Source organism: Dermacentor andersoni, chromosome 11, assembly GCF_023375885.2.
Source record: "Dermacentor andersoni chromosome 11, qqDerAnde1_hic_scaffold, whole genome shotgun sequence".
In the NCBI taxonomy this organism is placed as follows: domain Eukaryota; kingdom Metazoa; phylum Arthropoda; class Arachnida; order Ixodida; family Ixodidae; genus Dermacentor; species Dermacentor andersoni.
In genome coordinates, this window is record NC_092824.1 from 42,216,278 (window position 1) to 42,504,635 (window position 288,358).

A 288,358-nucleotide genomic window follows, 5' to 3' on the forward strand; every position below is an offset into this window, starting at 1 on the left:
GTCATTGTATGAGCCTTCCGATTTTTTACGCATATTCCCCATCTTGGCTGAGGTTCGTGGTCGTGAGACTACTTCCCATACACAGTTTCCCATAGGGGGCTCTCTTTGCAGCTTTCTGAGTGGCTAGTATAAGCTGGTTGACATTAGCCTCTAGCGCGTCGAACTCCGCCATCCAGGACGTTACCACGCCGATCGGGCTGGCAAGCTGTGTGACCATCTCGGTGAAGGCTTGAATGGGCTTGGCCCACGCCGGCTCCTTTAGAAGGACTTGATTCAATTTTTTCTGCCTTCATAGCGGTTACCGGGCACTCTAGCTGAGCGTCGCTTTTGGCAACTTTGCGTTTTTTGTCAACCATTTGTTGTTAGTGCTGTGTCGTCCATTTTTTTTCTAAGAGTGTGAGTTGCATGCATTCCTCACAATCTTTCTTAGGGGTATTCGGAAGGGGAGAGAAATTTTCTTTGCTAAGAGCGATAGGTGATCTATCTGGCCCACCCACCTGTTAAGCGGCGTTCAACCCCAGCGTCTGACTCCGGGTCTTCGACCTTGAGCGCGACTACCGGCGTCGTCTCAAGCAGCTGCTCCCGGCCACGTCACCCGCCGACGAGGCTCTCGAGCCTGGCCTTGAGGCGCACCTGCTGCTCCGCCCTCTCCCGCCGTCATGGGAGAGAGACAGTTCCGGTTCCATGACGTGGCTGCTCCCTTCCGACGTGCCGGTTTAGAGGTTTCCGCTGGCCTGTCATTGTCGTTTCTCCGGTCCCACTGGTCTTTCTCTACCACGTACGGGATCTTGAAGCACACATTGTCTGCGGTAAAATGTTCACCTCCAAAGAAGACACACTTGGGGGATTAGGAGCACCGTATCCTCGGCAGATCCGGTCTGTCGGATTCGGGCAAACGTCCATGCGGTGACCTACGTGACCGCGCTGATAGTAGATATGGATCAGTTTTTTGTATAACGAGCTTTTGATGAGCAGGCTCGCATAACGACCGTAATTGGGCACTTTGGGTTCATTGTGGGCAATCAGCCCAGACATCTTGTTGGCTATGCGGTTGGCCTCCACAGCAAAGGTATTATATTTCTTTACGATGTTATTGTTGATTTCTTGAACCGTGTCTCCGAGGGGGAGCCCTCGTTCGACTCCCTTGGCCATGCCAGGATGAGGGGAGCGTTTCGTTGGCGCTTACCTCGTGCTGCTTGCTTTGGATGACAATCTGGGTGGCTCTGATATACCGGTTAGGACTCTGTTTCTTCAAAGTACTACTGAAAACGATGATTTGCTGGTAATTCGGTCATATCACGTCCCGCATTCATTCTTCTTTGGTGACTCTCGCCGCAGGATAAACTGCCCGACCAACTTCTATATGGCCGACCTTGCTGAAGTTGAGGCCCCCACGTGGTCTCACGACGCTCTTGGTGCCGTCTTGTGGCAAGTCAGGCGTGCGCGCTCCCTTGATTACCTTGCCTTTCGTGTTCCCGGGTACACAAACGGCACTGGAGAGTTTTGATTGAAGTAGGCAGGGTACGCCTAGGCTTCGCTGAGGCACAAAGTGAACTGGTGACATTGGTTGTCGACTTCAAAACTTTTGTTCTCTGTTTCGAACTTAGTGTGACTTAAACGTTTTAAATGTTTCGAACTTAGTGTGACTCAAACGTTAACAATTACTTTGTAAGAGATTCCTGGAAGCGCGTTATTTTCTGCTTTTTTACTGAGCCAAATAAAGGTCCGAAAATCACGTCGCATGAAAGAACCGTATCAATGGACTATTCTAAAATGAGATTTAACGGTGTGCCTTGTTTCACGTTTGATTGAAAAAATTACCTAAAATTTACCTTTGCTTTGTGCGGAAAGTTTAAAGAGCTCCTACGCCACAAAGAATGGTTTCTCGTGAAAAATGCTTTGGCCAGAACCTCATTCACCCATTCACCAATCAATCCAATTTTTATTGCGAAGCATTACTACTTTAGGTCACACTTCAGCCCGTTCCGTTGCGAGGCGGTGGTAGGCACCATTGACCTATAGCGTGACGTCGATGCGTGACGTCACACCACGTGACCTAGAGTGACGTCACAGCAGCTGTGTAAAAACGGGGCCCCATCTCACGCGGTCGCGATGCGAGGCGGTAGCCACCAACGGCGGCCTAACTCCCGCTCCTCTCACCAGGGGCGCGGCGCGGCGCCCGAGTCATCCTCGCGTGTCGCGACATAAGCAGAGGCCTCCTCGCAGCCGCCGACGGTCGGCGGGTGTCGAGCATCGAGAACTTCATGCGCTACTTGGACCTATCGTCCTTCAGCTCGATACGGGCGTTCGCCAACGGCGTGGTCAAGTCCGAGATGCACCTGGACGTGCTGGTGCTTAGACGATTCACCGTAAGCCCTAACACTAGCATAAACCAAGACTACCACCAGCCATACTACCAGCTCATCTGAGAATAACACACTATTGCTTCGCAATCACCAGGCTTAACCAAGCTAAACCACGGCCGTTTTTTCCAAAAGAATCGGCGGTAGTCACTATTGACGCCTGAGATGTTTCGCGTGGAATTAGCCTGCTTCGAGTTTTGCGCCTGAAAATTCTTTTACGCACAGTGTATGTCGTCATTTACACTCCAAGAATCCGTACTCAATGCCTGCGGCAAGAAACTTTCCATAAAAATGTTTCCACAGTATGCAAAATGTAGCATTAAAAACATTGCTTGATAAATAGTGAATTTTCTAGTAGAATATTTGTCCTTGTTTTTCAATATTCGTTGTGCGCACGAAGTTGCCAGCGAAAGCGCTGACTGGTCAATTCCTAATCTGCTACAAGCGCGCTTACGATGATAGCTCATACATGTACGCAGTTAGGAATATTACTTATTACTCGTGTTGGTCACGTGCTGCTATAAATGTTTGACATTATTCATTAAACCCTCCACACTAGAAGAATTACGATTGGCTTTACTTTTGTTGCCCGGCTTCACACTTTTCGGCTGTAAACTACTAGCGTCGCAAAATACTTTTCTTTATTAGAGACTGGCTTCCTCTGGCCATTTGTTATATTTCAAACCTGCGGACTTCCCACAGGGCAATGTATAGTTATATAGATTGCCTCTATATAGTTATATACGTATATATACCTCTATATAGATATATATAGTGAGAGAGAGAGAGATATTTGTTTGAGTAGTTAACACAAAATCGTTGTCTGTATATAAAGGCCCTATTTGATCTCATTTGTTTGTCTTCAGGGACTCTGGCCATCTATGCTAGTGTTGCGATATCTGTCTCGTATGCTCAGGTGCACAATACTTGTACTGATGTAGCGAAAATACAGACGCGATTCAATTGCTAAAAATATCATCATGCCGACACAATATACCGAAGGAATATCATAAGACAAAGAGGCTACAACACGGGATATTCCATATTGCCCTGCCATGCTTTTAGCGCTCATCCAAGGTGGTCACCTAAGGGAAATAATGTGCTAAGGACGCTGGAATATATTTCACCGTTAAAGTACAAAGTATCATTTTTCGTCGCTTTTCGAGCTTGACCCTTATTACGCATTGTAATTTCTTTAAACCTATCATCAACTGAAAAAAGGCACAAAGCAATGCCACCACATTCGCTATATTTCGTTTCTTATGAAACCTGCACGTTTTGTTTCTCCTATCGACAATAGATGTGGAACAAATGTTATATCTTCTGGAAGAAAAGCAAGTAAAATAGAGGCACATATTTTTTCCAGAATATGTTAGGCAATGAATTACAGACCTGATAAGGTGAGGTAAAAAGGGAGAGTTTTCAAAGTGTTTTTGTTAAGAACCTTAACTTAACCCGCACGTTTATCTATATTTATTTCTTTTACTCACATTCTAAATTTCGATTTCTTTGTTTTCCTACTGGCCGTCTGTCCAAAATTCAAGCCGTATATCATCGTATTGCTATCTGGAAAACCGAAGCTCATTGTATCAGCAACACCTCGTTACACATGAAGGCGTTTTTCAGTTTTGTCACCCCTGATAGAAATGCCAACAGCAGTGCGCATACCAACTACCTCGCTATTCCAACTCACAAACACACGCCACCTTTGACATTCCAACTTCCCTCACAGTGGCCTATGCACCATCTTAAATTCTCCTACCATTATTAGCTAGGTAAAATAAGCTACGCGTACGTAAACACTACCAAAGAAAGGAACGGGTGCACCGACAATGACACGGTAGTTAAGTCAAACTGTTCGCCACAGCGCAATTCCTTGTTCGGCCATGGTTGATAAATTGGGACCACTTCCATATTTAAATGTATCTCCCTAGCAAGCACATATAAGGTTAAGTATGAATTTCCATAACATTTTTTCACCACTCTCCCTCTTTCTTCTCTTAGTACGCTGTGCTGAATGTACAACGCAGCTTAGAATTCCAGCTTCACCTTACGAATCACAAGTAATGATCAGGTCGTTCACACTCAACACTTACTATGCACGCTTTAACGTCTAACGTTCTGTTTTTCTTAAAAAGTGTGCGCACGACGTCAATAATCCGAAATTCGAGCGCTTCGCCAACAGCAGTGATGACGTTATTCATAAGATTCATACCCGTTGAGATCCCCACATATAATATCCGTGATTCATGCACCCAGGCTAAGCTTGCTGCCGCTACGCTGCCATTCAAAGATTCTGCTTTACGCTGCTCTTAAGACACCGTCTATACACCCAACTAAGTATTCGCTGACTATGCATTTTGCGTAGATGCCCGTTTCCAACGCCAGAATTTGGCACTTTGCAAAGGCAACAAAATTGAATCAAATGTTCTACTTTACAACAAGCCTATGCAAACTAGCACTGATTCCGCTTCCTGAAATTGGTGTAGCGCAAGTGCTCTTCAAGTATAGTAACGTTAAGCAGGAGCCCTTCGTCCTCTTATACTAGCTTCCGATATGTGTTGACGAGGGCTGCATTTCTCTGCTTAGCCATTTATTTGCGCATTGGTCACCACGAGCTAGATTGAAGAAACCAATAAAAAAATGGCTAACACCAGATAACGAAACTAAACAGGATAAGTACATAGATGATAGAGTCAAGGACTTCCCAACTTAATTCAATTCGGTAGCGTTCTTAAATCATGGCGTTGTGTTTCAACGCCACAACGTTTATTTATATCGCATGCAAGTTGACACCATCAAATACCTCAGATAAAAGGGCAACAGTGGAAACCATGACGACAGGAACTATCAGGAATCTAATCACTGAAGGAACTGCGAAAAGCCAACGATTTCGTCAACTGAATAAGAACAATAGAGCACAGATTCAGGGAACAGAATCAACGGCAGGCTATGCTCGTTCATTTGCATGGGGTTGCTGTAAAGTAGAACGTGAGTTTCAATTTTGTTGCTATGAAAAATGTCAAATTCAGTAGATGGAAACCGGCATCAAAGCAAAATGCGTAGTCGGAGAATATTAATTAGGGTGTATGGATGTTTCCTAACACCGCCTTAGAGAAAAATCTAAAGGTCATCGTAGGGGCAGCAAGCTTATCCGGGGTACATGAATCAAGCATATTATATGTGCGGACGTCAATGGATATAAGCCTTACGAATAGCGTAATCACTACAGTTGGCGAAGCGCTCGAATGTCAGTTTATTGACGTCGTGCGCACGCTTTTTATGCGAAGCATATTACTAGAGCTCAACCCAGCTCCTCAGGAGCGGCGGTGTCGCCTTCAATGACCTTTGACCCGATGCCATACCACGTGACACCGTGACGTCACGACAGAGGAGAAACGGGGCTCCAACTCGCGCCGTCGCTCGCGGCGTCGCGGCGGTATATAAGCAGCTGCGCTTGTTTCTAGGTGGCTTTGGCTCAACTCTTGCAAGATGGGCTGGGTGGGAATCGAACCAGGGTCTCCGGAGTGTGAGACGGAGACGCTACCACTGAGCCACGAGTACCTTTTGTTTTTTTTTTCTTTAATGCCTGACTTTGACAAAGAAAGAAAAGCAATAGCAATACACAAAACAAGACATAAAAGATACAATGAACACGTAGTATTGACATAAACAGCCTGGTAGGGGGCTGGCAACGCCACATTAAAATTCATTTAGAGCCATCAATGGCTCCACCCTTGACAGCCACTCGGGGGTATCGCCACCGGCCTTCAAAATCTCAACAAACCGATGCACACTTTCACGGAAATAAATTCGCGTAGGTCGTGCATCGGGATCGCAGTAGTATCCTGCCATTCGAGAGCGCCAAATACTGTGGAGGCCAATAACATTATTAAATCAAACGGAAAACGATCCTCGTTAGTAATGGGTAGATACCGTATTCCATGAGGGTCGAGGGGGAATTGTTTCTTTAACGTTCTTTGTAGTACGTCCCAAAAAAATACCCCTCCCCAACAATGAAGAAAAACGTGATCTATCGTTTCTGGTTGTTTGCAGATAAGGCAGTGAGATCCCCATGGAAGAAATAAGCCCTTTTCCTGTAAAAACATTTTTACTGGCAAGGTTCCAGTGTGTAACTTAACAAAAAAGGTTTTAACCCCTGGCGCAACTTCATTTTTTTTACTCTCTTTAACACGTCCCTACCAGGGCCTCCACTGTACAAGGCTCTGTACATTGGCTCCGGCAGAACAACGTCACACAAATCCTTGTACAATTTTTTTTTTTTTTGACAGTAGATAAATATTCATTTGAAAACCTCGTTGCAAGGAATCGTACACTTGCGACAACTTCTCTAAAATATCCAAAAATGCCTCCCGTGAGTGTTTCGGTTGAAACAACAAAGTCTGGCAACGCGCGCCCGAGCCTTACTTGGCATGCGGTGCGCAAGAAAGGATCGCTGACGTCGCGAAGGAAAAGAAACCTGTTGACAATCTGCCGCAAAAAAGGTGTCCCAGGCCCAATCCACCATTCTTGACTCCTCTGAAGAAATTTGTTCGGCTGCACCTTTCCCATTGCGCATCCCACACGAAAATGGCGAAAATTCCATGCAGCTTCTGTACATTGAGCCTTGCACAATGTAACACCTGCATTACATACCACAGCCTACTAATAAAGAACAGATTGCACACGGTGGCTCTAGCAAAAATCGATAAGTTCGTTCCTTTGCACCTTTCCGCCTTTCCACGTGTATCATGCGTCTGCGCTGTCCAATATGTCGCGCTATCACGGTAGCATTCTAGAGGTACTCCCAAATACTTCGTTGGGGTCGTAACCCAGGACACGTTTGCAAAGCGGTCGGGCGTAGATTGCCATTCTCCGTGCCAGAGCCCTAGTAATTTTGCTAAGTTCACTCTGCAGCCTGTGACTTGGCAGAAGTTCTCTACACATTTAATAGCCTCAGTTACACCTTCCCAACTGGTTGAAAAAACCACCACATCATCCGCATATGCCAACAGCTTGACTTCCGCTGCTTGCAACCGAAAGCCGGGAAATGTCTGTTTTTTCACGATGTTTAAGCACATCGCCTCTATGTATATGCAAAACAAAAGAGGGCTGAGGGGACAACCCTGGCGTACCGACCGCTGCACGCTTCACTGATCATCCAATGACGGAATGCGCGCAATCAGACGTACCGTACGATAAAAATGCATCGAAATAAATAATAGAGGCGGGCATCGTCACGTTAACATGATCCAGGGCTTTTGATCCTGTAGGGGAGAAGGCAAGCAAAGAACGCCGCTTAAGAAAGCCATTCGATGCAGAGGGGGAGAGTGTCTGTAAGCAGTAACACTCGCCTGCTGATGGCGCAGTAGCAAATCAGCTCGATGTCATCTATCTTCTCCCATAGCGAATGCACTCGAGAAGTTGTATTACCGAAACGCTCCCTTGACGGCGCCTTTGCAATTTCCAGTGATTAAATTAAATTTGCAATGGCGCCCGGCAAGAGACCCTTTGATGACAGGATCATCCAACAAACATTTACCATGAAGCATAAAACATGCTGTTGGCTTGCTACGCATTGCAAAGCTTGTTGCTCTGGCCCCATTCCAACACGAAATGCATAACAAAACGAGAAGCATCGATTGCCTTTGCGAATGAATTTATCACATTGAAAGTGAATTCATTCGAAACTTGAGGCACGTAGAATATGCGTAGTGTTGTCTCTGTTAGCACTCAATTCATCTGCATGAATATCACGATGACTGCACAAGCAGCAACCGACATGGTGACGCTAGTATGGTGTCGGTATGACCAATAAATGCACCGCCGTCAAGATCGATGGAAATGGTGCCTCCTCTGGGCTTTGTTAAGCATCTCCGCGAGTGGTATCGATGGTTAAAGGCCATGCCCTACGTACCATTGACGTCAGTGGCATCGATCTGGCGGTTCAATGCCTTGAACGCGTCATTGATGTACTCGTCAATATACCTGGAATGAGACATACGTATTGGTCTTTGAGCTCCCAATTACGGCAGAATATATCCGAAGAATATTTTTGGCAAGCAGAATTTAGACCAAGGGAACTCCTGCTTCGTTAATGAAGGCTGTTTCCGTAATGCATCATTTTATCAATATGATCACTTTCTGACCTGCACAGGGTGAACGGCACGCTCTTAAATTATGCAATTTCTTAAATCATGACATGAACCATGAAATACAAGTGGGCAGCGAACAATGCTAGTACCAAGTTAAGAAGGAGGTAAGCTGCAAGATCATGACATAAATATGTACTCTCATCCCCTCCGAGGTGTCCTTTTTAGACTACGTGCCTGTAGCTCTACGACGTCATGCGAGTCAACTGGCAAGCGCTAGTCATACACATTGCGACAAAACTGCCGTGCCATGAGCGGCGGGCGTAAACAGCGCGCGAGTGCTTAAAATTATACATAAGGTAACGCAAGGTTATGTTAGGCTTCGCTACGTTATATTAGCTCTCGTACAGGGAACTTGCCAGTCGGCCGAGTCGGTCGCCCAGCCACGCCCGCAAAAGCTCTGACAGCCTGCGACCACGCATCTTAAGATTTGCGGTCGGCAACTGTTCTCGCCATTTCACGATTACGTTCGCACACTCTGTCCACGCGGCCGTTCGCAGTTGCGCCAATGTGGCGCGGCCGTCGCGTCGTCCCGGTAGTATTTTCCGATTTACCCGAACACGCCGTAAAAATGAACTTTGCGTTCATTTCGAAGACATGGAGTTTTTCTTCAAGCGCGCCTTCTATATTTGCTGAAAAACGAGTAACAGCAAAAATTTAAGAAGTTTGCTCATTTGGTCACGCATCTCTTGCGTTTTTGTCAAGTTGTACTATTTCTGCGATATTCCGTGAGGCTCCAGGGGTATGCTCACTCGATCGCCAAAGGAAGTTTGACGTACTGTTCTATTTATTTATATCCTTGTGTTTCACGTTTCAAAACCCCGCTCTCGCTATGACGGCCTCTTGGAGGGATCACGGAAATAAATTTCACCACCTGGGTTTCTATTATGTGCAGGTAAATCCAAGTACCGGAGCCTTCTTGCATTTCACAATCACTAGCGAAAGACCACTGCGGCTTGTACATTACCCATGATGTCGAGCTAAGCAGCGAAACATCCCAGCCAATGGGTTACTGCAACCAGAGTGCAATGCGGTGATCAAACGCAATCTAAATATATATATATATATATATATATATATATATATATATATATATATATACTTTGATAGAAACATTTGCCTCCTATACAGGCACTTCTCTTTACCATAACCATAAACAGCCGCAGCCACGCTGCCTGTAAGTTGTCCTCGAAAACGTCCACTTCGATGTGGGAACAAATGTACAGCTGCTAAAGTCTGTATTCCAGGTTGTTTCTGGGGCTGAAAATATCCGAGAATTTCACGAACGGGAATACTCACGTAAGGTAATCGTCGGAAGTGCATAAGGCACCCTCGCCGCCTTCACGGCTTTTGTCCAGGATTGCTTTGTCGATGAAGGTAAACGCAGGAGGCGTGTGTCCACCGTTCCTTTTTTCATTCATGCCTGATGCTGACGCCCCGGAGTACTAGGGTCTTTCTGAGAAAGAACGGTGTTGAATGAACGTGCATGCGCACTCCGTGCCAAGAATGACAGCGAACCAATAAGACGTTGGGCATTTGGGCAACTCGAATGATATCGTAAAGTTCATCTGGAAAAAAACAGACAGCAGAGTGCGCCACTATATCGACGCTAAAGTGCTAATATTCGAACACTAGAAGAGGAGCCCCAGTGACACATGCTGTACTGGCACCGAATCATAAAAGCAAATTTAAGTGAAGCCCTCGCCGAGCCAAAAAGCGTAGACACGAACATGTGTTTATTATTGTTTCTTTCAGGAGCAGTGCTAACGCTACTCGGGAGATATTGGCAGTCGTGGCGCAACTAGTGAATACACCGAACGAAAAAAAAAGGCGACCCAACGTTTATACGAGGGCGAATCAGAAAGTCTTTTACCCTATATATTTAGGCCGAATTACGCTTGTAAATGCGAAGTCAACATGTCCATTCCCAGCGGCGGACCTTTCTTGGACCGGCCCAGACTTATCTCCCGGTAGCTCCGCGACACGGCGCTGCTGTCAGGTGCTGAAGATGGCGGTTGTGCTTCACACATACACGGAGAATGACCAACAAAGGGTAATTCGTTTTCTATGAAGCAAAGGATGAACGGCCATCGAAATCCACAGGGAAATGCAGGCCACATATGTGAAAAGGTGTCTCACTTTGAGGATTGTCAGGTGGTGGGGTGAGTTCAGTGCAGTAGAAGGTAATCACAAAGGAGAGAGCCGTTAATTTCTCTGCTCTACAGCTCTTTAGCTACACCAAATGATTGGGGCGTACTGCACCCAACTCGCATGCGAGAGTTAGGGGGTTTAAATCCCGATGCGGTCGCAAACCAGCCGATTTTTCTAATGGGTAAGCATGTCCCCTGCCCTGAATCTGGGCCAAATGCGTGTGTGCGTCTGGAAGTGGAGCAGTATAGAAATCCGTAGGTGTGCTTTCCAGGCGCCTCTTGTACCACCGCGCATTATATTCTGTAAAGGTAGAACTTATTCTTGAACACGAGTTAGTTGACATTTGACGAAGCTATTGCGCAATTAGGACCTCCGTGATGTGCGGTCCTTGACTTTCAAAGATGATTTTCGTTTTTTTCTTAGACTTTTACACTGTGCTGCTGTTGCTGTTTTTCACGCTGCGGCGGGTGGTAGTTCAGAGCGTGCATATACATGGCAGAAGCGTCGTAGATAGTAAAGGCGATGCGAGAAATTCGTTTGCGTTGCACAAGTTGCGGAAGTGTCATAGCTTGATGGCTTCCTCCTGGGTTTAATGCGGTGTGCGTTTTTGTGCTCCGATGAGGCTCACATCGGTGCGGTATAAAGCAGCAACAGCGTTGCAAAAATAAACAGCTGAAGCTAGCCAATGTTTCTTTCTTTGCCTTTTCTCTTCTTATTCAGTGTATCACGGTTTTCCTGCCAGATGTAGGACCGTTTTCGCCAAGCGTGAGATAGTGCCCAAGGTGGCAATGAAACATCGCGGAATCACTTAACGCTTGAAACATACCCTCTAGACATCCGCTCTCGACTAAAAGTAGTCTTTCACATGGGCAGATTTTGCACAACGGCGTTAGGCCTGGCTGTACTTGACTTGACGTAATGCTACAGTGCTGTTTCTTGGCGAAATGCCTCACACCAAAATCTTTTCCACCCAACCGAGTTCGAGGAACAAACGCGTAAGCACTTCAAGGCCGCTTGCAGTCATCATGCGGCTCAGACACCCCAGACCCGTCTCACCGTACTGAAAGGAACATTAATTACTGAACATAAATGATAGGTCACCCTAACGAGCAAGCGACGTTACTTCAATAAATTGAAATATTTTGCCTGTAAACAACCACCGTGTATTTCCCGCGGGACGTGTGACCAGCTGGCACCCCGTTAGCGCGGTCACCATTATCGCTCCGGAAAGTAATATGGGTAGTGGCTGCCGGAATTTTTTTTTTCTGGTACGAGAGACCCTGCCGTCAATTTGCGTCGGGATCCACGGGGCGCTGCTGCGTGAATTGCAAAAATCCCGCGCAAGGAACGGTCCTTTCCCACGTGTCTGCGTCACCACATTATTCTACGAGACAATATTAATCTCGCCATATCACCACAGGGACAATCCTGAACGGAATTGCAAAATCTTGATGTCTGAACCATGTAGACAGGACCACATTTATCAACGGGTATCTTGCGGCACAAGTTTAATGCTTGACAGGCGCAGCAGCCGTAGAAAGAAAAATTTGAAAGTAAGTGCATGCCTGTCGCCGAGAGGACAAGGAAGTTGTTGCGGCAACTAAAGCTGAGAGAGCATGGAAGTTGACTACACGCCGGCATTCTGTACATTGGCCTCAAGAAGTCGATCTACAATCACATTTAGTGAGCATTCTTCAATGAGGCCGTTTTGTGGTAAGAACCAAGCGATTGCCTCAATAAATGCCCTCTTTGGTGAGGCAGCTTTCGGAGTTTGCTCAGAGGACGAGCTTACTCGGGTCGTATAGCTAGGTGCTCTATATTCACGTTGATTCATCGTAGGAAAGCTATAACAACGAAATTCACCTGTAGTAAATGTTGTCCTTCCAGTAATCGTCGTTGTTACTGCCTGAATGGCGGCTTTCACCTCCTTGTCAAGTGAGGGGGCCTTTCCAGGAAGAGCTTACCTTTTGAGACAAAGCATGCATTTCTGAAGTACACAAGCACAAATTAAACTTTCTCTTATTTTCAACTTGTGTGTCTCAGGTATGGGCGCTTCATTTTGATTTATGTTCTGTGGCTACATTTACGATGTTCAAAATCAAAGCATACGCCCTCCGATCAGCCGTAACTGCTAAGATGTATTTGGCACCGCGCACGCGCGTACTCTTCGAGGGCCATAGAGGTTATCTTCGCTAAAGATTTGTTTTTTCTGTGGCAGCAAATTTTTATCGGAAGCATTTAAAAGCGGTTAAAAATTAGTAAAGTAAAACAAAATTACGCCCATCCAGTACACATGTGGGCATTGTGTAAAGACATGTGTGTACATGGAGTAGTATAAGACTCCAATTACAGGTCAAAGGCTACTGTTTTTTTTTTTCTCGGTTCATCCGTGTACTCGCGGCGTAATGGAAACTGCACTGAGCATGCGTGCGAAACGACGTTAAGCACGCACCTTTTCGATAACACAGCAGCAGCCACAATCAGCAACGAAGTGCGGGATGGTTCGTCTCAAAAGCTTCAGTTTAGAAACAAGAACACAATTGCAGGGCCTCACCCTTAACTGTCTTTCGATGTGCATGAATGCCTACTAGGGCTGTGCTTCGAGTTATACTACCGCTCCCGGACATGAGATGCGTTTTTCCGGTTTCTGTGTTTATCCATGTCCTGCGCTACGAAATAAAACACGTGCCAAGCCGTGGTTACTGAAGCCAGGTTGCTATTAAATTATGGGGTTTTAGGTGCCAAAACTACTTTCTGATTATGAGGCACGCCGTAGTGGAGGACTCTGGAAATTGCGACCACCTGGGATTCTTTGACGTGCCCCTAAATCTAAGTACACGGGCGTTTTCGCATTTCGCCCCCATCGAAATGCGAAAGGGTGGCTGAGAGGGCTGCTATTTGCGGGTTGGAACGAGGGCACTCACAAAGAAGGTGCGCGATTGTTTCATCGCACCCGCAGAAGTCACAAAGAGGACAGTTGGCCACTCCGATAAGAAAGGAGTACGCATTTGAAGATGCGACTCGAAGCCACAGACGGACTAGAAGGGTGCAGTTAGGTCGTGGAAGGTTGGCCGAAATACGGATCTGTAAGTTAGGGTGCAGGGTATGAAGGCGTGCCCTTGTAAACTCTGATGAATTCCACTGAGGTAATGTTAGGTCACGCGCAAGTGCGGAAAGCTTTCTTTTGCTGCGTCGGCTCCCGAAAGAGTAATGGCAATGCAGTTGACGCTGTTATGGGTAAATCGGGCAGCATCGTCTGCTCGATCATTGGCATGTATGCCACAGTGACTAGGCAACCACTGATATTTTATATCCTGTCCCTCGTCAACTACGCGATGGTGTACTTCTCTGATCTCTGCGACGAGCTGCTTATGTGATCCATGGCGCAGTGCTGAGAGTACAGTGCGCAGGGCTGCCTTGGAATCGCAGAAGGTTGACCATGTATGGGGTGGTTCTTCCTGAACGAAATGAAGAGCCGCACGCACGGCCACCGGTTCAGCAGCTTTCGTTGATGATACATGTGACGTTTTCAGTTGTATTTTGACGGATCTTGTTGGTATCACCACAGCGGCAGCTGAACTTGCAGGTGTGACTGAGCCATCGATGTAAACGTGTACGCGGCCACTGTGCACCTCATGTAAAAGTCCTAATGTGGCCTGCTTCCGAGCAAACGACGGCATGTTAGCTTTCTTCGTGATTCCTAGGATGGTGAGTCGTATTTCGGGTTTCTGCAGGCACCATGATGGTGAGGATGGCGTTCCTGCAGGCATGTAGTTCGATGGCAACGAGGTACGAGTGGCAACAATTATATGACTGAAAGTTGTGTGTGGACTTTCTGCAGGTAAAGCGGCGAGATCGTGAGAAAGTAGTCGGTAGTCGGGCAACATGCCCAATATGCGCCCTGAGAGCGTCGGTTGCCAAGTACGTTGATATTGGGTGATCTCGCGCTATGAAAATCGTTGCCGCTGTAGGCGCACACTTCGGAAGACCGATACACGCCCTTAGGGCTTGACCTTGTAGTACCTTCAATAGCTACCATCTCATAAGGCCTGTATCTCACAAATTCCAAGGAGGTCTTCACATTTCATCACACAAAGGGAAGCGCAATGACAGAATTCTCGTTTCAGAAATGCAACACTTGAACAAAGTGAGACTTCAGACCGTGTACAGTGCATAACTAACGCCAAAGAAAAAGGTGGGTTGTCGCTAGTTTCCTCCAACATCCAATCACTTAGTGCTCACTATACAGACATTGAACAGGACACATTTCTCAACTAAGCAGATGTATTGGCTACTTCCGAAACGTGGCTTGATGAACCGGTTCCAATTCGAGAGTTTCAGTATGCAGCACGATGTAGACTACGCAGAACAGACATGATAAGCAGCACCAAATGCTGCTGAAATTCTGTGAATTCTCTACTAATGCGTAAGCATGTTTCGACATGGGAAAGTCGATGGGTAGGTAGACACGCATAAATCACGAAAACCAAGTAAACAAAAGCGAACTAAGATTGCAGCCAAAGAACGGCTACGAGTTACTGGATAATGGTCTGAATGTCTGCAGCTGTCCTTTAATTCCATATTTCATGAAAGTTCATGCAACAGGATTTTTTTCGGAATGGCGATTCAGATTGCACGGCATTCTATTTTTTTAAGTAAGCGCTCCCTGTAGCGAGTGTAAAAAAATAAATGTTTACGACAGTGAAGCGTTCACTTGAAATAACTCTAAATGGGCCGCAGGGTACCGAACCTGGCATCTGCTCTCCATTCCCATGTTATGGAATGCCTGAACAAAGAATCAGTGCATCCACGTGTCAGGCATTGAGTAGCAGCGATAGAACACCAATCACAAGCGACGTAGACATCTCGGCTACAGCCTTGCGGGAAGCAACTTCCAATATTTCGAAAAAAAAACGAAGAAAAGTGCTTACTCTAGAGGCCATCGTTAGTACATCGATGGTCTGAATGCACTCAAGCTGTCGATAGTGACCACTTGTTACGTGTTAACGATGTCAAACGCACCCGCTGGCCACGCAAGTAGGGTGGAACAAGAGTTCGTTAACACCAACATCGAGAACTGACGACCACCTTACCCTCGACCGCAGCGCCCCCTCACAGACTGGGGACAAACTGCCTCCGATTTTAGAGGTTGAGTTCTGGAAATGAAATTGTTTGCGTTATATAGATTGCCCAATTATTTCGCGTGCACCAATTTTTCCCTGGAAGCCATAGCACTTCACTTAGAGAAGAAAAAGTAAAACATTACAGTCACTTTAGCATACAGTACAGAGAATGAAGGCGAAAGCCTGCGCGCTCGCAAGAGATTCATTCAATTACTTGAACACTGTCTTTCCAATGCGCTATTACTTTCTATTATTACTTGCTTTCTTATAACTCGTTTTTAGCTTTTGCTCTTTTTCGGTCGCCTAGGCATCGCCACTGTTTCTGCGTGATTAAAGGCACGCTAGAATGGCCGTGGCAAGTATATGAATAGCATTAGGAGACGTACGCTGGTTAGCTGAATGATTTGTTAGCGCTTTAATCGACGAAGGTAGCTGCATGGGTTTTTATATATTCTTTTAGCACAGAATGAGAGGGACACGGAAAGGCAAATTAGACAAACAGACAGCGCTAACTATCAACGACAGATGCGTTTACAGTTGACGCATACGTACTGATACTCCTCAAAATGTCATAAGACACGTGCGTGTACGTTGCTCGCCAGGCATGAACAAAACCGGAGAAACAAAACGTACACGCTTTTGTGGCCACACTGCTTATTTAGAAGGGTGTCCGTTCAACGCGAAGAACGGTGGTCCAACTCTTTTTTATTGATAAATAAATATTGGCGCATGCGCTTCAATTTTGATGCCATAACGCCGGATGGTCAAATTTTGGACCCATGAGAAATATAAGGCTTGCCCTTAAAAAAGACATTTCATGTCAACGGTTTTTAACTGGGAGAGGGGGTTAAGCGGTAATGATCATTTGATGGGAAGGCAGCGCGAGTTATTAGAATGCCTCTTCTACCGTTAAAATATGAGTATTTTCTCGTCGAGGTAGTGGCGCCACTCTATCGTTTCTTTTTTTCACATGAGCTCTACGGCTGTCTTCTAGTTTCCGAAGAGCCAAACGTTTCATTTGTTCCCTTTCCTCATCGGCACTGACTGCGCATGCGCTAGGATTCCGCGTGCTTCTTTCACGAAACAGACGCTAGTGCTCCGAAGGTGCCGAAACAGCCATGGCTGAAGAAAGTAACAATGAAAACACGCCTCCTGCGTTTACCTTCGGCGAAGAAGCAACTCCGAGCACAAGCCAGGAATTCTTCGAGGGCGCTTCATGCACTTCCGACTGTTGCACTACGTGAGTCTTGCCGCTTGTAACAATTCTCGATTAATATTGTTCCCCGTAGGTATGACCCGCAGCACAGGCAATGAGAGCTATAGATTTGTTCTTGCTTCAAAGCAGGCTTTTGACAGAAAACTTCAGACTGCGTACTACGTGGGCGACATCCTTAGCTTTTCTTTTGCGCGTCGATGCGCGGTGATGCGAAAATATTTTCACGGAAAGCACAGCTCCGGCTGTTTATCGTTAAGGTCTAAAGTAATCTCACTGCGGGGAGCAAATGCTTCTATCGAAGAACAGGTTTGTCGCTCGTGTTTCGTCACCGGGTCGCACAGCCCAGAGGCTACAGCATTGCCCTGCCGAGTTCGAGGTCACCCCTGATGTTCCTGGAGCAACGGTCTATCATCATCATCATCATCATCGTCATCATCATCATCATCATCATCATCATCATCATCATCATCATCAGCCTAGTTACGCCCACTGCAGGGCAAAGGCCTCTCCCATACTTCTCCAACTACCCCGGTCATGTACTAATTGTGGCCATGTTGTCCCTGCAAACGTCTTAATGTCATCTGCCCACCTAACTTTCTGCCGCCCCCTGCTACGCTTCCCTTCCCTTGGAATCCAGTCCGTAGCTCTTAGTGACCATCGGTTATCTTCCCTCCTCATTACATGTCCGGCCCATGCCCATTTCTTTTTCTTGATTTCAACTAAGATGTCGTTTACCCGCGTTTGTTGCCTCACCCAATCTGCTCTTTTCTTATCCCTTAGCGTTACACCCATCATTCTTCTTTCCATAGCTCGTTGCGTCGTCCTAAATTTCAGCAGAACCCTTTTCGTAAGCCTCCAGGTTTCTGCCCCATATGTGAGTACTGGTAACACACAGCTGTTGTACACTTTCCTTTTGAGGGATAGTGGCAGCCTACTGTTCATGATTTGAGAATACCTGCCAAACGCACCCCAACCCATTCTTATTCTTCTGGCTATTTCAGTCTCATGATCCGGATCCGTGGTCACTACCTGCCCTAAGTAGATGTATTCCCTTACCACTTCCAGTGTTTCGCTACCTATCGTAAACTGCTGTTCTCTTCCGAGACTGTTAAACAGTACTTTAGTTTTCTGCAGAATAATTTTCAGACCCACCCTTCTGCTTTGCCTCTCCAGGTCAGTGAGCATGCATTGCAATTGGTCTCCTGAGTTACTAAGCAATGCAATATCATCAGCGAATCGCAAGTTGCTAAGGTATTCTCCATCAACTTTTATCCCCAATTCTTCCCACTCCAGGCCTCTGAATACCTCCTGTAAACATGCTGTGAATATCATTGGAGATATCGTATCTCCCTGTCTGACGCCTTTCTTTATAGGGATTTTGTTGCTTTCTTTGTGGAGGACTACGGTGGCTGTGGAGCCGCTATAGATATCTTCCAGTATTTTTACATATGGCTCATCTACACCCTGATTCCGTAATGCCTCCATGACTGCTGAGGTTTCGACTGAATCAAACGCTTTCTCGTAATCAATGAAAGCTATATATAAGGGTTGGTTATATTCTGCACATTTCTCTATCACTTGATTGATAGTGTGAATATGGTCTATTGTTGAGTAGCCTTTACGGAATCCTGCCTGGTCCTTTGGTTGACAGAAGTCGAAGGTGTTCCTGATTCTATTTGCGATTACCTTAGTAAATACTTTGTAGGCAACGGACAGTAAGCTGATCGGTCTATAATTTTTCAAGTCTTTGGCGTCCCCTTTCTTATGGATTAGAATTATGTTAGCGTTCTTCCAAGATTCCGGTACGCTCGAGGTTATGAGGCATTGCGTATACAGGGTGGCCAGTTTCTCTAGAACAATCTGACCACCATCCTTCAACAAATCTGCTGTTACCTGATCCTCCCCAGCTGCCTTCCCCCTTTGCATAGCTCCTAAGGCTTTGTTTACTTCTTCTGGCGTTACCTGTGGGATTTCGAATTCCTCTAGGCTATTCTCTCTTCCACTATCGTCGTGGGTGCAACTGGTACTGTATAAATCTCTATAGAACTCCTCAGCCACTTGAACTATCTCGTCCATATTAGTAACGATATTGCCGGCTTTGTCTCTTAACGCACACATCTGATTCTTGCCTATTCCTAGTTTCTTCTTCACTGTTTTTAGGCTTCCTCCGTTCCTGAGAGCCCGTTCAATTCTATCCATATTATAGTTCCTGATGTCCGCTGTCTTACGATTGTTGATTAACTTAGAAAGTTCTGCCAGTTCTATTCTAGCTGTAGGATTAGAGGCTTTCATACATTGGCGTTTCTTGATCAGATCTTTCGTCTCCTGCGATAGCTTACTGGTTTCCTGTTTAACGGCGTTACCACCGACTTCTATTGCGCACTCCTTAATGATGCCCATGAGGTTGTCGTTCATTGCTTCAACACTAAGGTCCTCTTCCTGAGTTAAAGCCGAATACCTGTTCTGTAGTTTGATCCGGAATTCCTCTAGTTTCCCTCTTACGGCTAACTAATTGATTGCCTTCTTGTGTACCAGTTTCTTTCGTTCCCTCCTCAAGTCCAGGCTAATTCGAGTTCTTACTATCCTGTGGTCACTGCAGCGTACCTTGCCGAGCACGTCTACATCTTGAATGATGCCATGGTTCGCGCAGAGTATGAAGTCGATTTCATTTCTAGTCTCACCATTCGGGCTCCTCCACGTCCACTTTCGGCTAACCCGCTTGCGGAAAAAGGTATTCATTATCCGCATATTATTCTCTTCTGCAAACTCTACTAATAATTCTCCTCTGCTATTCCTAGAGCCTATGCCATATTCCCCCACTGACTTGTCTCCAGCCTGCTTCTTGCCTACCCTGGCATTGAAGTCGCCCATCAGTATAGTGTATTTTGTTTTGACTTTACTCATCGCCGATTCTACGTCTTCATAAAAGCTTTCGACTTCCTGGTCATCATGACTAGATGTAGGAGCGTAGACCTGTACAACCTTCATTTTGTACCTCTTATTAAGTTTCACAACAAGACATGCCACCCTCTCGTTAATGCTATAGAATTCCTGTATGTTACCAGCTATTTCCTTATTAATCAGGAATCCGACTCCTAGTTCTCGTCTCTCCGCTAAGCCCCGGTAACACAGTACATGCCCGCTTTTTAGCACTGTATATGCTTCTTTTGTCCTCCTAACCTCACTGAGCCCTATTATATCCCATTTACTACCCTCTAATTCCTCCAATAACACTGCTAGACTCGCCTCACTAGATAGCGTTCTAACGTTAAACGTTGCCAGGTTCAGATTCAAATGGCGGCCTGTCCGGAGCCAGGTATTCTTAGCACCCTCTGCAGCGTCACAGATCTGACTGCCGCCGTGGTCAGTTGCTTCGCAGCTGCTGGGGACTGAGGGCCGGGGTTCGATTGATGTATTCATATAGGAGGTTGTGGCCAACTACTGCACCAGGGTGGCCAATCCTGCTCTGGTGAGAGAGTGCGTTACCGGTTCTGGTCACCGGGATCAGGCCGCACTCCAAGCCTGTTTGTGCAATTTTCTCAACACACGGTTTTTTTTTGTTTTTTTTTTGTATTTTCCGGTGGAGAATAGCGCGGCACCGGGATTTGAATCACGGTCCTCTTGCACTGGAGACGGATACTCTACCGTCCCCGTAGGAGTTAAATTAAAAATTATTTTATGGGGTTGTACGTGACGAAACCACTTTCTGATTATACACGCCGTAGTGGAGGACTCCGAAAATTTCGACCACCTGGGGTTCTTTAACGTGCACCTATTTCTAACTACACGGGTGTTTTCGCATTTCTCCCCCATCGAAATGCGGCCGCCGTGGTCGGGTTCCGATCCCGCGACCTCGTGTTCAGCAGTCTAACACCATAACCACTGAGCAACCACGGCGGGTCCCACAGGAGTTGTACGCCTCATTTAACCTACAGTGGTGCCCTATTTGGTCAGTCAAGGTGGACCAATCTGAGCTCGGTTATACCGCATGGATGGCACTCGGCTAGAGAACCTGGTATTTATGACCTGCACATGTGAGTGTGAGGCCATACATATTTGAAGATATATATCTTTCTTTTTTTTTTAGGAGGGTTCCCGTACAGTGATAAAATAAAGGAAAAGACATTAAAAGAAAGAAAAAGGGGCGAAAAAAAAGGAACTTAACAGGTGATTTGAACTCGTGACCATTCGATGTTGCCCGGAAAGATAGCTCAGTCGGTTGGTTCGTCAGGCCCCAGGCTACTTTCAAGCGCCACAGCTCCTGCTCCGAGCCTCACGCTTACGTGGAAAGAGACTCATGTTGTCCGCGATAGTCGGTTTTCCGAGTAGTTGGAAGGCATACTTTCTAGGAAAAGTGGCCGCTCGAGGAGAAGAGCGAACTCGAGCGGCTTTAGAGGCTAGGAAAACTGCCTTAAAATATTTAGGCTTGAGGGAAAGGTTCGTTAACAAACTATAACACGGCAATCAGCACTCGAATACGACGAGAGAAATTACTGAGACGTGGAAAATTCCCTTGAAAAAAAAAATCTGGTTTGCGAGACAAATGCTTGTATGTATTGAACCTCTTAAAAGATGAGGGGGGGAAATATGCGCTCACCGAGAGGGCATCGTCAGCACGAGACATCCACAAGGCACCTTACAGAGATGTCTATCATCGCTGACGGTTAAATGCAAAAACACACACGGGTCTACGTGCCTGTTATAGAAAACCCGGCGATGAAGCATCACTTGGTTCGTGTCAGGCATTTCGAATGCTGCTCGCCGCGACCTTTCAAAGGCGCATTTTTCTAATGGTATCCTTTAAACTAAATAAACGTCCTTCACGTGGACCCGGGGAGCTAACGAAACCTAAGAAAATCAGGTACGGCCGATGTACGTACACTCGCCCACAAAATATTGCGAGGCGCACAAGCGCGTGGCGAAGCGACCCTCCTCCTCCGCTAGCGGGGAACCCCTGGTGTCGAGACCGGCGCCTGCACGCACGCGCGTCCCTCCGAGACTGCAAGCGTGCATGCTTCCGCGCTTCCTCCTTGCGCGCCAGCGATATCCGAATGCAGCCGGGAGCTTCCCCTCTTGCGATTGGCGCTGGGGCGGCTTCGACGGGCACAACTATGTGAAGCCTGTTAAGGAGCTTGCGCGCGCCGCTGCGGCCGCTTTTTGTCGAGTCACGAGCGCTGACGCATAGGGCCCAGGGGTGAACACAAGTATTTTTCTTTCTGCGCTGCACCTTTTCGTTGCCAATCTTCGTTGTTTCTTTCTTTATACGAACGGGGCGTTCTCCCGCAGAAGAGCGTGGCAGAAAAGGCGCTCTATAGAAGGAGACAGGCAAGAGGAAAATGAACTCTTGATTTCTATTGTACAAACGAAGTTTTGCTCGTCGAAGCCACCACAGCGCCAATCGCAAGAGGGGCACCTCGCGTCTGCATTCGGATACCGCCGGTGCGCAAGGAGGAACCGCGGAAACATGCACACTTGCAGTCTCGGAGGGACGCGCATGCGTGATTGCGTTGGTCTCGACACCAGGGGTTCGCCGCTAGCGGGGGAAGAGGGTCGTTTCGCCACGCGCTCGCGCACTCCGCAATATTTTGTGAGCGAGTGTACCTTTAGATTCTGCGATTAGCGTACGTCCGATGTACTACCTTTAGATACAGCCATCGCCACACGGCCCGTCAGTGCCCACTGCTTCACCTGATTTACCGAGCTGGCAGCTAGCGTCGGAGCTTAAACAAACTCTGGCATGGGCACGGCCAGCGCGCGACCTCATTCAGCAATGCCGGCACTTTTTTGCTGCCATGGTAAATAAGTCGCAAATTAGAATGATTTGCGGTATACAATTGCAGATGCCCGTCCCTTCATTTACGTTTCTTTTCTGAGGCTCATGTCTGCAATTGCGCCTTGTTCATGCCCCTGTAACTCAAATATTTTTTTTTGAAAGCCAGCTGCATGTGTCATACCTGAGTGAGTGAGGGATTAAACATTTATTGGGTCCAGCAAAACGCGATTAAACGCACACCCGGCTAATCCCACGACAGGACTGACAAATCGAGTCTGCCGGCCGGATCGCGGGCGCGCTGGACAGCCAGGATTTGGTTCTCAAAGACGGGACTTCGGAGGAGCGCGTCATACGTGTTATACGTGAGGGAAGCTCGTAACACATTTTCGTCACATATGCTTAACTTGAAGTGATGAGTCCTTCTCTTCTCAACGGTTCAAAATGAGGCTTCCCTAAGAGGCAACTGTCGGTTCCCTATTATTCTGTGGAAGCCATGTGGCTCGCAATTTTAATTATTTTTACGATATATTCTTCATGGCACTGATCCATGATTCGTCCTTCATTTAAATTCCCGTGAAAATCCTAATACACCACGGCGATTGCTAAGTCAATTCGGCGCAGATGGAGCATCTCTTTTTATTACACCTCTGCTTTTGAACAAAGCACGCAAGAAGTTCACGCAACCTATTCTTTTGAACCTCACCCTATCTTATAGAACGATTGGATAAAAAGATTTCCAGTGCGCCTATACGGAAATTATCATTGCGATTCTCCTGCAGTTAAAAAACTGAACGCCTACGCCCAACGCCCAACTACAAAGCACTAATCAGAAGCGACGTTAGTGAACAAAAGCTCAAGTTCTACACTAAAGTAAAATAAACTTGACTTCCATGTTTGTGCAAGTCAAGGAGGCGTTTCCACCACGGTCAATGGTCGCTCCCCACTCCACGTATTACACAGGGTTCCCCTTGTGCCAGCCAGCAAGTGAGCATTTGGGTAAAATAAAACATTGCACGGATCACGTTCTTTAACAAAATAGCAGTTTGCTTGTTCCAAATTTTGCTTTTGCAAAAGCGTCATCAGAGATTTCCCGCGCTACCTGGAAACAATGAGTCCGATACCAATACATATGTCCAATTCTAGGATTTGTGACGACTTCTTCGAAGACCTGTGGAACGCGTTCAACAGCCTCAGCTATTCCAAGGACGTTACGGGTACGTACGGCATGGCCTTCGACCATCGATGCCACTTGCGAAGACGCCTAACAACCCTCAACGGAAAGAACGTTTACATAGGCCACGACAGCGGTGCATTTACTGCAGAAGAGGACACACTTCACGAGCGTCAGCGTGTCGGTTTCCGTATGCACAGCCCCAATGCGAATTAACAGGATAGCAGATAGGGAAGTTGGTGCATGAAAAACATATAGCGTGATAGCCATACTTGGACGACGCAACTGACAAGGACATAGTTTACAAATTCGTAGCTCTGCTCCCCGCCAAAACAAAACAGATATCACAGCTCCGTAATACTGCATATGCTAGAGCACCTCAGGCGGCCAATATTGGTTGATGAATTACCAACTTACAATAATTTTACATGTTTACGAGAGTTTTGAAAAAGTCCTACCCACAACATAGTATCATATTTCAGAGCGCCCCATACTATATCGTTCGGACTTATGTATATTAGCAGTTTCCAAAACGGTGTTATCCTTTTTATTGTTCAATTAGATTTGAAAGTTTGATATTGGTCATATTTTAGAAATTCCTCCACAGTGAAAAATTTTATAAAACACATTCACAGCCAAAACAAAACTTCGTTTGCTCCAGTCACTCCATTTGAACTTGTTCTAAGTGCAACAGACTTCAGCAAATTTAGAGCAATTGTTACCACGTATTTCTCATGTATTTAGACAGAATACCCCGAGTTGAACTTTAGTTTTCTGCGCTACTAAGGAGCTTCACTATAGCGAGACCGCGGCATTTATTGTTAAGGAAAGTTAATTTTGTGCAAAACCTATCTTACGGAATTTTGCATATTTTTCATCGGCGCCTTAGTAAAGCCTGAAACATGCTTTTTGCTGGAAATGTAAAGCCAAAATGTGACGCTGATTACAGACACAACAAAATTTGCAGGACGCTTTAGCTTCGCCTTTAAGAGTGCAACGCGATACGATTAAAAGATACCTGACTGCTTCTGGCGCTTCCCGGTAACTGCAGCCTATGTAAGAGCAATGTTTTCCGGGAAACGCTGGCGGCAAGCGCTATGCACAAAAGCTAGCTTTCTGGTAGAAACGCCGCTTATTACGTGGGTCGCGTATTCTCGGTGGCGAGCGCCACCTGCATGCTTTTGCACATAAATGGGCACGCCACTCTATGAGTGGCAGAAACACTGGAAAATGGGTTTCTGCTTGAGTTCCCGCGTAAAGGATGTTTTCTCGCATATTCCAATTACAATCTGATGCTGTCATGTCTGTAGGTTGTGTTAAGTCGTACTTTACTATGTTTCTGACGCATTTTATTTAAATTCACTTATTTCAGTAAAGCATTCGTGCTACACAGAAGGCCTGCGTGGTTCCGTATGCATGATTTGGAATTATTTTTTGTTCAAAACACGGTCAACGCCTGCCCCTGACGCAGACACCGGATTATCTGCGACACGATGCGCGTACAGCTATCGCGTTAAAAATGCGTAATCTCTTCTTCTGCATGGAGCAATGTTGTGTTGTATTCTGGTGTAATAAATACAGCACATATCTGGGGGGAAATTCTACACTGCATAAATTCTGTCACACACGTCTGTTTCGTCGTGTATTGAAGGCATATTTCCAAGAGAGCACCGCATACGGAAGCACTTGAAGTCAGGGTACCCTATCACTAAACCTCAACTGTGTTTTTCTTTTTTCAGCACAAAATGTTGACGCTCGTTGAATGATCCTTGCACAGGGACGAGCTAACACCTGTTATTCTCTCAGGCCATACACATGTCACTGAAAGCGGAATCACCAGTTCCCCACCTATGGCGTCCAGCAGCAGCATCAATTACGCAGAGCCCAGTACAAGCGGCGCTGGCATGGAGGAAACATCGGCCATTCCGGAATACGTCGCTAGGTGAGCACACGTTTGGAAAAATTTCCTTGCACAAAGCAAATCACAGATGGTGCAATGGTGCCCGTGGTACAACTATACCTCCACTGTCGAACTTTTGCTATGGAGGTGAGCTCTGACATATGAAACGCGCACAATATCGACCGTTATTCTAAGCACGCGGTACGGTGGAGGTGGTGCTAACATGCTTGTCGTGCTCAGCACTCTTGCAGCTTTGTGAAATGCGTATGTACTACGCCATATTCGTTTACAAAGATAGTAAAGAGAAAAGCGTCCGTCTAAAGACAAAATTCAATTACGGGGTTTTACGCGACAAAACCCCTTCCTTATTATTAGGCACGTCATAGTGGCAGGCTGTGCAAATTTCTACCTCCTGGGGTTCTTTAACGGGCACCTAAATTCGGTCGGCCGCAATTTCTTCATCACCTAAATCTCAGTAAACAGGTGTTTTCGCATTTCGCCCCCATCTAATGGGGTCGCAGGGGCCAGGATTCAATCCAGCGACCTTGTGGCAAGCAGCCTAAAACTGCAGCCACTGAGCAACCGCGACGGGTGTCTAAAGCAATCGAGCAATGCAGTGACGGGCCATATTGCTTAAGTGACGTTCATTTCAGAGTGCAGGGATAATTCTTAGACTTTTAATGATTCGGCTATATGCCACATGCTCAAGTATTGTACCGCTTTGCTATGACTTTCGCTTACCAAGGTAACCTATGAGCCTAAAGGCATGATGACTGCATGACGCTAACGCAATAATGATGGAATAAGAATGAATGTCGTTACGAGGTCGCCGGATAAATCCCGGCCATGACGGCGGCGTTCGGATGGGGGCGAAATGAAAAAAAAGACCCGTGCACTTAAATTTAGGTGGGCGTTAAAGAAACCAAGGTGGTCAAAATTTCCGCAGTCCTCCACTACGGCGTACCTCATAATTAGATCGTTGTTTTGGCCCGTAACACCTGAAAACTTATATTATATTTGAGGGATGATATTGATATAATGATAAAGTCGTACAATGGCAACGGCATGACAATTACAGGCGCATTCTAAAGTCGTGAATGATGTTATAAGGACGACGTGACGACGACTGTAAGGCAACCGCATGAAACAGCGATAATGACGACGACTGCACAGCTAAGGCGGCACGATGAATACACCGTATGACAACGAATGCATGATAGCGCCTGTTGGACGACGACGCAATGACAACGATGGCATGACGACGACGGCCTAATCCCGACACAATGACACAGCATAACTGCCGCCGAATAACCAACAAAAAATGACGTCGGTGCTATGACGGGGGTGGTATCACAACGACGGCATGACAACAGTGGGATTACGACACTGAAGTGATGAATATGGCGGTGGCGGTGAATCGCACCCCCTGGTCACCCACGCGCTGCCTCGCGATCTCCCACTTAGCGAGGCAGTCGCGCCTCACTTGGCTCCGTTTGCAACGTGCCGCACGAGACCCTGTCCGCACCAGCTAATATATCGCGAAATGTAAACACGTCTAGAGCTGCGCTCAAATAAGGTGCTAGGAAGCAGTGCAATTTTTTTGTAAGATAAATAAAGAGTTTAGGTTTGTATATGTTGTTGTACCCCGGACAAGTAACCAGAGCTTTTTGTCGCTATAAAGTCGACATTGATCGTGAGAAGAATTCTGCCTCAATGTTGATTTATGTATTTCTTCAGGTAAAATTTCTGTATTCTTTATGAAAATGATATTTGCTTAATGTCATCGATTTATTTTATGTGGTTCATTTACACCCTTTTACGTAAGTACATATTGCGACATAGATACCACATAAACCAGTAGAGTTAATGAGCAAAACGAGAAGGATAAAGCAGGAGCCTACGTTTCGACAAGTGGACTTGTCTACTACCGCCTTCCCCGTGTTTTCCAGTAGAGTAAAAAAAGAGTTACAAGGTAACATCACGTGGGTTAAATCGCTGCACATATTTGGCTGAGTCGCGTCAACAAAAGTAGCAGAATAAATGCGAATACACAAACCTAATTCCGAAACGGCGGCAGAGGCGCACACAGACAAAAGAAACAACGAGACGGCGAGCTGCTTCTCAAGGGCACATTTTCAATTATGTTACCACATAACATCGCCCTACTGTTCGTAATGTTCATATACAAATGTATCACATATAGAAGGTAGAAGTAATAGATTGAAATGTTCATTTTAATCAATAAAAGGAAGTATGTTCCACCAAAGCAAAAGAAATAAAGAAATATAAAGGTTATCTATGTTGCAGTAACGAAGATTGCAATAAGTGTTGAAATGTGTATTTGAAGAATGAGGCTAAAGAAGCAGAAACATACCTTGTCGGCATATTTCATCCACAGTGTGTTGAAACATGAACGTATTTAACTTATTAGCGCACGTGGTGTATGATGCAATAGATTATGCATACGTCGGTTGTTTCGTGTGCTGTGCCGCAGCGGTAAATTGTACGCATGTGGGTCAGTGTTAACCAACTTGCTACAAAGATATGAGACATTAAAGTGCGGTAACATAAACATAAGCCCGGTGGAGGAAAAGCTACAGTTCGGTTTAAGACGGTCGCTTGTTGTATGGCCTGTTGCCTAAGGGCGACCAATGTATATTAAAGAGAAAGCAAACTGCTGGGTAAGCGGACGTTCTGCCCGCTCGGAGTAGTTTGGCCAATGAAGCCACATCTGGTATTGTTTTTAAAGTTTCTTTTACCAATGAAATTTCGATTACAAGGCTCCGAATAATTTTTTTAAGAAAAGCCAACTTGGGTGACTTTACACTACAGCGATCAAGAAGTGGAAAGTCCCAATATGCTGCGGTACCCTTTATCATTGGTGAACAATTGCCGTAGTACGTCGCGCTTCAGCTACGCTCATGCTGCGCAGTCTACCCGTCATCCAACATATTTAAGGCGGAAAGCCTTAGATCTATGTTCCAAGGTCGGCTTGAGATTGCACAGAAAATCGCAGTGCTCGTGCGACTGCTCGCTCTTTCGTCGTCGTGTTCTTCCACATTGCTACCACATCGACACCACTAATCATGCCAAAGAAGACACAGTTAATTATTGCAGAGTTAATTAGGGCACTCGAAGTCACCACTTTTGATAGGAGTCGGACCCACGACATATTGTCTTAATTAGGGTGAATATGACTAAGGCACCGTTAATTAAGGTAGCTTAAATTAGGGCGCTCGAACCCGCGACGTTTAGTTGGAAAACGAAGCGATAAGAACCAACAATGCATTCGAATGAAAATGTCGAGTAATATGAACCCTTTCTCTTGAGCGCGCAGGCTTTCACCTCCACCAGTTATGGCGTAGGCTAAAGTAATTACTTACCCTTAAAAATTAGCCTTAAGGGTAATTTCTCTGAGGTGCGGAGTGGGAAGCATCGTATTTTGTTTAACAGTACTCCACGTGCTGGGTGTGAAACGCAATATGCTACTTTGCAGCAATCACATAAAACAGTCCCGGATGTGAGGGGTCTGACTGATCTGCGGCTACGCACGGCGCATGAGCGTTAATTATCGAATAATCGCGCCAAGAGCGAAGCAGTTGTAGTGCTGTATTGCTAGTGCTTAGTGAAGACAGCTCCGCACTTTGCGTGCAACAGAACAAAGCGAGCGCAATGCACTCGTGTGGTGATAAGAACTACCTGTTTCATTTCAACTGAGCCAGAGAGTGCCACAGCAGTTAGCAGAGTTGTATCATCTGGCCATCGTAAGCTAGTTGGGCGTAACTTTACACGAGCAACAAGCTCTTACCAGCAAGATGTGCACTTCAGTTTGAGAGGACCATGAAAGAAAGTGCTGTGACACTGCTAGAAACTTTGGGCGCCTCCACAACATGAGTTACCACTTGTTAATTTTTCATTCAATACAGTTACCCTTGGACACGACCCATATGATAGGCTTGTATACCTGTACATTAGTTCCCGCCTAAAACGGGCCCTTTTGACAGCCAACTTCAGCTTTTCACCTGGAGGTTTTCTTATATCTAGACGCGTCGATGCACAGGCGGTGCGAAAATATTGCGATCTTGAGCGCAGTCAGCTGTTTAGTGGTCAGGATAAGATTTCTCAGGACATGAAGCGAACGTACTTAAAGAAGAAAATATTTTTTGATTATGTATAATTATCGGCACTGTACACCTGCCACGCGATTCTGTAGCTCGAAGTGCCGGATTCAATCCCAGGTGCGACCGCCGAATTTTGATGAAAGGACACTGCTAGAAAGCCGGTGTTTGCATTTGTGATCGTTACAGAAGCTACGGTGGTGAAAATTGATGTTCAGTCCACTACTGTTTTATGCGCTTTATCAAGTCGTCGCTCTTGCACCAAAAACCTCGGAATTAGTTTTAACCGCAGTGAAGACTTGGTGTGCTGAGCCGTAAGTGTTTTCTAGACAACTCGACAAAGTCCACAGCAATACTGTTATTTGTCAAATAAAAAGAAACTGTGAACAATTCAGTAGTGCCCACTCAAAGCTTTATTTTTTGGAAACATAATCCCTGTGGATGATACGCTACAAGTTCATTTAAAACGATTGATCTTCAATTTCCATGCGTTGGTTAAAGGCAACAAATGCGCACTAAAGACAAAACACACTTTTCCCGCTTGGAGTTGTTTGGCCGATGAAGGTATTTGTTTCTATTTTTCATGTTTGGCAAATGAAGTTTACATTACTCAGTTTTAAATCGTTTTCTTTTTCAAAGAGTAAACTGGAGCGCCCTTGTGCCGCAATGATAAATATGTGTAAAGTCGTGATATTCTACGGAACATTTTACTATTCGTGAACAAATGCAATAGCACGTCGGATTTCAGCTGTTTTCTTACTAAGCATTGTATCGTTATTAGGATATTTTTCATGCCGTTACCCCAATAAACTTTATTCTTCTAAGAATTCTCAGATCATCTCCGGCTAGTGACATAGATGCAAACTTAGCATCGCTTGAAAGCAAATATTTTTGAACATCATTTTAGTTCATCATGACTTCACTCGAACTCGTAATTTTTTTTCCTAAGTGTTCAACTTCTTACTTGCCTAAGACGCAGAAATCTGCTTGTATTCTACAGAGCAAGTCATTTGAGCCCATAACTTCAAATAATTCAAATAATACGACCTATTCCTCATAGCTGCCGGATCCGTGAGTCATGATTGTAATCGGCGTCAAAACGCCACATTCACCACAGCGATGCCGAGTGACATCAGGCAGGTACAAATTGGAGTTTTTCAAATATTAGCGCAGGTTTGCGTCACAATTGTAGAAACCACCTGCACAGTGTCGTTATATTTGAACCTGATTTATTGTTGCAAAGAATATGTTCAATGCATCAACATTTTATTCCGAAATTATTGTTAGGATTCTGTCAATGTGGCAGGGGAGCAAACTACATGGACACGTTGTAACTACTCCAACAGTTAAACTGACAGTGTTCGTGCAAGCGAAGGTGTCTTTTCGACTATGCTGGATGAGTGCCCTGCACCGTATATTGCCCCGAGTGTGCTGTTCGTCCTATACCAGCCAGCATAGTGCAAATGTAAAGCTAATCTAGGAACAAACTCTGTTTCAAGCTGGAGTACTACCTCTATCTGCCAATTTCAGGCTCACCCATCAAATTTTTCAAGATCTCCAGGTTTCGTCTTAACATCAGCCGCGCAGAAACCTCTGTGCTCACGAGGTACATCTTTTAAGCACGCAACGCCGTTTGACGTCTCGGAAACAAATGAACCCAATTCAATAACGCATCAATAATAAAGTTTGATATGTACAGCGTATGTAGAGCATTTTATTTATTTTATTATATTTCAAAGAACAACCACTTTGCTGAAGGCAGATAAGTGTGGAGGAAAGCAGGGTAGGTAGGTACTTGTCTGGGGCTATTCCAATAAAAGAACAATCATTGCATCACCGATGACCGACACGCACATCTTCCATCAAGTACAAAGCCGGGTTCCGCATTTGACCTTTATGTAAAAGAAATTTGACCGGGGTCACAAGCGTGGTTCTATCGTTCTAGAGGCACCCAGGTCTGCGAAACGTATGATGTGGGCATTACATGCAAGTTTTTACGCTTCGTAATACCTATGCGACGCTGTACCGACTTCATGATCGGGGAACGGCGAACAGAAGTGAAAATTTATTTTTCTGATACCAGTATTATAATACCTTTAACAATAACGGTGTGCTAAATACATAAAAAAGCACTTTATATCGTTGTAAAAGGCTAATGCTTCGCATCACGTTGATTCCCACGGTGCGTTGTATTTCCACGACGTTTTTTGTTGTTAAAAAAAAATTTACAAATCTGCAGGCGACGCTGGATGCGTCCTTGACATCACCATAAGCACCCGAAACTGAGCCAACAGCACAAATGTACTACAAAGACAACCTTTCCGGGTTTCTCGCAATGAGAGATATGCAGTAAATGCCGCATTGTATTTTTTTTCATCATGCCCGACAATTAGGAATTTTACATGTCCAGGCGGCTGACAATTTTCTCGTTCATGAACTTTTCACCGCCTTACGGGTTACACTAATTTGTCTTAAACCGGACTTTGCCCTAGCAATTTCGAAAGTAAAACATGCACTTTAACTCAGCACTACCTTAGCGAGAGCAAATGATGTTCCACAAAGCTTTCGCTTTTATTGAGCAAAATAGTGAGAATGAGCAGCCAATACAAGCGCCAGAAAAAATAAAATTTGTTGCATCCCATTGTTCTTGCTTCCCAATCAGCACCTCTGTTTCAGGGCATAAAGACAAGACAGAAACCGGAAGCACCCGTTTCATACTTCCGGTCTGGAGCAGCAGTGGAGGCTTCGATTACGCAGTGGCTAGTACGAGCCAAACTTGCACTGAGGAAGCATCGGGCACTTCGGGAAATGACGCTAGGTGAGCAATTTTTTGTAAGAATTCTTTTATTACTTAATTCCTTCAAGAATTACGCTTGTACTGATGCACTTCCGCGAGGGATGGAAGTTCCGGTGACCTAAATGCCAAATATCAGCTTCTGTTCAGATAATTTAGTGTCGGCGCAAACAAGGAGCTTTAGCTAAGGATCTAGTGCCCAAGTACATTGGAAGGGAGGGATGAATGTGCTTGACAACACAATGTAAGAATACTGAAGCTTGTGGTACTGAAATAAATGTGATATTATCGAAACTGATAGAATTGTCAGTTTGTCATGTACTCAAAAAAAACCTTGAGAAACTCAATAAACAAAATTATTTCAGCACAACATTGATTTGGGCTAGATGGTGCATACATGAATTTGGAAGGAACAGCGCCAACTAAGATGATCACGAGAGGGAGAGCGACACTGGACAAGGTCCAATCCTGTGTCCTGGCGCTTGTCCTGTGTCGTTCTCCCTCTCGTGGTCGTCTTAGTTGGCGCTATCCCTTCCTAATTTAAACAAAATAGCATCTTTTTAATTCAGAAATGAAAACTATACCACGATTTAATAAACTGCACCAAATAACGGGAGCAAAGTACAGAAAATTCATGTATTACACAGCATACTGACATCTGCTCTTTTATGAGCGGACCAACGCCAATGCTGGCGCACATTGTTACGATTTCAAGCTGGCTGCCAATAGATATAAAGAAAGTTGTCCACTTTGGATCCTCCAAAACATGCAGCTAATATAGCTGCGATATATATTTTTCCGGTATGTAACTGTAAATTCTGTGCTTCAACTGTTCTTAAAATTAGCGATTTCATCATTTTTCGCACTGGCAAACCTAAACTCAAGTTATGATGGATATATTTGCTGCAATTTACCTGGTTCAAGCAAACTAATTTTGATTGGTTGATAGCTGTAATTTCTTTATTAAATAATCCTGTCTCGATACCGGCTAAGGTGGAATAATTAGAAACGACGTACGAGGTAACACCACGACTCGAAACAAAACATAGCATTGCATAAGTCTTGTGAACAACCGCAACAAGAATAACAGGTACACAAGAAAATAGCACATTACCGCAATAATAGGATCCAATTTAAAGAGAGCAACAGGCTGGAGAGAGGACATACACTCGGTGCACACCTCTGCTCCACATCCCGTTGTTTGTTTTTTTCTTCTATAAACGGAAGAAAGTGTGTCGTATCAGCAATGTCGTAACTCAACGCTTGCAGCATTTGTTAACTCTACGAGAAAAATGCTGTTGGCCACCGAAACAAAGTGAGAGAAATACAGGTTATTTATACTGCATCAACAAAGATTGCAATGTGCGTTGTAATGCATATTTGCACAACGAAACGATAGGAAGCGAAAAAGAGAAACTTCTTCGGCAGCATATTTCATCAATTGTGCGTGAAAATACCGAAGTATTTGGCGTATTTATGCTGGCTGCGATTGGAGGATATATGTGCGCGTCGCCGGTTCGACGCCTTCGGCAGGAACGGTGTGTAGTTCAGATTCGAGTCGAATTTTAAGACTTCGTACAAACACTGCAGGAAAATATGAACCTGGAAGTTTTTCTTCGTATTCGACATGTAGGGCTTAAATTCAGACGTATTATGTCTGGTAGGGAGTCAGTCCACCTATACTTGTTAGAATCACGCAAATAGTTCGCCTTTGTACCATTTCCAACTAATAATTTATGCGAACGCCTTAAGTGGCTCGTTGCAATGGCTCATGCCCGCAGAAGTGGCAGTGAGAGAGAGATAACTTTAATGAAAAGGATGACCCAGAGGCCTATGCATGGGTGCGGTTCAATGGTAGGGATCATGAAACAAAGAAATAGTAAAAGCTAAGTAATAACGAAGGGATAAACAACAAAAACAAAGAAAAAATATCATCAGGAATGGCTCATACCCGTGTAAGCAAGCAAAGATGTAATCGCCGAATATGAACACCGGAAACAAGGAAACAAAAATAGAACGAACAAACGAGCAAACGAGCGAGCAAATGACGGAAAGAAAGAGCCTATGCTAAAAAGAACAAAAGGTGCTTCAGGTATTGCATGACGTTCTCGCATATGACTTTGAGAAGGTCGGTCTACAGTGCCAAATGTTTACTTCATATTGCGGCTCATAATATCTTGCAAAAATCTGACCCGTCCGATCGTGCGACATTAGTAATCAGCATGCGTGCAACAGGCTTTAGTTTTCAGGTATTAGAAGACTGGAACATGCTGCCGAACATTTTTACTCTTCTTAGCATATAAAGCGTTCTGAAAAATTCACCGACGAATTCGATAGCCCATATTGCAATATTGGAACGCAGCTTTACACGTGTTCTCATTTCGCGATATGCTCAGGCAAAGATTTTGAGACATGTAGCGGAGGTCAAGCTACATTGCTTTTATAAATGGCTGGTTGAATTATCCAGTGTGATCGCTGGTCCTGCTCGGCTTCCATTAAATGCTACACAATTCGCGTCACGCACACAATCAGATTGCAAAACAATCGCAAGCCAAGACAACCGAACAAAGCAAACCAAACAAGCACCAGCTAAAGCAGACGCTAATTGACAATAGTGCGATACGAGCGTTCTAGTTGGGACCAAATGCTAGTACGAAAGGAGCGGTCGGGCGGGTCCGCATGAAACCCCTTTCCCGCGCGTACGCCACCGAAGGGGCAGATCTCGTTGGTCTCCACCTCCCCGTCGTTCGAGGCTCGCGTCTTTCACCTTTCGCTGTTGTGGTCGTTCGCTCGGTTACGCCGCGGGCGCTCGCCGCAGGAGTGGGCCATTAAGAGCTGCCCTGTAAAACGCAGTTCTACTTTAGCTGATGCAAAAGGCTTCTTCAATGCCGAATGTCTCACTTCCGAGGGCACATTTCTGGACTTTTGCCTGAATACTCCTTGTGAGCGCGTTGAAGACGCAGATGTATTTTTAATACATAGGACGGTTAGCTTTTTAACTAACCATCATTGACATACATTTCTACTCACCGGTACCTCTTTCATGTAGGATATACGTGATGTCATGAATAAAGGAAGGCTTCTATGTTGCTTGACACTTCAACGAAGACAGCTCCTATTTTCAAGTTCAGACATCACAGACAACCGAAAGCACCAGTGTTCAATTTCTGCCAAGCGAGATCATAAATAGAGCGCTAAATATCAATGAAGAAACTTAGCGCTCGAATTGAGCGAGTCGCCTAACCATTAACCCGCGATTTAGTTTGTCAACCTCTAAATAGGCAAAAGGTGTTTTTGTCGTACCATAACAAGAGTCGGCCATTTCGAGCTAATTTGATCGTATCCTTGCAGGAATGCTACTGGAACCGGACGAATGGAACAGCAAGACTCCTGCAGTGTCAGAGTATGCGATCAATCGTCTGCCAAGAAGTCGAAACACAAATGTGAAACATGTGGTAATTTTTTTAGAAAGGGCTGACCATCTACCTGCACATTACTGCACGCATACCGGCGAGAAACCATACAAATGTGGAATATGTGCGAGATGATTCGCGGACAGGTCGAATTTCCATAATCATCAACGGATTCACACAGGTTTGAAACCCCATATCTGCCAAATATGTACTAAACCATTCAAAAACACAACGGAACTTAAAAGTTATCTCAAATCACACAGTAACGACAGGCCTTTCGTTTGCGACATATGTAGTCTGCCGTATAAGCACATTGCAAATCTCCGAAAACACCGCGAAACAGTTCACGGCTGTAAAATGCCGTAAGAGTACAAACAGTGTGGATTTCGGTTCGCAAAGAAAGAAAACCTCGACGCACATATGTGGCAGAATAATAGGTGCCTATTGTGTGGATATTCGTTTAGAGATGCATTTGAACTCATCGTACATCTCGAGACGCATACGGGTGGGCACTCCCAACAGTGTGACTAGGGCGCAAGTGCAGTAAATTGCCCACGGGTTTTGCATAAGAACCTGACCATGAACCCTTACAGGAAGAAATAACCGCTGACATTCTCCCGGGCTTCTTTTGGCGTTTAAGCTGCTGAGTGAAATGCAAGACGTAAAGCATGCCGCTTGATTTTTCAAAATTACGAGACAAAACGTCGTCTGGAACAGCATTTGGGATGCTTGAATGTCGAAGTATACTGCAGGTCCTGGCTACAGCTCACTCTTTGCAGAACTATGTTGTTCGCCAACGTAGCTTTAGCAAACTCATTTCTCGACAAAACCTAATGGGCTGCGAGTTCGTGTTTTGTGTGTCTATAAGGTTGCAATGTTCGCACAAGATCCTTGACACCTCGTTTAGTTGTGCAAGCGGTCTGACAGCCTACTAGTAAACAAGATTTACCTAAGTATCCTTTTAATTATTCTGCAGTGTGAATAGAAGGGAACACCTCTCATTAGGAATCATTTAAAAAGTAGGTACTGTTTTCTTGGAAAAAAAATGCCTGCCAATAATTGAGGTCCATAGGCCTTGCTGCCTTCCAGAGACAGCTTTTATGACAACATATAAACATAAACCGGGGGAAGCTTATTTTCCTTACAAATTGTTAGTGCACGTAATGTTTTGGTTCTCTCTTTGGGTCTTTTATTCATACGGAATATTTTTGTTCTTTATCATGCTGTTGACAGCAGTGAGATTGTAATACACTGTCGAATGTTTTACGAATGGGAATATTTTAGTTGTTGTTTTAAAGTACACTTTCTTATTCACTCGGAAGTCGTCTCTTTTGACTTTTAATCCACTCTAGTTACAGCTGTAGTCTTTTAGCCTGATTTGACAAACGTATCCCTGTGAGGGAGATGCAGTTTTAGTTACATTATTGACACGCGTGGTTGTACGTCTTCTTGCTATGAGCGCGTTTGACCGGCTAACAAATCTTAAGTTACTTCTCATTGCATGACGCGCCTGCATATATCAGAACAGTCTCCAAAATTCTCGTCAATTCTATGTTTTTTCCTTCATTGTTGTCCAACCTTTTGTTATCAAATTGCACGCACAACGCGAATACATGTGTGCATTCTGTAAGGCGCGCGAGCACCAAGGATTCCGCTGGAATCTTCTACGAACCGTGCGTCGATAGCCGACGCTACTTAATCGCAAATCATTTGTTCGACGATTGACTCATGTGCCCGGCACTATCTTTCTGCCCCAATGTACCTTGTTTTGTGGATGCCAGTTTGCCCTATAGAGAGTATTTCGTGACTCCCAGCTCTTGTCACTGCGTCGTTCACCCTTGCAACAACTTGACATCTCGTAGAGGTCCTTCGTGGTGACCGAATAAACCCCAGCAGCCGTGAAAATAACGTGAACGTCGTCATGGACGAGCGAGCTCGCCGCAGGCTACGACTACTGCCTGAGTATGGACCTCTACCCCATAAGATTAGGAGGATCGTGGTCCATACAACCACCACAGTGGGAGTGCCTGTGTCACCCGTAGTGATGTGTGCTGTAAAAGCCAAAGAAGCCACCGATCATTAGCGCATCACCGTTTCGAGATCTGGAAAGCTGGCCAGAAACCTGCGCAAGTACCGCTGTGTTTAACAATTGAATCTGTGGCAAGCTGCGGTTTCGCAGTTTCGCAGTGGATTTCTGCAAACATTCACCAGCATCGTGCCCAAGGAGCGGGGCGCAGTTGAATGGGTACGCTGTGATATTCAGGGCCGAAATACAGTCACGTCGACCCGCACATGTCCGAGAGGAAAGCGTTCTTCCACACCTTCGGGTTGAACAAAGTAGCTTACACGGGAATGATACGTAAACCAGCCAAGACCATTACAAATTTTCTAACGGAAGCCACGGGCCTAGCAAATACGTTGGAAAAGCGCACTAAGCAACATCGACACCTGGTGTTCTCGCCGAGGTGAAAATATCTAACACTTTAGGCTCCGACTAAATCCGAAAGACCACCATAAATTTCACGCGAAGAACTACTCAAGAAGTTTTCTTCGACGCAGCCTCTAGTAGCCTTATTTGGTGACGTCGCCTGAGAGGAGATCCAGCAGCCATTCCTAGTCCCTGAATTGCTGCTTCTGAAGCCTGGAGTGATGGCCTACGTTACTGTCTTCTGCCGTCTGCATCGTCCTTCGCACCCGCACCTGTCAACTACTCGCTCTGCTGCAACTGAGAAGCCGGATACGTCTATTGCTTATACCCTTAACATGAGCATACGATCTTTTGCTGTCAACAGTTTGCGTTCACAGCAAGATGAACGACCCCGTGAAATTGCTGACTCTTTGGCTGCTACTGAATGGAGACCCCGATGACTGTGCCGATCGCCGTCGCCACGGCATTACCTCTCACTGCAGTGCCCAGAGTACACTGGGCCAAAACGTGACTGATTTGTGGGTCCATATCTAGTAAACTAAGCTCAGCAACCTATGGAGGTGCGCTTGCTGTTCGTTGTAGTGCCGAAGGTCCTCGGCCGCCAACGCAAGATCAGTCGTTCCACCACGAAGGATGGACATGCTGCCATTTCGACGAAGCTCCGAAGGAAAAAAACCAAGTTGCCTAAAGGATACCCGACGACGCCACGTAAAAGTGGGACAGTGCGATGCAGCCGACACTGCGAAATAACCAAGTCCACGAACCACCAACATAGACGTCGCCGAGCAGTCGCCATTTTTGTGGACACAGGACCCGACTCCTCCGTTATGAATGAACCCTTAACCACGCCGTCGATGACATTCATGACTGCATGGCAAGAACCCCAAATCCGGGCAGTTGGAGGTCACGTGATAAGGAAGACTGGAATGAGCACGCACATCGAACACAAGACGTGTAGGAGATCCTTGCCTCGCAGAATCATCGTTGTTTCGCAGGATCACAACTCACCCGCCTTCGCATCAAGCACCAGCCAAGGACCGTCGCACAACGCTCCAGGCTTCGACGACGCTTCGTCGAATACTAGGTCGGCGACCATGTTTGAGTTTGCACCCCTATAAGGCGGCATGTACTGAGTCTAAAGCTACGTTATTTCGAACTCTGCACGAACATTCAGTGACTGTGCGCATGTAGTTCCACATAGTGGCATGCGGAATGCAATTACAGCAGTGCCGCTTATGTGCGTAAGCAGTCCATGTTGTACGCCTTAAGCGGTTTTACCATAGATAACCAACTATATTTTGTTGATATATTAATGATCATTTGTGCGTGTTACTGTTTTCGCACGATATTTTTCAAGCACATTGACGCATGCGCTTTTTACCTTGTTCCGGTGAACGCGTTTCACTGCCTAACAAGTGTTAAGTTATCGCTCCGCTTATGACGGGCTTGCATGTATCAGAACCTTCTGGGTCATCCTCAGTCATTTTGTCTGCTGTTTATGCTATAAATGAACCTTTTGTAATCAGATTACATGCGTGACCAGAATACCGGCAAACATTCTGTGAGGCGCTTGAGCTCATGCGATTAGTCTGGAATCTTCGACTAAACATTTATAAATAACCGACTCTCTTGAGCCACAGATGAGTTTTCCGACGGTTGAAGCATGTGCTCGCTGCTATCATTCAGCCCGAGTGTAACTTGTTTTGTAGGCGCAGTTTCACACAATAAAGAGTTGGTTTCATGACTCGTGTTTCTTGCTACTGTGTTTTTCACCGTCCCTGCAACGTAAAAATATCGACGATTAAACCGCGTCTTAGTAGAACTTTTGTCGACAGTAAAAAAACATTGTGTGTGGCTCTGCTTTCGCAAACACCAGAGACCGGCAGAGCTGGGGGAATGTAAGGCTACAGAAAAGTTATTGCAGTGCTCTTCTGTGGGACGTTTAGGTCGGGACCACGCGCCATTTCAGGCGCCCGCCGCCGCAGAAGCGATTTGCTGAGACGCCATATGTGTGGGTTTCGTATGCCAGACGCTGCACCGACGCGACGCGGCGGGAAACGTCGCACTTTCGCTCTGATGCAAGCGTAAACCCCGTCTTCGCGGAACTTCAGTTCGATAGTCAAAGAAAAACCTCTCATTCAAGTGAATGGTATCTGCATTCACTCGCATTACTTCACTGGTGGATGTACTACCTGTGTCAATTGAAGCACGACCAAGGAATCCCGTGACCGAAGCACAATTGAAGGTAATGTGACCGCCGTCACCTAGTAAGTACCACTGACAGGCTTGCACATCCGGTTTTACTGCACAAGCGATGGTGCTCACCCTATGCTAAGATTTTATTGCATGTATTTTATTTTTCATTTTATGCCTTTCAACTTACAGAGAAACAAAACAGAAGAGAAAATATCGCAGTATCAATGCTGATGAATGGCAGAGGGAAAGGCACTTCGCTGTTCGCATCTCATTTGGCGCCGACAGCAGAATAATTTAGCGCATTTTAACAAGAGACAATATGGGGGGAGGAAGACAACAAATGCAACGAGGTGGTTACGTAGCTTTTCTGCAGTTTCCTACACTACGCACGCAGATGTGGGAAGCATGCTCATTCTCGTAATAACGCAGGAGATGTGCTTTTACTTGGGTATGGGAATCGATAAGTTGCTTTTTGGAAGCGTTGATATCAAGAAAATACATTTTTCTGGCTTCATTGAACGCGGAATTTCACGTTTCAAGGAGATTTTTCTACGCGACCCGTGCTTCCCACGTCTGTAATTTCACCATCGCCGCAAATCGTAAAGCGAAACATACTACAGCCGAAATATATAAGGTCATTTCACGTCCCAGGAAGAAGTACGTAGGTTGTAGAGTGCAACACGGAAGTGCTTCTTTCCTTGCTAATCAACGTACTCCAAAATAAGAGAAAAATACCACTGCTTGTCGATTGGGCCTCACTGGTTAGGTTAATTGAAAGCACCATAAAAAGATGCAATAAAGAGCAGGTCAGTTAAGTTAATCATCTCCTAAGCTAAAAGGAAGCAGGCGTTCCCCGACATGTGCTTTCCAGTTATGCGATACACGATAAGTAGGCGAGTAGCAGACCATCAGTAGCAACCGCCATAAAATATGCAGTTTAGTTAGTCGGCGAGTCATCTAGAGCGTCCACGAGGGAGAGGTTTTGCCCGAGGACGTCTTAGAAAGCTGGAATTATGATGAGCCAACGGCAATGCAGTCGTCGTATCTCGATAGTATTAAAGAACTAGAAAAACTACTCGATTACATTAGCGTGACGTTTAATGTCCATTCTGTAGCGTATACACGATGGTGCAGTTTCCACACGGTTGCCTCCACAGGTGCTCATTTGTCGGCATGTTTTTGGTGTGCCTTGACCCCAAGGACTATAGCACATGGGGGTCGGACCTTTCGTTCCCTCATCGTGAGCGGCTTAGCCGTGTCTGAAGAAAAAGGTGATTAGGACAGTTGAGCCCATGCTGAGGTGCCAGCGCCGTTTAAGGGCCCTCGACGGAGGCACCCCACGGTACTGCCTTGGATTTTTCTTGTACCCCAAGTGACCCCACATGAAAAATTCGGCGTTCGTATTTTCCTCCGCCATCCTTCGGGTTCTTTTTCTGGCGCCATTCCTTTCTCTCATGAAACCTCCACTCTTTCTATTTGCTTGTACGACTCGCGTATGCATTCTTTCATGTTAAGTCCTGCAAGGTCCCATAGTTGAGCTTCGCGCCGTTGGCTGTCACTGCAATCTAAACAAAATACAAGCCTATGAGAACCCGATCTTCTCCTTCAGTACCTAATCGCAACGCATCAAGTAACTTCACTACCCATGGAGGCTTACCAACTCCTTCACTCGACCGAACTACTTTCTAAACTACGAGAAAACTGAAAACCAAGCTAGAATACCTTCTGCTGCTGGCAATTCTTTCACCGACACCCTAGACGCTTGCTATAAAGTGATAACAATTGTCAGCGGAGACCACCTCCTCAAGGTTCGTTACATATAGCACTACGAGGAGCCAGCTAATCTTGCGAAATTGGGAGGTATGCTAATCAACATCATACTCTACTGATCCATGAGCAGCACGTGAGGAGTAATATCTGAGGCCCATGTTATCGATAATTGCCGGAACAGAGTTCTTCGAGGTGTGAAAACAGCGGAAGGTGACTAATGCACAGAGCATCAACATACGGTGTTGAGGCACTGTGCTCAACACAGAGCATCACAAATCCGGTGTGCTGCTGTCCTGGAAATCAAAACAAATGCCAACTGTGCTTCTTAGACTGACCTTTCCATCTAGTGATCTGCCATGGACCATATAAGAGAGATATACCTTGAAATGGTAAGACCCTGCATTCCAAGCACGCGATGACATTTTAATGTCATGTATAATTTCTGTAGCTGGGTACGCATATAATAACCTTGTCGAAATCCATGTTGATACTTTGTTAAAATAATATGTTTGTCAAGAAACTGCATTATGTAGTTATTCATAATATGTTCTAAAAGTTTACATGCGCTACAAGTTAAGGAAATCGGACGATAGTTCTGTATACAGTCTTTCCTCCCATTCTCAAGGACAGGTTTTACTCTGGCAATTCCCCAGTCGTCCGGAACTTGCCCCCTCAGATAGTGATCTAGAGAAGAGTACAAACAAGTATTTTGAGACCCATTCTGCGTATCTCTTAATAAATGCGTTTGGTATGTCATTTGGCCCTGGGGACTTCTCTACACCGAGTTTTAAGAGCATATTCGAAAAGGCAGCTTCCCTATTTAGAACATTAGAACGCCGCCGCGACGCCCGGCCGGCGTTCGCCGCCGAAAGTTCGTCAGCGAAGTTCGCCCTGTGTGGGTCGGCCTTTGTAGTTTTGACATGCGTTTCATGGTTCTCGTCTCATTTCACACGGATAGGACACATTTTAGCGCATTGCGACATGGAAGCGAAAAAAAAAGAGCTAGGGGTGGGGGAGGGGCAAGGAATGAAAGGCAACGAGATGCTTTTAACTAGGGCTTCTTGACTTCCCTTACACTACACTTGGGGATGTGGAAAAGATGTTCGATGGAGTAGTGTCGCAGGAAACAAGGTTTCGTTTAGTGAGTATGTGAACCATTACGTAGGTATTTAGAGGCATTGTAATAAAGGAACACATATAAGAAAAGAACACACTCACACCAAATTATAATGGTTAAAGGATATTTTTCTGTACAACACGTGCTTACGCTGCCCGCTAGATTCTGATGGTCCCCAATCGGAAAGCGAAATGAAAATGTCAACGATTTGACGTGCCAAGGTTCCTTGCGTAACATATTCTCGAACGTGCAAGAGCACCGGCAAAGCTCGGAATGGTATACGGAAAGACATGTAAAAATTGCGGACACACTGGAGACACGCAGACTTTTGTTTCTCTGATGAACACATTATTTACTCGTGGAATTAGATGGCAAGGTAAAAATCCGGGAGCTCATGTGGTGGATCCAAACCGAAGGGAATACCTATCAGCCGCTTAAAGATTGCCCCCAGAAGTCATGTGAATACCGAATAGTCGAAACCATGGAAAGATGAATCAGACAAATGTAGCGAGTTACATGAGCTGGGGCCATTGTTAGTTGGCGTGTTGGGTTTTTTATCTGTTTTAGGTGACAAAACCGTAAATCCCAACCTACTGCTGCCCAAATGCATGACGTCATCCAGAAAAAAATACACAGAATGGAGACGGAAACTCAAGTTTCCCATAAAAAGAACGCGTTTTCTAGCTTCCGACTAATGTGCTGCTCACGTCATCTAAAAGTACTGCCTTCACTCATGAAAGTGCCGATCTCCGTACTAAGCAATGTACTAAAATATTGCAAGAGAAATAGACATGGCTTGGCGATTGGGCTTCACTGGCTTGGTTACTTGTAAGCACCACAAAAAGATGGCTTAAAGAACAGATCAGTTGTGTCAGTGGTATCCTAAACTAAAAGGAAGCTGACGTCCACCCCAGTCATGTGCTTTCCAGTTGTGCGCAATATGACAAGAAGCGAGTAGCAGACCGCCACTTCGTGTTCAACAACTACTAATGCGGCGATTGCCTATCTGCACAGAACACCTCTAAATATAAAAGAAACGCAACGCAATAAGAAATTCAGTTTCCTTCGGTGACGAAATATCTAAAGCAACAACAAAATGGAGCGTTCGCAGAGGCCGTCTTCAAAAGCTAGAATTATGAGGAGTACCTCCTAGGGCAATGCAGGTGCCCCATGTTGATGGAGCACGAGATGGGACCAAAGGAGAACTATGCAACGCTCAGAAAAAGTATTACATTAATTTACCGTGACGTTTAACGTCCATTCCGCTGTGTATGCTGTTAGATACGGGACCTTTTCCTGAGCCTACTTCGAGTTGACCAGACCACATCGAATCGCGTTACACCTAATTACGGGGCGCATAAGCACGTCTACCACGCTCCCGAGGCGCGGCACTTCCAAACAAGTTGACGTCCCCCGCCTCGTGCGCCCCGTGGGGAGCTATTGTCCCTCTGCTTGACTCTTCCTGAAAGTGAAAAGGGAGCCCGCCGCGATTCCAGGTAACCTTGGTCCCGAGCGAAGCTGGTTTGCAGCTCTCAAAGTTCGCTCGAAATCAAACCGTCTCCCCCCATCCGCCTATTGTGACGGCACTTGCTAGGCACGAGGCAACGACGGCCGTAATGCACCGTGAAGCCCTGCGAGCAATCCCCCACCGTCTGCTTTTGTGAAGGCAGTTGCAGACCGGGAAGGCAATACCGCAGACAAATATTTCCTGGGACAATTGGAGCCCAAGGAGTGACCCTCTGAGCCGAATGTGACGTACACTCGCACGGGCGCCTACTATTGGCCGAAAATGATGCCACCTGAGCGGGCTCGCCGATTGGCCGAACGTGACGGGACTTCGAGACACCGAAGGGGTTAAAAGCTAGAGACCGGGAGCAGCAAGAGAGCATTTCTTCATTCATCTCTTTCGAGCTTCTTGCCACGGGCTGCAGCGTCCGAGTTGCTACCGGCCCGTAGTGATTTTATGACTGTTAATTTCTTTGTACTCTCACTGTAAATAATGTAAATAAACCTCAAGTTTTCACCCCGACGTCCTCCTCAACCTCGGCCAACACCCGCACCCAACGGCAAGGTCCGAATATCTGGGGGACAGCAATTCGTATTGTCCTCCAGATCAAACAATGCACGAGGCTGTGGTTGCCGGATAAATGATCCACCAGGGGCGTCTAGGCCATCATGTGCTTGGTGCGCCGTGATGTCAAAGAACCCAGCGCATTGGGGTACGACCATTCCGTGCCTTGCCGTACTCGGTGTAACCGTCCGTGGAAAAGGCTATCACAGCGGTTGAGCGGTCGGGGCCTTTAAATGCCCCTCAGAAGGGGCACCAAACACTTTTGGCTTGGACTTAGCATGTACTTAATTAGTCATTAGAGAAGTAATCGTAATTATTAGGTTTAGTAATAAATTATTATTAAATTAGTAAGTTTATTATTGATTGCCAACATTGGTTTCGTCGGGGTTATTCATGCGAAACACAGTTAGCCGGCTTTTTACATTACCTACATTCATACCTAGACCTAGGGTTTAAAGTTGATGCTATCTTCCTGGATTTCTCAAAAGCTTTCTATCACGTTGCTCACCATACACTTGTACTGAAGCTAATTAACCTTGACATACACCCAACCGTTATTGGATGAATTAAGGATTTCCTCTCATCCAGAGTACAATACACGTCTGTTAAGAACTAATTCCTGTCCTACCAAAGTAACCTACGGTGTTCCGCAGGGCAGCGTTCTTGGCCCTTTACTTTTCTTAATCTATAATAATGACCTGCCTAACTGTGTCTTCCCACATCAGAATTTTTGCCGATGACTGCGTAATATATCGATTAATTTCATGCGACAATGACAAAGATACTCGTCAAACCGATCTTAACGCTAATAGCACATGGCGTTCGACATGGTTGATGACTCTTAATACAGCTAAAACGAAGTTATTGTCATTTACTAGGCGCAACCACCGTATTCCAACATTGTACGTAATATATAACAACATAATTTAACTTACAACTTCATAGAAGTACCTTTGTGTTCACTTACAGTCTGATCTAACGTGGCATCATCACATGCGCCTGACGTTTGCAACAGCTAACCGCTCATTACGCCTCCTCAAACACAACCTTAAGCACACTCCAGCTAAACTACGCATACTAGCATACATCACATTAATACGCCCCAAAATCGAGTATGCATCAGCTATCTGGGATCCTTGTCATACATATATCACCCAAGAAATCGAATCACTGCAAAACCGCGAGGCCCGTTTCATTTTTTTCTGATTATTCACCCTATACTAGCATTTCAGCACTAAAAGCTCGCTCTCAGCTTGACGACTTATCTGAACACCGCAGAATTGCCCGCCTCTTGCTGCTGCACAAACTATCATCATCCGCACATTCACCGATCTTCGAACCAGCGACAGCCTTCTTTACACGCACAGACCATATCTTGAAGATAAAACGCATAAGTTGTCGCTCAGCTAAATATGCTAACTCCTTTGTTCCCCGAACAATTGTTGCATGGAATAACCTGCCATCACGCACTGCTACTCAAACCGATTTCGCAACCTTTCAGGAACATTTACACAATAGTTACGTGTAAATATCTGTCATGTACTCTTTTAACATTTCTTCGTACGTTGTTCAGTGTATATAATGTTTGATCATTTGTTTTATCCTTCTGCGTGTAGATTGTCCAAGTGTATTGAGGTCTCATGAATTTGTTAAGGTGTCAACTGACGCAGTTTCGAGCAACACCTCATTTTACTTGTTTTACATTGTGCCTATTTAATACGCTTAATTTGTTTTCTCAAAGAGTTTTGTATTTTCTATCTGATGTCTACTTCACTAATGTATTTCGTATATTGTTCTACTTGTGTATTTTACTAGGCTTCGTACTTTTGTATAACTTTTGTGTTTTTTGTAAGACTTTTCTATAACGTTTGTGTACCTTAGTTGTTTTTTTCCGTAACGCGCAAAGCTCGCATTTTTTCATGTATCCGTTCCCCCTATGTAATACCCCTTCGGGAGCTCTTAGGGGTATTATGAAATAAATAAATAAATAAATAAAACCACAGACTGACCTATCGAGCGAAAATTGGCAGTTGCCTTTTCCTGTCTCCATCTTCGACCTTTTTTTCTGTCGTCTTTCCCTTCTCTCTGTCACGTCCTGCCTTCACACTTTTTTCCCGTCTTTCTCTGGTGGTTTCGGTTTACGCTTGTGAAGCGTACCCACTCCTGGATATAGTTATTCGGCTTATAGTAGCAATGTACAGTTCGCATGTGGACTCTTGCATGTCCTAAATGAGTCCAACTGTGTCCCCAAATTGGACTCCGCACGGGGGGGCCGAGGTATGAGAACCGCATCAAAGATACAAGAAGCCCATCTTTTACTTCACAACCTGATCACCGCCCCCTAAAAAAAGGGGGACATAGCAATGATCTTAGCACCTTTTTCACTCGCCCGTTTCCATGCAGTAAACAGTGAGAATATGAAAACAAATCTAGTACAATTTCTCGTGTTGTTGCTGGCAGTTCTTTAACTGACACCCTAGGCGCGGGCTATAAGGTGATGAAAATGGTCAGCGGAGACCTCTCGCTGGAGGTTCGTGACAAACTAGCGTACGAGATGCTAACCAGTCTCGCGAAACCTCGAGATATTCCGATCACCAGCATACAACACTGATGCATGAAAAGCGCGTGCGGATAAATATAGCGGCAGTAGCCAGCTCACCTGTGCAAAATGGGCTGTACAAAGCCACCCCTCGGACCGGTTCGCTCACACACCCCATTGCAATGTGTGAACTGAGATGGGGACCACGTAGCATAATCAGGATCATGTGCAAAATGGAGAAAGAAAGGAAAAAGAGGTCGTCACCCTAAATGTCAAAGGGAATATCTCGCTTGAGTAAGCACATAAATGGTGCTCAGTTTTTCACTACGCAGCCCTCGCTAATGGGAAGGGTCAGGGGGCAACGTTGCACAGGCCAACGTTACTTGCCCGGTCTCTGCACAGCGAGCCATTGGCGGCAATCGTTAAATCATCTTCGCCCACTCTACGAGAGAGCTAGGCGACTCCAGAACCGTCGGGCTACGTCAACACCCGAAACACGCACGAACAGCCTGCAAGCGCGGGTATCCAGAGCCTCCGAGAAGGCAAGGGACACCACTTTCGAGCCGCTGGTTCCTAAAAACTGGCATATTTCACTTGATCGCGGCAAAAACAAAAAAAAATCATCGATCAAGACAAAGGGAACACAAACTTCAAATCTACCCTGGCGCGTGGAACACTTTCCTTTTATTAGTACTATTATGGCGTTTACGATAATATATTGCAATGCGAGATGGCTAATTCGCAACCTTGATGACCTTACCAAACTATTATTTGAACATAAGCCTAAGGTATTTTAGAGCCCAGGCGAAGCATTTAAACTGCAATCAAACTTCCTCCGTTGATAGGCCATCTCCTGAAAACACCTTGACGATGGCATTGCCTCATTGGGTGGTGTGGCAGTATTTGTGCAGACGAGTCTGTCACTTATCGTCTACAATTCAAAACGCGCCTCGTGACAGCGTCCATACAAGTAATTCTAAATAATGGATTGGCTACAATTCCTTCTCTTTGGCTTCAATTTAAATGTGTAATAATGAAAATAGGATGTTATGGCTGGGGAGTAGAAAGCTCAACAGTTTGTAGGGAGACTCTTGGTGCAAGGCGATAGGTAAGCGCGCAGAGCAAGTTCCCCTAACCTCCGGTGAGTGGTTATTAAATAAAGAGGAGACTACCCATTGCAAAGTATCGTACAATTCAGATTCTTCTATTGATTCAGCGCTTAGTTCGAATGGACTTCTTCCCTACTTGTAAAGGAATGTTATAAAATCTTGTTCGGCAATGACCAATTCACAGTAGCGTCTACTCTAATGCAGCAACACCCTTCTTCTCCGCATGTTATTATATTGAAGCTAGCTTGGGTCAATTGGTCGTATTTTAAACAGTCAACACGCCTAATTTGATACTTCATACGCGAACTTGGCATGGATAACGCATTGGCATACCTCAGCATTTTATTACTGACAAAGTAGAACAGTTCATTGTGCGAGCAAATGACAATGCATGCAAAAGTAAGGAAATGAGGAGTGCGAAAAGGCGCGAAAAAAATTAATCAAAGCATGGAGCACTTTTCATCGATACCCAAACGCGTAAAACTTTATCGAATCGGAAGAGGTAAGTCAAAGTGTAGGCCGACGTAAGGGCAAGCTGGAGAACAAGCTGGCGCTGTTTCTCTCTCGCAAAAGGTCCTGCACACACGAGATACAAGTCGGGCCTGTGTTAACAAGCTCACAATAGCAGGGAACTCATCCGTAGACCCTGCTCAATGGCTGAGAAGGGAGCCTAGAAGACCATGCATGTACTCTTGGTGAACACTTCGAGCATGTGTGTAGCTCTATGCCGAAAATTCAACCATCTTTATCTTTTCCTTAAGATCTATTACAGCTTCTCTAATCTTCGAAGAACACTTGTGTCCGGCACGTTAATTTCGCCGCGTTTTCAACTGGCTTACTTCTGCACTACCAACTAAGCCTTTTAATCTATCATTCGGGCACCCTGAAATGTAATCATGGTGATAGAGAGAAATAAAACTTTATTCAAGCTCCTGGCTTGACTCAAGAAGAGCGGGCGCCGGGAGGCTAGCCCAAGAGGAACCTCCCTTCCTCAGCTTTGGTCTTGGGGGCGTCGTCGGCCAGCCGGACTAGCCAGATTTGATCCTTCGTGCATTCGCCGATCAACATGTCAGAGCTTGTTTGCTTATTTCATCGTTTTATGTATCAGCTCACTTCACTAGTGCTGAGTGTGAAACATAATTTACGATTATGGCGTCATCACTCCCAAGGATAGCAACCGGGCTTCAGTGTCCGCGGTCTGGCATGTGTTCTCCATTCGTAGCGTAGGCCGTGGCTAAACACAGAAACGAGAAAAATGCGTCTCACATGTCTAGGAGCAGTAGCATAACTCCAATCACGGGCCCAGTGGACATTCACGAAGCCTAAACCACATCGAAAGACAGTTCAGGGTGAGACACTGCAATTATGGTGGTCTTTTTGTGCTTAAGCTGAAGCTTTTTGGCGCGCCATCCCGGACTTTGTTGCTAATTGAGGCTGCTGCTGTGTTACCGAATAGGTGCGTACTTCACGTCGCTTCTCACGCATGCGTTTTGCAGTTTTCCATTATGCCACAAGCTCACGGATGAACCGAAAAAAAAACAGTCAGCACTTACACCTGTCATTGGAGTTTTACACTTCACCCTGTACACACCTGTTTTTACACAATGCCCACAACTGTACTCGTTGGACATAATTTTCTTTTCCTTTATTTATAATTAACCGCGAGTAGGTACAACATTGTAGACTGCTTCCGATCAATATTTTCTAACACCAACAAAAAAATGTTTAGCGAAGATAACTTTTATGGCCCTCGACGCGTGCGCGTGTGCGCGGCGCCAACTACATCTTTGCAATTACAGCTGTTAGGAGGGTTTATGCTTAGATTTTCAACACCGTAAATGTATCGGCAAAACATGAATCTAAATAAAGCGACCATATCTCAGACACACACAATTGAAACGAAGAGGAAAATTTAATTTGCCTTTATATACATCAGAGAACGCATGCTTTGTCTGAAAGGTAAGCACTTCCTGGAAAGGCGCCTCATTTGACAAGGAGGTGAAGGCGTCATTCAGGCAGTAACCACGAAGTTTACTGGAGGACAACGTTGGCCACCGGTGTATATTGTTGTTATAGCTTTCTTACGATGAATCAATGTCAATATAGAGCACCTTGCGATGTGACCCGAGCAGGCTCCTCCTCTGGGCGAACTTCAAAAGCCATATCCCCGAAGAGGGCATTTACTAAGGCAATCGTTGGATTCTTCCACGAACGACTGCACTGAAGCATGCTCGCTAAATGTACCCGTTGATTGACTTCTTGAGGCTAATCTGCAGAATTCCCGCGTGTAGTGAACTTCAATGCTCTATCAGCTCTAGTTGCTGAAAGAACTTCCTTGTCTTGTCGGCGATAGGCCATGCACTTACATTAAAATTTTTCTTTCTACTGCGGCAGCGTCTGTCAAGCATTAAACTTGTACCACAACACACCGTTCAGAAATGTGGTCCTGTCTTCATGGTTCAGAAGTCAAGATTATGCAATTGCGTTCATGATTGTCCTTCTGATGAAATGGAGAGATAATGATTGTCTCATAGAATAATGCGGTGATGCCGACACGTGGGAAACGACCATTCCTTGAGCAGGATTTTTGCAATTCTTGCAGCAGTGCCTCGCGGATCACGACGCAAATTGACGGCAGGGCCTTTCTTACTAGAAAAAGGAAATTCTGGCAGCCACAACGCATATTAGTTTCCGGAGCGAAAATAGTGACCGCTCCAACGTGGTGCCAGCTGGTCACGTGTGCAGCGGGAACTATACGGTGTTTGTTGTAGATGAAATATTCTATTATATTGAAGTAACGTCGTTTGCAGGTTCGGGCCATCTATTAATTATTACTAATTTTAATTCCAGAAGTGCAACACGGGTCTGTGGTGTCTGAGTCACATGACGACTGCAGGAGGCCTTAGGGTGCTTACGCTTATGTCCCTCGAACTCGGTTGGGTCGAAAAAATTTTTGAGGTGAGGCATTTTGGCAAGAAACAGTTCTTTAGCATTGCGTGAAGGCTCTATACACAAATCAAAACACACTGAAGCGAGCAGGAGTGAGCCTGTGCTAAAAGAAAGCACTGACGTCACTCATACGTCACTTAGTCAATCGTCACTAGGATAGCTACAAACCCCGAGCTAACGGAAATGCCAACAATATGCCCACGTGCAAGAAAATGTTCCGTCGAGAGAGGATGTCTAGAGGAGGTCTTTCAAGCGTCAAGTGAATCCGCAATGTTTCACCGGCACCTCGGGCACTATCTGTGCGCTTGACAACCCCAGCTCCTTGGCGGAAATGGTCCTTGAGCTGGCAGGAAAACTGTGCTACACGGGGTAACAAGGTACAGAAACCAACATTGCCTAGTTTCAGCTGTTTATTCTGGCAACACCATTGCTGCTTTATACAGCACGGACATAAGAGTGGTTATCCCGGCCACGGCGGCCGAATTTCGATGGGGGCGAAATGCGAAATCACCCGTGTGCTTAGATTTAGGTGCTCGTTAAAAAACCCCAGGTGGTCGAAATTTCCAGAGTCCTCCACTACGGCGTGCCTCATAATCAGAAAGTGGTTTTGGCACGTAAAACCCCATAATTCAGTTCATAAGAGTGATCAGAGCACAACAACGCGCAGTGCATTAAAACCAGGCGGAAGTCATCAAGCTATGACAGTTACGCAACTCGTGCAACGCAAACGAGTTTCTCGATTCGCCTTTACTGCCTACCACGCTCCTGCCATGTATATGCGCACTCTGAACCACCTCCCGACGCGGTGTACAAGACAGCAACAGCAGCGCTAAGAAACAAAATAAACTTTAATTTTACGTACACGGACCGCGCATCACGGGCCTCCTAATTGCGAAATACGTTCCTCAAATGCCAACTAACTCGTTAAAGAATGGCTTCTACCCTTACAGAATATACAGTGGGACAATATACACCTGGGAAGTACGGCCACAGATTTCTATAACGTTCCACTTCCAGACACACACGCAATCAGCCCCGAATCAGGTGAGGGGATATCTTTAACCATTAGCTAAATGGGCGGGTTTTTGGCCGCATAGGGATTTCTACCCCCTAACTCTGGCCTACGAGCTGCGTGCAGTGCTCCTGAATCATTTGGTACAGCTAAAGAGCTGTAAAGGAGAGAAATTAGCAGCCGTTGTTATTTGTGATTGCCGTCTAACTTTTGCGATAACTAGCTCGGACGTTAAGAAATTAAAACGAAACTCCGGCAGGCTTTATTGCGGAAACTTTAGGGGTGATCTTAACCCTCTCAACATCAGTGACATACTTGTACGTCTTCACAAGGAAGTCTTGCACAAACTACGCCTCACAGATTTTTACATGTGTTGCTGAGCAGGTTATCTGGGCGCGGAATGCCTGTAGAGTAATGCCGTAGTCTTGAATTCGTTCACGGAAACCGGAAATGGCTATGCACATATTGTTTCAGGGCGCAGACACCCCTCGACACACCGGGTCGTAGCTCATTATTCATTGCTCTAACCGATCATTCGAGAAGCTGCCGATAGGATAATAGAACAGAAAAAGTGTTGCTTCCCTGGGTTGGTCTTTGAGCAGAAGGTAGGAACCTTGCGCGAAGGAAGCTGGCATCCTTCCACAAGAAAGATGCTTTGGTCCATAGACCAGTAGTGTGTGGCGACCTTGATGCACTGAGCCATCAATGGTGGTCTCCTGTTCACCCAATCAACAAAAAATGAACGGGGTGAAAAACATGCACATTTGCTAAGAAACGAAGGAAAGGACGCAACAACATCACCACCACGCGACCATGCTACCCTCGCTGCAACGCCCCTACGAGAGACCTGTCACAAGTCGCTCCTGGTTTCAGATGACAAGGTGCGGAAACAAATATGTGTGTACGAGGGCGAATCAGAAAGTCCTTGCCCCTATTTTTTATTAGCCAAAATAAGGTACATAAGGTAACTACAAGTATAGGTAGCATTGTACGTACCTTACACTATTTTCCCATGTAGTTCCGACATGTGTCTCATCGCAGCACTACAGTGCAGAGGCCTCGGTAGTCAGAAAGGGACGCACGTGGCCTCCCCGAACGTTTATTTTCAAGCAAGCCTTCACGGCCCTTTTGGGAATTCACAACACTGCCACGTCACACTTCTCAAAGCGAGATACTTTCCCACATAGGTGAGCTGCATTTACTTGTGAATTTCCATGGGGGTTCCTCCTTTGCCTCATAGAAAACAAATCACACTTTCTTCGCCGTACTGCGTGGACATGTGAAGCACAACCGCCATCTTCACCAAACGACAGAAGCGCCGTGCCACGGAGCTACCGGCAGATTAAGGTTGGGCCGGTGCAAAAAAGGTTCACCGTTGGGAATGGATATGTTGAATTCGCATTTACAGCCGCAATTCGGCTAAACAATAGAGAACAAGACTTCCTGATTCGCCCTCGTATAAACATTGAGTCGGGTTCTGGTCATTCTATGTGTTCACTAACTGCGCCACCATTGCCAACATCTCCCGGGCAAGCCTTAAAACTTCTGAACGAAAGAACCAGTGTTAAACACATGTTTGTGCCTACGGTTTATGGCCGGGCGAGTGCTTTCCTTAAATTTGCTGTTACGATTCGGTGTCCGCACAGCACAGGTCACTGCGACGCCTCTTCAAGTGTTCGAATATTAGCACTTTAGCGTCGACATAGCGGCGCACTCTGTCGCCTGTTTTTTTCCAGATGGACTTTACGATTTCATTCGAGTTGCCCAGATGCCCAACGTCTTATTGGTTCCCTTTCATCCTTGGCACAGAGTGCGCATGCGCGATCATAAAGCAACTTAGATGTAGTGCCGGGTGGCACGCAATCAAAGCGGCGCCGCTCAGGCCCTTAAGTCACGCCCATAGCGAAGTCAAGTCAAGCTCAGGCCTGTAGCTAATGAACTTAGTAATTTCCATTTTATTCTTTACAACGTCTTTTGTTTTTTGCTCTCGTGCGCTGCTCATAGTAATCGGAGGATAAATTTTAAGATGGGTGCAATAACACATGTACTGTTAATCTTCTGTGTACGCGTTTGATCGGTTAAGAAATTATAAGTTATCGCACGGCTCATGCTGGGCTTGCATTTATCAGAACATTCGGAGTCACCCACGCTGATTTTATCTGTTGTCTATGTTGTAGTAGAGTCACGTGTAATCAGATTGCATGCGTGACGAGAATACTGTTCCACATTCTGTAAGGCGCTTGAGCACATGCGATAACGCCGGAATCTTCCAGTAAACATTTATGCATGACCGACGTGCTTGAGAGGCAGAGGATTTTTCCGACGAACTACACGTATATTCTCGGTGCTATCATTCAGCCCGAGTAAAATTCGTTTTGTGCGCACAGTTACGCTTAATAAATAATTGGTTTCGCGACTCCCGGTTTTTCTACGGTGTTCCTCACCGTCAATGCAAGGTGAAAATACCGACGATTTACTCGCATCTTAGCGGAATCTTAGTCGATAGTAAAAGACAAAACACTTATCGATGTGGAAGGTATCTATGTTGTCTGGCATTACTTCAGTTGCAGATATTCCGTCTCTGGCAAACGAAACGCGAACAGTGGAGCCCGTGTCCGAATCATAGCTGAATGAAATGTGGGCGCCGTCGGCTAGTCTTACTGCACTGGGCGATGATGTTCGCCTTATACTGCGGCATTTTCGCAGCTGCTTTCTTTGATTTTTGTTTTCTAGCTACGAAATTAAAGCGAAACGAAATACAAGAGAATGCGTCGCAGTGAAGGCAACGCGCAGACAGGGACGTAGGACAACAGAAATGAGCAAAAACAGCGCTTCACTTATGTTGTGCTACGTGTCTTTTTGCGCTTAGCGTGAAAATATGCAGTACCAAATAGCCCACCTGTCTGTTTTCATAAAGAAATAAGCTACTACAACTGCGTTTGTATTACCTATCGAGCACCTCTGGGCTATAATTGTGACGTCAGTGAATTGCGTATGTAGACTGCTGTCCTTCTGAGAAGCTGCATGTGCTCTTGCGCTGAAGTCACCCTGTTAACGAGACTTTTCGCTCTTGCTTACGCAATAAAAACAGACATAACTTACTACTATAAATTAACGTTGTCTGAAACATTAGCTCATTGAAATAGCCTGTTGCTGCTCAGTCTAATGTATTTTCAACTGGCAAAGCTACAGAAAGTACAAATAGCACAATGACGCGTCCACGATGCAGAACGCGCTCGAAATTATTAGACATCTCAATTTTCCTCGATTTGCTCTCAATATTCATTTGCGTTTGTAGTGGCGGAAACTTTTGTACAGCAACAATTTTCATAAAGCAATGGAAGTTTGTATAACTCCTAGGCTTCCACGACCTCTTATACGAGCAACAATCTCTTCCCAGCAAGATGTGTTCTTCACTGTGAGAGGAGCATGAAAGTAGCGTTATCACCCGATAAATGTACTTTTTTTCGTAATAACTGAGGTTTAGTTTAGTTGGATGATTTAGCGGATAGATAGCACGGGTAATCGGGGCGCCTCTGCTGGAGCTCAAAAATTTCTACATTAGAGTCAAGCTAGTGGCGGCCTCAAACGTTTAGTTTTTTCCAGATATGCGGTATCATTTTAAACGAAACACCGAAGGGACAAGTATTTTATCAGTTTCCCTTCTTTCTTGGCATTGAGTGCGCATGCGCGGTGATTCAACACCGCGCAGTCTACAATACACGCCAGTTACAGGACATCGAAACATCAGGCATGGCGGAAGAAAGGAGCAACGAATACATGCCCCTTGACTTAAGCATGAAGGGCAAAGCAACACCAAGTAGAAGCAGTGACCGTACCCAGGACGCTTCATCTACATTGGGCGCCTACAATACGTGAGCTTTACCACATGTCAATATTTTTCATTGAATACTGTTACCCTTAGACAGACCCCGTATAATGGGTTTTAACATCAGTACATTTGTTCCCACCTCCAACCGGTCTTTTTTACAGCCAGCTTGAGCTTCGAAATCGGAGGCTTTCTTTGCCGCGCCGACGCAAGGGCTGTGCAGTAATATTGTCATGTTCAGCGCAAAGTCAGCTGTTTAGCGGTGAAGATAAGATTTTTCAGAACATGAAGCGAACGTGTACTTACAGAAGAAAATATTTTTCATTGATGTATAATTATTGCACTGCACTGCAGTCCGGGTTACAATTCCGGATGGCACCACCGTATTTCGATGAAAGCGCACTGTAACCAGGCTCTTGATTACTTGCCTTTAAGTGCTCCTTACACAAGCCCGAATGGTCAAAATTTATGCGCAGTTCCCCTAAATTCGGTATGCGTTTTATCAGGTCATGGCTCTTGCACGAAAAACCTCGCCATTTGTTTTAACCGCAGTGTCTAATTGGTGGGCTGAACCATAGGTGTTTTCAAGACAACTCGTCAAAGTGCGCCACAATACTGCCATATGCCAATTAACAAAAAAATGTCACCAAGTTTGTAGTGCCCGCTTAAAGCTTTGCTTTAATAAAAAGTAAGCCCCGTGCACGAAAAGCCACAACTTGGTTTAACACGATTGTACTTCCGTTTGAATGTGTTGCTTAAGGAAAACAAGCTTGGATTTGTGAGGCCAAAGAGGTTATTTGTTAGTTTTTAATTATCTTGTCACCCTAAATTTAGATACCTTAGTTCTCAAGCGTTTTTTTTTAGATAGCAAACTGGGGTGAGTTAATACGACAGCGATAAAGTGGGAAGTCGGAGTTTTCTACGGTACCCCTTACCATTTGTGAACGCAGGCAGTTGCACGTCGCATTTCAGCGATTACTTGCTAAGCATTGCATCAGTCATAGGATATTTTTCATGCCGTTCTCACAATAAACATCGACTTTCAGAGAACTGTTAGAGGTCCCAGCGTAAGACATAGAAGCAAACTTAACATCGTTTCAAAACAAATATTTATAAACTCCATTCTAGTTCATCCTTTCTTCTTTCGAACGCGTCACTTTGTTCGTAAGTAATCAAAATAATACTTGGCTAAGAGGCAGAAATCTGTTTTGTATCCTTCAGAGAAGTCCTGTAAGCCCATAATAGCAAGTATTCTTCAAAATACGATACATTGCTCATAGCTCGGGGTACATGAGTCGTGACTGTAATTTGCGTGAAAACGCGACATTCGCTACGATTACGCCAAATCCCCCAAGGTGGGTACAAAGCAGAATTTCTCTAACATGAGCGCTGTTTTGCATCCTAATTGCGGAAACCATCCGCATAGTGCCATTTTCATGCTTCAACGTGTTCGATTATTGGAGTGCGTATGCGTGCCAGTCAATGCGTGCCTGGCACAGTATGCGTGCCAGTCAATGTGCCGTTTCGACTATGGTGGATGAGTGCTCTGCACTATGTATTGGCCGAGTGTGCCGTTCGTCCTATGCACGTCAGCATAGGCGGCTTTTAATGAGAACGAACCATTGCGAGCAGCGCGTTTACAAAACACGACTTTGCTTTTTCCGAACTTTGCTTTAATAAAAGATAATTTCAATTTTTTTGGCACAGCTAGTAACTGTCTGACCAATACTTCATCAATTGTAGGATTTCTGACGACGCCTTGCGTTACCAGGGAAACAGGCCGCACACACCGACGACCGACGAGACTTCCAGCGTCGACGGTACGTAGACGATTATGACTCGCTTTTGGCAGATAGCCCCTGCGGTTACCGTGGTAGTGGTACATTTATTGCGTAAGTAGATGCACTTTACCACCACCGCCAAGACGGTTCACGCATGAACCAGTTTCTAACTGTCCTTATTAAGAAATTTGTGCTTATCTCAATATATGCAAATTCATTCATAACCTATGGAGTAAAAGATTTTGAATGAATTCGTTCTTGTATCGGTGGGCTGATAAACCACAAATTGATGAGGGCAGAAACCGATTGTACATTCCATGCAGTGATTAATTCGCTCGTGAATGGAATCATCGCATGACCGTGGGTCTACAATTTTATTTGCCAAGCAGAATCTCAGTGGGCTTGACCTGCTAACACCGTGATATTGTTTTCCTTAAAGCATTCACACTTCTTGACAAAGCAAGTGCTTTGAGGCGAATGCTGCGTGGGATATGTAATTAGTGCGGCGCTTCAGATCTCATTACGGGAAGGTCGCAACGGTAATCTCACGTTTTGAGCAGAGTGTGAGAATTGATCACCAATAGCATGTTACGAGCAGCAGACATATCCCGCTGCTGCCGAATGCAGAAGTTACAGAGCACAATTCGGGGCACCCGAAAAGAGTTTATATTGGAGCTCTTGGCTCTTTCATACCAAGGAAGCCAAGCCACAGGGGCAGCATAAACAGCGTTAACTAGTTGTATGAAAGTGCAACGCAAGCAGAAACAAAATTGTTGGCTAGCTGTTTGCGCTCTGTTGCCATAAATTCTTACCAAATTTCCCAACTATGCGCTTCTGAAGCGTAAACATTATTCGTATTGTATGAGTAACAATCACAGTACCCAACGATTTCCAATGAGCGTGCCCCTACTTAAAAATTGTAATGCTTTGTAAACGCGAAAATCTACGCATGCTGAAACACCCGCCTTCCAACCTGAACATTCTTTTTTGTAAGGTGATTAGCATTCCTTCGATACGTGAAGCATTATTCGTTCTGACAGTGTCTGCGCAACCTCTTTCGCAGGCCTGACGAATGTTGCGACTTTAACTGCATGACTAATGAAGTTGAGAATGCCAGACATGACTAATGAAGTTGAGAATGCCAGACAATAAAAACTGAGTTCCCTAACTTACGCCTATGCTATTGTATTGTAGTTCATTGAAAGTGAAAGATGAAACTGAAATCTTTAGTTCCTCTGGTTTGTAATCCGCGTTGAGTGTTTTTTGTAGCGTGCGAAGGCAAAGACACTAAGGCATGTGGCTGTAGTAATGCCGTAAACATTCTTAGCCAGCTTACCCCTTTTCATATTGTAAATAAAGGCGCGTTGAAAAATACGGAGTCTCCCAGTAGTTTCAATGCTACTTGCAGTAGCGTCCATAGTCATCCCTAGACGGGTTCTGCCGTAATTTTGGCCTTTTAGGTCTATTGCATATTCCTTTCAGTTTCGCGCGATTTTCGCGCCATTAAAGGGAAGATGTGGACCTAGCTACAATACTTCCAGCGCTATCCATAAAGTCCACACTTTTACCGCGTTTAGAGGCTTTCGGTTGCATATATTAGTGATATTGCCCCCTGAAATAACACTTCCGCATGCCTTTCCAAGCTAGTGTGCTGTCTGCAATACGATTCTTACATATGCGCCTTGAGCAATCTTTTTGAATTTTATCTTCTACTTTATTGATGGCCTACACAGGAACATGTGCGAGGACCACCGTCTTAGTGCTCGTAATGAGCTGGTAAACCTGCAGTGCTTACAGCAATCGCTGATGAACTTCAGCTACACGAGTCAGCAAATGGAGTTCGGATAACCAGTTTCTGAAAGGCGAGAAGGTATGTCGATGACGCACATGTGTCCTAGAAGGTCAATAAATTAGGGGCATGCGTCAAAAAAGGATTTAATATCCCTCGGTAGAAATGCGTCCTCTCACTTTTTCTTTGTCGTCGTCAGCATGGGGCTATGTCTACAGCTCGTAATAGATGAACAATAAGCAATAACTTCATGAGGCATCTAATGTGCTTATTACTGGATAACAGAGCAAATATATTAGGCCAAGGGTTTCAAGCACAAGAGACCCAAATGTCCTTTTTCACCTCGAGCACTGTCGTGCACATGTTCTGCCCGAGGTTTGAGACAAAGCGTAATAATTTTCACAAGAATCCAACACTGCACAATCTTGATTGTGCTCGACTTCCCCATCGCCACGTAATTCTTGCATGCATTTACGACAAAGTTGCAGAAAAAAAAGCACCGCTTACGGAAGCACAGCAGTAAAGTTTCCCTACCATTAAAAGCTTCTTGCCTTGCATCATAAGCATGAAGTATCCATTTCCCATAAATTGTCCTTGCACTACGGTGAATGAGCACCTTTACTATACTTTTGACAAACAGGTGTCACTGACAATGGCAGCACAAGTTGCCAGCCCCTGAAGTCCATCAGGAACACCGATGAGGTAATGACCAGCACATACCGCGCTGGCATGGAGGAAGCATCAGCGAATTCTGAAGAAGGCGTTACGTAAGTTCACATTTAGAAAAGTTCCATTAAAAGCAACTCGGAGACGACTGGAATGGATGCCTGTGTAACAATATGCCCCTACTCGGTAATTTCTCCTTGGGAAGGCTAGCTCTGATGGCTGAAACAGGTACTGCATCAGCAGTTTTGAAGGTTCGACCAACGCGGCTGGCCTTGACATACCTTATGGTTGCAACAGCGCTACCGGACACCCCACGGCAGTGTGGGCATCGCATGCCGCAATCCAGAAGCTACACAAGCTCGCCCGATTTTCCAGCATGCTAACACGCTGGAATGTGCGGTACGCTAGCAGGTGTTAGCCTGCTTACTGACTCCCCATTACGGAACATGTAAAGATTGTGAAGGAAAGATGCTCATCGGAGTCAAGGCTCATGAAGTGAAACGGGGTTTTTCTGTTTTCCTGTAAAATTCCTGCAAATATTAAGCAGGCACTGTCGCCCTTCCACGAGAGATAAAAGTTACCATGACCTAAATGGCAAATATCTGCTGCTGTACACACAATATAGTGTCGGCGTAAGCAAAAGCTCAGGATCTACTACTTAAGTACACTGGAAAAGACAAAATGAATGTGCTTGGCAACACTGAACGAGTATTGAATCTTGTGGCATTCAAAGAAATGTGGCAATATCGTAACTGAAGCAGCTGCACTTTAGATTCGCCAAATACTTAAGAAAAGATCGAGAAACTCAAGTAACAATACTACATCTTTATAACCGCCACGATTCAATCAACTGCACCAAATAACACATTTAAAGTACTCAAAATTCATGTATTACACAGCGCTCTCAAATTTACTGTTTTATTGGTAGAGCATTCACCAGACCTCAGAAAAATTGTAGCAATTTCTGGCAAATTGGAAATGAATATACAGGAAGTTACCCCTTTGGATGCTCCAAGACATGCAGCTAATAAAACTGGGATATATATATTTTTCATGTAGTTAACTTTGTAAATTCTAAGCTTCTATTCTTTTTAAGCTTAGCGATTTCATAATTTCTCCCACTTGCAAACCTAAATAAAAGTTATTTGCCGAAATAATTATTTGCCGGAATTTAAGTGGCTCTATCAAACGCAATTTCATTGTTTGATAGTTCCGATTTCTTCATTAAATAATCTGGTCTCGATGTCGACCAAGCTGGCATGATTAAAAACCACGTAGAAGGTAACACCATGACTCTAACCAAACCATAACATTGCATGAGCCATGTGAACAACCACAACAAGAATAAGTACAAGTATACAAGTAAAAAGTACATTACCGCAAGAATAGCGACCAATCTTCATCTAGTGCTTAGCGTAGACATTTCAAACGAGCAACAGGCTGTACAAAATACATACACCATACGCGCTGTCTCTGCTCTACTGCCTGTCGTATTTTTCATCGCTAAACGTTTGAAAAGATGTCGCACCAACAATGCCTTAACTCAACGCTGGCAGCCTCCCTTACCGTACCGAGAAAAACAAAAGTAAATACTAACTTTTCCGGCAGCATATTTCATCCATTGTACATCCATTGTACATGAACAGCAGGTTGCCACTATCCCTCAAGAGGAAAGTGTATAACAGCTGTGTCTTACCAGTACTCACCTACGGGGCAGAAACCTGGAGGCTTACGAAAAGGGTTCTGCTGAAATTGAGGACGACGCAACAAGCTATGGAAAGAAGAATGATAGGTGTAACGTTAAGGGATAAGAAAAGAGCAGATTGGGTGAGGGAACAAACGCGGGTAAATGACATCTTAGTTCAAATCAAGAAAATGAAATGGGCATGGGCCGGACATGTAATGAGGAGGAAAGATAACCGATGGTCATTAAGGGTTACGGAGTGGATTCCAAAGGATGGGAAGCGTAGTAGGGGGCGGCAGAAAGTTAGGTGGGTGGATGACATTAAGACGTTTGCAGGGACAACATGGCCACACTTAGTACATGGCCGGGGTAGTTGAAGTATGGGAGAGGCCTTTGCCCTGCAGCGGGCGTAACTAGGCTGATGATGATGATGATGATGACATGGAAACACTTAAGTCTTTGAGGTATCGGTGTTTCCTACGTATGGGGCGAAATGATTGTGTGTGGTTCTCGGGATGCCTTCGGCAGGAACGATGTGCAGCTCGAATGCGAGTCAAATATTAAATGACTTCATACAAACACTGCAGGAAAACTTGAACACGGAAGCTTTTCTTCGTATTCGATATGTAGGGCTTGAGTTAACACGTATAATGTTCGACGGGGTGCCACGTACCTACATGTGCCTCAAATAAACGAATAGTTCGCCTTTGCGCCATTTCTATTTCTTAAAGCAAGATCATCAATTGGCTAATTGCAGTGGCTTATACCCGCAAAAAAGCAGGTGTAGTGCCATGCGCGAAAGATTTCATGTTTAGATGGGGTAAATTGCTTATCTAACCACCACTACCAGGCATTTCCTTTGTGTTCGAGTAGCAAGAAATACCAAAACCACGCTTTACTAATTTCATTATGTATAGCGTATATGAGACCTGTACGGGTCTCTCTTATTCTCAAGTTTAGCCCCACTAACCACCAAAAGCAGCAGTGTTCAATTTATGCCAAACTATATCCCCAATCGAGCGCCAGGATTAAATGCAGCAAGTTAGCGCTAAGGTTAGCGCTAACGCAGGATTGTTTGTAAACTTCACAATTGTCAAGATGTGTTTTTCTCCTCTCGTAACAAGAGTCGGCGGTTTTGAGCTCCTTTGTCTGTGTCCTTGCAGGAATGCTCCTAGAACCGGAAGAAGAGGACAGCGAGAATTGTGCGCTGTATGTGGCAATTTTTCGAGCAAACGTGAAGCCTTACATGGGTACGCCAAGGAACGCACGGATGACACAGCCCACATTTGCAAAGCATGTGATCAATCGTCTGTGAAGGTGTCTAAGTTTGTAGAACATTGCCGCAACCGAACTGACAAAAACCACAAATGCGAAACCTGTGGTAAAGAGTTCAACCGAGCTTATCATCTAGCTCAACATTACCGCACGCACACAGACGAGAGACCCTACAAGTGCAAAACCTGTGATAAATCCTTCCGGCAGTCTAGTCACCTACATGACCATAAGCTGACGCATACAGACGAGAGACCCCACAAATGTCAAATGTGTAATAAATCGTTCCGGCGGTCTGGTAATCTAGCTTACCACGAGCGCACTCATACAGGCGAGAGACCCCACCAATGCCAAGTGTGCAATAGATCGTTCCGGCAGTCTAGTCATCTAGATGACCACGAGCGCACTCATACAGGCGAGAGACCCCACCAATGCCAAGTGTGCAATAAATCGTTCCGGCAATCTAGTCATCTAGATCGCCATAAGCGCCAGCACACAGGTGAGAAACCCTACATTTGCAGAACATGCGGTAAATCATACACACGGGCGGCGCATCTCCGTAAACATGAGCATGCTCACACAGAGGAGAATTGTAAGATATGACATAATGTGCTATCTCATTCGAAAACGAATATAATCTCAAGAGACATGTAGACTCGCAATGTGGAAACAGCGCTTTTGTTTGCGAAATCTGTGATCGATCCTTTCAGACCAATTCGTCTTCTTCACCGCCGAACAAAGCACGTGGATAAAACACCGTATGAGTGTACGCAGTGCGGATGTCGTTTTGTAGACAAAGAAACACGCGATAGGCACGTGTGCCAGAAGGAACGCAGGATGTGAACGATGGCTTCTGGGTCTTCGTGATTGCGCGACAAAATACTGCAGTTCCTGGCCAGCGCTCACTGTTCCATGAACTATGTTGTTGGTGTACATTGTTTTATCAAACTGACTTCGAGACAAACCTTAATAGGCTGCAAGATTGTGTTTTGTGTAACTGGAGGGCTGAAATATCCACAAAAAATTTTTGAACCCCGTTTGGTTAGAGAAACTTCTTGTGCAGTTCTTTGCACAGTGTACCAGCAAAGAAGCTTTAATGACCCATATTCGTAGCGATTTTGCAGGGTAAACAGAAAAGAATATCTCATTAGGAAGCACTTGAGAAAGGAGGTACTGAATTCTTGTCAACATAAAAGTAATTTCTGCCATTATATGAGGTCCGAAAGCCCAGTTGCCTTCGAGAGACGGCACTTGCAGATGCTTTTACGACAATGCATAGCAACATTGCACGCGTATGAAAATTATTTGCATGAAATTTTGCTCAATGCATTGACTGCTCTTTAGCACAGGTATTCATAGTGCCGATGTTTGTTATATAGCGTAAAATAGGCTGATGATGGTAGTGATATACTGAAGCAAGGTTTGAGTACGGGCTAGGTGGTATTCCATTGTATAAATCGTCACTCACAGCGCATACATAGACGAAGGACAAAAAAGGACGACGTAGACGTCGTCCTCTACGTCGTTCTTTTTTGTCCTTCGTCTATGTATGCGCTTTAAGTGACAATTTATACAATGGTAGTGAGACTATTATTTACTAGTGAGACTGTATTAGTTATTAGTGAGACTGTATTGGTAATTTTAGCTGTTTTATTGCGGCGGAACTTCGGAAGTTTAATGGATAGTGTATTTTTTGTCCACACGGAAGCTGCAAAATCTTTTAGTCTTATGTGACTTATGTGACTGTAGTCTTATGTGTAAAATTGACAATAAAAGATAGACATGACAAGTTTTATCCTTGTCGCACGGGAAGTTTTGATGTCATTTGAATCGAATAGCATTCGATGCCTCAAATGCCATTGCGTCTATTGCGGTGCTACACACTAAGATATAATGGCATTCGCAACTGATAGCAATGACGATATGGAACAAAATTTGTGTAATTCAAAAAAATTTTGAGCCTATAATTAGAACTTTTGCGAGTACTTTTAAAACGGACGAAAACATTTTGGCGCCAATTCTTCGCAACTAAAAGCACCTCTACCAACACATCCAATATTGCCGACCTCCGCAACAGACTCCTGATGCAAAGAGTAGTAGCGCTTGAGCACAGCCCATGGTGAAAATATCGCGGCACAAACATCCTTTTTATAAGTAAAAAAAAATATATCTTGACTTTGCTGCCCCACGCATTATTTTTTCGCGTTGCGTGTCGCTGTTGTCCATCTGGGGTCACGTGTATACATTCGGTTCGAAATCGAATGCGAATGAGTTCCCTTAACTCATTGGATGGCCAATGTCATTTCATTCGAATGGCATTAAATTTTCCCGTGTAAATCGCAATTAGTGAAATTATCTGCGAATGCCATTCGATTCGAGTGTTATTAAATTTACCCGTGTGACAGGGGTACAAGCTTTCATTTTTGTTTGCACACTTACTTGTATATATTTTTCCTATGAATAAGTTTCACCGGCCAACAAAGGTTAGGTTACCGCTCAGCACATGACGCGCCTGCGTCTATCAGAACCTTCTGGATCTTTCTCACCAATTATACATTTTTTTATGCTGTTGTCGAACCTTTCGTAATCAAATTGCACGCGCAATGCGAATAGAAATGTACAATCTTCAAATGCTTGCAAGCACCAAAAATTACGCTACAATTTACAACGAATCATGCGTGAATATCCGTCAATTGTTAGCCCTAAATCACTTATTGGCTGACCGATGTCTACGATCGGAACTATCTGTCTGCTAGAGTGTAACTCGTTTTGTGCTTTCCCGTTCCCCAATTAAAGAGTTAGTTGCGTGATTCAATGTTCTTGCTAGTGTATTATTCACCGTCACTAACACGTGGCATCTGGTAGAGGTACTCGTTGCGACCGGATACGCCCAACAAGCCATGATAACAACGTAAACATTGTCATCGGCCAGCGAGCTCGCCACAACTAGGACGGTGGAGCCCATGCTGAGTGCCAAGGCTTTTTAAGGCTCCTCGGCGGAGGCATCACGCGCATTTGTCTTGGGCCTCACGTATGCCCCGGACTGACCCATCCCTGAAAATTCAGCGGTCGCCTTTCCCCGTCCTGCTCTTCGATTGCTGCTTTTTTTTCACCTTTCCTTTTTCTCCTCTCACCTCCTCTCTTCCAAATTGTTCTCTATTTCTCAGGCGGCTTGGTTCACCATATTGTAGTTTGCCCAGTCTTGGGTATAATTATTCGAGTTACAGTACCAATGTACGGCTCAAAATACCTTGTTGCATGATAAGTCCTGCAGGGTCCCCTAGTTGGACACCATGCTGAGAGGCTGCCATTGGTATTTAAACAAAATACAAGGGTATTAGAACCAAATTCTTTCCTTGTCTACTTGATCGTCTCTCTCCAAAAAAAAATGATGCGCCATGAAGGCTTATCAACTCCTTCACTCGACCGAAAGGCTTTCCGCCATTTCCATGTAGCACGCTGCGAGAAAACTGAAAACCAAGCTAGAACACTTTCTCCTTTTGTTGATCGCAATTCTTTGACTGACACCATAGGCGTGGGCGATAACGTGGTAAAAATGGTCAGCGAGGACCTCCTGCTCGAGGTTCATGAAAAACAGCACTACAGAAAGCCAACTAGTCTTGTCCAGTTGGGAGATATCACCCTGATACTCCACCTATCAATGAACAACGCGCTCGAACCAATATCTGAGGCTAATCCCATTGATCTGACCAAAATTGTGCTCCTCGAGGGCTGGAAAGAACAGTGGGGGACTAATGCACAGGGAATCAACATCTGGCGTGACAAAGAAATCAGACATGCCCACGAAGCTTTTCTTGCTGACCTTTGCGTCTAGCTTTCTACCGCGGAAAATAGAAGCGAATGTATAGCATTCCAAACACGCGACCCTGCTTCCAATGTCAAACCTCTGACCATAAGGCACAGAAGTGCCCTGGCTAGCTTACCGGTGCAAAACATGCTCTCCAAGACCACCCCTCGGACCAGTGTGCTGGCACAACCCGTTGAAAGACGTGAACCTCGATGGCGACTACACTGCATATTCACGGTCACCTGCAAGCAGAAAAAAAGCAAAAAGATGTCATCACCCCGAAAGTCAAAGAGAGTACCTCATTAAGAAAGGCCGTACGAGAAGGGTGTTCAGTATTGTTCACTAGACCGCGGCAAAAAAAAGAAAAAAAATGAATATCGCCCATGGTAAAGGAGAGTGAACACAAACTGCAATTTCTCCCGGTACATAAAACAATTTTATTTTATTAGTACTACTATGGCGTTACGGCTAATGTATTGAAATCAATAGAACTTATTCGTAACCTTAATGGATTATCCAAAACTATTATCTAAATGTAAGCCTAAGGTGGTTTGGGTCCAGGAGAGGCATTAAAACTCAGAGCAATCAAACTTTCTCTGGTGATATGCCATCTTCTGAAAGCACCGTGAAGACAGTGTTACCTCATTCGGTTGTGGTACACTCGCGGCGTAGACAAGTCTGTCACTTAACATCTACAACTTGAAATGCCGCTCGAGGCAGTGTCTACGCGAGTAATTCTAATTGATAAATTCCTTACAACTTATTCTCTTCCCAGTAACTCCATATCATTAAATATTGAATGTTATGGTTGGTGGGTTCATTGATGCACAATTTATAGAGGGAATATCGGTGTCGTGCGATAGGTCTGCTCATGTAACACCTACTTGTAACTTCCGGTGGATGCTTATTAGATAAAAAAAGAGGCCACCTATTTCAATGTATCAAACAATTCATATTCTTTCATTGATTTGTCGATTGTCAAATCACGCTTCTCCCCAAATTGGAGTTGGACGTTATTACATTCCTTTAGAAAGGACCCCTTCCCAGTGGCATTTACCTTATTGCAGCAACTCGCCTCTTTTCCCCATGTCGCTAGGTTATAAATAGTTTCACACGATTGGTTGCCCTTTGATGCGAGAGCATCAAACGGTCCATTGACCAAAATAGACGGCGTCTGTAACAGCGAAACGACAGCTATATTCCCATTTTCTGCGACTTCACATCACGTGCGCGCCTCCAGGAGCAGAGCGGGTGAAGGGGGAAAAAGGGGGGGGGGGCATTTTGTTAGAGTCCACCTAGTGGACTGTCTATTTTCGGCAGCTGCTGATTGGACGCAGTTGTACGAGAGAGGAGGAGACGAGCGGCCCCAGCTAATCAGAAGCTCCTGAAATGCACAGTCCACTAGGGGGACACCTACAATACCTTCCCCGCTGCGGCGCTGGAGCGCCAGATGTTGCGCGAGGAGTGAGGGCATCGGCGCAACGCCAAGTCACTCTCCTTCTCGGGTGCCAGCGTCCTCCGAGATCTGGCTCTCGCCTGTGTCCTAACTTTGACTGGGTTCTCGCTATAAAGAAAGTAGTTTATAAAAAAAGATATAAATTCGAAAGAAAAACGTTCGAGATAGTGAGTTTGGAAACTATGACCCCAAGCTCCGAAGTCCACAGTCATACCCGTTTTACTAAACCAAAGTCTAATGGATAACAGGCCTGTGCACTCTGCATTCTAACAGCAGGCTACTTGGACATAAATTTTCATTGCCAAGCCAGACGTGACTAATGTTGGGACTTGAACATTACTGCTTACTCGATGGCGTCCACTTTAGGTTCTATGGCAGTCAGGCTAGGTAACATGACGTCACGGAACGAAGTGCTTCGGTCTCTGGCTATATCGGAGGCGTCAGCCAAGCGTCTTAACGCACTCCCTTTTGAGCGAGGAGTTCATAACTCGAAGGATCACTCAGCACAGTGTTCTATTTGACATTAGTGCCTTCGAATTCACAACTCACAAGAAGTATTTAGGTGTCCTCGAATATTTAAAGAATCGCCATATCTAGCAAGCTATTATATAAGCAAGCTGTTGCTGAGTCATTACTGACTCAGCAAAAGCTTGCCGGACACTTAAGCTTCGCCTTTAAGAGTGGAACGCCGATAGTATTCAAAGATCCCTGACGGGTTCTCACGCTTCCCGCCAACTGCAGCTTACGCTATCGCAATGTTTACCTGGAAACGCTGTCAGCGAACGCCATGAACCTAGGCGAATTTTCTTGTTCCAAGGCGTTGTTACTTTCTATTATTACGTGCTCCCGCTTAACTCGTTTTTCTCTTGTGCGCTGTTTTCGGTCGCCTATGCATTAAAATTGAATTATAGGGTTTTACGTGCCAAAACCACTTTCTGATTATGAGGCACGCCGTAGTGGAGGACTCCGGAAATTTCGACCACCTGGGGTTCTTTAACGTGCACCTAAATCTAAGTACACGGGTGTTTTCGCCCCCATCGAAATGCGGCCGCCGTGGCCGGGATTCGATCCCGCGACCTCGTGCTCAGAAGCCTAACACCATAGCCACTGAGCAACCTTTGTTTCGCTCTTGTTTCTGGGTGGTTAAAGGCACGCTAGAACGGCCGTGGCAAGTCCATGAATACCATTAGTAGACACACGCTGGTTCGCTGAATGATTTTTTAGCGCCTAATTTGACCAAGGAAGCTACAGGGGCTTTTATACATTCTCTTAGCACAGAATGAGAGGGAGACGGAAAGGAAAATTAGGCAAACACAGAGCGCTAACTTTCTACGACAGATGCACTTCCAGTTCCCGCAGACGTACTGATACTCCTCAAAACGTCGTAAGACACGTGTACATTGCCCGGTAAACATGAACAAAACCGGGGAAACCACACGCAGACAATTTTGTGGCCAAACTGCTTATTTAGAAAAGTGTCCATTAAACGCAGGAAAGGTGATCGAACTCTTTTTTTTATTGATAAAGAAATACAGTCGCATGCGCTTGAATTTTGATGCCATAACGCCAGACGGTCAAATTTTCGACCCATGAGAAATATAAGGCTTTCACCTTAAAAAACACATTTCATGTCAACGGTTTCTAACTGGGAGAGGGGGCTACACGGTTTTTATTCTTTGGTGGGAAGACAGCGCGGGTTATTAGAACGCCTCTTCTACCGTTAAAATGTGAGCACTTCAGCGTCGAGGCAGTGGCGCCACTCTATCGTCTATTTCTTTCAGATGAGCTCAGCGGCTGCCTTCTAGGGTGCGATCTTGTACGCGTTCCAAAATAGAACGGAGGTGGTCCGTTCCACTGAGCCGCACACGATTGGTCAATTTGAACCGTGACAAATGCCATGACGTCAATTGTGACGTGATTTCTGCTGTCAGTCATTCCGTGTCGTCTGCTATCGGACGAACGCAACGGAACGGACCGCCTATATCGAGACGTAAAGAACGGACCGCCTCCGTTCGACTTTGGAACGCGTACAAGATCGCACCCCTAGTTTCCAAAGAGCCAAACATCTCGTTTATTCCCTTTCCTCATCGGCACTGACTACGCATGCGTTGCGATTGCGCGTGCTTCTGTCACGAAACAGACGCTAGTGCGCCAGAGGCGCCCAAACAGCCATGGCTGAAGAAAGTAACAGTGGACGCACGCCTCCTGCGTTTACCTTCGGCGACGAAGCAACGCCGAGCACAAGCCAGGAATTCTTCGAAGGCGCTCCGTGCATGTTCGACTATTGCACTACGTGAGTCTTGCCGCTTGTAAACATTATCGATAAATATTGTACCCCGTAGGTAGACCCGGAACACCAGACGTTGATAGCTATAGATTTGTTCTTACTTCAAAGCAGGCCTTTGACAGACAACTTCAGCCTGCGTACGGGGGCGTCATTCCTAGTTTTTTTTTTTTTTTTCGCGCGTCGATGCACTCCTGATGCCGAAATATTGTCGCGGGAAGTACAGCTGCGGCTGTTTGTAGTTAAGGTCCAAAGGAGTGTCACTGCGGGAAACAAATGCTATTACCAAAGGACTTGTTCGTCGCTCGTGTTTGGTCACCGCATCGCACACCTGTTCCGGTGGCCCATTGGCTACGGCATAGCGCTACCGAGCTCGAGGTCACCCCTGATGTACAGGCAACAGCAAAAGTTTGCGGGATCTGCGAGCGCGTGGCAAAGCGACCCGTCCTCCCCTTCTAGCGGTGAACACCTGGGCCGCTATTTTGTAGCGATGCCTTATGCCTTATTCTATGGTATTCTTATCATCCACCACACACGGCCGCCTGATCGCGTTGATAATGTGGGCAGACCGTCGCTCTGACCAGTGGCCAAGTGCGAAAAGACTGAAAAAGCATAGAATCGGAAAGGGCATCGCTACAAAATACCGGCCCTGGTGTCGAGACCGACGCCTGCACGCATGCGCGTCCCTCCGATACTGCAAGCATGCATGTTTCCGCGCTTCCTCTTTGCGCGCCGGCGACATCCGAATGTAACCGCGAGGTAGCCCACTTGCGATATGCGCCGTGGCGGCTTCGACGGGCAGAACTTCGTTTAGTACACAACGGAAATCAATTGTCCATTTTTGTCTTGCCGGTCTCCACCTATATAGCGCGTCTTCTGCCACGCTATTCTGCGGTAGAACGCACCGTTCGTAAAAAGAAATAAACAATGAAAATTGGCCACGAGAAGGTGCAGCCCAGAAAAAGAAAAATGACTTGTTGCGTTCGCCACCGCGCCGGCCCTATGCGTCAGCGCTCGTGACTCGACAAAAAGCGGCCGCAAGTTCATGCTTCTAAACACGTTTCACACAGTTCCGCCTGTCGAAGCCGCCACAGCGCATATCGCAAGAGGGCTACCTCGCGGCTACATTCGTATATCGCCGGCGCGCAAGGAGGAAGAGCGCAAATATGCACGCTTGCAGTCTGGGAGGGACGCGCATGCGTGCAGGCGTCTGTCTCGACACCAGGGGTCACCGCTAGAAGGGGAGGAGGGTCGCTTTGCCACGCGCTCGCCGATCCCGCAAACTTTCGCTGTTGACTGTACAGCCGCCCTGATTTTTAATAATATAGCGCGAGCGTCGACTGAACTGCTGGTGAGCGCCTTATAACGGCGATAAGCGTGCAACAAGGCGAGAGTTCGCGCACGAGCAGGAAGAAAGGGCGTCGTCTGCTACGCTGTTCCGATCATGAGGACACACTCCCTGCCACAATACCATTTCGCAAAAACACGCCAGGCAGTAGAGCACATGCGCATGAATAAAATGCGACAGTGAGACGTGATGCCGTCTCTTTTTTGCTAATACGTCGGCCGCGCTGGCGAAACAGATTGAAGATAAGAGAAAATAAAAAGAAGGAAACGCAGCAACAGATGGAAACGGTTGCCTGGATCACGATAAAAGACGCACCGACCAGCTGTTTAATCAGCTTTGCAGTGTCTCGAGAGTATAAAAAGGCATCTCAGCTTTCAAACGCTCTCTTCGGCGGAAAATGCCTCCACGCGTGCCAATGGAACAACGCCACCGCGTCATCGCAGTGTCGCTTTGCGACAAGTCTCAGAAAGAAATCGATCGCTAAGAGCGTTGGAGTCACTCAGGCTACCGTAAGTAGGATAGTTCAGGCTTATCGCGACGAAGGGCGCATTTGTGACGCGCCTCGACATTTGAAGCGTAAGACAACCGAAGAAGAGGACCATGCCATTGTTGCTGCGGCTTGTGTAGCGCCCTTCATGACTGCTGGCGAATTGAAGCAGGTTGCTGGAGTGGACGTGAGTGACAATTTGGTGCGTGTCCGACTTCGAGAAGCAGGTCTTCGCAATCGAGTTGCGGCCCAGAAGCCGAAGCTTTCGGCGACTAACAAGGAGAAAAGGCTACAGTTTGCACGCGATCATATTGAATGGACCGTTGAGGACTGGGCAAATGTCTTCACAGACGAGTCCACGGTTTGCACGAAATGGAACCAGCAACAGAAAGTTTACCGACCAGACCTAATGAGGTAGGTGATTTAGCATTGTTCATTTTTTTTTATTTGGCAATGTTTGGCTTACATCTGCGAAAGAATATGGCATTTGCTTCGCGGGGTGACGTGATTATCAATTTCAGCTGTCACTGTTCAAGAAATAGATGATGCAGCACAGGCGGGTAAAATTGTTCCTTAATAGAATCACTTATACTTGGTTAAATTTGAAAAATGTTTGCTGAGATTGTGGATGGATTATACTTCCATGTAAAGAGCGGGTGTATTGTTGCCGTAATATTTTTTTAGGTGTCGTTTAATCTTGTCTAAGCGCCATTCACACAATTTATGTTGTTTATAAAATTTTCTTCCTCTGTTGCAGGTTTGATCCACACTATGTTCAGAAGGTCAAGTCTAGTGGCAGGACGAGTGTAAACATTTGGGGAGTAATAACTAAGGACGGTCTTGGCCCACTCCGTCGTATATCGGGCCGTTTCTGTGCAGAAGCATACCTGGAGATTATTAATGAGGAGCTTCTTCCCCATCTTCTGGACGGCCCTTTGACGGATGGTTGCTTCTACCTACAGCATGACCTGTCACCGGTTCATACTGCACGCGCCGTGAAAGAACTTCTGGAACAACTAGGCATCATGACGTTGTCTTGGCCTCCCCAGGGAGCGGACCTCAATATAATTGAAAATGTGTGGGGTATCCTGAAGTCCAACTTGTCAAAAATGAGTCTGCACGATGCATCGCCAGACGACTTATGGGAAGCCGCGAAGAGTGAATGGGATGCCCTCAAGGATGACATGAACCTTGTGCCCGCACTCTTCGAATCCCTGCCCAGGCGCATCGCGGGTGTTGCTCAGTCTGGAGGAGAATTTCAGCGTTATTCACTTCTAAGTCTGATGTGTGAAAACCTTGAGTCAAGGCCTTGTTTCAGTTCTAAAATGCACCATGCAAATAAAAGTTATAACTTCCGCGGATACATGCAACTATGCCTTACTACCCCCTCCTCTCCTCAAAAAAAAAAAAAAAACTTTCCTATACACACCACGCTTCTCAATGCACTCATCGCTCCTAATCTGACGACTACGATTTCCAGCTCAGGTGACGCATGCAGGAAACGGCAATCTTCTTGCAGAAAACAAAAAGGAAAGCGCAACCATTCGTGACTCCGTGTCTTTGCTCTCCAAGTAGTTCAGGAGTGAGTCAGTAAACTTCACTGAATTAAGACAAAAAAAGACAGTATAAGTGGGCCTTGGTCCAGAGCCACAAAAACCGAAAAATGATAACTCGCAAGGAGGCACTCTCCGCGGAAGGGCACGTTTGAAAGCTGCGGTGCAATTTTTATACCCTCTAGACACTGAAATACCGATTAAACAGCTGCTCGGTGCGTCTTTTATCGTGATCCAGGCAATCGTTTCCATCTGTTGCTGCGTTTCCTTCTTTTTATTTTCTCTTATCTTCAATCTGCTTCGCCAGCGCGGCCGACGTATTAGCAAAAAAGAGACGGCATCACGTCTCACTGTCGCATTTTATTCATGCGCATGTGCTCTACTGCCTGGCGTGTTTTTGCGAAATGGCATTGTGGCAGGGAGTGTGTCCTCATGATCGGAACAGCGTAGCAGACGACGCCCTTTCTTCCTGCTCGTGCGCGAACTCTCGCCTTGTTGCACGCTTATCGCCGTTATAAGGCGCTCACCAGCAGTTCAGTCGACGCTCGCGCTATATTATTAAAAATCAGGGCGGCTGTACTAACACCAGCCGTTGTTAATGCAGCTAAAAAAAAAAGCGAACGCCAGTAGTGCGGCGAATGTGGGCGATACTAGATTGCCTTGTGCAGAATATTGGCAGAAGGCAGGGCGGGAAGATGGTTGCAACTCCAGTTATCAAAATGGGGCAAAGGACCTTCTTAGTTATTGATTTTTCTTTGTTTTCCTTTCCATGCTAACTGATTACGCGAGGTAGAACTTTCACAGATGGGTCATGAAACGCGTTGCTTGCAATATTTCATAGCGCAGGAAATGGCTGACATAGACAAGATATTTGAGAACAGCAGAGGCAATCTATGCATCTGGTTACCACCTAGATAGCGATGCTTTAATTTGCGACTTCACAGAGACACTTGTCACATCTGCGTCTGAATGGAGCCTCGTAGATCAGGCGCATAAGACCAAGGCAAGCGTGGCTTACTTGTGCATACTGTGAAACGTAGAGTTGAAAAAATATCTGCATTATTCTACAAGCGCTTTTGCAGGAGGTGAGTTCTGGTGGTCATATATTTAGTGCATGTAACCTCTGTACGATGATTATGATCATAGTTTTGAATGCACTTCGCTTATCCACTAGCAAGAGTAGTCCCGTGGTTGTCCACACGAGCGATGGTGAAGACTACAGAACGCATTACCAAGCAGGGCGTCTTCTCCAGTGCGAGGAGCAGGATATATAAGATAGGTGACATGGTGCTTGTGACTGAGGCTGTGACACCTCATATAAGCTAAACCATAGAGGAGCACTTGAACTCCTTGCTCATCACAGACACGAGAAACCTGGCTAGTCTCAGAAATCATCAACTCAGCACGCAAGTCTATGGGGATGCGGGGCAGTTGTGCTTGGAGAAGAAACCCTATGATAGTACTGCGAGTGTGTGCCACAGCAGATAGATAGCTGCGAATGCTTAACACACCATAAGGGCTCTTTTACTCGGTTTTAAAGCACTGCTTTATGAGAGTGCGGCTCAAGACAGCTACATGATCTCTTCAATATCATTAGGTGATAAGCCATAGCTCGTCAACGAGGTGCTATTCTTTCTGTAGCCTAAACCTTACCCACATAATTAAAAAACTTACGGCAATCCGGGATGATAAAAATCACTGCCATCACTTTATTTCGCACTGTACTCATGAGAACAATATAGCCTAATGAGCTGGGCTCATTCGTATGCAGGGCAATAATTGTAGGAGTTCGTGAAAAAGTTTTAACGTATTTCCTCCAAGAGGCCTTCCGACGTTCTGCTGACTTACCATTGAGAAACGAAGAATTCCTCTGGTATAGCATGAACAGCCAATTTTTAAATTTCAGGGTGATCGTAAGAGTGATTACGTGCCGAGCTACGAACGAGCGTATAAGGGGTGGCGAGTATAACCGTATGAGGCAGTCAAAGTAAATGGAATTTTATACTTCGTGGCGTCACTATCCCAGTACCCTAAAACCACGCTGCAGAGCCGAACTATACAAAACGGTTTTTAGCATACAACTCTTCGTAAGATCAGGCACTCCTGAAGTCGGACATATTATCAGCGAAAGATGCCGATCTATAGCAAACAGGACTTCCGAACGAGAAGCTCGTGGATTTGATTGCAAATTTCAGTGCGGTAACGATTATACGGTTTCTCGAGGCACATTTGTTTCGATTCCAGCAGTACCACCACTGCGTACTCCATTGTGCTGTCATGGTATCGACGCTGACACGCGAAGACTTGGCATCAAAATGAAAAGCGAGCCGTCATCCCACTCCCCTCACTCAGCTTCACCGAGGCCAAGGGAGCGTCCTTGCTTATACATATTTCATGAGCGTTGTGCGCATATGCACTAGCATTCCCACCGACCAGCTGTGTGCATTACATGGCAGAGGTAGAATATATATATATCAAAACGTTTATTTAAAAGAAAAAAATGCAGAAAGCGAGTGGGTGGAGCCCCTAGTCCAGGGCCCCACTGGCTTGAGCGGTCCGCCGTGCTTGGTCGCGGAGCGCTAGTTGCATCTCCCGATCCTCGCTGGCGAGCCAAGTCTCCCACTGCTCCCTTCCGGAAAGTTTGCCGGCTATTTTTGGTGTATTAATTTTGGGTGGCCTGTTCTGGCAGTCCCACGTAATGTGGGCGAGAGTTGGCCGGCCTCCGCACCACGGACAACGAACGCTGTACTGCGTTGGGTGAATGGCATTTTTCAAATAAAAGTTTGGAAATGTGTGCGTCTGTATTCGGCGCCAGTCATAAGAGTCCTGCCTGGATAGGCCAGGGTGTGGTGGACTGTACTTTCTTCGCTCGCGCCGCTGGTGCTCAAGGATGTCTCGTGGTAAAAAGGGGTTTTCGTCAGAGTGGTCGACCGCTCGGTTGACAAAAGCACGAGCTGCGCCGTCCGCTCTCTCATTGCCCTCGAGTCCTGCGTGACCCGGGCACCAGATCATGTGTTTCTGCGTTAGGTTGGATCCTAATAGGTGAGTGGTGCTGTGTTGTAGCCTCCCGGTGAGGAATAGTCTACATGCGACTTGGGAATCTGTAAGCATTATCGACGATTGTCCCAGAGCGTCCTTAGTTTTAATAGCTAGCGCGATGGCTGAAGCTTCTGCGGTATTTGCAGATGCAACTCTAGCCGTGGCGCAAGTCACAAGCCCTTGATTTGCGGCCGCTCCTACCACTGCGAGGGCGTATTTGTAAGCGCCAAATCGGGCGACATCTCTGTAGACTGTATCCGGGTTTCCACCGAATTGCTGCATTAACTTTCGAGCTCGAGCACTTCTACGTCCCCGGTGGTATTTTGGACTCATGTTCTTAGGGATTGGGGCTACTATGATCCTTTCACGAAGGACTCTGGGCAGAGATTCGAGTTCTTCTCCCGCATACTGTGGACGAGTAGGGTAACCCACGCGGCAAAGTAATTTTCTGCCAGAGGAGGTTAAGCTGAGCCGCTCCCGTTGAGATATGAGCGTCGCTGCCCGTAGCTCCTCGTAGTTATTGTGAATCCCGAGGGCCAGCAGGCGTTCAGTAGAGATTCCCTGTGATAGGCCGAGAGCCGCTTTGTACGACGTTCTAATCAACGCATCTAGGGCCTTTAGTTCTGTTTTCGTGGGGTCCTGGAAAGGGAGGCTATTTGTGAGACGACTTAGCACAACAGCCTGAACGAGCCGGATCGTCTCTGTTTCCTTGAAACCTTTTCGGTGATAAGTTACTCTACGGATCATACGGGAGATCTGTTTCACCGTAGTCCTAAGGGTTTTCATGGTGTGGTCTACTCGTTTGTTGCTTTGCAGCCACAGTCCGAGGACTCGCATTTTCTGGACCTCCTTTATCTGGCTGTCTCCTAGAAAGAGGTTCACCGGCTCGTGAGTTTGACGGCCTCGACCTCGTATCCTGATAAATTCTGATTTATCGGGAGCGCAGCTCATTCCACTGCTGCGAGCGAAGGTTTCAACAACGGTCGCTGCTTCTTGCAGGATTTCTTTTTTGTCCTAACGAGCAGCTGGTTGCCCATAGGGTAATATCGTCTGCATATATCGCGTACCCTAGCCCAGGTATGACGTCGAGTGTTTTGGCTAAGCGTCTCATGCCGATATTGAAAAGAAGGGGGGAGAGTATCGCACCTTGCGGTGTACCTCTATTGGGCATGGGAAAAGGGTCTGAGCGCGTAGTGCCAATGCCTATTGTCGCGATGCGTGAGGTCAGGAAAGAGCGGGCGTAATCATAGATTCTTTGTCCACAACCGATGTCACTTAGCTCAGATAAGATAAGTTCATGTGAAATAGTGTCGAATGCGCTTTTTAAATCAAGAGCCAGGACGAGATGTTCCGCACCAACCGTGGTGTTGCATAGAACTTCTTCGCGAAGTAGCAGGAAAACATCTCGTGTTGACAAATGTTGGCGAAAGCCGAATATGTTAGTGGGAAATAGGTTGCGGTCTTCAATGTAAGACGTGAGACGTGTGTGGATCACCTTCTCAAATAATTTGCCAAGACAGGAGGTTAGTGATATCGGCCTGAGATTTTGTAGATCGTGAGGTTTTCCTGCTTTCGGAATAAGCACGATTTTGGCCTCCTTCCACTGTTGTGGAACTACGCCCCTCTCCCATATCTGTTCATTAAAATACCGGGTAAGCTGTTCTAGGTGCTCGTCGCTCAGGTTCCGGATCATAGCATTTGTGAGCTGATCTGGTCCTGGAGCAGTATTTCTCTTCGCAGCTTGCGCTGCCGCGAAGAGTTCTGCTTTAGTTATCGGAGCGTCTAGCACCGCGTTTTCTTGCCCTTGGTATGGCAAGGTGCATGGGGGAGTGATTACTGCTCCTACGTACTTCTCTTTAAGCTTAGTGAGGAGGGCCTGATCTGTTTCTGAAAATTCTCCGGCAAGTTTTTGAAGAGTGCGGGTATTGGCCGTTCTTGTTTTTCCTGGTTCCATTATGCTGCGAAGTATCGCCCATGTCTTGGAGGTGTGTAACGTTTCGCGAAGTGAGTCGCAAAAGCTCGCCCAACTCGCTATCTCTAACTGCTGTGCGTAAGCGTTTGCCCGCTCTGATATTTCAGCAATTCGGTGGCGCAGTTTGCGATTAAGTCGCTGTTTTTTCCATCGTTTAGTTAGCCCCCTTCTGGCTTCCCACATATGTAGCAGATGGTTGTCAACTACCGGCGTTTCCGCTGTGAGCGCTAGCCGCTTAGATGTTGCTTTATGAGCGTCTCGTATGTGTGTTGCCCACTCTTCAGCGTTCTCAGGTGATATCTCCGGCATGGGGATTTTGCGATAATTTACCGAGTTCGTGATTACCACCTGGCCACAGGGTCGCCGAATTTTCGGGGAGCCTACCGACACACTGATAATGAAATGGTCACTGCCTAGATTCTCTCCTAGATTGGTCCAGAATACCTCGTTGACATTATTTGTGAATGTGAGATCTGGAAAGGTGTCTGCACTGACGCTGTTACCTAATCTTGTCGGGTTTTGAGGGAGAATGATGAGTTGGAGATCATATGCTTCGGTCGCTCGCTCGAGCTCCCGGCCTTTGGGGGTGTCTGTTCGGCAACCCCAGCTGGTGTGAGGAGCATTGAAGTCCCCAAGAAGCAGTAGTCTATCCTGGGTGCCGGAGTGACACATGACGTACCGAATGATGGCCTCAAAATCGGCCCTCCTTTCTTTTGGTGGGCTATACACGTTCGTGATTATGGTTTTTGCCTTGCTACGCTTCTGCGGTAGTATTGTTACAATTTGATGGTTGATGCTGCTAGTCGCCAGATAATCTATACTGATTGCTATGTCCTTGAGCACCATCGTCGCGACCTTAGGGTAGTCTGGGTGAGTTATCGTGTAGTATCCAGTCAATCTGACCGGCTTGTTACCGATCTCTTGCAAACAAATAACATCAGGTTTGACTGGCACCGTGTTAATGTATTGTTGTAGAGCTGCCGCCCGTTTGTGGAAGGTGCGGCAGTTCCACTGCCAAATTTCGAGATATTCGTGATGTACTCGCGTTCTACTCGCCATGAATAGTGCTTTCGCTGTCCGAGGTCGATATGGGTCGCGGACGGCGGTTAGATTGAGCGCTGGGGCTAATGCTGGCTCGCTTACGAGCCGCGCTCTTTGCACTGGCCACCGATTCATCGACGTAAGTTTTTAGGCTTTGAAATTCTGCGTACATCTGCTGCTGAAAATTTTGCATAGTTTGTAATTGATGCACAACTTGTTGAAGTGTAACCTCCACAGAATTCGGCGTCGTTATAACCTCGAGAGGCGTGCCTGCTGCTTTAGTATGTGCTGTTTTGTTCGTTTCGGTACAGCGACTAGCTTTGAGGGAGGCCAACTCTCGCTTAATTTCTGCCAAGCTCTCGCGGAGGAGCTTGTTCTCGTTAATGATCTTCCGATATTCGGGATTTTCTGTTATAGGAGCAGTAGGAGAAACGACTCGTGCCCAGCTTACCGTGTTATCTTGTGGCGTTTGCTTGGTCACAGTGCCGAAAGCCCCCGATTTAGGCGGTTTCGGTGATTGGTGATGAGGTGGGTTTTTGGGATTGGAGTTCTTTCGGGTCCGCGATCTTGACCTGGATCGACGGCGAGTCTCTGATACCTCCGGCGAGGGATCGGATGCGGATTCTCCATCATCGGAACTGAACCAACGTAGGCGTTGAGGTGGTTTCGTTGAGCTGTCGTTCCGGGTAGTCTGTTGAACGCCATTCCTTGGCGTTCTTTTGCTTTGAGGTTTGAGACGTTTTTTTACAACTTCGGTCTCCTGTCATGTGACCCTCCCCACAGGCTGCACACTTGGGAGCACACTCATGTCCGGCTACAGGGTCCCGTTGTCCACATGTACGACATACTGGAATGTCCGGCTGGGGACAGACGTCCGATCGGTGACCAATTTGGTGACCCACTTTGCACACCTGAGTGGTAACTTTGTAGGGATAGCAAGCAAGTTCTCCGCCGTTGTAGTAGACGTACCGTGGCGTAATACCTCCAAAAAAGGTGATAACGGCCGTTTTAGTGTTACGGAACATGCGTGCTTGGAGAATTTCAACCCCTTGCGTGCGTATGCGTAGATTCGCTTTTAGCATCTCAGGCGTCCTGTGCGGGTCCAAGCCGTGAATGACACCCTTGGTTGTCCCGTCACTTGTCGCTACGTAGGCGTTGACCGAGTGAGGCCGGCCCTTGATGTTGAGCATGTCAATACGTCTAACGTAGTCCGCCACTGTCTGGTGCGGCGTGGACACGATAAAGATGTTGGAGCCCGGCTTGATTCTGAGCAGAAATTGCTCACCTGATATTTTCCCGTTGCATGCAGCAATCACGGCATCCGCCAGTAGTGGACTAGCCAGTTTCTTGACCGGTAGCCCTTGATGCGGTCGCACCACTATCTTAAAATCATCCTTTCGCAGGGGGGGTAACCGCCTGTATGCTGGCTTGTGTATAGATTTTCCGGTTGCTTGACCTGCAGAAGCTTGCTGACTCCTCAAGGTCCCCGAATATTCCAGTGCTCTGGTCTTCTTCTCTTTCGCATCCTTTTTTTTTCTGCCGAAGCGTGAGGACCGTCTGCCAATCCCCATCTGCTTGACTTTGGCTCTCTGTCCCGGCGTTCTGGTCGCTGGGTCCTTTTGGTGTCGTGAGGTTGTGAGCAGCGGAGTCTTGAAAATCCATGCTGTCAAGGTCCTGGCGGCGCGTGTCCGTCACCCGCGAGGGTCCGGGACGCGCAGGTGCGTCAAGCGGTTGATTTGCAAGAGCCATCGAGCGGTCGGTGGGAAACGGCAAGAAAGCCGCTTCCCATATGGCTTCCGGCGAAAGTGGCCCGGCCAAGGGCAGTCGGTGAAGATGGCGTCGTCTTCGTGGTTGGGGAGCGCGCTGACGACACGTCCGTTCCCTTCCAAGGCGAAACTCTCTGGGGTCAGCTGGGATCGGTCGATGCCGCTGGCATTCACGGACACATTGGTGCAAGCAAAACTTACGTTCGAGGTAATTAGCACTGCGTAATTGGCTAGCAATCACGGAGCCGATCTGTGGCTAGGGTCGAGCGCTTCTTCTTCGTCGTCTTCCCCTCAGAGGTAGCATAGACCTGCCAGTGTATACCTACAATGTCGCTGGCAAGGCTTAACGCCAACATACTGAGACGGATTCACTGCAGCGCTTCGCTATCGCGCGGAACATTTTTTTTACCGAGCTATAACGAGTAGAGATTATTGCGGCTTTTACCGTGGTAAAAAGGCAGCAATCCAGAGAGGCACACCACTTCTTCAAATACAACTAGCCTGTGAAAGAGGCGAGAATTTATTTTACTCTTTTATTGAGGCCTTCTTGTCCCGATGACATCACCCAGAAGTTCCAGGCAGGCTTAAATTGCTACGCAATCCTTGTAACGGCTCCATTCTCTTCGTTTTAGGTCCATTCCTTTACGAAATCGAGGTGTACAAACGTTCAACATTTTCAGCCGCTGTCATTAGTCTTTTTTCATATGATTGTTTTTAGGACTTTTGCAACTCTTCAACATATTACCGTAATAGGAATGGGCACACTGCATCGCTCATAAAGTAAGAGACTTATTCAAACAGGAAATTGGCATCTTCAGTTATCTATTCTCATAGAGACTGATTTATTTAGAAGGCGGGACACTTGTGTTCCCGAAATGCTTCTCTTGACAACTATAAGAGCTACTCAATTTACCACTAATGTCTCCTAAATGCCGCGGTAACTGAGTGGCTATGACGTTGCGCTTCAAAGCAAGAGTACGTGAGTTCCACTCCGCTCAAGATGGCCATAGTTGGAAGGGGGCGGTGTGCAGAAAAGATCGGGTTCCACGTATGAATTTCTGCCTGAATAATCTCAGGTGGTTAAAATTAAGCCGCACTGATCCACTACGAGCCACTTATAAGCAAATGTTCGTTTGTGGGAAGTTAAAATCATAAGATAAACTCTGGATGTCTTTACACAGTGAATACCTCAATACGTGATATCGTAATATCTAATACACTCAATATCAATCGGTATTATTTGGACTTTTTGTCTTTTATATTGTTTGTATGATTTGTGTCATTTTATCAAGCACCGACGTGAGGCTGAGTATTGAGAAAAACTGCGAAGTACTGACAAAAGACGGCAGAAAGATGTTCCAGTGTATCAAAATGTATTTTCATCTCCGTATAATGTTCTTGAATGTGACAAGGATGTGACTATTTATACTGTATCCTATATGTGCTTTTCGTATCAATCATTAAAATCTTGAGGCGCGCGGAATGTGCTCGAGAAAGCTGATCCGGAAGGCGTTATTCGAGCCGCCGTATAATTTGACTGCGGCGATTACGTGGGCCCCACAGGCAGCGTTGCTGCACAAGGCCCATTCGGGATCAAGCGTTTCGCTCGCGAGCGCCGTAATGACCCTTACGCACAGCGGGAATGCGATGCATAATGACAGTGGTTGCTATTACCACGCCTGATGGTGCGCACTAACGGCGCACTCCGCTGTGTTTACCAGTTGATCCAGCTGCGATTACTTATTTGTATATGTTTCGCGGGAGCACCACCAGATGCCGTGTTTACCCACGTATACGTGACATAGTGACACCACGGGTATTTTACCTTCAAGCAATACTTTACAGATATTCCATTTTTGCCTGTAAAAAACACAATATTATAAAAAAACAAAGGAAACGCATACACTCGCAAAGCTAGACCAGTGAATGAATGTATAAATATAAATACACGAGAATGGAGTCTGACTTCTTCCTTCTCAACCGCCGCATGCTCTAATTTTAATGTAACCCAGGTGTGTGATATGTTTCTCTCATTTCCGCATAACGGCTTCCGTAGAGCGAATGGATGGGATGTATTGCACAAGCATCACAATTTATCTGCTACCGCCTTCTAAGACACGAATGCCGCTGATGCACAAGATTGCATTTCAAGTCGTTTCTCCTTGCCGACTTGTTACAAACGTGAAAAAGCATTTTTTTCTTTTGTTCAAGTATACGAGATAGACACTGCGGAGAAAGTTTCTCAATGTAAGTTGAGAAAGTGACCGTTTCAATATTATCCTTGTACATAGGCCTATGTTTACTGGCTCAAACCCAGAAATAAAAGATGCAGCATTGCGTGGTTTAGGCTGAAGTATTGATGTTGTATTCGAAATTGTCGAATCAACTCGCGGTATATGAAAGACACGTTATGGTTGTTTTCGTCATCTATGACTACAGAACGATCAAGACTACGGTACTGGGAGTTTTCACAAACACTGACTGCAATGTAGCTTGTAAACAACATCCGTACAGTTCCGCCTGCACCTGATTTCACATCGCGAAGGAGTGTTATACGCAATCTCTTCCGAGTTTATTTCGAAAAAATAATAAAGACACAGTACCCAATTTGATAATAAGCAACTGAAGATGACAATAAACAGGTTGCATACTTCTTTGTTTGTCCGTGCACAAGATGAACGTAAAGCGCAGGCATCCACAAGCTAGGCTAATTGCTGACGCATGAAACATTTTCTACATTAAATGGCCACGCAGAGGCGCAATAAACAAGCCGTTGCAAGTAAAAACGAAGAAATGACAGGAATCTAGCTGAATTCAACACACAGAGACAGGGGAATAATGCAAAGTGTAGAGTGCGGACCATCGCGCTTCCTTCAAATTGTGCGTCATATGAAGGCAGTGAGCTTTCATAGCTTTGAATTGCTACTATCGGTGGATGAGCGCGACCTTGAAATATTTCATCATTACCTCAATGCTGGTAGCTTCATTCTATTGCATTTGATGGCGACCCTCATTCTACGTCTGTTGATCAAGGAAAATATCGATATTCTGTTAGGACATTAACCGGACATATAGCAAAAAAATATCAGTGTGTTTAAGACTGCGCTTCAGGTCGGTATCGAGTGCAGCAGATTTAGGCTTGGTAGTCTCATCTAATATGCTAAAAACCTGTACGCTTACGTTTCGTTGCTGCATCATGTGTACCCGGCCTGCAAGCATACACAGTAATGGCCGTATGACAATCATAAAATTAAAATTAAAAATTAAATTATGGTGTTTTACGTGCCAAAACCACTTTCTGATTATGAGGCATGCCGTAGTGGAGGACCCCGGAAATTTTGACCACCTGGGGTTCTTTAACGTGCACCTAAATCTAAGTACACGGGTGTTTTCGCATTTCGCCTCCATCGAAATGCGGCCGCCGTGGCCGGGATTCGATCCCGCGACCTGGTGCTCAGCAGCCCAACACCAAAGCCACTGAGCAACCATGGCGGGTAATCATAAAATTACTCCATTCGCCTACTTGATCCCCTTACGTTAATGAATTGGACTTTGGAGCTGCCCACCCGAACTAAGGGCAGCACCGGCTAAAAATAAAAATATCCGTTGAGAATTAATGGTCGACTACATTGAGAACGATTTCCAGCCCCTTGCGAGTGCGTATTATCTGAAGTGAGTAGCTCAGAACACACGGTTGTGCCAAGAAGCGAAAGTCTGCACCAAGACAAAAGACAAGCGCACCACACAAGTGTGCGCGTTTTGCACTCTTTTACAGCGTAAAATGAGATGGACTCATTTCAATAGCCGTTTCGGTAGGCGATGGTGTTCTCCGCCGCGGTTGGTGTCTAGTTTCCGTAGCAGCTATCACAGGGTATTTGTTAACAAATTAACTGGAGCGCCAATGCATTTCTCCGCAAAGTTCGGGAACTTATATCTCGAAACTGGTGTCGTCATGAAAATTCGTTCCAAGTGGATCCGCCTTGCGAAGTCCATGGCTACAATTTGTAAATTGAAATATGGGTCGTAATACATTTAGTAAAAACCTAATTGGTGGTTTGGTATTAATCGGTCATTTTGGATCTCAATTTCTTGTGCAAGTATTGTTCGCCGCTTCGAGTACACCAGCTCAACTGCAATTGTCATATCTGCCGCAGCAACTTTTAAAGATTTTTGGAACTGTTCGCTGAAACACCATGTATATATATATATATATATACCAAGCCAGGAGGCCATCGGATGTCATTTGTCGCCCAAGTATATTGCGACCATGGCGCGTTTCAATATATTAGACGGACAGAATTTAGAATATAATAGAAGGACAGAAACTACTTCAGAAAACAGAAAGCTTAATGTGTTGGTCAGGAGTTGCGAATGAAAGGTACCAACAACATATGGGCTTCGACAAAATGATTCCAACCTTCTTTGACAAGAGAAGTTTGAGAGTACTAATGTCTATCCATATACGTAGGTATTTCGGACTTTACAACATGCACTACTATACCTATAATAGAAATTGCGTGCACGACAGAACAAGTAACACCTTCACCAACTAATCAGTTATTTTCTTTAAGAATATCAGAACTTATAGATATGGCTTAGGAATTGACAAGCATACACGAATACGAAACGTTGGTGATTGAAATCTTCACTGAAATTTTCTCATAGCAGGGGCCGTGAATGTCGTCCGCTACGATGCGCGAGACGCTGATTTCGATTCATGGTGGAATCCAGAAACCCACCAGTTTTTCTAATGGCTAGAGATGTACTGCGACCCGGCGTTCGGTTGTCTATATAGGTTCTCGTCTCCAAAGGGCCCCTATGGAATTATTGACAAAGTCTCTCGGTGCATGTTGTCCCCCCTCAGCTTTGGCGAAAATAGTCTAGCTTCTGCCGCTGTTGTGGTAGGGATACGACTGTTGCCGTCGGTTGCCTACCGCTAGCGTAGGCACCAGTGTGCTGCCGGTCCGGTGCATGACAACTACGGGTATTCAAGACACCTGTCGAAGAATCGGCGGCATGGGACCGCTAGGCTCGTTTTTTGAAATTTCTTGGTGTTTTTTTCGTCATGAAGAATTATGAAGAAGCAGGCTTAGTGTCACAGGCCTGAGTATTGAGCGTGCGCATCGTATAGGGACATATACGACAGGGAAGCCACGTCCAGTCATAGCAAAATTTTGTTCCTATAAATCCGGTCAGTCGGTGCTGTGGAACGGTTACAAACTCAAAGGCACCAGTTATAACATATCTGAAGATTTTTCACAATCTGTCAGGGACAAAAGAAAGAAGCTATGGGACTATGCGAAGTTGAACAAGCGGGAAGGGGACAAGGCTGTTTTGAAGCATGATACGCTTTACCTGCGGGGAAAGCGCTTTCGGCTCGATGGGGCAGCAGGAGATGTAGTTCAGCAGTGACCTTCGCATAAGCGTACAACAGGATTGCCTCTCAGGGTTCTAATCATTAATTGCAGGAGCATAAAGAATAAAATTGACAAATTTCAATGTCTGCCACGTACCCTACAGCCCACGGTAGTGTTGGGCACCGAGTCATGGCTGGATTTTTCGGTTTTAGATTCTGAAATTTTTCCGGCAAGCTACCAGTGTTTTAGGCGTGATAGAAATTATCATGGTGGAGGTGTCTTTATTCTTGTAAATAGTAGAATACATTGCGTTCATGTGGCAAGCCCGCTACTTGATATCGAGGCAGTTTTTTGTAAGATTCGGCTCGTAAATGGAAAAAGCATGGTGTTCGGCTCCTACTACCGTCCACCAAGCGCGTCGTATGAGCAGTTCATCAAACTTTCTGACTTTTTGGGGTGTTTGAAAAATGACCGTGTTTTGATCGGAGGGGACTTTAACCTACCTCAAAATTGACTGGTCATGTGCAGTTCCGAGGAGCTCTGTTAGTGGCTGTTTGTACTCCTCGTTTTTTGATCTAATGGACACTCATGCATTTCAACAATATATCCTCAGTGCGTCACGTGATGATGGTACTGGCCATGTCTTGGACTTGCTATTGTGTAATGGGTCTGGTATTGTAACAGACGTTCATGCACTACCTGGATTGAGCGACCATAATATTTTTATTGCTTACGTTAGTGTTACAAATGTGCCAATAGTGAAAAAACCGCCTAGAAAAGTGTTCTTGTATAATAAGGCTGATTACTGTTCTATAAATCAGTCGTTAGATTTGTACTTCCCAACGTTTGACACATTGGCGGATGATTTGAGCGTTGAACAGTTGTGGGAAAGCTTTAAAGAAAAGCTCTTCTATATTCGAGATAAGTTCGTTCCAGCTCGGATGCTTTCATCTAAACGTGATAAAGATAAACCGTGGTTTCGGCAGGAACAGCGCATCTTGCTGCGCAGGGTGTGGAGGGTATACTTAAAGTATAAAAAACACAGGTCCCTGGAAGTCTTATCCAAACTAAAGAGGCTAAAGCTTGATTTTGAGAATTCAGCCCAATCGGCTAAGGAATCTTATTTTGCTCGCCTTGGGGAACGGTTGGTAGAAGATCCCAAAGAATTTTGGAAGTATATTCGGCATAGTGGACAGAACGACAATTCTGTCCCTCCTCTTGAATACCTAGACACGGTACTTGATGATGACAAGCGCAAAGTTGAAGCATTTGGTAGTTATTTTTCTTCTGTGTTTAGTATTCGCCAGTTTCGGGTTGTAAGTCTCGATTTTTCGCTATGCAATGAAGAAATGCCCGAAGTTGAGTTTGCTTTGGAAGGTGTACGCAAGCTATTAGAAAATGTTTCTCCCAGAAAGGCGAATGGACCAGACAATATAGCAGCAGCAATGCTTAGTAGTTCTTGTGAATCGTTGTGTATGTATTTCCGCCGTCTTTTTCTAAAATGTTTAGACATGGGTGCCGTACCTACAGACTGGAAATTGGCAAATGTCGTGCCTGTACACAAAAGTGGGCCCAAAAACTGCATTGAGAACTACAGACCGGTGTGTTTGACTAGTATTACATGTAAAATAATGGAACACGTTATATATAGTTGTATTATGTCACACCTAGTTAAAAATAATCTATTAAATGCAAACCAACATGGATTTCGGCAGGGTTTTTCTTGTACTACGCAGCTTGTAGAATTCACTCACGATTTGGCTCAAGCAATAGACAAAAGGCAGATAATTGATTGCATCTTTCTAGATTTTCGAAAAGCATTTGACGTTGTGGCTCACGACCTACTTATTAGCAAATTACACGCCTACAAGTTGCACAAAAAGGTAATTGCATGGATATCTGAATATCTTTCACATAGACAACAGTCTGTGGTTCTCAATGGCATCTCCTCTGATCTTGCTGCAGTGACCTCTGGAGTACCCCCAGGGCTCTGTGTTGGGGCCCCTCTTGTTTTTATTATATATAAATGATATCACTAGTGGTATTATGTAATCTTTCAGGATGTTTGCAGACGACTGCGTAGTATATAGGGTTATTGATAGTGATTCCGATTTTTATGCACTTCAGAGTGATTTAGACAAACTTTCAACTTGCTGTGCGAAATGGGAAATGTCACTTAACGTTTCAAAATGTTTAAACATCACCTTTACAAGGAAACATTCACACAAGACATACGTGTACAAATTAAATAGCGTTACTCTAAGCAGGGTTACGGAATGTAAATACTTGGGAGTTTGGTTTACCTAGCATTTAAGGTGGAACAGGCATGTACAAGAGGTAAGAAAGAAGGCGGCACGAAAGTTGGGCTTCCTCCGTCGAAATTTTGGCCAATTACCTAGTAAATTGAAAGAACAGCTGTATTTTACTCACGTACGTTTGGTACTTGAGTACGCTTGCATTTGCTGGGATCCTTATACGTGTCAGTTAGTCGATTTACTGGAAAAAATTCAGAATAGGGCGGTTCGATTCGTTCTTGGTAATTACGACAAAAACCTCAGTATTACCGAAGGCAAGCGCAGACTTAATTGGCAAGATCTAAAGGATAGAAGGAAGTGCCTCAGACTCAAATTTTTTCACAGTATTTACTATTCTAAAATAGGCATCGACAGGAACAAATATATTAAATTACCATCGTACATTTCCCGTAGAAGAGACCATGCCTTGAAACTCCATGAATTTCCTTTTAAGGGTGACACATTGCGTTATGAATTTTTTTACAGGACCACGAGGGAGTGGAATGCTCTCCCGTCAAATATTGTTGGTATACAATGTAATGAAATGTTATACTGCGCTTTGTGTGTTGAAATGAGTGTTGACTGATGTAGATATGTATGTACCCCCCTGCTGTAATGCCTTCTAAGGCGATGCAGGTACTCAATAAATAAATAAATAAATAAATAAATAAAAATGATTATTGCACAGCAAGCGTAGGGGTGTGTACGAACCTGTTCCAAGCAACACAGCCCTGAGAAGCCGATTGCATGACCGGGGGCTGCTTGCACCCGTCTTACATATCGGTGGGTCTTCGGTGACGGGATCGACCAAAGCACCCTTCGCCGCCTAGACGGTCGTCCTACCGTAGAATCCCCTGCGGCTGCTTTCTGACGTTTTGTACGGGGAGAATTTATTTCTTTCGTTACAGCTTCAGCGCTAACCGCATGAGTGAGGCTATCATAACGGAGTGCCAGTCTTGGAGCTTTTCTTCGTGACATAGAACAGCGTTGCTACGTTGCGCATCCTATTACTAATAACCAGTCAGAATTAGTAGGCGCCTACAGTACTAAGCGCTGCAGTGAAGTGTTACACGGTACGTTAAAACGTATTTTGCTTTGGAGGCCTTACACCTATTCGACAGTTCTTTTCTCGATGTGGACATAACAAAAATGGTTGCCTAGGAGCTTTCGTAAGGACAGCTTCTGCCAGCGGTATGCTTGAATTTAGTAAAAAGGGGGAATACGAGGAAAGGCAAATAATACGTTCTTATTCAAGTAAAAGCGCCGACTGTTGGACGGCCGCTGATTGTGTAACGTCGCCACCTGGTACTTCTAGAAAAACACCTGCAACAAATTTCTCACAGCTTTTATCGCGCTTGCACCAATAGCAAACCCAAGACGTTTTATTGTTGCGCCTGCTGTGAACGCCTCGTGCTTAACGTTCCGTGATGCTGCTTTTATGGTCTATCCTCCCCCCACCCCTCCCCCGGCCCTCGCCACCAACTCCTCTCTCTCGCTTCAACAGCTACTGATAGGCGCACACATGCATGGATAAGGAGGATGGCATATTTGCGTCCCTACCACCATATTCTTGCATTTGTATTCACATCCACGGCTCTGTGACTCCTTCTGACCTGACCACTAAGCACATTTCGTTTCGTATATATGCCCTGTAGCATGTGTCCTTTTTTCTTTTCGCCGCTTGGCCATAGACGCTTGCCCGCACCTGATATTGACGCCCGCAAAGAAGTTTCAAATTAACAGTATGTATTCCACGAAAATAAAACCTGTGAGTAAATCAGCCCGTATAATGAAGTAGTAATGTCAGATACATTAGACATCAGCCGCCGCAACTCGGACTTCCTTCTTGCTGTTGTCTCTAAATGTACGTAGATGTTGCTATGCGTGCAGTAATATTTTCGATATTTCGCAGGGAATTGTAGCATCGCTGTATCAGGCAAGCCGTCTAGATAAGAGCAATGACTTCAAATTTATGCAGATCCAACGCAAGTTTTCAAACATACGAAGCGAAGCCTTTACAAACCTGTGAATAGCACGCCATGAACATGTCCACTTCATTACTTTTTTTGCGCGTGACAGAAACTTGCGGGATCGCATTCGCTGTCGTGAAACCAGCTACGCTAAGTGACCCACGTGGCGATTATTCCTAAGACGTAGTTGACCTTGGTACGAATGAAGTGGGCGCGGGATTGGAGTAATGTGGTTAAATCATCGGGCTGCTGTGTTCGTAGATCGTCGTAGGGTCCTCCCATAGGGCACGCAATTGACTTTGTTTTTCGATTCAGCAATTCAACAGTACAGTAGCAGCAACTAGCAGCCATGGTAAGGAAACTCCGGACGGGCACAGAAAGCTTCAGATTAGATTTGTTTTCTATAGTTTCTTTTTTACACTACCGACGCAAACAGTGTTATCGTACGCCATGTTCTATGCACCAAGGGTGAGGCGTGTGGAGCATCGTTAAGGGATGAGCGGAGCCTCGCATGAGCGTAAGCCGTATAGTAACAAAAAACGTTTTGAGGTCTGCGGCCTCTATTGGAGCTGCTAAGGAGGGAACGCTGAACAGCTAAAGTAAGAGAAATGAATCCGTTGGATGTTTCTGACACACTATAGAGCTTTTCTCTCAAATGCTTTGTTATGAGAGTTTCTTAAGCCTTTCAGACGTAAATTGTTCTGTCTAAGTTTTAGATTTTCATATTTGTGAGGTGCCATTGCAACATATTCGGCAACAGTGGTCAACTTAGTCTGTTCAATAGTTTTCATCAAATATTACGGAATAGTACATCTAATGCTACTATGCCTTTTACATCGTCTTTGCATGCACCTACATTTTCTTTGTTGCCACGTCACAAATTACATCAAACGCGTTAGCCTCACATAAATGGTTGGCGCAACGGGTCCGTTTTCAATGAGTAGCCATTGACTTTTCGGCATCTTGCACTCCCTCTTGCTACTACACCTCCCTTAGAAAGCGAGCATTTGCACAAAAGTGCGACATCGTAATCTTGCGTGTTTCAAGGCAACGGCTTACCCACCGTGGTTGCTCAGTGGCTATGGTGTTGGGCTGCTGAGCACGAGGTCGCGGGATTGAACCCCGGCCACGGCGGCCGCATTTTGATGGGGGCGAAATGCGAAAACACCCGTGTACTTACATTTAGGTGCACGTTAAAAAACCCCAGGTGGTCAAAATTGCTGGGGTCCTCCACTATGGCGTGCCTCATAATCAGAAAGTGGTTTCGGCACGTAAAACCCCATAATTAAATTTAAAAATTCAACGCAACCACTTCGCCACTTCGTCACCGCGGTGGGTCAAGGGATGAAATTGTCGCAGTGCCGATGTGTGGACGCACCGACGACGACGAAATTCGTGAGCGGAGCGCTTGGGCGCTGGATAAATAAATTACTTCGTTGTTTTATTTCAACGTAGCAGCACCTTTTGCCTGCATCCGCCACAACATAAACAACAAAGAATTGCCTGACAAACATGGTACAGTTTGAGGAACATTATTTAGGTCCTGAGGAACCAGTCTGGTGATTGCGGTTGTTTCATGTCTTACTTTTGCTAGTGCAGGCTTTCGCGGTAACCTCTGCACATGAATAAGAAGCTCCTTGCCCATTTCACTTTTCTTCACAATTAATAGACTGGATGACAGGCCATTTACGGAAGCGAAGATCTTGGGGGCCTGGCCTCATAGTTCAATGGCCCAGAAAGCAGTTCGAGCGCTTTTTCGCTACCTGAGGGAAACAGACTTGAGTGACAGACTGTAGACATCCTATGTCTAAGTTCTCTCTCTCCCTCTTTCACTCCCCATTCCCCTCCCCACGTGTAGGGTAGCAAACTGGACTCAGTCTAGTTAACCTCCCTGCCTTTCTGTCTTCCCTTCTCTCTCTCTCTTCACAATTAACTCTGCAACACATCAGCATCTCTTGCCCTCGTCGTCCCGGAGGAAGCGTCCCGACACAGATTCCAACCTGAGGATATTGTACTCTGCAGCGATACGCTGCGAAGCATGGTGCCCGGTATAGACTTAAAATATTCAGTACGGCAGGCAATTATGACGCCAATATTTTGTAGGCCCGCGTTTATTTGAAACGGTTTCCCTCAATCCGGCATGAACGCACATATATGGAATTTTCTTCATTCCCCTTAGGGTAAGTTTCCCAGCAATATCTTCCTTTAGACGAGAACCAACAGCAATAGCTGTAACAAACAAAAGTGCACTTTCTTCCAGAAAAGGACGCTATTGCGCGAGGATATAGTTTTGTCGTTTTGAGGCAACAACCTTTTTTTTATATATACCAGTGTCGGAGGCAGAAACTGTGTTTGAAGCCTGCGGGTGCAGCCGCGCAGCTTAAGTGCCTTGAGAAAACTTGGAAGTATTCGGACGGTCGGTAAATGCTGTCTCGTTATGCGCCTATTTTTAAGCACATGCATAAAAACCGCTCAAGACATGCGCCGCAAGCAGGAATGTAAGGCTCGTAAATGAGGTCGTCACCGAGCTTGTCCATTAGGCCCACCGTAAAACGTTTTGCTAAGGCTGCCTACGTAGCCGCTCATTTAACGAGTACGTAGCCGTGACATAGGAGGGCAAGGAATAGGCGTGGGAAGCTGAGATGCGAAACGGGACGCCGTAGATTGCATCATTACACAGGAGTGAATTTGAAGAAAGGACCGAGATGACAGGCCGATTTGTAACGCTTTTTCCCTACTTGGAAAAACGCGTCGTGGGCGGTGCGCTACATTTCCCAAGTGTATATATACAGGAAGAATTCACAGAAAAGCGTTGAGGGCCTTCGAAGTGACTTTCGTGCCATGAACACGCGGGGCTTTTTTCGACATTGCGGTGAGAACATAATTTTGTTTTTTTCAGCAGTTAACAGGCTCCGCAAGAGCCTTCCGCTGACCTGTCACCTTTGCACCGCTCGTAATTGATATGGTGTCGTGAAGTGGATTAATATTGTCGTACTCTGTGTCATTTTTGTACAAGCCACGGTTGCTTAAGGAATCGCATCTTGAAAGCAGGCAACGCCAGCTTAAAAATACAGACACACAAACACACACGCACTCACACACAAAAACCTCGTCAAATGTGGTTAACGTTGTTGAACAAAACGATGTCGTAGTGTCGAAAAATTAATCTTAGCGAATGTAAGTACTTCGACAACAGCAATACAAACCATTACCGCACATATGAACTGGATTTGTAAGTAAATAAAGAGATAGGGGTCAAGAATGGTAGTAACACTAAAACGCTTGTTTTTCCTCTACAGACGCCTACAGTGTGTAAAAGGATTGCACAACGAAAGTGTTCTTCACTCAGAGAATTGCATATTTGAATGCTTTGTTATATATATATTGTTATATATTGTATCCACCCTGCACCTATTTGTGAGTGTTTTCGATGAGCTCTCGTCTTTGGTCCCCAAACTGGACAGTGTGCAAATGCTTAACAACTACAACGCATTCCAGACCAACATATGGAGGACTAATGACATTCTATTTTCAAGATTCTTACTTCACTTTATTGTGTAGTAACTACTTCGAAAATGCGCTTGTTGTAATAATGCTGTAAATATGGCTCAATAAATCTTAGGCAAGAACAGGAATACTTCTATAAAACTACTCTGATTTATTATTCTCGCTTTTATTCTAGCTTCCTGCCTGTCATTTCCGTTTGATGCTACATAGGAACTGAGCCGTTGTACAGAGAAACACGCGCAAATTTTTGCAATAAATAATAATAATGATAGCAATAGTAGTGTTATAATATAAAATAATCAATCATTTATTTACTGTGCGCAGGACGAACCATAAGGTCTGAGTGCTGGCGCTTGAATACACTGAAATAAAAACAAAACAAGAAAAAACGGCAAGAGAATATAGGTAAAAAAAAAAACAACAATCAACGAAAAGGTCATTTCGAAAAGTAGAGTGCATATACAAGAAAGGGCAAAGTGAATACAAAAGAATAACGAAGAGAAGGGCAGTTGAACAATATGTGAAAATATGACACAAGGCAAAGCTCGGAAACAACACTGACAGCAAGTTATGAAAAATATAATATCATAGAAGTAAGCGTTATAAAGACTTATTTGCCTGTCAGCGATTCAGAGTTAGTGATAACAGGCACAAACAGGGAAACGTGTATTTTCTATGGCGTCCTTGCGCGGAATACGAAATATGATACAACTGAGAAATTCCAGGCGCGTGAGGTACCGTGAAAGAGTTTGAAAAGAAACAGAACGTCAGCGCCATTACATAGGCCGCGAGGTAAAGGTAGTGACAATAATGCAATAGGACTAGGACAAGGACCAATGTCCGTGTTAGCAAAGCGGTGATGATATCTGCGTAGAAACCTCCTCTGAACCCCATCTATAGTGTCACTTTTTGGTTCCAGAAATGGCATTCCGGGCGACCAACGCATATACGAGTCGAGGAAGAGAGACTGTTGTGCAAAGCTTGCGGAACGATGTATAAGTATTGAATTCCCATGATAGCGTCTGCAAACAGAGCAAAGCGAGCGCACATGCCACATTGCAACGCATTTAGTGTGAGAAGAAAGTGTAAGGGTTTATCAAAAAACGCACTGAGGTGATTGAGCTCACAGACCTTACAAAATGGTACAGAATCTGCAGAATAAAAAAAAAAGAATGCTTGCTGTTTTGCGTGTGGAAGTCATGACTTTGGTCTTACCAGCTTTCATCATTAGGTTATCATTGCACCGTTCAGACAAACTGGGGAGACTGCAGGCTGTGACAGACATCAGCAGTATGAATTTCAGCAAAAATCTTGATGGCATCGGCACATAGAAAAACCAAAAAATTATGAATAATGAAGAATAACATCATTATTAATATAAAAAAAGGAGCGCTTCTAATGCTGATGCTTGAGAGACGCGGCTAGTTGTGATGCATAAATAAGGCGTTCGGCCAGTGACGTTAACATAACATGATCTAGCGAAATGTAATTGCACTAGAGGTCGATAATTCACGAGTCAACAACAAAGTGCGTAAGCTTGAAGAGAAGCAGTGAGTAGCTAACTACATCGAAAGCATTACTGAGGTCACAGTAAATGTTGTCGACCTGCCCCCTTTGAAGTACCGGCGCGAATATCTGTGCCATAGAACTTACGAGATTTGTGACAGTAGAGTGCCACGGGAGAAATACATGCTGCTTCGCAATCAATGAGCTGTTCGGAATAAAATACGTTGTAAAGAGCAAGCTGATAAATGTTAGACCTCGCTCAAATAAACCGGTCGAGAATTCGAGACATTGGCTTTACAGCCAGACTTAAATACAGGAAAAATACGAGAAGTTTTACACGTGTGAGGTAAAGGGGAAGTATTCAAATAGTTATTAAATATAGATTTCAGTAATGGGGTGAATATAATGTAGTAAGCCATCAGGAAGGCTTGGCAGAAGTGGCTTCAAGTGCATCAGGCATTCACTTATGAGCTTTTTTATCAAACACAGCACTAATTGTAGGAACCGTCTTGTGCTACTCACACAAGCCAGCATTTAAACCTGCAGCTTTATAAAATGATGGCATATTGGCAGCAAGACATACCACGAATGCTTGCACTTCTGCTCCACTGGAGTTGAGGAAGCGAAAACACTATCTACATTTACTAAATCGCTTGCCGATATACTTTCCAAATTCCGCCGGACGTTTGGAGGTGCTCTTTTTGTAGAATGCAATATATAAGTCGTGATTCCGCTTTTAGAGATGTTTACAGAGAGTCAGAAAAGGCGGAATGCTTCTCTCCACTCATAACGAACATACTTCTCGATTTTCGGTGCGCGTTATATTAATACTTTAGGGCGGTTATACGTTCGGATGAGAACCAGGGATATTAGAGCGCTCAAATCTGTACTAGTGCATGTATTTGAGCATACTGCTCAAAACAAGCTCCGTAAACTGATTTATACTTGGCCATCAACATTGGTTTTGTCGGTAATCAGTGACCAATCGGTGTTGAACAACAAATGATAGAAACGAACATGGCCAGATGATTCATTTATGCCACTGGAGGAGCTCTGCCTCAGGGCTGACACAGAGTCAGTTATCTTAGTGACGGCTAAGCATTTCAGCTGATCAGCTTATCGGGACCCACAAGGGAAATGTCCGAAGGAGAGACGTCTATAACTTATGCATTCGAGAGGCAGAGATCAAACACATTGCCACGGGAATTGGCAATCAAGTTATGCTGCGAGATAGCCGGTTATGCTGCTGAAGGAACAGAAGAACATAAATCCGTAAGCAGGGTGCATTTCTTTTCGATGTAATGATTGTTGTGTGAATTTATATGCGTCTTCAAATCAATTGCAAGTGTATTTAAATCATCAAGACGGATTATTCCTTGCTTGCTATAGGAACGTATTGCACCTTCACTAAAGAAAATGACCTCATAAAACAAAGCAGGGAAAACATTAAGAGGTGCATAGAGATTCAATAAACAATTTTTCCCAACGTGTTAAAGACTTGCTTCTAGCCAAGCTGACTCCTGTAGACTTTCCATGTCACTGCGCCTAATACACCTCAGTTGTGTGTCAACAGCAATCAGTACGCCACCAACCACCTTTTTCTTTAGGTCGGCTTAAGTCCCGGTCATAGCGGAAACGTTGTGGGGAAGAAAAAAGTGGGAAGAGCAAACTTCCCTTCAGAGCCAAGTTTATGAACAGCAAAAACAGGAAAATAATATGAAATTGTATTGGAGACAAATTCACGTGCTTTGTTGTGAAACCCACGAAAGTTTTCATAAAGTATAAGCCCCATGCAAGCGATCTTGCACGCGACAGCGACAAGCGACGCGATGGAGATGGCTGTCGCGTTCGCTCGTCGCCTACAAGTTGCACCCCATGCGAGCGATGACTTCGAGCGACGTCTCCCCAGTGTTGCCGGTATGGGGGCAGCAATATAGGCGCCGAAACTAGCGTGACGCGTGCTTTATTAACTTAAGTTGATGTATTTTACTGTAAGAAGCAGCATAACTATTCCTGAAAGTCTTGCAGTAGGTTCTTATCCTTGCACGTATAAAAATTCAATCGTTTGCTCGTTCCGTGCGACAATCGGAAGTACTGGAGTTATGTACATCCAGTTCCGGCTTTGCGCTATTGGCTAGTCGCTCATAGCACTTCCGGGCGACGAGCGACGAATTCTAGATTTGCAAAACCGAGCGATCGCGCGACAAGACCTAGCGATCTGTTCAAGCGACGGCCCGATCCGTCGCGCGAACCCGTCGCTCGTCGCTGTCGCGCACAAAATCGCGCTAATGGGGTTTAGCCTTAAAACGTGTCCAAATTACACGCCCCCATGATCCTTGGGGACCCATTGACCCAGGCACCCATTGATGGCTATATGGCCATCAATGGCCACTGAGGCCATATGAACCCCATGGAGTGGCTCAAACAGACACCCCATTGCCCATATTTAGAGGTCGTTCAACAACAAAATGGCATCTCGCAGATATCTCCAGTCAGGCACGTACCCAGAAGAGGGGGGCGGGCCCGGCCCCTCCCCCGACGAAATGAGGTGGCATACCCTACGTCCCCACCGCCCAAACCACCACTCCTCACACACCTTCCTAAAGCGCCGCCAAATCAACGTTGAGACTGGACAGCTATTCGGTAGTCAATGTTTTGCTGCCTTTTTCACTACTTTTGTATGGCGGTAGTTATCGGCGTCTCCTGGGGTGGGAAGGCCAGTTTTCTCGTCGATTCAGTGCCCACGCGATTAACTCAGGGTGCGTTCAGTTGTCATCATCTATTGAACAGTCACGCGCATAGGTGTCGATTGGTTAGTTCAACCTGCTCTGTTTATACTTTTCCAGGGACCAGGAAATGGATTCGGTTCGTGGCCAGCTGCTCTGTATGCTCGTGCAACGAGTTGCGGCGGGTCAAAATGCCAGTTACGGTCAGCTTTTCCTTTCGCTTCATTATTTCCTCGAGTGACGGCTCGCCGCGACGCTGCAAGATCCTCGGAACCATATACCCACGATATGGATTAGATAAGGCGGAAAAAATAATGCCAGACGGCGTCCATCATGAAACCCTGCAGTAACCCTTAAACCCACAAGCAATATGACTGTCACCTGTTACCTCGTCTAGTTTTTCTCTAATTGTACAGCACTTTTCGCGGAAAATTGGCTACGGGAAACAAGAGTCGCAAAGAGTTGAGAAACTAACCGATCTACTAAGGGAGAGAGCCACGGCAACAGCAAAGCAGGATGGAAAAGCGAAAATTAACAAAGTTAACCACTGTTTAAGACAGTATTTATGGGTCAACATCTTTTTGTTTAAAAAGGAAGCAGAGAAAACGCCGCCGGAAGTGGAGAACAATTACGTGTTTTGAATGAAGATTCTACAGTTATCGCTCGAACCGCCTCACGTAGCCACTTCTCTGCTGTGCTTATGTAGGTGTTTTTCTAACCTTGCGTGTTGGGCGCACTACGTCTAGAACCGCAGCGCACTGTGCTCTACGTGGTTGTACGGGACTGGCGGCCGCGCATTGTTTTACACAATTTCCCAAATAAGAATACGAGTCGGTGTGACACTTGGTAGAGCAGTAAACGAGGGATCCAAAAGAACTGATTGTTACGCAAATATATGCTTCTCAGTAATTATTCCAGAGCTAATTTAAAAAAAAGCCAAAGTCGGATACAACTTAAGTCTGTAGTGCAGCCCTCCCACGCCCACATAACCGCCAGCCACTGTTCCTCTGCGACACTGCAAATAATTCGCACTTCCGCCTTTTCCTGTTACCCAAATGCGGCGGTAATTCTACTATAGTAATCTTTATTTTACACTTTCGCTTCGTCACTTGTTCTTGGCATTTTTATTCCGGCGCTTTTTTTCTTGCGCGAGACCATTTGACGTGGTTACTTGTTTGGAGAGTAAAAGAGGGATGATCTCCGAAGCGTACCTGTGAGGTACACATTATTTTATTTTTATTTTGCGGTTTTATGCGTCTTTATGGCAAATGGTGAACGTTAGTCACATTTGTACGAGTAAAGGTAACCCCCCCCCCACCTCACTTGCATGGAAAACTTATCTTGGGTGGCGCCCACCCACGCCCCCCGAAAAAAACAAATACTGGGCATGTACCTGCCTTCAGTTACTTTTGACGCTATCCTATTCCTGAAAACCAATTCTTAATGCACTACCCTCACCATCCTTTATAATCCATGTTATTGCACAAACACACTATTCTCATTTGTTACTCATTAAGCGTGTTTTCCATTCACACATTGTGCCATATATTTTCTCTTCCGGCACAAAAGTTGTCTTTCGCGTATCCTCGCGGAATACTGGAGATGGCAGTCTGAATCTAGTTTATTGTGCGCCTAATCAGATGGAGTGAAGACAAGCAGAGTGACCACCAGGAACAACGTTGCTTTAAGTCTTATATTAGTTTTCTTCATTTCTGTCGCCAAACGCAAAACTTTCAAAACTTCATCTGAAGGTTTCAGCGTCAAGTTTATATAAAGATTGTGTATGGTATAGAAAATGTCCTAGATGTAGTTTTAGGTTCTTCTCATTCTCCTCTAAGCGGCCAGGGAGTTACAACTCCCGGTTCCAACATGGGAGTAGCCCGCTCTATGGGGCCTTGCGCCCCATAGCTCGCAGGACCTACCTTTCATTAACGTTATTCCATCTATCCATCCATCTATCCATCATTCTACTCTATTTTCTTCTGCACTGTTTTAACTGATGAGAAAAGGAGTGCCATTAGAATAGAGTATGTCATTCCTATGCCTGCTTATGGGCCAGGTGTCTCTATGGATACTGGAACGCTAGGCTGGGTAGCGCTCGGCATGGTTCACCTGAAGGAGGAGGCAAACCCAGTGCTCCGCCACCTGCTCTCCGCCACGACGCTGCGCCTCTTCCCCCTCCCCCAATCCGCCGAGCGCGCCTCTTCTCCCCCTCCAGGTGCCCTCCTTTCCCGGGGCTTGCTCCTCCCTCCCAGCTCGGCAGCTTTCCACTTATACCCCTGCTACACGCGGAGGGCCTTAACTGCAGTTACCACCAAATGCAGTTAGCGCCGTTACACAGAAGGCGAAACGCCGGTTACGTTGCTAACCACGGTTGACTGCAAACCGAGCTGGACAATATGGGCGTAGATTAACCAACATTTTGCAAACGGCCAGGATGGCGGAAGATACATCATCAGAGCGCCGTGCGGTTCTTTCACATGCCTTTTAGATGCGTGTGAATGGACCTGACGGGACTACTGATGTCATGGAAACCATTTTGGGAAATAATCTGACCTCTCAGCGCAAATATACTCACAATGTGCACCTATATTCCAAGATGGCGCGACGTTCGCCTCCCGCCGACTTGGGGCCTTAGAGAAGGAGTTAGGCAAACTCGACAATGTGAGCAAGTGCTACCGCTAACTGCTTACACAGAATAAACCATGTGATCAACACGGTTAAAAAAACTTGGACGAATTACGTGTAAGAAATCCCGGAGTGCTTAATTGACGCTACATCTGCTTCAGCTTTCTGCGCAGAAATAATAATCGCACCGATATCATCTGGAAAAGGCGCTGATTCACGCCCTGCTATTCATGCTGCACTTACGCAAGTGTGAGAACCAGCGCGACTTTCGGATGGTACGTTTAGGAATTCGATCAACATTGTGTTAGAATTCCAGTTGAAGTGGAAACTAGTGGTGTTCCTTATTCATTGCCACCGTGAATAGGAATGCCCGTGCAACTCCATTGCAGACGGCGGTTGGTGTTAACCTTGGTTAACTAGAGTAACCACGGTCAGGTGCAGCCGTGTAACAAGGGTCTCGTCGATTTCAGAGATGGAGCATGTACGCTTCCCCGCAAGAACGACAGAAAAGGTCGCCCGAGAAACGATTTGAAAGACCCGCTCACGCTGGGCCGACGCGACACCGATTTTGGGCTGCCGACTTCACGCGGGAGGTGTATGCGTGGTGTCGACAGCACTGTCACACGGCACCACTGCCAACAGTCTGACGGCGGTTCGGTGGCACACTGGCGGGAGCGCAGTCGTCAGCGGCGATTTTATCCATTGCGATTGTTTACACCCTTTACCTCAATAAGCCTTTCCTCATTACCCCTTTATCCTGTTACGGGACCATGCCCACTCCCACAAATACATTTTGCCCAACCGGGGAAAGAAACCATCAAGCGCGTTACTTTCGCTGTTTCTACACCAATTTACCAGAGTGGCGCATTTGTTTGCACCAGACGTAACGGCCAGCGCTCGTCGTTTTCTTCGAAAAGGTGCAAAGCATTAAGCTACCACTGACACGAAATAATGACAAAATATTGCAAGGCAGACCGGTTAGCGCCTATGATCAGCGCTGCGTTATACGCAGGAAAAAGCTCGTGCGAGTGCCCACGTTTCTGCCAAGACGGCTGCCGCTGCTCATTTTGGCAGCGGGTTCTCGGTTGTCATGCTTTTCAGGCTTTGGCGCCACTGCCCGCTTCTTGTGTGCGCTCCAGACTAAGGGAACGGCGCTTTGTTTCGCTACCGCCAGAAATGAAATATAGTTAACTCGGAACAACATCGGCGTAGAGCGACACTTCTCCTCCATAAACGGTAGAGGCGCGTTTATACGACGTTATACGTAGGCCTCGTTATTGTCTCTTCAACATCGCCTAGCCACGTTATCAGCAGTTGCGATATGGCCGTGCTATGGGCAGGACGCGTTTTGTGCGCACCGAGGAAGAGCAGCGTGCCCTCCATGAGCGACGGGTCAGTAGTATAGCGGGAATGCGCGCTAAACGCGGCATGGCCGCTAACGCCGAGCGCGAGTCTGTCGACGGGCCTCGACCATAGAGAAAGTATTCAACAAACGCGGACGCTACCATAGAGCCCAGCGGCCGCATTTACGGCCGCATTGACTGCAGCGCACCAAGCCATCGGCGTTAATACCTAATCCAGACTGCCGGTTTCGGACGCGCGCGTTTTGAACGCTAGCTGGTACGCGTTCGGCCGGCTGCGCTCATCGGCGCATTCTTTTCTTTTTGCTACCACAGCTCAACCGCCCGCGGTTTTCGTGCGTAGTCGTTTTAGTATTAAAAATGATTGCGAACGATCTTTACAAGCCTCCATCGAATGTGTGCCTCGTGTGTTTTCATAAAGACGCAAGACGCCTTGTGAAATGAGGAAATGGTTTATTCTATATAAAAGCTCGTTGCGGGCTTTTTGTGCACTCATCAAACGTTGTGGCAGCAGATAAGCAGCAGTAGTCCCCGTACAAAGTTCCACCGGACGACGTCATCTCAAAAAAGTAAATTACAAGCACGTGTCATAGTGCTATTAACACATACGAATAATGCGTGTAGAGGCGAAATGTGCAAAATTGGTGAATGGGCGGCATTAGAAAAAAAAGCAGTTCGCTTTTACATGCACGGCGTACAAACTACCCGACTCATCCTAAACAATACCGTACATACCACGCATTTTCCTATTTCCAAGCATTTTCCTCTGCTCAGGACTCATTTCCTGCACTTTAAGAGCACGAATACGCGGGCTTGGCTACAATCGACGCGATAGTACGCTACAAATACACATAGGTGGCCACAACACTGGCCCTCAACCAGACCATGCTGGAAGCTCGCAGAATTCGTTTTCGCCCTCAAGGCAAATGCGTGGGTGCAAAGCCTGTCTTCAGTCGTGCAGAACACAAAATTTTCGAGTTACAAGTTCTTAGTGCTTGAGCTCCTTGGCGTTATCTTTTGCGCCGTCTGCCGGCGCAAGCAACACACTTCCGTGTTATCACTCTTGGCAAGTGCTCGTTGTGTTTTCGACAAACGTGAGTACCGTAAGAAGGTTCAAGATGTTGCGGGATCATAAAAAAATGTCGCAAACTTCTCGCAGTATGATTCAGTACACGCCAAACGAACTTTGTCACCATGGCCGAGCTGCCTTTCGCTGCGTCACGGCAGGCGCGGGCAGTGTGCCACAAAATTATACCAAAATGCAAATAAATTAATTACAATCGTGTTGGGCGTCAGAAAAAACGTCAGAAACTTGTCCTAGTAAGAATCAGTACATTCGAAAAAAACTGCGCCGCATAACCGAGTTGCTTTTCGGCAAAAGCGTCACAAGGCCAGGCGCGAGGAGCGCGCCTCATAAGTACCAAAAAAGTAGAGAAATTTTCAACAATGTTGGGCATCAGAGAAAGCGCCACAAACTTGTGTTGTCAGTGCATTAAAGCGCGAAACTTAATTGCGTACTAGGGCCGAGCGCCTTTTCGCTAACCACATCACAATGCCAGGCGCGGCCACTGGACTTGAATAGTACCCCAAGAAGTAGCGAAATTAGTTACAATAATGTTGGGGTTCAGATAAAGCGTCAAAACTTGTTTCAGTGAGATTCAGTGCACGCGAAACTGCGTCACTGCGCCCTGAGCGACCAGCATGCCCTAAAACTACCCAAATGGGTTAAAATAATGTTGGGCTCACAGAAAGCGTCGCAAACATCTCCTAGTACGAGTTATTAATTCAACTTAACTGTGCCACGACGGGCGAGCTATTTTTCGGTAACTGCGTCACAAGCCTAGGTTCCATGCCGTAAGCCTAACTGCTTAAAATGCATCGCAGACTGTCGAACAAAATTTCTCACCTTGCCTTATTCCAGTCGTGCAGTGGTGGCATGTGAAGTGCAGAAGGAACGCAAGAATCAAACTAAATCCAAAAATAGAAAAGCAGGCACACGGGTAGCCGAACAGGCCAGCGCTCAGATGCGCTGCCGGTCTCGTTCGGTTTGGCGGCGTGTCTGACGAATGACGCATGCATTTGGCGTGTAATTCGCCTGTCGCTAGGCAACGGAAGAAACATAAGCCTCAAAAAAGTAATTTAATTTATACGCAGATATTTTTAGTTTTGCCAGGAAGGGATACAAAATGTGAAAATTTCTGTTAACCTTATTTCACATTCTTTTCTTTTTTCGGTGCTCGCGGCAGCAAACGGTTGGCGTTAATACTAGCGTGACGTATTTCCTGTTTCCAGTTTTCGTCGAGTGACCCCTCTCGTTAAATTTCTTTCTCGTTGCCTCGACTGTCGCGTAGCCGCCCACCCTCTGATGAAGAACAACAGCATCCCCCTGAAGATCGCCTTCGCGCACGGAAGCCGGAATAGGCACGGCTGCTGCGGAAGACAATCGACGACGAGCGGGCCGCCAACGCCAAGCGCATGCGTGATGCCCGTCGGGATCCCGAATACCTCGAGGAGGATATGTTCGGCATTCAGTGGCAATTCATCAACTACGCATCATCGGTAATGTATAGGCTTGACATCTGCTAAAAACCTTTGCAGCATCGTTGCTTAGCCCATGACTGTCTACGATAGTCACCGTAAAGCGATGATCACTATGGTAAAAAAATAAAATAAAAGACGGTAGAATCATGAAGTCACGTGTATGTGTCTTTATTCAATCGATATAGTAATCACAATACAGAGCTTCGCTGGCCATCCACCTTCACAGAGTGGAATGATACTGATTTTTTTTTTTTGCATATTAGTATTGCAAAACCAACCAACCCTAATGCTATTGTTCCGTTTGAGAGGTCATTCCATATAAGTGGCAATTCTGTTTAAGCGATTTCCGTTTATCGAGATTCTACTATTTATATACAGGCGTAATTGCTGTGGCTATCCCGATGTTTTCTGTCTAGGCCCGGTCACGCAAGGCCAAAACGAGGCCCATTTCGTCTGCCTTCATCCCGCGGCAACAGTCTGAAGTGTCGGTGCCCCTGTCACCACTGTAAACAAGAAAACACCCAGATGGGCGTTTTTTGCTTGTCCTCTAGCGCATTCCCTTTTGTACGTCTTTTTGCTCCCATTGAAAGGGCGTACGATAAAACTCCCATTGACGTGGGCATTAATTGGGCACACAACGGGGGTACCGTAATACGCCCACTTCACCCCCCCCCTATTTGACAGGGAGGTACAATGGGAGTATTGTGAAGGAATTAAAGGCATCTTAGTTTAGGTGCGGCAAGCTCGTAGCGAAATGCATGGTGGCGCGGGTCACGCGCTTACGCAGTACCAGACGGAACACCGCAGGCCGAAATGTCGAACACCGGCGATCAAGGCTCAAGGGAACTCGGCCGTCCGTGAGCTGCCACCCGAGCAGGCGTCGCACCTGCTCGGAGCGAACGCCGGCATCCGACACCTTGGCCTGCGGTGTTCCGTCTGCTGCTGCATAGGCGCGGCGTACCGCCACGAAGCATTTCGCCGTGGGCTCGCCACACGTGGTCCAATCGACGGCACAGGGCCACCGCTGAATCGACCAAGTCACGCGCACACGTGGTCCAATGGCGAATGAACCCGTCACCGCACGTCTTCATTTTTTTTCCCTTTCGCTGATCACAGAGCCCCTCTTTGCAAAGCTTTTATACAGTCGTCCTAGCTTATCGGCAGTGCCTCCGAGGCCAGCAAACGCCTTCGAGAGCAGTTGCTACTTGCTGAAAGGAAAAATGCACGAGACACACTGACAGTGAAGAAAATTTATTTTACACCAAATGTAAGAAATATATGTTCACTTCCGGGCCCAAAAGAAAGCACATTTCTGCCCCAGTAAAACAACTGTCTGGATTTTAAAAAAGAGCACTGGACATTGTAAGCATGCCAGTTGCTAGTATTCTACATGTCCTAACACAATGAAATTAGTAAATGAAAGAAATGCTAAGAAATCTTATCTCCTTTCATACTGAACTGTAACTACAGAGCCATGTGTTTGAACTGTTACTTTGTACTGACATTCCACACTTTTGCACAGACTATATATTGAGCTCGCTTGACTAAGAGTAAAACTTCATTTGGCCTAGTTGGTACATAATTCTGAACTTAAAACTTACAGCGCAAACACCTAACACGAACCGCAAAAGGCAGATACGACAGACGCTGGCGCTAACTGACAACTTCTTTATTTCTTCGTCGTCGATGCATATATATGCCCTAGGCCACACAACTGCACAGGCGCACACATTACATTACAGAGATCTCCCAAATTATCACATATGCAAACGTAGGAACTCAAATTCAGATGGGTGCAGGGACAAAGCTATGTCAGTGATGCAATCATCATTTTGCCTTTTTATGTGGTAGGCCTCTAAGGCAAGCCGCGCAAGCTCATTCATGCTTTTGCCAAGAATCGACGTCCCATCAAGTCGTGCCTCACAATTTTTGCAAGAGTTTATATGCGCAACAATGTGCACTCTTCTATCTACATTTTTGTTTACTTTTTGTGCATGTTCCCTGCGCGGTCCCTTAAACACATAAGGTCATCTATCAACTCAAGAAAATTGCTTGCAGGCATAGTGTTCCTTTGGCGTTTTCTGCACCGAACAAGCTTTTAAAGCTATGCTCCCGCACCTGCGGAGAGGGCAGAGGAGGATGCCAAATTCGGCATGATGCTTCATACGTGTTGTGCGCGGTCGGCGTGGTTTATACCATTCACTCTCATGTGGTAAGACATAGCTTGGCTAGATAGGGCATTGCGTCAATGAGCGACTCAGGGAACATGCGCAACAAGTAAACAAAAATGTAGATAGAGGAGCGCACCTTGGTGCGCATATAAACTCTTGCAACAATTGTGAGGCACAACTTGATGGGACGTCGATTCTTGGCAAAAGCAAGAATGAGCATGTGCGGCTTGCCTTAGAGGCCTACCACAAGAAAGGCAGGGCGATAATTGCATTAGTAAGATATCTTTGTCCCTGCATCCATCTGAATTTGACTTCCTACGCTTGCGTATGTGATAATTTGGCAGATCTCTGTAATGTAATCTGAGTGCCTGCGCGGTAGTGTGGCCTAGGGTTTATATTGCATCGACGACGAAGAAATAAAGAAGTTGTTAGCACCAGTGTGTGTCGTATCTTCCTTTTGTGGTTCGTCTTAGGTGTTTGTGCTGTAAGTTTAAGTTGCTTGACTAAGCCATTCCTAATTAACAGTGGCTGGTATAATGAGGCCGATCAGTGGTATTTTGCATGGACTAGCACACAAATATGATAAATGTCAAAGTACTAAATTAAGAAATTGGGACTCATCACAAACGAGCTACATAATTTAGTGCTGGATTTCTGAGCAAGCTATTAAAAATTATTGTATTTTACGAACCAGAACCCACCTTCTGATTATGACACATGCCATAGCGAGTAACCCTGAATTAATTTGGACAACCTAGGGTTCTTTAACATGCACCTAAGTACACGGGTGCTTTTGCATTTCGCTCCCACTGAAATGCGGTTTTGTTTAAGACTACATTTACGAAAGTTCCAAACACGATCCCCCCTATATTTTTACAGTGGGTGCTCTTTAAATGGAGCCTCAAGGTGCCAGGGAAATTGGTTCCATTTACCAGGCATTATATTTACTGAGAGACATTGCAGAGAGCCAACCAATTATCAGGATGGTGTCCTATTTAAGCGGCAGTTTCGAAGTGATTTTCGTTTATCGAGATTCCACTGTAGTCCATAATAGTGGATGAGTTGTGTTCTGCATGGACACATTAGCATGGCTACCATGTTTAGTTGAATATTGTGCAAGCAGCAACATTTCACTGTACCCAGTGCAATATATAAAGCCAGCAATGTAACATGTTGCAAATGCAGCCACGAACAAGTACCTTCCCTGATCATATCCAATAGCAGCATCTTTAGACGAAATTAGTCATGCTTTCTCCCGTTTAAGTGCCTTGTTTTCAGAAATCAAATCCTCCTTATCACATTGACCTCCAATTGTGTCATTCCCCGAGCTGAGGTCCTTTGAGATTGCATTTAATTGCCCTTCAAATAGCATATTGGTCTTATTTAAAAAGCACATGGCATCACAGTGACCACCTAGACATAGAATTCGAGCTGCAACACAGTAGCAAACATTCTGAGGTAGAAGCCTAACTATTCTTTTGAATTTGGATGCATGCTCAAAACACTGCTATGCAATTGCAGACAGGGCTGATAGTGTAGCAACCAGGACAGATTTAACGGACATAAAGGAGCAAAATTGTGTGAGCTTCGAATTATTATTCTCTCTGAGGAACCATGCTGTCCAATTATAAAACGGGGATCAAAATAAAGTAATTGGATAGCAAATCTGCATTTCATTAAGTAAATAAAATACTGTTCATGCTACCTTCCAGGGTGCACATTCCCTTTCCTTGAATGTGAATTTGCTACCTTTCCATGGGTTACCAAATGTATAGGTGTATTGTTGGTCAAGGGTGGTGGAATGGATATAGGTCTCAGGCTAGAGGAAATATTTCGAGAAGGAGACTTGCCAGGTTGAACAACGAATGTCTCAGGCTGGAGCCATTCGGTTCTCTTGCAAAGATGTTGCCTCCAGCTTCAGACTTCCTTTGTTGGACAACTGTTGATGACTAATTTCGCCATCTTTTCATTTACCCTCGTCTTATTCAACCTATTGCTCCACGCAGGAGCTGCACTTTCTTTAAAAAATAAAGATATTAATGAGCTCAAAGGCTTTGTGCATGGCAGCATCCCCAAGTGCAAAAATTTGTTTTCAATGAATGACAGAGTTGGTACCTTTCTTGAGAATTCAATAGGAAGAACCAAAAATTAAGCTAACAGACTGGTTATGACGACAAGTAAACATGAATCGATGTGGAGTGCCATTTCTTCATTTTGCACCAGGCTTGGGGCCAGCCAGACTTCTTCCTAAAATTGAGAAAATTTTTCTAATGAAATACATATTAAGAGTATTTTCTTCATAATCTGAAAATTTTAATTAAAACATGGTTATTTGGTTATTCATATTTAGTTGGGAACAGTGCGAAGGACACTGACGAAGTAAGGGCTTATGCAGTAATGCCACATAGTGCTGGCTGAGAACAGATTCAATTTTAGAACAGACAAACAGTTAAGTACTTTGGAATGCTTCCTAAAATCCATAAAAAACCAAAGCAGGAAGCAGTTGTACAAAATAATGTATGTGCATGAAAAATGCATCTGATCATCGGTTCGCAGACATGTATGACATTTGCTTGTCAGTTAACAAAACACGTGTTACACTGAAACATTTCTCCTACAATTTGGCAATTCTGTGGGCTTTCATTATTGCTCGGGTCAGTTGGTTGCTGTTGTTACTGCTACTAGTGTACGGTGAAGTGTAATGTAGATGGGCAAGTGCTACTGACAACTATGAACATTGGCAAATTTTGCTGCACCAGGATAACGCATGCATTGTCCCGCTGCAGCGAAACTTTCCAGTAAACATTCACAGTTGTCTGTAGCACTTTCCCATCTGTCTCGCCTCACACTGTTCCATCTATAGCGCTTCACCATACTGTAATATGCACCACCGACACAAAATTCTACCCTTCTGAAGTTCTTACTGCTACTTCGCACTCGTCACATTCAGGCCGCCAGGCGTACTGAGCCCAATGCATAGACTGGCAGCTCCTGTCATGGACTTATTCTGGTGTAATGGCACCACAGAAGCAAACGAAGACAAAGACATGCAGGACACAAGTGCCTAACCTCAAGTCTCGCTTTAACAAGAAAACAGACATCATATACAACACATAGTGACAGGAAGTGATGTCATTAATTCAAAAACAAATTCTTTGTGCAATGTAACTGAGAATGACTGATGCATTTGTCCTTTTCGTGCTAATCTGCCAAAGCTTAATTATCTTATGTACATCTGCTCATAATTTCTGGCTACGAGTTTTGATGAACACAGGAACGAACCAATCTATTTTGCTGTGCATCACTATGTGCGAATGAGAGTTATTCCACACAAACGTCATTAGCCGCAATCTCAAATTAATACAATGTGTGTATGCAATGCAAGCATGACTGGATGGGAATGGCTGACTGTACATAACCTCCGTTGCACAGTGCACCGCCTGCAAATTGTGCTGCACGCAACAAATTAATTTGTTGTCCTGGCTTGTCTTTTTTTCTCGTCAGAGCAAATCTCTCATCACATGTTTCATACAGAAAAAAAATTTTTGCCCGTAGAGACCAGCTACACAATTACCCATGAAAATTAAAAATGCATACGAAACAACTGCAACCACTTTTTTACTTCATCTCATTCATTATATTCCATATTCATGCCTAATTTAGTTGCGCAAATCATTGTTTTCTCAGGCCCTTATTAGGAGAGTTTTGTGCTGTAATAAAAGGCAGAAGCCAAAAAAAGGAAAAGGTTGGTTGTGGTTGAAGCACAATATGCATCTAGTGAGCTAGGCCGCAAGCGTTGTGTAGTCTGCTGCCATCATAAGGCCGTGCCTACATTGGACAGATGGGATGCTCTATTAATGTGAAATCAGGGAAATTGAGGGAGTATGAGTCATCCGTGTGAAACAATCCTCCATCACACAATGTTGAATACTGCAAAGAATGTGACTGCGGTCCTGTGTTCCACAAAACTTGCGTTGTAGCCAGGTATTATGACCTGACAACATGCAAGGTAATTGTGGCTTGCAACATTTAAAAAGAATGACGAATGTATCAGTGATCCATTAGTTGCACTGCATAAAGAATTTCTTTTAACAGATATCATCACATCATGTCTCCACCTGTTATTAAATATTGCCTGTTTCCTTATTTTAAAGCTTGAAGTGAGATCCGGTGCTTGTGTCATGTGCGTACATATCTTTGTTTACTTTTTGTGGTGTCATTGCGCCAGAATTTATATAACCAAATGGCCACACACTGCTTTTGTCACGTTATAGTGGTGCTTGCAGAGCCTCCCAAACAGCAGCCTATTTGGTCAAAACATGCTTTTGTAAATATGCTCTTCCAAATAGAAAAGCTATCAAGAAGGTAACAAGAATCAAGAGCATTAAGTTAAATCCACTGCAATGCTTTACTTTTTTGCCTTTATTCCTTACACCTAAGTGGATAAGAAAGAGTGTGAATGTTACAGAAATGCACTAAATAAGTTGTTGAAATTATGCAAAAATGTTAACGCAACTAAGCACAGATTTATGTGCAATAATAGACACCAGTCTCAGTTTCTTTCCTTCTGACACAAACATAGTATATCTTATTAGTTTGGCATGAAGGAAAGCATATGTAGACCAGACAAGCTTATATTTGAATGATAGCCTTCACGATTAAGCACCACTATAATGTGACCATAAGAGTACATACACTGTAAACAGTGCAGATGACAGCCCAAATTTCATAAGTGCAACATGTTAGCGAAAGCAGCAACCATTAACCCAGAAACTAATCAAATCCCACAAAATAACAACAAGAAAAAAAAAAGAATAATGTGTCAGCGCAGCACCTGTTCTCAGAAGTTACAGAAAAGTGGTATGCTTGTTAACAAACCTGAAACCACGGCACATTTGTATGTGACCACCCCCTGCCTCTTTATGTGCTTTCGTGCCTTTGACAAGGCATTACTGGATATTTATTTGCTTGTCTGTTGCAAAAACACATCAATTATTAGTCAGTGCACAGTGCACCATGCCATTTATCTATGTGGACTCACTTTGTGTCTTTAGCACTGCTCTCACCTGTTCAGAACTAAGGACTGCAAAAAGACTTGTTCTACTTAAATCTACATGCCTTAATATGTGGGTTCTGCAGTTGAAATAGGGTAATTATAAGTAAAATGCATGACACGTTCTGATGAACTTTGTTTTCATAATCTAATTGTTTATTTGGGCACATAACCAACCAGTCAGATCATTTGTACTAAAACAAGAAAACAAATTCAACACACTGGTTTATACTGGTTGGTGCTCTATTGACTTTAGTACACACATTGAACAAACGACAGGCAGTGAGGAATACCAACAACCACTAACTTCCACATGGCATTATTGGTCACATGTGCACAATATAGCTACAAAAACCCAAATGAAAGTAGACAAAGAAAAAAGTACATTTTAACAGAAAAAGAACAAGACAAAAAAACTTCTTTTGGTAGCTAAGTCACAATCAAGGTGTAAATGACAGCTATAGTTTGGCAAGCACACATGTAGTTACTTTGCTCAGTTCCTCGATATCCCAATTTCTTGTTTGACAGCAACACCAACGGGACATCTACGCATATCTATTGCACATGCCATTTTTGCTCGCTCCTAAATCCTTTCGTGGTTATTCATTTAGTGCCTGCTTCGCCTGTACTGGCATTGCATGGGGGGGTATACATTCTGTGTAATGTAACTTACATTCAAATCAAGCACACAAAGCAGGGAGGGAATTATCTTTGAAAACTATGCAAACAATTGTAGGCTGAAAAACCTTGCAGTCCCTTTGGTCCAAGGAAAAAACAATGTGAGGCATCACCTATAAGTAAAAGGAAATTAATAAACCTTTTTAGTGTAATCTCTTTCTTGTGAGGTACGATGATAGCCTGATATGAATTTCTCTATCTCTACATGTTTGGAACAGTATATGCTTGAAATAATTTTAACTGAAGAGATTTCCTAGTCTTTTAAAACCTGCCATTGCAGCTTACCCTTACTCTCAGTAATACAAAGCCTTTTAGTGTGACTTCCTATTACAAATCTAACTGCCATATTTTAAACATTTTCAAGCAGACCAGCTGACTCAATATTATGGGGAGTCTAGCAAACATGTACTTATTTGATTAGTGAATGCACATAAGCAAAATACGTACAGCTGTTCTTTGAGGTTTTCGGGAAGCCAACAAAATGTTTATGGGTGGACACACGACAGCTACTACACCGATAAGCATCGTGGCCAACCAAAATTAAGTTTATTCCTATATGGGCGGGCACGGCGGAGTGTGAGCAGACAATGGTCGGCTTTTTCTGGAGTCATATACAAAGGAACCCCAACATAACGAATGCACTAAAATCAGCAATTTGGTTTGTTGTACTCAGATTCGACCGTTTAGTCAAATAAGTACATTTGCAAATGGATTGTTTTCCCACGGAAAGGGCCGCAGTCAGAAAACACAAATCTGAATGAGAAAAAAATTTTGAATTTGAGAGTCAGCGACCAAAGATACGGTTTCACGGTGTGTTAACGATACCTTCACATAGGTAGCATGAAGCAAACCCAGCCTTGCTTTCGCATCCACCCTGTCCTCTTTGATACTGCCACACACAGTGGAACGACACCATCATGAAAAGTGCTGGCAGTGGAGGTGAATGCTTTGTCTGTCTCAAACTTCAATGCATCTCTGAAACTACAGATTATGCAACCCCGTGTACTAAACACGTGGGAAGACTGTGCACATAATACCATGCCATATCAGCACGTCTAGTCTTTCCACACGCAGCAGATCACCTCTAGAACAGGGTGTGCAGGCTGCAGATGTGCTCAGCTGCGCTCACAGCCATGGCGCTAGAAAAGAAGACGCACGGACTGGGCCCTTCTGAGGGCCCCCTTAAAAGCTCAGTTTGTCATTTTTTGTTTCTGTAATAGGCTAGTGATAAAAGTGAATTTGCTTCATGCCTATTAAGAAATGTTGTACACATGGTAGAAAAATTATGAAAGTAGAACATTTTATTACTTTTCACCCCTCTCAGTTGGAATATCGTACAAATGCATAAGCAGCCATTTTTGCCTTGTTTCATCTAAGATGTTTTTTTCATGCTGAAAGAAAGGCATGTGTATAAAAAATAAGCTTGGTTGCAACATGTAAAGGAATTGTGTAATGTCACAAGGGTTCCTGAAATCACAATATATTTGTGATTTCTTTGCGACTGGAACACTCAAAAGAAAAACGACCTTTTAAACAGACTAAAACAAAGCCACAGCACATGCACCCATACTAAGCCAGGGACTGTATCAAGCTGATATGAGAAGACTTTCAAGAAAGAATCTTTCCCGGTTTGGTAAAATTCTTAAAACAATGGTTAATACCTGGCCCCACGCCTTAAATCTAGAAGGAATAAAGTTTTTAAGCTACTCTGTGTTCTTTCTTGAACCCAACAAATGTGCCTAGAAAAATGGGTCAAGTCTACATCTTGTCGCATCTGTGGCAAGGTGTGAACAAAAAACTCGCTTTAGCTGGCTGCAGTGCTCCCTGCGATGAATATTCAGGCAGAAAATTGTTACCCCAGTGTGACTGTGCACCCAAGAAAACAAAATGTGGTAGACTACATCAATGCAAACGGAAAAATCTTTAGTCCATGCTTGCTGGCAACCTGTGTCTGTATTGGCCTCTAGGAGAATTGTGGCCCCCACGTGCTGGAATATTTCCGTGGAATAGAAAACATTGTGTGATACCAGCTATCAAGTGCTACCATCAAGTGGCTACCAGCTACCAGCTATCAAGCTATCAAAAGAGCTATAGGCAATTTTGCTGCAATAACAGTACTGTTTTTATAGCATTCGTTGTGGGGAGTGCGGCTTGCCCCTTTTGCCGGAGTTCTTGCTGAACGGCGATTTATTATCAGTTTGTTATATGTGGAACTTGAACAGCTTATATTTTTGTCTCCTCAATCCACACTTCTGCTGCACTTTTGTCAGCATCTCTACACAGGGTGTTTTGACTGAGGTCATACCAAGTAAGCACGCTACAAGCCTTGTGTGCATCGTTTTCATTACTCTTTCGATGACCAAATTTCATATTCAGTGACTTCATCAACTAAGTATCTAGCGGCAGCTTGAACATGGGTACTCATGAGAACTCGCACCAGGCTTGGTCAAATACGTCCAGCACTGCAGCACTGAGTAGTGAACCATGCTGTAAGAGTTGGCAACTAAATTGCCACCTTGTGATTGAAACTTTTCATCCTTACAATCAAGGCTTCAATTGCCCAGCCAGCGAGCTGCAGGAAAGGTGTGAACTATAGTCATAGTCATCTGATGTCACATTCTATGTCATAGCGATGGCAGGTGATCCCTCCAGTGGCGGCCCTCAAGGCCAACAGGCAACCCTTCCTATGCACGTGCTTGTGTAGGACTGGGGAGATGGTGCCAGTTTGTTCTTCAGCATTAACACTGTTCACGCTGTATCAGGAACACATTTTCTTACTCAGTGCAATAGCCCTTGAACCTACATAATTGCCAATGAGTCCTTTGTCGACCAACCTTTCCTTTGCCATGTCATTTGCTTCTGCCTTGATGTCACAGCAACTTCAGCTATATGAAGCAATGATGGTGTTTGAGTACCCACACAGCCTTGCAGCTTTCCAACCTGAACATTGCTTCATTAAAAGCTGACATGATTTGGTCTCAGCAGACAGATCAGAGTTAAAAAGAAGCCTTAAACTTCTTTCAAAGTCATTCTAACCTTGTCAATAATCCCGTGCCTTTTGATGTGTTATTCAGCATTGTCCAAAGCAAGTCGGCTCTTAAAAATCAAAATAACTTTGTGAGGCCACCTACTAGGCTACCACTGTCTCTTCAGCCAGCCTGAAGTGTCTTGCAGCCATAAAAGCTGGAGTGCACAAAAAACGACAAAGAAAAGTGTGGCAGACAAAATGCTCATGGAAATCCATATGTTTATGGACTGTTACACTGACTGAAAAAAATGGTGGCTTCCCAATACAGTCTTGATGTACGTAGCTGTTTCAGTCACGAAGAAACAGCCAGTTGCGCAGTCCTGCACAAGCACAGTGAACAGATGCCCATGGATTAAAATTTGTTGTGTGTGCATGTGGTACAGTGTACCACATTTCATGTTCCTGAGGCTGCAGTACACTGGGAAGACTGGTTGCAACTTCAATAGTAGGCCCTTAGAGTATTGCAGCCCTTTGTTCATATTTTGCTGCAGATTGTATCAAATGCGAATGCAAACTGTTTTGCAGGACACGTCAGTTCAGTTCAAGCAATTAGACAGAGTAACCCAAGAAATAGTTTAAGCCTCGAAAAGGTCATAATACAGTTTCTAGTTTAGTACAGGTTTTCGCCTGATGTTTTGGCTTCTTCTACGGTATAATGCTGTTGCTTGCTAGGTACTGGTGGTGTGATGTGCACACTCTCTTGTGTTGCTATAACAACTTGTAAAAAAGATTTTCCTTCCTAACAAACATTTGGATACAGTGCCTGTGAGCTCATCTTTTAACCTGTTTTTCATTTGATCTGTGCATTTACATTGAACGTAAACTAGAAAATATCAGTACTGAGAATCACAAAAGAACACACCTGAGTAACGATTCCGCCGAGATCGTTGGAGTGGTCCAGCCACAGGATGCAACGCAGGTAGAAAGGCCTCCTGAGTTAAAGCAAAATAACAATCGTTGTAAGATGCGAATAAAAAATTTTATTCTGTGAGGCTTTTGGCCTGTATACTAATTACCACATTTGTATGTAAAATAGTTTTGCATAATAGCTGAGCAAGGTTAACGTCTCGCCCTGTGACTGTCAGCCAATGCTACTCATGGCAATGGTGGCAAATATGGCACATCCTTTCAAATGGAACTTTTGTGGGTTACATGAATTTAAAAGAACTTAGGTTTACATAATACATAACACCTGTGGTTAGAAGGATGTCTTGCATGCAGCACCAATGCCACAAGTGACACTGCTTAACACTTCCAGGGCCAGACTTAGTACATAAACAATACAAATGTGCAACAAAGTGAACAGGTGGTTAGCTGCTGCTATAACTCCAAGATTGCATGCATCATGTAGATGTGAATGCAGCTCCCATAAGGAGCGAGTTGCCCTTCAGTGCACTTCACTTCTCTTCCTCTTTTGTCTTCATTGCATGTTGGTGCCATATGGTAACAATGAACAAAAATTAAGCACTTCAGTTCCCATTCTTGTTTTACTACATGCTGTAAAGTCATCTAAGTGCGCTTAATACTCTTAAGAATGTACTTTAGCCATTTTGTCAATATTTTTCGCTTGGCTTCACTACACCTTAATGTAGTGCAAATTCTAGACAATGCTTACAAAAAAACCTACTCCACACAATAACACCTCCAATTAAGAGTACACAGTCTATGGCTTCGAGATGTGTACATACATACTTTATACATAATTACAATGAAAATATAAGTGGCTGTTCTAATATGCACACTTAGCATACTGCATAACAGTCACCTGGTTCCAAAATGGCTTTTTGTTATCACACATAGGACGGCCACAACTATAAATTTAATTCTGGCAGTAACTTAAGCCACGGCCAAAACCTTCATAGTGCAATCAATGAAAATTTTCGAATTTAGAGCAGTTAGACATAAACAGGGCAAGTAGTTTTAAAGTGTTAAATAATGAACTGTTATGGAATATGGCGGTAGAAGGCCATGCGCCTGAAACATAGGTACTGTTTATCATATAAGCACATTCTTATATTTTTGCTTACTTCCCTAGGGATTGCATCAAACAGTTTGCTTGTGTAAATTTTGCTACGTGGCTGTATCGTATTAGCCCTTATCTTTTCACATTTGGCTTACTGCAGCTTTATGCACATGCATAAAGCTACTACTGCTACCACTCTACTGCTACACTACTACCTACTACCTACACTACTACCTTCAGCTGAAGGCCAAGCACTATGCTGTCCAACATACATGCATTTAACAACACCGAACAGTAGACAGAGAATGAGCAACTCTTTTAAAAAGTGCAGTTCTTTGGAGACACATTGATATATATCTGGAAAACAGATTTTTGCTAAAATTATAACTTAATATAATTGGTACTGAGCATAATGCATCTTGCAATAAACTTGCATTTACCGGACACCACTATACACACTGCGACCTCTGCAGCTTCTCCACAATCTGGCACAATGTGCTCAAGCTGCCTGTAAACCCTGGAAGGGGTCTATGATAGTTTAAGAAGCTTAGCAAACATGAGAAGGACCTAAAATGAAGGTCAGAGAAGCAAAGCAAATTTTTAACCATTCCTCTCTATGTTGCTATGAATGTCAAGGTTCCAGCAAATGATGTATTTGAACTGTATTTTTAATCACGCAATACTAGAGAGCACATTTTTGCAATAATAATGTGACAGAGAAGAATGACAGAAACTAACTTAATGAATATTTTTCTAAACTTGCATGAGGTTTTCGTCATTATGCTGATGCACACACCTGCATACCTGTACTGTGAAGTCTTGTTTCAGTTTATTTTATTGTCACATAGTAATTTACACCATACACTTGTCCTGAAATACACCACGTTGGGCTCCTTCAGTATTTTTTTCTTACTGGAAACACACATGCCTATACAGGGCAAGCACTCAATACATGCAAGACTGCCACGGGAATGGCCACTCGAGGTCGACTGTTAGTACAGCGCAAGAGACGAGGACTGAAGGAAGAACACAACACAGGCGCTGTCACACAGAAACATACTCAAGGCACTTTGCGAGATTCTCAGGCTTCTTTCATGCTCTAAAAACACATTATGTAGCACATATTGAGCCACAGATAGCTGTACTGGGAAATTTTCACGTTGCTCTACAATTTTATAATTGAGACTTTTTATCTAATTACATTTGAGAAGTTAATTGATTAAGACTAATTAGGTAATTAGGCAAAATGCAGCAAATCCAAGTATTTCCAAGAGACAGGAAACAACATTACATAGGTTCTGTGCAGCTAGGTGGCATATTCATATTTTTAAAAGTTTGCTAAAGTTACGGGGGATAACCTGCATACCTCCTATGGAACAGGTGTCACACCAACCACTCTAAGTAATGCCGCTAAACTAGCCATTGCGCTCAAAACATACATGGTAAAAAAGCAAACTCTAGGTAAGAGCATACCAAGGCCTCTATTGCTGAAAAGGGAAACTGATGGCAGGCACCCGATCTCCGGCCATGAAGCTGCTTCATCCTCACAGTTGGCAATGAAACGACCGCAGCCGCAGTCCTGAAATAAAAATGAAAAATTTGACACTACAATGATCACACAGAACACAAAAAAGCTGGTCACAAGCTTATCTTGGAGAACATCTGCTGCTACATTAGGTTTTGTATATTCGTCAGCTTATTGTTCAACTAAGCTTGCCAATATTTTATATCTTAATGGCTTTGCTCTTTACAAACCAATACCTTTGCCCAACTCATGCACATATGCACTACTTAAGCTATGAGATGTTTACTGATCCCTTACAATGAATGGCTTCTAAGACAAATTATTTCACACAAAAGGATGCATAACTTATGAGTGTTACTGACATTGAATACCAAGGTAGTACCTATTTTTATAGACAATGGCGGACTTGAAGCACATTTTTCTCACAGATACAGGTTACAGGTTGATCGGTCTGCCTTTTTTTTTTCACCAGCAACAGAAATTTTGTTATTAATACTCGTGCAATATAGGATGACGCTGTGATGTGTGATATGATCCTGAGTTGAAAAGCGCAACTTCTTTGTGTGAATTTGGCACCTAGAACTCAATACTAAATATCTGTACCCAATACGCAGTGGCACAGCAGCAAAGTAATTAAACATTAAACAAGTTCAGGTATCCAGAGCACAGCGCCAGCTGTTGAATAACAACATTGCACAAGCATCGACTATATAGATATAGCGTCGTAAGTGCACCGCAGGCGTAGTGGCGGCCTCAGCAAAGAACACAGGCATGGAGCGACGCGCCCGTATGACCTATCACCGGCAATGCTATCGCGTGAATTGATATATCTCGTCACGGCACGGGCACAGTTTTCTGCCGGCCGAGGTGCCGGCGCCACTGGTACTCACCTGCTCCGGCCGCCGAGGTTCAAGTGACGGCGTATCCAGTAATCTGAACCCAAGCAGGACACCTGTTACCGCCAAACAGTACGCTAACAATAAAGAGGTTCTTATACTCTGACCGGCAGCTCATGCGGCGTTCACCCGTAGTGCCGTTGGAAGCTCACCACACGCTTTTAATACCACAAACGCGCCGCCGACATTTCAAGCCCGTAGATCAAAGCTGACGGGCGCAGGCTCTACATGCTACGTGCCGCAGTCGCGCACTGCCTGCACAATCAACAACGTGGGTGCGAAGAGACACAGACGATAGAAAGGAGCGTACTGGCAAATCTGCACAATGCGCGCTAAGTGGGCGACCTACTGCACACAATCGCACGAGCTAGGGGATTGGCGCCACGTACGCGCCAGCTAGCAGATACCGCGCACAAAGAAGCGCCGCCGGTTCTCGCTCAAATGATCGCTGTACAAACACTCACACACGCGCACCGCAGTAAACCCTTAACGAGCCGCCACATTTTCAGGCCGCGGTTAGGCGGCGAAGCTTAGCTCACCTCGCACTGCACGTAACTATTATGGTAGTGGCTTGCGCTTCGGGGATTATGTCGAATGCTCACATCCGCTCAATTAAAGACGCGGCAAAGTCCCTCATTATATAAAATCCTAATTTTTAAGTACACTCGCTTGACTCTGAGCACTCAAGTCGATTCGATTACGACAAAGCTCGAAGAAACACAGTGATCGTGCAAAATGGTTCTGGACGGCCAACTGTCGCGCCATGTTGTACCGAGACCTTCAATAAGTCATATCAGCGCGTCTCCTCACTTAGAACACATGCACACTCATAGAACATGTAATAATCGTTCAAAGTCACTTACCGTGGAGTCTTGGGGGTTCAAAGCAGTGAGAAACATCAACCACGGTAGAAGAATGTGCCGTCGCTGGCAAATGGCTGCTCGATCGCAGCTTTCAACGCACGCGCGCGCGCTCCGAAGGCTGGTGTTCCTCCGCGCGTAGTTCCGACTTCGGCGTCCTCTGCAGCACCAAGGCGCGGCTACTCCGAACAGAAAAACAGCGCCGACACACATTGCGCGGGATATTTCGAATCTGACTGCAGAAATAATCCTACTGAAATTGTCGCTGCGGCTGACTGCCTTGTTGGTCACGGCTGAGTTATTCTTTTCTCTGTTTGGCTCGTCTCAATTTCCCCTACGCCACCGTTATTCCTTGAAGACCCCCATTTTACAACCGCAATGCCCCATCAAATGGGGTCGGGGGTACAATAATGGTTCTAGCTTATTTTACTTCTTCTCGTGCGAGTACTCATTTTAAGCTAGGGGGGAAAAATGGCATATCAACTGTTAAAACGCCCATATGGGCTCATTTGTGTTTACAGTGCACTGCACCGAATCCCAGCAGTTTGTAGACTGTCCGCCGACAGCGTTATTGGCATCACGGTGGCGGGAGCACAGTCATCGATAGGCAGTCGAACGATTTTATTATCACATTGTAACGACACGACAGCCCTATCCCACCGCTCACACTGCTGCTATGGGGTTTTCTAGCCCATTTCACTCGTGATGCTCGCTTTTATAAATCTGTGTTGCCCATGCATTCTCAATAAAACATTGTAGATTCGCTGCAAGTATTATAAGCGAACAAATTTCCGTGTTTGAATACTGATTGACAAGAGCAGTACGTTTCTTCACATTTCCAAATATATGGCAGCCGCTCTTGATTTGATTGGTATCGAGTGGCAACCGTGCAGCGCTTACGTTGCGAAATGCTGCAATATACTCGGGATGCGTATTCCCGAACGATCGGTTTTGGCGATATCACTTTCAGTGCGCGCTTTTTGCCAGGTTTAGCAAAACCGGATGAGCTGATTGGCTGATTGAGCACCGCGTCACACGAAGGCACACGATCGTCCGAAGTGATCGTCCGAGAATGCGTCCCCAGGTTGGCGCGTATGAACTGCGTCGCATACAGCGAGGCGAGCTTTGATATGATCGGGCGGGCTTCTTAACAAACAGCTGTCGCTGTCACTTTTGATAGTGGGCTCTTGTTTCTAGCACTGAGTCGCGCCTTTCCGTTTCTTGCGCGCGCACCGGACGAAGTGTAGTCCGTAACATAAGATAAAACTATGAGCAGTAATTTCCTAAAATTAAACTCCTGTGTTTTTCGTGCCGAAACCATGATTTGAAGACGAGGAACGCCGGAGGGAAACTCGAGTTAATTTTGACCGCTTCAGGTTTTTTAGCGCGCACCCAAACCAAAGTACAGGGGCGTATTTTTTTCATTTCTCCAAAATTCAAGTGTAGCCGACGCCACCGGGATTTGATCCCCCGCCATGGGCTTAGTAGCGCAATGCCAGTGCCGCAACACCACAACTACTACACCACCATGGCCGGGTCAGAACTTACCTATATTGAGCTTGGCAGTGCGAAATCGTGTCACGTCAGCTTGGTGTAGAGTGTTACTGGGCCTTTCGTTCAAGCACCCCAGCGGTGGGTGCACGGAAGCCCATTTCGCTTCGAGCTATGTACAGTGTTGGCTTAGCATTAAAGTAACTAAATCCGGAAGTCACAGCAGGGACCTGCAAAATACAAAAACAAAATGAAACACCCAGAGGCACCATGGCTGCTGGTGTTAATGGTAGCACGGAGTGGGTGATTCAGTACTGCTTTACAACAATTTTTCCTCTTAACTTGCGCACAAGTACTTTCCATGTGTGCTACAACTCATTCCGACCATTACAGATACTCACTGCTGCATCTATAACTGCCATTGCAACACACCAGGGCACTGGATTGCAGGTATATGAATCCAATGGAAGAACTTCAAAGTGTATGAAACAAACCAAGCAGTGGAGCAGAAAGCTCATTATGCCGCACATATAAACGAGTGACTGACCTGGTGTTGACAATCCTTTGCTTAACATTCTGTCGATTGTAAAGGTGTTTACAGACACTTGACGAAACGCGCCACATCTGTTTGCTTAAGGTAAACAGAGATCTACTTTTTAACCTTAGTCCAATGGTTCGTGGAAAACGGCGAGTGAAAAGCTTTAATAATAAAAGGCGACATCCAATTTCAACTACGAAAAAATAAGGCTTGTTCTATTTGGCTTTGCGAAAGTAGCAAGTAATATTTACAGTTCTAGTGCAAGAACAGCCACCTCGAGAAACCTTGAACTTCCTAAATGCTTGAAGGATATGTGTCACCTTAGCGTATTAAATGCAAAACCATATCACACATGGTGTTTTTTGCAGTTTTGTGTCTTTGTGATCGATAGAAAAAAAAAGGAAATCATTAATCTTGGAGTAGAACCCTTGAACGAGGACACTCTTTGAAGATGATATTTCTCATGGGTCCCTTAATAAAAGTACAACTGAGAAAACATTTGCATACAAAACAGCTTGCACAGATACTCCTAAACTTTTGCGAGCGATAATATATCCTGTTGGATTAGCTCACTATTACGTACCTCATTTCAAAACCTAGTCAAAGTTATTTCGGGGAAGAGCTGGCAAGCACTCATAGCAAAAACTGGGAGTTTTCTGTAAGTGTTAATGATGAAAGAAGTTGGAGCTTTTCTGGCAGCCTCAGAAATGTTCAAGTTACTCTTCTCAAAAGTAATCTGAACAAAAAATACTGAGTTTGTGTTATAAGGTATTTTAGGTACTCTGCTAATATTGTTGTGGTGATCTCTCTCAGCTGGCTTTACCTCAGCGCAGTTCACTTAATTATCATGGGAAGCAGAGGCACGAACCTCAACTAACCAAGACAGAAAGAAGCTTCGAACATGTGGACAGCACGATACATAGCACAAAAACAGCGATGGCCTCTTGACACGGTGGAGGATTGTTTTCACTGAAGTGAAGGCGAAGTGAATAGAAGGCGAAAGAAAAAGCACATATTGTGGTGGCTGCAGCCGTATAGTGCGCGCGGAAGCTCTTAGAGCTGTTGCTTCAGAGACCTACCTGCAAAGAGATGAATCACGACGGGGACAAGGTCAAACCACAAACGCTTACGCGCCTACGCATATTAGAGGATCATGCGAGAGGAGTCAGTGTCTCTAATGTAGACACCAGGTGCGTCGGGAATGGCGTGAGCCTTTCACCGTCACAGTTACCTAGAGCAATCTATATCACGTTCAATACACTTGTAGGCCAGGCGCGACAGGAAATACAGGGGTCTGCATGCGTATTCGCTTACAGTTCTCTAAAGAACGGAACTCCCAGCACATATTTCTCTACATGGAGCACAAACACATGAATAAATCTATCCAACGGGCTACATCTTTATTCAGGTAAGAAACACGTGAAGCCGTCAATGAATTCAAGGAATCCTCAAAGAGAATCAGTGATCTTTAGTTTATTGTTTAAACGGTGAAAAAATGATAATTATGATGGAATTGACAGGGCGAAAAATTGAGTCACATTCCAAAGTTTCAATGCCACATAGCTCTACATATGATGCTTCTATTGATCCACGTTGGTCTAATGCTTGGGTGGCTAGCTTTTTTTTGCATCTGCCATTACTTGACGCCTATCAATGTGTTTTATGATTCTGATCTTTATAATTAGTTGGACAACGGGAGCAAGTCACCGGGTGTGAGCCAACCTCTGTGTATAGGTGAGCAAGCGGCCAGGGTGAGTGGACGCAATGGCAACAAAGACAGCAGTCCAAAAATGAGGCAGAACTAAGAAGTGATCTTTCCCTTGCGATCAGTTTTCTTCGCTTCCAAAAACTATTGATTGACAAAAAATGCGAACAGCCACATCTACTGTACTTCATCCCACTATAGATCTTAGGACGCCTGGTAACTGATAGGGTCGCGCACGTTTCTTGAAATAGCAACTAGCGCTCGCTTTCTGGGGTTGCCGATTGGTCGAACGAAACTGGGCCGGGCCTGCTACGGGCCAGGTTTCTAATAGCTTGGTCGGGCTTGGGCGGGCCAACACGTGTAATTTTTTGGGCTCAGGCCGGACCTGGGTCTGAAGAAACGACCCGTGCGGTCGTCTGCGTAGATATTCCGGATTATCTCCAAGCGTCGCAGTCTATAGGTAGGCGTGGGATGATGAGACAAAATGCCATGCCTTCATCCAGAGGTGATGATGCGTGCGTGACAGAGTGCTTAGCCTGGCATGATAAACTAACCTAAAGAAAATACATTTGTTCTAGTCATGAATACCAGCATACACTCTGCATGTACTAAATAAAGTCATATTGCAATGAAGGTGAGCCTTTACAGCGTAATTGGCTTTACTGTGCCCACATGTAACCCAAAAAAAACGACAACAGAAAACAATTGCAAATGGACTTTACAGTAATGCGGTTCATCAATGTCACATTAATGTACTATAAGAGGCCTCAAAGAACAATGTATTTCGCATTGCTGAGGAACCTTTACGGTAAACACATATAATGACCAGGCTGCACCTTTTCAGCGCTGCTTGGTGTAAAAGCACGGCACCGTTGTCCTACTTAGGGGTAACAATTGTATTATAGTGCATTAGCCTTCTACATCGACTAGCCTTGCTGTCTCGTTGTGCTTATTGTCTAGTTGGTATTTTCTTTGTCACATTCCCACATAAACAGCGTTCCACATGAACAGAAAGCCTCCATGCACGTTGGGCCATCAAATAAAACGTAGCGGTGGTGGAATGGTGCGGAGAGCAGGTGAATTCTCGAAAATAACGGGGTTACTCAGAACTTCATTTCGCCAAAGAAAAGTGAGTTGATAACGTTTAGATTTGAGATTGGATTCTACTTAGATTCGCCTGCGTAGTGGGCAATTTCTCCGTGTTTAGGAAGTTCAGTTCTCGTAAGTTCCTCAGATGTTTATTTTCAATGTCTTCCAATAGATTCGAAAGAATAAACTTAATTGCCTTTCTCACCTGTGACCTATCCCTCCATCGCGAAATGTCCCTTATTCGTCTTACCTTTGATTTGCTGCGTGACAAGTGTGATGGTGCGCGCGCGATATTGTTTCTTTGGATTCGCTGGCGTACGTCTCGAAGGAGACAAACGGACTTCCAGAAATGTTCTTGCTGGTAATGCAGCCGCCTGTAGGTGACTTGCAGGCTAAAAAGAAAAAAAAAGTGCCTTGAGGATTGCACGTTGTTTTTGGTTTGTTTATTTTTATATAGACAAGACACAGAGCAAGACTAGCAAAAAAATTAAAATAAATGATGTGTGCTCTAGTGACCATGTCCACGTTCGTGGGCATGACTTCTTTTCGCCGCTTCTGTCACCTGGTGGACAAGAAAACGAAGCAGAGATTTACCTTCAGGTCACTTAAGCATTCTGCATGCTCGGCGTGCTTTCATTTTCCTTTCATGTGCCCTGTACTGCTTCACACGACACTTTTGCTTAAGGCATTACTATGTTTGACGGGACGGTTGATGTGGCATGATCCGGCCGCAACCTGGAAAATTAATATTTCCTTAGTTGTCATGCACGCAGTCAACAATAAAGTTGTGCATATGCTTCGAACCTCTGAATGAAGCTTTTCATGAGGCAACGGCGCATATTGCTGACTGAACAATGCCATACATAATTATTCACACACTATTTATGATGACACACATGAAAATTCACGAAGCAGCATCCTGCCATTTTGTCATATGTGCAGTAGAATGTCGAGTGTCGTCGAATGAAATCGTACAGAGTTAACACATTATAGACAGTGCATCATATTTGGCACCTGAGGAGGCTATTCCCGTAACAGAGGTGACCCGTTCCGAATGATGAGCAACACGTTATAGGTGCATTTTTTTGGCACTATGACAAAAAAAAAAAATGGGAGAAACAACTGGACATACAGTTTTATTTTTCAGTGTCTCGCGTTTTATTTGCCTCTGTGTATTTCGCCGACTTCCTGTAAAGGAATCTGTCTATTTTGCGGAGCCTATGCATTCATGCTGACTTCCGCCAGAGTCGCAGAGCTCCACAATCTTGCCCATCCCCAGTCATGAGTGAGCAAACGTATTGAAAAGCTGGGTAGCCTACATTTTTGTTCATCTACACTGACAAACTTTTAAAGATTCCTAATTTGGACAACGCCACCATGCCTACCACGCCGACCACGTAAGGTCACACAGAACTATTACTGAATTACTTATGCCGCCAGATACCGAAAACAGCGGCTTAATTTGGTTGCGTGATCTGCCGGCAGTTATCATAACCTCCAGCAGTTCCAGAGCCTCATGACAACAGTGACCACCGGCACGCCATCTGGCACCTTGCTCGAGTGTCACGTAACAACGCCCGCAGCAACGTCATGAACAAAGACTAACGCACAAACACAACAGCTTTCCTTTTTAGAAAGATGCCATGGAGAAGGTAGGCATCTGCTTGAAGCGCTTTCATCGTGAAACTATAATATTGAGGGATCTAAAGTCTCCCGGGCCAATGAATTATTCAGTTCAACAAGGCATGGCCGTTGGCGGTTCAGCTTGGCCGTTGGTTCCGGGGTGATAAGGTGGAGAGGTCGTGGATCGAATTCCATTGTTCCTGTAGGATTCTTAGATGTCCGCAAAAATAAATGCTATCTCGTTATCTGAAACCAACTTGAGAGATAAACCAAGTGTCGCAATAAGTGAGCTCAGCTCGCGAATGACCACTGCTGAGGTCGGTTGGTTCAGTATCCTCACCTCCATCAACACGGTGAAGGCTTCCAGCACCAGCAAGATGGTGTGTCCTTCTACAAGTCCCACAAAATCAACGTGCAGAATGTTCCACGGCATTGATGGCTGCGCGCATGGAGCAATGGGAGCCTTGTCTGGATCTGTAGTGCGCAGTTGCGCGACGCTCAAGAGACAAAAGTTTTCTCTATGCCCGCATCCAGACCTGGCCTTCTAAGTCTGGTACAGCGCAATCATTCAAGCAAGAAACAATCCAAGCCGGCCAGAACAAGGACCCGAGTGCTGAATTCTAACTGGTTTTATTAGCAGATTGGTCAAAATATATAGCCACAAGATAGCATCGACCAATGTCCTCATTGCACATCACAAAACGTCACACCGAGAGAGGAAGGCTACACCATCACAAGTCAGAGAAAACGGACGATTCGCTCATGCGCGATTGAACTGATCTAGAAATCTTACTTCTTGTGAAGGTACGCACAAAGATTGCGCGCTAACACACGTGCTGCTAGCTCTTGCTTTGAAATTGACTTCAATAATCTCCCCCGTAAGTTGTGATCGGCGCTCTTTCAGCAGTTCCAACAAGTAAAAATTTGGCTTACATCCAATATTGCCACAGTGAACTCCTGTATACCCCTCAATAAGTCGGTGCACATTGTAATCATGCATATTAGCCTTTTTTAGGGCAGCGACCAGTTTCGCATATATATGGCATCCCGCATGATAGTTGAATGGAATAAACAACCCGAACAACGCAAGACAAAAAACCGTTCCTGCGCACCGCACAGGAACGCTGGTGGAGCGTATTTACCGTTTTACAGAGCCTGCATAACTTATCTGGTGCCGATAATACTACTTGCACGCTAACCATTCGGTCAATCTTTTTTAATCTATGGGAGAGGTTTTGCAAGTATGGTATGACTACCGAACTGTTTAGATCATTATTTCTTTCCTGGGCCTCTGAGTTAATGTCCTTCTTTGTCTGCTCTAATAGCATTTCACCTATAGCAGGCAGTAGTGCAGTCGACTACCAGGCACACAAAAGTCGATCAACTTGAGCTGCAAAACTGCACTGCCAGGAATGATGACAAGGTTTCCTGAGGACATTATTGAAATATCGATTACTAATGCTTCCCTTAACCAGCTTTGGATGCGCAGATTCGAAGGATAAAAAGGGTTTCCCACTTCTTCGTTCATACATCCCGCAAACAAGGTCACATGAGAGAACTAAATTGATGTCTAAAAATTGTAAGCTGCTGCCAATTGGCATGTCAGAAGCGTATGAAAATTACTTTTAAAAGTTATCACGATTTGGTCTGATGTGTGCTAGAAAGCGGCGTTGCTGCAATCGACAAAGACCAAGAAATAATCAACAGAACGATATACTTTGAAGACAATTCGTTTATCTAGCATGCTCATTAATAGCTGGTCATGATGAGCAAGGTAGATGCCACTTCTGAGAGTAATGAGGCTTGACTCAATGCACACACCACGCTTTCGAAAAAAGACAAGTGAGGCGTGCAGACAGGACACAAGAGTAGAGAAGTGGACAACACGAACGCTCGTGTTGTCCACTTTTCTACTCTTGTGTCCTGTCTGCACGCCTCACTTCTCTTTTTCGCATAATGAATCCTTATCAACTAGCTCAGCTTTCTGTCGTTCTACGCTTATTAATGTTGTTCCGGTCATTGAAAGACCAAAAAGCTGAATTTCAGTAAAACGACAGACGTTCTATGAGGCTTCTGTTATGAACACCAATGCGGTTCCGGAAAGGTATAAGACGAAATGAATCAATGGCGCCATCAAGACATGGCAACAACTTGTCGTGTGGCAAAAAATAAAAATGTCGCAATTTCGCCCGAAAAGTGAAGCACCAATTGCGATCACAAATTGGTAGACACCCATACGAAGAAATGATAGTAGTTTTATCGGCCGTATACACTTGTACACATTCGCTTACTAACCAGATTAACAATGATATAATGTGTAAGCGCGTCTGAGCGAGGACGTAGAAAGAAACAGACACATAGAGAGAGGCTGTCTCTGTGTCTGTTTCTTTCTTCGTCGTTGTTCTGCCAAGCTTACATATTCTACCATGGACTCAAACCAACTAGCCCGCCAACGTGTTTTAACTAAGTTAACAAACACGATGTCATGCGTGCACAAGTAAACATGAACACATCTCGCTCGATGAGTGCGGGAACTCGCTGTCAAAACGATGGAGCCATGAATCGCGGCAGCAGCAGCGATCGAATCGACCTTCGGGCACATCTCGCTTCGACGTTAACGAAACGTCGAAAGCACAGTGAATAAGAAGATAGTAGCAATACACGCACTCTGCAAACACCTCAGATTGCTTTGAGGCTAAGGCCTGCGTGGGCGCGCATTTTGGCCCCTTTGGTCACGTCGCAGATCGCTTTCAAAACATGGCGCCCGTATGGCCAAGCCGCAAGCAGCCACCGGAGAACAACGCCCTGCCCCTCCCCTCCGTCGCCTCAGCGCCGTGCCTCGCCTGCCACAGGAGAGGGCGCGGTTGCGGCCCGCCTTCCTTTCTCCCACACCGGAGATGGAGCCGCGTTCGCTGGCTCACCCTCGCACTTACGTCATACGGCGTGCGGTGACGATTTTATCGCCCTTGGACTTTATACGGAACCTCACGGCGACGGCGATGCCGACGGCAGAAATGTGCCTGTAGTGTCCATTTCATTGCTATCGCAATAATATAAATCTTTGGTGTCGACTACATAGCTTGTAAGCCCCTGCTATTCACTTTCAGAAAGTTTGTCGAAGTGTCTGAGTTTCTTATCATAATAGGGTAATCAACAGTAAGCATGCCAACTTTCTCTCGTAAAACGTAGCATGTTTATGCTACGTCCCTGTTTCTGTGACTATAACCTGCTAGGGGCAATGAACTTTATGAATTTTGGCCTTGAAAACATGCGAGGGTTAAGTTTCATGCATTAATAGACTGCTTTGGACAGTTTTATTAAAACCTAAAGCATTGCATAGGTCTTTAGCTTGGGATTCACTTTGGACTGCGAAATGACAACCTCGGGCCAAAAAACGGTATCGACGGAGTAAAGCATTAGGCAAAACCACAAATGCACCTTCTTTGTCTGAAAGCAGAGTAGGAAGGCAATGCTCTTTAATCTAGCCATAAGCATTCTAATTTGGCGGCCTCTCGTTTGGAGGCTTAAAGCTCAAAATCTAATCAACACCGCCAGCCACGCACCTGTCAAACACTTACTGGGGAAAAAATACAAGCTGATTTTATAGCAAGGTCTGGCAGCAAGTGTTTTAGCCCGTCATCTTCGTGTCTTCCTTCAGAGGAAGTAAGATTTCTTTATCAGTTCAACCATGGACGAAAGAATTGAGCATCTTCTGTGACTTATGATGGTGCAGTCTTCTTCTCTTGGTGTAACGCTTTGCGGCGTGTTGTGAAGACATTGCGTGATGCTTTGTTGAATAAATTAAGTTTTATTAATAGTACACAAGATACAGTACAAATAAATATTACGGGGAGGTCCCGAAGTCGAAGACTTTATTGGGACTTCCTATACAGCGTATTAGTGAAAATATAAAGAGCAGTTTAAAGAATTATTGTAAAAAATTTTAAAAGCGGCAAAACATAGCATTGTTTAGGTAAATCAGTAGTAACACAAATCATCTACAGACAGGCTAGTAAAAGAGCACAATATTTATTAATACATTCGACAATTACAGAGGCACAAGTATCTATAACGCCTATATAAAGTAAAGGATAATGAGACATAGCCAACCGAACTTTTAATTTTCTAGTGTGAGTGTTAACAAAGTGCTCATTTAGAGGTATAAAAGGAAATGAGGCAGAACTATGTGGTTGCAGATGATAAAATATGGCCATGAAGTTTTCTTTTAATTTCAAAGAGTTACATGACCTAACTGTAGGTGGTAGTGTGTTCCACAAGGAAACGGACAAAGAATGAATACTCTGCTTACCATTATTGGTACGTTCCTTTGGAAGAATAAAATCATTGTTTAATGCAAATATCATAAATCTAGTATTCGTTAGACAAGTTCGAGGAATGATGCTGTTGCGGGGAGCATTTTCTAGTTGTCAGTATAAAAGCGTAGTAACAATGCTATAGTTATGTGCTAACTGTTTGCCATTGAAATGGCTGGGAGTAAAACTAATTATTCAAAGAGCCTGCTTCTTAAGACTTGCAATGATTGTAAGCGTGTGGCATAGGTATTACCCCAGCACCCAATGCGATACTTTATATGCGAAAGCATAAATGAGTGGTATTAAGAGAGTAGTATTTTATAGGTAAGTACACACCCACCTTTTAGAAGTGTCCTTATTCCGTACGTTGCCTTGTGTCTAATGTTGGCTATGTGTTGATAAAATGCAATGTTATAATCAAGATCTGCACCCAGACGGTTCCAGGAAGCACTATGGGCGATAAGATAATTCCCAAGGAAGGCCGGAGGAATGAATGCGGCTGAGCGTTGGTGGGGCGTAAATAAAACAAATTTATTTTACACGAGTTCATATCAAGTTGGTTAATATTACACCAATTCAACATGCTGTTTAAGTCAGTATTAAGTTTAGAAACTATGTTGTTTACACAGCTGTCAGAGTTAAAGATAGTTGTGTCACCTGCAGAAATATTGTAGTTAGAAGAAAGCAGGCATATATATTGCGTGCAATTCGCTACTAAAACCAGTTGGAAGTTAGCGCTCTGCTCCTTCTGCTCGCCTATTCGGCTTGTTCTTTTTTTTCTGCGCTGTGCCAGTTTTATAATGCAATACCAACACGCCCAATCCTCAACCATAAGAGACATGGCCACCACAGGTAATTACGCGCCCAGGCTTTCATGGCAATTACTTCACAATTGCCCGCATGAACAACAAACCTTGAGCCTAATGTATTACCCCCCTTTAAAATGGCGAGCTGTATATACGTGCTTTCTTCTATACCAGGAGGAGTCTTCTCCTTTGTGCTCATTCAGGGTGGCTTGTTGCACAGCAGGGTGTCTTGTTGAACTCTCGAGAGAACTGCGCAGTTCTCAGCTAAGGTGGCTAACTGCGATGAAGTAAGATGTGGCATCGGAGGCGATTCGAATAAGAGTATGTCACGGGTGGATGCGGTTGTTCGATGCGTGATGGCAATGGTAGCCTGTTCAGCGCATCCGCATTTCGATGTTTCCGTGACCGGCGTTGCAGTTCGTAATCGTACGCTGCGCGTGTCTGACACCATGTAGGATTCTAAGACACCATAACATCAAGACAGGCGTCACTACGGGCATCCAATCTCGATCCATGCTCCAGTCAGACGTGACCACGCGCGTAAAACCGCCACGAACACAGACGGGCACACAAATGCAACGTAAACATTATTGCTCGACTTGTACAAAAGGCAATACGAGTACGCCCACCCATTACCAAACAGTTTTAGCAAAAACACAGGTAAGACAACTGGTAGGAAAATGCCATGAGAAGCTTTAGAAAGTCGATACGCTTTTCGTTGTTTTCTTGTTGGCTGCGTAGTAGTCTCGTGAGTCGTCCGTTCATTCAAAATATTACGCAATGTACATAGTGCCGATCAGATCTATTGACTAACCTTTGTAAACATCAAATTTGCACTACCAGTTTAAACGGCAGAAGTAAAGCCGAATTGCCCAGAAGTCACGCCTACTCAACCAAAATTCTATGTCTAACACCACTTTCCCTACATTTGTGCCTAAAATCTACTGCAAAATAGATTTGCGATCAACTTACAGTTTCTTCAGAACAACGCTGCATTGTCTTGGCAGCTGGAATGTGGATTGCGGTGAGGGTGGTTATCTCGAAAGTGGTGCTTATTAAAATGTTATCGATTCAGATGTGAATTCCCTAGTGAGCTGGTATTATCGAGCTATCACTTTCTAGCGCAATATATCTTTCGCAGCACTGGAGGCGTCGAAATGTATAAAGCGCTGATGGCACGTTTAATTGTCTATAAATGAAGTTATCAAGCTGGGTGCTGCACCAGACACCTTATCGCCCGTATCGATCGTATAGACCAACGCATTAGCTGCCGAGTAACGCGAAATCTTGCTTAGGCGAAACTGTCCAGACAGATGTTCGCTTAAGGATATTGCCCTTGTTCGACTCAAATTTCACGTTTCTGACATGTGGCCTAATGCGTATAAATTACAATCCAACTGTCAATGATCTTAAATTACCAACGATTTGTAGAAGATGTAATCATTCACTTCTCAGCGAAGCAGAATTTCTCTATTCTAGGCAAGTAATTAGTAAAAAATTGGTTCGAACATGGAAAAGAAAGAATTCACAGCAGGTCTTTGTAGTGCTGCAGTCGTAACTAATGAAGTGGATCCCGTGAAGCCAACAAAATCCACAAAACGGTATAGTAGGGATAATGTTTAAGATAGAAATACCAAAAGACGATTACGATAGTAAGCGGCAGCTACTTTATTCAAGTTGATATTAGGAAAAAGAAGTGAACTTGGACACGCTGTGAATCTGTGAAAGAGAGAGCTGGTATTATTCTACAGTAATGGAATGCCTTGAATTGAAAGGAAAGCACAAATATTGGCTGAAAGAAAACCCACTGTATAAAGTGATTAAACACTACTTTATAAGGAAGTCGTGTTGGTTCATTGGAGCCATTAGTGGTAACATATCTGTAAAATAACATCTACCGTAAAATAAAATGTGCTACACTTGCGATATTTAGTATTTTCAATTAAGATTATAACACAGACGTATTTTGGCTGCCGAAATGTCACCTGGTATCTAAATTAAAGCAAGTCCGACTAACTCGCTTCGTTTTCATTTTCAGTATAGAAAAATATTCTGAAATGAATTTTAGAACAGCGAACACTAATTTACCGAACATCTGCGATATGCAACCCCCTGTAGGTGGAAAGTTCAACATATGCATAGATTTATTTGCAATCTTGCAATCCAAGTAGAAAGCGCCGGATTTAAAATCAAGGCGAACAAAACCAGAGATCATTCAGTTTGTGTATAAAAGAATAGGCCAAGCTTACTAGACGAGAAAATCTTTCTGTCTGTCATGGCCTGTTGTCGACTCACTAAAAAAATTGCCATTGGTCGTCTGAGCTATTGTGTGTAGCCTGCTGAAGTTGTTTTTGTGACAACCTTTATGCTCGGCTTATAGCGCTGTTAGGCACAAAGATAAACAACAAATTAGTAGCACTGAACGCTGTGAAGATCAAACAGTACACTCTACACCGTTGCCCGCACATATTGAAGCAATATTTCACATCATAACCGTGCTTCGGTGCAGATGTTTAGGCTGCCATCCATAACTCAAAACAAAAGCCTTCCCAACGGCCCACAAATAAAATAACTACCAACTTACTGCCCCAGTGTAGATCTTACATTCTGTGAAACGGCAGTCATCAAAAACATTCTACAAGCCGAAAGCTTGCAATCTTAGTTCTACTGTTGATGCCCCCATCCCAGCATCTAGTCCCATCCATACTTTTATATTCAGTTGTGTTTTCTATTTTTATTTGAATAGGGGCATTTCGAGTTCCATAACTATTTAAACATATTGAGTAAGAAACTACCAACGTACGCATAAAATTCATGAATTCTAGTGTACAAGAAAACGAATGTTCCATGTGCAATCATGTTTTGAAGGAAGGACAACATTTGACGAGAATGCTACATAGACAAGCGCAGGAGCTTCTGTGTGTAGCCTGCTGAAGTTGTTTTTGTGACAACCTTTATGCTCGGTTTATAGCGCTGTTAGGCACAAAGATAAACAACAAATGGCCCAGCAGAAGGTCGTTCCAATGTTACTCGAATTGAACCAATGGATTGGTCACTCCCCTAAAGATCCCTTAACCGTCAAGAAAAACGAAAATATGTTAGACCCCCACCCCCAACCCCTGTAAAATTGATCCCTTCTGGTAAACATCGTCAGTACTGAATTTCTCTTTAGTCCATGCGCTCTCGGTACATTCGAAACAACTACTTGAAACAAGCATGGACATCATTCTCAATAGTTGTAGGCCTTTTTAAGAACGCGCACACAGAAAATTTTCCCCAAGAAAAAAAAAAATATGTCCGATTCTTCTCGAGCGTTCCGCCGTCTGAGTACGTTACTGACCTGAGCAAGACAAAAAGACCCTGCTACCGGAAGGCAGAACCTGACTGGGAGGGCTGTAAGAAATTTCCTTCGAAGCAACCTTGACCACACGATGCCTTAGCCAGCCATCGTTTTGCTTTGTTTCGTTCTATTGGTTTCTAATGAGCAGCCAAAGATCCAAGTTGGAACTGGGCAGTTCACTTTCATTTGAACTTGAAGGTGTCCTGCTGTTTTTATTACATGGTCCTGCCTATCTTGAACTGCCGCTCCACTTTATCGCTAGCTTTTTCTTTGAAAGTGTGTACGTTCATCATGGTGTGCTTCCGTAATAGGGCCTGCCCAAAGGCGAATCTTACGCCACACTCAGTAGCCTAACCTAATTTTAAATGTAGAGCCTCTTGTGGGGCGCAAGCGTTTTGGAGGAAAAATGGACAAAGAGAGCACTGACCCTGAATACATTCCTGTTAAGAGTTCTTGCCCAGAAGTACGGTCTTAGCAACAAATCTTACCATTGGGTATTGCCAGTATCTACTGCTACTCACTGGTAATGGTACTGAATAGAAGAGCGGCTCGTAGCAAAGAGTCAATATAAGCGTTTTATTTATGGTGCTGTACGCGTTATTTTGGGGTTAAAATGGGTATCATCGTCTCGTTGATAGAACACGTTCTTTATCTGTTTAAACGCGCCACTGCAGTAATCTAGCGGACGAAAAAAGCTGTCAAAGCTTTCAGTACAGAGCTTGTCCACTCGACGCTACCTTCTTTATATGTACCCACAAAGCGACAAATATGAAGATGGGTTAATATGTCTCGCTTCTGAAAGTAAATTTTCCTTGCGAAGATTTCAGATAAAAAAATTTTAGTTTGTGTGTAAGACGAAAAGAAAAGGAAGGTCATGTTCCTTTTAGACCTATGCAATACTTTGCCCTTTCATTTACGTAACGAGTTGTTGAAGTGCCCCCCGGTAAACTGCAAGTGAGATAAGGACCACAACTTCCCGGTCACGAATGTGTTCCGGGTGACGCCATCCAGTCAAAATCAGCCGGACAACCTTGTCGGCGAGGCGGCAGAATTGTATATATATATTATAATACCGAGACCGATCAAGTTGTCCAGCGCTGTTTATTCCACCAAAGGCAACGCCCCCAGCTCACGCGCGAAGAAATCGAAGAACAGTGAAGATGATGATGGCTATGTACAAATGAAAACGACGAAGTACGTTAATAGTGCTTACACTAACTTCCCCCCGTCATGGAAGCGGCCAGCCTGGCCGCAGATTAGAGATTATCTAAACGGGGAGTGAAGGGCTTCATCCGCGAGACGTGAACAATTTCAGCATTCCGGCGGCGCCGGTCAGTGACGGAGTGTACTGGGCGAACGAGATAGTTCACTGCAGATGTTTGCTGCACAACGGTGTATGGGCCAATGTAGCGTGGAAGGAACTTCTCACAGAGGCCTGGGGTGCGGACTGGAGTCCAAAGCAGGACTTGGTCTCCAGGGTGAAAACGTAGGTCACGGCGTTTGTTGTCGCAGTAACGCTTGCGCTCAGCTTGGGTAGCTTCTGTGCTTTGCCGGGCGATCAGGAGGAATTTTTGAAGACCGATAAGAAGCAGTTTCCCCTCCAAAAACTGCAACAGTTAGTTTTCCGAGTGCTGGTCGACAAAATGGGAAGTGGGACGAAGTGGTGATGTAGAGCGCCGGTAAGGGGATGGAGAACGACGTCTGGCCGAACGGGAACTATGAGGCAGATTGGGAGCAGCTGGTGGAGACGGAGAACGCTGTTGAGGGAATGAGTGCGGTCCGGGATAGTAGTCGTCTGATCGGCGAGTGCGGTCTCTTTCGTGCTCAGCATAGCCTCGCCTTTCATCCTGCTGGCGCCGGCGGCAGAAGCGAGATATATGGCCGCGTATGCCACAGTAAAAACAAACCGGACGAGGTGGACGCCACTGAGGGTACGATGGCGCAGCAAGTGCTCTGGTTCCCATCGAAGCCAAATGGTCATAGGAAACGCCAGTAGGCACGGAAGTCACGGTAGGGGTGGGTAGCGAAACAACATCCGCGTAGGTAGGGGTGGAGCGCGCTACCGGAGCAAGATGCGTCGTGGGTGTAGTCATCGCTGTCAACTCCTGCTTTACGACCTCGCGCAAGTCGAAGGTGGGGGTTGGTGCGCAGGCAGCAGGGGGACGCTTTAGGTCTTGTAGTTGAAGCTCCTCGCGGATGATGGTGCGGATAAGAGCACGTAGATCTGGAGAATGAGCAACCTGAGGATCGCTGCTGTCATGTGGAAGACGAATAGACTGCAGCTCGTCGAGGCGTTGACACGTTGAAGTGATGTCTTGGACAGAAGCCGGATTTTGCACGATTAAGGCGTTGAACGCGACAGGCCCAATGCCTTTTAAGATGTGGCGAACGCGTTCGGCTTCCGTCATGCTAGGATTCGCACGGCGGCACAGAGCCAAGACATCCTCTATGTATGAGGTGTAAGACTCTTGGGGAAGTTGGCGGCGCGTTCCCAGCTTCTGTTTGGCGACTTCTGCACGGCCAGACGAGGAAGCGAAGATTTGCCGCAGCTTCGAGGTAAACATGGTCCAATCCGCGATGTCGGATTCGTGGTTGAAATACCACGTCTTTGCAACACCGGTCAAGTAGAAGGCGACGTGCCTCAATTTCTGGGTGTCGTTCCACTTGTTACAAGAACTCACGCGGTCGTAGTGGTCGATCCAATCGTCTACGTCATCACCGCGGAGTCCCGCAAAGACAGGGGGATCGCGCTGAGGGCTCGTCACAGTCCAAGAGGGCGCCGCAGGTGGGGTCGTCTGTGTGGTAGGGTTTGAGGCGCCGGAAGGGCCGGGGTCGGAAGTGTCCATTGTTGTAGGGGTAGTTGGGTGCAGGCGGCGACCGGAACGGAGCTCCAGGGAGGACGGGAACGCGAGAGGACGTCGGGATCTTGACGTACCTCCACCACTTTATAATACCGAGACCGATCAAGTTGTCCAGCGCTGTTTATTCCACCAAAGGCAACGCCCCCAGCTCACGCGCGAAGAAATCGAAGAACAGTGAAGATGATGATGGCTATGTACAAATGAAAACGACGAAGTACGTTAATAGTGCTTACAATATATATATATCATAAGTAGCCAACAAACATTGACACTAAGGACAACATAGGGGAAATTACATGTGCTTAATAAATGAAATAAAGGAACGAAGAATTATTGGAAATTAAAGTGAATGAAAAAACAACTTCCCGCAGGTGGGAACCGAACCCACAACCTTCGCATTTCGCGTGCGATGCTCTACCAATTGAGCTACCGCGGCGCTGTTTTCCCATCCACTTTCTTGGGTATTTATGTGTCCTAGTAGAACCCTGGGAGTGTTAGCCAGCGCCACCACACACAGACCTTGGCGGCGGACGTGGGACGTCCTTTTTGCCGCAGGCGTCACGAGAACGTGATCTTTTTGGGTGAAGGCAACTGGTCAATAAACCCACATATGCTACCTGAAGGCATCAATGTAGCCGGATTTGAGACCCTCGTTATGTAATAAACGAGAAGAAAGGGGGTTAACCGAGGGTCCCGATTTTATTAGTCATATCATAAGTAGCCAACAAACATTGACACCAAGGACAACATAGGGGAAATTACATGTGCTTAATAAATGAAATAAAGAAACGAAGAATTAATGGAAATTAAAGTGGATGAAAAAACAACTTGCCGCAGGTGGGAACCAAACCCACAACCTTCGCATTTCGCGTGCGATGCTCTACCAATTGAGCTACCGCGGCGCTGTTCTCCCATCCACTTTCTTGGGTATTTATGTGTCCTAGTAGAACCCTGGGAGTGTTAGCCAGCGCCACCACACACAGACCTTGGCGGCGGACGTGGGACGTCCTTTTTGCCGCAGGCGTCACGAGAACGTGATCTTTTTGGGTGAAGGCAACTGGTCAATAAACCCACATATGCTACCTGAAGGCATCAATGTAGCCGGATTTGAGACCCTCGTTATGTAATAAACGAGAAGAAAGGGGGTTAACCGAGGGTCCCGATTTTATTAGTCATATCATAAGTAGCCAACAAACATTGACACCAAGGACAACATAGGGGAAATTACATGTGCTTAATAAATGAAATAAAGAAACGAAGAATTAATGGAAATTAAAGTGGATGAAAAAAACAACTTGCCGCAGGTGGGAACCGAACCCACAACCTTCGCATTTCGCGTGCGATGCTCTACCAATTGAGCTACCGCGGCGCTGTTTTCCCATCCACTTTCTTGGGTATTTATGTGTCCTAGTAGAACCCTGGGATTGTTAGCCAGCGCCACCACACACAGACCTTGGCGGCGGACGTGGGACGTCCTCTTTGCCGCAGGCGTCACGAGAACGTGATCTTTTTGGGTGAAGGCAACTGGTCAATAAACCCACATATGCTACCTGAAGGCATCAATGTAGCCGGATTTGAGACCCTCGTTATGTAATAAACGAGGAGAAAGGGGGTTAACCAAGGGTCCCGATTTTATGAGTCATATCATAAGTAGCCAACAAACATTGACACCTGAAGGCATCAATATATATATACATATATATATATATATATATATATATATATATATATATATATATATATATATATATATATATATACACTATATAGTTGCGTACCTTTATATACATGGTGTGTTCCAGCTATCACAGACCAGAGAGAGAGAAGTGTAATGATACGAAATGCCGAGAGGTCGGCCTGAGGTATATTCCTCTAGCCAGCTACTCGGCATTGGGGGAAGGGGAAGAGGGACAGAAAGAGGGAAGAAATAGGTGCATCATGGGTGACGATGGTGATAGAAAGAAGATGTAGAACATATGGCGAGCAATTTGGCATGCTCAAAGTCTGCAATCCAGGCCCGTAATGTTTAAAAAGTTCAGTAATGCCTCGATGGCCTCGAAACACGATTGAGCATCTGGCCAAGGGCCTAAAATAACGTCCTCCGACAACGGTGCGCTGTCGAGACGCGTAAGGTCCTTGACCAACCTTTCACGCTATTCCACGTACTTAGGGCAGTCACAAAGCACGTGACCTATAGTCTCAGTCACACTGCACACCCCACAGTGTGGAGACTCGGTGCGTCGCATGAGGTGCACGTATCCGCGCGTGAACGCTACCCCCAGCCTTAGTATGTGCAGAACACTGGCACAGCTGCGTTGAATTTTCGGTCGTAGCCTAAAATTCATAGTAGGGTCCAATTTCTGGAGTCGTCTGTGGCGATTATCCGGATTGTCCCTGTGCTTTGCTGTCAATTTTCGGGTGACACTGGAGAGGAGACAGTTGGCGTCTGCTCTTGAAAAAGGAATTGAAAGCAGTGACTCTCGTTCTTCGAGTGCTTTCTTCACTTTGGCGTCGGCCAGTTGGTTGCCCTGTATACCACAATGACTGGGAATCCATTGAAATGTGATGTGGTGGCCGTTTTCTTGCGCTAAAGTGTAGAGCTAGTCAGTTTGAAGAGCCAACACTCTGTAAGCGCTTTCTTTCAACACCACTCTAAGTTGTTGAAGAGCCGATTTTGCGTCAATGAAGACTGCCCATATTTGAGGAGGCTGTCGCGAAATATATTGAACGGCCTCTGTGATTGCCACTAGTTCCGTAGAAGTTGTAGTCGTCTTGTTATGTAGACGAAACCGTCGAATGATTTGATGTGCAGGCACGACGAAAGCCGCACCACACGCATACGACGAGACCGATCCGTCTGTATACACGCTCACCGAGTAGTCATATTCTTTCGACATATATTCAATTGTTAAATGTCTGAGGCTGACGGTAGGTATTCGCGATTTTTTTAGAAATTCCGGGAATACATAGACGTACCGGTATTTTGGACATTACCCATGGGGGCATACATGGAAGGTCACCCGGGGCAAAGTATGCTCGTATGGAAGATTCTTGGCATTTAACGGCTGTTGAAAAAGTGGAGTCCGGCCGTATATCGGGTAGCGTGGATAAGGGATGGCGTCCATGACGGCACAGCAGTCACAGGAATACTCGAAGAGGTTCGCATCGTAGATAGACAGGTAAGTCAGGTAAGACAGACCAGGTTTAAAAATAAACGGAAGAAGTTTTATGAGAATTAAACCAATTGAACGTTGTCAGCAGCAAGCTGAAGGGTCTCGTATTTTCTGTTTTTCATTGCTAATTAAAATGTAGCGATTATTAAAAAATTATTTTATCTCTGTATTTACGACAGACAAGTCAACATTAGGTGTTCGAGCGACACTTCATAAATATTAATTTCGATAGTTTTGGACACGCTCTACGTTGCGCGGCTCTTTTCTGGCGTGTTAAGGAAAGCATGCCCTGGGGTTAAGAAGCAGCCAAGAATGCTGCTTTTCCTTATTCGCAGGCTTGTTTTAGCACGCGGGAAAGAAATCTGTGCAAAAGATATGTCGCAAACAGTTGAGCTTGATGTCTTCGAAGTCTCGGTAACGCCTACTGTTGACATAACTGTCACTGATATAATGATATTAAAAAACTTGTTGATTAATCACTAGAAAAGTAAACAATTGAGAATAACCGAAAATAACACCCAATGCTGTTTCGTAAAACTAGATGCGGTTTAGGGTTGCTGCTAATGACATGCAGTTTGTTTCATCCGCATAGAATATTTAAGTTTTGCTTTAACGTGGTGCATAATAGTTGGGACTACTGGCACATGAAACTGAACAAGGAGATGCTAAGAAGTTGGAGCCTTGTATTACGGACATTGCACCGTTTTGCACTCGTCACATCACCGTTAAATAAGTTTGGTTCACGTTATAATATGTGAAGTAGACAAATCATAACTTCTCTCGTACTCGAAGATTGCTAGGAAAGAGGAAGAATTTGTGTTTATGATGTGTGATACTAACAAAAGAAAACTTATTTAGGGATATCTTCAGGAGATATGTTACATCGTAAATCCTCGACACTCGTATGCTTACGAGTGCATAAACGCAAGCACGCAGACATAAACATACATACATACATACATACATACATACATACATACATACATACATACATACATACATACATACATCCTTTCACATGGTAGTGACGTATACAGAATACAGTAGCAATGCTGTGAACGACGAAACTAACTTTTATTGGGTGAAACTGTACCCACAAAAACAGGCTACACTTAAAGAACGGTGAAAACGACGAATGCAGTCGGCAATCGTGAAAGTGTGATCAACGGGTCAAGCATAGAGAAAGAAATTCAACAAGAAGGAACACTCGACAAAGGCAGCAGGAAACACGTCACGCCAAGTGTCAACCCCATCCCTTAGTTCACGCAAGCATGGGAAAAAAGAATGTCATATGAACTACAGACAACGTTTTATATTTTTTATTCTTTCCCGCAAAAACTAAAAGGTTTTACGCATAAGTGAACGTAAACTTCGTGACTTATTCTTCTTGCGTCACCTAGCAACAAGCTAGCGGCACGCCAGAGGCGCCATGTGCATGCGTCATTCGCCAGACATGCCACCGAAGCGAGCGAAGCTCGCCTCCTCGGCGACCCGTCTCTTTTAGATGTAGGCCGTCTGTCGGCCTCCCGGCGTTTTCTTGCATTACGTCTGCATTTCGACACAGCACCCCTGTACTACTGGACTAGAGCAAGGGGAGGGATTTTCTTTGACAGTCTGCGACGCACTTCAAGCACATTTAGGAATGCTGCACAGAACTGAACCTATATAGTGACGCAGTTCTCGAAAAACAGCTCCGCCGGCCAGGCCTAGTTAACTTGAGTTAATTACTCGCACTGGGAGATGTTTGTGACACTTTCTATGAGCCCAAGCATTATTATAACTTATTTCGATAGTTTTTGTGCACGCTCGCCACACCTGGCTTTGTGACGAAAAGCATTTCGGCCGTGTGACACACTTTCACGTGTACTAAATCTTACCGGGTGAAGTTTTGGCGCTTTTTCTGACCCCAGACATTATTATAACTAATTTCGTTACTTGTTTGGGTATACTTTCCAAGCACAGTGGCCGCGCTTGGCATAGTGGCGCAGTTAGCGAAAAGCAGCTGAGCTGTGTGCCGCAGTTAGCTTCGCGTGTACTGAATCTTACTGGGGTAAGTTCATGACGCATTCTCTGGCGCCAAAAATTCTTGCAATTCATTTCGTAACTTTTGGAGATACTTTTGAGGCATGCCCGCCACGCCTGAGGTTGTGAAGCTGGTAGCAAAAAAGCAAGCTGGCCGTGGTGAGTTAGTATTGCGTATACAGAATTTTAGTGGGACAAATTTGTGACACTTTTTATAGCCCTGCAACAACATATACCTCATTTCCATACTCAAGCTTGTCGAAAACGCTACGAGCGATTGCCAAGAGGGATATCACGGGAGTGTGTTGCTTGCGCCGGCAGGACGCGTAAAAGGTAACGCCGACGAGCTCAAAAACATGACATTTCTTTCTTTTGAGCGTCTGAAAACAGGCTTTTCACTCACGAATTTATCTTGAGCGCGACTAGCAGGCACTCCTTGAGAGTGTAACATGGCCGGGGCCGCTATTTTGTAGCGATGCCTTATGCCTTATTCTATGCTATTCTTCTCATCCACCACACACGGCCGCCTGATCCCGTTGATACTGTGGGCAGACCGTCGCTCGGACCTCTGGCCAAGCACGAAAAGCCTGAAAAAGCATAGCATCGGGAAAGGCATCGCTACAAAATACCGGCCCTGGCTGAGAGCCTGCGTTGTAGCCACTTCTGTGTACTTGGCGTACCATTTGGTCGATTGAGGACAAGTTGCTTTGGGCATGCGCAGTCACCCGTGTATTTGCGCTCTTAAGGTGCATGAAATAATGTCCGGGAAGGGAGATATGCCTGAAAGGCGCATGTTATCTTGAGATTTTATGGTATTTATGGTATTTTATGGTATTTATGGAGGAGTCTATTTGCTACGAAATCTATGTAAGAGTGAATTTATCTGTAATGCCGCTTCACTACTTACGCACGTTTGGCCTGTGCAAGCAGTATTCCTGTTAGGTCAATATACCAAAATGATACACGCTTGTAATTAATTTGTGTTCAGCTGATGACATCCGGTGGAGCTTCGTACGGCAACGACTGCTGCTTACCTGGTGCCACAACTTTGGATGAATGCACAAGAAGTCTGGAATGAGCATTTATATGGAGCAAAATAAACATATCAATTCAGAAGGCGTCATGCGTTTTTTTTTATGAAATCGCACGTGATACAGATTCGGTGGAGGCTTGTAAAGATAGTTCGCAATCATTTTTACTGAATGATAAAACGATTCCGCGCTAAGGCCGCGCGTGCGTCAGCCGTAGAAGCGAAAAAAATAAATCCCGCGCCGATCAATGGAGCCGGCGTCGCATGTACCAGCTGGCGTTCAAAACGCGCGTGCCCAAAACCGAAACCGAAGGATGTTAATACCACCGGCTTGGTGCGCAAAAGTCAATTCGGCCACTGGGCTCTATGAGAGTGTCCGGTCTTGTTTAATCTCCTTCTCGAAAGGTCAAGCGTATCGGATTTTATGCATAAGTCATCGAATGTTCCAAAGTAATCTCTGGGACCCACGTGTCTTCCACAAAGTTCTACACGATTCGCGTAGCGACCCACCGTGGTTGCTCAGTGGCTATGGTGTTAGGCTGCTGAGCACGAGGTCGCGGGATTGGATCCCGGCCACGGCGGCCGCATTTCGATGGGGGCGAAATGCGAAAACACCCGTGTACTTACATTGAGGTGCACGTTAAAGAACCCCGGGCGGTCAAAATTTCCGGAGTCCTCCACTACGGCGTGCGTCATAATCAGAAAGTGGTTTTGGCACGTAAAACCCCAAATATTATTATTATTACATACATACATACATACATACATACATACATACATACATACATACATACATACATACATACATACATACATACATACATACATACATACACATGCGCGCAGGCACAAATTCATACGCATGCATGTACGCAGCAATAATAGTACGTGTTTGGTTAGTCTGAAAGCGAAACAGCAGGGAAACGCTTATGCATACATATACGCACGAAGAATTTCGTACAACTGTTTATAATCCACGACCCACAAAGGAACTTCAACTAGGAGGCATTCCGAGTTTTACCAGCCTGTTCGTAACGAATGCAAGACACACGGAAAACTGCCGTTCCGGTCCTACATTATATGCCTGCATTTTGCAAACAAAAGAGATGGGCCATTACTTAAAGGGAGAAGCACACAAAAGCAGTCTGCCACTTTCGCCTTCTCTCCGTTCTGTTTCGGAAGAAAATGTTCGATGATGTACGGAAGCACTCACGAGGTTAGCCGAAGAAACAAGACATTCAACTTTCTCGAAATGTCCTCTTTCTATGTCTGCGTATTGAATACCCTAGCAAATTTTTCCTTGCTCACATGATTTTTTTCTTTCCAGCTAACATATTTTCATAGTAACGGGAAATAGAGGAAGCAGGCTGAAACAATTCTATGGTAATGATCTCATTTCTATTCACCAAGGAATCTTCGCAAGCGCTTCTAGGGGCTGTGCGTGGTACGTAAGGTATTAAGGAAGAAAACGGCACGCGAAGAAGTGCCTGCTAGCTGTAGTTATTCCTTCTCCCTTTGTGCATTTTCTCAAGCTGTTAGCCCAATTTGTCTTCTTGGAGAATATTTATTTCACTGATTCATTCTGAAGCACATCAATGTTGTAGAAGAATTAGAAAACCCTGAGCACTTTTGAGACTAATAGTCTTGTGGGAACCAGTGATTTGTATGCAACATTTGCTTCGTAAAAATACTCATGGGAATGCATCTTGCCAATCCGGAAACGACTATTGTATTTCTTTTTTTGAAAATAAATATCAAGAAGGATGCATTTTAATACCAAGTAGAATTGCTTGGCATTTCAATGATGTATCCCACGCACAAAGAGGAAATGTGCATGCAGGCGAGCTATATTCCTTAAAATTCAATAGTTGGAACCTCAGCTCATTTATTTATTTATTTATTTATTTATTTATTTATTTATTTATTTATTCAAGATACCTTACACGACCGAAAAATGGGCATTGGGTAAGGGAAAAAAATTACACATTATAAAGAGCAAACAGTCATACAAAATTATACAATTATACAATGCTTTGTTAATAATAATATAACGAAGAGTCAAGTTTACACAAACTCTGAAATCCTAAGACAAAAAGAAAAAAAAAAGCATACAAGAAGCAACGCAGACAAGAATTTTTTTTTTTAAAGTAAGAAATGAATGTTTATGTCGTGACGGAATTTTTCGTTGTTAGCTTCAGCTACCAGGATATCGAGAAGGTCATTCCACAAGCGGATGACACGACACAAGCGGATGACACGAGATGAGGATATTTTTTGCGCAGCATACAACACGGGAAATTTCGCATATGATCTTAAGCGCTAGGATGCATATAAACAGGCGAAAATGACGGGCTTTTTTATACGTGAACATAGTTTTGTATGTGGCACTGCAGTGTTGGTTAAAGATGCGTTAAACAGGACAACCCTTAGCGTAACTTTCGCTTGTGCTGTGTGGATGTCACTGCCACTTTGCCTTACTTCCTTTTTTATCCTTCTACTAACTTTGCATTAGTGTTCTGATATTAAACGTTCTTTCTGACTTCAGTATTTAGGCTGCACGTAACTTCGTGGCCCGCATAGAATTCTTAGGCGATACCTGAGTATAATCACGCACTCATCATGTGAACATATGCTCAGACCACCATGCATACTTCTCAATAATTGTCGAGCAAAGAAACCTCCAATCACTTCTTTACCGAGTGCCGATTCCTTGACCAAACACACAACCTAATCGATGTTTCGTCATATCTACGCAGTGGAAATGATTTCGAGAAATTGTTTAGACTTTTGCCTAAATGCTACAACTTGGATCCCCTGGTAAAAAACAAACAAACATTAGCTATTCCACAGTGTGAGGGTTGATGACCGGCGAAGTGGTTGAAAACCACCACTACAACTGCTGAAGGTGGTATGCAATGCTTTAAAGCTTTAGAGTAGTGATAGTAGTGCTATACTATATAATTGGTAGGTAACCGTAATTTTTACAACGCAGAGCGCTTCATTGGGGTGCTGCAACGACATTCGAATTAGTTTCTAGGCTGGTTATTTTATACACGAAAAGCTAGGGACGTCACACCCCATGTCGAAAGCTGCCATGGCTGCGGCTGCTTGCGCAACAGTAATCTTTACCGGGAAACGTTTGCGCTGAGAGCTAAGTGCTTCGCGTTGCCATCACGAGCGCCTTGTTATCAACTATGTGGTTCGGATGCTTTTTTTATCTTGTTTTTTTATTGAAATGTATGCTGCTCTGTATGTTATACTGCGTGATTTTCTATGTTTATTTCCACTTCTTTCTCAAAAGTAGACAGGCATTGTGCCCATTCCAGTGGCAGTTGCCAGCCTGCTCCTCGCTTTCCCTTTCCTGTAAAATGTATGCATGTTTTTAAAACAAACCAAATAATATGTGCACTGTTTGCTACACTTTCCTGAGTGCTTGTAGCCTGTCTGTCTGTCTTACGGGTGTGTGAGCCATTGCATTTTTTGTTTGCTCACGGGGGTATGTGCCATTGATAACGAAAGTTTTCGAAATGTTATTCAGTAAGTTTTATGCGTGATTCCAATAAATGTCCGTACTGTCCTCTTCCTATTACTGAGTGCTTCTAGCCTCTGGCTTGCGCGGCTATGAGCGATTACAGCGATACCGTGCTGATGGAGGCATGACCCATTGTTGATGATAGGTTTGTTCGTGTCGATATAGAGAGATAGGTCGATATCCGTCAACTTTTTGCAATTTAGTCTCATCATTGCTTTTGGCTATAAGGACTATGTGTACTTCGTACATTGTGGCGGTTAGGTACCCTACTTCCAAGGCCTCACGGTACATCTGAAGTAATATTGGCGATAAGAGGGAACGAAAACACTGATAAAATTCGGCAGTAAGGCCATCCAGGCCGGGCGCCTAGCCCTTCGCTAACGAATCGATGCATGCAGTTACCTCATTAATATCAATGTTTTCATTTGCATAATCGCAATCATCCTGATTTAACTGGGGCAGCAAGCAGCAGCGATACAATTTTTTTGGCAGCATCTGTTCTTTCGTATATTTTTGTCACCAAAATTTTTGCGTAGCTCCCACAGCGTCGCGCCTGATGTCTGAAACGGAGGATAGTCATGTACCAGGCAGCTCGACGGCAATAGTTATGAGGCAATGTATATGTACAAGAAATTCAAAGATGTGGGGTAGTCATTTCAACATAGTGTGTACATTGCGGACAGAACTTAGCCCGTTATCGTACAGTGTACTTTTCAATTTATATCACTGTTGTGAGCTTTAAATAATTAAACAAAGAATTGTGTTTTTTCTATAGCTAGTTTGTTTACTGAGCATCTTGCCCATACGATTACATTGCATTATTGTTTTTGTTAGTATGATCTTCTCGATCTTACATCATCAAAGGAGAAACTTGGAGAGTTAGAGAGTATGGCTTGCACTGCTGCGAGCGCAGATTATTCATTCTCATCATTCATAATATTATTTTCCCTATCGAGATGTTTGCACAGCGCAAAAAAAAAACGAGGACTGAAGGAAGAACACAACACAGACGCTCTTTCAACTGATCTTTATTTGCGAAATCGCCAAAACTATGTACATGAGCAAAAGTAATTAAAAAAACAACTTTTGCATTATGTCACACATGAACCCCTATTGCATCTTAGCCAAATACTTGATTTGGTTTTTGGTGAGGGCAATAAACGGCATGCTGATGCAAAGGTCACCCAGCCGCTGCATCTTTTCAGCCTCTGTGATTTCACGCGTAAGCTGTTCTCACGGTGTTTGGAAATTACGGCGCATTTTTCAGATTCAGGGTCACAGTGGCAGTCTCTGCAGTGAATGCGAAGATAACGTTGCACGGCGGTACGAACATTGTAAAACTGCTCTTTTAATCGCTACCCGTCGTGGTTGTTCAGTGGCTATGGCTTTGGGCTGCTGAGCACGAGGTCGCGGGATCGAATCCCGGCCACGGCGGCCGCATTTCGATGGGGGCGAAATGCGAAAACACCCGTGTACTTAGATTTAGGTGCACGTTAAAGAACCCCAGGTGGTCGAAATTTCCGGAGTACCTCACTACGGCGTGCCTCCTAATCAGAAAGTGGTTTTGGCACGTAAAACCCCATAATTTTTTTTCTTTTAATCGCTAATTTAAACATCTGCCTGTTTGGCCAACGTATTTCTTTGCGCAAGTGTAGGGAATCATTACACCACACCCATGGGGCATGCTCCAAACCGCTTCCTATGATTGGTATCGGAAATATTTCGTCGTGCGGCATGTGGATTTACACGCCTACAGAGCACTGATAAATTTTTCGGGGCAGAAAAGGCAACTTTAACCTCTACTTTAGTGTCTATCTTCTTCAAGCTGTGCGATATCTTGTTCAAGTAGGGGAGTGCCGCGACTGCCTTATTGTCTCTGACAGCGCTGTAAACTACTGCTTTGTCTCCCAGCTTGATTTTCTTTAATATCTTTTCTGTGACTAAAACTAACAAAAGCTCTGGGTACCCAGCATATGTTGTCGGAGGCCTGCACTTGGAGACTGCCCGTTAAAGAGTGGAAGAAAGACTACTTTAGTGCATTTGGTGAATCATATAATTACAATGCCCCGTTTAATCAGCTTAAAATGGGCCGACAGATAAGGCAAAATTGTGTTATTTCTTCAGTCCTCGTCTTTTGCACTCTTCCAAACATGTCGATGTTGAATCACCAACTCGTCCAAGTTTCTACCTTATCAAATTATTTTCTCGAAACTCATTGTCACGTGTACGTTTTAAAAGACGAATTCCTCAATTATGAACTCATGATACGGCATGTAAGTAAGGATATTCAAAAGTATAACGTGAGAAAGATTGACGAAGCAGTCAAAAATCAACACAGCATGAAGTCAGTGAGAACACTTGGCATAGGACAAGCCAAGATAACGATAAGTTCAGATAACGTTCAGAACGATAAGCAGTAAAATATCATCAGCAATCTCGATGATATAGTAAAATCAGCGGAAGGAATTCTATACTGACCTATACGATACACAGAGCAGCCCCAGTACCTTCATTCGAAGTAGTAATGAACAGAATACAGAGGCTCCTTCGATAACTAGCGATGAACTTAGAAAAGCCTTGCAAGACATCAAATGGGGAAAAGTGGCAGGAGAAGATTGAATGACAGTCGATTTATTCAAAAATGGAGGAAACCTTACGTTTGAAAAACTGGCGGCCCTTTCTGCGAACGGTATATCGACATTAAGTGTCCCAGAGAACTCAAAGAATGGCCACAATAGGCTAATCTACAAAAAGGGAGATGTTTTAGAATTGGAAAATTATAGGCGCATTAGCTTACTTCCAGTATTATATCAAACGCTTACCAAGATAATCTCCAATAGAATAAGGGCAACACTGCACTTCAGTCAACCAAGACAACAGGCTGGCTTCAGGAACCATACTCTGCAATGGATCACATCCATGTCATCAATAAGGTAATCGAGAAATCTGCAGAATACAATCATCTTCTCTACATGGCTTTCATAGATTACAAATAGACATGTGATTCAGTAGAGATACCATCAGTCATAGAGGCATTAAGTAATCAAGGAGCGCCAGAGGCTCAAGTAAGTATCTTTGAAAATATCTACAGATTCCACTGCTGACCTTATCCACCGCAAGAAAAGTAGAAATATACCTCTAAAGAAAAGCGGTCAGGCAAGTAGACACAACCTCTCCAATGCTATTCATTGCATTGTTGGAAGAAGTATTCAAGCTGTTAAACTGGGAAGGCTTAGGAGTGAGGATAAACGGTGAATACCTCAACAACTATCGGTTTACAGATGACACTGTCCTGTTCAGTACCAATGGGGACGAGTTGCAACAAATGATTGAGGACCTTAACAGAGAAAGTGTAAAAATGGGATTCAAGGTCAATATGCAGAAGACAAAGACAATGCTAAATAGCCTGGCTAAAGAACAAGAGTTCAGAATCAACAGTCAGCCTCCAGAGTCCATGAAGGAACACGTTTACCTAGGTCAATTACTCACAGGGGACCCTGATTATGAGAAGGAAATTTACAGAATTATAAAAATGGGTTGGAGTGACATACATCATACATTGTCAGATCCTGACAGAAAGATTACCACTATCGTTGAAAAGAAACGTCTACAATCAATACATTCTACCGGTGCTAACGTATGGGGCAGAAACTTGGGGATTGACAAAGCCGCTCGAGAAGTTCAGAACCGTGCAAAGAGCAGTGGAACGAAGAACGTTAGGCGTAACGTGAGACAGGAAGATCAGGGAACAGATGGATCAGAGAGCAAATGGGATAGCCATTTTTCTAATTGACGTTAAGAGAAAGAAATGGAGCTGGGTAGTCCAAGTAATGCGTAGGTTAGATAACCGGTGGACCTTTAGGGTCACTGAATGGGTGTCAAGAGAAAGGAAGCGCAGTCGAGGACGGCTGATGACTAGGTGGGGTGATGAGATTAGGTAATTCGCAGGCGCTAGTTGGAATTGGTTGGCGAAGGACAGGGGTAGTTGCATGGAGGGCATGGAGAGGCCTTCGTTCTGCAGCGGGCATAATTAATAACAAAGGTGATGAGGACTGCACACATTGCATCTTTCGAGTGTCGAAAAAAAAAGGTAATGAAAGCAGGTGCAATTTTTGGTGTATTGATTTAGTGTATGCTAGAAGGGCCTCTTTTTTTTTAACAACGTTCTCAGGAGGTGGAATTACAGTCTCGGTGTTTTATTACAGCAGATTGGCATTAGAATATTAAAATGGCCTAATTAAGCAGGCATTTAAACCGAGAAATACTACATGTACTCACTGGGTAGACAGCGGTAAAATAAAAGCGCAGCTTTCACACGAGCATACCTGCATCTCGTTGTAAGCCATTACGTATCAAGCTGGCTAGCCAATTCTATGGCTGCTTTAGATCTTCCGAAATCGCTTTCGATACTGTGACACTGCACTGACGTGCTCTGACAATGAATCCTGACAATACATGACTTATACGGTGGCCCAGGATTGTTCATTTTTTTCATTTTACTGCTCCTGTGGCAGTGAATCGATATTTTTTTCACTAAATTAATCCTAATCTTTCTTATGGACAGGTTGTACATAAAAGGTAGTACGCCTAATTCCTCCACGAGCATTCTCGGCACGCGAAAACCTTAATACGAGTTAGGTCATCGGTCAGAACCGGGGATTTAATTGTCTCGAACATATTAAAACGAAAGTGTACTATTAGGCGTTATTTATAATACGTGTTTGAATATAGTTATTCGCTAGTTAGTGCGGCAACGACGTAAAAGACCGCCGACCTCTATCATCAACAGGGGCGCTGCAACGTAAAGCTATTCGGAACTAATCTAATCCAAGGGCCTTATAACGTAAAACTATTCCAGTCTGTTTTTATTCCAATCTCCTGACATCAAATTTACGTAACCACCGGCGCAAGCATCGGGCGGTGACCCTCAGCGTTGCCTGACCAGCCCAATTAAACGATCTCCTCGTTTGTAGGAGGTCCCTCTTGTTTGCTATAAAAACGAATAACATTGGCTACATTAGGTGTTTTTTTCTTATCTAATTAGTTGACAAGAAGCGAGGAACACGCTCAAGTGGAGAGCGTTTCGATGGGACCAAGCCAGTGCAGTGAAAATAGATAACAGAACTAGGATGCTGGTGATGGCGGCTGCGACTGTTCTGCTTCCGGTTACTTTGATGCTGTCGGTGTTCAAAAATCGTGGTGGCGTGCGACGTAAGGTTAAGAACGCCGCTGAAGCGGATCCTCAGGAAGAAAGACTTGGCAGAGCAATGTCATATACCTGCCGAAATGGTTGGATAACGTTATATTGCCAAACAAAAAAATTTGTTATGCGCTCAATTCATGCTCTCCATTAGGTGCGAGTAGCCAGTGCTTGAGCGTTCGGTAGCCAGCCATCTTCTCTTCTTTTCGGAACAGGGCGCAATGCATAATTATTGCGTACATTGCCTATCAGACGGGGAGCTATCTCGGTTTTCGCGACATCGCAGGCAAAAAGCCAAAGTGGCGGTGGTGCGGAAGCTTTTTTGATCAATTATGACGCGTTGATTGCAGAATTGGGATAGCTTTACGCCATAATGCGCCACTTCTGCAGTCAGCCCTCCCCGATTGGTCGAAAACCTTTCGAGCAAACCCAAATTCGAGTGCTTGTCCCGTGACGTCACACTCAATATGGGTGCACTGCCGACATCTGAAAAATTGTACACAACGTACAGCCATGACGTAGTTGTCCTAATTGGACGAAGGCCAATGTCGACATGCCAGCATTAAGAAGAGATTGGCCACGTGCATGCAGACAGCACTTTTATTCTGCTTGATTGAAGGATTTACGGTATCCAAATGAACAATAAGTGTCTGCCCCGGCTGACGAGCAGAATTGCTACTTCTTGCAGTGACCTTCAGGATCATCACATACCAAAAGCACCTAGCAAATCATTTCACCCGATATGGACGTGTCCTGCGTGAAAAGAATCCCGTCCAACTATAGTGCTCTTGGAAGCCGTCGTCAGGAATCAGCAGACTTTGATACGAAGCATCTTGCTGTGCTTGATCAAGAACAAACACTTCAGCCCAATTTCATAAGAGCGACCATGTCGTCCTGACGTTACAGCATGAAAGGCGCTTTTCTTCATGACGGTCTATGATTAGCGCGTGATTGTTTAAGGTAGACATATTTAAACAGTACGTATATACTTTAAACACATATCGTAACCCAAATAAATTGGTAATTGGCCACGCACAATTACAATCACTGGGAAAAAAATAAATGTAAAGTATGCCATAGAAATAGAGAATGAGTAGGATAGTGGTGGCGGCCTTATATAGCAGAACCTTCAGAACAGTTATTCTTTTTATTTTTCCTTATAGCGTACTTGTGTTTACCTAGAAAATCGATGGCGTTGCTAAGTGCTTGAATAGCAGCCTTGATGTTGGCTGCATCGGGACACACGAAGACAGCGTGCAGCGAGGAATCGGTGAATGCCCTCTTCCATTATTTTCTCTCGAAGGGCCTCTCAGTCACAAAAGGGCATTGGAATCTCCTTTCAAGCCCCGAAGCCTATGAAAAACACTCAATTCTTGCTTACCGTTCTGGGAGGAAAGCAAAGGGGCACTTTCTCGAAACAGGAACCCCTCCGAAACCGTAAGATGCAGCTGCGCTTACACTGTGAATAAAGATGTGTCCGGCCGTCCAAGCGTGAGCATGCATGTTAACATTTTGTACTATCTTCCAAATCATAAAGCCAGGTTTGTGTGCATTTGTCTCTTCGCGTGGTAGACAGTAGAAGGCGACAGCTATCAATGCCGTATTGAGGTAGGCACTCAGCGGTGGGAAAATCTTAGACAATTATATTCGGTTTTCAGAGTTACATTTTAAAAGTTACCGAAAGAAGTCATTTGAGTGTAAGAAAAACTACGCAACAAATCACCTGAAGAGGGCGGGGAAACAAAACGTTTATGGAGACAAATACATAAAATGCAGCACGCAAGCTGCATTTGGTGAGGTACCAATATTAATTCGATGGTGTTGCTCAACAATAGGTCCAAATAACAAGTGTAATATATGACTCCACTGAGGGAATGACACTCTTTTTGATATGATCCAGCCACTTAATGTAAGAACAGAGCTGTATAGCCGAGGAAGGCAGTCTTTTCTCAGGGCGTTTCTGCCTCGTACGCTGGTTCAGTGGCAGCACCACTCCTCTACGCACACAACCAAAAGTACGCCTAGCGTGGAAGGCGCCAATGAGATTCGTATTAGCCTCGGCCGGCGCTTCCCTATAGCGAAAACATTACTAGCGGTACAGCTAAACAGTGCGCGACAACTCCCCTCTTTCACAGTGCCCTCACTGCCTCTTCAGACTCCCTCGCTCGGTGCTTTTGTCTTTTGTTTTCATTATCGCGGTTCGTAACCAAGTGGACCCCTCACATTCATCGCACACGTGACTCTGACGTTTACATTAAGTTTGCGCGTTTCGCCGCAGGAGGGACCACGACCCTTGGATTCGTCATCTTTTGTTAATAACTCGACATACGCCTCGAATATATTTGCGCTTTCATAGGGGCTTCCAGTGTGCACGAGGAGGGAAGAAAAGATGGCCGAGCTCCGGGCAACGTCGTTGTTCTCGCAGCAATATCTTCGATGTCGCGCTCCGTGCGCTGTACGTCTCATTCCGTTTTAAAGTTGTGTGTGAAACGGTGCCTTTCTTTAAAAGAGTTCGCTTGACTCAGGTGTTGGCGTCGCACCAAATATATAACTTCCGTGGAGAAGCTGTTAGAAAATGGTGGGAACCGCCAAATCCGCCCCAGCCCACAAAAATAATGGCAGCGCAGTTTTCACCTAGTGCTTTAGCCTGCGACCATTACACTGCGACCAGTGTGCGGCTATCGTCCTTGCGATGACATTAAAAAAAAGTATTAACGCGATAGCATTAAGGACCCAGCGTAGTAGAAAATTCGGCGTCGACCGTCATTTCGCCAAAGATAATTTCCAACCTCGCAGTCCATCCATGTAGCGCAATAAAGTTACAGCACTAATTGAATTTCTCAAAGTAAAATACGTCAGAAAAATTATAAGGTATGACTTACACATGACCTACAGATATGATAGCGTCGGATTGTAATTTGAATAAAGAAAAAACCTGATTCTGTTGCGCCGTTTTGCGCCGTTTCCAGCGTTTCTACCATTCATAGACCGGCCACGGCGTCCAGTATTTGCGCGCTCAAATCTCGGAGGCCACGGAGCAGCGCACCTGGTTCCTAGCAACAACTCCAGATGGTCCTTGCCTCAGCCGCATCGCGACCCACGGAAGAGGCCGCGTTTGTACCAGCAAGCTCGCTTTCGTGCATAGCGTTCGCCGCCAGTGTTTCGCAGTAAACGTTACAGTTACATAAGCTGAAGTTGCTGGGAAGCGTGAGAAGCAGTGAGTGATCTTTGAACGCTGTCGCGTTCCACTCTTAAAGGCGAATCGTAAGCGTTATCCAAAATTTTTTTAATACTGGTACAAGACTGTCTAGAGTGAGTGAATGTGCACGATCTGGTCGAGATGCTGATGGAGGAAAATTGTTCTATTCCTTCTATAGATATCTTTAGAGGGCAACCCATAGGTGTCCCTCACTGCGGCGAGCGTTGGTGGCGGGGGTACCGTAACCGAGCGAACTAACACAGAAGATGAAAAAGTGAACGCGGATAGAGAGGTGAAAGACGTGAACCGCGAACGGCTGAGACCAATAAGAAGGCCGCTTGAGTGACGTGCATGCGGAAAACTGGTGTCATGCGTATCCGCCCGACCTATCGATGCGTACTCGTACCTGACCTCAGCCGGACCGCTCGTTTCGTAGTAAGGTTTGTTTGCGTCAGGTCTCGCTCGCGCTTGTTTGGTTTGGATCGTTAGACTCGTTCGGGCTAGTTTCGATGGTCCTGGTTTACGACTGTTTTTTTAATCTGATTGTATGCGTGACGCGAATTGTGTAGTACTTTCTCGAAACCACGCGGCACGAGCGATTACACTGGAACCTTAGACGTGCCATTTATAAAAGCCGACGCGTTTGATCCGCATATAAGACGTTCGACGTTTGCTGACCCTACTACATGTCCCTCTCAAATTCTTTGCCTCAATCAATCGCGAATTGAAAACACATATGGATCTGCATTCAAATTTTTCATTATGGAGTATTGTATCCGTCGGTGGAATTTTCTTTATCGTTTCACCTATTTCTGTGGAGTTACAAGTACCAAAAGGCACCTGATATACGACATATGCACACTACATCTGTTGGTATAAGTTTACTCTAATTCTCGGTGACGCTATGGATAATTCCAGCGCGAATAATGGAACAGTGTGACGTATTTCGCAAAAATCTTCGGCATGTTTTCTTTTTTAAGATCTGATTGTGTTGCAGCCGGGAGTATCCATATGTGCTTGCACTTTAAAAAAGGAGGCGTGAAATTTCGCGTCAAAGTTCTCGCATTTGGACGCGTGTGATCTGTAGTCATAAGTACTCTGCCTAAAGTATTCTATATCAGCCTCGTTGTGTTGTCCCCAACATTTTGTTGCGCGTACTTGGACTTTTTTGTCGATGCTTCTGAAAGTTTTTATTTTGTGTTGTCTTTAAAGGTTGTCCTAAGCGCTGTTAGAAATATCAACAACCGTTTGCTTCATTTTTTACCTGTACTGGCGATGCCAACATGTATTAAGCCTAATCTATCTTCGTAATGAAAACTGTCTTTAGGGTATACAAGGTTAATTCGGTTTCCTTTCGTTACCATTTAGTTTTAATTTTATTAGTTGTATATCGTGAATGTTGTGTTAAACGAAAACTCATACATCTTGTGCAATGTTTTGTACTAAAAAATCAGGTCTCAAACCATAACATGTATTGTTCGCGCATTGCGTAAGTTGTTTGAGGACGATGCGCTTTACTTAAAACCCGGAAGGAATGTTACAAAACGATGTTTTAACCGACAACTTAAAAGCTAGTAGCCGATCCAATATCGACTATGCATACAGGCTATGCGTAAGGGAGAAAACACAAGCAACGCTTAGACGCAACATGTCTGAACGTTTAAACGTAATGTAGTGCTGAAAATCACACTAGAGCAAATTTTAACACCCACGAATTTGTGCTTTAGGCAATGCAACGTACAATTCTATGAATAAATACGTTTCACAGCACAAAAATTAAGTTTAACACAGGAAAGAACAACAACAATAAAGAACAGACATGGAGCAGTAACAAGAAATTTTGCCACGCTGGTTAAGTTAGGTGAAGTTAGGAAGACGAGTGATGTTCTGTGCTGCAGTTGACTTAAATGCTTTTGCCTTGGAATATGTTTTTTCAGTATCGCCACCAAGTACGAAGGCAAAGTGCGCGAAAACCCGCACACAATGTCACACATGTGGGATGAGAAAACAAGACGGCGCAGCAGCCGTCTTATCAAGAGAAACAAATAAACTAAAAAAACGTCATAGAACGACAGACGAGCCGGCGAGCGGCCCACCCTCATAGGAAAAAATCTACTAGAAACGAAAGAACGAGGAAAGCAGACAGCGTTGCCAGTGCTCGGCTGCGCTACCGATATATGATCTGGGCCAAAGCACGCCACTGATGGCGCTACGTCTTCCACTCGAAGCAGCAACGAGCGAGGTGGCTAGTGCTGGACACGTCCACACCAGCTGCATTTCTGGTGGCTGGTTCACGACTTGTCGTGGCGTTGGGTCATTAACACTGCATTTAGAGCCCCAGACTGCTGCTGCGTGGTGCTAATATAGAAGAAAAGTATTGTTTAAATAGTACACCGCACTTTTACGAGATTCCTATGCGAGAAAAAGTAAGATGTTCAATTAGTGAAATCGTATTTTTATTGATATTCTTGAAGTTGAAGAACTCAATACTCCGTATTGCAGCAAAAGGGCAACTATTACCTTTGGGAGAAGTAAAATAAGACATGATTGAACTTTAAAGCATTGAAGGTCGCTCATTTTCAAGAAGAAAGACTGTTGTTTTTGCATGTTGGAATAAGCACAATAATTGGGATTTCTATTACTCGTTGTGAATTTAACTATGATGTAGCTGAAATAGTTGTAGAGTGCATACGAAAGGCAGCGGTGAAATGTTGGGATAGGCCTATATAGAAAGCGGAGCAGAGCCTTTACAGAAACCATTTATTGCGCAGAATTTGTGACACACACAAAAAAGTCCGAAGAACAGACGCACATAACACCAACATTCGCATAAGTGAAATTAAACACCTCGGTGTAATTAGAGTGACTCTGCATGGCTTGTAAGCAATTGAGTAGACCCATTGCTGCGATACGCATAGGAAAACCCGGCGAAACCATTCTTTGATACTACGATTGCATCTTGCACAGAAATAACGCAGACACTACACTCGAGCGTGCTCTAAAAAATCACACGCCAAATGACGTAAAAGGAAATGTGTATTTGCTATCATGGAAGATTCACGAGCTGCACTTTCTTAATGTGCCTACGTGCGTCAGTTCTGTATCGTACCTCGTTTCTACAGGCAAAACTATGCACAACCGCTAATAGTGAGTAGACGTTGATGTCGGTCAGAACTTTTGCTGGGAAAGTTCGTGTCCGTTACATATGACGCACCAAAAGCAGACGAAGAGCTGGCTAAACAAAGTAACAGGAGATTGGCTTTTTCTGCGTCCTCGTTGTTGCTTTATTTACTCATTCTGTGACACCTGTCACATGCAATAATCAGAATAAGAAGTGTTCTTGCTGATGTGCGCCGGTGGTCGGCCATGCCTTCCAAGGCATAAACCAGCAATTGCGCGTCTTCATGAACGTCAAGAGATTATCGCACTTCACAATTTAAGTGGACAGGCTGACAGGCTGTCGAGGTAACTCCGGCATCCAGGCCGACAGTAAAACCCAGGAGGGTCCGGTATTCGAGCAACCCTTCCTGCGGTGGTGCCACAGGCCTTGCTCATTCGACAGGTTTATCAGTTGGCGTACTGCCCGTGACGAGCGTAAAAAGTGGACAGATGACGAACTGTCCCAGAACAGCAATCAACAGCATGAACTTCGGAGGCGGTGAGGAGCCGCGGCGATTTGACGTGCGACCGACTTCTATAAAAAGCGCAGCAGAGCCGCGGCAACTTGACCCTAGTCTAGCAGCATAGAGCAAAGTTGTGAGTTGGGACAGTTGATAACGCATCATTTCCGATATGAAACTAAGTGCATTAAAGCCTGAACGGACAGATAGAACGACACACACATTACCGATGCAGAACTCACTTCTGGAAAGTTTATTGAAGCAGCCACACATATATATAAACAAGCACAAATATGCAGGTATATATGAGTTGCGACAGCCGCGTGGATAAATTTAATTGAACTGAGAACATCTTACGCACAAGATCATTTCTCTGTAATTGAAACCAATTGAATTGCGCCTCACATGATTTTTCTTTTTTTCTCGAATGTGATATGCTTCGAGAAATTTTTGTGAGATCCGGTACTTATGTCTCATAAATCTCATTGTGTTCGCCGTAATTCGTAGGTGGGCTCATGATCGGTTGTGTAAGGGTATATCGGCGCAAGTTGAATTTGGGATAGAAAGACTGTGCTCTCTTAATAATAGGTTATTACAGCGTCCCGTCGGTTTAAGATAAATTTTACTACATGACGAGGAAATCTTAGGAACTACACAACTATAAGAAATTTGCAACTTTTGCGCTTGCTTGCGACCACGCGTAAGAATCCACACCACTCCATCCAACTCCTGCGCTCAATACCACACCAATGAATCTTTACATCCCTCACAGTGTTCAGTAGCCTGGCTGCTGACAAGAGGTAATATCCGACTGATGTTATTTTTTGTATAATGTAAGACGTTGGCACCATATTGCTTTCCGGTGTTTTCGAGCCCATGCGCTCACTCGCATGATTAAGAAATAATCGCAATTTCTTTTTTGACTACTGATGTTCCACGCGTTCCACGGCTGAGTTACCGCGCAAGCACTTCACCCACTCCGGCTATAACAGAAACGGTGAGTCCCGCTTCTCGTAGTCATCGGCTCATGTGAACCACGGAAACATTCATTTTTGAAAATCCAGAAACTGCACCACGGGTTTGGGGGATGATTCATGGGTAAACCGTAGTCTTCTTCCCTACAGAAATGCATTCAAGCTTTAGTCGCACGTGTTATGCTTTCTCATTTGGTAGAAAATTAGGTACTCATCGACGAATCTGACAACGGGCTTGACCTTGCCTGCTAGTCTCGCCTTAGAACCCCTGTCAAATTTTTCGACGGAAAGGTCTTTGAACATAGGGCTTCCTCAATACCTTATGCATGCCTATCCATTTAAGGAAGCTTTTTTTCTTCCTAGATAAAGGTTAACGTCATATAAAACCAGATGTTGCTGCCTTTTACTGAATTATGAGCAAGTGGAAAAATTGGACACTAAAGGGCCCGGTCAAGCCACTCATCTAAAATAAGCTTCAGCATTAAGTAATGTATCAAACAGAGCATACAAACAATCAAAAAAGAAAAAAAAAAGAGAAGACTTGGTAGGCTGTATAATGATAACATATGAATGGCTGTATCGGGCAGGCAACCGCAGAGAAGGGGGCGGGGAGGGGGCACGTCTCGTGCCTATTGCATTCGGTATACGGGTACTAGGGTAAAGAATCGGCGTAACATTTCTTCATGCATTACAAAGCGTACAGCCTAGCTGACACTGTTAGCATAACTACAGCCTAACAGTTCCCGAGATTGCACTGCGCTGTTGCAGTGCGCCGCGCTCGTAGGTGGTTGGGTCTCGCACTCATCTTAGTCTACTGCGATTGCACTCCCTATGGAGACGGACTCGGTCCACGTTTGTCAAAGAGGGTGGATACCCCTCTGCTTTTCTGCCCAAATCTCTTCGCGCCATTTCTGAACCGTACGCGTCGATCAACGGGAGGGGGGGGGGGGGCATATCCGACCTTTGTGCAACAAATTGCACACTTATAAGCCTTATAACTTGCAAAGAACATAAGTTGCAATTTGCTGGAATATACACACTGTGGCTCAGTTAATTCTTTCCAATGCGACCGGTGCCGGACCGATCTACAAACATACTGTACATCTACTCCGCCACTTAACGCTGGTATTGCAATTAAGCGTCAAGTGATTTTAAAGACTTTTAACATCAATGTACAGAAAACGATATGTAAGAAAACAGAATAAAGGAGGCATAGTGTGCCACCTAAATCTGGCGTCGCCTGCTGCTCCCATTACAGTCTAGAACCCGCTGTATCGGCAAAGTGCAAGTGCGCAGACACAGCTAGCGTAATGAAAACTGTCTTGATGTGTACACTCATGGCATAAAAAAAGTGCTGAAGAACAGCACATAAGAAACTGTGCATGTTCCTATAACGTCCATAAAATGAGATAAAGCGGGCCCTTCATCTGACTTTATGCGCGCTCTTTACGAACGTTACCACTTTAGAAAGAAGTTGATGAAAATAAACGCTGCCACTCCGACAGCGCAAAGAAAACGATAAAAAGAGTTAGGACAAGGCGTTGTGTCCGTCCCATTTACAACAGCCGTCGTCTGATCTCCATATCTACTACTGCCGAAAACTCACGTGCGGGCTTGTGTTACTCTTCCGCACGCCGAAACAACCAGCTGTGCTTAGCCTCTTCACTGTTTCTGGCTAGGATTCAAGTCAACGTGTACGTGAAGGTCGGCATGGGCTCAAGGACCGAACAACATTGAATCTACCATGCATCGACTCAGGGGCGTGCGATCTGCATGGTGGAGCTGGATACGTAGCTCCCCTCAGAAGAGTGATCGCTCAGGCACTCGACAACCATCGACGTCAGTATACTCTCCGGTATGCTGGATTATTTTACCACTAGCAACGGCAAGCTTTCCAAGCTGAACGCATTACTCAAGTAGAACATTTCAACTGAACAGCTCGAAGCGGAGTAGAGTTCCGCGGCTGGCTATAACGAGTCAGCCATAAGCATGATAGGTGAAATTAGCTTTCAAATCAACAAACTAGGGAGAAAGAAGCAACCTTATGCAAATGCCTGAATACCTGGCACCTAGAAATAAAAGCTCGAGGAGGTCGACAGGACACTAAGAATCAAAATTGTAATTACGAACTTTTAAGGTCGACCTCACCCTAATGACATTAAAGTTGAGAGAAATTCGAAAATACTTAAGCTAAACGACACTGTGGGGCGCGATCGGGGATCATTGTTCGATACACGCGTTGAGTTCTTGGTTAGCTTCGCGTCACGCGATTGGCTTAACGTGTGAGACACAACTGAGTACAAACTGAATACGATCAGGGATCTCCGACTGTACCCCTAATTTCTTCCTTCAAGTTTTATTATCGGCGACGTTCATTGGCTGAAGAAGCAGTCGGCAGTAATCAAGGAGCCGCGAAGAAGAGAGACTTGCCATGGATATGTCTTTGCATTGATTAAAAAAGTTACAGGGACCACACAATCGCGTAGTACCATTTCACGGCACTTGGCAATCTTTCTAATGGAACAAAATAGCGACGGTTCCCCTATATCTGTGGTAAAGCAAGAATGTCTTAAATGAAAGTGGAAAACTGCTTTTAATTTTTGTATGATTTGCAATTCTATTGCAGATTTAGGCACCAATAAGTTCCATCAGTGTTCAACCATAAGCGCTATGACATTTTGGGAGGTTCAAATTTTCGTGGGTTGCAGCTCTCCAGGCATTATTGGGCAGGCTGAAGAGGTCTACGGAAACTGGATCGTTAGACAATACATTGCTAAGCACTATTGCTGCAGTTTTTAGTATGTATACTGCGTTTAAAGATAGCAATCTGGGCGATTTGAATGAAGGCTTTGTTGACTCAGTGTACTTCACTGTTGACTCAGTGCACTTGTGTGCGGACAAATATATCTAGATACTTTGTCTGAGTGCTAGCTTAAGGTTCAATACAATAACTAAGCTGGCCGGGAACAAAATCAAAACAAAGAATACACAGAATACGGAGACCCAAGCACTCTCGAGCCTTTTGTGCAAATAAGTGACAAGCATGAGCAAGTTTCGAACGCACACTGCGTTTTTTTTAAATTAATATCGGTGAGACGACCCCCAGATAATTGAAGTACGACACCTGTTCCAGTCTCGCCTCCCCTGAAGGTATGTCTATCTGCTCATAATTTATTTATTTTCGAATAGAATAAAACACGGCATACTTTGTTTGTTTGTTTGTTTGTTTAGGTAAAACTGATTCATGGTAAGCTTTTTCGATACTTTTTACAATTCCTCCTGTATTTTCAGTGTCAGTTTTTCTATTATATCACCAATGAAGGTAAGGGCGTTACCACCCACATATATCAATGGCTCGTCAGAATTTATGATTTCAGGAATGTTGTTTACCTTTGTAGGAAAAAAAAGAGATCCATCTAAGGCTCCTATTGAGCACATATAAGTGCCTCATTAGTAGCAGAGCTATATGCTCAGTGATTTCTACGTGTTGTATTCGACCGATTAGATAACTCGTGAAAAAATTGCTGTACGTTTCCTCCAAACCCATAGTTCACTAGTTTATTGAGTAGGATTTCATCATTCATTTAGTCAAAAACGCGCGGCAGTAGCTTAGCGGCTATGTTGTCACGCTACTAAGCACGAGGTCACGGGATCGAACCCCTGCCGCGGCGTGCGCACTTCCATGGTGGGCGAAATGCTAAGGCGCCCGTGTCCCGTACATTGGGAGCACGTTAAAGATCCACTGGCGGTCAAAATTACTGCGGAGACCCCCGTTGCTACGTGTCTTACGGTAAATCCGTGGTCCTGGCACCTAAAGCCCCAGTATTCAATTTTATCGAAAGCTTTACATGGATCGAGATAAACTGCAACGACGACCTTGGTATTATAAACTGCTCTATTAAGAACCTCTGTAAGATTAAGAGTCTCAGTAGACTTCACGTGCTCGAAAACTGCGCTGGGGAGAATTGACGATGTTGCATTTCGAAAGAAAGCTTTTAACTGGATATTGCATATGATTATCTCATAAATGCCAATAATTACGCTTTAAAATGTCGCTAAGGAGACATAATTCACTTCGCGCGCACACAACCTACTGAAAAGAGACAAATACAGAACCAGAATATTTGACAATCGATCAAGCACACTTTCTTATCGGAGGTGTCCTGCACGCCTAATCCCACCACAGGATGGCACCACTAGTTGGACTCATAACACGTCCACACCCGTTGCCATAAAGCTTGAGAATCCTAAGAAGCTTCCCGGCCATCTCTGTCCGCGATGGAGAAAGAAACACCTTTAGGAGCTGAGGTATGTTCACCAGTATTTCTAACTGTCCTAACAAAACCTCCTTGCCCCTTTACCGCCATACCGCATAAAAAAAAAGGTGTTCGATGTTGATATGGACGAACTCCAAATTATAGCGTCAAGACTCACGATTGAGTAAAGATAGTAAGTTATGAATGCAAGCTCTTCATCCATTACGCACGTCACCTGCTCCTTGCATGGGGCAAGATGTACAATAATACAAAGCAACTAAGCCTACACTTTGTGTCCATCTCGTTTCCTGCCGGCGCTCTCCGAGTTCCACAGTCACACTGTGTTGTCATTCAAAGAGACTGCATGTAATCGGCATGTATCAAAGTCACAAAGAAGTATGACAACGTGCCTTTGTGTGGGCACGAACAAGGACAAAGGGCATTCTCCATACCTAATTGATGTTTGTCCAGAAGAGTCGAATGACTGCGCAGATGCTCTCACTGGCGTTCGTGTTGCGGACTGAGCCGATGTTGCACTACGCAACGATTGTAATGGCATCATTGGAATCAGACATATGCTGGCGGGGCGTCCCGCGACTCTTCCCAGCCTCGTTGAAGAATGGACACAGTGGGAGAAAAGGATTCAAAGCCCATTGTTTCAGGACCAACTAAGGGCAGTCCAGAGGGCCCACGATGTCGCTGAGAGGCTTGGCCTGACAGTGGCAACGTGGGAGCGGCCCGCTTTGGCTTGAGAAGTCCATTACAATAAATTTTACATTACAATAAATGTTTTCGCGCGCATACACACACACACACACACACACACACACACACACACACACACACACACACACACACACACACACACACACACACACACACACACACACACACACACACACACACACACACACACACACACACACACACACACACACACACACACACACACACACACACACACACACACACACACACACACACACACACGCACACGCGCGCGCGCACGCGCGCACGCACAAGCACCCTACGCAACCGGGCATTCACTGTGGGTGCAAGCAGCGGATGGTCTACCCTCCATGATCCTATGCAAGCAATGAGGCAAATTACAACTCGAGCAATAATTAAACTGATAAGCTGCTTTTTTTTCAATCAGCTTCAGCTCATCGTTTTCTTCAGTTAAAAGGTTGTACCTGTGCCAGCGAATATTACAGGTACAGGTCCTTCTCGTCCAACAGCTCCGCGTGACAGAGACGTCAGCGAAGTGCCCCCATCAGTTCCGATAAAGGTTCTTAAGGGAACAGCAGCGTGGAGAAACAGATCCTTTGTTATGATAAAACTGGTCTGTAGGAATAATAGGATGCATTTCGGATGCAGCCATTAATGCTACGTAATATCCCATTTGTTGTTGAAGCTAACGGGCAGTGAAAACCGAGTTTTGCTTAATTCAGCTTCACTGGGTGTGTGCGGACACATGACGCGCTAGCGATGCGAAAGCACGTGCCACAGAACGGCTGCTCCTCTTTAACAAAAGGTGGAATAAAGCGTGAATGGGGCAGCTAATTTCAATAAGAATTCACTCGTATACATTAGTTCATGCTTCGAACAAGCCAGGCTGAAATGCAAAGTGATGCAAAGAAATTGTCCCCTTGTGCTAAGCCGGCCGAGAAACAGGCCTTTCCTTTCAGTCGCCTAGCTCACAGAGATCTCCCCGTTTTCTCGCTCGGCTTACGCGAGTGCTTTCACACCCTTTCGCTGTCGTCGCCAAAGGAGCTCGTTGTTCTTGCCGCCTGAACACAGCCGTTGTACTCTCCGCGAAGAAACTGCGTGTGAACGCATACGAATGAATGTGCCTGGTATGCGACGTAAAAAAAAAAAAGGAAAAAGCTCGCCCTGACGAATGAAAAGAATGGATTTTAGGAGTTGTTGAGAATTCAGGTCGTCAAAAATATGGCGCATAATGAAGTCAAGGACCAGACACAAAGCTCTAAATTAGTAAGTACAACATATTGAGAAGAAAACAAAATAAAGAAAACCGAATTACAAATAATTAGCATAGAATTTGGTGAATAAAAATAAAATATCTAATAATTAAATAAAAAAGTTATAATTAATTAAACATGGGTCAAAAAAGGTATGAAGCAATCAACAGTGATGAGACTCCTAGCAAGGTAACTACATAATAGATGCGATAACAAACTTTTTTTATATCACATAACACCGTTTTATTATTCCTTAGCCATGTCAACCTTTTCTGAGAACATACGGAAAAGCCTTTTCCAGTGCCTTTTTTTCTAATACTGGGAGAGATGAGGGCCTTAATTAAAATATCATATGCCCACAAAACGAAAACGCGTTGACTGGCTCAGCCACTCGAAGTGGTGGTTGTGACGTAAACGCTGTCTCAACCACCATATAGCGGTATTCTCACGTCGCACAGCACTCTAGCGCGTTCGCAGGGATACCTATTTCCTCGATGCGGCGACATTACCAACCAAACTTGTTCAGGACTTCGTATAAGGCTATTTTGTCAATCGCAAGGCTCTCAAGATTCCTGCTGAATGTTTCGAAACTTCATCTACCAGTTGCATTATACTATTAGGCTAGGGCCTTTTCTCGTCACATCGGCAATGGCTTCATGTAGGTCCTCATTGGTCAGTTTAAATATTGGATTTGAATATTCAAACGAAGGAAATGAAGCTTCATTTAGTAACCTGAACAGAAAGGAACTTGCTCCTCCGGTTTGACATTGCAATCGGAAACAAATCCGGAATTTGACAAACAGCATGTACAAGCAGAATGGCTAGCATCAGGGTATCTGCTACAACCAAACGCTCATCCTTCACCGCAGTAATGAAGCTTTCTCGGTGTTATAAGACCATCAAAATGAGCCCGGCAGAGATGCGCTCATTAAGAATGATTCGAGCCGCCGATTTTTACGCTCTTACATATGGCCTTGGCGACGTTGGTCGAATCTCAAGCTCTTGCTTTTATAACTATATAAACGTAATCTTAAGCCCAACTTAAGAAGACAACGAGGGTGCATTACGGTTGCCGAGTGTAGGGAGCTCGATTTAGCGGAGGCAAGTAATACCCTAATTACACGGGCGTGCTAACCACAGTTAAGACGCGCCTGAGTTCCGGCTAACCGAAGTAACATCCAGGAAGACGGAAAGCCTAACTGCGGTTATTTCCCTAACCATGGTCACTGCAAACTGAGGTTGGTCACTTCAGTTAGCTCAGGTTAATAATGGCAATAGCACGAACAAAATTACGACAGAGTGAAAGCACAGGACGAGCGCTTTTAAAGTGGAAAGTTAGGCGAATTGGTATACTCGTACATTCATAATGGTAACAGTACGAACAAAACAACTTTTGTTTTCTTCGCTCTGTTTCGTTCGGTTTGTTCGCGCTGTTACCATTATGAACGTACACAAACACGTCCACCTTCCCACTTTAATATAACTCAGGTTAACGAGGCTAACAGACAAAATGGCAGCACCCATGCGGATGGACGAAGGCAGCGCGGCTCAGTGGTGACGGCTGAAACACAGGGCCAAGGACCTTCGCCAGAAGCTGAAGAACTTGAACAAGCAGCACCGGTGAGCATGAACACTTCACTAATAACGTTGTGACAGCGGATAGCGACTGTGTGCGTATGTACAGTCTAAATTCAATGCGTAAACTCAACAGCGTGCTAAATAAGCGCTGGCGCGCTGCGTCTGCCGGTGCAGTTGTTCCTAACATAATGTCTTTGTCACACGGCGCACATTCGATAGCGGTCGGGTCCGATCGGGATCCAAGTTCTCAGTCGCGATTGGCTCCTTTGTGAAAGCTTTGGGAGAGTCAATCGCGGTCGGGAATTTCAGTTCGGATTGAGCTTGATCGCCAACACCAGTATTAAGTGAACATATTGCTCCGACATGCAATTTTGATGGGTCAAAGCGCAGACAAGGCGTCTTGTATCCGACCTTGGTTGAAAATCGATAATACATATCCTTGCACGTTCGCACCGCGGCAATTGTTTTGAAAAGGAAGCTGCCCAGTGAACAATCAAGCGAGTGACGCTGCGTAAACGTGTGCCAATTTTATTCTTGGCGTCAACGCACGTTCACCGACCATTTTCTTACATCTGTTTCACTGCTTCAAAAGGTCAGGAAACTGAGACCTCACAAACTCTGCGCTCCTTCGGAGTTCACATATAACATTTGGCGTTGCTGACGTTGTTTATGGGCCCCAAACGAGACATACGAAAGAAGAACATAATAAAAAGTCGGTGTGTGTTCTTTCTTCACATGTCTCTTTCTGTCATTCAACGTGATGCTTAGCAGAACCCACGAACATGCCCAAGAAGAAGTCCGATTGACCTATATTGACATTGTACACATTGTCAGTGATTTCACGTACCATCAGATTGATGGACTCCAACGGATGATGTGTGTGTGCTGTGCTATGTGCTCTCTCTCCCTCTCCCCCTTCCCTATCTTTAATCTCCCCCATCCCCCTCCCATGTGTAGGGTAGCAAACCGGTTAAGCTAAACTGGTTAACCTCCCTACCTTTCCTTCTCCACTTTTTCCTTCCTTCCTTCCGTCAATCTGCGGAATGGTCAAGTGCATCGCAGTGCTGTCTTCTTTCCTGTACCTTTTCTGTGCACAGTTCCAGAATGCCAGGCGACATGTAAATTGCAGTGCCAGTCTGTGTGCCATTTTTTATATGTATTATAAATAGCACTGTATGTAATTCTTTTTTTCCCCAAGTAAGGCGCGCAATTCTTTTAAAAGTGCATTTGCATGCTTTGAGGAGTTTTTTTAGACTTCTGTACCAAGTATCACGTAACGTGCTTTACAGCGCAACAGCGACAGTTACTGAGGACATGTTTTCCCGTGTAACATATGTCCACCTGTAATTACCGGTAACCATATTTAAGTATGGTAACTGATGTACGTCTTAACTGCGGTTAGCACATCCGTGTACCTAAGGTATAATACACGTTTTCACAGGTTGAGAACGAAGAGTAGACTGGCTTTATTCTACGGTAAAATAGGTTTGCCGAGTGGCACTGCTGCTACCTCTGTCGGGCAGCCGCCTTAGGTCCCAAGAAAGAGCAGGGCCTATGACTCCTACGTGTAGGCCAGGCGAGGGACCTGAATTTTACAGAAGCCGGGGACAATATAAGCAGGGACAGACGGTCTCTACACGCGTTCAGCTTCATTCTTTTTGGAATGGGGTCCTTATCCTTTCAACTTCCATTGCCGTCAGTGCTAGGAAGAGCTCTTCTCTGCAGGTCTTCTTGTCCCTTTCTTGTGCTTCTTTATAGGACGTCTGGTGCTTATCACGAAAGTTTGCAGAGTTTCTTCTAATACACTTCCTGTTTCGATTGCAAGCATACGGTAGCAGTCATAAAGGCAGAGAGCGACCGGCTAAGTAATATTAAAAAAGAGCATTTCATTGTTCTGTTCCTCCTAATTTAAACATCATATTTGTTCATTGATTCACCTTTCTAGTGCCCATGTCGTTCATTTTTTGCTTTATTGCTAAAGATTTTGTACACTTGCGCAATGAAATACGCGATGCAACATAGGCCAGACACGCAGACATCTTTTAAGTCAGTGTGCACAGACTATGCCAGATATTATTCCCTACATACAGACACTGCGCTAAATGACGAATGGACGCAGTGACAAATGTTAGTGACTTAGAGTATTGTAGCTATTTTTATCTCTCCTATAGTTGTTTGTTTTGATGTGCCCTTTTTCTTGGCGGAGAACGCATTTTGGCAAGACACCTATGTGTTCACGTCAAATAGAGCAAGAGTACTGTGTGAAGGCTTATTTCATTCGCCTTAGTAACAGAAGATTTGTACGGAGCAATAAAATAAAACAGTTCACTTGAACATTAGCATATTTTATGTGTTTCCGTCAGCCTTTCGCTTGGTCATTCCACGAGCCACCTGCTTTCTATATATTCCGACAAGCTTCACCTAATTCACCTAATGCTGCGTGGCATAGGACTGCGCTTTCTTTTCCTTCATCTTCTGAGGCTGCTCTAGCAGACCACCACTCGTCTTCTATACGAGGTGCTTTACTTGCTGCGCCCTACTTTCTACGTTTGTTGGCTCCATAATATCTGCCACCACCTACTTCTATCCTACCATTTGTGCTCGCTCTTTTTGACCGAACTTTGCACAGTTGCCTTTTTTGGAATGCATTTGCTGTTCTCCTTGTTTCGACCAAGCAAATAAACACTGGCACTATACGGCGATTATAAATATTTTGCTTCTTTTATAAGAGCAAGACAACATTATTGATTTTAGAATACGTACTCTACGCACTCTCGCGCAATGGTATATGTTTTAAGACTCCCTTTTTAATATGTAGTTCATTTGAGACAATTTAGCCTTGATTAGTGTACTCCGTAGCTTTAAGAAAATCCTTATCAATCAAGGATTCATTCCTTTTTTTAATCCGTCAGTTCTTGCCGTCACTCTGCTGTCGTCATCAATCCACTTCCTAGTCCACCGCGCGCTTCGTCCTAACCATATGACAAAGAAAAAGGAGAGTTTCTGCAGAACCGCAGCTTAGCATTCAACTCTTGCCATTGAACTCACATTTTGTACGCTATATAGGCACCGAGATATTTGGCATTTTGTCTTGTCTTGCCTCCATATACTAGCTCATACACACTACGTTGGATAGGCCAAGAAGCAGTGGCTTTCAAATATGTTTATTAGAAATCAAACACAAACTAATTTTACACAGCAGAGAATGGTTAAAGGAAATATAAACTAGAAATTAAAGAAAATGCTGTTATGAATCTTGAGCTAAAATGATTTAGCATATAGAAGTGAAATAACAGCAATAATTGATAATTTTAGAAATTAAGTCTTTTCAATAAAGTTGTATACTCCGAGAAAAGCATGCGGCTGCATCCCAATGAAGTCGCCTGAAAGGAAATAATGTTTGCTGAGGTCAGCAATAACCCAAGTTGTAGAAATGATACTTCTAAGAGTTTGTCCTAAATATCGGCGTCAGGTGTGCGTAGTATTGTGGCTGATAATCTTTGTTTTTCTTCTGACACATTCGACGTACCCACGATCGAAAGGAGATTGAGCAACGTTAGCAATGCAAACTTAACGGAATTCCTTCCTCCCCGCTAACCCAATGCTCTGCATTACGAAGAGAATAATAATAATGATTATAAATATTACCAAATGGTTTAAATAATATCATGTCAATGTTTGACGAAGTGGCCACAGTATAAGAAATGCAAAACAAATTTTGATGATTACGGTAATAATTTGAAAAAATATGTTTAAGGTGTCAGCCTCCCCAACTGAGAAACTCCCGTATTTCCCATAACTCCTACATCCAAAAACATCATATGACAATAGTAATAGTTAGGTTGAAAAACAAGACCAGGTAACTTGTGCCGGGATCATTATCATATCTTCTTACAAGCGTTTTCAAAGTTAGCAGATGAAATCTGAACGCTAAATCTGGTATGTATGCTTCAATGTAGCGAACAAATTGATCGACATATTTAGGGACCCCAAGTCACAGAAGTAGTGCGCGGCAGCCTGTAAAAGATAAAGGTTGACGCCTGTAATTTGAAGAGACAGAGGCCAACAGACAACCGAATTTATCAACGGGCCTACGTAAATGCGATAAATAAAAAAAGGCTGTGTCCCTACGTATATTAAACTAGCTGTTCCTATTTCTCGTCAACCAGTCAAAGGGACTTTCTATTTTCCTCAGTCTTTTTCTGATATGAGGGCGCCGATCTTCGGCAGGGTTGCAAATGACACCCATGGGATCTGGTGTGTTTACCAGCGGAATCAATTAGTAATGCGAATATCATCACACACCTATTTCAGCAGTTTAGAGCTGATCTATCTATCTATCTATCTATCTATCTATCTATCTATCTATCTATCTATCTATCTATCTATCTATCTATCTATCTATCTATCTATCTATCTATCTATCTATCTATCTATCTATCTATCTATCTATCTATCTATCTGTCTGTCTGTCTGTCTGTCTGTCTGTCTGTCTGTCTGTCTGTCTGTCTGTCTGTCTGTCTGTCTGTCTGTCTGTCTGTCTTCTTGTGGCAAGGCAGTCACCCAAGTTTACCTGCTTGTGCCAATAGGTATGTTTTCCTGGTCTTGGTGCCATCGTGCTCGTTCCGCTGTCGTCATTCTCCCTTGATGATCTAACTCTCTTCATGCCGCTGTCGTCACGCCTTCTACGTAGACCCACTAGCCCGAATTGTAGAATAGCTAGGACCACTAGGTAATGTGCTCATGGTCGTGATGCCGGCGTGGTTGCTCCATCGCCGTCATTCCAGCTTTGTCATCCGACAGACATCGTGCCGTCATGCCGCCATCGTCGTCCTGTAGTCGTCATGCATTTGTAGCTGCATCGCCACAGTGATGACGCCGTGACCATTCAGCTGTTTTCATTGCGGCTTTGTGGTCTGACTCTTTCCTTGGTGCCGTCGTCACGCCTTTTACTCTGGGCCAGGTGTCGAAGTTGTACGTAGAGCATGCTAACGGAGATCTCATCATAAAAGGGGAGTGCGGATCTACTACTAGCTAGGAAAGAGTAGCTCTGAAGAATTGACCTCTTCAAGGTCGTTGCACTGAAAAGGTGCCCTGAACGCAACTGAGCAGTGTATCTCAAGTGCCTGGCTATCGGAGTCAATACTCTAGAAGTTAAAGGCATCGTTTTATGTATAGCAGCGAAACAGCTGGGCAGAATGAGGTTTATCTCAATCATTGTTAAAGGGAACCTTGCTGCTCATTTTTGGCTACATCCATTGCCGATTTGACAGTACCAACTATAGTACAAAGAAACATAGCATAAAGAGCAAATAGAGGCGGCCAACGTCGCCAGGCGACGTACCCCCATTGTCGTCATCGCCGTCGTCATTTAATCGCGCTCACGCCATTGTCACGATTCCTTCGTTCTTCTGTCATCTTCATTACTCCAGTATCTCCACTCTGCCGCTCTCATTGCGTTGTCATGTCGTATTCATCACGCTGCCCTCTTAGAGTGGTCGTCGTAATCATGCCATTGCTCTGATTACGTAGTCATCGCAGAATCATCATGATGGTAGTTGTTCAATCGTTGCCAGATTGTCGTAGTTGTTTCGTTTTCTTCATCGTTGTCTCATCATGCCTTCGTAGTCACGCCATCATCGTCATTGCGTGGTCGTCAGTCCACCATCGACATCTCGTTATTGTAATGTCGTCTTCGACATGCTGTCGTCATCATACAATCGTCGTCATTCCAGCATCGCCACACTATTGTCCCCATACTTTTGTCGTCAAACCATAGTGACACGTGAACTTGTTTATCTTTCTCGGCGGACCATTTTTTTAAGGTCTAACAATTGTTATCCTTCAGCACAGGAAGCGCCCACAGGCATCGGAAGTTTCGCGGATATTATCGAAGGTTCTATTTGCTGTTTGTTATCACCCAGCCTTGTGTAATTTGACTATATGAGCGACCCAAATTGTGCAATACTTTCTGGAAGACGCGCGGGCAACAGTGATTACTCAGGGACATTCAATGACTGATCTATAAGAGCCGACGCGCTTGACCCGCTGACCAAATTTTCGAGGATCACGGACTGTGTTCACAGTCATCGTTGTGCTTTGAATCTAGCCGGTTTCTCTGCGCAGACGTTCGCCCAATAAAGACTTAGTTTCGCCATTCGTGGTTCTGCTTCTGTGTTCTTGACTGTCACTACCACGTGAAAATAGTAATCATTTTAGCAATGTTATCCCATCGTCGTCATGTCGTCGTCGCCATTTTAATTCCGTCATTCCTTTGGTCATACCATATTCGTCATGCCATCATAATGATTCCGACCTCGGCAACACGTACCATCGTGCCGCATTTGTCGCCACACTACTCTCATCACACCGGCGTAGTCTTCACTTGATCGTCATATCCTCTTCTTCACAGTATTGCCACCATTCCAGTCATGTCACTGTCGTCATTGCAACGACGTGTATTGTCATGCCATCATGGTCGTTCCATTGTCGTCATATTGTCGTAGTGGTTGCACTGTTCTCATGTAATTGTGGTAATGCCGTTTCCCTCATGCCATCATCGTCATTCCATCGCCTCCGTTGGGTCGGCGTCATTCCCTCGTCCTCATGTGTGACATGTGCATGATCGAGTGCAACAAATGGATATTGGGGGAGGTGGTTCCCGATAAGAATGTGTCTAACTGGGTCATGTGGTCACGTGTGGCCCAGATCCGCTAAACAGAAACAGCGTTCTACAAAAAACATTGACAAGTTAGTTTCAACCAACTTCCGTCGCGCATAGGATCCGCTTATTTTTACATCGTTGTGCTCATTTACAAAAAACAACAAATAATAAACGCACACACACACCATTATTACTGCACCATTACCCGGCTCTGCATCACACTTCTTACTTCTAGTTCTCGTAAGACATAGGCAGAACATCAGTACTGCAGTCGACGTTTCGCTATCTGCTAAGGATATTTCAAACTCAGAAAGTACTAGGTTGGTGCTATTGTGCTAAGCAGCTATGTGCTAGCAATTTGCCACTTCTAGTAAGATCGCGCAACATTAGGTGACCACCACATACAAGCGAGCTTCAAGCGGCAGCGGCAAGCGACGCGGCAAGCAGACCCTTTCGCGCTGTTGCATAGGTTCATGATCTGACCGGTTCCATGATCTCAAAGACCTATGAAGCAACGCTTTACGGTGCCTCGTTGCCAGTGCTCCCAACATCGCATGTAGGTATACGCAATCGCAAAGTATGGCTGCGTTGACACCAAACTTCAATAACTTCCCTCTCCATTCCCCCCGTTACAAAATAAGCACAAAAGCACCTTTCTTCCCACTCTTTTTAGGCGTTGCGACTTTACCTTCTCCATGCTGACAAGCACGAAAGTTTCTCCGCTCTAAAAGGTTGCGTGATAAATGGAGTTTTCATTATTGACTTATAAATGGAAGGTATTTAACGCAAGCCGAATTTACAGCTCACGCATATACTGCGCAGCATTCATGGCCATATTAGAAAATGAGCTTAATATTATTGACGGAATAGAAAATGAAATAGAAATTCCGTTAACCTGTTCATCGACAGCTCTACATGTTTTGCGTAGCATTTGAATGAACATCCGCCAGAAGGCTCATTAAAGGTAAGTTGGTCACCCCTTCACGGACAATGCCACCTTCACGATTATTATCACGAGCATTGTGGCCTAATCGCATCACCATCACATTCATGGTGGGAATCATCTTCGACGTCCTCAACAGACATCACTTTTATAATAAAAAGACCGCAACCATCGTCACCGTTGCAACAATTATCATTATCATGGGCATAATATGAGCGTCTGATCATCGTGGGCATCATATCATTGCATCGTCGTGCCATGTCGTTGCTTTCGCGCACGCAATCTCGGCTCATCATGCAGCACATATGAGCTTTTTACTAGCACAGATGCCAGAAGTAGAGATTGAGGAAAATGATTTAGAAGCACGTAAGAATATACTAGTTTAATTTAAGAGTGCACTAAATCAGGTATTAGAACCAAGTTGTGAAGGAAGGAAGAGGACATATTGGCCCACATTATTTAGGGCAAAAAAATCGTTTGCATGCGCCATGCGCTGTTCGCAGAATGCCAATGACTAAGTCTATAGTAAAGCTTATAAAGCCTTACGCGCAGTGCCTCTTCGGATCCTTTCCTGGTTTTCTAATAGCGTAGAGTTATACAATGGAACACAGCTTTCACGGAACGTCAAGTATTCAATAGAAAGCAAAATTTTCCCGGAAGCAAGCCTTTAATGCAGTGATACGCCTTGCTGACGTGTCGTTCTGTCTGAGTCAAACTTAAGAGTCATATGATATCTGCTTCCCGCACACAATATAAGATATCGTACACACTTCCTTGTCTTCTCCAGCCAGCGTCCTTTTGCAAATGTGTCTTTACTGGGCCCTGCTCCAGGTGCCGTTTAGCCATTTTTTAGGCCATGAACGCCTTCGGTAGGTGTTCCCCAGGAATTTGCGAAAATGGGCACGCCGGTCGACAGAAACGGAGGCGTCACGCTTGATTTGTTTGTCAGCGCAGAGGTTGAAGCTGAGCAGCATATGGCCGAAAGGAGGCCTTTGACGCTGCTCGAGTGCCTGGAATATCGGGTTCAGCTAAACTTATGTTCCTTCCCCGCTCCGCATACTAGCTTCCTTAACATCCGCATGCCCTTTAGGTTAGCCCGTTTAACAGCCCCTCATCTCTTTCCGGTGTAACGCGCTAAATCGTTAAACCTCTGCAGAGGAGGTCTTGCATGAAAAAAAAAATGCCTCTCTCCTGAGAGCAGGAACTTCTAAAACCTAACATTCATAGTTACGGGCCTGTGCAATCCCTTGATTTACGCTTGTCTTCAGTTTGCTGAAACTGTGTTTCAACTGTTGTTTTATTAGGTTTTGTGCAATGCCATTTCTCCACTACTGTCGTTGCATTTTCTCTCTGAGAAAGCGCTGAAGCTGGGATGAGCGAGACTAAGTCCGTGTGATTTATGAGGCAGCTTAAGCCTGTCAGCACGCACTTCTGGACCGTTCTGTTTAGATTGCTTACCCTATCAAATATTTCTATAGTTTATAAAACTTTTGTGATAACGGACATGATTTACTTTAAACTTACGGTATTACTTTCTTTTGATGATTTTACTCAAAAAAGGATGTTCTCACGCGTTATAAAGAATGTGCGCCTCATTGAGCCATGGTGTGAAGTGCTACCCTCGTATGGAATAATAGGTAAAGGGAAAAAATATCGCCGTTAGTAACAAACTAAAACGTGGCATTGTAATGAACATGCCTGCGTATGTTTTCGTTCACGCCGTGACACTTTAGCGGTGACCTTTAATGCACCGTATTTCTCATCTTTACCTTTTTCCCTATACTTGCCAAGAAAGCAAGGGGTGCAATGTTATCTTTCTCCTATGTTTCACCGATTAAGAAGATCTCGTTGGTTTGTGTGGGTTTATGGCAAGAAACAGTTTTCTGCATTCAGCTTCATAAATACGAGTATATTTCCAACTAATTTAAAGGAAGTTCTTTGGCAAGCTATGACTTTGTGAAATTTTTCCACGCATGTAGAATGCCTAAAGTTATTTCGCGAGCTCCCTGTACCTATATTCATCGGCCCTTCCGTAAGGATGGCATCATGCGATATTTTACTATTGGGCGAGTATTTTAGTAAAATTTTATAACCTTCGATCAAACAAATATAGTAACTTTAGGTCTAGGCGAGTCCCTTGAATTTTAAAACAAGCGTGCATGCATGACCCTTAGGACTGTGACGGTAATGTGGCAGCGGCCAAAGCGTCAGTCTACGCCTCTATGTTCTTCAGTAAAAAAGAAGTAATTTAATATCGTAATCGTGGTCATGTGACAGCCGTCGTTTTCATGAATGCTCGACCAGCCTCTACACCGCAGCATGTTATGTTTTAGAACCGCGTACTTGACTACACGATTAACAAAAGCTCCACGTGGTGTCGGAACAGGCGCAAACAGGCTTTGGCATTACGACGCTGCAGTTAGTTTTCCAATCTCTAACCAGAAAATGGCCATCTCCAGTGGAAAATTAGGTGGCCTTTATTGTGTACAAGTCCACCAAAGAAATTGCCTTTACTGGAAACCGCGCAGTAGATTCACTGCTTGATAAAATGTGTGCTTTGTCGGCACCTCCCTTGGTTGACATAAAATGTATAGACAGTGCACACTTAAGCATATATAACGATCTAGGGTGGATAGGATGTGGAATCATGGTTTTTGCAAGCTTACCTCTACTGAAAACATGAGAACGGCTGCATTTGTTAGCAGAACACACTTAGTACATCCTTGCGCTTATTTCAGTTTGTTAAAAGGGTGTTACATGCAAAAAATACACGTTGCACGAATTTAAAGGTGCTCGGGGACTTGAACATTTCAAGCAATTAAAAATATATAAGTATATTTCGCTGCGGTTTGCGCCAAGTAACTGTTAAAGCAAGTCACTTGGTCACAGTAAGCTATGGATGTCAACCTGCTACTTTATGTACATAGTGTCTTTGGTGGTGATATGAAAATACAGGTTTTTTTCTTCTTTTATTTCTCATTGCCTTTGGCTTTTTACCACTGGATTCGTTTCACTTTTTTCAGCTGGGTGTTGTTTACTAGATCATCAATTAATGATAGGGCATTAACCAATCCTAGTTCTTTAGGCGCATATTCTTTATGGTTAACATCGGGGCCGACGAAATATTAGGTACAGTAAGTCTTGAGCTGTCTCATGTAGCATCAGTTTGAATAAACATTCGCAGGTGAATGTGGAGCAATCTACCACCGTCGAGAATACAGCATTTATATTGGAGGTGGCGCGCCTCATTCGTAAAGTTGAAAGACGCAATTACTTTGTCCTCTTATCTCCTTCGTGCCTTTTCCTATCTTACGGCTAGCTTCACCTAAATTAATTTGCAATGGCGTTTATATATGGGTAGGCAAAGGCAATGTGGAGCAATAACAACTTCTTTCTCACGTTCAGCGGACGCAAATATGTCCCAAGAGAGGAATCCGAGGACATTCTGCTACGGAGTCTTGCTTTCGCATTTGCCTCTGCCTGGGTACTATAGAGTGCGACGCGCTTTGCTTGGCAGGCCGCCTAAATTTCCGCACAAACCAACATGGAGGGAAATACAGAGTCTGTAACGGTGAAGCGTCTGTTATTTGTCGTCAGTGATTGGTACGTGCCATGGAGCGAAAGGGCTTCCCGCTTTGCAGTGCACATTTGGCACTCAATCAGCGGCATGGTCATCGGCAACGGGTAAAGTATGCACCACATAAGCAAACTCTGTGTATGCGCCACCAAGCCCTGAAGAAGAAGTTAAGTGAAACTTGCAATTGAATTATTACCACTGAAGTATGTCTTTGTCAGATTAAAGCAGTGAATGGATGTGCATACTAAGTTAAAAGTGTGTTGACTACGAACAACGTTTGATAAACATGTTTTAAACAAGTGATCGAAATCGTTACGCGAGTTCAACGTTTCAAACTAGTCAGTGATTCACTGTCAACGTTCAAGGCTCTTTGGTTTGATTGCAGGTGACTGGAAGTCGAAATGCACCTACTTGAAAGAAAGAGCCTGGCTGGAAATTGAGTTACAATTCTTCAAGGATGCATGAATCTGCTGTCTTCCCTGAGGACCTTGAAAGCATCTATTTACCTGCGAGTTTCCTCGTAAGTGAGGAGAAAGAAAAGCAGCCGTGCTTTTAGTATTTCCAGCTCTTTCACAGGCAGGTGCTTCTTCGTTTATAGTTTATTCGCACGTTGTATTTTTAGGTTAGGTTAGCCTAACGTTACTAAGGCGTATTTTCTTCTTTGTATTAATAGCTGCACTAAACTAAAGCAAATGATGCATTTATGTTTCCTCCACCAGCCGCAGCCTAACTTCTGGCCTAACCTCATATGGCGGGCGCGAGCTGTCGTTCACAATCATTGTCATCATCATATTGAGTGCGCATTCCATCCTCGAGATGCGCGAGGTGGCAGAGGAAGAAAACCAGCCAGGGTGCGGACGCCGTCTGCCATGGGGGAAGGTGAGAACGCTAAGAATTTTGTTGTACGTTGGTTCTTAGCTTTGCATACCAATTTCGCTGCAGTAACAGAGTTAGGTCGTTGTTGTAACCGAGAAGTGTGTTGAATTTGTCGGGCTCACCTGACTTTAACCAGCACCGAGACAGCAGTAGTTGTCCGAGTTGGTTGACGTTCATTTTGTCTGCGCCTCAACATAGAAATTAGCACAGTTATGGGAACCGGATAGCTGCTTACTATTAAAAACCACTAACTAACGCGAACAAATGAGTCCTCCGCCTTCACCTCGTGTCGTTCGCCTGCGTGTTTAAGGTGCTGTGGCGCTGCAAGAAAAATACGTTCGCCTGCGTGTTTAAGGTGCTGTGGCGCTGCAAGAAAAATACTTAAAAACACGGTACTTTTCCGCACGTGCATCAATTGTTAGGAAAGCTGAGTATGTATAGTGTAAGCTTACATTAGTAGGCCACGCGGAGCAAGCAGTCACCACTGACGCGTCAGTATTTGCACCACTTTTCTATACTGTTTCAGTAAAAGTAATCCTATCCTGGACAGGTGCTCTCGGAGTCTTAATGTCTCACTAGATTCCAGAATTAGTTTAGGTCACAAATACTATGATTTCTTATTGAGTGGCTGTATCACGCAAACGATGAGTGCTAAAGTATTATCGCGCTATGTGAGATTGTGCCGAAAGCCGATATAAGCGATCAATATGCAACATTGTGCGAAAGCTTATACGTGCGATCAATATTGAATTTACTATGTATTTTCGCGGTTTTCGTTCACTCCACTAACGAGGCAAAACACCCGTACCACCGCCGACGGGAGGGCGTTCACACGAAGGGAACGTCGTAAGGTTTCCACGCCACGGCAGAAGAATAATTCGTGCTGTCTTAGAGTCCACAGTACAGCGCAGGCAATCGGTAGTTTTCTCTGTGAATGTTGCGTGGAGGGCAAGGCCAACCGATTGCCGGGACCGACTTTCGATCACGTGACTGAACGTTTCACTCTCATTGGCCGAAGCTCACGCCACATCGCGACGCAGGGCGTTTATTGCTTTCTTTATTTATGTGTATTTCTACACTGACAAGGGACGCCGTAAGGCTAGTTCACATTGGGACGTTTGGTGTCTACACAGGGCTAGAAATTTCCTGCCGTTCAAGCCCCGCCTTGCCCATACTGCTCGCCTTTGAACTGCAGAAGTTCTCACTTTTCGAAATATAACGGGAAAAAAATAGGGAAGCAACCGACAGTTTACTACTACAGCGTGGTTGCCTCCGCCCGCGTGAATATGGTGCGTTTCTTACAGTTTGCGTGAGTTCGCCTTCCCGACATTTTACTTGTGCTGGACGTGGCGCTAGTGGTAGAGAACCCGGATAATTTCTCACATCCTATTGTGTTAACAACGCTGAGGTAGCAGCCGTCGAAACATTGAATGGAGATTACTGCCAAGTGCCGAGCACCAGAGCGGTCAGCGCCATTTGCAGAATGCCGCTAAGGATAACAAACTCGCTGACTAACACTCCAGTTGGTAGAAGGCGAGGGACTTCGGCAGCAGTGGCGGCAGAAATCGCTAAACCGATTAAGACTGAGAGCGCGTTTTTAATGCGAAAGCATTATATGCCACAGATAGGGGAAAATCCGGCGTCCGGCGTTATCATTTAATGATAGCAAAAGCCAAGTGACCAAGCGCTGACGTTTTGTTCCCCGCGCTGGATCTTCTGCGGCTCGCACTACGAAAAGCCACACACCCAAAAAACCAATATGGCCCATTCCACAAATGGGATCAAGCTGAATTAAGGTGGATTAGACTTGAATAATGTCGATAACGGTGGAATAAAATGGATTAATGTGGATTATCGTTGGTACCGATTAGAGCAATGTGGATTAAGGTAGAGTTATTACTTCAGTAGATAACTTAGGCGAGTGTTCATGCTTTCGCATTCAAATCCCGCAAGGACCCAGGTGACTGTCGACGTTTTTGGGCGAATTCGCTCCAAGCTGAATTGGACGCCGCGCCACTCTATAGGCGCCTAATGCTCCAATGGGAACGAGCCTTTACACCGGCAAAAACCGGCGTCGATGCTATTTCCGGGTCCGCGGGCGCGACAACCTCGCATGCGCCCCTCCTTCACACGACAGTCGCAGTGTGCCATGTGACACTAGATCTAGGCCATCTTGTAGGATTTTAAAGAGACGAGAGCATTGAACGTCTCAGGCTCGCCATTAACCAAAGATCTGCGTGTCCACTATGTTGGCTAAGGAACTCTGCAAGACAAACCACACCTGCATCTGCACTGAGTATCTAGCAAACGGTTAACGTACACATATTAGACAGTGTAGCATGAGATGTTTTTAACTTGAAACCTTAAAAATGATTTTACACTTACCTTAGTTTCTTTCTTGTTGTGGTTGTAATACCACCATATATTTAGCCTGAATTGTTGAACACGCCCGGAATTTTAGCTCGATTCATCGGGGCGAGGTAAAGTACCCACCGCCGTTTGTGCAACTCGGAAACGGAGAGGCAAATGACGCCAATTTCCACAACTGAGGGGCTTTGCTCCTTGTACGTTCGATGTGACATTTAGCGAATGCTGCGCATGGTACAGACGAGCCGACGTGGTACTGAGAGATGTCCCCTCAGCATTAAACCAGACGCCACGTAGGGCTTTTCGGAGGCGGGTGTGCGATTTCACGCCCACCTTGATAGCCCTACCTCCGTGCTACAACAGGTGATCGTCCACGAACTTACTGCGGGTAACTCATCGGGTTACTCACGTTCGTCCACTGCGACGCAATTAATGTAGCACATCTCAGCGCCTTGCCGCATGCGCGTCGAGTTGTATAATATGTTATTAGAGGCGCAACTTATATAAAGCAGTCGCGGTGCGCTGGTTATAGCACCTGCTTCGAAAGCGACATGCGTTCCTTTACCCCCCCCCCAACCATACCGCGGGCTTTTTTTTTTTTTTTGCTTGCTACGCAGCGCCGTATTCTGATGAAAGCCCAAACAAACAACACGGCGGACGTAATTGCGCGAATACCTTCTTGCGACCTGTGCAACTGATATTTCGATAGCGATCATACGGCTGATTTTTGATGGTGCGCGTGACAAAAGAGTCTATTACAGAATTTGGGTTGATTGCATAAGTGATGGTATTTTCTAATCTTCTTGCAGTTTGATTACACGTGCTTTTGTCTTTACGATGCCCCATTTTTACTCGGTTCAGGTACGGAGCAAAGCTACGCGAGCTACGCCAGCACGGGCAGCGAGCTATCAGTAATTCAAAGCGAGTACGCCACTGCAACGTAAGTAACAGATTTTTGCGTGTGAATGACGAAGTATCTCGTTATTTACCATATAATCACGCTATTAGCGTCTGCAGTTATATAGTGATATCGTTCCGACCTCATCATGTCCTGCGTCCGCTACTGTGCAGGGTGACTTAGCGAAACTTTGGGACGTTTGTCGCAACCTTCGTAAGCCTGATTGCTTGCAACAAGTAAACGCGAAAAAAAAGCGTTTCGCATGATGCTGTAATGTAAAGCATTTCCTACAGAAAATTGGCATCTCGCTTGTACTTGGTTTCATGAACGCGTATTCTTCACCTCAGGAAATGCGAATTCACGTGCAACATTAACAACTCGTGCAGCATGGCTAAAAAAATTGCCTTGATGAAGTCGTTGGATTGGCTTAGGCGTCATACTATTAAGCCATCTGAAGCGCTAATCTAATGACAGCTGCAGTATCCGGCATTTGCGAAGCTCGTTTTCCTTCTGTTGTTCTTGGCTAAGGGCCCAAAAACTACACAAAACAATCATCATAGGGCGAACAATACCGCATTCTAGTCAACAGTCAGAAGAGGGATACGAGAACGTGTCTTATAAGGAGCCTGCATTCGGGAATGCGGTGCGCTATGCATTTTAATATCGTGCCATAAGTGCGCTGGACAATTGCTGCAGGGTTTTACACTCCTCAAACTAACTGAATGTAGTGGTATCTGTGGATTTATTCCGGAGGCCCGAAGATGCAAAATTTAGCGGACCTGCATGACATGATGAGCAGCGTATCGAAACTGATTTTCACGAGATGGCGAACCGGTAGAGTGAACATTTACATTCTAATGCTAGTCAAAAAAGTCTGGTGGCACAAAAGATATGTATATTGCAATGATGACGATTATCTTTAAACTTGACACTTACACACAATAAGGTGGTTGCCGGGAAACAAGGTTGAGAGAACTGCTGACGTCGATGGCAAAAACGAAGCTAACATTTTATTCACAGCCTCCAAGTGGCTGATATTTAGGCACCGCGAAATTCGAGAGGAAACAAAAGCTGAAATCTCCAACTTTTGGCTTTAGAGTTTAGTGATTCTCAAGTGGTTTCTTCAAAACGACTCATGGAGCCTGGTACACAACAATAACAAAAAAATACTTCTAACACGGTTGCTACCTCATCACGAGCTGCCTAATTATTCATGCACACATCACTGAGTTTCTGAAATGCTACCAACAGCGTTAAACACAAAAGCTATCTAAAATGCTACGTCGTAGACTGTTATTATGTATTTATTTCATAAACTATTAACTGAACTAATATCTAATCTATCGTAACAATATATTTAGTACAAATGTATTATGCGTTTCTTTAATTCTGAAACTTGTTACAATAGTCTCCGACCGCACCCCTTCCTCCGTAATTCCTATAGCAGCTGCCTTTCTGTTCATTTTTCCGTAGCGGTGCACGCATTCATTTCAGAAATAAAGTAGGCGAGCGAAATAACATGGTTAGTAATAACTGTGGAAGAATGTCCCAATAAATGCGTTCACAATAGCAGAAATACTTGTAGTCCGCTGTCTTTGCGTTTGGCGTGGCTACACCTAATATGACATAAAAAAGGCAACATAGCTGACATACATGAGCGTGACCAATGAGCATAACTTGGCACGAGAGTAAACTGTTGCGTGTACATAGACACCTTGGAGACGGCATGCACGACACATAAACGGCTTCAGGCAAGAGGATTTAGCAAAAATATTTTACACAATCAACATAACTCGCTATTGCAAGATATCCGCCCCTGAGGATTTCTGCCCCCATTTAACACATTTGAGCCGTTGTGCCATCATTGTGTCCTTGTCGTGGTCGTCATCATTAATGTAACGACCTCGCTAGTAATCGTCACGATATCGTCGGTGTTGTCGCCATCATCACAGTTATCATCTTAATGAAACTTCTTCTTAGACAAATTGATGCGATTTGGAAAAGTATGTCGCGCCCTCAGTTCGTAGGTGCACTTTGGAAACTATGTAGAGCCTCCCTGAAATCATCATTAAATTTGTTATCGGTCTCTGTGTCATGTTGTCCTCACTTACAGACAAGGAGTTGTCCGACTAAGACATGTCGGCCTCTTTGAGGGTGTGTTGACTCTGGACAACACAATTATTTGAATAGTCATGCAGTAACTATCTTCAGAAATATTTTTCTGTTAACTGTCTATTTCATTTCCATAAACTTCATAATGATATATAAATGTTCAAGAAGCACCAGTAGCCTCAAAAAGCAGGAGTGAGGAGAAGTTTGCAGAGTAGTGGCGCAGAACCGAAAAATTATGTAAGGCACAAACGCGTGTTGGTTAAGCCAAAGTATTGTTGCCGATCCCACCTCTCCTTTTCACCTGCGGCATTTCACGTGGCTGCTTAATTTGTTATCTTGTCAATCACTACGGTTCATGTAGTATAAATTGTTAACTGATAATTTCGTGTCAGTGAGTAGACCGCGATTCTTTACGCCTCATCCCAAACTAGCATATAGATTAAAACATTTATATGTAGTTTCATGGGTGTTTCTAAAGCGCACACATCTCATAATAGAGCAGCGCATGATATAATGTCGGCTCATCAGTGCATACAAAACACCAATCTATTCATAGACTATGCCATAATGCACGACAACTGGTTTGACTGCATTTACTTTCTTATAAACGCTCTACTCATTGTTGTGCAAGTGCCTGTGTGCCGCTCTGACATACGGGATAGGGAAGATATGAATGCATCTGCGTATGGTGTGTGGGCCTACGTCTACAATGCGCGTACCTTCTGCATACAATGTGCACACGTCCGTTTCTCGCGAACTATGCGGCGTAGAAACACAACAATTGTACAGACAAAACAGGTTAGATGATGAACCAAAACGCGTTGCATTGGATTGATACACTTATGCGCATGACATTTAGTGGTATAGCAGTTAAATTCCCGCTTCACAGAAGCTTCAGTCCAGACAGATTTCAGCATCCGCATTGAGCTCGCGAACGTTTAACGCAAAGGTTTCTTGCAAATCGATTGTGATGTTAGTAAGAGACCTTGACTGAAGCTGTTTATTTGCCGAGTGTTCAAGATTCCGTCACAGCAAGCTGTGAGGGAAGCATGTTTTAAGCGCGGCATGCCGCCATTTTTTTATATCTATTGGTAGAACAACGCTTGGTCATCGTTCACTTCTAAGCTGTGGCCTCTCAAACGTTAAATTATTCAGACCCACTGGGGCTTCAGCCTTTCGCAGCCACTGTTGCCCGGTCTTTTATCCTTGGCTAATGGTATATAATAGCGGCCGCCTCGGCTTCTACGCACTGGATGAATTTCAGGACGGCGCAATTGCAAGTAACTAACCTTGTGGGAGCTGTGAACAATGCCTTAAACATACTTGATGACTGATAAAACAAAGGAGTGGCACCTATATGTTATACTTAGCGCCAAACGAACTTTCGGCAATACCCCGCTGTGGTCTAGCTGAAGCTTCTTTTCAATGTTTTGAAGGTGGTATTAAATTTTGCGGCATTGCAATGTTGTAATTTTTACTAGAGATCTCTACATGGACGATGCTTGCTGAGCATCACGCAGCAACGGGCATTCATGATGGATTTCGCTTACGCAACATTTGAGAAACAGAACAAAACATCAATTCGTGCAGGGAAGCAAACAACTGGCTACTGGAATCTAAAGACTGGCCGAGTCTATGCCTCACACCGGCAGCCAGAAACACTCCTTGGCAAATGGCTACATGTGGTTCTCGGTTTCGTGCAAATGCCATACAAACCTTTTAAATGGGTTTTTACAACGTCGCAGTTGTGACCGGGAAAAAAAAAAACGCTGATGGCAAGATTTATTTATGCGAGTTTTGACCTTTTCAGGCAAGCTATCAAAACTAACCTAACCTAGCCTGTCAGTCAACCTATCAAACTAAGATAACCTAACCCAACCCAACGTCTACAACAATCGTCTTGTTGCTTGAGAAATGCGAAATTGCAAGAGACAACAGGGATGAAAACTAAAAGCGGGCAGCAATAAGTTGCGATGCAATGAAGGGGAGCAAGAAGTGGAAATGGATCACTCACACTTGGGCACTAACTTCCACAGGCTCAACGAAGAACGCAAAGATGAGGACACTTACCCCGACGAAATTGTTCCCATCATATGCTGCTGCATCCTTATCCTGCTCATCCTCATGATCATTCTGCTCATCCTTATCTCCAACGTCTACGTCAGTGAGTACCGACGTCTCTTTGGGTATAGTACTACCTATACGACCGCACGCATAGCACATACAGCGCTTTGCATGCAGTAGATAAGCATTTTGCCCTTACTGCTCGTGCTCTAAAAACATATTCCAACTTGTAGACCACCACTGCAGTTTAGCGCAACTTAGATTTGGCAGCAATCACGACATCCGGCACCCTGGGTATAACTACGAAATTTAGCGTGACGTTGCCCATTCCCTTTCATTAACGCAGGCAGTTTTCAAAACCAAGGACATTTAGTAAAAACACAACGCCACTGTTCGTGCGCATCGCCTCTTTACGCCTGCTTACCTGCGCCGCGGGTCGGCCCGGCACTGCACTATCTTTGGGATCGGCCCACGTATTGGGAGTGCTTAACGCCTGCTTCAACTCTGACGCGGGTCGGGCCGGTATTGCACTATCTTCGGGATCAGCCCACGTATGGAGTGTGCTTATCGGGATCGACCCACGTATGGAGAGTGCCTAGCGCCAGCTTCACCTTCGTAATAGGCCGGCCCCACATTGCACTATTTTCGGGATCGGCCTACGTACGGGTAGTGCTTAGCCTGCTTCACCTCCGACGTGAGGTGGGCCGGCCTTGCAGTATCTTCGGGATCGGCCCACGTATGGGGAGTGCTTAACCCCAGCTTCACCTCCGCCTTCTCTCTCGTTGCCCTATGACACCGATGCGCTTCGAGAGCTTGTACGTAGTGTCTTGCGTGAGGAGCTCAATCGACTATACGGAGAGCGATTTCAACCGACCATAACATCCCTGACAGATATCGTCCGCGAAGAAGTCCGCCAGGCGGCACAGCCATTCGCGCAAACTAGACCAGAAGCCACCCCCGTACTGACTTATGCGCAAGTAGTCAGGCTACCTGCGCAACCCGGGAACCGCCGTATCCCGCCTTCTTCTGAAGAACCGCTGTGCCACCTCCAGGGCCAAGCTTCACGTACAAATATGTACGGGTCCACGAGCCCCCGAATCAATACGCGAAAGTCAGACTTGTGGCGCACACCTGACTATCAGCCACTCTGTTTCCACTGTGGCAAAGCGGGCCATTTGTACCGTGCCTGCTACTACCGAAGAATAGCACTCCAGAGCTGTCACCTTGGCGCTCGTCGCCCACGTGAGGGAGAGCGCCCGAGAGAAAGCCAGCACTATCTGGCCGAGTCGACCTTCGTCGCCGTACACACAATTCCCACCGGTTGAACAGTCCCTGCCAACGACCCGATCTCCGTCTCCACAGAGACGCCAGTCACGATCACCACTTCCTCGACGATCGGCGTCACCTAGCAGCTACACTGCATTCTCTGCTTCCGCGGGAAACCGGCCCACGAGCCCAAGTGGGGGAAACTGAGAACAGCGACCTCCGGGGGTGGGGCTGCTGTCCAACGCACATCGAAAGATCCTCCGCTGCGACACCCCGACGACGGCGTCGACGACGACGACGATAACGACGAGGACAACGACAACTGCGTACCTTCGACACCTTCCTTCGAAAACGGTGAACCTGCTTCAGCCGACATACTCATTTCTGTAGACCACCACCCGGTAACAGGTCTTGTCGATACTGGTGCCGATTATTCTGTCATGAGCGGACAACTGGTTACTGCACTTCGCAAGGTAACGACACCGTGGCCAGGACCTAAGCTCCGTACAGCCGGCGGTCATGTTCTCACGCCGATCGGTAATTGCACTGCGAGGGTACAAATTTGTGAGGTAACATTTGTCGGTTCATTTATTACACTGGCAGAGTGCCCTAGGCAGGTCATACTCGGCATGGGCTTTCTTCGGGAGTACCGCGCAATCATAAACTTTCGCGAGTTGCTTGTCACTTTTTCCAGCAAACGCGCAACTCATTCAGACGACTGCGATCCACAGTCCACGGTGTTACGCGTTTCGGCTTACTGTGCCACTTTACCACCCCGGAGTACTGCGTTGATCTCCGTAGAAACAGACGATGATCCTCCCCATCTCGGTATCGCTGAAGGCAATCTGTCAGTCTTGTTGGCTGGACAGGTTTGCGTAGCACGCGGCATCTTACAGCTGCCGTGACGGAGTGCTCAAATTTTAGTGGCCAATTTCAGTCGTCAATATCAGCACTTCGCGCCACGAACTGTTATCGCCTATTTGGAGCCAGTCAGTGACTTTCCCGCTTGTTTAACTGTAGGACACAATGATGGAGATCCTAACTGTGAGGTACCAGCTAACAGCAATATTGATGTGAATTCTAGATTATCAGGTTAAAAAAAAAATTAAATTATGGGGTTTTACGTGCCAAAACCACTTTCTGATTATGAGGCACGCCGTAGTGGAGGACTCCGGAAATTTCGACCACCTGGGGTTCTTTAACATGCACCTAAATCTAAGTACACGGGTGATTTCGCATTTCGCCCCCATCGAAAATGCGGCCGCCGTGGCCGGGATTCGATCCCGCGACCTTGTGCTCAGCAGCCTAACACCATAGCCACTGAGCAACCACGGCGGGTACATTATCAGGTGAACAACAGGCTAGCATTCGAAGCCTTTTACAGTCTTTTGCGGACTGTTTCTCTTCAACATCGAAGGTCAATCAAACGCCTATTGCGAAACACAGAATTATTACAAATCCCAATGAAAGACCCGTGCGCCAACGTGCCTACCCTGTTTTTCGTAAAGAGCAAGACGCCATCCGAAATCAAGTCCAACAAATGCTTACCGACGATATCATACAGCCTTCCACCAGTCCATGGGCGTCGCCTGTGGTTCTGGTGAAAACGAAAGACGGCACACTGCATTTTTGCGTTGACTACCGCAAGTTTAACAACGTTACGAAGGACGTTAATCCCCTTCCCCGCATTGAAGACTCTTTGGACCGCTTTCGACATTCTCGATGGTTCTCATCGATGGACCTTGGCAGCGGCTAGTGGCAAATAGAGGTTGATGAGCGTGACCGTGAGAAAACATCATTTAATATGTCTGACGGACTCTACGAATTCAAGGTCCTTCATTTCGGATTGTGCTCTGCGCCTGCTACATTTCAGCGCATGATGGACACAATTCTATCAGGTCTCAAGTGGCAGTCATGCCTTGTCTATTTAGATGATATCATTGTGTTTTCAGAAACTTTTGAGCAGCGCCTCCAGCGCTTGCAAGCAGTTCTTGACGCAATTCGCACTGCTGGTTTGTCTTTAAAGCCTTAAAAATGCCATTTCGGGTATGACGAACTCAAATGTTTAGGCCATGTCGTCAGCTACGAGGGCATTCGACCAGACCCCGACAAAACCATTGCTGTTGCTTCGTTTCCAACACCTTCAAACAAACATGAACTCCGCCGTTTTCGAGGGCTTTGCGCATATTATCGACGCTTCGTGGCAAACGTTTCACGGATAGCCGAACCCTTGCAACGGCTGACTAAGGATAATGTTCCGTTTGTCTGGGAGCAGGACCAACAAGAGGCCTTCTGTGAACTCCAGAAACGTCTGCACACACCTCCTGTTCTAGGACACTTTGACGAAGACAGTGACACCGAGTTGCACACGGATGCCAGCAACGTTGGCCTTGGTGCCGTCCTCGTACAGTGGCAAGACGGAGCCGAACGAGTCATTGCGTACGCAAGCCGCACTTTGTCTCTAGCTGAAAGAAACTATTCCACTACGGAGAAGGAATGCTTGGCCGTTCTGTGGGCAGTTGCCAAGTTCCGACCATATTTGTACGACCGATCGTTTCGAGTTGGGACAGATCACCATTCATTGTGCTGGCTCGCCAATCTGAAGGATCCATCTGGCCGTCTTGCACGCTGGAGTCTTCGCTTGCAAGAATACGATATGACTATATTGGTAAAGTCCGGGCGCAAACACACCGACGCCAACTGCCTGTCACGTGCCCCACTTCAACCGTCGCCATGCGACTTTGATGAAGAGGATGCATTTCTGTCAATTATCTCAGTATCAGACATCAGCAAGCAACAGCGCTATGATTCAAAGCTCCGGCCTCTCATCGACTACCTTGAGAACCGTCTACCAGAGCCGCCTCGTATGTTCATCCGCAAGTTATCCTCGTTTTTTCTCCGCGATGGCGTTCTCTACAAATTGGGTTTGCACTCGACCGCAACCGCCTGCCTCCTTGTAGTGCCTTCTTCACTACCTGACGACATCCTCCGGGCCTCTCACGACGAGCCATCTTCGGGCCACTTGGGATTCAACGGACGTTTTCACGCATACGCCAAAAGTTCTTCTGGCCTAACCTTCACCGTGCCGTAAAGCAATACGTGAAGACATGCCGCGACTGCCAAAAAGGCGCAAAACACCACCCGTGCGTCCCGCTGGACTTCTCCATCCCGTGGATCCTCCGCGGATCCCTTTTCAGCAGGTTGGCATAGATTTGCTTGGACCATTCCCCACATAGAGGGCTGGTAACCGTTGGATTGCTGTTGCCACATGTTACATTGAAACCCGAGCTCTCCCACGAGGCACTGCTAATGTTATTGCGGCCTTCTTTGTGCATGGTATCGTACTCCGCCACGGTGCTCCAAGAGTAGTTATAACCGACCGGGGCACAGCATTTACAGCGCAGCTGACAGAAGATATCATGCTTCTCAGTGGTACCATTCACCGCAAAGCCGCTGCTTACCATCCCCAGACGAATGGGCTAACAGAAAGGCTAAACAAAACGATCGCTGATATGATTTCTATGTATGTTGACGTAGACCACAAAAACTGGGACGACGTTCTCCCATATGTTACGTTTGCGCATAATACTGCCGTTAAAGAAACTACCGGCTTCACACCTTTTCGCTTGGTCCACGGCCGGGAAGCTGTCACCACGTTGCACGCAATGCTCTTACCCACCTACTGTTCTAATGTTGTCACTGATGCTGCCGAATTCACTCAATGCGCCGAAGAGGCGCGCCAGCTCGCACGAATGCGTATCCGCTACCAACAACACAACGACGCCGACCGATACAATCTTCGTCACCACAACGTCACATATAAACCCGGTGACAAAGTATGAGTGTGGACACCGATCCGCCAGCGTGGACGGTCGGAGAAACTATTGCGCCGCTACTTTGGACCTTAAAGGGTCGTTCAACGACTCGGCGACGTCACATACAAAGTGATTTCTGAAGGAGAAGGCACCGCTCACCGCCCCGATGCCCATGCCTGTCCGATGTCGTTCACGTCTCTAGATTGAAGTTATACCACTCCCGCTGAAGGCAAAGTTCCACACCTCTCTCACCATCTACGTCTCTCTTAACAGCATCCCCGTGGCAATCTACAGTGCATCAATGTTCCGCATCGAGACAATGCTTCTAGGCAGGGGGGTCATGCCACGCCCTCGGCACAGCTGACAGCCACTCGGTGCGATTCGGTGCCACATGCTAGGCTTGTTGGGTGGCTCCCACAAGACAAAAATGACGAAGGTGCCAGGACAGCGATATATAAACAGATATATAGCGTCGACCGAAATCTTTTGTGGTTTTGTCTGTGACAATATGTATTCCAAGCTCCAAACTTACTGTTCATCAATTGAATCATGATTATTGTGTTTTGCTGTTCGTTCTTTATTTGGCAAATATTCTGAAGCAGCGGCTTGTCACATTTCTCACGCAGTAAGTTTCCTTGGTGCGGTCGCTTTCAGATTATTTCTGCCTAATCACTCGCTGGTGTTCTCGGCTCCGATAGATTTGTTCTTGCCACGCAAGGCTTCAAAGGTAGCCGTTTTGTACATTGTAATGCATTGTTGCAAAGATGTATTATGGATAGTAATTCGCTTGCTCTTGTGGCCCGTCACGAACTGCTCAATTTTGACCATTTCTGCGCTATCGGTGTAGTCCGCCATTTATCGAACGCATATGATCCGCATATATTAAAGTTTAGCGCCCATTGGGCACGTTAGTGATATAGTGGGCGTAAGCTTCCGTACCATTTGGGGCAGATGTATGTAGATTGTGCGCGAAACGTACAAGACAGAAAGCGGCGCTACTCCCTTTGTCAGTGTTTGACGAGCGGCACTCACTCTTGTCGACGTTCCTGGGCTGAAGCACTTTCTTTGAAGGTTAGCAGTACAACGCTTGTGGATGAGTACATTTCTGTATCCTCGAAGAGAGCCGTTCATCTTCAAGTGTCGGTAACACCTATGGGCAGTTGTAGTAACGGTACGAGAACTTGGCTACACAGATTCATTCCGTTCCTTAAAGTGGAAGTCACTATTTTTGCAGCCGGCTACTGCACACGTCTTCAATCCACATGATTAAATCCGGCATGACTGGAGCACGGTGCGTTAGCGAAAACTCCGTTGGATTTCCTACAGCTGATCGCACAGAAGCAACGTGGAAGCGCTAATGGTTTCTTAATCATGCGCTGTCACCGAGGTGACGTGCGACGTGCCGCTAAAAGCGCCCTCTCGTTTCTCTAGAAAAAACTGCCCTACGTGAAGGGTCAATACAGCACGGGGCAATATACAGACACGTTCAAATCGATGCTTTGAACCTGTCCTTTGGCATGTTTCTGTTTACGGGATAATGGCAGACCGAAAAAAGACAGATGGACGTGGCGATCTGGAAGGTAATTAACAGCATTGCTTTTTAAATGAATGGGGAAACATGCGACCAAGCTCATTACATTTACATTTCTCTTGCACCTGGCCTCGGCCCTTAGAACCCACGATCGGTTTTAACAAATTAGTGAACGCTATAAAATTGTATTTTCCGATTGTTTATTTTTTGTGTGCCGTGTTATTGAGTTCACAAAAATATCCAGCCGCGTTTCGCATCTCTCAACTGTTCTTTCTTGAGTATCACTAAAATGCATGAGCTCGGGCAGAGTTACTGCCTCTTCATGCACCTCTAGACAGATATTGCAGCATGCTAATAAAATATGCTGCACGGTTCCAGCGCTACTCCATCCACAACACATGTTTAGACATCAGTGGCAAATTTACGTTAATACTGTGACAACCTGATCCGGCTTCGTCCAGTAGATGACTACCATTCAGATTATTGTAAAGCTTAGCAGTATTCTTTGCTGATTGATATACTTCCATTCAAAGACGGCACAAAGTTAGGTGTTAGGTGAGGTAATGAAATTAGGAAATTTGCGGAGGCAATTCTGATTCAGCTAGCGCATGGTCCTGGGAGTGGCTTTTGTCATGCCGAAGGCATAAGAGGTGATGGCGGCGGTGGCAGCGGCGCCGGCTGCTGCTGCTGCTGCTGCTGCTGCTGCTGCTGCAGATGATGATGATGATAATGTTTTTCCATCGTTAGCGTTTTCTTCATCGTTACATTACGATTAACCACCTTTTTTTTTCCGCTTGCCATGCGTATTTTTTAGTGCTCGGTGTACAGTTCTGTTTCCTCAGCCGCACTGTGGCGCCATCTTGCAAGAATAACAAGTATAAAAGACAACTCTAATTAGAACGGTAACTGCACGCAGAGATTACCTTGTACCCAATACCCTTATATTTCAATAGTTGTTAGAAAAATGGAAACGCAAACGTTTCGAAGAAGTCGCGGCTGCATAACGTGTTATAACCTACCGTTACCAGCGCCTCTGTTGTCGCAAAAATATTCGATGTTTTGCTATTCGGGGAACTGCTGTGCCTGCTGAGAAATGCAAATTTGTAGATGCTGGAACGTACCTTATGTGACACACGCATAATACGCCTATTTCATCCATTTATGCTGAACATTTTTTACAGCTGAATACGATGAGACTGATGGTAAGTACTTTCTGCGTCTCTTGTAAACTCAGAATGCTGAACCAGCTGTAGTGTATCGAGCACACAAAAATTTTGAATAGGACGTGTTACATTTTGAGCGCCTGTATAATTGCATAGGAAAAAGAAAGATTGCACTCCTCGCATCCACTGCGCCAAATTTAATTGGTTTCAATAGAACAGAACAAAACATTTAAACTATATGAAATGTTTCAAGTAGACTACTTCGTCCGACCATCCGTCTGCCTTAAGAAACGTTGTTGAATATCACTACATTTAGGACAAGCTAAACGCATCAGTAAGGGAGACTCTAACTGAGCAAAAGTAAATGGTACAACTCAGTAGGTGGGAGCCATAAGTCATGTAAGGCCTTAACAATTTTGTTTTCTACACAGATATGAAGAAAGCCAGTAACCTGTTAGAAGGATATCAGGAAAATAATGTTAACGATTGCATCGCTAAGCGTAAATATGGGCTGGAAGAAACGGAGTGGAAAGGACAGGCGCTCACATCAAAGCTTGCGCTTGCACTCCACCATGCTGAAACGCATCCATTTCAAACAAGTTCAATTACAGACTGGCGAGAGAAATTATTGCGGCCGGCCAGATATGCGCACAATTTGCCACTTGTGTCAGTGTCCCGTGTTAAGAATCACTCTAAAAACTAAGGGAGTGCCGGGCACTCTCTTTGAGGGAGTAGCTGCTTGTCCCATATTTCACTCTCTTTTCGAGAGTAGATCGACCCTCTTTGAGAGAGAGTAGGTCAACTCCTCCTGACAGAGTTTTGTTACTCCACCGCAAGGGATTGCTAGTACTCTTCCGCAGAGTGATAATACTCTTCCCACAGGGAGTGCTAGTACTCTTCCGCAGAGTGCTAATACTCTCCCCGCAGGGTTAATAGTACACCGCCAGACCGAGTACTTCTACTCCCCCAAACAGAGTGCTTGTACTCCTTCAGAACAGAGTGCTAGTACTCTTCCCAATACCCTCTTAGCCAAGTCCTGGTCACGCATGCAGGCAGGAAATCAGATCAAATTAGGGCCGCTGATATACTGTTCCCTAGGGGGCTCCTCAGAGACACTGGCCCGATTCCAAGCGGCCTTCAGAATAGGCGTGAGCAAAGTTATGCAGGATTTTAAAGTCATTTTTTCCTGGCTATTTGCTGCCTACCGTGAGGCGCGACTGCTCTGAAGCGGCCTATGCGCATGCGTCACGAACGCCACTGAGGAGAAAAAAAATCGAATTAACACTTAATCTGCAAATATCTTCGCAAATTTCACAATCAGGAGTCACACAATCTAATTAGAATACAATTGTCAAGGGGATCACATACTTAGCAAGAATCACAATGCTCTATACATCATGCGGATTCGAACCCGCGTACACTCGCATTTGTACAATTCAAAACACACATCATAACCATTACACCACAACGCCGCCACGCCCAGACGTGTTCTTTTAGAGGTTATATATATATACCAAACGTATTTGATGAATCGGCTGTGGTGGGTGGGGTTTCTCTGCAGTGTGCTGTGCTGTTGTGTACTGGAATACGTGTGCGTTTGCATCATTTCCATTCCTTGCTACGACTAACGAAGGAAGACAACGTAGACGACAACGTGAGAACTATTCACGGCTTGTCGTCACCGCAGGAAAATAACAAATGTGCCGATCAGCTCATGATCGAGTGCTTCTCCAGTCCATGTTCTCCAAAATACGCGGATACAAAGTATTGCGCCAACCATCCACGTATGTGAATTTAATTCGCGCGTATACTGGTGAGCAACTGCGACGCCAGTACCAGGCATTTCGACGTGCCTCACGCTGCCGTGTAGGCGTTCTTTTCAAGTTCATTAGTTTAGAGTTTGGTTCAGTCCGCTGTGAGCTGTTGTCCTGCATTAGCAGCGGATCGTTAGCGTTTTGAAGCGCATGCATTCCAGCATTTGGAGACTGCTTATGCCGATAGCCGCGTCAAATGCATTGGCACGCATGTTTAAATTACTAATGTGTCCACTTGTTACACGTGCACTGCTCGTATCCTGTGGCAGTGCTCGTTCTAAAAGCTTCGAAGACCATCTACACTCATGCGTGTGTTCGATTTATATATGCACAGGATGGACTTGCCGGCTAGTTGGTTGAGCATTTTAGAAGAAACAGCGCAACACAAGGACGACGCAAAAACATGCCACACCACGAAGCGCTGGTGTGGTTGATGCTTTTTTTCGTCCTTGTGTTTGCGCTGTTTCTTCTTCCACGATACACGCACACCACAGGTACGCGAAAGTTTAGGAGCATAAGTGGTTAACTCTGTTTTCCCCATTTTCTCTCAGTGTCAATGGCACAGTGCGTTGCCCGGAATTGTGCACGCTTACCCCCATATGCAGAAATGCATCACACCTTGAAGCCCATGCTTGACTTGATCTAAACGACGCAAGTCGTGAACGCACCAAAAGAAAGGCAGTGAGCGTCTTGGGGGACGTTCGCACCAGGCGTCGTTTATATCAAGTCAAGCATGAGCTTTGTATTAAGATACATTTCTGAATACGGGGGCTAGACATCTGCTTCTTCCAGAAAATGTCGAAGAAACGCCCGCCAAAACCAGGCACATTCGTAAACTTAACTAGGCAATACGAAGCTCCATAGAAAAAAAGAAGAGTGGTATTAAAAGCTTTCAGTATTTTTCTTTACTCCAAAATAGTTGCGCTCTCGTGGCTTCACTGTACAGAGATAGTGCAGCGTTAGCTAGAAAGCATGAATTTCCTAACTCCACGCCAAAATAAGCTTGTAAAATTATTTAGGTGCTAGAATCCAGGGTTTGTAGCGATCCTTGAAAATCCTTTATTTCTAAAATGCCATTTTCAAGGCATTGAAAACCCTGGAATTTTTAGAAGTACTGGAAAGTCCGTAAACTTGTACACTTGGCTAGACTTAGCAGACATTGCCAAGCGCTTTTTTTCCCTTCTGTGACACTCTTTCGCATGTCACAGAAAATTGTCTCTGGAGGTAATAGAAGGAAAGCGACATCCTTAAAGTTGAAATTACAAAGGAGCTGCAGATACCAGTTTTATGCACATGGAACCGGCGACAAATGTGCTTGGAGGAGCAGAAGCAGGAAGCTCAACAGTTGAGGCATTCGAAGAGAAGCCATGAAGAGTAAATTGAGAGCGACAGATACAATAAAAAGAAATTAGAAATGACTATTGCTTATTTGAGGGTGAAAAAAGCTGAGGCAACAGATGACATCACATACACTGTCAAACCAAAGAGTATTCAAAAACTGCAAATGTTGCAGGTCCAAGTAGTTAATTGTGCTATTGCAGAAAAACTGAGCACTTTCTTGAAATGCTTCCTTGTGTGCATTTAGTGGTGGGCGGTGAAAGGCAAATTAGCAGTCTTTCAAATGTTTTAAATCACTGAAATGCGATTTGTTTTGTTTTCTTTTGTTTGCATTAAAGTTAACGGTGTTCTTGAACAAGTTATTGCCTGTCCAAACTACTACACACATTGCACGAGGTCCTTGAAGTTACTGTGTCGGGGCCTCGAAAGTCCTTGAAAACCATTGAATTTTTTTCTTCAATATTGCTACGAACCCAGTAGAACAACTGTCATGGAGTAAAAACCTTGGCTGAACAGGGGCTTATACGCAGAGCACAGGAAGACTAGAAATGCAGTAGTAGGCATGGAGGCCCCTGAAAAAATGTGCCACATCCGCTCGTCTGCCTTACGTTTCTGCACCGACTGTCGCATTTTTAATAGAAGTGCACTTTCTGTTCTACACCAATAAACGCAACATTACGAACTCCAGTGTGGGGCAGTCCTTCAGCCAGTGCAGAACTTTTTCTGTACATCCGAGTCAGCTCTGTCATTTTTCCAGCATTGTAGTACAAGATTTGTTAAACTGGTTTAGCAGAATATGAGCAGTATACCCTTAAATTAGCTGTTTATTTGTATGCACAAGTTCAGGTCCTCAGTTTGGTTGCATGACAAATTGCCATGCAAGATACAAGAAACAATTTTATTACAGTTTAATAAAATCCAAACAGTAACAATCACAACAATATAATGACATACATTTCTTTTGGTATGTATACAGCCCATGCCTTGGCAGTGTATAAATTCAACTATACACCGCAAGTACTGTGTCCTGACCACTATTATTCACATGTGTAAAACCATCACAGCAATTCAACAAATATCACAGTAATTAGTGACATACACTTTGTAACTGCTTTACATGAGCATAATGTATACAAATGGTTTCTGTGTACCTACACATGACTAGTGCCACCCGAGTACTATTACTCACAGGTGTAAAACCAACAAAGCAGTTCTTTAAAAAATATCACAGTGCTTAGTGACGTACATGCTGTAACTCCCTTGTAGAAACTTAATACAAACACGTGAGGACACAGAAAGCTAGCAGTGGGCACACATGGGAATACCACTGCCTCAATACTAGTTCACAAGTGTAAAACCAACCAAGCAGTTCTTTAAAGAATATCACAATGCTTAGTGACATACATTTTCTAACTAGCTTATATAAGCTTTGTACAAGCATGAGAACATACACAAAGCTAGCAGTGCACCCGCATAGAAGTGCGGCCATCTGAACACGATTATTTGCAAGTGTAAGCTCAACAGAACAGTTCGTTATAGTGACGCACATTTTGTAACTGCCTTATACAAGCTTAGTGCAAGCACAAGAATGCAGAAAAATATAAATTAAAAACTTGCTCTATGCATACACAAACAGACCAACACAAATGGTAAACACCGCTTTGAAGACAAATGTGACTGTGGCAAAGCGCAGTGCTGTGCCGGTTGAAATTGCCACCCACAAAAGTATTGAGCAATGCTTAAACCACAGGCAATAAAGTGCTGAAAGACTGCGTCTCTAACGTAACTATTTTAATTCAAATTTCTTGAATATAGGGCTCGCTTGCAGATAAGGCATCTGATCCAACTGACCTGATTTTACACCTGCTACATGCATACAATGCACTCAGATATAACTGGTGATAATAATTATAAAAGGCATTTAAAAACTTGATAGCATGATGAAGATGCATGACTAGAAAAGTTCTGTCCCCCTCGTACTTGTTAAAAAGGTGTAAGTACGACACATGTTCTTTTTTTCCTCAATTTTTGCATTAATGGACAGCCGGGAACCTCGAACCGACACAAAAAAAAAAGATACTGCTATGTTAATAGTGTTATGAATAATTTTTTGTGAAAGCTTTTTTACAGACAAGTTGCAGTCTCGTTTCTGGAGGTTGAGCTGTATCTTGCAAAATAACTTGAAAAGTGGTCACATGGGAGCATGACACTATATCATAATGTTAGTTTCAGTTGACTCTCTTGCCCTACAAGTCGCTGCTCACTGTGGCCAGTGATGCAACAGCAGTGTCTCTGTGATTTTCATCACACTTCTGTCCTATGCCATTCTTACCAGAGTTGGCGGCACATAGATACCCAAATTTCGATAGGGTTGCTTTCTCAGGTCGTTGCTTTTGATTTGCTCAATATCAGTTGGCACTTCAGCTGCATCAAACTTCTTTTTTACCTCTTCAACAACATCAACAACAATCTTATGACACCTATGTTGTCCTTCTAGTTGCCTACAAAGACCAGTCAATCTAGCAACAACACTGACAGTCTCTACTATCTTGTAATGGGGGAGAGGTGTGTCCCACCATGTGTTCCACATTGTTGTCACTATGTGGGCTGGCTGGGGAGGCAACAACTGTAATATGTTTGCATTTGCATATATTAAAGTGATGCTTGTACTGTGTTATAACACCTAACTTAGTCTTGCACTTGCTGCACAATAACACTGGCTCACAGTCGTGGTGAAAAGCTTTTGTATGTTGAGCAAATGAGTTGTATGCACTACAAGAAAAGTCAGTGATAGCACACATGTTGCTCTACCAGGCCTGGTGCGGTTCCTTCCGACACTGCTGCTGATGCTGACACACTGCTGCTTGCCTCGTACACTGTTGCAGCTGCAGTAGACATGGCCGTCTCTGTATCTATTGCTGCCGTGTCACCTGTCATGGTAACTTCAGGTGGTATCGGTCTCACTTCTGCAACAGAGATGTCGTTTGCCCCTTGAGGGCTCTCGTCATCAGGGCCAATAATTTCGTAGGCATTGTCTCCTGCATCGAAGAAACAATAAGAACAGCCTGAATTAACAAACATAGCTCTAAAAAGTACGGACATCAAAACTTAACAACAAGCGTTGCACATCACTGACCAGGCTTAATGAATAATACTTGCAGGAGGAGTTACACAAGTGTGTGTGTACATTACAGTTAAGCCTCATTACAAGAGATACTCAAGAGGCATGGGAAACATGTCTCTCGAAACCAAAAATTTTAAAACACCGAGGAGCCAGACTAGATCACTTTATTATGCATCATCACTAAAGTATGTTTTGATATACCTGAAGGAATAAATGCTCAGAGTGGCTTAAAGGGCCCCTGAACCACTTCTCAACATTTTTTGAACAGTTCAAGAAAACACGTGTATCGAAATCAGTATGCCGTCACGATCGACGAAGCCAAATGCCAGAGTGCATAGCACTGCCGGAACACCACAATATGAAGAAAATGACCCCGTGCGCCTCTCTGGACCTATCCTGCACCCCCCAGTTTGTCCTGACGTCACCAGGCTGTCTCTGATGATGTCACCAGTTTCCGGTGCGGTCGATTGGTCGAACGAAAGTGTACGACTGCCGGCAAGGCCTGCAAGCAAATACACACACTCCTTCCTCATCGTGTTGCGCGCGATGCCATTGTGGGCAGCCAATGGGGGCAAAGAACAGAAACGCCAACAGAAGGGTCTCCCTATGAGGCTCTTCAACACGAGTCACCATACAGTTCCGTTGTATTAGCTCCACCCCTCGCAGGACGACGGGCCAGCGCGGCAGCAACAGAGCTCGTTGGTGTTGGCCTGTCCCGTAACATTTGGAGGTGTACTAGGCAAGGAAAAGACGATACTGTCCATATGGCGTGTACCAGATGAAAGAGTAAAATGAGTGGGGACTACTTTTCGATAATCAAACACACGTAGCTCCACTATTACTGCACCGTTTCGAAAAATTCTCATGGCGACCTGTTCATTGCCTTATTGTGTAGAACTGCAACACCGCAACTAAATTTCAACCTCGGTGGTTTAGGGGCCCTTTAAAGAAGACATTCACAGCTTTTTAGTGACTGTAGATTGTGTTAGCTTCCTTCCCAACTTCTGGAATTTAAACACTTCACTTTGCAAGCCTTGTTGCTCGCAGTACCTTTGAGGTGCTCTTAGACACTCGTCAGCTTCAACTGCCGACACTTTCTGCCCTGCACTGTCCTCGTTGCCCTCCTTTTCTGGTTCATGCTAAAAGAGACATGCACGATTGACTTGTGTACGGATTGCGTGATCTTTACGCCCTTCGGAGCACACAAGGTGCACAAAGTGAATGTGTCTGGGTTGTGTCCCTTCGAAGTAGTGAATATTTAAAAAGTCATCCTTAGTAACAAAGGTGTCTCTTGTATACAGTATTGTTAACGTGGCAAACATCGGAAAACCAACCAAACCATTTTCAGATGTCTCTTACAACCAAGTGCATCTTGTAATGAGATTCTACTGTACTGAATATTTTTCAACTATGGATCATCTGCAGGTACATATAGTCAAAAAGACATGTTGTGTGGAATGGCGAATCGGGAAACAGTTCGTACTCTTACTTTTTGTCCCTAACATAAGCAGCTGATAACAATATGATAAAAAAGCAGGCAATGAGGCTAGAATGGAACATAATCCTTCAGCTCTAAACAGTTTTTTGGGCCCACATCATTCCCTCGTATGACATAAGGAAACAACTTGATTGCAGTAATGGCTGCATGTGATCTGAGTTGATTGAAACAAACTATACGTAAGGTTGTCCTGTATGTAATTTTATCAGAGTGCTTTTTAGATGTCATGCTGGTGATCCTGGCTGCGCGATGCTTCTCATGCTTTTTGGCACGTTTCCTTTTTTTCCACTCCACTTTTTTTTCAGATTTTCTCCCCTTTCTCTTCCCCCTTGTGTAAAATAGCACACTTGAAGTATCAGATCTGTTGAACTAACGTGTGTATCAAACCTGTTAACATGTGTGCTTCTCTGTGGTCTGTGTTGTATTTTTGCGCTGCACAATTCAATTCAAGATGAAAGATGGAACGTCCCTGCCTTTAGTTTAATTGTGTGTGTGTGTGTGTGTGTGTGTATATGTCTCTCTCATGTTTTGAAATATATGTACATTCAGGAGTGCCTGCATGCCCTTCTCTCCTGCTCCAGTGACGAAAAGGAGAGCCTGTTTATGTACCATAGTAAAAAATTCAAAGGTTTTCGCTGTGCCCATTACATCCCTTATCATATGGATCTGTCACAATACAGAGTAGCAGTGGTCCATAATACTAGCCCATCCCAACATAATTATAAATTAACACATACCGACATGCTGCGAAACAGCTGTTGCAAAGCCGCTGGTGAAGGCAATTTCCGCAGCACTGCAGTGGTACAGCAGAGTTCCACCTGTATAGTGACAAATCCATATGCGTGTTAGCAACTCGGTAGTTGCTGATGGTTTCATAAGCTTTACACTACACACTAATCTAGACAACTTTGTTGGAACAAATGCACATAATTAGGACACCACTTAAACACTAACACGATTAATTGCCCCCATTCTCTCACTCACTAAGGGATAATACTACTGAAACATCGGTGGAGAGCACAGATTAACACAGCCCATAAAGGACAAGCGTTCTTTGAGGAAAACAGCTATAACAGCGGTTAGTTTTCTTGATCATTTTATGTGGTAGCTTTGATTTAAATGTCATGCAGTACTATAAAATACGAAGTGCCGCATTTCTAGCAGCAGAAGGCGTCGTCAGGCTCATGGTACAACAGATTTTTGCACTGTTTGTCAGTGAGCCGACACATAGAAAGAAAACCGAATTCACACATACATATACAGTGTCAAGTGCACTTCTCCTTCTGAAAACGCAGCCACCAGTTCCAATGTTGCTGAAAGGAAAGGTTATATAAAGTGCGAGACTGCATGGAACTGCCACTTACGACTGTAAATGTATGGTCTGCTGATTGCAGAGGTAGTCACATGCTATTTCTAGTGTCTTTTAGAAGCATTACTAAGGAATAAATTAAAATCTATTCATAAGTCACGAATTTCATGCATCCACAGTTTAGCTAAATAACCTGTGAGAAAAAGACATGTTTACCTGGAATAGCAACCTTTTTTCCTGCTGCAAAACTTTCCTTCGAATTATTGAAATAACTTTACAGCGTCATAATGCGTTTCTCGCAACTACTTGCCGGCAGCGGCGAGTAAGTGTTTATATCCGACTCATTGGGCGACAATACTGCCAAACACAAATGCTTCACGAACACGAGAACACGTCCCTCGCAGAGAATAGCAACCATATATGCCTCTGTGAGACATGATCGCACCTTTGTGGTCAAAATGTACATTAGAACGACATCACCATCTCATTAAAAAAAAAAAGCCTCCGTACAAGGCAGCCGCCAACTGCATAATCTGAAATTGCAACTGATGTCCACTTACTGGTGGCCTGTGTTTGAGTCACTTTTGGCAGTTGACTGGGTGCTGAGAAATGCACGTCCTGGGTTGTCCCTGCAAAACATACAGGGTTATGTCAAGTGTTGAAAATATATATGTGCCGGCATTTCATTTGTCGCAAAACAAACGAGTAAACTAATAAACAACTGTAATGTAAACAGAGTACACATCATAAGATAGGCTGTCAACTGTTAATGCATTATGCAAAAAACCTAATGCATAGGAAAGACTATATGTATACACACGAAGCTGACACACAATTTAATTCGCTCTAGGTTTTTCCGTGCAGTATATTCAAATTATGTCTCGTGGTTAGAGCAAAATTAGTGTAAATTACGAACTAAATTATCTACCCTGGAAACTTTTCAATATGCACCTGTGCGCGCTTCGAACGAGTAGCGTTGTAAAATTTACGTACATGGCATTTAACATAGTTGCTGAACACGGATTTCCTTTGCCCTGTGTCGTGTACAGTGAGCTACATATATCTGCCCCCCCCCCCTTTTTTTTGTACTAGCCATACTGCGTGCCACTGCACCTATACGCACGTCAATAAACCTCACGACACAGAAATAAAAAAAAGCGCCAATCACCCATGCCTGCATGTTGTAGTGGGCCTAACCTAACCAAGCATGGGCTGTTGCTTTTTATAGTAAACACAGGCACCGTGCTCATTGCAAGTATGTATCATGTCGCTAAGCAAATATGCAATTTCATTGTACCACTTTTTTTATCACATGGATATATCTGTTGAGAGGCAAGACAAAAAGCAGTCACTTCTCAGAACTAGTCAGCTTTCTTAAAACACATTTTTAACTTTTCAATGACACTTGCTGCTATGTGTTTGTCTCCAGAGAGCATACTTGATTTGACTTTCCAATCAGAGACATTACATAAATATACCATGTTAAGATGACTGCCTGGAGCACGTGAGAATTTTCATCTTCGTGTAACATACTGTATCTTGATTTTGTTGACATTTGGTCAAATGGTACACCCAATATACCCACATACTAGTTTTCTTGTCCAAATAACATGCCAATGTACTTTGATTTTTTGGCATTGGCTCCTCTGCACTACGTGAAGTCGCGCTGCACTGGCTCTTTCACATCCTCGTGTCCTTGCAGCTGCCTTCTTGCGTTATATAAAGTGGGTGCCTGAAAAATATCGTATGCAAAAGTCAACACAAGGGCATGGTGCAAAACAACATCAAGACAGTCAAGGCCATGGCAATAAAAAAGTCTTAGCTCTTAGTCTTCCTAGTGAAATGCATGCAAAACATCCAAATGACTGCAACAGTCAACTGCTAAACTAACTTCAATTTTTAGATTTAAACAAAAAACAAATAACCAACAGTTCATCCTTGTTTGTCATGAATGTTAGAATACTCCTGCTACTGAATAGAATATTGGTCATTTTCAGACGTCATAGGTCTGTCATGAGTCTGGTGTATCGCAAACACCACTTGTGACACATCCTAAGCACGTGCCCAGTGTGCCCCCCGCGCCATCCCTGGTTGTGCCACTGCTGAAGCCATAATTTGAGGATTATAGCTGCAAACATGATGCTCAGTAGGGATGAAAATATTGTCCTTCAGTTCAATGGATATATGTATGTGCCTATAAAAAAGGGCAACAAGGCTTGTTATGGCAAGCTTACCCACATTTCAATACTAACAAGTTCACTGCGGCCTGCATCTAAGCTTACTAAAAGGCATGAACTTATTTTCATGCATGAGGTGCGCAGTGGAGTTCATTTTTGACAGACCCGACTACTGCTGCAGTTTGAAATCTAGCATTTTAGATTCTTGTAGGCATGTAAAAGTTGCAGTTAAACCGCAGTTATTACTTTATTACACCAACCTATTGTTCTGTGTACGACAGACTGGTAACACGGAATTAAAGGAACATTTTATTTTGATATTTTTTCTCTACTAAAAATATTCAAGCGATAAACACATCTTGATCTGCCATGCTATAGCAAAATGCACACATTACGCTTGTAACCCCCAGAGGAAGGCTGATTTAGCTGTTCATATGACATAACTCTGACACGCCAACTCATATTAGCAAATGCACAGGCATGTCCAAAACAATAAGCGTATGCAAAGCGCCCCTGCAATTGTAATTCCACACAGCAGCCGTTATATTCGATGCCGATGCGTGACTAGCTGCTCGACAATTCACCGAGTTCGTAGACATAAGCATCCTTTCAGTTTCGCACTGTGCACGAAAACCGCAACAGGAGACAAAACCAGACCTATAATCACACCATTTCAACATGAGCAAAAACAGTTCAGTCTTAGGGATAAACACTGTGAGAGCATTTAGTGCGCGAGGGCGACGAGCGACGGCTTCGAGCGACAAAACGGGCCGTCGCTTGAACAGATGGCTCGGTTCTGGAAATCTAGAAATCGTCGCTCGTCGCCCAGAAGTGCTATGAGCGACTAGCCAATAGCGCGAAGCCGGAACTGGATGTACATACATCGCTCAAATACTACCGATTGTCGCGCGGAACGAGCAAATCATTCAATTTTTATACGTGCAAGGATAAGAACGTACTGCAAGACCTCCCGAAATATTTTATGCTACTTTTTATAGTAAAATACATCAACGTAAATTACTAAAGCACGCGTCACGCGTGACTGCAGCCCTCATGCCGGCAACACCGGGGAGGCGTCGCTCAAAATCGTCGCTCGCACGGAGTACGACTTGTAGGCGACGAGCGAACGCGACAGCCATCTCCGTCGCGTCGCTTGTAGCTGCCGCGCGCAAGATCGCTTATATGGGGTTTATACTTTTTTCAGCATAAAACATGGATTCCTCATGCGTTTTCAGTAAGTTCAAGATAACGCGCCCAACTGACCTCTTGCAGCATGCAGCTGAATGCCTGCGGCAAAGTTTCTAACTAGCACTGGTGCTGCACGTAACTTCAGTGGTCGCAGATTCCCCCTGCGCGAGACACCGTCAAGCGCGCGGTTTATTGATAAAAAAAAAGCATGCTGCCAGCAAAATGACGCCTTCTATTATGTGATTCCTTAGTTCAACAGCGTTCCGTACACAGTAGACTGCCAAACTGAATAAATTCAAACACACAAAACGCACGCTAATCACGCTCCGCATAGGCTCGGAATCGCGGGCTGGTGAACTAACCATTTTAAGCGTCCTCTCGCCTGGCGTCTTATTGAACATACCATAGTTCTGGCAGCGTTTGCGATTTTTAAAGCTCTTACGGACAACGGCAAAGTGATAAAATCACATGCAGTTATCGCGACGACGGGCTTTTTCGATTGACATCGAGAGACACAGCGCGTATGCCTAGTCCTTTGTCAATCGCGTCGGCTAAGCGCAGCGACGACTTCCTGGCGATAGCATGACATATACGGACAATGTGCACCTAAGTTAGAATTCACTTACCGTGGAGGATTTGTTGTTATATCCAAGGCATGACGAACGACTGTCGTGTTTTCGATCTCCCTTGGCTGGCCTTTGCTGCTGCTGTGCTGCTCGGCGGAGGGATCACCTTTCTCCGGTGCTGTGTTGTTCCGCGATCTTGAGCGCGCGCGCGCGCGGTGGAGCAACTCCGAGTGAAAAAGTAGAGCGCTCGCTACGCGTTCCTTTGAACTGCGGCGGCCTGTTCTCTTAGAAGCAAAACGATGTGTTCTTTGCTCAGCGTGCATGAATGATACATTGCCATGTTCGGGGCCAGCCACCTACAGTTGAAGCAGAAGATTACGCTACGTTTTGTTTTCTATTGCCGCAAGAGTCCCTCTTTTCTATTGTCGCAAGAGTCTTTTCACTCTCTCTCTCTCTGAAGGGGAGAGTGAAAAGCACATTTCACTCTCTCCTTGGTGACAGAGTGAACAATGCATTTCACTCTCCTCGACATTTTGCGAGAGTAAAACGACGCTTTGAAGAGTGAACCGGCAGCTTCACTCCTGCGATACCCTTCCTAGTTTTTAGAGTGAATGGCGAGCTGCAAGGCGAAATTGCCACCCAATTACGACTGGGGGACAAGACGCGCATCCCCCACTCTCCGTCGCTGCAGCTAGCAGGCGTTCGAAGAAGCGGGCTTTGTGCTGGAAACCGCCTCCATCCACCAGCCCCATCGCCATTGTGACGGAACGAGTTCGGTGGGAGAACAATGGTGCCGGAGCTCTCGAGCGCGGACCTGATCTGCTACGCATGACCAAGCTGCCGCGGGAAAGCCGTTTTTGTTGCTTCCCATGCTCCGACCAGACACAAGACAACGAGCTACACACCATTGGCTCCGATACTTCCCGGAACGGCACCCCTCCGACGCCGGCATCGAGCATCGGAATGTGTGTGCCTTTGTGTACGTAAACTGTTCTGCGGGGCGGCGGCAAGTTGACGATGAGTAAACGAACATTCGCCGCCTTGTATCGCCGGCGGACCGAGTGTATAAAAACTGCTGTTGTGCGGATGCTCGATACACTTCTCTTGGGCAGTCATGTTAGACTGATACACTTCTCTCTTGCAGTCATGTTGGACTGACACTCTTTTTCTCAAGCAGTCATGTTAGACTGATTTAATTTCTGTATATAAACCCATATTCCTCGTCCTCGATGAGAAGCAGTTCTTCCCTTCATCAACGTCCTCGGCGTGGATAAGTTGGACGGCGGCATGGGCCAGCTACCTTCGAATTCATGCCGGACTCCATTCTTGGTAACGGATCTCGAGCGATGGGAGTGAGCCCCCAATGCTGACACCCGGCAGTTGCCTCGACAGATAAAGGAATTAGTTACCTCCTCGGGCGGTTGCATTTTGTACAATTTTCGAATGGGATTATGCGTGATATCTGTGTCCGCCTTTCGACTGCACACGTGCGCCCCTCCGCTCCCTGGAACACCTTTCATTGAACCTCATTTGTAAGTGAGCGTCTGTCCTGTACACTCCGTTTCGTCCCGCCCGTATTTACGCTCAACGGCACTACGGAGTGCACCAACGGTCCTAAAAGTATACGCTTCTGAATGTTGACGGTGGAACAACTTTACGCAGACTACTGACTCGCATGTCACATTCCCCAGTTTCTGATTTTCTAGCAGATTGAGTCTGCAGAACCACCACACCTGTTTTGTGACAGATCTGGATTTGTACCTTTTGTTTCCCATTTCTTTTAAACATATTTAAAGTATCTGTAAAATTTTGTAAAGCTTACACTGCCTAAAACGACAATGGCATTGTTTAATATCCTAATTGCAACCTATTTCATTCGGATCGTCTTAGCGGTTCTTCAATTAGAGATTAGCCGCGTTTCACATATGTTTAAGTAAGACAATACCGAGGAACAGAAAGCAGCCTCTATGAAATTTCTTCTGTCACCTTGCAGATACGGTGTCGGCGACGTACGGCAAAGTTTTACGAACGCCGCGAACAAGTAAGTTGTTTTTTATTTGTGAATTTTTTATTGTTACCGGCCTAAACCACAAACGGGAGCGCATTTTTTTTCCTCGGATGCAAAGGAGACTCCTTCGAGAGAACCGCAATTCCTTCTAAATGCATAAAGCAGGAGGACCGCAAAGTGTTTAGAATTATGACGTGTCAAGCTTATAGCCGTAATTCTGCTATTCAGAAATGTTTAAGAAAATTCATTCAGAAAAGTTGGCTCTTCATATGAAGACATACCCGCCCTGGTTGCTTAGTGGCCATAGTGTTAGGCTTGGTAAGCAGGAGGTCGCGGTATAGAATTCCAGCCACGGCGACCGCATTTCGACGGGGCTGAAATGCGAAAACACACGTGTACTTAGGTACCCAGTTGGTGGAAATCTGCGCAGTCCCCCACTACGGCACGCCTCATGAACAGACCGTGGTGTTGGCTCTCTAAACTGATAATTTAATTCCTTTAATACGAAGGCATGAATATATATTGCTTTCCTGCGGTGGCTTCAGGAGAGGCGTCATTTAGAGCATGGCCCTAAAATTAAGATTGATTTGTTAATATGGGGCTATGTTCAAGTTAATTTTTTACCGTACCGGTGTGAACAATTTTTAAATGACCTCTCGCTTTATTTAGTTGAAATTTAGTCTTTTGCATTAAAACTTCGAAAAGGTGGCAGGCAAGGCTCTCGCGTTCATATACGTCATTAAAACCACACGTAATATAACTAACGCTGATATAGAAAAAAGTATAGCGCTAAGAGACTGTTCAGCACAGTTGACTAAAAAGCTGCTTGGAACTCATAGCTTCAAATTACAAAGGGCACGAAGAAAATAGGCATATCTTAGATTGCAGTTAGGATGTTCCAAAGAATTAACCTCCACAGTGTAATCAAAACCAAGGGCATTTTATAAGTGTCTTCACGCTTGCTTTTTTTCATTCCAAGAAAAATAAAAGCTGCACGCTGAAAAGATACGCCTCAGTCCTTTATTTTTTTAAACGAAAGGCAAAAGTACGCGAAATGAAGCGCAAGGTTCATTTTTTCCGCTATGCATTCGTAGCTTTTGCTTTTTGGCAAGAAACTCAACACATCTTCATGACAGTGATGCGTCAAGCTCGTGGCTACGCATTTTAATAGCTATACCATATACCGTGTGCCTTGTTTTGGTGTTACCAGGATTTAAAAACATCTTGCATACCGCACAGATCTAGTTTTTAAGATTTATTATTCAAAGAGCCAGACGTTACATATATTGTAAATATAAAGCATACTTTACAAAGAAAGGAAGTTTTCGGAAACAAACTTTGAAATAAATACTATTTGCGCATATTACAATACCCGAATAAAGCCACTTATTTCCCAAGGCACATTATTTTGGAAGAAATTTTGAAACTAACATCAGTTTAAGATAAGGGCAGCTACACTTGCAGTAAAAGTTCTCTGTTGTTCCACTTACATTTATTTTTAATGGAAGGCTTGTTTTGGCACTGAAGCCTAAAAATATACTGGAGCACTAAGGCAGTTCCGCGCAAACATTCCGAATCTTTGTTTTGAAATTGGTGTCATCGTTAGAATTCGTTCTAAAGGCATATGCTTGTCGAAGACACCCCCTACTATACTTAAATTGCAATATGTTTTGTAAAGTAAGTAGAGTAAAAATTAATTAGAAAGCGCTTGGTAATTAGTAAAATCTTTATTTTTCTTTCTTGAGCAAAAAAATACCAGCCTCCAAGAGCAATTGCGCTAAAGAAATAGCACTGTGTTGCATGCCATGGGGACTTCTAAAGATTCTGCTAAAACAAAAAAGAAAAAGCAATAATTTTCTTTCGACGCGAACACAGCCTAAATGCCGCTTTTAAATTTGACAGAGTTGTGTTTTACGAAATTGAATGTTATCTAGTACACAACACCCTGAGTAGGCGCGGCGCGAAGAATAGGCTGAGAAATGTAGAAAGGGTTATTTTGGATGCAGTCTGTAATATTCACCTAAACAAAATCCTCCACAATGTTGCGGTTGTGTGCACGGGTAAATTCATGAATGTAGGGCTTCGGGCTGTCATGTTTCTTGGGGAGTCAGCACACCTAGTAGCATGGGTCGGCATACTCACTCCCGGAAACACATACTTACTGCCGCTCCACACGAAGACCACATTATTGAGGTAGAACGCTGGTGAATATTAGTGGGAGTGAGTGGATGTGAGCGTAAAGAAGGTGAGTGCCGTCGAGGTTTAGTCGACTTTGTACTTGAGTGAGGGGCGCTTCCCGTGAGTATGCACGCAACCCAGTGACACTAAGTTTCCATGTGTGCGAACTTGATTGGTTTTATTCCTGTCATTGGGCGTGACTATGTATGGTATTGTGTTACAGTTTTGTGACTGCCTCCAAATCTTTCAGAAGGAATGCCCTTGAGGTCCTAATAAGGTCATTTAGCCATGTTTTGGCAATAATGATGTTTAAGTTTGTGCTACTTGTAGCAAAGTATGACACCTCGCCTAACAGCCCCTCTGCCAAAAGCAACATGTCCACTATGTCTATAGCCATTTCCTATAAGTATTCTGTACTGCCTAAGGAAAGAACCTGTGCATAAGTAAACAATGAAGAACGATGCACTAAAAATAACGTTATAAGTGCATAACCTACCAAGTGAAAACTGTAAACAAGGAGAAAATTCATAAGACATTTCCTGATGACTTGATGTGATAAATATTTATTTCTGCTTTTATGGCTACGTCTTGGGTGAAGTCAATTTCTAGACACGCTGAGCATTCCCTTATCTCGGAAATCCCTTGGTGTCACAGGGCGCGTTAGAACAATCGCACAGGTCGTGCAGCCAGAGCTACCTCAACGTAAAACTAGGAGAAATTTAGAGCGGGTTCCACTGCACTTCGGGCTAAACCGGAGCACGCGGGTGCTACCACGGACCGCGCCTGTCAGCCTATATTACTGCACCAGCCAGGGCAATCGCAAGCAACACTGTTTGGCCCTCAATGTATCACTTTCAGGCTCTGCTCATCAATCCTACAGTTCGAAGGCCTACTAGTAAGAATAGCTCTTCAACATAGCAAGCACAAACTGAGTTCAAACAGCAGTTCTACTTCGCTTGGGAGGTGCGCACGAGTAAGGGTTCTATAGATTTCTAGCCTTATTATACAAGTGTTCTTATTGTGCCTAAGCATCTCTTCACTACTAATGCCAAGCTGCATTACAAGTGAGTGCATTAGTGCTGAGTGCTGCAAGTGCATTACCGGGAGCTGTCGCTGCAACTACACAGTAGGTATACGCTGCTACGCCTAGCTGAAGCTCAAGGATTGTTTTCGGTGAGGGTCTTCACGCCTCGTAAGCTATATGGGTGTAATTAGGAGAAAGCGACAGAGCTGTGCATTTCGGCACGTCAACGGCGCGCCATCAATAACCGGACAGTGAGTCTTCTGATGGTGGCCTCGATCTTACATAGGTCATTTGTAAATGAGAATGCAAATGTTGGTCTTTTTTTTACTCAGCACTAGAAACTGCCGTGTGCGCGGGAGGGGACTGCACCATGAAATCGACTCAAGTCTTACAAGCGTGTTGTTTGTAGTACGGCTTGAGCTGCAGCATGGCTTTGGTTAAGCCGCCGTTCCGGCAGTAATGCACCGAGCTAAGTTGACTACGCAGGAAAGGTAGCATTCAATGAAATGGAAGAAAGTGCACGGAATAATAAGATATATTTACGTCATCCTCAACCCCGATATAGGCAGGTGAGTTCAAATGAGCCTTCGTGGTCTTTTCTCATGTGCAGAGGTATCTAAGTGGCTATAGCGTGACACCGCTCCACTCGAGGTCGCGGCCTCAGTCCAGGCATGGAGGTCACATTTCTGTGCTGGCAAAATATATAGAAACAGCTCCAGGTTGCACAACCCCATGTGCTCAACACTATTGCGTAGGACTTGTGGCACCCACACCCTCTACGCTCTTATAAGAAAATCACCATCCACTATAGATAGCAACGTAGAACATTCTCACAGCCTCATAAAAATCTAATCAAAGGTCAAGAGTTCATTCTCGGAGCACTCCAAACCGACACCTTTCCCCACCAATCACCACTCCACTTTACCCCCATCTTGTACTTTTGACTTTACCACTTCTGCGAAGCACAGGGCGCCCTTTAGCACATGGTAGGTGGCTGTACAGAGTCACCCTTACACACCCAATCCATACAAGAAACCTGAGCTTTGGGGAAGAGCCCTAGCCAGCTTCACTATCACAGAGCAGTGTTAGCTGGTAGCGAGGGCCGTCTACGCTGCGAAAGCGTACTGATTCCTGCAAAGAGGGAGATCACCCCGAAGACAACGCTTCAACAATTCCTGATTCGCGATGTTTGTTCGCTCTCTCTGTCTCACTCTCCACGGTATCCGTGAAAAACATATCGTGGTTATGGCGACCAAAATCAGGTTATTTAACTCTGTGCGCTGCAGCAAGCAACCATAACTCGAAATAGACGTGTTACACTTGTAATGTTTATTTACTTCGAGTTCAGAACGGCACATACGACTGCTGGGAACACAACACCGAGTCTAACCATCATCCCACTCGATTGGCGCTCCGCCAATCAAGCGGGATAATGATGGGCAACCATTCGCTGTTTTCGCTGCAATTATTCCCTACGCGGTGGAAAAGTGTAAATTGCCTGTTATAAAGCCTGACTATTCGACTATAAGGTCTTGCAACAGAAATTTTATCGAAAGATATCACGCAGATTAGTTGTGCCTGCCGATAGCACGAATAGCATCTATTTGTTGTTCTTTCCCACGTTCCTTCGCAACTAATTAGTTAAACAAATATATGTGGAAATTCATATAAATGATAAACTCTAATAATAAATTTTCCTCCATTAATAAATATTTCAGAAAAGGAAGGTTTGCTATATCGCATAGAACTATCGTGCAAGACAAAGCGTGTAAGCGTATTCGGGAAAGTCCTCTTAGGTTCCCAGATTTTAAAAAAATCACCTGCAGCAAATAGCGTATTTCTGTCCTTGAGGTGAATTATTCTAAGAGGCATACATTACTAGCACGAGAAATCGAAACACATATTCAGATAGTTATTATAGTTCACTAAATAAACTCTTAATTACTTGCTTTAGGCGTATGTCGCAATTTACGAACTGTAGCCGGTAGCTTTGCAAGATGCATCCGCTAAAAAGGAATCTCCATGATGACACACCAGTTTCGAAATATTTCCCGAAATGTGGCACAGAATACATGGATGTGGCAGCTAATTGTCGACTTCAATTATTAAACGAGTGTTTTGTTAAAAAAGTAAGTGGAACAGCACATTGTTTACGGCGAGTATGAAGGCGCGTTTCTTCAAACTGGCGTCATTCGCGAAATTCGTTAATTGCAATATGTGCGGTAAAGTAATTATTCACAAGTTTACCCATAGAAATTATTCTTTATTTGATGCGTGTTTAGTTTTTTCATGCAAGCAATCTCCACCCGTCTCTATCATCTAGCTCGATGACTAGGATTATATTATCTGCATTGGGTGGTTCTTAAAATTTCTAGAAAATCTAAACAACCTCCCCTGTATGATAAATGTAACGTGACTAAGACAGACGAGCAGCAACGTGGCCTTATATAAGAAGAAATGCGCAGTGATTGGCATTGCAAGCATTATATAGCGCTCCGTCACATCTTCCCTTCTTTAGGAAAAGAATGACAGACAAAGAAGCAAAACAACAGGGAAAGAAAAGCACACTTTTTTATCTGCAAACAAGGCCATGTACGCTTTTCTTGCGTTCTGGTAACGGATAACGATGTGGCTGTCAGCGTATGCGCTATCTTCTGAGAAGGTTGGCTTGAACTGCGTCCCTAGGAGGGCAACTTGACGCAGCGTGTCTTGGGACGCATGTAGAGGCGCCGCGGCTTCTATGGTCTTCAGAGGTTCTCTCACGTAGCCTAACTGCTTTCCATTGTGTGTAGCCAGCACGTATGATCACGTTTGCTCTGCAAGACCAACAACTGTGGCCGGGGTCCACGTTCTCCTGTGTGTGCCATTCATGGATACTTGGTTTCAGCTATGAATGTCCGGTAGACTTAGGGTCGTTCTGTTGTGGCAGCGACGCTCCTTGTGTCGTATTTCTTGCAGTCGCTGACGAACGGCACCTGTTTGGCTCAACTACGGCTCCAGTGGCCAGTTGAAGACCGGAAGTGGTCTTTTGCTGGGATGCACCATTAGTCTGAGCGGTCAATTGCAGCTATTTGTCTCTTGGTGGTTCCTCCATTCCAAATGGCCGCTGTAAAATTCAAGATTGGAAAGCGGGCATTTGTTGAACAATTTGTAGCTTCCCGAATCGCGCGTTCTGTCAAGCCGTTTCTCCGCGAGCAGTACGGGCTACACCTAATGTGATTGATATTAAATTGATTTGCTGGGATGCCATACGCAGCGAATCTTTCGGCACTTGCACTGATTACAGCGGCAGCGGTAGTCTGATTCAGCTCTCAAGAACTACGATCGAGTAACTATCTGTTACTCAGAAGTATTCGTTTTTCCCTGGTTAAAAAGATCGACAGCGAAAAAATGACATAGCAAATGCGGTAGCTCGTCACTGAGCATGGGCAGCATTGAATTTTTCTTTTTGAACTTAACGTAACCAGTGCATAACTTCCCTACAACTGTAATGTCAGCATTCATGCTTGGCGAGTTCGCTACCTGTGTGGCTCTCGCCTTCATTTTACCTTGGCGACAAGGTGAAGCAGGCCAAGAAATTTTCTTCCTTTGGCGCGAATAATGACAAGATTGCTGCTTCTGAGAAGCTGGCGCTTCCATGAATTCCTACACTCTGTCTATGTCGAAGGAAAACCTTTCTGCCATGAGGAGGTGGCCCACGTAGCGGTCGCAGGACTGCATAAAGTGACACTTTCATTAACCTTCAGGTTACATTCTCGGCCGGGTTCAATCAAGGTGGACAGGTTTCTGCCGTGTTCCTGCCTTGCGTTTCCGTAGACAATGTGTCTTCCTACACCCCAGCTACGCCAGCCAAACATCCAACCACCTCTTCTATGGCGCTTTGAAAAATATCTGAAGCAGATGTGATGTCGAATGGCCTGCGGAATTTTCAATACTACAACCATATAGCTTCACCAGAAGTACGGCTCTGTAACCTTCGCAATGATGCCATCCCGTTCCATTTCGTCTAGATTTGTCTTTGCTGGATCTTAGATAACGAAGGGAACTCTTCTTGCTTGTTATACGGTGGGGATTGCTGCGAGCTTACTTCCAGGCAATATATAACGCCCTCAAGTTGTCTTAGGCCCTAGAAGATATCTTCGAACCCCATTATCAAGTCCGCAGAGGCTTCTCCGTTGACTGCATCTACGAAGTCTATCAGGTCCAGTCACTCAGCCACGTGTCTGCTCAACGGCACTGGTACATCCTGAAGAGCAGCAATGATCGTAGCTTCTGTGCTTTGCCCCTTGTTAGAGGGAAGCAAGTTTATCTTTCCGGTTGCTTTTTCTGTGTGACCAAACGCAGTACGCAGCATGCAGCAACTATTTTGCCCTGGCACTGCTGATACCTTTTGGAAGAGGTATTTTGTCATGGCGCAGCAGTTCGATTGTGTCTATCTTACGCCTGATCATGACACCAGATATATTTTCTGTTGCAAAGCAGAGTTCGTCGCTTATGATTTTGAACTTCAAACATTTGAAGAAAATGGTCTTCGTCAGCGGTTATTTCTACTTACTGTATCTGCCTTCTTTCTGGGTGCGCCTTCGAGCTTGACGTGCGACCCACACTCTCAAAATGTTTTCGGCCTCTATATTTCTTACAATAACTTTCTCTTATAGGACATCTTCCAGTTTCGGGCAACTGCAAGCAGCAACTCGGGCAGCTGGCGTACTATTTTTGCGGCATCCATGCTTCATTCAGATGCAAAAGACGTGCGGATTGCAGCTCCTATGCCAAAGAACTGCATTTTACCCTGTTTCCTAGCACGACAAAGCTTAGCCGTTTTAGCATAGGACGTATTTACCGATATAAGTATCTGCTGCAGTTCCTTGTCTCTTATCAGAGGTAATATTCTACAGTGTAGAAGCCTCTCCTCATGTTTTCTAACTTGCTTTCTTTGCTAGAACAATGAGCTCTATCAGGTATTAACTTAATGGCTCGCCATCGCACTGGTTCCTAGAACCACACTGAAATTCGCTGAAAGTAAGAATTCGTCCCGGTTTGTAGTGCACCTCAAACCCCTGAATTAAAACTGTCAAATACATAGGCCCCTGGTTTTCAAGTTCAAACACGTGGAAAGCACGCCTTGCCTCTTTTCCAATGGCAATTACGAATGTAATAGCCTGAAGATCTTTAGCTTCAGCTTCGCCGCTGTGGCAAAAATATCGAACTCTCTTTTCGAGATGTTCCATTTCTAGAAAATCTTCCATGTAGCGTCGAGAGGCTTCGGCTGAGGTAACAGTGTTGAACTCATCCTCGTGGCTTGTGGACGACCCGCTGCCTCGTTGCCGTTCTAGACAGCACGCTGTCAGGGACTGGGGGCCTCAAGGACGATCGTCCATCATTACTGGTAAAGCTTTGCTCCTCTGGAAAAACTTACTGCATGGCAGAAATCAGTTTCCTATCCCAGTTCTGACACCATCACAGTCAGGCGAGCAGCGGCGAAGAAATCGCGCTTTATTCCACAACACAGCAATATAAACGGCGGTTCGCTATACGCGGCAGGTGCATGAGACATTCTCAGTGACTGACTTCGCAAGCATAATATTCCGTTTTACTCCCCCCATTTTGCCCGCAAACCAGCGTACAACGGTAGCCGCAGCACTACTCAAAGGGTGTCACCGAGCACCGGACGAGGCAGCAGAAAACCTGACGGATATCCTGGTAGTGGACAGTACCCAGGTCGTACTCAATATCCTGGTAGCGGACATACCCCGGGTGGTGGACACCTACCAGGGGGCGGACGCGTGACAAGCGGTGGAAAATATCCTGGTAGAAGACCTGTGCCCGGTGGTGGACGCATTCCTGGTAGCGCGCACATCCCTGGCAGTCGACATGTTCCTTGTAGTGCACACATGCCTGGTGGCAGACAGATTCCGGGAAGTTGATCCAGACCTGGTAGTGGTCACACTACCAGGTCTGGACGTGTCCCTGGAGGTACAAGCGTCCCAGGTGGAGGTCAGGTGCCTGGTGGTGGACGCGGCCCCGGCCGCGGACAAGTTCCCGGTGGCGCACGCGCGCCAGGTAGCACACAAGTCCCTGGAGGAGGACACGCGCCAGGTAGCAGACACGTCCCTGGAGGACAGGTGCCCGGAGGCAGACAGGTACCAGGAAGTGGTCGAATACCTGGTGGTGGAAACGTCCCTGGCGGTATGCACATCTGTAACGAATTGGCTCGTGTGGTATTTAACAGGCTGAGGTGTTGCCTTCGTTCGAGAAATGTACAAAGCGAGCTGCAACTTAAGACACGCGAAAAACACACTTTAACAACAGAAGTCAAAGCAGTGGTAAACAGCTTTATGGCGTTGAGTCCACAAAATCCCAACACAGTGATGAAAGTGGCATCTCAGCATGGAAGTACAACCAGAGCGCATGCCAGAAATCTCACAAGGTCAAGACATACTTGTGGGTTAACGCAGCCCTGGCAAAGGTACAAGGTAACTAAAGAGTCCGTGTTTATCCCATCAAAAGTGTGGAAAGAAACAGTTTGCCGGTTGTTTCTTTGTCCCGACCGGAAGTCGGTACCGCGTAGACTGAACAGTTACGCTCGCAGACGCTCGAGAACGGCTTAGCCGTGCAGCTGTCAGAATGACGCCCCCTCTCCGTAACACCGGGAGAGACGCCACTGGTAGTTACAAATCCACAATGAGTGTGGTGGAGGCCTGTGAGAGCGCGAGCCTACGAGCCCATCAAGCCCGCGCCTCTGCACTGTCGCTGTCGCAAAAAGTTCGAACTGTCTTTTCGAGATGTTCCATTTGTAGAAAATATTGCTCGTATGGTTGAGAGACTTTGGATGAGGTAGCAATGTTGAACATACACTCGTGGCTTGTGGTCGATCCGCTGCCTTGTTGCCGTTCTAGACAGCCCGCAGTCAGGGACTGGGGGCCTCAGGGACAATCGTTCCTCATTACTGATAAAACCTTGCTCCTCTATAAAAGCTTACTGCATGGCAGAAACAATTTTCCGATCCCAATTCTGACACCGTGACAGTCAGGCGAGCAGCGGCGGATAAATCGCGCTTCGTTCTACAACACAGCCATATAAAAGGTGATTTGCTATACGCGACAGGTGCATGAGACATACGCAGTTGTTGAATTCACAAGCATGACACTGCGTTTTACTTCCTCCGTTTTTCCCGGAATACAGCGAGCAACGGTAGCCGCAGCACACCAAAGGTGTCACCAGGTGCTGGGCGAGGCAGCACAAAACCTGGCCGACGTCCTGGTAGTGGACAATACCCAGGTGTTACGCGATATCCTGGTAGCGGGCATATCCCTGGTGGCGGACGCCTACCATGGGGCGGACATGTGCCAGGGGGCGGACACGTGCCAAGTGGTGGAAGGCACCCTAGTAGAATACCCGTGCCCGGTGGTGGACGCATTCCTGGTAGCGGGCACATCCCCGGCACTCGACATGTCCCTGGCAGTGCACACATGCCGGGTGGCAGACAGATTCCAGGAAGTGGACGCATACCTGGTGGTGGTCACACTCCTGGTGGTGGTCAAGTTCCTGGGGGCGGACACGTACCTGGTGGCGGTCGTGGTCCTGGTGGCAGACCCGTCCCAGGCAGCGCACGTGTCCCTGGAGGTTCAAGGGTCCCAGGTGGAGGACAGGTGCCTGGTGGTGGACATGGTCCAGGCAGCGGGAAAGTTCCTGGTGGAGGACATGCGCCAGGTAGCAAGCACGTCCCTGGAGGAGGACAGGTGCCAGGTAGCAGACCCATCCCAGGAGGACAAGTGCCCGGCGGCAGACAGGTCCCAGGAAGTGGGCGTATTCCTGGAGGTGGAAACGTACCTGGAGGTATGCACATCTGTAACGAATTGCTTCGTGTGTTATTTAACAGACCAAGGTGCTGCCTTTGTTCGAGAAATGAACAAAGTGAGCTGCAACTTAAGACACGCAAAAAACACACATTATAAAACAGATGTCAAAGCAGTGGCAAACAGCGTTATGGCGTTGAGTCCACAAAATCCCAACATGGTGACAAAAAGGGCATCTCAGCATGGAAGTACAACCACAGCACATGCCAGAAATCGCACAAGATGAAAACATAAAATTGTGGCTTAACGCAGTCCTTGCAAAAGTACACAGTTAACTAAAGTGTCCGTGTTCATCTCATCAAAAGTGCAGAAAGAAAAAAGTTCGCCGGTTCTTTATCGCGATCGGATAACCGTACCGCGTAGGCCGAACAGTGACCCTCGCAGACGCTCGAGAACGGCTGAGCCGTGCAGCCGTCGAACCGGTGCCATCCTCTCCGCATCACCGAGAGACGCCACAGGTCGTCAGGAAACCACAATGTGTGTGGGTGGAGGCCTCTGAGAGCCCGAGTCTACGAGCCCGTCTAGCCCGCGCCTCCGCACCCGAGCAACCTTCCTCGAATGGTCCAGCTTACGTCTTGTCCGTTAGCCACCAGGCCATCGGGGAAGCTTCAATGAGGCTGGGTGAAGGCCTTGTACGCTCGGGTCCTTTGGCCCCACGAGCGTAAATCTCCACAGCGCAGGCTACCCTTCGTCGAATCCCCTCTGCCGACGTGTATCTCTCGTTCTCCTTCTCTTCATTTGTTCTCTAGTCACCCGTGGACTTCTGTTATTGATTATTTATTTTCTATCCTGTTCTTTTTTTCTTTGAGCTTTCTACCCGCTCGCGCCAAAGCCACAAGACAAGTCGTCTCCATCGTCTTGATCGCAAACAAAGCTCTCGCAGCACCGTGAACTCTCAAGTCCTTGATGATGTGTACATGGCAACTCTCAAGTCCTTGATGATATGTACATGGCAACTTAGCGAACATTATTACAGAGCCCCCTTTTTTCAGTCTTCGGCAGAAAAAAACGCAGTACATGTGCGCGTGATACGTTGAACATGATCAAATGTACATAACGTAAAGAGTCAATCATAGCTTAAACGCTCACGATTGTTCCGAGTCCTATCTCAACTAACAATACACACACTTCAGACATCTAGCGACACAGCACACTTCTTGACTTCACCATGTAAAGACAACTTAGGTGGTAAAGCACCCACACATTGTTGCTCAGCCAACATAACTGTCACGGCTGAAGGTTCCAACAACCACCTAACCATTATCAGCTGGCATTTGGAGCATATGCTGTTTTTTCTTAAACCCACTATCAGGTATGCAGTAATGGCTTTCGGGCATTCCCGTCAGTGTACAACATATGGTGCACCTGACATCTTTGCGTCTGTTACTCTAGTGCGGCAAACTGCTGCCACATTACTGCCAGATAGGTGAGCCATAGTATGAAATGATTTGCTAGTGGACCCCTCCGAAGGACCTTGATGTTTGAAGAAAGTGTTGTCATTATCCAGGAGTTTCCTATTAAATAGATCTGATTATGGGTTCCCTCTGGGCACAAGAACGTCCCCAACTTTGTTCATGCAGATGTCAATTAATACAGTGCCATTCTCTGTGACTCTGCCTTTCCTGAATGGACTGCACAATGGTAGCCGACATGTACAATCCCCATGTAATAACACAGGTAGTGTACCCTCGACAACTCGGTATCCTTTCTTTCAGCGAAGAAACTACCCCTCCGAGCTCTTTTCGCTACTTCAGCATCAGTTTATTTATTTGTTTTTTGTTATTATACACAATTTCAAGGCCTAGTATGCTAAATACAAAGAAGTGGTGAAAATATGCAATATTTGCAGTACAGCGCAAGAATAGTAAATCAACCTTTACGGCACTTTGAACGGTGACATTGAAGTTAGTGCTGTCACAAAGTGAGACTGTGGAGGCGGGAAGTCGGTTCCATACAATGGCTCTTCTTGGCAAAAAGGAAGTTTCAGGAACGACGGCATTTATTGGTGTCACTTTGGGCTTGTCACCAATGCACAGTTTCGGTAGTGTCATAAAATAGTACATTTCACGTTCGCTCTCGCTGCTAAGCACGAGCACATGAGGCATTTAGTCGCAGTCGACTTGAATCAGCTAATTAATGTTCCATGGAGTAGGACATTTTGTTCTATGCATTCTATCACGCCTTTCTATCGAGCCTTTCACATAATTTATGTCACCGCCGTTCGCTCTACCCTCGGAGCACTACGTTGGAGCTTCGTTGTCTGTATTCACTTGCGCATGGTCCTTCTGTAATGAAATGTCATACAACTTTGCCCATAGTTGCTCTGCAACCTCCTCTTTCTCTTTCATCTGTTTTGCAAATGATTCATCCAAAATATTTTCCTCCTGGATAGCTATCAGCTCCTTTATCTCTATTTCTAGCGTCATCCGAACCCATTCTTTGAGTTCTTCCGTGAGCCCCAACCTTACTCCTTTTTTGGTCAACTCAAGGACATTTATATTGACACTAGTACTAGTTGGTATTTTACAATTACAATCTTTTCTTTACAGCTGGCTTTGTCCTGTCGTGGATGCCACAAAGCTCGCTCAACGCGGTGAACTCTCAAGTCCTTGATGTGTACATGACAACTTAACGCACATCATGACAATATCCCAGGCCGCGGACCTAGCCCTGGTACTGGGCGTGTACCAGGCAGTGGACAAGTCCCTGGTGCTGGACAAGTTCCTGGACATGGACAAGTGCCTGGTGGTAGACCCACTCCAGCTGGTGCTCACGTTCCTGGTGCTGGACGTGTTCCTGGTGGTGGACGCGTACCTGGTGGTGGGCAGGCGCCTGGCAGCGGGCGCATCCCTGGTGGCAGACCGGCTCCAGGAAGTGCGCACATGCCTGGAAGTGGGAACATCCCTGGTGGCGGGCACATGCCTGGCGGCAGACCTCTTCCTGGTGGTGCGCGCGTCCCAGGCAGTGGAAAAATCCCTAGTGCTGGGCGAGTTCCCGGAGGTGGACGAGTGCCTGGTGGTAGACCCACCCCAAGCAGTGGTAGCAACCCTGGTGCTCGACCTGTTCCTGGTGCTGGACGCATGCCTAGTGGTGGGCACACCCCTGGTGGCCCAAAGGTCCCAGGAAGTGGGCACATGCCTGGAGGTGGCAACATTCCTGGCAGTGGACACATCCCAGGCCGTGTACCTGTCCCTGGTGGTGGGCGTGTCCCAGGCAGTGGACAAATGCCAGGTGCTGGACGTGTTCCTGGTGCTGGGCGTGTACCTGGTACTGCACACGTGCCTGGTGGCGGGCAGTCAACAGGCAGCGGACACAAACCTGGCGGGAAGGTGCCTAGTGGTGGAACAGGCCACAGGCCTACACAAGTCCCAGGTGGTAGACATGTCCCTGGTGGCGGACACGTACCAGGTGGTGGTAGAGTCCCTGGTGGCGGCCACGTCCCAGGTGGTGGACACGTCCCTGGTGGTGGACATGTTCCTGGTGGCAGACACGTCCCTGGTGGTGGACGCGTCCCAGGTGGTGGACACGGTCCTGGTGGTGGACACGTTCCTGGAGGGGGTCCCGTTCCTGGTGGGGGTCGCCTTCCTGGTGGTGGACACGTGCCAGGTGGTGGTAGTGTCCCCGGTGGCGGCCACGTCCCAGGTGGTAGACATGTTCCTGGTGGCGGACGCGTCCCTGGTGGTGGACACGTCCCTGGTGGAGGACGCGTCCCAGGCGGTGGACATGTCCCTGGTGGCCGACACGTCCCTGGTGGCCGACTCGTCCCAGGTGGTGGACATGTCCCTGGTGGTGGGCACATACCAGGTGGTGGACGTGTCCCTGGCGGTGGAGGCGGTCCTGGTGGTGGACACGTTCCTGGCGGGCGTCCCGTTTCAGGTGGCGGCCATGTTCCAGGTGGCACGCAGGTCCCTGGTGCCAAACCTATTCCAGGTAGACACCAATATTATCCGGCAACTGGCCTCCACGTAAAAGTTTGCCACCATGCTAGGCCATCTAGTGAAAGCGGAAACCTAATTCGCGTTGCGTGTACATTCAGTTACCCAAGCTTCAGTGGCAAGAGACAAAGCATAAAACCATCACTGACGGTCCAGTAAGTTTCAGTCATGCAAACACGTCTTGCGCTAAGCAATAAAAGGTGTTAGTGGGCGATGTGCAGCCCCGAGAAAAGGATAAGGACAAGTGTCAATGCCCCCTCTCAAAAAATATCGTCCCGATGCTGCAATCACGACAGAAACTAAAGTACATGCAGTGAAGACAACTAAACAAACAAAAACGTCTGGCTGATACTCGACGTAGCACCGTCAAAGATTGCAGTATTGGCCATCGGTTCTGGGCTGGTTCTTGATATGCAGGCAGGAGAGCTGTCGGGATTGTTCGGCGCGCTGGAGATAGGCAGCGACGTCGAGATTTTCCTCACCGTTGACGTGCGGCAGCATGGCGTCAAGAGTCGTCATTGGGTTCCTACCGGAAACCAGCTTGAACGGAGTGATCTGACTTATTTCTTGCACCGCCTTGTTGTAAGCGAAGATTACATACGGCAGAACAACATTCCGCGTCTTGTGTTCGACGCCACGTACATGGCTAACATGTCGACGAACGGCTTGTTCAGACGTTGTTTTAGGCCATTCATCTGCGGATTGTAGGCAGTTGTCCTCTGGTGACTTGTCTCGCTATGCGGCAGTATGAATTGAGTAAGCTCAGCTGTGAAAGCCGTTCCTCTGTCAGTAATGAGGACTGGCGTACCATGTCGTAGCAGGGTGTCCTCGACGTCGGTGGTCAGGTGCGGTCAATACTACTTTTATTGTGTTCTTCAAAAATACGAGAAAACCCAAGGTGCCCGGCTGTCTGATTGTCGTGCAAAATGGGCATGACTTCTGGCCGGAGTGTTGCTGGCACAACGAGGTACTTTCGCGGACAGGAGAGGAGTACTTTTTTACGAGGACGTCGCTGCAGAAACAAAATGAGGACAGTCCACGCCGAAATACCCTAGGGACAACGTTGGTCTGGCCTTATCAGTACTCCACAAGGCTTTATAACTCTGACTGTATTTGTTGCTGTTCGGTGAAGTCGTCTACAGTGATATTCCTAGGAAGGCGCATCGTCCCATTCGCCTTGTACTGGCAGGTCGATAAAGGCGTGCGACAGGTAATCGGCGTCAGGATGCTTTCTCCCAGACTTTTACATCGCGGCGATGTCAAATTCCAGGAGTCTGAGAATCGATCGAGCAAGGTGACCTGAATTATCCTTCAAGTTTGCCAGATAAGGCGTGGTATTGTGGTCGATTACCACTTTGATGTGCTTGCCATATATGTAAGGCCGAAATTTCTGCGTAGCGCAAATGATCGCAAGGCACCCTTTCTCCGTCGTAGAATAATTAGCTTTAGCTTTTGACAGTGACCGGCAAGCGTAAGGTATGACGCTTTCAACTCCGTCCTTCTTTTGAACTAGCACAGCACCGAGGCCTACGCTACTTGCGTAGGTGCAGCTTTCTGTCTCGGCGTGTTTGCGGAAGTGTAAAAGCACCAGCGTAGCCGCTGTTTAAGCTCCTCAAATGCATCTTTCAGTCGTGTTCCTCATTTAAATTTGACATGGGTTTTCGCGAGATGAGTTAAATGTTCCGCAATTCTTGAAAAGTCCTTTACAAAGGGCATGTAATAGGCACAGATGCCAAGGAATCTGCACGCAGCCTTCTTGTCGACGGACCGAGGAAACTTCGCGATGGAGCCATATGATTTGAGTCAGGATGGACTTCCGATTTACTGTTACGTTACCTAGGAATACGAGTTTTTGGTAAGCAAAGCAGCCTTTTCGGATTTCGGGGTGAGTCTAGATCGCTTGATCACCTCTAGTACTGTTTGAGGCAGCCTGTAATTACCTCGGACACTTGTGGGAAAAGCTACAACTCATCCCAGTCGACGAGACAAGTCTGTCACTTGAGCCCTGCCAAAACTGTGTCCAACATGTGCTGGAATCTTGCCGGCACAGAACAAACTCCGAATGGCATCACCTTAAACACGAAGAGGCCGTCTGGCATGATAAGTGCGGTATTCTCTCGATCTCTTTTGTCCGCTGGAATTTGTCAATCCCCAGTCTTGAGGTCCATCGATGAATAGTACTTATCGTTGCAGAGTCAATCTAACGAGTCGCTTATTGGTAGGGGGGTGGATACATCCTTCTTGTGATTTTGTTCAAGCGGCGGTAATCGACGCAGAAACGCAGCCTTCCATCGTTCTTCTTCACTAAGACCAGAAGAGACGCTCACAAGCGTTTCGACGGCTGCATCACGCCGTCGCGCAGCATTTTGGCGACTTGCTGCCTTAGAGCTTTTCGTTCTCGCGTCGACACTCGATAAGTGCTTTGGCGTAAAGGTCTAGCAGATTGTTCGGTTATTAGAGAGTTTTAGCAGAGCGTTTACGGTCCGCTCCGCTCAGACCGGCCTATCACAGCAATTGCCACGCAGCCGCTCAGCAAAACGCTACCGGGAACTCTGACGCGCGTGCGCACATCACACATAGCGGCAGCGAAACGTGGGACGCTGACCATGTTCCGCTAGGAACCTGATTTAGCGGTGCGTCAGGGAGCGTGTAGTTTCTTTCGTAATCGTTCTACCGCCAAGCTTAGAGCACGTCAGTGACGTCTCTGGGAGACGCGCTTGTTAGACAAGCGAAATCAATGCATTCTATGCAGCCACCGGTGCGCGTGAAACGTGTGCGGAGCGCAAGCAAGCGCTCTGCTAGAGCTGTCTATTCTGCGATGCCTCGCAACTGATGTGTGCCGCATTTCCGATGACCTTGAAAAACAGTCTTTTCATCGTCCTAGAAGACTTTCAAGCTACTTTTGCTGTCACGTGGTGGTGACGGTGAAGAAAGCAGCAAAAATGAATAACGAAACTTGCGTTTTAATGGGCGCCCTGTGCCCTCAAACATTGGCTACACTCAAAGAACAACCATAGCGTCGAACACAGTCGGCGATCACCAAAAATCTGATCTGCTGGTCAAGCGCGTCTGCTTTCATACATGGGCCATCGTGGTTTCCAGAATAATAGCTGGTGCCCGCGTGTCTTCCAGAAAGTACTGCACAATTCACGAAGCGTATGCAATCAGAATATGCAAGCTTCGGTGACAACAGACAACGCATAGAACAATCGATAGTATTACAGTGAGTTCCAGTCATGCAGGCGCTTCTTGCGCTGAGTGAAAACTTGAAGTTGTAAGTGGCTTAAATGCGGTCCCCATGAAAAGGACAAATAAGTACACGGGTCAATATAAACAGAAACAACAGCAACATAAATACTATTTACTGCTGCATAAAACACGTAAATCGTGATGCAGGAATTACTCTTGGAAATGAAAAAAAAATGATATTGCAGCTAGTGTGAAAACACTGGGGGTAATCTTCAATCAACATGAGCATGCTGAGCGCGTAGGAAAAATTTGGCTACAGCATCTGTTATACTTAGTACATTGCGAGACACTCATCCTCAAAAAATAAAGCTACTGCCTTACAATTCTATATTAACTTCTCATGCAAACTGCTGCATCATTTTGCGGGGAACGGCGCAGGAAGAAAAGTTAAGAAGGCTATCTGTCTCGAAAAAAAAAAGTAAAAGAAGCTTTGCGCTACGTTGCTTAGACTGTGCATGACGCTCACACAGGACACCTATTTTCATTGATTTTCAACACTTTACCTTCGTCCCTCTCATCAGCTGTATGATTTCAGTCGTCCAATAAATTACGGGACTGGCATGAGATGCAATTATACCAAGTTTGTCTTTGCAAATTAGAAAAACATGGCGAAGTTCAATACGACATTGGAAATTGCGAAATATGGGTGGTTCTTTTTTCACGGACCGGACAAGGACGTAGTAGATTAGAACGCACACTGCCGAGGCGGCTGAACAACTTAAAAAAGATAATATTGAGATAAGCATAATCACCCGGCAGCGATCAAAAATCGAATATGCTAACTGTGAATGGACAGGTGCATATGCCATAAATGCAAGTTCTCTGCCGAACACTTTGTTGTATTTTCTATTATTATAAAACATGCCCGTTGTGTGCAAGTAGCGTCGGCGATTCGAATGCACTTAAATTGTACCAGTAAATTATTTCGTATAGCCACATGTTTGTATGCCCCTTGGGTGCGTAAAACGTGCATTTTGTCGGAAATAATATTGTTGATTACAACGTATTGTGCTATGTAATAATCATGAGTAAATATTATGATTACAATGTAATTACAGGTTCAGATGTTATATTATATTTGGTTATTACAATGTCAGATACGTACACGTTTCATGTATATCATGTATGTGTGTTCCATTAGGAAATGTCATTAGTGTCGGAGCCCTTGCCTAGCTGCGGGAAAGCAGCCTTTTGCTGGAGTCCTGGCATTTTTCCTTCTTTGTAAGACCTGAATGCGAAATAAACTTTATGTCTGTAAATAAAAATAGTGGGAAAAGTACAAAGTATAAGGGAACAACGCAAGCGATAGGCACCCAATAGCTTATAATTGTCCTACGGAACCTAGTAAGCCCAGATAGTGTGAGGGGTCTTATATTCCCTCTCAGGAATCGTCGCAAAAGAGCTCTTCAAGTTTTCTGTATTTCATTTAAAAAGATAATCTAACATGGGCTTAGCACTTCAGGGCAGCCGCAAAATATTCTGCTATGTGACAATTTTGTGCTAACGCATCGGTATTTGAAACCGATTTCGCTATCAAAACAATATATCTGACGAGTGTATCGCGGCATTCGAAATTGCTCAGTGCCGCCCTTTTTTATGCGAAGTACGTGCGTCACAATTTCCAACACGTGAAAATATCTAACCTCTTCTCGATGGATCCCTCGAATGTGCCCTGTTAAGAAGACATTTTCTGACAAGGTGAAACGTTTGATGACCAATTTCGGGCGCTGCCTCTTAAGGGAACTTCAGGTAAAGCCACGATCAAGAGACCTGCGTATGTGTCCTATGTGCTGTGTTTTACGTCAGCAAATTAGGTTAATGACTTGAGAAAATGTGTAAGTTCAAAACTACAGTGAAATAAGTGGCGGTTCTCAGAAATGAGTGTAGCAGTAGATAAGAATTCGAAGTACGCTACATAACCAACGACGATCTTCGTATGGTTGAACGCACTTCTTAACCCATGTATTTACTTGTAGTATGTCAATGTTACCGTCTTTTGTAGATACCTTTTGTTCGCACATAGTCAAATAAAGTGCGACCACCCTTCTGCAGGCGGTCGCCCAACACCGAGACCGCAACAACCGGGATCTCCCACTGGGCCCAGACTTGCCCCTGCAGCTCCCAGACCTACGCCTGCAACTCCCAGACCCACCCCGGCAACCACCACGCCGACCACGACCCCACCCCCGAGTGAGTGCACAGAATATTTGTTTGCAGCGGAGATTGTACCAATGTCAGGCTAACAAATGTCGCGCGTGGCGGAAACGTGCCATGTGCACGCGTCGTAGCCCGCGAGGAGGCACGCGATGTGAGATGAGCGACGCAGAGCGTCCATACGAGGACACTTTGCATTGCATTTGGGTATTATTGCACCAGGTGGCACGCCATGTAGCAGTTGCACCGGTAGCGGCACAAGTGGACAGTGAAATGTTGAGAAAGAAAATGATTAAGAAGTTGTATACGAAAAGGCTAGAGCGGAGAACGTATATACCATGCATCGATAAATAATCAGGATAGGTTAGTATTTGGGACCGCGCTGAGATGCCAATTAATCAGCAGCAGCAGTATTGTATCGTGCCGCTTTTCACGCGATGTGAGATCCCCACCGCGTAGCGCCTCATCATGCAAACTTTTCATTGCAGTTGCGTTGTATTTCACCAGGTGTGACGGCACGAAGCAGTTGAATCTTATCGTGCCAAGTATCAAGGAAGGTGACATGTGCACCGCTTAGTCTCGATACCTGTGCTTACTCTTCGGTGCACGTTACGGCGCCTGCTCGCAAGGTACGAACCGCTGCTGAAGAAACGAATCGCACAGCTACGCGTGCGGCTGCAAAAAGGTAACGTCGGGCTCAGCAGAGAGCAACACAAGCCGCAACTCGCCTTCGACGCCGGGCGGAGAGTTCAGTTGGTTCTCGTGAAAACGACGCAAAGAGGCATGGCCGCGAAGACCCTTTAGTGCGTGCTGTCCAAAATGGAGCTCCTATGAAGCCGCTCCTCCAGCTTACGCTGTGACTGCGTGTGTCACGCAGGCCTGTGACTTTTTTTTCAGGTGCCCCGTCTGCATGCACCTTTTATTTTGTGCAGCGGTCCTAAAAGTGTATGTCCGTACGCAAGAACTTGAAATGGACGTCGAAATGGAAATGGAATTTCGCCACTGTGGTGGGAAATCATAGGAGTCCTTCTCCGATTACCCTTATTCCACGTCCGTATTCCGCCACGATCGACGGTTATAAGCTCCAGAATGCACTTAGCGTGTCTATCATGAGCGGATCAGATTGCATGCACTATGACGAATACATTTGAATCATTACACGACGAATTGATGGAAGTTCGGAGAAAGACTAGTTGTGGTGGAGCTTGTGGTGGTAACCACAATTGCAAGTAGGCAGTCAAATTGAAGGTCGTCTACCACATAGGCGCTGACTACGCGTGGGTCCGAGCCACCTCCGAAGTTTTTAAGTGGGAGGCGAGCAGAGCCCATCCTCGGCGATTATGAAGCCTACCCTGCCCTCCCCCAAAGTTTGATTATGAGAGTTCTGTTACCCACACCATTTCAGGTTTCTTTCGAGTTGCCTCTACCTTCTCGCTCAAAATTTTATTCTGGCTGAAAGCGTACTGCATCACTTTCGGTGCGACGTGCAGAGCTTTTCATTGATAATTTGGCTTTTTTTTCTGCATATCCTGACAATTAGAGGACAAGCACAAGAAAAGCACCACCGGCGGCTATCTCATCCGTATTTTCTCCCTTGAACATCATTTTTTTTTAATTTTCACAGTGAACACCACGTTCACACATAATGTATAAAATACATGCACAGGACAAAGTTATAGTTTTAAAGTGAAGGAGGTAGCCAAGCAACTATTATCTTAATGGTATGGATAGAATAATCCTAGAGAATGGATATGTTGCAGTATGTTCACCTCGCTTCAAATTGCTTTGTGCGCTTTTTTGATCCTGAAAAGACCCTACAGTATTCAGTGACCCTTTCTGCAGACTCTATCAACGGCCTGTGAAACCCACGTGAATGATATGTGTCTCGGTATTGCTTCTCTGTCCAGTAGGCAGTGCTAACTGCTCATGAAAAAAAGAACATCTTTAATTAATTTTCAACACTCATTAGGGATGAAAACATCGCAGCTTGCATGCTGAGGTCATGAATATGTATATGATTCACTCAGTAACCTAATGAGGCCAAGGTGCATTCGCTGAAAGTCAAAATAAGTAACAGTCATACGCAGCAGCGCTTATAGTTGGACTCGCAGTAAAAGAAAGATAGTGAGATGCCGCAGTTTCTCCGGAAACGCGAAGCTGTATTACTGATAGCGAAGTATAGGACAATTACACGCAGGAAAATTCTTACCATATAAATCCAGGTAATGGCCGCATCCTTATAAGGGCTGCAACCCCAACTTGACAGCCAATATGAAACAGCCAACTGAAATGCAATCGCGTTCGGTACGCTGATTCCGATCACGCTCAACAGGGAATTTTCGCGCGTCGCGACTAGGTAGCGAGAGGAGGCGATTGCAAAAGCCTAAGGCGGATTTCATACACATATCTGGATACATTAGGTCACATAGCCCGATCCCATGCAAGGCTCATCAAAATGGTGACAAGAAAATGCGGCCCATACATGAGTCTATACGTTCGTTATATCGGTCATATAAATTGTAGTAAACATTCACTTACCCATTAAAATAACCAGCATATATACTGTAAGGCATGGGCCATGTAAACATGTAAATATCTCACTAGACGACTACGAGCCCATGCTATCGCAAAGCTGGCATTGTGAAGAACGCCGGCTGCGGGGGCGAACAGCCACGATGTTCACCACGACTCCGCAAATTAGATTATTTATCATCATCTGCTTCTCTTTATGTTCACCAACCAGGACGGCCACTATCGGCGATTTTCTATTACTACTGTCTCTGAAGTTAGATTACGCGATCTGCAATATTTGGGGCGCGGAAAGACTGCCCGGGAAAGAAGACAACACTCATGATGTTAGCGGCAATCCCTGCTCACTCTTGATAATTGCACCCACAAATCATTACCAACAATTAGATACCGCCCGGGGGCCGGGTAGCATTTTTACAATTGCTAGTCTGTACAGTGGGGCGTGGCGTTTCTCGAGGTGCCCGATGTTTCTGCGCAAGCACCTGTAAGAGCGGGTGCGAGAGAGATAATCTGGGGACGTTCGCTTCTTGAATATCCGACTCTGCCTAGGCAGTATATACGGTGTAGAAGTTTCTTTGCGCGTGTTGTATGCGTTTGTCCCTAGGCGTGCCAGCATTGCGGAGCGGGGTCGAGTTTATTTGCGCTTGGACGCTGGCTGCCGGCACATTGAAACAGGTTAACCAGCGCACACTGACACCCTATTTGGTGACCGCTTTGTGCAAAGCTACGTCGGACAGACTTTCTAGTGCGTGCGGCGGTGGTGCTGAGTCAATGGTGCCGGATTATAACTTTGTCGCACCTTAAGGCACTTAAAAGAATAACAATGGGCTAGGGTGCGTTAGGCAGGCATTCTCAGATCATGAACAGCAGGTTGCCATTATCCCTCAAGAGAAAAGTGTATAACAGCTGTGCCTTACCAGTGCTCACGTACGGGGAAGAAACCTGGAGGCTTACGAAAAGGGTTCCACTTAAATTGAGGACGACGCAACGAGCTATGGAAAGAAGAATGATGGGTGTAACGTTAAGGGATAAGAGCAGATTGGGGAAGGGAACAAATGCGAGTTAATGACATGTCTTAGTTGAAATCAAGAAAAACAAATGGGCATGGGCAGGACATCTAATGAGGAGGGAAGATAACCGATGGTCATTAAGGATTACGGACTGGATTCCAAGGGAAGGGAAGCGTAGCAGGGGGTGGCAGAAAGTTACGTGGGTGGATGATATACAGAAGTTAGCAGGGACTACATGGCCACAATTAGTACATGACCGGGGTAGTTGGAGAAGTATGAGAGAGGCCTTTGCCCTGCAGTGGGCGTAACCAGGCTGCCGCTGCTGCTACTGATGATGATGATGATGACACTCTACCTTAAAGAATAAAAAAAAACGGATTTCCTTGGGAGAGCAATAGGGCCTAGTATGGGCCGGACCTGCTCTCCTGCACTTTTCAGAAGGAGTTTTGAGTGGATCCCTTTTAGTGGAATAAATGCACAGCGCCTTAACAAACACGGTTGAATGCGGTTGCCTGATGTGACGCCATGAGGATTATTGGCTTTGCGTCTCTTTCACGTTAGGTCGGCTTAGCTTAGGTTTAGGTTAGGTTTGCGTTAGCGTTATTTATATCATAAACTTTTTTTTATGCTCAAGCATTCTAAGTAGCCACGCGGCCATCGCTCTGTCATTGTCATATTGCTTTTCCCGCTGTCCGGCCTGCGATCATCGCATGTTTCTGTGTCATTTACGGCTACCTTTATGGTGAGCCTAAACCATTTTCCCATTTCCCTTATTTATACTCATGCACCACAGAAATTAAAGGAGCCGCAGTGCAATTTTGTGAGAGGAACTTTATGAATGATCGCACTAGCTTAGTCGTCAGTCTTTGACTGTCACTGACCGCCGACACAGAGGTCGATGACCATGTCACAACAGCATATGTGCCAAGCAGTGAACATCAAAATTCATGATAAAATTCCCTGTGCCAGGAAAGGGGGAGGGAAAAGCAAGCATTCCAATAAAGTTCGCTTAGAGTACTCACTTTTTGCGCGATACATATAAGCACTTATAGCGGTAATTTACCACCCTCAGGAACGTCTCAGGATAAACTTGCTCGAAGGAAGCACATCTCTGTTATGTGGCAACCAGTGCTGCCACAAAAGGGCGACACAGACACAATCGAAATTTCTTTCTTGTAGGAATTTTTTTTGTCGTCTAACACCGCCCAATGCTTCGACATCTTTAAAATGTTTTCGCAGATCCAATCTACTTTTTGTTATACTTGACGCAGCATTGGTAAAATCATCAAACGAACCCAAGTTCGTAAACATTACGAAACATTCGGGAGAATCGATAGGTATGCAAAGCCTCGTGTGCATGGCTAAACGCATTGTGTGCGCTTTTCACTCACGTTGCAACAAGTTCGCTTGAATCGAATGGATTCCCAACGTTATTTCGTACGCTCTCGTGGCCGTTGGCTGAAGTATCTACGCGGATGATAGATGCTTTCGTGCAGCCAATTTGTCGGGTTCGCCACCGAACGCCAACGGGCACATTGAGACGCGCGCACCGTCGCGCGATGGCTTATTACGTAGCGCCTGTAGGTTCCGTGCCATTGGTGCGGCTTTGTCGAGTTTCACTGCTGCTTGCGCTCACAATGGCCAGGCGTGTTCGGCGCCGAAATTCAAAGCGCGTTACTTGGCGAGATGTACCGTTTATTCTTGCCAGCTCATCACAGCTTCGCTCGGACAGACTCCCGCTTGGCTATACTCAGCCATCTCCATGCAATCCTCGTCACGCTGCCGTATTTCGCGTTGTCGTCGTGCCGCCTTAGTCATGCTGCCGTCGTAATTGCGCAGCTATCATGGGCATTGTCACACTGCTTTCTCGTCGCCGTCACGTGGCCACGTTGTCTTACAAAACGCGATGATAATTTGTGTAGCCATCATTAGTCTGGGTTATCTATGTCCGCAGTGTATATACTTCGCAAGTATTGCTAGTCCGGTTATTTAATTTGTCTGGTCCGTATTAGCTATTCCCTTGCGCTGACAGTCATCTTTAAGCTATACCGCGAAAGATATAAGAATATACTGCCACATTTTCTTGCACCTAACGTGGTCTTGGGTTCGTGAGTACCAGGGTGGCGGACAATCGTGTCATTGCTGCAACTTCTGTGTCCGCACGGTTCATACGAAGCATCGCCGGTCAGCAAGCGAATGCCTAATTGAAACCTTTCTTTCAATATTTTAGTTTTACGAGTCCTTCGACATGGGTTTGAGCATAGTTTAGTCCTTCATTTGGGTACGCTTTATTTCTTCTTTCTTCAACGCAGCAACATCTAGTCATGAAAACTCTAAGTAAACAAATCTCTCCCTTAGTGAGGAGTTTTTTTCTTCTTTTATTATCTTTAGTTTGAAGGAACAAAGAACTTTAAGATGTCGTTAAGACCACGTTCTCCCGTACGAATTGCCGCGACTGCAATTTAGTTGCAGCAATGAAGGTGAATATTAGGAAATGTCAAAAAATAGGCCTATTCCCTCACAAATTCTTATTCAGCCAATATATAGAAACTCTGCTGATGTAAGTGTCGTAACTTTGCAATGTAACTGTAATGTATAGCTGTTGATGTAAAACTGTGTTAACGTACGATGTAAACGATGTATTCAAACTCTCGTCTTTAATTGTTTGGTTGCGTACCCATCGTGCTCTTTACAGCGACGTTCACCCTCATCTGTGTCTTCGAATACCTACCATTCGTACTTCCTGAAGACGCCCCCCAATGCACGGATTATGTGTACATCCGGTTCTTCGTGTACTCGCTACGGGCTAACCAGGACCCGCTTGTGTTCGAGCAGAAGAAGCGATATGGTGAGCCACAGCACTGCCGAAATATATATATATATATATATGTATATAATACCACATGCATTTTGGTCAACACTTTCTACCGGCGGACGGCTTTTTGCCAGGGTTCCCAAAAGTAACGCTTCGGCTTTGATAATGCCGACCTGGGACAGCGCGGTTGGCAGTTGTTCAGAAGAAAACGGCTCTGAAGAGTCTGAGAACTAAGTCAAACCGAAAAGGAAGCAATGGTGATAGCGACTGACTGTTTCTTGGCGCTTTGTCAGCTTTAGAGTGGGCTCATCGACGAGGAGCTGGACAAGATGATTGTGTCGTGTGTGTCGTGTGGTTCTTTCTCTGTCTTGTTCTTTTTTCGCGCAGTTTTTCTTTGTTCACATAATTTCATACCAACTAGCCCCTCACCGTACGCTTCTAGGCAGAAAAAGACGGACGGAGCACGAAGGAAAGAAAGGCAGCATTTAGGCCACACTGGGGGCCAGGCAAATGCAGACTGGTCTCGTTCCGGCGTCTTGTCAGGTACACTTGCAGTGCCGATAAATGAAAAAAAAAGAATGCATATTGATACGTGTTTGAAAGCGGCTACTTTATTGAGTTGCTAGTGTGAGACATAAGAACACGAAAGCGGCCGTTTTACAATGTTTAGCGGACATTAGGCCCCACGTCTGTCCGCGCAGATACCCGACTTGTACAGTAAGTCACATGAAATGACTGGTTCAGTGACACGGCGAGGAGGAGGAGGAGGAAAGAACTTTATTGTGTGCCCTGCGAGTTGGTGGGGAGGGCCAAAGGCCCCGCCTAGGTGACGGCCAGGAGTTCTTGGGTCCTGGCGGCATCCTCGGCCCGCTGGACGGCCCATAATTGATCTTCGAGGGCGGCCCTGAGCAGCGCGGCTTCCCAGCGCGTGCAAAGGCTACTGCTAGAGGCCGCGTTTTCTTTATTGTTATTTAGCCCTCGGCATTCCCATAATATATGCTCCAGAGTGGCTCTGGATTCACATGTTTTGCATTTGTCCGTAGGATATACATCCGGATATATGATGTGCGAGAGCGCAGGATTCGGATACGTCCTACTTTGTAACTGCCGCCATGCGACAGACTGCTTTTTTGTCAATTTTACGTGAGGTCGCGGGAATATGCACCTCTGTAACCTATAATGTTTCGGAATGTCATTATATGTTGTCATTCTGTCCTCCCACTCCCACTCATTTACCGCACCGTCACGTCCGGACGGTGTCGGGGCGGCACTTGCGACTGCGGCTCGGTCCGTAAGCCCTCGAGCCGCGTCATGTGCCGCCTCGTTGTTGCCGTCCTCCGCGAGGGTGTGAGCGGGTGTCCAGGTGATGTATATCTTTCTTTTGTAATTTTGCCCTCCTGCAAGAATTCGTAGTGCCTCCGGGGAGATTCGGCCGTTGGCAAAGTTTCTTATTGCCGTCTGAGAGTCGCTGACTATCACGGCTGCGTTAGTCTGAGCTGCTGCGAGCGCTATGGCTACTTCTTCAGCTATCTCGTTACTTGTGGTGCGTATCGTCGCGCATGTCTTGCACCGTTTATCCCTATCGATTACGGCCGCCGTAAATCCCCGTCTGCGACTGTATCGAGCCGCGTCTACGAACACTGCGTCCTTGTCCCTGCCGAATTTCTTCTGTATTTGCTTCGCTCTGTTCTTTCTTCTGTCCTCATTGTGTTCTGGGCGCATGTTCTTTGGTAAGGGAGGTATTACCAATCTTTCCTTTGTATCTCTCGGGATGTCCACCTTGACACCATGCTGTGTGTGGTAACCTATGTCTAATCTCTCTAGGATGTGTCTGCCGGCTCTAGTCTTAGAGAGGCGTTCATGTTGTGCCGTACATTGCGCTTCAATGAGCTCGTCTATAGTGTTGTGGAGGCCTAATTGCAGCAACTTGTCCGTGCTGGTGCTGATCGGTAGTCCTATGGCTAGTTTATATATTTTCCGAATGAGGCATTCTAGTTTGATCTTTTCCGCGACCTGCCATTTTAAGTACGGCGCTACGTACACTATTCTACTTATTACGAAGGCCTGTAATTAACCTGATCGTGTTTTCCTCTTTCATCCCGCTGTGTTTATTTGTTATCCTTCTGATTAGCCTCATGATTTGCGCTACAGTTCCCTCCAGTCTTCTGAGGGTTTCTCCGTTGTTGCCCTTGGCTTCAATGAGGAGCCCCAATACCCTGATCCTATCGACCTTGGGTATGGGTTTCCCATCGGCCGTATTTATCTGTATCTCCTCTCTATGGGTGAGCTCTTCCCTGTAGTTGCCTGGTTTGCGACCTCTGCGAGTCGGTCTGTACAGTAAGAGCTCCGATTTCTCTGCCGAGCATGTTAGCCCTGTCCCCTCTAGATATTTTTCGATTGTTTCTACCGCTGTTTGAAGCGTTTGTTCTATCTGCCCGTCACTTCCGTTTCTCACCCATAGGGTGATATCGTCTGCGTATAAGGTATGATTTAGACCCTCGATTTCTTGTAGCTTGGCTGGCAGCCCGATAAGCGCCAGATTGAATAGCATCGGTGATAAGACCGAGCCCTGTGGCGTACCTGCGCTGCCTATCTCGATATCCTCCAAAACTAGGTCCGCTATCGTGATCTTTGCCTTTCTGCCCGTTAGAAAATTGCGTACATAATCGTACGTGCGTTTTCCCAGTCCTAGTTCACCTACTCTATCCAGTATCGTTGCATGTGTTACGTTATCGAAGGCCTTTTTAGGTCCAAACCGAGAATTGCCTTCGTCGATCTGCCTGAATCGTCTATGATATGATGCTTTCCCTTGCCTGGAGCTTGGGGAAATCTTCTAGTCCAGATCCGTCCTTTGTCCGATATTCCGACCGCTGTCTCCAGTCTTCCCGTCCTGGCCTGTACAGTCTTTCAGCTTCCCTTTCGTGGTACATCGTTTCTTCTTCCTCTCGTCTGACTCGCTCCCAGCGGTGCCTCTTTACCAAATACGGTAACTTGTATCTGGCATTACATCGGCGATCCGCCGTAGGATGGTCTTTGCCGCAGAGCTGGCACTTCGCTTCGCACTCGTGGTCCTGTGGCGGGTTCTGCATGCCGCAGCCTCTGCATATCCTGCTGTTCGGGTTCGGGCAGACATCGGCTCTGTGCCCAAGGCGTCCGCACTGGTAGCATATGTCTATTTGCTTCCGGTATAGTGAACACTTGATCAGTGCCCTTCCGTATCTCACGTAGTTTGGGACGTGATGCCCGTCGAAAAGGATGATGACATTCGTGGTGTTTCCCATCCTTTTGGCCATGAGAAACGTCGGATTCCTTGGTGTTACAAGCATCTCCACTATTTCTCTAGGAGACACCTCGTGCGTTACTCCTCTTATCACTCCCTTAGATGTATCCTCCGGAGCCGACTCGTACGCGTTGGCTTCGAACTCCTTGTCTCCCATCCTCAGTCGAGTGATAGTCCTGTATTTTTCGGCGCGCTCCTCCGATGGCGTGCTGATCACTAGAATGTTCTGTTTGTAGTTGGCACACACCGTGTCATCTTCCGATTCCTTCCTGGGGATTCCCGCGGCGTTGGCGACGCAGCACTCTAGGCGATTGATCCCATAGTCGGTGACCTTGAAGCTGTCACGTGGGCGCACTATTATCTTGTACTCCGCCTTCGGCAAACTGGGCATCCTGCTTGCTGCCATGATTTGTCTTGCTTTTTGTCCCTTGTTCCACCTATTATTGAATGCGTTCTCGCTGGAGAAGCGCGCTGCCTGATCCTTGGTTCCGTTAGATTTTGTCCGCTCACTGGCACATCCTCCTCTCTTCACAACACGCCAACCTGCTTCGTCCTCATACTCTTCTCTCGGTATATGATCCCCTTCGACGCTAACCGTTGCCATCTTGCAGCTCTAACCCGAAAAGAGGCGGGGCTCCAGCCACCAGCTTCGTTGGGTCAGGCTTAGCGGCCGTGTCGGCGTGGCGCTATATAAAGTGGTCGATGTGCCGAAAATAAACGGTCCACCTACTTGAGAATGATATCAGGGTGGTCCGTGGAACTTGCACTTCCTTCTCGATAATAAGGCGTCGGTGAATTCTTCGAATGTACGCCGAGAATCATTCAAAATCTGCGGAGCCGACGCGACACAGATCCGCACTTTGCGTCTTCTTCTTCTTCCCCTCCACGGCGAAAAAAAAATTTAAGTTAATAGTTTTATTCTTATCTCCTGATGCATGCATGTTGGTGCCATCTCTTAATCCATCTTTAAAATCCACTTGTACACGGTGCGCTATCTGACGTTCCTATGTGCAGCCATTTTCTTAATTAGAATTAGTACACAATTACGTCACTCCTTCCACACTGTTCCTAGCATGTTCAACAAGAAGTATAAATTGCTTTCGCGTAAAAGAGCATCTTGGAGTAATACCACACAAGCTAGTATGCGGACGCCATTCTTGCGCGGCATGAAGCACTGCCATAGAGGGCGGGAATCCTTCGTGGTATGGTGTTGTGGCTGTGCCGACTACACGTGTGAGTTTGAGCGCTTTGGAATAAGATCTCTGAGTGCTCATTATGCGCCTTGAGTACCCATTACAGGAAAATCTTTCAAAATATTATAGGTATCTGTAAAATCGCCGCATGTGGCGTAATACAAAAGAGAAGAACAGCTTAATGTAAGATTACTCCACCTTGAGCCAAGTATTTAGGAAGTAAGACCCTAGATCAAGAAAGGTATTCTTACAATTTCTAGATAACACACTTCCTTTTTTTTTTCCTTCTATATTTGGTATTTTTCGCTCTGCGAGAAAATTTGCAGCTTGGCCGTACATTCAATAATTTTCTCCAAGTGAACTGCGAATATGTTCTTGCCACAGCTACGGTATGGACACTCGAAGTGCATTTTTGCCGTCGCCGTCGCCGAGATGTTCCGCATAAAGTCCAAGGGCGAGCGTCCCGGCGCGCCGTGCGCTGCATGTGCGAGATAAAGCATGCGAGGAGAGCCGATGATCGTGGCTCAATCTCACGCGGGCAAGGGAGGAGAACGGCGAGGAAGCAAGCCGTCTACCGACGCGCGCAAACCAGCGGGGGGAGGGAAGCGAGGGGCGGCGGCGTTGCACTCCGGCAGCACATGTGCATTGCGCGGACCAGGCCGCTTTATCGTGAAAGCGATCTGCGTTCAGCGCAAAGTCTAGGCAGTCTACGCGCGCCGACCGTTCATACCTTTAAAGTTCAGTAAAGTGGAAAGTTGGGCTAGTTGATGAGTAATCATCATACTTTGCTGGCGAAGCAGCGCACTGACACGGACACAGTGAATGCAGCGAGCGTCGTCTTGCAGCGAGTGTCGTCTTTTCTTTTGTCTTCACTGTGTCCGTGGCAGTGCGCTGCTTCATCAGCAAGGTATGATGGTTCATACCTTATTTCGTGCTTCTTTCTCACCAATCAGTTTGCGTTGAAGCTATAGAAAGCGCCAATTCCACTTTGCTCACGGCTGCTTGCGCGCTTACTCACGCGAGCGTTTTGACAGCGCGTGTCCGAGGGCGTCGAGTGTGATGCATTCGTGTTCGCCGGCCCGATTACACCATTGTTGTTAATTTAGTTATTGAGTGAATGTTCGCAAATTTCCTCGGCCGCTAGAACTGCAATCCTCACTCCGTATCGTTGTTTAGCAATTTTTATCGCGCCCAATGCTTCGGCTTTGGGACGAAACTGCGTCTTTCTTGATGTAATAATTCAAGGTGGTCATGCGCAATGTCTGGAGCATTTTTCATGGTATGACTTAAAACACGTCTTACTGGATAGTACTTAGGCACTGTGATAATTGCTAATATTTTTTTTTTTTGTTATTTGAGCATTTTTATGTCGAAAATATCAGGTTAGTGCCCCTGTATGGGGTACTTCGCCATGTCTGGGAATTGCACACAGGCATGCGTGGGGCGTAGATACCGCGCTCGCAGTAGCGTCCGCAATGTAGTAAGCGGCTGCACGGCTCGGAAACAGACGAGATTTCAAACAGCGCGTGCGTCCTTCCTCTCGGGGAAGTCTCACTTCCAGCCGGACTGTCAAGCTCACAGGCTTGGATGGTCACTAACGTGAGACTCGCTGTCTGCAGCGTCAGCGAGCACGGCACATCACTCCTGTAAACGGATCACTGCAGAAAGCGCAAATCCGCTTTTCGCACCGCGATGTGCAGCAGCGCAAGAAATGAAGAGAACGAAACACAAGAATATGCACGCCCAACGCACATCTTGGAGCCTATCTAAAGGGAAGATTTCGTTAAGTGGGTAATGGAGTTTCATTCAGTCGCCTTTGGAGTAGACGAAACCGGTGCGCAGGTATGCGCTGTCGCTCACCCGGGCTATACGCAATGCGACATGCAGCGATCCTCCCCAACAAGCTAGTCGACATTTGCACGACAGTTGTGTGCGTGTGACGTCGTGACACATGGCTCGAGCATCGAGCTGCCAAAGTATGAGCTATTCGGCAAGACAGCAGCTGCGCCCATCATTCGTGGTCAGGAAAATTTGGGATAGTTCGCAAAAGAAGCTTCGCATTAAAGAGGGAGCGGCTGTACAGACATCAACGTAACGCGGTCTAGGGCTCCGGTATTGGAGGAGGCCGGAAATGAGCGTCATTTGCGGACGCTGGTCAAAAGAAAGGACGATAGTATGTGTGCACAGCCAGTCTGTGTTAACGCGGCGCGGACCTAGCGCGTCCCGTACTGCAGACCGGCCGTCTACTTTGGTAGAGAAGCCTGTCTCCGGGTAGCAGGGCTATACGACATTTTTATTTCTCCTATCGCACCACTATCCCACCTCTGGTCGCTTGAACAAAAATTGTTTCGATAATACGCCCCTATAGTTGACGCTTTACAACCTCCATTATATCCGAAAATAATTTACAACATTTATTGCATCAACGAAATATTTGAAATAAAGAGGTCCCTCCAAGTATACCGCTTTGTGCTGTGTTGCTGCTCCCAGATGGCACCGTTAAGCTGTACTACGACGACACCGATGAAGTATGGGACCAGCTGAGCTCCTACATAAAGCTGGACAACAACGTGAGAAACAGCAAGCTCGCCTTCAACAACTCACGCTGGTTTCTCGGCATGTGGGGCGCCACGTTCACCCGCCTTATGTGAGTGTAGAGCCACGAAAATAGCAAAGCAGTACCCAGCACATTGACACCTAATGCACTTTTAAAAGCGCCGTACCAATATTAATTATAAATAAATAAAGAAGAAGCATGCTGTTTTTCTTAGTGTGCTATTTTGTTTGAAAGGTTCCTGGCCAAATGACCAAACTGTAGTTTTTCTCAGATGTATGATGTCGTTAAATTGTTTTTACAAACATATACAGATAAATACTGAATACAGCAGGCAGAGCTGTGCATTTAGCCAAATTTTTCTTGCTAGTAGATGTCATCTAAGTATTAGGAAATTGAATATCATAGATTATGATGGTGTCACATTACACCTGTGGTGTGTTATGAGCTTTGTGAAAAAGTGAATGCAGGTGTATTTTATGAAGGCCGATATTATATAAAGACTTGCGCGTACTCAGTGAGCGTATGGTGGTTGTTGCCTGTATTGTGGCTATATATAGAGGAACAACGCTGTTAACAGGAAAAGGAAGGCTCTTAGCAATCGTTTTCCAATCTTATCAACAGACGCTCATCAATTATAACATCATTTTCCCTTGCGAAGTATCATTGAGAAAAAAAAACAAGATGATTAGTTATAAAAATCTTGTGCGTTTACTAACATAACGTGGAAGTTATTGAAATCTTAAGAGAAGGTACGGGCACGCCAGACCATGGAAAGTCCGACCAGCAGGCGGCACTGAATTGACAAAGCCGGTTAACTTCTTGGTACATAGAAGCGTACAAGTGACATTGTCGAGCGCGGAGGCTGTTGAAAACCGTGATCGCGCGGCGCATCGAAGAGGATGAAGTCAACATAAGGTCGTCTGCCACGAATTGCTCATCCTAGGAATTGCAGGTTGCGTTCGGCACGTCTGGGCCATTGAGCGGTGTGCGCCAATAAATGCTGCAGTAGTGTCATTTACCAGAGGCAACGCTTATTCATACGCGAAAGCGTTAAAGTCCCCGTGTCACAGAAAATCCGGTGTTGGCGCCGGCGTCAGCTTAGTTGTCCGCGAGCGAAAATTTCCTTATATATATAGCAAAAGTACATGCCACACCTTGCTATATGACGTGCGGTATATGCCAGCTATATTGCCGCACCATTCTATCACTAAAGTTGCTGATACCTTGTCTTTCATTCTTGGCAAACGTATTCCTCGGAATTTTTAGAATTACAGACCACACAAAGGTCAAGAAACAAGATTTGTAGGAATCTTGAAGGGGACACTGAAGCGAAACAACAAATCAGTTTAGACTAATAAAGCATTGAGAACACTGCAGGCAGCCATTTAAAAATAATAGTTTGATTATTACATGAAAAAATGAAGGTCGAAGTATCAGTATTTGAATTTCGCGCCTAAACCCCGGCGCGAGTACGTCAGTGTCACGTCAGGGATTCCAAAGTATGTCTTCTCATTTGGGCCGCGTTGGATGTGTAAAAGTTCCCGAAACTTGCCATGTGTAATATTTCGTTCCTGTAGAACACAATGTAGTCACTCTGTACCGCTATATAATTAAGTAGGCCCTAGAAGATGCCATCAAAATCCGTGACGTCGAAGTGACCATGTGCAGGAACTTCATGGATGTGTCGCCACCCGTCTTTCTTTCTTGCACTTTTTCTTGTCTACTAAGAGCCTAAGCGTGCTAAGAGTGATGTTTTTGCTGTCCTAGAGAGGTAATTTACTGATGCAGAAGAAATCACTTTTCTCTTTAGTGTCCCTTTAAGCTTCGCCTTTAAGAATGGAACGCGATAGCATTAAAAGATCCCTGACTGCTTCTCAAGCTTACCGGCAACTGAGGCTTATGTAACCGTAATGTTTTCCTGGAAAGGCTGACACCGAACGGTATGCACGAAGACGAGCTTTCTGTTTCTCTTTTTCCCCCGTGTAACACCATTGCAACACCATCTGGATGATGTTGTAACGAACGGAGCGGGGCTCGCGGCTTCTACTGAGACATCAAACAGCAGATGGAAAAGCGCTTTGTGTTTGAATGTCCGCGGAACAGAATTCGGTTTTCTCGAATATTCAAATGAGAGTCCGACGCTAGCCTGCCTGTTCGTTGTCTGTACGTAGTAATTTACAAATTTTCTGACACATTTGAATTTGAGAAATTCAATTATTTCCGTAACACCTATGCGCCAAACGGAGGGTCTGCGTGGATCGGGGTAATTTTTCACATACGGACATCGCCGTCGGCACTGACGCCTGCACCAACGCCGCATTTTCTGGCACCCTGGGCCCTAAATAAAACACCGACAGCGCTTGCCTTTTATGTTAAATCTTCTCATACTTAAATATTAGAATTGCGCAACAGCAAGAGAAACCGTAAAACAATGTAATTTTCTTGGCGCACGTATGCACTACCTCCTGAATCGGCGCACGCAAGATGCCGCATTTCTACCAGTAAACTCGCCTTCGTGCATGTAAAAGAACATTTGCGGTGTAGAAAAATACATGGCGCTTTCTCCGTGAGGGACCTTTCACGAGCACGGGGGGAAACACACCAACTCCAAAGAGCCTTTCATAACTTACAAGGGATCACAACACAGTTAGCAGAGACACTTAGGGATAAGTACATCTGCCAACAGCAGGATTCGCGTTGCTCGGACTACCTCAATGAAGACAGAGCGAGTCCGGGGCTGGATGCACCACTCCAGCTGTACGACCTCAAAGCGGCTCTTACAAAAATAGAGAGGCACAGCCCCTTGTTAGGGACCGCAGCACGGTCAATATTTTTCGAACCAACCAAATGCTTCATGCATACACCTCGTCGAATACATCACCTCCATCAGGCGAGGGGTAACTTCTCTTCGGATAGAGTGGAAAATGACCCTTGTAACCTTCATCCCAAAGTCAGGCAAACCCAACAACACCGACAATCTCAAGTCCACATCCTTGACTTCATGCCTGGGGAAACTGGTAGAGACAGACGTACGGCATCACCTATCGGGATGCCTGGAAAAGAAGGACGTCTTCGAGGCCACCATGTTTGGCTTCAGACAACAAACATCGCCACAGGATGTCCTATTGCAGTTCTACAGAGAAGTCCTCGAACCAGTAGCTATGCCTAGTAGTACTTTCCGAGTAGTACTTGCTCTCAATCTCAAAGGGGCTCTTTACAATGTGAAACACAGTCTCATATTGAAACACCTCAGTGCCAGAAACTGTAGCCCCAGTACATTCAATTGCATCAAAGGCTTTCTTACGGACAGATCAGCACTGATTTGTTTGCTAACCGATGAATATGGTCCCTTATACATGGGCACAAGGGGCACAGCACAAGGCGCGGAACTGTGGCACCTGCTATTTAGCATATCAATGAGGCACATCCTCACTCAAGTGGCGAATGTCAGATGGGTATAGCATGCGCTGTATGCCGACGTCACCACCATCTAGGCACCCGCCAGATCGGAGTTTGTTCACATTAGGGCATCGCCTAAAGGTAACACAAGGATTTCCTAATCCCATTCTGCTGGAACTATGATAGATGCGCCGGAGATATGAATTCTAGGATTATACATCCATAAAAGAATGTGGGTGGGCCCAGCACTGGACGAACCCCGTAATATTGGAGACCAGGCGCACCGTATGTGGTGCGCCGCATCTCCAACAAGGCATATTTTTTCTTACGGAGAAAATATGACTTACGAGTTGCATGTGATTTTGTCATTAGCAGAAGATTCTACTCATTGGCCTACTTTCATGTTCAATGTTATTTGCGCACCATTAGGAACGAGGACTGGAGAACGACCAAGACAAGCGCAAGTTGCACTTGTGCGTGTCGTTACGTGTCCTCGTTCCAGGTGGTGAGCAAATAACATTGATCATGAATTGTAACCAACTAGCCCAAACCAACGCGCTACCTTCACCTTCGCGAATACGAAAACGCCAAATAGACGTCATAATAAGAATACTGATAAAGAAAGCACTTGACTTTCCAATAGCCACCGCGAACACTCGTCTTGCGGCACTAGGGGTAGTCAACACGTACCATAAGCTCGAGGAAGCTGACCTTACAAATCAGTACACGCTGATTTGTAAGGTCACCTTCCTTGACTACACACTGATTCAGTACACACTGATTTGTAAGCAGTGCCTGACGCTCAGTCAGGCAGTGCTGGACAGGCCACATATGATGTACGTGATGTAAATATACAGGAGAGTGCGGGCACCTGAACTAATGCGCCGCGCCGCATTATTTCACCCTCTCTCGACGAGAATAGAGAGAAGAACATGAGGGCCGACAAGCCTCGTGCACGCGTGCCCAAGAGCGCTATTATGGTGAACAAGACAGCGTGTACTACGTTGACATTGCTGAACCAAACCATAGGGGGTGGTACACGGCTGCAGTAGTTAACCAACAATGACTGGTTGATGGGTTCACCTTCAGAGCTCATTGCCCAACACAGGGTGAGGAAGTGGCCATTGCCTTGGCTGCTTCCATCCCTTCTTCCAAAGATATCATTAAGGACTCGCGAGAGGCTTGTCGTAACTATGTGGCCGGGTGGATGACACCTTGCATGAGGGAATAAGGAAATCAGATCCTCCGACAAAAACACAGTCTGGACTGCTGAGCACCAGGTTCTCGGGGGAAAAGAAGCCGCGAATGCGGCTGCCCGAGAACTCCACTCCTGGGTACCTCCCACAGACTCCATGGACCAGGATGAGGGCCAACTCCTCACCTGAGTTAGAGAAATTCCAGATTGCTATAAAGATAGTCATCGCCGATACCCTATGCCCGCTAAGGGGCTAAGGACGGTGAACAAACGTGTGCTCCTGAGACTTTTCACTAAAGCAATGTTATCCCCGGCTATTATGAAACATTTTGACAGTAGGTCACCGGCAGCTACCAGCGCTGTGGCGAGGTAGCAGATGCCTACTCCATGGAATGGGCCTGGCAGCGCAAATCTCGAACGCCAGCCCTACATGAGTGAACTGGGAGGTGGCCCTGGTTGGCTGGTCTTGGTCCAGAGAGCCAGGATGGCGGCTTCGACCAATAGAGTCCCGGTCTAGGGACACCACCTAGTATGTGGGTTCCGACAAGATGGTTCACACTTATCTTTATACAGTAATAAAAGTTTTTCACTACCACCATCACCACCGTTTCAAGGTAAACATTACGGTTACATAAGCTGCACTTCGCGGGAAACGTGACAAGTAGTCAGCGATCATTCAGTGCTATCGAGATCCGCTCTCAAAGAGGAAGCTTGAGCTTCCTCCAATTTCTTTTTATTTTTTTTTTTTGCGATTATGAAAAATGATTTTGCACCGATGGGCGTAATGAAAGCTTTGTTGTTTCTCTGGAGCGAGGTGTATGTCACCGCCTCAGATTTGTGAGAGATCGAAATTCTACAATTGAGAACCCGCCTTAACCGTGAAGGCGCATCGCTGCTCAGGTTTTATCTACTAAGCATTTGGCCTTTGCATGCTGGTTACTGCGATCTGTGAGTTCTTACACCTCGAAATATCTAAATGGACTTGAAAATGGTCTCACTCGAAACGAAATACACTGGCATCGCTGCTGATCGCGCACTGATTTCGTGCCGATAGACTTCGAGTCTCATAGCTAAATAGCAGAAATAGCAGCACGCCAACTGTGAAAAGCGTTCTCGGGCATTTACCACCTTCGAATAAGCAGAACATGCTATTGGCTAGTCCAGTACGATCCAATCGTATCTAAGTCTATCGGTGAATCAGCGTGTGCTATCACGAATACACAAGCCTCTCGCTTACTTTCATGTATTTTTTGCCAGCCCATGCTTATCTGTTTCGGCGATTATATTGCAAACATCTAGCATTTCGCTGCGACAGTGTCAACTGCGACAGCTTTGTCCGAAGGCAAAAAAATATAAAAATAAAACGCGGCAATGAATTCCTGTTTTCGCACACGGGAATGTACAGGTTAATTATCCTCATCCCTATCTGCAGCTCCAACGTAGAAGTTATTGGATGCATTCTTTTGGTGACTCCCTTCGGGCGCCAACTCCGTGCTGTTGTGAATCCTACAGGTCAGGTCTGTGGAACGAAGACATTTTCCGGACTGCGCTTCGTAACACGCTTCGCAGCAACTTCAGCAAGAAGCTGAATATCACTGAGCTCGACGGGTTTGCCATAATCAACACCATCATCGCGGACACAAGGCCACTGGGCCGTGCACAGCCGTTCGGCGCAGTACGTACGCAGCTAATGTATCCAATACCGGCCACATCCAGTTTCTCGATTTGCTTGAGAATCACTACACCTTCGCCAACTCCAATGTCTCCATTCGAATAGGAACGTGCAAAATGTTTTCACGAGAGAAACTCGAAATTCACGATTTCTTTTCGTGTAATAGAAAAAGATACTTCTACTCAGGCTAATAAAACAAATTCGAACCGATTGCCTCGACTCGCATTAAAAGCCGCAGCTCCCAATCGGAAATTTATATATTCTGGAAGATTAATCTTTACGCGAGCTAAACTTAGCGTCGAAGGGTGTGTCATATTTTCTAAAATGTACTTATAGGAGCACCTAAAGTGCAGCAATATGATAAAGTAGCTTACAGCTTGCATGACACTTCGTCTACAATGGGGCTACGAGAGAGGCCGTTGCGTAATGCTGCAAATAAGTTTGACCACCACGAGCTTTATATTGTGCAAAAGCTTCCCGCCATGCATTTCCTGACATGCCTTCTCGAGACGAGAGAAAAAAAAACACTATTTGTTTGTTTTGTTTTCCAAAGTAAATACAGACTGCTAGATTGCCCCTCTGTAATATAATGTACACTACTCCAGCGTTACACTGGAATACAAAATACATCTGATTGTACTTTGTGTTTCAGTGCATTTCGTATTTCAAGATGCACTAGTCTTGCTTTGTAACTAATATTTTTGTCCAATGTCCCTCCAGTGTGGTGAGACAGAGTCACTCTTGAACTTCTGCAATTTAATGCTGCTAGCAACCTTAGCATACTTTACGCATCAAGGAATCGTTTTCCCGTCAGCTTGAGTCACCGGCTATTCGGTGGTCGAATGACACTACATCGCGCGGCTTTGCTTGGGAACCGGCTTCTAAACCAGTCATCACACCAACTTGGGTGGCCGGCTATGTGACACTGTGGCTATGTGCTGCTCTTGAACGTCTTTCCCGACAACTTATGTCGCTGGGTATGTGTCGCTCTTCACTGACAAAAAATGTACTTTAATTTTCTTGGAAGCAAGGTGTAATCGAAGCAGCTTCATATATATATAGGGGCTTCTGAAAAGTTAAGCACGCAGAACCTGACGTAACTTATGCAGGAAAGAGATTAGGAACCTTTTGGAAGTAAGACGTGTGTACTTAACGTTTTCGGCTGGTGGACCCGCCCTGACCACTGTACTCTGACGAAGGCTGGTCCACCAGCCGAAAACGTAATGTAAACACCTCGTACTTCCGACAAGTTCGTCGACTCCTTCCTGCACATTATATATATGAAACCGAGGGTTTGACGGAAGCCTGTCTGGTCGGGATGAAGCATTGAAGAAATAAAACGAAGGACACCGACCAACAGAAGTGCTCAACATGAATAAATCTAAAAGACGTTTCGGCTTCGCTATATATATATATATATATATATATATATATATATATATAGCGAAGCCGAAACGTCTTTTAGATTTATTCATGTTGAGCACTATATATATATATATATATATATATATATATATATATATATATATATATATATATATATATATATCACATATGCTTCTGGGATGTATTTCCCCACTCGCATCGCTCGCGGAGTTGGTGGCGGTGCCGCTAAATCGTACGGTGTAGGGAGGTAAGCGCATCAGAGGAACCTAGCTGATTATAGGCCTCCCGCGCGACGTCATTCGGTGGTGGTAACAGGCTTCGTTGCACCATTTCTTCCGTGCTAATCGCATTAACATCGACATTCATCATGAGACGGATTCTGCTAGTATTTCATTTTTAATTTTTCTTTCACGTCTCTGAAGTATGCATCCATAAGAATAACGATATTTTTTTCTTGTTCCCGCATTCTGATGCAATACATGGACATGCGGTATTGAGACTGTTGCTCTCGCTAAATCTATCCTTCTCTCGATTCATGTCATTTGTCCGCAGGCCTTCCGGTCAGTAAAGGATCCCATACTGGAACCGAACTGGGCCTACATTCACACGGCAGCCATTTGGCCAGGTGGACAGGCGTTAGTTCCAGAATCAATGGTGGCCAACATACTCAAGTACGATTGCATGCTGGGGCTGTTCGAATTGTATTTCCTTATTTCAGTGGAACGCGAGAATGTGGAGAATATTGCTTTCAAATACAAATAGCATACCAAACGAGTACTTAATTTCGAAGAAAAGACAAAAAATGAATGAACCAGGCATATGACACTTTCGGGTCAAAATTCATTTACTGAAAGAGCCACAGGATCTCGCAGCGGACCCCACAACCTTCTGAAGAATTTTCCTGGAATTCAGAATGCGTCGTCTACGTCGCTACATTTACATTTTTGCAGCCTCCGAAATACGTGCACAGGTACCCCTACTCTCGGAGCCTGTGTCCATAAAACTCCACCTAGATCACAAAGTAAAGTACAGAAGCAGTGCGAGCGCACTGGCTAGCGCAATCAGCTGCCGAGTGGTGCATTGCTGCAAGTGCATAACTTCAATCACATTTAGTGGCACTGGAGAGACAACAGTTTCGTTTTCATTGTGTGTGTGCTTTGGTTGTATTGAAGCTGCGCGAGAATGACGTGGTGGCTTAACGGCGAAGACTGCATTAAAACAATGACCATTGTCATTGGTTTAATAGAAAAATGAGGCATGTTAGGATCCAACCAACCATACTGCAAACGCAGAGCTGCCGATGCTGTAGAAGAAAACCCTATAAAAGAAGCAATGAAAGTGCTGATTTAGCTTCCTCCAAATCAAAATTTGAAAGGTCGCCAAAGTCGTAGTTAAGCGAGCATAGCTTACGAGCACACACCATGTCGTATCACTAATGTTTCATTTCAGACAGGCTCGAATAATCACAATTAACCTTTGTAGTTAGCCGTATTTCAATAGTCGATCCACTTGATTACTCATAGTATTCACTCGTATATTGCGATTAGGAACAGAGCTATCAGATGTCTATTCAAATACGGCGGCCGATTGGGCTAGCTGACTTTCAACTATGTTTCAAGGGGCAACTAGTCGTTTCTGTATGATGTCATCCAGTTGTTGCTGGTTCCAGGCGTGCGCCCGTGAAACATATTCTTATTCAAAGCGGTGAATATGGCTTTTGCTCAGCCACAGATAGTACGGGTATAGTGCTCGTATCCGATGAACACTTTCCTTATGACCTACATTTTACCGTCAAGGCGGTCAAATAGTTAAATAATACATTAATTCTTTATTTCCCTTAGCCTGCATGAGCAAGGGTAAAGCTATGAAATGTGGTAGCGGAAGGCACCATAATTTGCTTTTACGACCTCGACGTGAATTTCGCGAAAATGCATTTAAAGCCTTTCTGATCCTGCTTGTCCTTCGTAAATTGCGGGTATATTGCGGCGGCACCGCCATTATTATGGCCGCTTATCGCCACGACTATTAAAAAAAATAAATATTACGGAAAATAAATTCCTTCACTTCAACATAAGTGCATCAAGGCTTTTAGAACGGGCAACGAAACATTCGTGCACAATCGCTTTTGCATTACATGTCTGTCAAAACAGTATATGTCGACGTGGCTCGGTTCCCTCCGTTTTTGTCTTAGAAAGAAAAAGCTGGACTGGTCACTTTTATTTAATGTGACGTACTGTAGCACGGAAGATGGAACACAATGTGTTATATTCGCTTTTGGTCATGTGCCTTGCATTGCATGAGGTCGTGCTATTTTTCTCGCTCATTTGACAGCGAGGGCCTCGTATTCGTCACCTTGGATTCCTCGGGGCAACATACGAGGGTATATTGGCTACCCGTACGATTCCAAATTCTCGCAATGCGTCACGCTTGCAGTTGAAAGGATGGCGCATATCTGTTGCCATGCTCACGAGTGGTGCTGACTAGCACGCCAAGGGCACAAGATACTCAAGAGACGGTATGCGAGGACAGCTTTCTCTGTAGCTCAAGATTATAGCATCTCAAGAATAATTCGGAATATGGGAGCTCGTGTCCCACTTTCGGTAGGTGGTCTTTTCTCCACTTGTTTCATCTTCCTTATAACCTCAGCATTTCATTTAATAGTAATTACAGCGTTAGTAATTATATTTGCAGTTCAGGTGAATTTCCGACCTTGACGTCGCCGTTGTCGTCGCTGCGATATTCCACATAAAGTGCAGTAACATCGGGCCCGCGCGCGGTACTCTGTGGGTGCCAGTCAGTGCACGCGAGTGTGAGCCGAAGATAATGGCTTGATCTCGCGCGCGCAAGGGAGGAAGGCGAGGTGAACGCACGCACTTTTCCACCATGCGCATGGCACCGGAGGGGTGGGGGAAGGGAGGAGTACTTTGACTGCTGCTGCATATGGCGCGGCTGTGTACGGCCGTGCGGGCCCATTTTTAAAGCGGCCTGCGATGTGTACAGAGTTTATGTGCGCTGAGGGCTGATAACGGCATGTGTGCTATGTTCTCGCCGCTTAGTCCTTGTTGAAATAAGAGGCAGCACGAAGGTCAATTCCCTCGCTGCAGCTGCCGCTCTTCCTCAAGCCAGCGTTTTGACAGTGAGTGTGCAGGCTCATCAGGTGAGATGTGTATATTTGCGTGAGCGTGCATGACACCATGCTTTTTAATTTAGTTATTAAGAGAATGTTTAGAAGTTTATAGGGTCGATCAAACTACTATGCTTACTTCGGGTATCTGTCTACAAATTTGCCATTGCAATACATGCTTCGCCTTTCGGGAGAAACTGCGTTTTCTTTTCCTGTGTTTTCTTTGTTTCGTTATGTATTTTCTCGGTATTAGAACGCCACCTTGGATAATACCAAAATTGATTCCGGACATCACATACGATAAATCTCTCTTATTATAGTGGATTGCTTTGCCTTCTGGTAGATTTGTTTTCTATTTCTGCTCAGTAGGAAAAGTACCCCCCTACTTCCCTCTCTACAACCATACACAGCTGTTTCTCATCCTGCGAGGTTCTCATACAGAACACTCGCAGCCTTCGCTGCTAATACTGAGCGAACATTAAGCACGCTCATCACTGAGGCAATGTAATAAAATGGGTGGGTTTACGTCCCCCCTCCTCCCCCTCCGCGCCTTGTTTCTGTCTAATAATTCAATGGCAAGTAGACTGTTCTCCAACTCGATAATTTACCTCAGTATGTTGCCTTATTACGTTTGTTCAATTCTGTGACGTCATGGCCGAGGAACGTTTAACGTCGGCGCCTCTCGGGCACTATGTTGCGCAGCTGCAGAGGGCACGTGCATTGAGTTTCTGTCGGCGGTGATCGAGCGGAATACCTAGGTTGTCACCTATTATGGCGTGTCAGTTGTGTATTCACAAGCATATAGAATGCGGGCCGATCTAGGAAGCAGTGTATATAAGGACGTACTTGGGACCGATCCTTATACTTTTGTCGGTGATACTTAAAAATACAGGTGCCAACGCACTGCTCTCCAAAAACCAAGAGAGCACGTACAAACCCACCAGAGTGCTCGAGTTACGCTTCGCACACGGTGGGTCCCAACCCAGGGGTCGGCAGCCTGGTTCGAGCTTTGAGTCCGTCGCTGCCTCTTGAGTGCCCCGGATCCTGCGCGGCCCGCCTTACTGTAATCTAGTGTTATCTCCTAATGCCTCCTTTTCCTGGTAGCAGTTTTATTTTTGGCATGCCACGCATTTCCAGCGAGCACAACGAAGGAGTTACTAGGGGTATTCGTTTAGGAGGTGACGTGCGTAACTCTATAGGTAGCTTGTATCCTCCAAGGCGCGGATAGGCGACGGTGGTGTGGGCACGAATGTTGTCCTGGCTCAGACTATAAGCATGCTAGCATTCCTTCTGAGGCATTGCGTCTGTGAGCTGATCCAGGCCGAATGAAGGGTAAATGTCAAGGTTACGCTATCTAATATTCAAGTGGCATCGACTAACATGAACCGTTTCACGTCTGCTTCATCTTGTGCGCCATTGAGGTGTGTGACGCCTCCGATGCCAGTGGCGGCGATCCTCATCGCGCCAGCGTTGCCATACGCTCGCGTCATAAGGACGCTGGTGTGATTACGAATGCCGTCCGGGGAGTTCTATTGCAACGCAAAGCCTTGTTATCGCGGTCAGTGCTCCACCCTTTGCACGAAACTGCCACGTTTTCTTTAGCCCCGCTCCTGGCATCCCTCAGTGTCCTGTTGGCTCAATGTGCAGGGATGCCGACGTGGTGGGGATAAGCACGAGCAATAGCACCGAGGAGAGCAACATCATCCTGAACCGAGCGACGGGCAACGTCGTTCCCTACATGGCCGCTTCTCCGCCTAACCCCATCATGCCAGCCGGTCCAGGCACGCGCGGAATGGTGAGGAAAAAAAACAGCTTTTTTTCTCAGTACTGCGTTAAGCGCTCGAATGCTACAGTGACATTTGGTCTTATTAATTGAATAATTATTTTCTCCTTAAATTGATTCATGCAATTTTTGGTTGTATTTATTGGCTGTCAAAGAAATATATATATATATTCATTCGTATACTCATATACTACTCAAGCAGCGCAGGGAATATGACAAGTGCCATAGTGGAATTCAAATTCAAATTCTTTATTTTGCAAAACAAGTTTTGTGGTAGACAGGGCTAAAAGCTGCGGTCTGCAGCTTGACAGAGGCCCGGGCACCATATTCAAGGCAGGGCATGCGTTCGACGTGAATGTCGAACCGTTAAAGAAAAAGAAAACACACGAAAGAGAACATAACAGTTCATCAGAATAAGAATACGCTATACTTGATATAATGCTTTATATACAGAAGCAGAAACATATATATATATATATATATATATATATATATATATATATATATATATATATATATATATACATATATATTTATATTTACATATATATATACACACATATATATATACAATTTATGAATTCACATATGCATACACAAGAACACCTGTAAGAAATCAGGCACAGCTATCACATTCTAAAAACACTGCAATGTGAAATACAAGCAGACACAGGAGGATTTAGCTTCTGTTGAAAAAAAAGAATTACGAATGTACGTAACTTCATGACACTGGTGGTAAGTATGTTTTTCTTTTTAAGAAAAGAGCTGTTAAAGTATTGCTAGTTTGAGCTTCACTATATCTTTGTACTTATTGAGGATTAACGGAAGATTATATTTCAAAGACTGCAGTTTGTAAAAAGTGCGAATAGGTAGTATTATCCAAAAGTCAAGACAACGCGTACAAACACAGGTATTTTGCTGAAGCAGTGCTATTGTACCAATAACGCTTTTGAAAGTGGGTGAAGACACATAGAATGAACGCAAAACACGAAATTCGTACATATATTGTATTTTCATAATGTTGTACAATCTAAAATAATATTCTGCGTGATAGTATTGAACACGTGGAATTTTTTAACGGTTGTAAACGAAAGCAATAACCTTTTTAATGTATAGTTCTTTGCCTGCCTGCCTGCGGCCCGACGCGTCGAGCTTGAGCGGCCGTATAAATTGTGGATACTTATCGGATAGTGGCTTAGCGGCATTCTTCTTTGCTTCCTCGTTTCTTAATACAGCGCCCACGCGGATCCTGCTGTAATTGATTGCTACTTTCCAAGCATGATGCGATCAGGGGTTCGAATTCTTGACCAACCGATCTTCGTTGAGAAAAAAAAAAGGCTGCAGAAACTCCGCTGGAGTTTTTTTAAATATGCGTAAGCATACTCTCAGGCTTCAGTTGGCCCACCCCCAAATTGCAATTTGGCTTACCCCCAAATTTCTATCTGGCCCACCTCTCAACACTTAATTTTAAGGACTCCCAAATTTCAAGTTGACCCATCCCCAAAGCTCATTTCGCCCACCCCTACTATGGTGTGTTGGTTCTTTAGCTGCACCAATATTTTTTTAAAAAATTGCCCATGGCAGATAGCACAATTATGACGCTGGATATATGTTACGCGATGAAGCGGCTCTTCTCCATCTACAAGAAATCAAAATGTTGAATCGAATAATGAATCTCATTACGCTAATTTAGTTTTTCAATATTTACCTTATGCCAAATATTTCAATCTACGAATTATAGCCGCGGAGTTCGCACGGCGTATCCACTTGGAACGAATTGCCTGTACAGCACCAGTTCCGAGATAGTAATTTTCAATGTGTCCGATGAAATGGATTGGCGTTCCAGTTACTTCAAGAAGCCGCTGTTTTATGCATTGAAGCACAGAAATAACTGGAACACCAATGCATATCGACAGACACTTTGAAAATTAACTCTCTTAAGACAAAAAAAAATATTAGCGGAGGATATATTTGCAATAGGATCAGGCAGGAAAAGGGCCAAGACGGCTTAGCGCATTGTAAGGAAACCCCAAGATTACCGCCCAGAAAGAACCATAGAAAATAACCACCAAGAGAAGCTGTTCGTTTCAAGGTCGAATGAAGAATTAACTGGTCAGCAGTCGAGATAAGCAAGAGACCTACAGAGTATTGGTGGAAAAGAAGAGGAAAGATACTGATATAGCTGGGGTCGTTGCAGGTATAATTACCTATACAATATACCCGGTTCTCAAAACGATGTTTTATGACTTTCCTAAAATTAGGCACTGGGAGGCAAATGAAGACCACCTGCGCAAATAAGTTACGTGGCCAGGGGGACACAAAGTGAGCTGATAATTATCGCTGTCCGCAGATCAATTAAATAAAATTGAATAATTGACTTTTGTTGACTGCAGTAGGTGGGTATGTATTAAAAACTTAGAGGCAGTCGTCTTTCTACAGATGTTATCAGTTGGAAGAATTCTTCTAGCGTGTCTGTGCTCCGAGATATTCTATTCTAACTTCCAAATGTCTTTCGTATGATTACTACAATGACCAATGATTACAATGATTACTACATGAACTACAATTGAAATTTGCAGTCCGATATCTCGGAGCACAGACACGCTAGAATATATCTTCCAACCGATGGGTTGTACAAACACGACTGGCTCTAACTTTTCAACACATGCCCACCTACTGCAGTCCACAAAGAGTTAATTATTCAATTTTCGATAATTTGGCTGCTGACAGCGATAGATATAATCTCACTTTCTGTGCCCCTGGCCACATAACTTATTTGCACAAGTGTCTTCGCGTGCCTCCCATTGCCTAATCTTAAGAAGACCATAAAGCTCAATTTTCAACCCCTTTTATACGGTGTGTCTGTAAAGTCATGGTGCACTTTTTACCGGTCACATGAGTTCTACGAAACAGGATAGAAATGTGAAATCTTCCTCAAATAAAAGGAAAGCTTTCCTCGTTTCATACCTTTTCAGTACAGTGGGATGTTGCTTCCATTTGTTTCTCTACACACATCTCAACGATATTCAAGTCCTTCCTACACCTCGTTCAGGACGTCTGGTGTAATAGAGTTAATCACGTTTGTGATTCTCTGTTTTAAATGTATAATTTCCATCATACGTTCGCTCTACACATGTTGCTTCACATAACCCTACATGTTCGTGGTGCTGCGTCATCACCTGTGCAGCGGAATTATTGGTGCTGTGTCATCAACTTGGTGCGCACACCCTTGCACATAATACTGCGGGAACATGAAGCGTTTTCCTTTTATTTGGTGAAAATTTCACATTTCTATCCTATTTTCTTGCTTTCCTGTGATCTGTCAAATGTTCACCATGACTTTACGGTCACACTGTATTTGCATGTTTTACTGAAGAAAGACAACATCAAGTGAAGATTGACAAAGCGTTAGACTGCGATGGATGTAGTAACATTTTATTAGCTTCAGCGCGGTGTATGACTATATTTCATCGCACTTTCTCAAAGATGATGCCAATAGAATTCATTATCATAATTATCCCCATCAACGGATACTTTAGTAGTGTCTGACAAAGTTATAAGAGTTTCGGAAGCACTGCAAATGGATGAAATGTTCTGAACTTCCTTGCAACACCATCGCCCTTGCTGGAGTCGAAGTCGATGACCTCGCCTCCTGCTACCTTCTCTCTTTAAGCTGGACATTCTGAAGGACTTCCCGCACTGGAAGCAGGTGCTTCAGCGCCAGAAGCTCTGCTTCTCCGTCACCTCGGCCATCAACTACGCGAGTAACACCGTAGATAACATCGATTTTGTCCAACCTATCCGCCGCATGCAGGACGTGCAACGATTCAGCCGGCTAAGGGTGAGCCTCGCCGCAGCGTTCATAAAACACGCACGAATACACTTTCATTGAAAACAGTGCATAAATTTTTTCCCCGATTTAACGAAGTAACTTCGCGACACAGTTTTGATTTAACGAATTTTTCGGCCATTTGAACCATGTACTTGGAGCCTGTTATGGTAAGGAAACCTATATTTAAAGACTACGTCGGCCGAGGCGAAAGTTTCAAGCGTCCCTCTGCATGAAAAGCTAGAGCGGCACAACCACTGTCAAAGCGTGCGCGCCGTGACGCCGTAGACAGGAAACATGCACCGCTGCGCCATTTGTCTCGTAGACATAAAACTCGGAGAAACACAAGAGCTCACGATTCCTTCTGCGCAAAAAAAAAAAAAAAAGAACGGCAAGCGTGTGAACGCGCTGTAATGTGATCAAGCACGTGCTGAGGAAGGGAGGGGGGGGGGGCAGGAGGAGCAGGAACGCGCGATAATCTGCCTTCTCCTCGCGAGCATCCATGCGCGGTCCACGCGCCTTATCAGTCTTGGAGGTAATCTCCCCGCAGCAAGTTGAAATATATGGCGCCTTAGCGCGCCTTTTGTTTTCCCGCGCGTCCTAGTGTTGGCGGTTGAGTAATCTCGTTGCCGAGACAAGGTACGAAGCCCTCGGTCGCATTGTGATGCGAGTTCATGGTCATTGAGTGAGATCAGCTAATGTTTGCCTGAGCGCACGTGGTACCCATAAAACTACGAGCCTTGCTTCGAACCTTGCTCTTTGCTATCGCCATGAAAGCTTCAAAGTTCTGGCGAAACTGACTTTCTTTTTTTTCGCTCAGGATCGACATCCGTATCTTTTACACTTTTGTTCTTTTATTTTCGGGCGCCGGCAGCGGCACGAAGCGCGGTCACCTATGGCCTCCAAGACTTATAGCGCCGCGTGGCGCAACACACGCATATCTCGGACGCCGTCAGCCACGTACGATCGTTACGTACGAACTACACCGCTCGCGCTGGCGCTTATAACGGCTATATTATGGCCCGACTTTATTGCGATTTGTTTATAAGTGCCTACTAACAAGATATCCATCCGGAGTGCTGTGGAAAACTGTATAGTTGTTCTAATGCTGAAACTTTGTAACCTCGAATTAACGAAATTCGCGAATTAACGAACCAAGTTTTTAACTGCCAGTACAACATCGTTATATTGAGGTTCGACTGTACGTGCTGCTTGCCCAAATTCGCCCCAAACGCTAAACAATAAATTCTAACGATTTTTTTAAGCTGGAACAAGGCTCTGTAGATGCAGAAATGGCTAAGCCCTAAAAGAAAAAGAAAGAAGATTTGTGCCACGAACAACCAAGCTATAAGTTTAATCAATAACATGTAGTGAACCTATACTAACTGAAAAGAATATATATAGTGCATTTAAACACCCACGTAAGGAGCAATTTCAGCATCATCATTGAAATTTTCTGACTAGTGGTACCTCCTCATACAACTCTGCCTGCACTCTGATGGTGTATGCGGATGGTCGTTTTCGATCTCTCTAGAGGGCTCTGAATAGTGTCCACGCGTTCGGGTGGTAGAAGTCGAGCGCTCAGACTACGTTCGGATTGTCCTTTCGGAGCGTCAGCCTCCCGCTCCAACCGCTCTGACCTCGAAGTGAGAGCGTTGGCGCGATCTGGCCAAGAGGAGTGTCACGTGACACTAACCACCATGGTTTTCCATGGTTGCCGACAGGTGACAGCGCCAGCGCACATTTTCGCCGACGGGAGTTTTGGAGTGTCGTGAGGGTTTGTTGGATTGTGTTCGTGGCGTTTGCGTGTGTCAGCGCGGACAATTTGCACCCACCAAGGCATAATTGCACCATGTCCAAACGAGGGCGGCTACTAAGGGCGGAAGAATCATCAGTGATACTTTTACAGCAGCCCGCAACCGACGTGCTTGAAGCTAGCACATCCATCGACGCCATTTGTCAACGACGCGCACGAATTTTACACGGCGGGTTCCCGCGTTTCCTGAGCAGTGGCGCCACCGTCGCGCTGCTCAGAGATCGCTTGTGCATTCGGTTGGTGTATACTCTGTCTCCCGCTCAGGTTGAGCCCTGCGCGCGGGTCTGCGGATTATGAGCCAGAGGACCAGAGCGGTTAACCGAATACACCATAATAATGAGAATAAGCGAGCCCAGCCTTGATGCCTACACATACATGTATTTTCCTACATAGGAAAACATTCGAATATTCTCTGGGTCGGAGCATGGTGCAAACAATGAAATCAAAACATTTATATAAAGGAATGCCACTCTAATAACCTTTGGTGCAAGCGGAAATAAAGTTATATCACTAGCAGATCTAGAAAAAGAAGAAAGAATTTCATGTTTTCTACGCATGAAGTTTGGAGTCGTAGCATGGGCAGGCTAATATTGAGGGTGTCCAGAAGTTGGCAGTTAGAAATGAGAATATATACTTAGGTTGCTGTTTATGAACGCCCCGAAAAACTCTAGCCAACATGGATTTCTGCGTTTTGGAAGCACTTCTGGAACGCTATTTATGCAAAGCTGGGGTGGGAAGTTCTTCAGCAAAAAGAAAAAAAAGAAAAAAAACAAGAACACACACAAAAAAAAAAACAAGCGCAGCGGCTTATTGCAGCAGTTATTAGACAGCTTTAGCTGACCGCGTTTAGTCTGATAGTGGGCTTAGCGAAATAGCAGGATCGAAATGAGCATGCGCATAACGCTAGATGACACATATTGAACGTTACAGTCTCTGCGTGGTTTAACGTAGTTTAGGTATCCCGACCACCCCATTCGAACTAAATTGGGCAATGATTTTGTAGAATTCCCTTCGTTCGATGCCAAAACTGTGTAAACAGTTTTCGGTTAGTATCAGACCTCTTCAACGACCGACTACTGTGGAGAACCACGCGGAATTTTCGAGATCGTTTCTCCTTTCGTGCGCGTCGGGGCGTTACGAGGGAAACATTCGGTGTGATATCGCCATTTATCGACGAAGTTTGGAGATAGGCACGTTGACATATTGCCTCTGAGATTGTTAAACCTCGGAGGCCATTGTCGACAGCTTGTACTGATTGTACTGATGTCGCCGCGGATCGGCAGACGCGGAAAGTACACTGTACCACGGGCTCCCGGCTTTCATTGCGCTGCTTCGCCCTCTTTTCGGGCGCACACGCAAAGCCTAACGATTAGATATAATCGCTTAGTGCACTTTGCATGATAAATCCAAAGTGTAATATAAAAGCGTCCTGCAAGTAATCTGCGCTATCACGCTATACCAAAACTCGCTGTCGGCAAATTTCGCTTGCGGAATGGTAGCGCTATTTGCCTTAACCCCGCATTTACCGTAACGTTAAGCTAAAACTGCATATTAACGAAGAAGACAACGTTTACTGCAGGCTTCAGCGCAAATATTATCAATGTGCAAGTCTCAAGAAACGTTAGTCATAATACTCAGTCTCATGTATAACTTATAACTCCCTGTACAAGTTATGGCCCTATTGTTCTCAGTATTAGTAAGTGGTTCTTTCTTGCAGAACAGTTTCTTTTGGTATTTAGTAGTATACCCCAATAATAAACCCTTTACAATCGAATTTACATTGTTTAAATCAATATAGTCGCTGTGATTGAAAATAGTGCCAAACTTAGCACAGTTATCTGTAGTCTCACGCGAAGTCGTAAATGTTAGGATCAACCTAATTTAAATTATTAACGCAGAAGAAACATAACGGTTCAACTGAACTTTCTTGGTATCCTCCTGATTTCACTGGTAGGCGGCGTAGTTGTTTCGCTTTCACCTCAACGAACTGTTTGTGGTTACCTAAGGAATCAGGTAATCATAATACCCAGATATATAAAAGGGCACTGTTTTATACTTTTTTAGGTAAGAAACCATATGGATTACGTTTGAACGGCTCAGTATAGTAGAATATGATCATGTTTATCTCGCCGTTATGTTTGATATCTGAAACAGCCGTGGTAGCATCCTGGCACTGGCGTTTCGCTGCTGAGCAAGGACAATATAAATGGCAACACTGCATCGCTCTGTATACGCTAGCCTCTGCGTCAGTCGGTCTGTTGGTCGCTTCGATTAGAATATCAGTGCTTCATTCGGCTAGTCTGTCAATGACATACCTCGACCGGTTTGTTAGTGTGTTAAACGTATATTCCAGATTATTACGCAAACATTCGAAAGTACTTGCAGTGACCTACCTAACCGAGGGGCTGCCTATCAGCTTGGATCCCAAAATCCACGCAATTGTCTGTGCTATGTCTGCAAGATAACCGAATGCTCCTTTTTCCTTGTCTGCTTGGCAACCCTGCTTGCAGTTCACGAACAAGACCAGCAGCAACAAGTACCCGGTAGAGGAAAAAGGAGGGACCTCCTATTACTTCGACAACAAAACGCACACGCACTTTTGGCGTTTCGTTCGCAATGACAATTTGTTGACCTTCTTTGCGTACGACACGGGATCGACGCTGTCATACAAGGTACTTCAGCTTTGAAATGAGATGCCACATGGCGCAGAGTGTCAAAAAATGTTACCATTATAGACGCCTTACAGTAGCCCAACATCGGCTCGGCCATGTCGACGGGCGTGGCCGCGCGGTAGTTGTGCGCCTTTGGGCCTCCCCATTCCGAATGCAGGCGACTTTCGCAATAAGCACAGAAAGGCGCCAATTTCGCTTTCTCTGTGAATCATGGTTGTTCGCTATGGGCTCAACACATTCGGCGTAAAGCTCGCCTGTTGATAATTTGCAAAGACCTAAAATTTACATTTTGTCCTGATGACCGACAATGAATGCTTCCAGTCGGTGCGTGTTTGTTTACCAACAAAGCGATGACCGATTACGCGTCAGTTCCTTTAAAGCGTACAGCCTTCTTTGGTCCTTTCGCTTATTTACGTGGTTGTCAGAGGCAGGATTTCATCTGCTTAGTGTTCGTATTGTCGAGCAACCGACTACTGTGTGAAGCCAGGCGAGGGGTTTGCCGCGTTTTCAGATGCCGTGGTTGGTGGTGGCACCATCTCGTTGTTCTGCCTAGTGTGTACCAGTGCGCAGTATCGCTTTTCTTGAGAGCAGTTTCCCCCACATACAGAGCTGCTCTGTACACACACACACGCACACGCACACGCACACGCACACGCACACGCACACGCACACGCACACGCACACACGCGCGCGCGGTTGAGGAGGCGCTCTCTTGCATGCATGGTTAGCTCGCTGTCTGGTTAGCTCACAGGATGGATGACTGGGTGGATTGATTTAAGTTGATTGTTTGGATTATCACCGCCAGCCGTCACCTGTATATTCTGGCATGCAGACATTGTGTAATATTCGCGTCGAAGGGGAAGCAAGTTCTCGTATGGCATGGACAGTGCCTTTAGGTAGCGCAGTTCTTGATTACTCCCCATGTGCAATATGAATAAAGAGGTCTCTCACAGATTCAGGGGTATTTTTCAAGTTTTAGCTACTAAACCTGTATGCATGCGTGATCAGCACTAAATAGCATAAGTTATGAGCTATAGACTGCACTTCCATTTATATTTGCGAAAGCATTTTGTGTCACCTGAGGCTGACAATCCGGTGTCATGAAGCGATGTTCCCAGAAATGGCCGATGGCGCAAAAAGTAAAAACTGGTCAAAAATGCTGGAATCAAGGTAACATTTATCCGGGTACTTCCTGCATACAAAAGAAGTTGTTTTGGAAAGAAAGTTTGGTGAATTTTAAACTGGGTGTAAATCGAACCAAGGCCGCCAAGTTACGAGACGTGCACGCTTTCCCAATGCCAAGGCGGCTCCACGAGTCCGGTGGACTAAAGGTGTTCCTAGTGCCTGCATCATTCCAGCCGCGATCAGGTGACGTCACCAGCGTCTTGCACGACCTCAGTATTAATAGAGAAGATGGTAAATGGTATAACAAGGTAATTAGTAGTAATTATGGGTTACTAATGCCAATTAAAGAGAAGTAAGGCGACTTAGTGTGAATTACAGTGATTTAAAGTGAACTAAGGTTCGAACAAGTTAGATTCAGGTGATCTAAAGTAAAGTGAAAGAAGGCGAATAAAGTGGATAAAGGGGGATTAAAGTGCATTAAGGTAGATTTGAATGCGGAAGCATTCAATCTACCTTTCGCACTTGAATGCGACAGCATTCAAATCACCTAAGGATACTGAAGTGGCCATCAATTTTTCTTTTTGCATGCGTGTCGCTGCACTCCTATGATTACTAATGAACATATCGCACCTGCTGAAGCGAATTTTATTTTTTTACGAGAAAGCTAGTCAGGGTTGATACGTACGCAAATTGTTAGAGGGCTGTGCATGCGTTCATGAGGAAAAACTGGGAACGCCTCATTTCCCCTGTAACAATTTTGTGGCTATGTTGTGGAAGAAGTTCACGATCCTATTATAGAGAAGAAAGGGAACCGAGGGGCTTGATTTTATTAATCATGACCGCATAAAGCCAAAGGACAACAAAGCAAAGGAAAGAATCGAGGAAAGTAACTATGGTTTAAATTCCAATGTAGCAAATTACGAAGAAAATGGAAACAAAAGTGGAAGAAACGGTAACTTGACGCCGCTGGGAGTCAAACCCACAACCATCGTATTAAGCGTCTGTTGCACTACCAATTGTGCTACGCCTACGGCTATGAATTCGTCCGATAACTTGGGTGTTTACGTTTTCTAGATATAGCCATAGGAGTGCTGGCCACTGCCACTCATGGCAAAGGTAGGCTGATGTGGAACATTCTTTAAATGCCCAATATCGTCACCTAACACGTGATCTTAGGAGAGCCGGCACATGGCACATGGCACAAGCCCAATAAACCCTCGCATGCTACCTGATGACATAGATGCCACTAGATTAGAGAATGTCAACATATTTTTATACGTTTTGGGAGCATGCCTTTGCGTTCATTCACATTTCCTGTTTCTTTTTAATTCTTTGCGCTAGGAAATGCTAGAAACTTTTCCAGCTAGTGTTTCCAAAAGTTCTTGAGAAACCGCTTTCTATTTTTTTTTCTTACGCCTTCAAGTCTTACTAAAAGTCTTACGACTATCGCGGACAACATGAGTCTCTTTCCACGTAAGTGTGAGGCTCGGAGCAGGAGCTGTGGCGCTTGAAAGTAGCCTGGGGCCTGACGAACCAACCGACTGAGCTATCTTTCCGGGCAACATCGAAGGGTCACGAGTTCAAATCACCTGTTATGTTCCTTTTTTTTTCGCCCCTTTTTCTTTCTTTTTTTTTCTTTCTTTTAATGTCTTTTCCTTTATTTTATCACTGTACGGGAACCCTCCTAAAAAAAAAAGAAAGATATATATCTTCAAATATGTATGGCCTCACACTCACATGTGCAGGTCATAAATACCAGGTTCTCTAGCCGAGTGCCATCCATGCGGTATAACCGAGCTCAGATTGTTCCACCTTGACTGACAAATAGGGCACCACTGTAGGTTAAATGAGGCGTACAACTCCTGCGGGACCCGCCGTGGTTGCTCAGTGGTTATGGTGTTAGACTGCTGAGCACGAGGTCGCGGGATCTGACCCCGACCACGGCGGCCGCATTTCGATGGGGGCGAAATGCGAAAACACCCGTGTACTTAGAATTAGGTGCACGTTAAAGAACCCCAGGTGGTCGAAATTTTCGGAGTCCTCCACTACGGCGTGCATAATCAGAAAGTGGTTTTGTCACGTAAAACCCCATAAATTAATTATTAATTTAGCTCCTACGGGGACGGTAGAGTATCCGTCTCCAGTGCAAGAGGACCGTGATTCAAATCCCGGTGCCGCGCTATTCTCCACCGGAAAATACAAAAAAAAAAACCGTGTGTTGAGAAAATTGCACAAACGGGCCTGGAGTGCGGCCTGATCCCGGTGACCAGAACCGGTAACGCACTCTCTCACCAGAGCAGGATTGGCCACCCTGGTGCAATACTTGGCCACAACCTCCTATATGAATACAACAATCGAACCCCGGCCCTCAGTCCCCAGCAGCCGCGAAGCAACTGACCACGGCGGCGGTCAGATCTGTGACGCTGCAGAGGGTGCTAAGAATACCTGACTCCGGACAGGCCGCCATTGGAATCTGAACCTGGCAACGTTTAACGTTAGAACGCTATCTAGTGAGGCGAGTCTAGCAGTGTTATTGGAGGAATTAGAGGGTAGTAAATGGGATATAATAGGGCTCAGTGAGGTTAGGAGGACAAAAGAAGCATATACAGTGCTAAAAAGCGGGCATGTACTGTGTTACCGGGGCTTAGCGGAGAGACGAGAACTAGGAGTCGGATTCCTGATTAATAAGGAAATAGCTGGTAACATACAGGAATTCTATAGCATTAACGAGAGGGTGGCATGTCTTGTTGTGAAACTTAATAAGAGGTACAAAATTAAGGTTGTACAGGTCTACGCTCCTACATCTAGTCATGATGACCAGGAAGTCGAAAGCTTTTATGAAGACGTAGAATCGGCGATGGGTAAAGTCAAAACAAAATACACTATACTGATGGGCGACTTCAATGCCAGGGTAGGCAAGAAGCAGGCTGGAGACAAGTCAGTGGGGGAATATGGCATAGGCTCTAGGAATAGCAGAGGAGAATTATTAGTAGAGTTTGCAGAACAGAATAATATGCGGATAATGAATACCTTTTTCCGTAAGCGGGTTAGCCGAAAGTGGACGTGGAGGAGCCCGAATGGTGAGACTAGAAATGAAATCGACTTCATACTCTGCGCGAACCCTGGCATCATTCAAGATGTAGACGTGCTCGGCAAGGTACGCTGCAGTGACCACAGGATGGTAAGAACTCGAATTAGCCTAGACTTGAGGAGGGAACGAAAGAAACTGGTACACAAGAAGCCAATCAATGAGTTAGTGGTAAGAGGGAAACTAGAGGAATTCCGGATCAAACTACAGAACAGGTATTCGGTTTTAACTCAGGAAGAGGACCTTAGTGTTGAAGCAATGAACGACAATCTCATGGGCATCATTAAGGAGTGCGCAATAGAAGTCGGTGGTAACGCCGTTAGACAGGAAACCAGTAAGCTATCGCAGGAGACGAAAGATCTGATCAAGAAACGCCAATGTATGAAAGCCTCTAATCCTACAGCTAGAATAGAACTGGCAGAACTTTCTAAGTTAATCAACAAGCGTAAGACAGCGGACATCAGGAACAATAATATGGATAGAATTGAACAGGCTCTCAGGAACGGAGGAAGCCTAAAAACAGTGAAGAAACTAGGAATAGGCAAGAATCAGATGTGTGCGTTAAGAGACAAAGCCGGCAATATCGTTACTAATATGGATGAGATAGTTCAAGTGGCTGAGGAGTTCTATAGAGATTTATACAGTACCAGTGGCACCCACGACGATAGTGGAAGAGAGAATAGCCTAGAGGAATTCGAAATCCCCCAGGTAACGCCAGAAGAAGTAAAGAAAGCCTTAGGAGCTATGCAAAGGGGGAAGGCACCAGGGGAGGATCAGGTAACAGCAGATTTGTTGAAGGATGGTGGTAAGATTGTTCTAGAGAAACTGGCCACCCTGTATACGCAATGCCTCATAACCTCGAGCGTACCGGAATCTTGGAAGAACGCTAACATAATCCTAATCCATAAGAAAGGGGACGCCAAAGACTTGAAAAATTATAGACCGATCAGCTTACTGTCCGTTGCCTACAAAGTATTTACTAAGGTAATCGCAAATAGAATCAGGAACACCTTAGACTTCTGTCAACCAAAGGACCAGGCAGGATTCCGTAAAGGATACTCAACAATAGACCATATTCACACTATCAATCAAGTGATAGAGAAATGTGCAGAATATAACCAACCCTTATATATAGCTTTCATTGATTACGAGAAAGCGTTTGATTCAGTCGAAACCTCAGCAGTCATGGAGGCATTACGGAATCAGGGTGTAGATGAGCCATATGTAAAAATACTGGAAGATATCTATAGCGGCTCCACAGCCACCGTAGTCCTCCACAAAAAAAGCAACAAAATCCCTATAAAGAAAGGCGTCAGACAGGGAGATACGATATCTCCAATGTTATTCACAGCATGTTTACAGGAGGTATTCAGAGGCCTGGAGTGGGAAGAATTGGGGATAAAAGTTGATGGAGAATACCTTAGCAACTTGCGATTCGCTGATGATATTGCCTTGCTTAGTAACTCAGGAGACCAATTGCAATGCATGCTCACTGACCTGGAGAGGCAAAGCAGAAGGGTGGGTCTGAAAATTAATCTGCAGAAAACTAAAGTACTGTTTAACAGTCTCGGAAGAGAACAGCAGTTTACGATAGGTAGCGAAACACTGGAAGTGGTAAGGGAATACATCTACTTAGGGCAGGTAGTGACCACGGATCCGGATCATGAGACTGAAATAACCAGAAGAATAAGAATGGGTTGGGGTGCGTTTGGCAGGCATTCTCAAATCATGAACAGTAGGCTGCCACTATCCCTCAAAAGGAAAGTGTACAACAGCTGTGTGTTACCAGTACTCACATATGGGGCAGAAACCTGGAGGCTTACGAAAAGAGTTCTGCTGAAATTGAGGACGACGCAACGAGCTATGGAAAGAAGAATGATGGGTGTAACGTTAAGGGATAAGAAAAGAGCAGATTGGGTGAGGCAACAAACGCGGATAAACGACATCTTAGTTGAAATCAAGAAAAAGAAATGGGCATGGGCCGGACATGTAATGAGGAGGGAAGATAACCGATGGTCACTAAGAGCTACGGATTGGATTCCAAGGGAAGGGAAGCGTAGCAGGGGGCGGCAGAAAGTTAGGTGGGCAGATGACATTAAGACGTTTGCAGGGACAACATGGCCACAATTAGTACATGACCGGGGTAGTTGGAGAAGTATGGGAGAGGCCTTTGCCCTGCAGTGGGCGTAACTAGGCTGATGATGATGATGAACGCGCCGGTTCTGCTTTTCGAACAAAGCTATTGTGTGACTGAAAAATAAAACAATTCAACCAGAATGCGGAAAACCGCTTTTTTACGTTCAGTAGAACGTCGTCAACAATTGCGAAGGGGCGGCCAGAAGACGGTAGATGGTGATGGTGTCTCGAGTTCAAAAATGGCAGCTTCATCGACTAAACTGTTGATTAATCAACCATATTCTCAATCGCGGCCCATGAATGAGCATCTCCCTCTTCTAATTGTAGTGCTAAGCAGGGTGTCCTAATTGAGGTTGTACGTTGTTAGCGGAAGCAGCAATGCGCTTGCGGATGTCCCGTAGCTACCCATTAATCTGAGTAAATCTGAGTTCGATTAAGTATATCTGATAGAATTGGTTTCAGGTTAGTTCGCAAACGTGCGAGCCTGATTTAGAACCAGTCGAAGTATACGTCAGAATTTGAGTAGCTCCAAGTCGCAGAAAGACACAGGGAGACGAATTAAGTATGAGCCTGGTTCCAATGAGTCCGAGTATGTGGGAGTATGAATCTCAGTTAAAGTATGTCCACCTAGGTGTGGGAGTCATTCGGAGTGAATAGAGTAGAGTTGAAACAGTTTTACGTTTGGGTAGAAGTCCGTAAGTAGGAATTATTTGCGATTCATACGGTTTTTGAATCGACGAGAATAAGTGCGAGCTTGGGTGAACGCGAAATCGAGTCAGTATGATCGTTCCCATGAACGAGCAGGGTAGAGCCCAATATTCCGGGAGTCTGAGTATCGGAGTCTGAGTTTGCGATGTGTGATTGCATTGGAATGAATGTCAGCGTGAGCATGGCATTCAGCTAGGCCGCGTGAACTTGCCTGAGTGATCTAAGCGAGTATAAATGCGTTTGGCGAAGTTGGACATTAGGGGATTTAGATAATAGGGAAACCAGGCCGATACTGATTTTGGTGAGTTTGAGAGTGAGCCAACTGTCTATGACTCTGGTTAGTGTGAGCCTGTTTGATCCATTACCATATGATGTGCTTTCTGAATAAGTCAGAGTAAATTTTGGCTACTTCGAGATCTGTTCACTATGTATTACATTTACCGGCGCAGGTGCGAGACAGAGTTTGAAGGAGCATGAATCCGTAAACCCCTGAATTTGAAGGAGCTTGCCAACCCCTAATTTAAGAGTTTGCTAAGTCTGCCGACTAAGGGGCCTGCTGTTATCTGGCTTAGTATCCCCGGTCATTGAGCTCTTCATTCTGGTGCTCTTAATTTCGTGTGGTGCCAGACCAGGTCTAACGCTGCAGAATTTTGAGTCCTACTGAGTCATACTGTCCATGATTCTGTTGAATGTGAGCCTGATTGAGCATTTTCGCTGAACGTGTACTTTGCGAATGAGTGTAACTTCACTTTACGTTGACGATCAATTGTAATCAGCTGAGAAATTGTTCTGCAAGGCTTGTCAGCCCCATTCCTATTGTACAAGCTTCTGTCTATTAGCATATCTTTCGGCTCACGTCAATGGCTTCACCATGTGTTGTCGTAAACAATATAAGTAATAGCCACATTCACTTCTTGCCATGTCTGCCCTGCTAAACAACCGCCAGTATTTGTACCAGCCATCCTGTAGTGAAACTGGTGGACCAGATTTGTGAATTGGCATAACGATGCATACTTAATTACAGATGACGGAGATGCTCAAGGCTTACGGAGATGACAAATGCGTTGTCTTTGACGATTTGGGAGAAGACGCCGTGGCGAGGAGCTTCACCGTCGGTGGCACGAGTGTTCACTTCGGGAAGTTCGAGTTGATTTCGGCCGTGCAGGATGCAATGCAGAAGAAATACGGAAAGCTGTCTCCCGGATAGAGAAGATGACATGAACTAAGTTGAGTATGTACGTCAATCAGCACGCGGTAAAGAAAGTGACGTCTGGGTCAACAAGAGATGACTATTTCCGCGCAGTCTTCACGAGCAGTGACAGTTTTACAATGGCGCAAGATGCCCTCTGTTTATCGATGTGGTCGGCGACTGCGGTTGGCCATGTCGTTGCTCCTTTGCTTTGAATTATTTCTCCCAATTGCAGTCATCCAGTCGACGTGAATGTTTGTGTTTACTTAGTTTTTTCTCCCACTATGAACGCACTGATTTTTAACGTTATGATGTGATCACTTTGGCTATGGTGTGTACATTGCTTTTCAGAGTCGCCCACCTTATGCCGCTTTGACAGTGTGCATGGTTTCTTGCTTTTTCTCGTGACGCTATGAAACATTCGATTTCTATGAAACGCGATACATTGACGACTCATCGCGAAGTGTCGTTAACGATTGGAACCAACACCAAAGTATGGCTGAGCATGCTCGATGGGTGTGTAGACAGTGATCCACACAACTACGCGCCATACGGTCACATTACGTGAATAGTGACACTTGTATTATCAGTTTACAAACATAATCACCTTTGACGTCATTGCTTTACTGTTGACGAGCTGGACAGACTCACTGCATCTCGCAAGTGGCAACCTGTAGATGCGCCATAAGCAGCGATTTGTTTTTCTTTCTTGTATTTTAATTTTTCGTTATTTTTCTTTCTCAATACCTTCAATTATGTGTATTTATGTTGTTGGAAAACATGGGTATAGAAGGATAATTTTAATAATTCAAGTATCGATTTAGGACTCGTCCTGTCTTCCCGCGAGCCACAATAATTCTTTCGGTACTGCTGATAAGAACGCACTTAGCGTCGGTGTGACGACATGCAAAATTTTGCACACGTATATAACTTGGAACCTTGTGTGAGAAAGGATCACAGAAGTGGTGATGGTTTCAAGTGCCGTGCAGGAGAGCTGCGGTGGTTGCACGCTTTCTGATAAAATGTGCGGAGCAGATCACCTTTGCTGACTTATTTATAATATTTGAATAATAACTTTTCTCTTTCTGCTTGCCCAAAATTTTTTTCTGGATGGATTTAGTTGTCATTATTTATACTGCTAGTTTTGCAACGTCTGCGTGCGCTCTTCTAAACTTTCATTAATGCCATTTTTTGATGAAAATCACCCCCCTTGCCTTTTCTTTCTTGTAATTATCAGGGAATCTGTTCTCATGTGAAGCTGTTATCGGTTGAATTGACACCCAGTAGTACATGCTAGAAGAGATTTCTGTTGTTTTTTGTAAACAATCTTTTTTTCCCAAACCAACTCCTCGCCAGTTTTAAATAGCACTTTATTGAGAATTGCAAAACTTTGTCTAGTCGATTCGCTACAGGGGGGGGCGGTTGCTTTTCACAAATATTCTTATTCAGCTAAAACATTTCGCTAGTCGAAGACCCCCTATTCGAACACACCTTTCGAGTGAAATACTGAGAGCTTAGGGCACGTTACATTTTGTTGTCAAGTTCAACTAATTTCATCACGGGCGACAAAAACGTATCATAGAAGTGAATTTCAATTTATACGGCATACATTATCTGATGTAACCAAAGTATGTTCCTTTTTAACTGTGTTAGTAATATTTTCTATAACCTCAGAGCACTCTGGCAATGCTTTCGAATGTTGCAGTTTCACCTGAAAAGTGACGCATCGATTGCGATATAAAAAAAAAATATTGGACGGCTATGCAAAGTAAGGATAGTAGCTTTATCGGTTGTATAAACTAGTAAACCTTCGCTTACAAACAAGATTAACAAGAATGTTAACGCGCGCGCAATGGCAAACGTCAACAAGTTTGACTCGACGACCACCGACATTCGCGATCATAACGCTGGAGTAAAGAAGCGCGGCAGCTGGAGCGAACGAATAGTCCTTCGTGCTGTCCTTCATTTGAGCGCGAACGAAGCGCCGAGAACACAGCGCGAACGAAGAAACAAAGGCCCTCGGTGCGCTCAGACTCTGTCCGTATCACATATCGCTTTAAGGTAAGGCCCGCACGACCACACTCGGGCACGGCATACTCAGCCGCCACCGGAGTAGAACGCCCCCCCCCCCCCCTTTAAATTCCAGTGCCCTGCGCGTGACTGTGTGCGTCCTCTCCGCCTTCATCCCTTGCGCACACGAGATTGAGCCACCATCCTCGGCCCACACTCACGTGCTTTCAGTCGCACGCACAGCATACGCTGCGCGACCACGATGTTACCGAATTTGGGCTTCATATGAATATATAAAATATTTACCACAATAATCTTTAATAGAATAAGGGCAACAGTGGACTTTAGTCAACCAAGGAAACCGGTGGGCTTCAGGAAGGGATACTGTACAATGGATCACATCCATGTCATTAATCAGGTTATCGACAAATACGCAGAGTATAATTAGTCTCTATATGGCTTTCATAGATGACCAAAAGGCATTTGATTAAGGTCGAGATACCAGCAGCCATACAGGCATTACGTAAGCAAGGAGTACATGAAGCTTACGTAAATATCTTAAAAATATCGGCAGAGTTTCCACAGCTACCTTAATTCTCTAGAAGGAAACCTTTAAAGAAAGGGATAAGACAAGTAGACAACCTCTCCAATGCTATTCACTGCGTGCTTAGAAGAAGTATTCAAGCTATTAAACTGGGAAGGCATAGGAGTGAAGACCGACGGCAAATATCTCAGCAACCTTCGGTTTGCCGATGACATTGTTCTATTCAGCAACAATGCAGACGAATTACCACAAATGATTGAGGAGCTTAACAGAGAGGGTGTAAGTGTGGGGTTGAAGATTAATATGGAGAAGACAAAGATAATGATAAATAGCCGGGCAAAGGAACAAGAGTTCAGCATCGCCAGTAAAAAAAAAAATCCTATTTAGGTATTTATTCTTTTTCAACCCACTGCCACCCGATTCATGGCCAATCTCCCGTAGTGGGTTGTGCTAGAACTACAGGCACCAAACCAAACCAAACCAAACCATCGCCAGTCGGTCTCTAGCGTCTGGGAAGGCGTAAACTTACCTATAGGTCAATCACAGAGAACCCTGATCATGAGAAGGCAATTCACAGAAGAATAAAAGTGGGTTGGATCGCATACCGCAGACATTGTCAGCTCCTAACTGTAAGCATAACATTATCATTGAAAAGGAAGGTGTACAATCTGTGCATTTTACCAGTGCTGACATATTGGGCAGAGACTTGGAGACTGAGAAAGAAGCTTGAGAACAAGTCGAGGACTGCGCAAAGAGCGATGTAACGAAGAGTGCTAGGCATAACATTAATAGACAGAACGAGAACGGTTTGGATCGGAGAGCAAATAACCGTTCGACCATTAGGGTTGCAGGATGGGTACAAAGAAAAGGAAAACGCTATCGAGGACGACAGAAGGCTAGGGGGAGCGATGAAATTAGGAAATTCGCGGGCACTAGCTGGAATCGGTTGGCGCAGGACAAGGGTAAGTGGCGACGGCGGGGAGAGGCCTTCGTCCTGCAGTGGACATAAAACAGCATGATGATGATTTATTTATTTATTTATTACAAATACTTTCAGAGCCCGAGGGCATTACAGAAAGGAGTGGGTAATACATATACAAGTGTGCAATAATACAATTTATGAAAATACAAGTTAACAAAATAAGTAATCTTCAATGGCATTTCTGAATTTAGTGTCGATAATGGCAGCGATGGATGAAGGAAGGTGGTTCCATTCTGCACTGGTTTTTGGAATGAAAGAGTAATTATATAAGTTGGTTCGGCAAAATGGCACACCCACCTTGAACTTGTGGTCCACACGCGATGAGATGTGCGTCGGTTGAAGAAAAAGACAGCTTTTTAACACTACATTTTGATGATGGATTTTGTGAAAGAGGCAGAGACGAAGAAATTTACGACGTAAAGACAGATCAGGCAGGTTTAGTGTGTTCTTCATAGTGGATACAGAAGCGTAGCGGGAATAATTGGATAGAATAAACCGGGCTGCGCGATTCTGAACAGATTCCAGGGAAGCGATTAGTATGGATTGACTGGGGTCCCAGATGCTGGATGCATATTCTAGTTTTGGACGGACTAAAGTTTTATAAAGAATTAATTTTACGGAAGACGGCGCTTTGGAAAAGTTTCGGCGCAAGTATCCAAGAGTGCGGTTAGCATTGCGGGTTACGTAATCAACGTGCATGTTCCAGGATAGGTCGTTAGTAATATTAATGCCAAGGTATTTGTAGGAGTTAACGGCATTCAAGGGGGCTCCTTTAAGGAAATAACTGTGGTTTGCACTGTGAGGGCGCCGGGTTATTCTCATGGCTTTACATTTATTAACGTTTAATTGCATAAGCCATTTGTCACACCATAGAGACAATTGATCGAGATCTTTTTGCATATTTAGTGAATCAGATAAATTTGTTATTTTGTTGTAAATTACGCAGTCATCTGCAAAAAGCTTAATTGATGAAAAAACAATACTGTCAGGAAGATCATTTATGTATACAAGAAACAACAAAGGGCCCAGTACAGACCGCTGTGGTACGCCGGACGTAACAGGAGAAAGAGAAGAAGAATAATTATTAGCAGTTACATATTGAGTACGGTTTGAAAGAAAGTCTTTAATCCAGTTAAATACGCTAGTGTCGATATTAAGTTTACTAAGCTTGAAAAGGAGTAAGTCATGAGGTACCGAGTCAAATGCCTTTGCGAAATCGAGAAAAATGCAGTCTATATCGAAACCGAGGTCAGTAGCTATAAACAGATCATTAGTAAACGTTAGTAGTTGGGTCTCACACGAAAGCATTTTCCTAAATCCATGTTGGGAATTATTAAAAAAAGAATTGTTCTCCAAAAATTCAATTAGCTGTGAATGTATGATGTGTTCTATCATTTTGCATGGTATGCTAGTCAGTGAGATCGGACGATAGTTATCTGCTGAATGAGCATTACCCGATTTGAAGATAGGGACCACCTTCCCCACCTTCCAGTCGCTGGGTAATGTGCAACACCGTAACGATTGTTCAAAAAGTTTTGAGAGTATGATTGCTGAGTACACTGTGGTTATTTTTAGCATCTTTGAGTTGAGTAGGTCAGCACCGGCGGAAGAGGATATCTTCAGATTATCAATGAGCTTGGTAACGCCAACCCAATCTATAACAATGGGGTCCATAGGGGGAAAGTTTTGTTCAGGTAAACGGGGTAATAATGCAGGAGAAGCTGTATTGAAGACGGAAACAAATGCGTTGTTTAAGACTGTGCAAGACTGGCTAAGAGGAAGGATAGTGTCATCGCTATCAGATAACTGTATGAGTCGTGTTGTTGAACCACTGACAATGCTCCAAAATTTGCGAGGGTTTGTTCGAAGTACCGATGGCAGGGTGTTGTTAAGAAAAGAATCTTTTGCGCACTGAATCGCACCAGTATATTCTTTATGAACTCGCTGATGTGCTGCCCAATGATCAGTATTGTTAGTTCGCTTTGCGCGACGGAACATTCTTTTCTTTTTATTTGATAGGCGCTTTAACGAAGAGTTGAACCATGGTGACCGGGAATTGTAGATGATTTTCTTTTTTGGAATATATCGTTCAACAAGATGCAGAATCTTTTCTTTATACATGGTCCAGTTTTCTTCTATGGAATGTTTGTCGAAGTTGCTGACATAACCTTCTGTAAATAATTCTAACTCTGCTATTATTGAACTTGTATCAGCTCTGTTATAGTCCCGTATTATTTTATATTTTTTCTCATTCCTGTGTCGTGTTTTTAAGGTAAAGTGAATCAATGAATGGTCACTTAATCCTGGGAGGTAAGTTAAGTCAGAAACTAACTCTGGAATTGTAGTAAATAGTAGGTCAAGAATACTAGAAGAGGTTGCGGTTGTACGAGTCGGCTCATGAACGAGTTGAGTAAGGTTAAAGTCAGCACAAAGATTAAGGAATTGCATACATTCCGATGAGACATTTTTTACGGTAGAGGAATCATTGTTCCATAGTATTGTGGGAAAGTTGAAGTCGCCTAAAATAAACAAAGGTGAATTGGGAAACCTAATTACAAGGCTAATAAGGACATCATAAAGATCGTTACAAAAAGAAGATGAGGCAGCTGGAGGGCGGTACAATGCACAGAAAATAAATTCACGATTTGCAATAGATACACTTACACAAACAAGTTCCAAAGACGATACGACTGCAACAGCTCAGGATGCGAACATGTCACTAACAGCAATAAGTACACCGCCCCCAGATCGGACGTCATGGTCCCAGCGGTATATATTGTAATTCTTTTCACATTGGAATATTTCGGAGTCCTTTATCTTAGCAGAGAGCCAGGTCTCAGTTATAACAATTATATCAGCAGTGCATGAATCTATGGCTGATGATAACGCGACACGTTTGTTAAGAATGCTCCGCGTATTTGTAAAGAGCAGCGATACTTCGTTTCCGTCTTTCTTAACGTTTCTCAGCTATGATGTACTTGAAGTTGCGCCCCCATTGCCCCGCGCATGCGTCTTAGCAACAGGTTCTATTTCGCGCACTGAGTCAGTGACTGCGCAGTAAGCATACGTCTTATTATTGATGACCAGTTTGTTATAGCGCAGTGAACCTGACTGGCCCTTCGACTTACTAAATTCAATTAACGTCTTACGCGATTGACGGGTGGATCTACAAAAATCTTCACTGACAGTTATGCCGGAGATTTTAATTTTACTTCTTTGGGAGAAGATCGTGTCCTTGAGCTTCGCTGAAGAGAATTTGGCAATGATAGGGCGAGGTTTGCTGTCGTTAAAACTGCCTAGTCTGTGTGCTCTAGAAATATCGCCATCGGATAATTGCAAGTTAAGCTGTCTTGAGAGCAAATCACGCACAGTGCTTTCTGATTGAGCCCATGTTTCAGCTGAATTGTCAGGGATGCATAAAACAAAAGGTTGTCACGTCTGGAACGGTCTTCCAAGTCGTCCAGACGGGATTGTATTAAAACGTTCTGTCTCTGGGCAACCTCTGATACAATGCTCGAGATTTCAGTTTCTGATCTACTGCATTCAATATTTTCAACAATTGCCTCAAGAGCAGTCAGCCTATTCGTCACGTCGCAAACTTTGTGTGCCAGCGCTTCTTGGTTATCTTTCAGTTCATGGAAGGCATCCATTAATTCCTTGTGGCGTGTGTCAACCTTTTCTGAGAGGGCTGCAATGGCAGCTAGCACATCACTATGGGTAGGTCCGGGATTCATTTCAATATCACTGCAGACCAGCAGTTGTTTCGTAACAAGTACACATTCGCATATTGTTATCAACAAAGCACTTGGGCACGGGAGAAGCAGCAGGCAGGCATTACTCGTACGCTTGGAATAAAGCGTTAAGCTATTACTAACCTTCACATAGTAGAAAAGGGGATTCGTGAGCGACGACTGCATCGCTGCCGCTCTCCCGTGCCCACTGAAGATAGGTAGCCGAAGTCCGCTTCTTATACTGTGGTAGGATAGCGCTGTCGATGATGACGCCCTTTCGTGATCAGCAATGAAGAAGGTGGTTCTGCGCATGTCCGTGTCATGTAGGCCACAACAGTCGATCGCCGGTTCCAAAACCAACAGCTCAGGTAGTAGCGGTGCCGACATCGTCGCTGACAGCTCAGGAGACCAAGGAAGCCATGGCACGAACAGCACGACAAACTGCACATAGTAGAAAAGGGGATTCGTGAGCGACGACTGCATCGCTGCCGCTCTCCCGTGCCCACTGAAGATAGGTAGCCGAAGTCCGCTTCTTATACTGTGGTAGGATAGCGCTGTCGATGATGACGCCCTTTCGTGATCAGCAATGAAGAAGGTGGTTCTGCGCATGTCCGTGTCGTGTAGGCCACAACAGTCGATCGCCGGTTCCAAAACCAACAGCTCAGGTAGTAGCGGTGCCGACATCGTCGCTGACAGCTCAGGAGACCAAGGAAGCCATGGCACGAACAGCACGACAAACTGCACATAGTAGAAAAGGGGATTCGTGAGCGACGACTGCATCGCTGCCGCTCTCCCGTGCCCACTGAAGATAGGTAGCCGAAGTCCGCTTCTTATACTGTGGTAGGATAGCGCTGTCGATGATGACGCCCTTTCGTGATCAGCAATGAAGAAGGTGGTTCTGCGCATGTCCGTGTCGTGTAGGCCACAACAGTCGATCGCCGGTTCCAAAACCAACAGCTCAGGTAGTAGCGGTGCCGACATCGTCGCTGACAGCTCAGGAGACCAAGAAAGCCATGGCACGAACAGCACGACAAACTGCACATAGTAGAAAAGGGGATTCGTGAGCGACGACTGCATCGCTGCCGCTCTCCCGTGCCCACTGAAGATAGGTAGCCGAAGTCCGCTTCTTATACTGTGGTAGGATAGCGCTGTCGATGATGACGCCCTTTCGTGATCAGCAATGAAGAAGGTGGTTCTGCGCATGTCCGTGTCGTGTAGGCCACAACAGTCGATCGCCGGTTCCAAAACCAACAGCTCAGGTAGTAGCGGTGCCGACATCGTCGCTGACAGCTCAGGAGACCAAGGAAGCCATGGCACGAACAGCACGACAAACTGCACATAGTAGAAAAGGGGATTCGTGAGCGACGACTGCATCGCTGCCGCTCTCCCGTGCCCACTGAAGATAGGTAGCCGAAGTCCGCTTCTTATACTGTGGTAGGATAGCGCTGTCGATGATGACGCCCTTTCGTGATCAGCAATGAAGAAGGTGGTTCTGCGCATGTCCGTGTCGCGTAGGCCACAACAGTCGATCGCCGGTTCCAAAACCAACAGCTCAGGTAGTAGCGGTGCCGACATCGTCGCTGACAGCTCAGGAGACCAAGGAAGCCATGGCACGAACAGCACGACAAACTGCACATAGTAGAAAAGGGGATTCGTGAGCGACGACTGCATCGCTGCCGCTCTCCCGTGCCCACTCCGCTTCCGCGGTGCCGCTTCCATGATGATGATGATGATCGTGAGGGGATATCGCGCTGAGGCCGACGGCGGAAATGTGCCTGCAGTGTCCCTATATTAAGACTGCAATAGCGTGCTGTGTGATGACTCGTTAAAAACGTAGCGAGTCTTCATTGCACAACAAATAAATGTTTATCTTCGAAGCAATAAAAAGCAGCTTTGTCGGAAGCAGCAGTATCTAGAAATTTTTAATAAAGTACAGGTAGCAACACAAAGTTTAGCCAAAATAAAAACATTTCCTTCAAGTGCGGATGAATCGAGTGGTTTACAAATGATTGAGCATTCTCAGCTTATGTTACTGTTGCTTTCACTGCAGTGCGAAAGCTGGCTTCGGTGGTCGAGCTTGGAATATGGAAACAAATGGGCTGAACATGGCAGTCCAGCCGTCAGCAATTACTCCGCCTGCGGTGCCGCTTCCATGATGCGTAAACATACAGCGTGCCCCAACTAACCATGCACCAAGATATAAAAATATGCAAATGTCACGTAGCTGTACCGAACTAAGCGAAGGTTGTTGGCTGTCGCTTGGAGATTCTCAGATTGTTTTTTGCGTTCCGCCTTAATTCATTATTCTTCAATAATCAACTCACACGCTCGGGAGAACGCTTTGATGTAGCACGTATTGAGAAATGAGAAAGCTGCATCGGTAGTTTTTCAAGTTGCTCTGGAATTTTCTCATGGACGCCTTTAACCAAATTGTAATATTAAAAAATTAATTAGGACTAAATATGTTATTAGGCGAAGTGCACAAAAAATATTCTCAGTATCTTCAAGCGACGGCAAAAACATTACTTTGGTTCGGTCCAGCTGCGTTGTATTCGTATATTTTTAAATATTGTGCATGATAGTGGGGACACCCTGTATGTTGCCACGGGCCTTTTGAATGACCTGTGTTAGTGCGTGTGTCTACTCACGGAAACCTACCAATCTACCAGCTTCGGCCCAACGATGGGCCTATCGTACCAAGCAGGGAAACTCGTGCTATCTCTCGCGACATTTCTACATGTGTTCCTTGACAACCTTTAAGTACTGCCCGCACATATGTGATGCTCTCTGTTTTGTCGATCGCCGTCCGCGCTCGCACATGTTGCTGTTATGGAATACTTGGTTTTGGTTATGCGGGTCACAATTTCGCCCAAATGTCTCTCTTGGCGCACGCTCGTCTTCTGCAGTTGTGGGTGCCTAGCACCACTCGTGACTATTTATATATATACGGAGTGTCCCAACTCTCATGCATCAAGTTTTAAATATATGTAAATACGTAAATGCCACGCACGTGGACAGAACCAAGGTAATATTGTTTGTCATCGTTCGCAGATATTCGGAATATGTATTGCATTCCTCTTAATTACATAATTAGTCCTAATTAATCAACTTCTTAACTGTTATGATTAAATGAAAAATGTGAATGCGAAAATTGTAGAGCAACACGAAAAACTCCCGACAAAGATTTGTGTTGCTCAATACGCGCTACATAAGAGTGTTTTTCCGAGCATGAAAATAACACGCGAATGCATGCAAAGTGCCTCAAGCGGGCAGTCGCGCACAATTTCGCGTGTATTCGTGGGCTTCTACGGTACTGATAATATGCTCTATTTCCTACACGCGGGTATGAAGTCCCGGTTATAGAAGTCTCTCGACTACAAAGTCCCCTCTTCGTAGTCCATCTGGGGAGGAAAGCCATGTCATTGTTCGGCAGCCGACTGAAAAAACATTGCATTGCTTCTGCCGCACCTACTCCTCATCCACACGGGCTCGTTACTGCAGCTGCATATCCTGCCTTTATGCTTGCCTTCCAGTCACACATTGGGTCAGTTGCTCTCTGGCAGAACGAGACGCTTGCTTACGAAGTCGGGTAAGCACTAGGAAAATCCTATAGCAATGAAAAACACACGTGAGGGTTAACAATAATAGAAATTGAAGGTTACCGAAATCGCACTTCACATTAAAGGAGAGAAATGAAGTCTGGCAGGTCATGCGAATGGTGTGACGTGAGCGGTATTACATGACATACGTTGCCCTACAGAGTGAATGGATGGCTTGTGGATGACAGCGGGAATCGTATATCGCTCAGTGACCTTAGTCGTGCAGTATATATAACGATGGCGATTACGATTATGATTGTACATTCATGAGGACGCCTGTATCCCTGTGTGTTGTCCGGGTTTCCTTCATTAATCTAAATAAATTGGTCCTTGGAATGCGAAATAGAGAAACCGTAGACAATTAAGCAGCATAAAATATCTGTGCATATGCGAATACGAATCTTATGCCACAAGTAAATGTCGGTTCATTAATGGTGTCGGTATCAGTCTCGGCACCAAGTCACTATTCATTGACGCTAACGTTTGTTCGGCTATTACCTTGTCACTCGGTCTGCATAGGGGGGTAGATTGTGCAAGCGAGATGGCATGCCAGCGTTTGGAATATTCTCGCCTGTGCAGCATTAAATGGGCTATCCATTTATTACGCTTGAATTGATGGCTGGGATGGAGGCCGCTAAGAAACACATTGCTATTGGTCGTGATACGCCACCACATGAGGCGTATCTTAATACGACGGACGCGCAGCTGGAGCACATTTGCGTCAACACTGACAACTCCAGAGCGTGCGAGGCA

At 45.2% G+C, this 288,358-nt stretch overlaps 3 protein-coding genes, 3 long non-coding RNA genes and 1 other non-coding gene across 11 annotated transcripts; 3 read left to right on the forward strand and 4 right to left on the reverse strand.

Annotated features, from left to right (window-relative positions):
• Window positions 1-8,265: 8,265 nt before the first annotated feature.
• Window positions 8,266-106,577, reverse strand: LOC129381709 (uncharacterized). 5 transcript variants are annotated; one of them, XM_055064772.1, is made up of 4 exons: window positions 106,396-106,576; window positions 69,617-69,758; window positions 68,331-68,436; window positions 8,266-8,351 (listed from the first exon to the last, which is right to left on the reverse strand). In XM_055064772.1, exons 1-4 carry the CDS (start codon window positions 106,425-106,427, stop codon window positions 8,311-8,313), a joined length of 321 nt encoding a protein of 106 aa, XP_054920747.1. In that variant the 5' UTR covers window positions 106,428-106,576; the 3' UTR covers window positions 8,266-8,310. The 5 variants fall into 5 exon arrangements, 3 of the variants coding, with proteins under 3 accessions (XP_054920747.1, XP_054920748.1, XP_054920749.1); XM_055064773.1 differs by lacking the exon at window positions 8,266-8,351 and adding an exon at window positions 48,294-48,486 and having other exon boundaries at window positions 106,396-106,577; XM_055064774.2 differs by lacking the exon at window positions 8,266-8,351 and adding an exon at window positions 53,953-54,081 and having other exon boundaries at window positions 106,396-106,577.
• LOC129386628 (uncharacterized) lies at window positions 16,791-25,885 on the forward strand. Its single transcript, XR_011891182.1, has 3 exons — window positions 16,791-17,029; window positions 23,922-23,992; window positions 25,756-25,885. It is a non-coding gene; the product is annotated as an uncharacterized lncRNA (long non-coding RNA).
• On the forward strand, window positions 57,087-65,850 carry LOC140214077 (uncharacterized). Its single transcript, XM_072285354.1, has 4 exons — window positions 57,087-57,240; window positions 58,938-59,014; window positions 61,405-61,531; window positions 64,278-65,850. The coding sequence occupies exons 1-4, from the start codon at window positions 57,119-57,121 to the stop codon at window positions 64,987-64,989; spliced, it is 1,038 nt and encodes a 345-aa protein (XP_072141455.1). The 5' UTR covers window positions 57,087-57,118; the 3' UTR covers window positions 64,990-65,850.
• Window positions 106,578-108,265: 1,688 nt separating the features above from the next.
• On the reverse strand, window positions 108,266-123,462 carry LOC129381586 (uncharacterized). Its single transcript, XR_011891148.1, has 4 exons — window positions 123,208-123,462; window positions 121,397-121,502; window positions 118,823-118,892; window positions 108,266-111,448 (listed from the first exon to the last, which is right to left on the reverse strand). It is a non-coding gene; the product is annotated as an uncharacterized lncRNA (long non-coding RNA).
• Window positions 123,463-142,266: 18,804 nt separating this feature from the next.
• TRNAS-CGA (transfer RNA serine (anticodon CGA)) lies at window positions 142,267-142,339 on the reverse strand. Its single transcript has one exon. It is a non-coding gene; the product is annotated as a tRNA-Ser (tRNA).
• Window positions 142,340-202,848: 60,509 nt separating this feature from the next.
• Window positions 202,849-209,196, reverse strand: LOC126517821 (uncharacterized). Its single transcript, XR_007596292.3, has 3 exons — window positions 208,456-209,196; window positions 207,324-207,404; window positions 202,849-205,002 (listed from the first exon to the last, which is right to left on the reverse strand). It is a non-coding gene; the product is annotated as an uncharacterized lncRNA (long non-coding RNA).
• Window positions 209,197-247,011: 37,815 nt separating this feature from the next.
• On the forward strand, window positions 247,012-277,225 carry LOC129381614 (uncharacterized). The gene is made up of 8 exons (XM_055064624.1): window positions 247,012-247,036; window positions 247,551-247,707; window positions 253,724-253,886; window positions 255,822-255,940; window positions 260,041-260,188; window positions 263,850-264,017; window positions 268,332-268,493; window positions 276,575-277,225. Exons 1-8 carry the CDS (start codon window positions 247,012-247,014, stop codon window positions 276,755-276,757), a joined length of 1,125 nt encoding a protein of 374 aa, XP_054920599.1. The 3' UTR covers window positions 276,758-277,225.
• The last annotated feature ends 11,133 nt before the right edge of the window (window positions 277,226-288,358 follow it).

Bases quoted from the DNA above. Each gene is read 5' to 3' on its own strand.
- LOC129381709 (XM_055064772.1), bottom strand. From the start codon at position 106,427: ATGCCACCACTGCACGACTGGAATAAGGCAAG. The intron at 68,437-69,616 runs GTATTGTAGGTG...TTCTGCTTGCAG, and splicing joins CCAGCGCCGCAGCGGGGAAG to GTGACCGTGAATATGCAGTG. The intron at 8,352-68,330 runs GTAAGCTAGCCA...GTCTCATTCCAG, and splicing joins GGAGAGCATGTTTTGCACCG to GTATATTGACGAGTACATCA.
- LOC140214077 (XM_072285354.1), top strand. From the start codon at position 57,119: ATGGCGGAAGAAAGGAGCAACGAATACATGCCCCTTGACTTAAGCATG. The intron at 59,015-61,404 runs GTACGTAGACGA...TTTGACAAACAG, and splicing joins CGAGACTTCCAGCGTCGACG to GTGTCACTGACAATGGCAGC. The intron at 61,532-64,277 runs GTAAGTTCACAT...GTGTCCTTGCAG, and splicing joins AATTCTGAAGAAGGCGTTAC to GAATGCTCCTAGAACCGGAA.
- LOC129381614 (XM_055064624.1), top strand. From the start codon at position 247,012: ATGGCTCGAGCATCGAGCTGCCAAA. The intron at 260,189-263,849 runs GTGAGGAAAAAA...TCTCTCTTTAAG, and splicing joins GTCCAGGCACGCGCGGAATG to CTGGACATTCTGAAGGACTT. The intron at 268,494-276,574 runs GTACTTCAGCTT...ACTTAATTACAG, and splicing joins GATCGACGCTGTCATACAAG to ATGACGGAGATGCTCAAGGC.